This window comes from Oncorhynchus masou, chromosome 24, assembly GCF_036934945.1.
Source record: "Oncorhynchus masou masou isolate Uvic2021 chromosome 24, UVic_Omas_1.1, whole genome shotgun sequence".
NCBI lineage: Eukaryota > Metazoa > Chordata > Actinopteri > Salmoniformes > Salmonidae > Oncorhynchus > Oncorhynchus masou.
In genome coordinates, this window is record NC_088235.1 from 26,424,093 (window position 1) to 26,712,450 (window position 288,358).

Sequence of the window (288,358 nt, forward strand, 5' to 3'; positions counted from 1 at the left end):
TGGTATGATTAAATATATACATTAACATAGAGCCACTGTATTGTCCTCCAAAAGTATGTGGACACCCCTTCGAATGAGTGGATTCGGCTATTCCTGCCACACCCGTTGCTGACAGGTGTATAAAATGGAGCACACAGCCATATAATCACCATAGACAAACATTGGCAGTAGAATGGCCATACTGAGGAGCTCAGTGATTTTCAACATGGCACCATCATAGGGTGCCACCTTTCTAACAAATCAGTTCTGCAAATTTCTGCCCTGCTCTGCGAGAGCTGTCCCGGTCAACTGCTGTTATTGTGAAGTGGAAACGTCTAGGAGCAACAATGGCTCAGCCGCAGTGGGAAACCACACAAGCTCAAAGAACAGGACCACGTAGTATGCAAAAATTGTCTGTCCTCGGTTACAACACTAGAGTTCAAAACTGCCTCTGGAAGCAACGTTGGCACAATAACTGTTCGTTGGGAGATTCTTGAAATGGGTTTCCATGGCCGTGCAACCGCACAAGCATACCTGGAGTGGCATAAAGCTTGCCGCCATTGGACTTTGGAGCAGCGGAAACATCTTCTGGAGTGATGAATCACGCTTCACCATCAGTTCAAAGAATGCACTTTCCTGTTTCAGCATGACAAAGCGAGGTCCATACAGAAATGGTTTGTTGAGATCGGTGTGGAAGAACCTGACTTGCATGCAGAGCCCTGACCTCAACTCCATCTTACACCTTTGGGATGAATTGGAACGCCGACTTCAGGCCAGGCCTAATTGCCCAACATCAGTGCTCAACCTTACTAATGCTCGTGTGGCTGAATGGAAGAAAATCACCGCAGCAATGTTCCAACATCTAACCGAAAGCTTTCCCAGAAGAGTAGAGGTTGTTATGGGGGGAGGGGCAGCAACTCCATATTATTGCCCATGGTTTTGGAATGAGATGTTCGACGAGCAGGTGTCCACATACTTTTAGTCATGTTATCTTTTCTCATTGGAAAACATACATTAGCCACCTGGCTACAATTCACTTGTGTTTCCAGGAACAAATAACATATCAACTATGTTATTTTGTTCAACATGGTCAGACGTCACTTTCATGAAAAAGTGTTTGATTACGTGAACAAGATTAGGAGAAATAAAATTTCACACTATTGGACAATGCATCAAAACTTTTTCATGGATCAAAAGGTTTAATTTATTATCACCTGGTAAGACATTAGGTCTATTTACAAGAGTAAAAAAGTACTTATTCCACCTTTACGGTAGATAATCTTTATTCATTAATTTACATGAGCTATACAGTTCAAGATCCACGTAAAAATAGCAACAACTTTAAATATTCCTCAAAAGAACAATGACGCAATTAGGATAATGACTTTCAGTTTGTTTGTTTTGAATGGACAGAGGGCTTTGTTGGGACTTAATATCACATGTGAAACAGTTGAAAGGCTTTAGATCTCGTCAACGAAGGGCGTCTTGATGAGGTTTCCACTGGAAGCCATGGACTTCTTGCCTGAAACAAACTTATTTGCAGCCTGAGAGAACAAGGAAAACACATTACATTTAGTAGACATTCTTATCCACAGCGACTTATACATTTTTCATACTTTTTCTGTACTGGTCCCCCGTGGAAATCGAACCAAGAACCTTGGTGTTGCAAGCACCATGCTCTATCAACTGAGCCACACGGGACCATCTAAGCAGAAAAACTAACAAACAAGGAAACCACTCCTAATGCGCTGTACAAGTCGAGAGTGAGCTGCAGCAAAGACTAATATAGAAATACACTGCTCAAAAAAATAAAGGGAACACTTAAACAACACAATGTAACTCCAAGTAAATCACTTCTGTGAAATCAAACTGTCCACTTCGGAAGCAACACTGATTGACAATAAATTTCACATGCTGTTGTGCAAATGGAATAGACAACAGGTGGAAATTATAGGCATTTAGCAAGACACTCCCAATAAAAGAGTGGTTCTGCAGGTGGTGACCACAGACCACTTCTCAGTTCCTATCCTTCCTGGCTGATGTTTTGGTCACTTTTGAATGCTGGCGGTGCTTTCACTCTAGTGGTAGCATGAGACGGAGTCTACAACAAACACAAGTGGCTCAGGTAGTGCAGCTCATCCAGGATGGCACATCAATGCGAGCTGTGGCAAGAAGGTTTGCTGTGTCTGTCAGCATAGTGTCCAGAGCATGGAGGCGCTATCAGGAAACAGGCCAGTACATCAGGAGACGTGGAGGAGGCCGTAGGAGGGCAACAACCCAGCAGCAGGACCACTACCTCCGCCTTTGTGCAAGGAGGAGCACTGCCAGAGCCCTGCAAAATGACCTCCAGCAGGCCAAAAATGTGCATGTGTCTGCTCAAACGGTCAGAAACAGACTCCATGAGGGTGGTAGTATGAGGGCCCGACATCCACAGATGGGGGTTGTGCTTACAGCCCAACACAGTGCAGGACGTTTGGCATTTGCCAGAGAACACCAAGATTGGCAAATTCGCCACTGGCGCCCTGTGCTCTTCACAGATGAAAGCAGGTTCACACTGAGCACGTGACAGTCTGGAGACGCTGTGGAGAACGTTTTGCTGCCTGCAACATCCTCCAGCATGACCGGTTTGGCGGTGGGTCAGTCATGGTGTGGGGTGGCATTTCTTTGGGGGGCCGCACAGCCCTCCATGTGCTCGCCAGAGGTAGCCTGACTGCCATTAGGTACCGAGATGAGATCCTCAGACCCCTTGTGAGACCATATGCTGGTGCGGTTGGCCCTGGGTTCCTCCTAATGCAAGACAATACTAGACCTCATGTGGCTGGAGTGTGTCAGCAGTTCATGCAAGAGGAAGACATTGATGCTGTGGACTGGCCCGCCCATTCCCCAGACCTGAATCCAATTGAGCACATCTGGGACATCATGTCTCGCTCCATCCACCAACGCCACCTTGCACCACAGACTATCCAGGAGTTGGCGGATGCTTTAGTCCAGGTCTGGGAGGAGATCCCTCAGGAGACCATCCGCCACATCATCAGGAGCATGCCCAGGCATTGTAGGGAGGTCATACAGGCACGTGGAGGCCACACACACCACTGAGCCTCATTTTGACTTGTTTTAAGGACATTACATCAAAGTTGGATCAGCCTATAGTGTGGTTTTCCACTTTAATTTTGAGTGTGACTCCAAATCCAGACCTCCATGGGTTGATAAATTTGATTTCCATTGATAATTTGTGTGATTTTGTTGTCAGCACATTCAACTATGTAAAGAAAAAAGTATTTAATAAGAATATTTCATTCATTCAGATCTAGGATGTGTTATTTTAGCGTTCCCTTTATTTTTTTGAGCAGTGTATATGAACTTCCACTTGAATTTTCACTTAGTCTTCAATTGACATCAATACATGACTAAGTGAAAATTCAACTTCAGCGGAAGATAATATTCGCCCCAAAATGAATAAACTTACGTTGGCGACATCAGTTGCGGAGACGGAGTCGATCTTCTGTGCGATGGCCTCGGGGGAGTGGTAGACGCCTTCGGACAGAGCCTGTGAACCCATGGCGTCTAACAAACCCTCTGAGCTCTCCAACGACATCAGGTACTCAGCCTTCAGCTGGGTCCTACAAAAACAGATACACCTTAAGTCAACATCTTCAAAGTCCCTTCCATTGCAATACTTTTCTTGATTTTATCTACTCAAATTCTATATTCAAGTTTCTAAGTCTGTGTGTGTGTTAGCTTACTTGGCACGGGTCAGGTCAGCTTCTGAGACTCCTCCTGTAACAGCCTTCACCTGGCTAATAGCTGCCTTGATCACCTGGATAGGAGGACAGGGATAGGTAAATCAGTTAATCAATGGGAGGTCAAAGTTCATCTTCATTATGATCTTTCCTCATCCTAAATTAATGATTTTACATTCCATTCTATGTAAAAGCAACTCTCTCTCACAGGGTGCATAGGACTAATTAGTAACGGCTTCAAAAATCTGTTGTGAAGAGGAGCAATTAATCTTTATACAATGTACGTTATCAGTGCAAATGTAAGAGACATCATTCTCACATCACCAGCTGCTGCAGACTGGGAGATGGTGTAGACTCCAAACAGGCCAGAGTCAGAGTAGTTGGAATTGAAAGCAGAGGCCTAAAAGGAGGGGACACCAGAGGAGAATGACTGCATGACAGAAATCTATTCTGCACAAAACTCTTCTACCCAAAGACTCCTCCACATACTGCATTCCCCTCTTGTAGAATGCCCAGCTATAAAAACACAATCTGATCTGCTGATTATGTCACTCACGTCAAAGGGGTCTGCAGTAGCCTTAGCGACGCCCTGGAAGAGTTTGGAGGTGGGGTTGGAGCCTCTCTTGATGTGTGGCCCCGCCCCCAGGACATGCTGTAGTACAGAGAAGGCCATAGCCTCGTCTGTGCCCACCGCTGCCCCCTCAGACACCACCACAGAGTGCACCAGGCTGGACCCGTTCTGCACCCGCACCTCGCCTACAGAGAAAAAAAGAAAGGGAGAGAAGCAGGGAGAAACCTCATTAGAATTCAGGAAATTTCCCAGGAAAATTACATTTAATGGGGATCCAACCCTCTTCTTGCAGATAATGGCCATCTCAGCCCCTCTGGAATAAGGGTCTTACCACCGCGGTACTGAGCCTTTGTCCCAGGGGTACCCATCCCACTGCGGATGTTGAGGAACTGCTCTCCCACCTGCTTCAGAACATTGTGGTCCACACCTGAACAGACAGAATGTATATGAAAACACAATATCCTTTTTCAAAATGATCTTAACACACATGGCCATCAAGTCATTTGATTAAAAATATGTTTTATTAGAAATACACATTAAAAACTCACCAAGCCCAACCAGAGCCATTCTTGCACTTGTGAAATTGTTCTGGATAAAATTGTGCATCTGGAGAGAAACAGAGGGTTAATGAAAAATTCAACCGTAGTGCTGCACTTCCTGGAGAAGTACAACCCTGCATGTTCATCTGGAGAGGAAGATGAACACCCATAGCATTAGCCCAAAATAATTAATAGTGCTGTACAGTAGAACATGCTAGGACCAGGATGTTGAGTGTCTTACATGGTCAGAATCGACCTGGCTAACCATGTAGTCTGGGCAGTAGAGGGAGTTGGACAGGGCGTTCTTGTAAGCAGCTCCATGTAGACCCTCAATCACACCTGAGGAACAGATCCACAATATGCGTCAGCTGCAGTGTGATGGTGAAAATTTGCAATCTTTTAACATGTAACATTATACTATTATCCAGAGATATTAAACAGAAAGCACATTCAAATAATCAAACTGAAACAATCAGTGTGTGTGTTCTCACCCATCTGGGGGGTCTGCGCGGCTAGGGCCTTGTCCATCTTGACCCTGGGGGTGAGGTCCGACACCTCCCACGGCCTGAACTCTGGGGCTGTGGTCACATTGATCAGATACTCCATCACCGTGTCACTGCATTAGACAACACAGAAATTACAATGATAACAATTTATTTGGTATTTTATATTGTGATACTGGTATTGTCACAGCCCTACTATGCGTACACAAACATAGATCTGAATATGGTGAATAAATTGCTGTCATTCTTTGTGTACGCATAGTAGGGCTGTGACAATATCAGTATCGGAATATAAAAGAACAAAAACACTTTTTGGTCTTTAAAAAAAAACTGCTGTATGTAAAATAGTGTGTGATATAGCTGGGAAAATAAATAAATATGACTCTGGATGACAACAATGATATTTGTTCCCAACATTAGATGTTTTAATAAAGAAGTTAAATCCACTTTGTGTTTTGTTTCCCTGCCACGACACTAGGGAGTATCATGATACTGGTATAGTCTCGAGGTCGACCGATTCATCGGAATGGTCGATTAATTAGGGCCGATTTCAAGTTTTCATAACAATCGGAAATCTGTATTTTTGGGCGCCGATTTTTTAAATACCTTTATTTAACTATGCAAGTCAGTTAAGAACACATTCTTATTTTCAATGATGGCCTAGGAACGGTGGGTTAACTGCCTTGTTCAGGGGCAGAACGACATATTTTCACCTTTTCAGCTCGGGGGGATCCAATCTTGCAACCTTACAGTTAACTCGTCCAACGCAATAAAGACCTGCCTCTCTCTGGTTGCACTCTACAAGGAGGCTGCCTGTTACACAAATGCAGTAAACCAAGGTAAGTTGCTAGCTGGCATTAAAATTTTCTTATAAAAACAATGAATCACTAGTTAACTACACATGATTGATGATATTACTAGATATTATCTAGCATGTCCTGCATTGCATATAATCTGACTGAGCATACAAGCATACAAGTATCTAAGTATCTGACTGAGCGGTGGTAGGCAGAAGCAGGCATGTAAACATTCATTCAAACAGCACTTTTGTGTGTTTTGCCAGCAGCTCTTCGTTGTGCGTCAAGCATTGCGCTGTTTATGACTTCAAGCCTATCAACTCCCGAGATGAGGATGGTGTAACCGAAGTGAAATGGCTAGCTAGTTAGCGCACGCTAATAGTGTTTCAAACATCACTCGCTCTGAGCCTTCTAGTAGTTATTCCCCTTGCTCTGCATGGGTAACGCTGCTTCGATGGTGGCTGTTGTCGTTGTGTTGCTGGTTTGAGCCCAGGGAGGAGCGAGGAGAGGGACGGAAGCTATACTGTTACACTGGCAATACTAAAGTGCCTATAAGAACATCCAATAGTCAAAGGTTCATGAAATACAAATGGTATAGAGGGAAATAGTCCTATAATAACTACAACCTAAAACTTCTTACCTGGGAATATTGAAGAATCATGTTAAAAGAAACCACCAGCTTTCATATGTGCTCATGTTCTGAGCAAGGAACTGAAACATTAGCTTTCTTACATAGCACATATTGCACTTTTACTTTCTTCTCCAACACTTTGTTTTTGCATTATTTAAACCAAATTGAACATGTTTCCTTATTTACTTGAGGCTAAATTGATTTTATTTATGTATTATATTAAGTTAAAATAAGTGTTCATTCAGTATTGTTGTAATTGTCATTATTACAAAAAAAAAATAAAAAAAAAATGGCCGATTATTCGGCATCAGCCTTTTTGGTCCTCCAATAAATTGGTATCGGTATTGAAAAATCATAATCAGTCGACCTCTAGTATGGTCCCAGCCATAATACCGAGGTACGCTTTAAGCAAGCATCACTTACATGTGGTCTCTGAGACAGTCAACCGAGTAGATCATGTTCTCTCTGGATGACGTCACGCTGCATAGAAAACACACAAAGTTAAACACCATGTCATCCATGGCAGTGGTACAGTCAGTCAGAAAATATGTTAAGTATCCCAAACAATAGAAAACAAAGATATGTCTAGTTGTCTTTTGGCTCATGAGGATGTAAACACTCATTCACAGGCTCTGAAGACTACTGACCCTAGACTGCCTCCCACTGCCTCCACACCACGACAGATCCTGAAGGCTGAAGCACCTTTGGTAGTCTAGAAAAGAGAAACAGAGATTGGGATTAACCACATCACCAGTTCCTACACAGTATTGAGTACATTGAAGCTCCTGTCTACATCATGTTGATGAACCAGAACCAGGCGTACCAGGTTGGCAGCCAGACGGAGCAGGTGGGTAACTCCCTGGTTTTCTGGGGACTCATAGCGACAGCCAGCCTTCACAAACACACCGATCCTGGAACCTGGGGAGTAGTTGTCCAACGAGGCTATCATCAGACCGCTGGGCAGTTTGGTCACCTGCAAGAGAAATATCAGTTAGCATCACACCTTGGTGTTTTATGCATTTAAGATGTCAGACAATGTTAACAAAGCAGTGTAGTATAACATATTTTAGCTCCAACTTCTGTTATAGCATGTCCACATACAAGGCAACAAATGGTTGGGAAGCAAAGCATCAAATCCCAAACACCTTTTTACCTAGTTTTACTTCAACTATTAAAAATGTAATCAGCATGAAATTTGACTGAGAGTTTGTAACACTAGAGATATTCTACGTGGAATAATATCTCAAAAGGAACAAAGGTCTATGTAAAACACACAGGAGATAGAGCTGGGCAGAGGACACAATCTCCACCCCTAAAATCACCACATACATGGACATCCTGGTATGAATGGGCAGCCCCTGTGGAGACCCTGATACCCAACAGAGGCTGAGTCAAGGGCTGCTCTGTTCGGGTGGCTGCATAGAAGCGTCTCTGTGAGGAGAGAGACATGTCAACACCCACTGACCTGCACCTCCCGCGGCTGAAACTTTACGTGCTCCGCGGAGACATCCAGTTTACGGGCCACCTGGGCTGCGTAAAGCCTTGTCTGTAATGCAGAAAAGATACAAGGTGACTTCATATCCTACTAGGGTGTTATGGTGGGTCTGGACTCTGGATAGAGAGAACCTATGAGATTATTAAGAATCATAGACAGAGAACGATGGTTGAATGCTGGCTGGACAGACGTGGATGGACCTTATGGGGGGCACACCTGCATAATAATATTCAAATGTTGTAATGTTGAATAAGAAGGCACATTCCATAGGTTCTGTTTCCATTCAAAGGTGCAGCCCTGCCACTCATTTGTTTTGGTTTTGGAGGACTGAGGAGGGTCATGGCAAGCACTAAATCAAAGAATAGAATTATGCACCATGTTGGAGCAGGATGAAGCTTGAGCAAGGATAAACTTGGCTGTAAGGTTGTAACGTTATGTCCTGATGAATTAACCCAAGACAGTGCGTGCCAGCTATTTGCAAGGTCGAGGGCACATGACCATCGTCTATGAACTACATTTGACTTTAGATAGAGAATCAAAAGGCTTGTCGACACATCCAACATTTACATTTACATTTAAGTCATTTAGCAGACGCTCTTATCCAGAGCGACTTACAAATTGGTGAATTCACCTTCTGACATCCAGTGGAACAGCCACTTTACAATAGTGCATCTGAGGTTTTGATTGGTCAGACCGATAGACGAATTTGACAACACTTTGACAGCGGGGATAGAGTAGATGTCTTCTTCTTCTAATATAGAACCACAACTTTTAACCCACTGCCAAACGTTGAGGTTGGGTTCATCCAACATCAGCAGGCCATGTATCTAACGGGTCGTGCTAATGTTAGCTGGCGACCGCGCAAGCATGCTAGCTAGTGCCATCATTACACAGCTTGTAGAGCAGGCACCTTTCTCGCCAAACAATCTCTCCGTCTCCTGAATAGTCAACTATTCAGATTTATGACAATGTTAAAGGAGTTCTTACCGACAGCTTACTTATTCCCCGAATCCCCTTCATCCTTCAGCCAGGACGATTAAATATGGCTGGCCTAGGAAGTCCTACCCAGAGTTCCCAGCGCGCCACATTTTTCCTCGATTTTTTTTTGTGCACTAACAAATGCTGTTGATGCACGTCACCACCTACCGTCCAAGGAGACACCGTTTAAAATATACGAAACAACTTTTTATCTGTTCTGCAGGGTTCTACTTTTTTTCCACATTTCGTGAAAATGCACACCATGCAAATTTAATTACATTGAAAACAACTTTGACTACTGGCTGCGGAAACAAAACCAAAGCAAAAAGAAGAACATGGGCGGGATAATTTGGGCTCAAACAACGCACTTCCTGCCCAGTTCAGCGAGCAGAGCTCTCGTATACGAATGCGTTCCACACTCACACACGTGATGTTACCACTTGGCTATTATTGTTACAAAGTAGTTGCATGTAGAAGTTCCTCGAGCTTTTGAGAACACAAACGGTCGTATCAACAGAAATAATTATTTTTGGATTTACCGAAACCTCAATCGCAGGCGATATAGTCCTCTGTGAAGCGTTCGCCGAGAGGACAAATATCCAGAAATAAACACAAGCAATCATGGTGAGTGTTTGAATAAACTGCTTCGGTTAGATTTGCTAGCTAACTAACGGTAGCTGGATATCGCTAGTATCGAAGCTAGTTAATTGATAAGGATAGCGTTGTTTCGTTCTCTGCCAGTCAGTTTCCACATCTAACTGTTTTGTGTTTCTTTTCAGACTGAAGCTGAAGTGAATCCCAAGGCCTACCCCCTGGCCGACGCCACACTGTCCAAAACCATCCTGGACCTCGTTCAGCAAGCCTCCAACTACAAACAGTTGAGGAAAGGGGCCAATGAGGGTAAGGGAATATGAAACAATGAGGAATAGCAAATTGGTAATATATCGATAATAAATGTACCCTATCCTTTCTGCGAGAAGCATTACACTAGCGTCCAAGACATCTGGCTACATGGTACAGGCACGCTGGTCTCAGACTAGACGGAACACATTATACGAAAATATGTATACGTTACGTTTTAGTATGGTTATGTAAGACCCGTTACTTAACTTGTTGATGCTCTGGGGGCGCTATTTCATTTTTGGATGAAAAACGTTCCCGTTTTAAACAAGATATTTTGTCACAAAAAGATGCTCGACTATGCATATAATTGATAGCTTTCGAAAGAAAACACTCTGACGTGTCCAGAACTACCAAGATATTTTCTGTGCGTGCCCTAGAACGTGAGCTTCAGGCAAAACCAAGATGAGACGGCATCCAGGAAATGAGCAGGATTTTTGAGGCTCTGTTTTCCATTGTCTCCTTATATGGCTGTGAATGCGAGAGGAATGAGCCTGCCCTTTCTGTCGTTTCCCCAAGGTGTCTGCAGCATTGTGACGTATTTGTAGGCAGATCATTGGAAGATTGACCATAAGAGACCACATTTACCAGGTGTCCGTCCGGTGTCCTGCGCCGAAATTGGTGCGCAAAAGACAGCTGCCAGTATTTTTCCATGGGATACAGAGAGGAAAGCAAGCTTCCACGAACTGCATATCAATGAAGAGATATGTGAAAAAACACCTTGAGGATTGATTCCAAACAACGTTTGCCATGTTTCGGTTGATATTATGTAGTTAATCCGGAAAAAGTTTTACGTTGTAGGTGACTGAATTTTCGGTTCGTTTCGGTAGCCAGATGCAATGTAGAAAACGGAACGATTTCTCCTACACACAGACGCTTTCAGGAAAAACTGCGCATTTGGTATGTAACTGAGAGTCTCCTCATTGAAAACATCAGAAGCTCTTCAAAGGTAAATGATTTTATTTATTTGGTTATCTGGTTTTTGTGAAAAAGTTGCGTGCTAAATGCTACTCAAAATGATATGCTAGCTTTGCATACTCTTACACAAATTAGTCAATTTCTATGGTTCAAAAGCATATTTTGAAAATCTGAGATGACAGTGTTGTTAAGAAAAGGCTAAGCTTGAGAGCAGACGCATTATTTTCATTTTATTTGCGATTTTCAGAAATCGTTAACGTTGCGTTATGCTAATGAGCCTGGGGCTTTAGTCACGATCCCGGATCCGGGATGAAGGCAACCTCTTATGGATAGGGGAGACGCTAGCGTCTGAAGTGGCCAATAGCATCGGGAAATGCATAGCGCCAAATTCAAATAAAACTCAAACTTTAATTAAATCACACATGCAGGGTACTCAATTAAAGCTACACTCGTTGTGAATCCAGCCAACATGTCAGATTCTAAAAATGCTTTTCGGCGAAAGCATGAGAAGCTATTATCTGATAGCATGCACCTCCCCTGAACCACCTGAACGAGTTGTAAAACAAAAGAATTAGCGTAGCCGGCGTTACACAAAACGCTGAAATAAAATATAAAACATGCATTACCTTTGACAAGCTTCTTTGTTGGCACTCCAATTTGTCCCATAAACATCACAATTGGTCCTTTTTTTTTGATGAATTGCGTCCATGTATACCCAAAATGTCCATTTATAAAGAAGGTTTGATCTGGAAAAAAACAGCTTTCCAAAACACAACGTCACTACAAAACATTTCAAAAGTTGCCTATAAACTTTGCCAAAATATTTCAAACTACTTTTGTAATACAACTTTAGGTATTTTTAAATGTTAATAATTAATCAAATTGTAGACAGGGCAATCTGTATTTGATAAAGTAAACAAAACATGTACCATTTTCCCTCTTGCGTAACTATGAACAGTGTAACGTTGTTCCAGGATGTTCCTCTTCTTCATTTCACCAATGATTATCTTCAACCCCTATCAAATTTCCCTTGGCAAAGACAACTGGGGGAGAGGTCAGGAAAAAAATAAGAATATTTCTGAACAGTTTATTCCTCTGGGTTTTGCCTGCTACATAAGTTCTGTTAGTCACAGACATGATTGAACCAGTTTTAGAAACTTCAGTGTTTTCTATCCACACCTACTAATCATATGCATATAATATAATATATTCCTGGCATGAGTAGCAGGAAGTTGAAATTGTGCACGCTATTTATCCAAAAGTTGAAATGCTGCCCCCTATCCTTTAAGAGGCAACATTTGAAAGGGGGTGGATGGGTGGGCACAACGTGAAAGTCCATCTTGTTTTACCTTACGTTATTTGGATTTTTACATTGTTATTGATTACTGCATTGTTGGGTTTAGAACTTGCATGAAAGGCATGCCACTGTACTTGTACATGTGACATTTGAAACAACCCAAAGGTTGTGCGTTTGAATTGCATCGCTGACAACTTTAGGTATTTAGTAACTACTTTGTAGCTGCTTGGCAACTACTTACTACCATGTTAGACCTTTGCAACTACTTAGCTTGATGGCTACCCCAAACCCAGCCCTTGATCATGACTCTAGGGGCGTTTTGTTAATAGCCATGATGCTCAGGTCTGAACATTAACACGCATCGCTTGTGGGATGGTTTTGGAAGCATAAGGACCGTATCTTTCATATTGGCTGAAAATGATAACATTTTCCCAAGATGGCAAAGCAGACGTCCTCGTCTTGTCTTGTCCCGTGTGTGTGTGTGTGTGTGTGTGTGTGTGTGTGTGTGTGTGTGTGTGTGTGTGTGTGTGTGTGTGTGTATGTGTATATATATATATATATATCTCTTTTCTTCGGATATCTTTTTTTAGATATTTTTTTTTTTTTTCAAAAAAGTCTCAACTTCAAAACACTCCTGCAACCCACCTCACCAATTTAAAAAAACAAACAAGTATTATTCACCTCAAATCTGAAATCCACAGTAGAAGTTGGCTAGTTTACTGGCTAACCTTAGTATTCAGCTAACCACTGTTCGTGGTCATTAGCTATCCTTTAGCTCAAAAAGCTATCGCCAGTTTTGTACAACGCGACTCAAACCAGAGCATACCGGACCTATTTTCTCTCCATATCCCCGGATTTCTACTGCAAGCTCTGGACATGTACACCTGGAGCTTGCAGGTCCCCTCTACCACACGGAACCCCACTAATCTACCGACAGAAACGCACAAGGTGGCTAAAAACAGACCTCCATCCTCTGCCAGCTTGCTACCGATGGCCCGGTTAGCTGTCTGAATCGCCGTGACCCCAACCAACCTCACTACTCACTGGACCCTTATGATCACTCGGCTATGCATGCCTCTCCTTAATGTCAATATGCCTTATCCATTGCTGTTCTGGTTAGTGTTTATTGGCTTATTTCACTGTAGAGCCTCTAGCCCTGCTCATTATACCATATCCAACCTTTCAGTTCCACCACCCACACATTTGATGACATCATCTGGTTTCAATGATGTTTCCAGAGACAATATCTCTCTCATCATCACTCAATGCCTAGGTTTACCTCCACTGTATTTACATCATACCATACCTTTGTCTGTACATTATACCTTGAAGCTATTTTATCGCCCCCAGAAACCTCCTTTTACTCTCTGTTCCGGACATCCTTGTCGACCAATTCTCATAGCTTTTAGCTGTACCCTTATCCTACTCCTCTGGTGATGTAGAGGTGAATCCAGGCCCTGCAGTGCCTAACTCCACTATTCCCCAAGCGCTCTCTTTTAATGACTTCTGTAACTGTAATAGCCTTGGCTTCATGCATGTTAACATTAGAAGCCTCCTCCCTAAGTTTATTTTATTCACTGCTTTAGCACACTGCCAACCCGGATGTCCTAGCTGCGTCTGAATCCTGGCTTAGGAAGACCACCAAAAACTCTGAAATCTCCATCCCTAACTACAACATTTTCAGACAAGATAGAATGGCCAAAGGGGGCGGTGTTAGCCTGCAGAGTTCTGTCCTACTATCCAGGTCTGTACCCAAACAATTTGAACTTCTACTTTTAAAAATCCACCTCTCTAAAAACAAGTCTCTCACCATTGCCGCCTGCTATAGACCACCCTCTGCCCCCAGCTGTGCTCTGGACACCATATGTGAACTGATTGCCCCCCATCCATCTTCAGAGCTCGTGCTGCTAGTTGACCTAAACTGGAACATGCTAAACACCCCAGCCATCCTTCAATCTAAGCTTGATGCCCTCAAGTAAAACCAAATGCATGCTCTAAGACCGATCGCTGCCTGCACCTGCCCGCCCAGCATCACTACTCTGGACGGTTCTGACTTAGAATATGTGGACAACTACAAATACCTAGGTGTCTGTTAGACTGTTAACGCTCATTCTGGACTCACATCTCCAATCCAAAGTTAAATCTAGAATTGGCTTCCTATTTTGCAACAAAGCATCCTTCACTCATGCTGCCAAACATACCCTTGTAAAACTGACCATCCTACCGATCCTCGACTTCGGCGATGACATTTACAAAATAGCCTCCAATACCCTACTCAATAAATTGGATGCAGTGCCATCCGTTTTGTCACCAAAGCCCCACATACTACCCACCACTGTGACCTGTACGCTCTCTTTGGCTGGCCCTCGCTTCATACTCGTCGCCAAACCCACTGGCTCCAGGTCATCTACAAGACCCAGCTAGGTAAAGTCCCCCCTTATCTCAGCTCGCTGGTCACCATAGCAGCACCCACCTGTAGCACGCACTCCAGCAGGTATATCTCTCTGGTCACCCGCAAAACCAATTCTTCCTTTGGCCGCCTCTCCTTCCAGTTCTCTGCTGCCAATGACTGGAACGAACCACAAAAACCTCTGAAACTGGAAACACTCATCTCCCTCACTAGCTTTAAGCACCAGCTGTCAGAGCAGCTCACAGATTACTGCACCTGTACATAGCCCATCTATAATTTAGCCCAAACAACTACCCCTCCCCCTACTGTATTTATTTATTTTGTTCCTTTGCACCCCATTATTCCCCTCTCTACCTTGCACATTCTTCCACTGCAAATGTACCATTCCAGTGTTTTACTTGCTGTATTGTATTTACTTCGCCACCATGGCCTTTTTCTTTTTTGCCTTTACCTCCCTTATCTCACCTCATTTTCTCACATTGTATATAGACTTATTTTTCTGTATGCTTGTTTGTTCTACTCCATGTGTAACTCTGTTGTTGTATGTGTCAAACTGCTTTGCTTTCTTGGCCAGGTCGCAATTGTAAATGAGAACTTGTTCTCAACTTGCCTACCTGGTTAAATAATGGTAAAATAAATTAATGCACACCTTTTTATAGGGTTAGAGTTCCCACTCTGCCATATTTCAATTGTATTTATTTTATTTAACCTTTTAATTAGGCAAGTTAGTTAAGAACAAATTCTTATTTAAATTGACGGCCTAGGAACAGTGGTTTAACTGCCTTGTTCAGCTCGGGGATTCGATCGAGCAACATTTTGGTTACTGGCCCAATGCTCTAACCACTAGGCTACCTGCCGCCACTAGGCTATGTTGCAGCACTTGTTTACGGAAAACAGACAGCACCTAGTCGCTTAGCTATCTGTGTCTCCAAACACCAGTGTAAATGGAAGATGGACAACACAAACATGTTGTCGCTGAAAAATACTGTCGGCTACAACTGTTAAAACAGTGTACAGTAATTATGTATTTAGCATTTGTGAAATTATTTTGGTGTGATATGAAAGAGGGATGTATATTTCTAGAACCGTACAGTAAGTGAGAACAGATTAATGTTTAGATGGAGTATTTGGCTGTTTTGGCTCCCAGAGCCAATTCGCCCTTTAAACTGAAAATGTAAGATCCTTGGACGAAAAGCTTCCGCATGCTACGGTTCGGCTGGCACCGAGGCCAACTCTGGTAGGTGAACCGAACGAGTGTGCTTGCATTTATTCAACTTTCGCTTAAACTGAGTGACAACGGTACTGTTTGTCCATCTTGAGATGTCTTAGCCAGTATACACTTCCTCAAAATGGAATTAATCGAACTAAAATCTTTCAATCATTTTGATTTTTTTTTCCAGAGATCTTGGTCATGTAATTTAGTATCACACTAAGGTGTTTGGTGCAGTATTTCTCAAGCTCGACTTGTTTATATGCAAATTTTATATCGCTAAATAACAGCACTTCATTGACGAATCCCTACTGTTGACCAGTCACCGACGGCTGGGTATAGAATTCCAAACGGCTTGCTGGAAGCCTAAAGAAACATACAAATGTTACGAAATATTGTCATATGCACAAACTCTTTTGAACTGTTTCAGATGGGAAGGCCTTAAGGATTACCGTGCTCTCCTTTAGTCCAATACTGGGTTAACTCCTAGCCTTAACCATAACATTTACCCTTAGCCTGGCTAATGTTAGCCACAACTAATTGGAATTTGTAACATGCATTGCAAATTCTTAATATATCGTATGAAATGGATGGACATCCACAAATTAATACATACGATACCATTGTAACATATCAAACTAATTTAAGTGTCCCATATTTGTTTACTATGTTACCCCTGAATGGAGGTTGTGTGCTTGGTCTCAGACCACTGATTTAGATGTTTCAAATCCTGCTCCGATTACGACCGTAATCACTACACGTTATCTATGGGGGTCTCATTCTGCACTATTAATCTATCAAAGACATGTCATTAATCCTTGAATCTTGTCTACCCTCTTCCAGCCACCAAGACATTGAACCGTGGTATCTCCGAGTTCATTGTGATGGCTGCTGATGCTGAGCCGCTGGAGATCATCCTCCACCTGCCACTGCTCTGCGAGGACAAGAATGTCCCCTACGTGTTTGTGCGATCCAAGCAGGCCCTGGGGCGCGCCTGTGGGGTCTCCCGCCCGGTCATCGCCACCTCGGTCACCATCAAGGAGGGTTCTCAGCTGAAGCCCCAGATCCAGTCTACCCAGATGGCCATTGAGAGACTGCTGGTCTGATCTGGTTACTTATCTGCTCTGTTTGTATTGGATAGTCTGAGAGACGGATTATGTTTTGTCTTTGGAAGAGACATTTTGTGTACATGTATCAATTTCACTTTTGTCAGGGACATTCAAATAAAGTCATTAATTCTTTTGTGATAAAACAAACATGAGTTTCTTCCATTGTCAGACCAGTGCAGTATAACAGTGTATGCAAGAGAATGGTTGAGAACCTGAGATGGAGGATTTTATGTTTTTAGGGGGTCCTCAAACTGTCTTGACAGCATTTAAATGTGCCCATTGAAGTCCTGTTGAGCGTTTTAACGCAGCCTCAAAGCAGGAATCAGTTTACAATGAGACTATCACTGACGTGAGAATCCAAAAGATAAATGTAAACAGTCTGCACCCTTGTTGAGCAAATGTTTTGGCCACCGTGGCTGAGCCACTCATTATACAGCACGGAGGTTTAAGAATTGTTACGTTGCTTTGAAACAGCATGGGAAGTCTTCCAAATAGGACAGCGCAGAAGTGATCCAGCCCGTTTTGTAGTAAGGTCCTGTTAAAAATAACATTCCTGTTCCAGCCGCAGTGTGCATGCAAACACTTACTTGCTATGTAAACTTTGTTCTAACGTTGGGATGTTTGTTGGGTGGGTTAGAGACCCACTGGTATTGAAGCCATGTACCTACCTCCAGACATAATGGGTTCTGGATCATGAGACAATATGGAAGGCCAGAGGGATCACATTGGATGTGTGTGGAGCAGGAGGAAAGAGTTCTACCCAGTCCGCCCAAGGTCCTGTTACACTGTCGGTTAGTGAAGGGGGGCAGATGTCAGTCTCTGACAGGCCAGTGAACCAGTGGGTAAAGGCAGGTGAGACTCCTGACTGAAAACAGTACTATGCCATGACTTCAGATATCAATGTGTGAAAATAAAGCGCAACATGTCAAGTGTTGATTTCATGAGCTGAACTAAAGGATCCCAGAAAATAGACAACCATAATGTCAAACCAAAAACAGGTTTTTATAAATATTTGCTAATTAAAAAAAATTAAACATTGAAATATGTATTCAGACCATTTACTCAGTACTTTGCAGCACCTTTGGCAGTGATTACAGCCTCATTTTGGGTAATTTTATTTAACAAGGCAAGTCAAATTCTTACTACAATGACAGCTTCCCAAAAGGCAAAAAAGCCTTCTGCGGCAACGGGGGATTAAAAATAGGACAACACTGCAGCGCTACGAACATTACTGGGCACAGACAACAGCACAAAGGGCCAGGTAGAGACAATGACACTACAAGTTTGGCACACCTGTATTTGGGGAGTTTCTGCCATTATTCTCTGCCAGTTTGGATGGAGAGTGTCGCTGCACAGCATTTTCAGAGCTCTCCAAGTCCAGGCTCGGGCTGGGCCACTCAACATTGAGACTTGTCATGAAGCCATTCCTGCATCGTCTTGGCTGTGTGCTTAGGGTCATTGTCCTGTTGGAAAGTGAACCTTCGCTCCAGTCTGAGGTCCTGAGTGCCCTGGAGCAGGTTATCAAGGATCTCTGTACATCTTTCCCTCGATCCTGACAAGTCTCCCAGTCCCTGCTGCTGAAAAACATCCCAACAGCATAATGCTGCCACCACCATGCCTCACCGTACAGATCGTGCCAGGTTTCCTGTGACGCTTGGCATTCAGGCCAAGGAGTTCAATATTGGTTTCATCAGACAAGAGAATCCTTTCTCTCGTGGTCTGAGAGTCCTTTAGGCTAACTCCAAGCGGGCTGTCATGTACCTTTTACTGAGGAGTGGCTTCCATCTTGCCACTCTACAATAAAGGCCTGATTGCAGCAATCCACCAGAGATGGTTGTCATTTTGTAAGATTCTCCCATCACCACAGAGGAACTTTGTGGCCATCGGGTTCTTTGGCACCGCCCCGACCAAAGCTCTTAGGGAGAGTCTTGGTGGTTCCAAACTTCTTCCATTTAAGAATGAGGCCAGTGTTCTTGGGGACCTTCAATGCTGAATAATTTTTGTTGGTACTCTTCCCCAGATCTGTGCCGTGACTCACTGTCTCATGCTCTACAGACAAATCCTTCAACCTCAGGTTTATGCTCTGACATGCACTGTTAACTGTGTTGCATGCCTTTCCAAATGATGGCCAATCAGTTGAACTCTAATCAAGTTGTAGAAACATCTGAAGGATGATCAATTGAAACAGGATGCACCTGAGCTCAATTTTAAGTCTCATTTATGTAAATAAGGTATGAATTTTACTTTATATATTGGCTACAATTTAAAAACTAATTTAATTCATTTTATAATAAGGCTGTAACAAAACAAAATGTGGAAAAAGTCAAGGGATCTGAATACATACAACCTGAGGGGGTTTACTACAAAGCAGGATCAATTAGTGAGCCAGCTAACCTTGATAAACAATCAGAAATAGTTTGTCTGGTTCATAAAGAAAGCTAAACATAGATATGTTTTTAGTTATGGAGTTAAGTAGACCATGCCCATTTTAAACTCAACCAAAAAAAAAGTGATTTCAGAATATTTAGTTAAGTTAGCTGGCTAAGTACTTGATCTTGTTTTGTAGTATACCCTTCTGTTCTGTTAAGGGGGTGGGTGGAAAATGTTTACATTCCTACAGCCGCACAACAGAACTTAAAGCTGACAACAGGCAGAGATTTTAAATGAATTTATTTGCTTTTTAAAAAATTTCAGAGTAACCACTATCATGTCCAAATAAATGCAGAACAAAAATTGAGTTCTTTCAATGTGCCATTCATTAGTACACTGGTAATACCTCAGAGCAACAGCCTCTCACTCAGTCAAAAATAAAGAGCACTGAACCACTGAACTACTGTATATTGTAAATACAGCCATTAGAAGCTACTGTAAACCAAAGACGTGGTCAGTCTTCTTCTGAACGCTATTAAAATAGTTTAGTGATACAGTAATAGTAATGTTTACATAGCATCATGTCAATGACATCCTTTCGAGTAGCAAACAAACTCCAGATTCTTCACACTTGTACTATACTTTTTTTAAAGGACTGGACAGATGGCAACTGCTGACAGAACCTGTTAAAAGGGAATAACGTCAAATACAGGCCTAGATTCTACCATAAAAACAAACAAGGCCTATAAGAAAAAGGTGATGCACCAGGTGTCTGGAGTGTAAAGCTGGCGGACTACACTAATACAATGGATGTATTTATGTACAGTAACACTCATGGTTTGAAACTGTTGTTTAATCCAACAAGAGGGATCCATCTAAATTGGTCTGATAAAAATAACCATTCTCCTCTTTCTGACCAATAGGTTCACCTATACACCTGGTCAGGTGCATTCTTAGTCTAGACACCTTAAGAATGTAAAATACTGGATCTTTTCTCAGACCAAGGGGGAGCACCAAGTACAATATGTAGAGATTTAGATTGATCTAATATGCATTTACATCCACCTAGGTATAACGTGATAGCTATTATCCATGACTGACATCAGTTGTTTTGACAATGTATTCCAAGGTGGATAAAATTCACCTGAGGAGAAATGATTGATCAAAATCTACATAAGAGTATGATTATAGAACTTAACAGCTAGTACAACGCTTAGAATTTGTTTATTTAGATTTCTCTTGAGCTATAAACCGTTTTGTCAAGATTAAGCAAATTATGGTCGCAAACATTGTACAGAAGAGAAAAAACAAGAAATCATGACATTTAGTGTACACGGAGCTCCTAGAAAGTGATGACCGTTATATTAAGTAGGAATTTTGGCAACACCTCAATTCATTGAAGTCTGTAAACAAACAATATGGACTCGAAGAGTGGAAAGAGACCGAAATTGAAAAGCGCAATTAGTATTACCTTCCAGGAACATAAAAAAGGGAACTTTTTTGAAGGCAGCAGGAATTTCTTAGTGTAGGGGAAACATGTAGGGCTTGTCCAACCCCCTTCTTCCTAGAGCTGAAGAAGAGTTAATTGTAAGCTTCGTATAATAAAATCAATCATATTTAAGTAGTATGTACCAATTACAATACGAAAGAGAAAAAAAATATATCTGGATTCATATGGTTTTTGTAGAATCCTCCCCCTTCCTCCTAAGACACTCCCCCGCCCTCTTATTCATTACCAATAGGTGAGCTCAGACTGCAGCGTGACTTCCTACTTCCTGTCTGCGGAATTTAGAGTAGTGAGCACTTCCTCTTCCTCTTCTTGACGGGTGGGGGACACAGGACCGCCCGGATGGCTTCGTCAAATACTGTCTTAAGGCCACGCTGTGTCAAGGCTGAGCATTCCAGGTACTTTACTGCTCCTGTAGAGAGACAGGCTGGCAGTCAACATAACAGCAAATAGGGATTTAATTCATTAAAATCCTAAATAGACTAATAGCTATGACTACCCTGAGCAGAGCCAGGTTAAGCTATGAAGAAACTGCATTGACATTGCTGTGTAGAGTCCAGTAATAGGCTTACTCTACGTCCGGGAAACTGGCCCCTAAAGTACTACTAAGAACTAAGTAAGCCTTGTCCGAGCCAGAACAGCCCATCTCCTGTTTCTGTAGTGAGGCACCTTGATGTACAGTACCCCCCTGGACAGACCACTAGCCCCTCTCCTGTTTCTGTACTGAGGCACCTTTATGTACAGTACCCCCTGGACAGGACACTAGCCCCTCTCCTGTTTCTGTAGTGAGGCACCTTGATGTACAGTACCCCCCTGGACAGAACACTAGCCCCTCTCCTGTTACTGTACTGACCTTGAAGTACCAATAGACCCCCTGGACAAGACTAAGTACCATTAGTAAACTAACCAATCTCTTTGGCCATGGCCAGGCCCTGGGGGTAGGTGATGGGGGTGAGTTTCTTCTCCTTCAGCTTCTCGATGGTGTCCTTGTCGTCTCTCAGATCCAGCTTGGTGCCCACCAGGATGATGGGGGTGTTGGGGCAGTGGTGTCTCACCTCTGGGTACCACTACGGAGGACATGGACAAGTCAGTCAGGATAGGATCAGGATGTTACTGTAAACTAGAGGCCTACCTATCAGGTCTATACATCAGTTGTTTTGAGTATGTGGATAAAATCCACCCTTTCAAGCAATGACCTTAATGATAAAGCATTAAGTTATCACAGAACTACATAGAAACAAAGCCAAGGCTATGGCTCACCTTGGCACGGACGTTTTCAAAGGAGGCAGGACTCACGAGGGAGAAGCAAATCAAGAACACATCCTGTTGAGAGGAAACAAACAGCATAATTTATACAAGATCCACAATGAAAAACTGAGTTGCAATTCATGGAGATTATGAATGGTACAAATTAACCACAGACAGAGTTTATGAACCAGTCCTCAATCTAGGACAAAGTTTCCCTGAACACTGACCACTGTCAATTGATGGGAGGAGTCAGAGCCCAGAATGAGGGCAGACAAAGGGTCAGACAGAGCACTCTTTCACTTAATGTCTGCTCCAGACATTGTTTAGGTACTATGGGCAGAGGACTGTACTCTCATCCCCATACATGCAGACTGACATAATAAATGCTCAATGTTGGCAACAACGCAATATGCCTTTCCCCAACGCCCTGAATAACTTGCGTTATATTGTTCACAATGTTGTCAAAACCGGAACGCAAACAATGTTTTTGAGGGGGATATTCAGCTAACACCAGGAATTCAGCTAAAAACTACAAGTTTAGGCAGTCTGTTCCCAAGTATTCCCACAAATAAAAGAGAAGTGATTGTGTCTCAATGTAAATCAAGGTATGAAATTGTTATTTTCCAACACACTCTTTTTGGGCTGAGCATTGGTCAATTTTCAGTGTAGAAATTACTATAGTTAATGGTACAAATTAACCACACAGACAGAGTTTATGAACTCCCCGATCATCCACTGCGACAAAAGTCAACCCGCGGCTGAATCTAGTTGCCTACCCGTTGTATGAATTGATGCTTTACGCCCCGCTGACAGCAATGCACTGATAGAAATGAAGATAGTCACTAATTATGACACTAGTGACAACAGTATATTTCTCCTGTTGTTTTACCGTCTGTGGATAGGACAGTGGTCGGAGTCTGTCGTAGTCTTCCTGTCCTGCTGTATCCCATAGACCCAGATTCACTGGTTTCCCATCGACCATCACATTGGCAGAGTAGTTGTCAAAGCTGCAGGGAGAGATGCATATTGTTACGCCACAATGACATCATCAGGGAAGTGATTAGCACACAACCAGGAAATAATGGCAACCAGTAAATGTCAATGATTCTACAGGCTAAATATATCATTTCCTGATTCATCAGGAAAAACTTAAAACCACACCTCTTATAAAATGTAAACATAGAATGCTAACATGAACATGCAGCACTATGTTTCTAGTGTAGGGGAGAAGGGTTAAGCATTATAACTTAGACCCTGGCACAGCATTTATTTTGCTGACAAAACTCCATGCCATTTGTAAGACCTGCTGCAGAGTGAGAGAGAGTGTGAGAGAGTGAGCACTTACACTGTGGGTATATATTCCCCGGGGAACGCATTGGTGGTGTAGCTGATGAGCAGGCATGTTTTACCCACAGCTCTGGAGGAGAAAACGAGAGATGGGAGGGATAAGGAGGAGAAAAACAACTTTAGTTTTGTTTATGTCAATTTCAAAACTGAAAGGAGAACTTGGAGGGGTTTAACTGGCCAACTTGAGACAATGAGTTAAACTATGAATAAATGTCTGCATTATCAAATAGTGATGCACCGATATGACATTTTTGGCAGAAACTGATATTTTCCTTGCCAAAAAAAACAAACAAGCAGGGAATAGTTATCACACACACGCACAGTGGTCTTTGGCACTGCATTTCAGTGCAAGAGGTGTCACTACAGTCCCTAGTCGAATCCAGGCTGTATCACATCCGGCCGTGATTGGGAGTCCCATAAGGCGGCGCATAATTGGCCAGGCATCGCCTGGGTTTGGCCAGGGTAGGCTGTCATTGTAAATAAGAATTTGTTCTTAACTGACTTGCCTAATTTAGGTTACACACACACTGACCAAAAAGTTATTTTGCTCGCATACATGTCCCCCCATTACCAGTAAAACAATCAAAACCCATTTCACTTACTTGCTGTGCCGTTTCGTTGTTCATTTGTTCAGTCGTTTCATTCTCAAACAGGATTTCTACAGAATGTCGTTTGGGTCTTTGCGTGTCAAAAAATATGCTATTTAACGTGTCAACGCTACTGCTACTTTGTTCATCATATATGCATAGTCACTTTAACCATATCTACATGTACATACTACCTCAATCAGCCTGACTAACCGGTGTCTGTATGTAGCCTCACTACTTTTATAGCCTGTCTTTTTACTGTTGTTTTATTTCTTTACCTACCCCTTGTTCACCTAATACCTTTTTTTGTACTATTGGTTCGAGCCTGTAAGTAAGCATTTCACTGTAAGGTCTACACCTGCTGTATTCGGCGCACGTGACAAATAAACTTGTATTTGATTTGAAATAAGCTTGTTGACCAATCAGGACATGAATATGGATGCACTTCACATAATACATTTAACACGTTCATTAAGTTTACACTCACTCATATGTCACAAAGATTCATCGATACGCATGCTATGATTCTTGTAAATTTGTCTCACGCACCTACAGTGCTGGTCATAAAAAAAAAGAGCCGGCTAGCTCATGGACGCAAACCATGTTCTTCCCCAAAAACATAGCAAAACGACATAATCTGTTTCAGTAGCTATAGTTTGCTAACTATATAGCTAGGTGTCATCTAAAATAACAATCATTTATAAGACAGTTCTTATTTGATTAATGGTCTGACCCATCTATGTGAAGCTAGCCACAATAGTGGACCTCCCGGTTAGCCTTAAAAATAAAAGTATGGCATAATTCTACAATTTGTATTAATTTGCATCACTGTCAATTACAGACTTCTATTTAAGGCAACCTGCAAATTCCACCATTGTGCCTAAATCCTTATTGTGGTCTGGTCGAGCATCACGAGCCAGATGAAGCTAGCTGGCTGCTTATAACATTAGCTTTGGGCAACAGGGTTAAGTAGCTGGCTAGCTATTTATTTTTATGAACTGAAGTTCAATTTCAATAGGCGAACAACAAGAGGCAACCTAGCTAATACTTACAAGGATTCCTTAATCATTGCTAAAAATGAAAATGACTGCAGTTTCTACTGGTCATTGTTTTCAGGCTGGTTGTATTGGTGCTAGCTAGGTACCAAACTAAAGCCAGCTACCTTAGAAGTTGCGGTCGAGCAAATGATGCTTTAATACCAACTCAGTATTGTAAACACTACCAACTCAGTATTGTAAACACATCGTTCATGGCCGGTGTTTGAAGACTTTTTTGTACAGCTTTGACAGTACTAATGTACCTTTTGACAGTGATACTGTATCTTTTTTGACAAAGACCCAAATGGCATTTCATAGTATGTATGTTGTGAAGCTAATCGCAGTGACGCTATTACTGTGCAACTCCGGTAGGGCAACATCTGAAAAATAGCACACTTGGTAGTGTGTACCGGTGCTCAACCAGTCGGCGAAAGTCAACATCACCCACGACAGAGAACGGTTGATTGTCAAGGGCAATGAATTCCATTATCTTGGCTTTAATGGATTTCGCCTTTGAGTGGTCTCAAATTGTGTTACTCTCAAATGACTGCTTGACTTGTTGACTACTCAATCCACACAGCAGACAGTGTAGGCTAGTTTCGGAATACTTTGTTGCACGTATAGCGCAAAATTGTATGTGGCGTCATTACGTCATGTACCTACGTTATTGGTATGCACGTCAGCTTTGACATCGGTTTTGCACCTCCTAAACTAGACGTCGGCCGACACCGATGTTGCCATTTTTAGCTTATATCGTCCGATTCCGATATGTTCACCGATAATTCGTGCATCCCTATTATCCCGTAGTGATCCAATGTTGGGGTTTCGCTCTACAATAGGGACATATTATGAAGACTTGAGAAGATGACCCACTATCTAGCAGATATTTATCAGAACCTCTTAGTTTCTTTAGAAAGCTTCATACACTACTTACTATAGCCCTTTAATTTAAATATGTCTGGAAAAGAGTAGTTTAACTGCCTGTTGTTAATGAGCTCCACCATCAACCTTATTTAGGACATGGTACCAGCATTGACAAAGAATGGCACTATGTCCCTATGTTATAAATAATGTTGATGGTGGAGCTCATTAACAACAGGCGGTTAAACTACTCTTTTCCAGACATATTTAAATTAAAGGGCTATAGTAAGTAGTGTATGAAGCTTTCTAAAGAAACTAAGAGGTTCTGATAAATATCTGCTAGATAGTGGATCATCTTCAAGTGTTTATAATAAGTTCTCAATAAAGCAAAGGGAAGAAAATTATCTAAAACCCAATGGTGTAGCAAATTTTGTCACTTATCATAATACAAGGCGGTAACAAGTAGTTAGTGGAATGATAGGACAGACACTAAAAGGTTGCTGGGAATGGATCATTTCTCATAACAGTGCATACAGCGGGCTTTGTCTCACTCGCTAGCCACTACTCATTTTAACCTAACAAGAAACGTGTGGTCCTAACAGCAAACGAGAATGCATAACAGTTACCGTCAAGTAACAATTAGTTAGTATGCCATAACAAGTTTGCAGTCTGATGTTAGCAAGCTAACTTAGCTGACGCTAATTAGCTAACGTTAGTGTTGGAAACTGACAGTTGTCACCAATTAGTAAGCCAACGCTCAAAATGTGGGCTACTAGAAACAATTCAGTTTGACAATGTATTCTAGATCATAATTTATATTGTAAGACGTCATTTTATAAACATGCCTAACTAGCTACATAAATGTAGGTTTAACTTACCCGTCCCCCACTACAACACACTTGATGGCCTGCATCGACGCCTCTCTCAGCTATCAAGCTACAGTAGCTAGCTCAAATTGTAGCTTATTAGTCAGCTGGTAAACCACTCTTTTGATGCCTGAACTTGTTTTCCCAAAAAGGAGAAAAACAAGGTTTGAAGCCTGGATTGGAGAGCCCAAATTGCGATAGGTTAGAAATGAGGAGAATTCCTTCAAATCAGTGTCCTCAAATAACTTGGTGGAGCTCCAAACTTATAAATCAAGCAGCCACCACCCCAAAAATCTCTGGTGCTAAGCTTGAAAAAACGCCCTCAGACAACGGAAGCTGTAGCTCCCATTCCATACAAGTCATTTCCGTTTACCGTAGATTGGATAAAGGAATTTTCAAAGGGCTGTCAAATGACGCCACCTAGCGGTAAGTAGAACATTTCTACAGACACTTTCAGTTTCTGACCATTAGAGAGCAGTATTCCCTCATCAGCTGAATTTTTTATTTTTATTTTTTATTTATTTTACTAGGCAAGTCAGTTAAGAACAAATTCTTATTTTTAATGACGGCCTAGGAACAGTGGGTTAACTGCCTGTTCAGGGGCAGAATAACCACTAGGCTACACTGCCGCCCCAATATTGTAAAGTCGCTCCAAGGTGGTGCACCATTTCAGAGTGGCAGGCGTCATGAGACAAGACAGTTAGTCAATACTTAGGGTCTTATGATTTAATTCACCCGGGAACTTTGTCATGGTTGTCCCGTGTTTTATCCTTTTTAAAAAGTATGTGTTTATCCACATTACAGCATCTTATCTAAGTTGGCATTTGACAGATGATCTTATCCAGAGTGACTTAGGGTTAAGTGCCTTGCTCAATAGTAGACAGATTTTTCACCCATTCAAACCACTGACCTTTTGGTTACTGGCCCAATGTTCTTAACCAGCAAGGCTACTTGTTAGGCTACCTGCTCCCCGGCACGACACAGATTGTCTGTTGACTGCAGATCCAAAACATCTGAATAAAAACAGAATAAAACCAGTTAAGATGTAATTTTGAGTTCTCGCTCTCTTCCCCTTCTCTCTTCCTTCATCCTTCTCCCCCTTCTCATTTCATCAGCAAAACTATTAGTGTCTTCGTTGTTAATTAATCAGTGTCTCTGGCTGTTCTACTCAAGGACATTCAGAGATTTGTCCCGAAGCCAATCCTGTGTTGTGTTGGCTATGTGCTAAGGGTCGTTGCCCCGTTGGAAGGTGAAGCTTCGCCCCCAGTTTAAGGTCCTGAGCGCTCTGGAGCAGGTTTTCGTCAAGGATCTTTCTTTACTTTGCTCCGTTCATCTTTCCCTTGATCATGACTAGATTCCCAGTCCCTGCCGCTGAAAAACATTCCCACAGCATGATGCTGTCACCACCATGCTTCACCGTAGGGATGGTGGAAGGTTTCCTCCAGATATGACACTTGGCATTCAGGCAAAATAGTTCAATCTTGGTTTCATCAGACCATTGAATCCTGTTTCTCATGGTCTGACAGTCTTTAGGTGCCTTTTGGCGAACTCCAAGCCTTTTACTGAGGAGTTGCTTCTGTCTGACCATTCTACCATAAAGGCCTGATTGGTGGAGTGCTGCAGAAATGGTTGTCCTTCTGGAAGGTTCTCCCATCTCCACAGAGGAACTCTGGAGATCTGTCAGGGTGACCATCGGGTTCTTGGTCACATCCCTGACCAAGGCCCTTCTCCACCGATTGCTCAGTTTGGCCAGGCGGCCAGCTCTAGGAAGAGTCCTGGTGGTTCTAAACTGCTTCCATTTAAGAATGATGAGGCCACTGTGTTCTTGGGGACTTTCAAACCTGCAGACATTTTTTTGGTACCCTTCCCCAGATCTGTGCCTTGACACAATCCTGTCTCGGATCTCTACAGACATTTCCTCCTACTTTATGGCTTGGTTTTTGCTCTGACATGCACTGACAACTGTGTGTAGATGGATAAAATATTTATTTATTTTATCCATTTTAGAATAAGGTTGTAACATTAAAATGTGGAAAGGGGGACTGCGTCTGAATACCTTCAGAATGCACTGTGGAGCAGGACAACTCATGTACTATTTGAGAAGGTCTGGTCAGAAACATTTCCTCTGTGGAAAAGGGGACTGCGTCTGAATACCTTCAGAATGCACTGTGGAGCAGGACTACTCATGTACTATTTGAGAAGGTCTGGTCAGAAACATTTCCTCGGTGGAAAAGGGGACTGCGTCTGAATACCTTCAGAATGCACTGTGGAGCAGAACTACTCATGTACTATTTGAGAAGGTCTGGTCAGAAACATTTCCTCGGTGGAAAAGGGGACTGCGTCTGAATACCTTCAGAATGCACTGTGGAGCAGGACTACTCATGTACTATTTGAGAAGGTCTGGTCAGAAACATTTCCTCTGTGGAAAACGGGACTGCGTCTGAATACCTTCAAAATGCACTGTGGAGCAGGACTACTCATGTACTATTTGAGAAGGTCTGGTCAGAAACATTTCCTCGGTGGAAAAGGTCGGAATGGATATCATAATTTATTGGCGTAGTAACAAACTCCCACCTTGCAACCTATGCGACCCCAAACTGTTCACACCCCTCGTTGGCAGAGAGAACATTTTGCAGTTTTAAAGCTCATTTCCTAAAAATCCACGAATTTTGCCATGACTTACTGTAGGTTATGTGCGTTCCTATGATACCAGCTTACTGTAGGTTATGTACGTTCATATGATACCAGCTTACTATAGGTTGTGTGCATTCCTATGATACCAGCTTACTGTATGTTATGTGCGTTCCTATGATACCAGCTTACTGTAGGTTATGTGCGTTCATATGATACCAGCTTACTGTAGGTTGTGTGCGCTCCTATGATACCAGCTTACTGTAGGTTATGTGCGCTCCTATGACACCAGCCTACTGTAGGTTATGTGCGCTCCTATGATACCAGCTTACTGTAGGTTATGTGCATTCATATAATACCAGCTTACTGTAGGTTGTGTGCTTTCATATGTTACCAGCTTACTGTAGGTTGTGTGCGTTCATATGATACCAGATTACTTACTGTAGGTTGTGTGTGTTCATATGATACCATCTTACTGTAGGTTGTGTGTTCATATGATACCAGCTTACTTACTCTTGGTTGTGTGTTCATATGATACCAGATTACTTACTGTAGGTTGTGTGTTCATATGATACCAGCTTACTTACTGTAGGTTATGTGTGTTCATATGATACCAGCTTACTTACTGTAGGTTATGTGTATTCATATGATACCAGCTTACTTACTGTAGGTTATGTGTTCATATGATACCAGCTTACTTACTGTAGGTTATGTGTATTCATATGATACTGACTGAATGTTTTATTTGACTGTTTTTTTGTCGGGAGTATGTGTGTGTTGTTTTCTACTTGACTTACATTGTCTCTAAGAGATCAATACATGTGGTCACAGAAAAATATGGTTTATCTATGCATCTATACAATGAACTCACTAAGCAGTCGTGTAGGTCGTATAGGATTTCTGATGTATTTTCACGTGTATGTTTGAGTCATCCATTATAAATGTACATTTACTGGTGTACTGTATGATTCATAACCTAACCAAAGGTTATTACTTGTCAGTCCATGAGTCTGTCAAGCTAAGCCACCCTCTGAGCAGAACACACACACATCCTCTATACCATTGCTGCCCCCTGGAAAGTTGTATACATCTGTTTCAACACTTTGAAGCTCAACAGTGCTATAAATCTGCACCCGAAATATTGTCTTTGAATCGTAAATTAACTTCTCTTCCTCTAACAAACTTTTCTTCCTCTAACAAATCACCTCTAGGTATCCATCCCCATCCCTAGTTAGTTCATCATGCCATTATAGTCATAAACCATATCTGGCTCTTCTCTGATGGTGTCAGAAAAGATTCCCTAATGTGTATGTAAGCCAGATGCTCTTGCTGTGAGGCTTCCTGCATGAAAATAGACCTACGAATAAAAGTATGATTGTAAGGCTGTTTGTGTGAGAAACTTCCTTTGTAATGAGTTATATGAAGAATGAAAGCACATTCATTCATCAACCAGCAGCACTATTCTTTGGTGTTGCATTGTAAAATCAGCAACCAGGACACTTTCAGTGAGAAGAAATTAAACCATAAACATTTACCATAGTGTTCAGTGATGCATCCTGCTCCACTGTGCTACGCATCAACACATCTCCACTGTGCTACGCATCTCAACACATCTCCACAGTGCTACGCATCTCAACACATCTCCACTGTGCTACGCATCAACACATCTCCACTGTGCTACGCATCTCAACACATCTCCACAGTGCTACGCATCTCAACACATCTCCACTGTGCTACGCATCTCAACACATCTCCACAGTGCTACGCATCTCAACACATCTCCACTGTGCTACGCATCTCAACACATCTCCACTGTGCTACGCATCAACACATCTCCACTGTGCTACGCATCTCAACACATCTCCACTGTGCTACGCATCTCAACACATCTCCACTGTGTTACGCATCTCAACACATCTCCACAGTGCTACGCATCTCAACACATCTCCACTGTGCTACGCATCTCAACACATCTCCACTGTGCTACGCATCAACACATCTCCACTGTGCTACGCATCTCAACACATCTCCACTGTGCTACGCATCTCAACACATCTCCACTGTGCTACGCATCTCAACACATCTCCACTGTGCTACGCATCAACACATCTCCACTGTGCTACGCATCAACACATCTCATTTACATTACATTTAAGTCATTTAGCAGACGCTCTTATCCAGAGCGACTTACAAATTGGTGAATTCACCTTCTGACATCAGTGGAACAGCCACTTTACAATAGTGCATCTAAATCATTTAAGGGGGGTGAGAAGGATTGCTTTATCCTATCATCTCCACTGTGCTACGCATCTCAACACATCTCCACTGTGCTACGCATCTCAACACATCTCCACTGTGCTATGCATCAACACATCTCCACTGTGCTACGCATCTCAACACATCTCCACTCTGCTACGCATCAACACATCTCCACTGTGCTACGCATCAACACATCTCCACTGTGATACGCATCTCAACACATCTCCACTGTGCTACGCATCTCAACACATCTCCACTGTGCTACGCATCACAACACATCTCCACTGTGCTACGCATCACAACACATCTCCACTGTGCTACGTATTAACACATCTCCACTGTGCTACGCATATCAACACATCTCCACTGTGCTACGTATCAACACATCTCCACTGTGCTACGTATCAACACATCTCCACTGTGCTACGCATCAACACATCTCCACTGTGCTACGCATCTCAACACATCTCCACAGTGCTACGCATCTCAACACATCTCCACAGTGCTACGCATCTCAACACATCTCCACTGTGCTACGTATCAACACATCTCCACTGTGCTACGCATCTCAACACATCTCCACTGTGCTATGCATCAACACATCTCCACAGTGCTACGCATCTCAACACATCTCCACTGTGCTACGCATCAACACATCTCCACTGTGCTACGCATCTCAACACATCTCCACAGTGCTACGCATCTCAACACATCTCCACAGTGCTACGCATCTCAACACATCTCCACAGTGCTACGCATCTCAACACATCTCCACTGTGCTACGCATCAACACATCTCCACTGTGCTACGCATCTCAACACATCTCCACAGTGCTACGCATCTCAACACATCTCCACTGTGCTACGTATCAACACATCTCCACTGTGCTACGTATCTCAACACATCTCCACTGTGCTACGCATCTCAACACATCTACACAGTGCTACGCATCTCAACACATCTCCACTGTGCTACGTATCAACACATCTCCACTGTGCTACGCATCTCAACACATCTCCACTGTGCTATGCATCAACACATCTCCACTGTGCTACGCATCTCAACACATCTCCACTGTGCTACGTATCAACACATCTCCACTGTGCTACGTATCAACACATCTCCACTGTGCTACGTATCAACACATCTCCACTGTGCTACGCATCAACACATCTCCACTGTGCTACGCATCTCAACACATCTCCACAGTGCTACGCATCTCAACACATCTCCACAGTGCTACGCATCTCAACACATCTCCACTGTGCTACGTATCAACACATCTCCACTGTGCTACGCATCTCAACACATCTCCACTGTGCTATGCATCAACACATCTCCACAGTGCTACGCATCTCAACACATCTCCACTGTGCTACGCATCAACACATCTCCACTGTGCTACGCATCTCAACACATCTCCACAGTGCTACGCATCTCAACACATCTCCACAGTGCTACGCATCTCAACACATCTCCACAGTGCTACGCATCTCAACACATCTCCACTGTGCTACGCATCAACACATCTCCACTGTGCTACGCATCTCAACACATCTCCACAGTGCTACGCATCTCAACACATCTCCACTGTGCTACGTATCAACACATCTCCACTGTGCTACGTATCTCAACACATCTCCACTGTGCTACGCATCTCAACACATCTACACAGTGCTACGCATCTCAACACATCTCCACTGTGCTACGTATCAACACATCTCCACTGTGCTACGCATCTCAACACATCTCCACTGTGCTATGCATCAACACATCTCCACTGTGCTACGCATCTCAACACATCTCCACTGTGCTACGCATCAACACATCTCCACTGTGCTACGCATCTCAACACATCTACACAGTGCTACGCATCACAACACATCTCCACTGTGCTACGCATCACAACACATCTCCACTGTGCTACGTATCAACACATCTCCACTGTGCTACGCATATCAACACATCTCCACTGTGCTACGTATCAACACATCTCCACTGTGCTACGTATCAACACATCACCACTGTGCTACGTATCAACACATCTCCACTGTGCTACGCATATCAACACATCTCCACTGTGCTACGTATCAATACATCTCCACTGTGCTATGCATCAACACATCTCCACTGTGCTACGCATCAACACATCTCCACTGTGCTACGCATCTCAACACATCTCCACAGTGCTACGCATCTCAACACATCTCCACTGTGCTACGTATCAACACATCTCCACTGTGCTACGTATCTCAACACATCTCCACAGTGCTACGCATCTCAACACATCTCCACTGTGCTACGTATCAACACATCTCCACTGTGCTACGTATCTCAACACATCTCCACTGTGCTACGCATCTCAACACATCTACACAGTGCTACGCATCTCAACACATCTCCACTGTGCTACGTATCAACACATCTCCACTGTGCTACGCATCTCAACACATCTCCACTGTGCTATGCATCAACACATCTCCACAGTGCTACGCATCTCAACACATCTCCACTGTGCTACGCATCTCAACACATCTCCACAGTGCTACGCATCTCAACACATCTCCACAGTGCTACGCATCTCAACACATCTCCACAGTGCTACGCATCTCAACACATCTCCACTGTGCTACGCATCAACATATCTCCACTGTGCTACGCATCTCAACACATCTCCACAGTGCTACGTATCAACACATCTCCACTGTGCTACGTATCTCAACACATCTCCACTGTGCTACGCATCTCAACACATCTACACAGTGCTACGCATCTCAACACATCTCCACTGTGCTACGTATCAACACATCTCCACTGTGCTACGCATCTCAACACATCTCCACTGTGCTATGCATCAACACATCTCCACTGTGCTACGCATCTCAACACATCTCCACTGTGCTACGCATCAACACATCTCCACTGTGCTACGCATCTCAACACATCTACACAGTGCTACGCATCACAACACATCTCCACTGTGCTACGCATCACAACACATCTCCACTGTGCTACGTATCAACACATCTCCACTGTGCTACGCATATCAACACATCTCCACTGTGCTACGTATCAACACATCTCCACTGTGCTACGTATCAACACATCACCACTGTGCTACGTATCAACACATCTCCACTGTGCTACGCATATCAACACATCTCCACTGTGCTACGTATCAATACATCTCCACTGTGCTATGCATCAACACATCTCCACTGTGCTATGCATCAACACATCTCCACTGTGCTACGCATATCAACACATCTCCACTGTGCTACGTATCAACACATCTCCACTGTGCTACGCATCAACACATCTCCACTGTGCTACGCATCTCAACACATCTCCACAGTGCTACGCATCTCAACACATCTCCACAGTGCTACGCATCTCAACACATCTCCACTGTGCTACGCATCAACACATCTCCACTGTGCTACGCATCTCAACACATCTCCACAGTGCTACGCATCTCAACACATCTCCACTGTGCTACGTATCAACACATCTCCACTGTGCTACGTATCTCAACACATCTCCACTGTGCTACGCATCTCAACACATCTACACAGTGCTACGCATCTCAACACATCTCCACTGTGCTACGTATCAACACATCTCCACTGTGCTACGCATCTCAACACATCTCCACTGTGCTATGCATCAACACATCTCCACTGTGCTACGCATCTCAACACATCTCCACTGTGCTACGCATCAACACATCTCCACTGTGCTACGCATCTCAACACATCTACACAGTGCTACGCATCACAACACATCTCCACTGTGCTACGCATCACAACACATCTCCACTGTGCTACGTATCAACACATCTCCACTGTGCTACGCATATCAACACATCTCCACTGTGCTACGTATCAACACATCTCCACTGTGCTACGTATCAACACATCACCACTGTGCTACGTATCAACACATCTCCACTTTGCTACGCATCAACACATCTCCACTGTGCTACGCATATCAACACATCTCCACTGTGCTACGTATCAATACATCTCCACTGTGCTACGCATCAACACATCTCCACTGTGCTACGTATCAACACATCTCCACTGTGCTACGCATCTCAACACATCTCCACTGTGCTACGTATCAACACATCTCCACTGTGCTACGTATCAACACATCTCCACTGTGCTACGTATCTCAACACATCTCCACTGTGCTACGCATCTCAACACATCTCCACTGTGCTACGCATCAACACATCTCCACTGTGCTACGCATCAACACATCTCCACTGTGCTACGCATCAACACATCTCCACTGTGATACGCATCTCAACACATCTCCACTGTGCTACGCATCACAACACATCTCCACTGTGCTACGCATCACAACACATCTCCACTGTGCTACGTATTAACACATCTCCACTGTGCTACGCATATCAACACATCTCCACTGTGCTACGTATCAACACATCTCCACTGTGCTACGTATCAACACATCTCCACTGTGCTACGCATCAACACATCTCCACTGTGCTACGCATCTCAACACATCTCCACTGTGCTACGCATCTCAACACATCTCCACTGTGCTACGCATCTCAACACATCTCCACTGTGCTACGTATCAACACATCTCCACTGTGCTACGCATCTCAACACATCTCCACTGTGCTACGTATCAACACATCTCCACTGTGCTACGTATCAACACATCTCCACTGTGCTACGCATCTCAACACATCTCCACTGTGCTACGCATCTCAACACATCTCCACTGTGCTACGCATCTCAACACATCTCCACTGTGCTACGTATCTCAACACATCTCCACTGTGCTACGCATCTCAACACATCTCCACTGTGCTACGCATCTCAACACATCTCCACTGTGCTACGTATCAACACATCTCCACTGTGCTACGCATCTCAACACATCTACACAGTGCTACGCATCTCAACACATCTCCACTGTGCTACGTATCAACACATCTCCACTGTGCTACGCATCTCAACACATCTCCACTGTGCTATGCATCAACACATCTCCACTGTGCTACGCATCAACACATCTCCACTGTGCTACGCATCTCAACACATCTACACAGTGCTACGCATCTCAACACATCTCCACTGTGCTACGTATCAACACATCTCCACTGTGCTACGCATCTCAACACATCTCCACTGTGCTATGCATCAACACATCTCCACTGTGCTACGCATCAACACATCTCCACTGTGCTACGCATCTCAACACATCTACACAGTGCTACGCATCACAACACATCTCCACTGTGCTACGCATCACAACACATCTCCACTGTGCTACGCATCTCAACACATCTCCACTGTGCTACGTATCAACACATCTCCACTGTGCTACGCATATCAACACATCTCCACTGTGCTACGTATCAACACATCTCCACTGTGCTACGTATCAACACATCTCCACTGTGCTACGCATCAACACATCTCCACTGTGCTACGCATCTCAACACATCTCCACAGTGCTACGCATCTCAACACATCTCCACTGTGCTACGTATCAACACATCTCCACTGTGCTACGCATCTCAACACATCTACACAGTGCTACGCATCTCAACACATCTCCACTGTGCTACGTATCAACACATCTCCACTGTGCTACGCATCTCAACACATCTCCACTGTGCTATGCATCAACACATCTCCACTGTGCTACGCATCAACACATCTCCACTGTGCTACGTATCAACACATCTCCACTGTGCTACGCATATCAACACATCTCCACTGTGCTACGTATCAACACATCTCCACTGTGCTACGTATCAACACATCACCACTGTGCTACGTATCAACACATCTCCACTGTGCTACTTATCAACACATCTCCACTGTGCTACGTATCAACACATCTCCACTGTGCTACGCATCTCAACACATCTCCACTGTGCTACGCATCTCAACACATCTACACAGTGCTACGCATCAACACATCTCCACTGTGCTATGCATCAACACATCTCCACTGTGCTACGTATCAACACATCTCCACTGTGCTACGCATATCAACACATCTCCACTGTGCTACGTATCAACACATCTCCACTGTGCTACGTATCAACACATCACCACTGTGCTACGTATCAACACATCTCCACTGTGCTACTTATCAACACATCTCCACTGTGCTACGTATCAACACATCTCCACTGTGCTACGCATCTCAACACATCTCCACTGTGCTACGCATCTCAACACATCTCCACTGTGCTACGCATCAACACATCTCCACTGTGCTACGCATCAACACATCTCCACTGTGCTACGCATCTCAACACATCTACACAGTGCTACGCATCTCAACACATCTCCACTGTGCTACGTATCAACACATCTCCACTGTGCTACGCATCTCAACACATCTACACAGTGCTACGCATCTCAACACATCTCCACTGTGCTACGCATCTCAACACATCTCCACTGTGCTACGCATCAACACATCTCCACTGTGCTACGCATCTCAACACATCTACACAGTGCTACGCATCTCAACACATCTCCACTGTGCTACGTATCAACACATCTCCACTGTGCTACGCATCTCAACACATCTCCACTGTGCTACTTATCAACACATCTCCACTGTGCTACGCATCAACACATCTCCACTGTGCTACGCATCTCAACACATCTCCACTGTGATACGCATCTCAACACATCTCCACTGTGCTACGCATCAACACATCTCCACTGTGCTACGCATCTCAACACATCTCCACTGTGCTACGCATCAACACACCTCCACTGTGCTACGCATCTCAACACATCTCCACTGTGCTACGCATCTAAACACATCTCCACTGTGCTACGTATCTCAACACATCTCCACTGTGCTACGTATCTCAACACATCTCCACTGTGCTACGTATCTCAACACATCTCCACTGTGCTACGTATCTCAACACATCTCCACTGTGCTACGTATCTCAACACATCTCCACTGTGCTACGCATCTCAACACATCTCCTCTGTGCTACGCATCTCAACACATCTCCACTGTGCTACGTCTCAACACATCTCCACTCTGCTACGTCTCAACACATCTCAAATACAAATCAGAATTTAATTGTACAGTAGAATGAATGTTCCTGTATGGCGATGGATGGGAGGTGTCCTGACCAGCAGCCTTGCTCTATAATCAGGTCTAAGGTCATCATATTAAATCAGTCATTGTGAGAAGGAAGGATGTCCCCCACCTTTCCCTTTCCCTCCAGCTCTGTGTCCCACTCCCTCGTCTGACCGCTTCACCCTTTCCCTCCCTCTGTGAGAAAGGAGGCATATCACATTCAGTTCACTGTGTTCAAGCTGCACGCACACACATTCACTTCACTGCAGTAGTTCTTGGAGAGTAGATGGGCATGCTTTTTCCCATGTCTGAGCTATGAGCAGTTTACCTGAATGTTGTGACAAGAGACACAGTGGTCAGTGTAAAAAGACACTGATTTGATCTGGTGTGGATGGCTGAAACAAGATAGGCGGTTCATCCCTAAACTCAGCTGACTCAGTGACTCATCACATTCCACATTCCTTGGAAATGTATCAACATTCCCCCGCCCTGCCGAGAATCACTGCCAAGGGTTTCAATCCTATTTCTCTGTCAATGAACCGATTCTCACAACTATTCAACTGCTGTTGTTGAGTCTGCTGCCAGTCATGGGCATGTGTAACCGCTGTCCAGTGAAGACAAGAAGACTGTTCTGGTTACCAGTGGAACAGATGTGATCGTACTTCGTTAATCTTGGGTTGTGTTTTTAAAGAAAGGACTGTCCCAGCCAGTGAGCCCAGTTGATTGGTGTTTATTCTGACGATAGACACAAGGAAGCACATTAGATGTGCAGGACAACAGGATGTTGATGGCTGTAGATTGGTAATTTGTCTGTTAGAATGGAAATAACTGTGAATAAGCAGGAAGCTAATGTGACCATTACAATTAGTGCATGCTAGCTCTCGCTCTCACAGCAATAATATACAAAAGAATATCCCAGGATTCCCGTGTATATTCACTCTCAAGCCGATACCACGACGGCCCTCAAGGAACTACACTGAACTTTATGCAAACTGGAAACCACATATCCTGAGGCCGCATTTATTGTAGCTGGAGATATTAACAAAGCAAATTGGAAGAAAACGCTCCCGAAGTTCTATCAACACATTGACTGTAGTATTCGCTCTGGCAAAACACTCAACCACTGCTCCTTCCCTTTTGAAATGCCTACAAGGACCTCCCCCGCCCTCCTTTCGGCAAATTAGATCACGACCCATTTTGATTCTCCCTTCCTATAGGCAAAAACTCAAACAGAAAGTATCCATGCTTAGGTCTATTCAACGCTGGTCTGACCACTTGAAATCCATGCTTCAAGATTGTTTGATCACGCAGACTGGGTAGTCTCTGAAAATAATATTAACGTATACATGGACGTTGTGATTGAGTTCATCAGGAAGTGTATAGGGGATGTTGTTCCCACTGTGAATATTAAAACCTACCCAAACCAGAAACTGTGGATAGAAGGCAGCATTTGCACAAAACTGAAAGCGCGAACCACAGCATTTAACCATGGCAAGGGGACTGGAAATATTGTTGAATATAAACAATGTAGTTATTCCCTCCGTAAGGAAATCAAACAGGCAAAACATCAGTACAGAGACAAAGTGGAGTTGCAATTCAACAGCTCAGACACAATACGTACGTGGCAGGGTCTACAGACAATCACGGATTACAAAGGGAAAACCAGCCAAGTCGGACACCGACGTATTGCTCCCAAACAAGCTAAACATCTTATTTACCCCCTTTGAGGATGACACAGTGCCACCGACACCACCCGCTCCCAAGGACTGTGGTCTCTCGTTCTCTGTGGCTGACGTGAGTAAGACATTTCAGTGTATTAATTAACCTTCGCAAGGCTTCCGGTCCAGACGGCATAGCCGTGTCTTCAGAGCATGCGCAGACCAGCTGGCTGGAGTGTTTATGGACATATTCAATCTCTTCCTATCCCAGTCTGTTGTCCCCACTTGCTTCAAGATGTCCACCATTGTTTCATGTTCCCAAGAAAGCAAAGGTAACTGAACTAAATGACTATCGTCTTGTAACACTCACTTCTGTCATCAATGAAGTGCTTTGAGAGGCTAGTTGAGAGGCTAGTTATATCACCCCTACATTACCTGACACCCTAGATCCACTTCAATTTCTTAACCACACCAATAGATCCACAGACGATGCAATCGCAATGCCCTATCCCATCTGGACAAGAGGAATCCCTACTTAAGAATACTGTTCAGTGACTATAGCTCAGCCTTCAACACCATAGTACCCGCCAACCTCTCCATTAAGCTTTGGGCCCTGGGTCTGAACCCCGACCTGTGCAACTGTGTCCTGGACTTCCTGATGGGCCGCCACCAGTGGTGAAGGTAGGAAACAACACTTCCACTTCGCTGATCCTCAACATAGGGGCCCCACAAGGGTGCATGTTTAGCCCCCTCCTGTACTACCTGTTAACCCATGACTGCGTGGCCATGCATACCTTCAACTCAAATCATCACGTTTGCAGAAGACACAACTGTAGTAAGCCTGATTACCAACAATGACTAGGCAGCCTACAGGGAGGAGGTGAGGGCCCTGGCAGAGTGCCAGGAAATGTCAACAAAATGAAGGATCTGATTGTGAACTTCAGGAAACTGCAGAGGGAGCACACCCCTATCCACGTCAACAGGACCGCAGTGGAGAAGGGGGAAAGCTTCAAGTTCCTTGGTGTACACATCACAGACAAACTGAAATGGTCCACCCACACAGATAGGAGACTGAAGAAATTTGGCTTGGCCCCCAAGACCCTCACAAACTTTTACAGATTCACAATTGAGAGCATCCTGTTGGGCTGAATCTTCGCCTGGTACGGCAACTGCATCACCTGCAACCGCAGGATTCTCCAGAGGGTAGTGCGTTCTGCCCAACGCATCACCGGGGACACACTGCCTGCCCTCCAGGACACCTACAGCACCCGATGTCAGAGGAAGGCCAAAAAGATCATCAAGGACATCAACCACCCGAGCCATGTTCTGTTCACGCTGCTATTTCTTTTATACATTTTTTTTTATTTAACCTTTATCTAGGCAAGTCAGTTAAGAACAAATTATTATTCACAATGACGACTTAACCCTGGTGAAACCCGGACGCCGCCACCCTATAGGACCAATCACAGCCGGATGTGATACAGCCTGGATTCGAACCAGGGACTGTAGTGACGCCTCTTGCACTGAGATGCAGTGCCTTAGACCGCTGCACCACTCGGGAGCCCTGTTGTTTAGGCCAAGGTATGTATCTTTTTTTGTGTGCTCTAGGACAACGGTGTCTAGACGGAATTTGCATTTGTGGTCCTGACAACTGGACCTTTTTTGGAACACCATTATTTTTGTCTTACTGAGATCTACTGTCAGGGCCTAGGTCTGACCGAATCTGTGCAGAAGATCTACGTGCTGCTGTAGGCCCTCCTTGGCTTGGGACAGAAGCACCAGATTATCAGCAAACAGTAGACATTTGACTTCAGATTCTAGTAGGGTGAGGCCGGGTGCTGCAGACTTTTTTAGTGCCTTTGCCAATTTGTTGATATATATGTTGAAGAGGGTGGGGCTTAACCTGCATCCCTTTCTCACTCCCCGGCCCTGTGTAAAGAAATGTGTTTGTTTGCCAATTTGAATCGCACACTAGTTTGTGTACAAGGATTTTATGTCGTATGTATTTCCCCCAACACCACTTTCCATCCATTTGTTTAGCAGACCCTCATGCCAAATTGAGTCAAAAGCTTTTTTGAAATCAACAACGCATGAGAAGACTTTGCCTTTGTTTTGTTTGGTTGTCAATTAGGGTGTGCAGGGTGAATATGTGGTCTGTTGTACGGTAATTTGTTAAAAAGCCAATTTGACATTTGCTCAGTACATTGTTTTCACTGAGGAAATGTACAAGTCTGCTGTTAATGATATTGCAGAGGATTTTATGAAGGTTGCTGTTGACGCATATCCCACGGTAGTTATTGGGGTCAAATTTGTCTCTACTTTTGTGGATTGGGGTGATCAGTCATTGGTTCCAATTATTGGGGAAAATATTAAAGAGTTTAGCCAATTGGAATTTGTGGTCTGTATATTTGATCATTTCATGTTTGATACCATCAACACCACAGGCCTTTTTGGGTTTGAGGGTTCTTATTTTGTCCTGTAGTTCATTCAATGTGATCAGAGAATCCAGTTGGTTCTGGTAGTCTTTAATAGCTGATTCTAAGAATTGTTAAATGATCATGTATATGTTTTTGCTGTTTGTACTTTGTTATAGAGTCAAAAAGATAATTGAAGTGGTTTATCCATACATCTGTTTTGGATATATAACTCTTTTTAGATTTGATAAGGAAGCTGAATGGTCAAATATACTGTTTAGGCTTTCTAGTGCCAAGTTTACAGCTTCACTATTACAGTGAAATGTTTTGTCCAGGAAGTTGTCTAAAAGGGATTGAATTTGTTGTTGCCTAATTATTTTTAGTAGGTTTCTACACTACTTTCCTTCCACCTATAGCATTTCTTAATATTGTGCAGTTCCTTTGGCTTTGATGCCTCATGATTGAGTATTGCTCTGTTCAGGTAGATTGTGATTTTGCTGTGACCTGATTTGGGTGTTACATTTACATTACATTTAAGTCATTTAGCAGACGCTCTTATCCAGAGCGACTTACAAATTGGTGAATTCACCTTCTGACATCCAGTGGAACAGCCACTTTACAATAGTGCATCTAAATCATTAAGGGGGGGGGGTGAGAAGGATTACTTATCCTATCCTAGGTATTCCTTGAAGAGTCAAAAGTGTTCGCTGCTCTGGCCCCCCAATGGTGGAACAAACTCCCTCACGACGCCAGGACAGCGGAGTCAATCACCACCTTCCGGAGACACCTGAAACCCCACCTCTTCAAAGAATACCTAGGATAGGATAAGTAATCCTTCTCACCCCCCCCTTAATGATTTAGATGCACTATTGTAAAGTGGCTGTTCCACTGGATGTCAGAAGGTGAATTCACCAATTTGTAAGTCGCTCTGGATAAGAGCGTCTGCTAAATGACTTAAATGTAAATGTAAATGTTTCAGGTGTCTCCGGAAGGTGGTGATTGACTCCGCTGTCCTGGCGTCGTGAGGGAGTTTGTTCCACCATTGGGGGGCCAGAGCAGCGAACAGTTTTGACTGGGCTGAGCGGGAACTGTACTTCCTCAGTGGTAGGGAGGCGAGCAGGCCAGAGGTGGATGAACGCAGTGCCCTTGCTTGGGTGTAGGGCCTGATCAGAGCCTGGAGGTACTGCGGTGCCGTTCCCCTCACAGCTCCGTAGGCAAGCACCATGGTCTTGTAGCGGATGCGAGCTTCAACTGGAAGCCAGTGGAGAGAGCGGAGGAGCGGGGTGACGTGAGAGAACTTGGGAAGGTTGAACACCAGACGGGCTGCGGCGTTCTGGATGAGTTGTAGGGGTTTAATGGCACAGGCAGGGAGCCCAGCCAACAGCGAGTTGCAGTAATCCAGACGGGAGATGACAAGTGCCTGGATTAGGACCTGCGCCGCTTCCTGTGTGAGGCAGGGTCGTACTCTGCGGATGTTGTAGAGCATGAACCTACAGGAACGGGCCACCGCCATGATGTTGGTTGAGAACGACAGGGTGTTGTCCAGGATCACGCCAAGGTTCTTAGCGCTCTGGGAGGAGGACACAATGGAGTTGTCAACCGTGATGGCGAGATCATGGAACGGGCAGTCCTTCCCCGGGAGGAAGAGCAGCTCCGTCTTGCCGAGGTTCAGCTTGAGGTGGTGATCCGTCATCCACACTGATATGTCTGCCAGACATGCAGAGATGCGATTCGCCACCTGGTCATCAGAAGGGGGAAAGGAGAAGATTAATTGTGTGTCGTCTGCATAGCAATGATAGGAGAGACCATGTGAGGTTATGACAGAGCCAAGTGACTTGGTGTATAGCGAGAATAGGAGAGGGCCTAGAACAGATCCCTGGGGGACACCAGTGGTGAGAGCGCGTGGCGAGGAGACAGATTCTCGCCACGCCACCTGGTAGGAGCGACCTGTCAGGTAGGACGCAATCCAAGCGTGGGCCGCGCCGGAGATGCCCAACTCGGAGAGGGTGGAGAGGAGGATCTGATGGTTCACAGTATCGAAGGCAGCCGATAGGTCTAGAAGGATGAGAGCAGAGGAGAGAGAGTTAGCTTTAGCAGTGCGGAGCGCCTCCGTGATTAGTGGTCTGACTGAATGCTCTGATAGTCTCTGGGTTGAGGTCAGTGTAATCTACAGTACTACTGCCAAGGGATGAGATATAGGTGTACCTAACATAGGAATCTCCTCGAAGCCTACAGACCCAGCGTGCGACAGAGCTACAGGAGTTGTGACCCATTTTTGTTGGTTATGTTGAAGTAGTTGTGTCTAGTGCAGGCCTGGGCAATTCCAGTCCTCCAGGGCCTGATTGGTGTCACACTTTTTCTCCATCCCTACCAAACACAGCTGATTAATCAAATTGCATTCTAAACTGAAGATCATGATTAGGTGATTATTGGAGTCAGGTGTGTTCGATGGGACTGGGGCAAAAGTGTGACACCAATCAGGCCCCGAGGACTGGAGTTGCCAAGGCCTGGTCTCGGGTGTCATATTTGGGAGGGAATATTGTCACCTCAAGGTAGATGTTTGCCTCTCTTTGTGCTGAGGGTGTCAGGTTGTTGTCCAGTTCTGGCATTTGGGTCGCCACAGACTAATACATGTCCCTGGGCCTGGAAATGATTGATCTCTCCCTCTAGGATGGAGAAGCGGTCATCATTAAAGTATGGGGATTCTATCTCTCTGTGTGTATTCGTCTGTATCTGTGTTGTTGAATTGAACTTTAGATCTACTCTCTGTCTACTCCCCTGATGAGTGGTCCTCAGTGCATCATTATAACCAGCTAGCATTACTCTCTGTATCACATCTTCTGTTGTAGCTGAGATAAAACAGAGGTCACAGTGGAAGAGGGATTGGGTGAGAGAGAGAGAGAGCGAGCGAGAGAAAGAGAGAGAGAAAGAGGGTGAGAGACAGGAGGAGAGAAGGAGTGGGAGAGAGAAAGTGGAGGATTGATCGAGGGTAATCTGGAAATTTGATTTAGTGTGTAATGGAGGACGGGGTTGTTGTACATCGGCCTAACCTCTGCTCAGATACAAACATCATAAACTCCCAGAACATCTGTCTCCAACACATCATGTAATGTAGGAGTTGCCCTTAGGAGATAACCTCTAAACCTCTTGCAGATTCTCAACTGTCACAAAAAAGTTTAATAGAGAGAAAAAAATATTCAGAATTCCACTCGACTTACCTTCATGTTTCTTTGTAATATGAACCGCTTTGTGCTTCTAGCTAATCGAGGTCTCCACATATAACTTGGACTCTTAACTAGGGTCTTTCTGTGAATTAGCTGTGAGGATTCTTCATTTGTTTACCCCTGCAGCCTTCGTGAGAGGACCATTAATCTTCTATTCCAGGAAACGGTTGTCGCATGTTCATTACACACAGCAGTTGCATCATTATTCATTCTGGTCAGATAAAAATCTATTGGTTGGCTTCTGTGTCAGTGATTGCATAAATGCATGTGAACATCATAATCTGAATAATCCTATATTCAACTGTGTGGATATCATGATCCATGTCATGTACATTTGTTTACCTAGGCTTAGCCTGATATCATGATACGAGAAAGAGAAAACTGTGTAAGGGAACTGTAAAAGAAAGGTCATCCAAGGTAAAGGATCAATCAATACCCGTTGACTTCCTGTAATAGTTAGGTCATGGCTGTTCTACTGTTGACACGCGTCAGTGTTTAAAACATGGAAACTATGTAAAAAGGGTGTGGTGAAGTGAGGTCAACTTCCCAAAATTGTGACTCCATCCTTTGGCCATCCATGAAACGGAGGAGAATCCAATGTATTCCAATCCTCACAGTGTGGTTCATGTAACAACAGTCTGTGTACTTCTCAGTAACTAAGGAGAGAGGGGAAAAGGCAAGTAATAGTGTAAGCCAACTGTATGGGGCCAAATTGGAATTAAGGGGTGGATCTGTCCCACTTGAGAAATCCATTTAACTCTGTATGCTTTCTCTCATCCTGTCTACTCTTCCTCCAAACCCTGAAGCAGCCGGCCTACACCCCAACAGGGAGTCAGAGGTTCAAGTAGTAGGGCGACACCCCAACAGGGAGTCAGTCAGAGGTTCAAGTAGTAGGGCTACACCCCAACAGGGAGTCAGAGGTTCAAGTAGTAGGGCTACACCCCAACAGGGAGTCAGTCAGAGGTTCAAGTAGTAGGGCTACACCCCAACAGGGAGTCAGTCAGAGGTTCAAGCAGTAGGGCTACACCCCAACAGGGAGTCAGTCAGAGGTTCAAGTAGTAGGGCTACACCCCAACAGGGAGTCAGATGTTCAAGTAGTAGGGCTACACCCCAACTGGGAGTCAGTCAGATGTTCAAGTAGTAGGGCTACACCCCAACAGGGAGTCAGTCAGAGGTTCAAGCAGTAGGGCTACACCCCAACAGGGAGTCAGTCAGAGGTTCAAGCAGTAGGGCTACACCCCAACCGGGAGTCAGTCAGAGGTTCAAGCAGTTGGGCTACACCCCAACACACCGCTATAGGGAGTCAGGGGTTCAAGCAGTAGGGCTATAACCCAACACCCCACTGTTGGGAGTCAGGGGTTCAAGCCATAGGCCTATACCCCAACACCTCACTATAGGGAGTCAGGGGTTCAAGCAGTAGGGCTATACCCCAACACCCCACTGTTGGGAGTCAGGGGTTCAAGCAGTAGGTCTATACCCCAACACCTCGCTATAGGGAGTCAGGGGTTCAAGCAGTAGGGCTATACCCCAACACCTCGCTATAGGGAGTCAGGGGTTCACTCACGTAAAACTGAGTGAATGGACACAGAGAGGAACATTAGCAAACTATTTATTTTACCATGACAACAGAGCATCCTCCACTCCCCCTTCCCTGCTGTACAATGGCTCTTGCCCTCAACTGCCATTGTGCCATGACATGAGTCCTCTGCAACTGTAGGTGCACCTGTGAGTGGCCCTGTGGGAAGACCTGTGGGTGGACTGTGCCTGTACTCCTGTGAGTTAGTTACACTCCTCCATGTAGGTCGGATGCACTGAAGTCACTGAAATCACTACTATTTTGAGGCATGGCTGGGTTGGGATTGACAGGAAGGAACTGACTGGAGTTCCTGTAACATGCTGAATACTGTATGTCATAATTTGCTATGCTTAACTATTGGTTTAATCTGTGATGTCACCATTGGGAAGAACCTATTACCATAACATTCCCCAAGAGAAATGGAGGAACCTATTCCCCAGAGAAATGGAGGAGCCTATTCCCCTAACATTCCCCAGAGAAATTGAGCAACCTATTCCCCTAACATTCTCAAGAGAAATGGAGGAACCTATTCCCCTAACATTCTCCAGAGAAATGGAGGCACCTATTCCCCTAACATTCTCCAGAGAAATTGAGGCACCTATTCCCCTAACATTCCCCAGAGAAATGGAGGAACCTATTCCCCTAATATTCCCCAGAGAAATGGAGGAACCTGTTCCCCTAACATTCCCCAGAGAAATGGAGGAACCTGTTCCCCTAACATTCTCCCGAGAAATTGAGGAACCTATTCCCCAGAGAAATGGAGGGACATATTCCCCTAACATTCCCCAGAGTAATGGAGGGACCTATTCCCCAGAAAAATGGAGGGACCTATTCCCCTAACATTCTCCACATTCTCCAGAGAAATGGAGGAACCTATTCCCAAGAGAAATGGAGGGACCTATTCCCCTAACATTCCCAAGAGAAATGGAGGAACCTAACATTCTCCAGAGAAATGGAGGAACCTAACATTCTCCAGAGAAATGGAGGAACCTAACATTCTCCAGAGAAATGGAGGAACCTAACATTCTCCAGAGAAATGGAGGAACCTAACATTCTCCAGAGAAATGGAGGAACCTAACATTCTCCAGAGAAATGGAGGAACCTAACATTCTCCAGAGAAATGGGAAAGAACAGTTTGATCCTGATATCCAACACTAAGAGCAATTCAATATCAATGTCATACAGAATGCCATTTCGTTATGTGATTGGCAAATTGAAATTATATTCCTCCAGACAGATTCATATTAATGTCATTATCACCATTAAATGACAGCTTAAGCTTGTTGCACAAAACAGAGACTCTTCATCTTACATCTGTGAATTTAATTTTTTTTGGGGGAATAGATGGAGTAAAAATCTATATGTTTTATACAGGATAGTATAGGCTACATTTTTATATATACAGGGCCTTCGGAAAGTATTCAGACCCCTTGACTTTTTCCACATTTTGTTATGTTACAGCCTTATTCTAAAAGGGATTACATAAAAAATGTTCCTCAGCAATCTACACACAATAACAAAGTAAAAACAGGCTTTTAGAAATGTTTGCAAATGTATTACAATAAAAAACAGAAATAGCTTATTTATTATGTGACTTTGCTATGAGACTCGATATTGAACAGGTGCATCCTGTTTCCATTGATCATCCTTGAGATGTTTCTACAACTTAATTGGATTGCACCTGTGGTAAATTCAATTGATTGGACATGGTTTGGAAAGAAACAAGTTTCTCTGGTCTGATGAAAACAAGATTGAATTCTTTAGCCTGAATGCAAAGCATCCAGTCTGGAGGAAACCTGGCACCATCCCCATGGTGAAGCATGGTGGTGGCAGCATCATGCTGCGGGGTCGAGGCAGGATTGAGGCAGGATTGAGGCAAAGATGAACGGAGCAAAGTACAGAGAGATCCTTGATGAAAATCTGCTCCAGAATGCTCAGGACCTCAGACTGGGGAGAAGCTTCACCTTCCAACAGGACAACGACCCTAAGCACACAACCCTTTGGGACAAGTCTCTGAATATTCTTGAGTGGCCCAGCGAGAGCCCGGACTTGAACCCAATCTAACATCTCTGGAGAGACCTGAAAATAGCTGTGCAGCAATGCTCCCCATCCAACCTGACAGAGCTTGAGAAGATCTGTAGAGGAATGTGAGAAACTCCCCACATACAGGTGTGCCAAGCTTGTAGCGTCATACCCAAGAGGACTCAAGGCTGTAATCGCTGCTGAAGGTTCTTCAACAAAGTACTGAGTAAAGGTTCTGAATACTTATGTAAATGTGATATTTTATTTCATTTTTTCTTTTTTTCTTTAGAAATTTGGAAACATTTCTAAAAACTTGTTTTTGCTTTGTCATTATGGGCTATTGTGTAGATTGAGGGGGAAACGATGTAATCAATTTTAGAATAAGCCTGTAACGTAACAAAATGTGGAAAAAGTCAAAGGGTCTGAATAATTTCCGAATTCACTGTATATGTGCAGGCTACTTGGAATTAATGAAACATTTGTATGAAGGGAGGGGTTGTCTGTCACCACCAAGGCGGAGCGAAGGGATGACGTATGGTAAACGTTGCCATCGCAGAGTAAAGAATCCGCAATCCTTTACATCGCTTTGGAGTAACCAGGATCGAGAGGGTTCTGTAGTGGCAGGATAGCTATTCTCATTGGATTAAATACATCCAATTCTTTGACATTTTTATTACACATAATACATAGATGTTTATTTGGTGGCAGCATATTTCTCATGTAGGGATTTTGTCATTGACACATGCCACTGTTGCATTTCTGCACAGCTCAGCTCTCTGTGTGAGCCGTCGGTCTGTCATTACAGTTTATAGTCAGTAATAAAACACATCTTCCTTGACCCACCGATCTGATTTCTGGACACTCATCACTGCATTCAAGAGATGGACGAAGAATATCAAAGTAAGACTCACTTACCGTCTCTCTTTCATGGTCATTTGCTTTGGTGTGTGGATGGACTGATATAGGTTATGCGCCGTAAAGCATGAGTCAATGAATAGTTGTAACCACTGCATGCATTTAATCAGAAATGTATATGTTTCCCTCTAACAGTAAGGTATTAAGAAATGCAATGGTATTTTGTCAACTGTTGTCATAAATGGGTGTAAATATAGGTAGGGTAAAAATAGCCTTTGATCATGACTCCGTTCCATTCCATTCCACTTATGAAGTCATTGGGCGAAGGTGGCTTCTGAAGTGGGACATTTTGTTAATTATGATCCCAGACTCTGAACATTTAACATGCATTGCTTGCAGTACGGTTTCGGAAGCATAAGGACCTTATCTTTCATATCAGCGAGAAATCATTAAAAAAAAGGTAAATTGATACACACCTGTGTACGGTTAGTGTTCCCACAAGGCCATATCTCCACGCTACAGTGCTTGTTTGCTGAAGACAGACTGAAGACAAGAGGCGAACACCTGTGTGTAAACTTAACTCGGGAAGTGTAGTTTTATCGGATAGAGGCACCCATAGTTGTATGGATCTGTGCAAAACTGCTACAGTAAGTGTATATATTTTTTGTTGGAAAAATTCTTCTCGCGGTTGAAAGGGCCATAAGTTTTGAAAGCCGTGTTGCTAGCGATTGTTGACGTTTTTGTAAACGTTAACGCAGCATCGGGATTGTAGATCACATGAGGCAGTCGTGAGCGAAGCTAATGGCGGAAAACTGAAGGGAGAAGGCAGTATGCTGCCTGGAGTTTGAGAGCTAGGGTATAAAGAGCTCTAGTGGAGGATAGTTACTGGACACATTTCTTAATCATCAAATAGGAGGGCATATACATTGAGTATACAGAACATTAAGAACACCTGCTATTTTCATAAGACTGACCAGGTGAAAGCTATGATCACTTGTAAGGGGGATGCGCAACTCTATTAGGAAGGTGTTAAATTTGCTATACTCAGCATATTAATTGAACTCCGTGTGGTGAATGCGTAAAAACGCATACAGCAATGAGCTTCGTCGTCAATATGTCTGTTGCGCTGACTTGCTTTGAAGTAAGTGCCGGAGCTTTAAACTAGGCTAATCTTTCCATTGCAAAGCTGTTCTATTGAAACGGCTGCTCAATGCCCTGGACGGGTAAAAAATATCAGACAAACGTGTCTTTTTCAACAGGAAAGTCGACTTTTTCGGCTGGAAGGCTTTCAAAACAGGCTCATTCATTTGAACCTTCAGTGGCACCTGTTCCGAATGGATTGATTCAAATGACAGTGCTAAACCACAGCCTGTGGTATTCAATACTGCTTGCATGATGCGAAATAAGAGACAACCCAAGGCAGGGGGCGAAGGCCATGTATTGTAAACATTTGTCTTGAGAAGAAAAGCAGGTTATCTGTTGGGGTTAAACGGGGAGAGTTTAGCAGACGCTGAAGAGGGGACCCTCTACATGTCTCACTGGTCCATCATGTTGCAGTAAGCGTTAACCCTTTTCACGCTTTACATAACCCTTATCGAAACTTATTTGTCTATTTAAATTAAAGTCAAGTTTCACTATTTTTCAACTTCATATTAATCATCTCCAGGACCGGCCCAACATCAACCTACTGAATGTGAAAATGGCTGAAGGTGAGTGTTTAGTGTGTATCGTGACTTTAACCAATTATGAGTAGGCATTGCCTACTAATTGGTTGAGATAATTGGAAACACTTATCTTCCTCTTTTTTTTTTACTGCTGAACATATGAACGTGTCATTTTCACATATGTTGAGGTGGTGCTGGAGATGTTGAATATAAAGGGACATTTCACAATTGTTCTTCAAGGTTGTTTCTGCCCTTCAGTGAATTGGAGTGCTGTTCAACGGCTCATTCACCATTAGTATTACTCCCCATAGATTTGATTCCTATTGGTCTGTATGTGTGTATATGTAACCTCCATGCGTTGTGTTCTCTCAAAATAAATCACTTCAGCCAGTGGTCCCAGTTGAGCATCATTTATTTCTGCTGTTGTTAAATAGGAAACAGCACGTTAGTTGTGCAGGGCTGAACAGTATTGTTAAATAGGAAACAGCACGTTAGTTGTGCAGGGCTTAACGGTATTGTTAAATAGGAAACAGCACGTTAGTTGTGCAGGGCTTAACGGTATTGTTAAATAGGAAACAGCACGTTAGTTGTGCAGGGCTTAACGGTATTGTTAAATAGGAAACAGCAGGTTAGTTGTGCAGGGCTTAATGGTATTGTTAAATAGGAAACAGCAGGTTAGTTGTGCAGGACTTAACGGTATTGTTAAATAGGAAACAGCAGGTTAGTTGTGCAGGGCTTAACGGTATTGTTAAATAGGAAACAGCAGGTTAGTTGTGCAGGGCTGAACGGTATTGTTAAATAGGAAACAGCACGTTAGTTGTACAGGGCTGAACGGTATTGTTAAATGGGAAACAGCACGTTAGTTGTGCAGGGCTGAACAGTATTGTTAAATAGGAAACAGCAGGTTAGTTGTGCAGGGCTGAACGGTATTGTTAAATAGGAAACAGCACGTTAGTTGTACAGGGCTGAACGGTATTGTTAAATGGGAAACAGCACGTTAGTTGTGCAGGGCTGAACGGTATTGTTAAATAGGAAACAGCACGTTAGTTGTACAGGGCTTAATGGTATTGTTAAATGGGAAACAGCATGTTAGTTGTGCAGGGCTTAATGGTATTGTTAAATGGGAAACAGCATGTTAGTTGTGCAGGGCTGAACGGTATTGTTAAATAGGAAACAGCACGTTAGTTGTGCAGGGCTTAATGGTATTGTTAAATAGGAAACAGCACGTTAGTTGTACAGGGCTGAACGGTATTGTTAAATGGGAAACAGCACGTTAGTTGTGCAGGACTGAACGGTATTGTTAAATAGGAAACAGCACGTTAGTTGTGCAGGGCTTAACGGTATTGTTAAATAGGAAACAGCACGTTAGTTGTGCAGGACTGAACGGTATTGTTAAATAGGAAACAGCACGTTAGTTGTGCAGGGCTTAACGGTATTGTTAAATAGGAAACAGCACGTTAGTTGTGCAGGGCTTAACGGTATTGTTAAATAGGAAACAGCACGTTAGTTGTGCAGGGCTTAACGGTATTGTTAAATAGGAAACAGCACGTTAGTTGTGCAGGGCTTAACGGTATTGTTAAATAGGAAACAGCACGTTAGTTGTGCAGGGCTTAACGGTATTGTTAAATAGGAAACAGCACGTTAGTTGTGCAGGGCTTAATGGTATTGTTAAATGGGAAACAGCATGTTAGTTGTGCAGGGCTTAATGGTATTGTTAAATGGGAAACAGCACGTTAGTTGTGCAGGGCTTAACGGTATTGTTAAATAGGAAACAGCACGTTAGTTGTGCAGGGCTTAATGGTATTCTTAAATGGGAAACAGCATGTTAGTTGTGCAGGGCTTAATGGTATTGTTAAATGGGAAACAGCATGTTAGTTGTGCAGGGCTGAACGGTATTGTTAAATAGGAAACAGCACGTTAGTTGTGCAGGGCTTAATGGTATTGTTAAATAGGAAACAGCACGTTAGTTGTACAGGGCTGAACGGTATTGTTAAATGGGAAACAGCACGTTAGTTGTGCAGGGCTTAACGGTATTGTTAAATGGGAAACAGCACGTTAGTTGTGCAGGACTGAACGGTATTGTTAAATAGGAAACAGCACGTTAGTTGTGCAGGGCTTAACGGTATTGTTAAATAGGAAACAGCACGTTAGTTGTGCAGGACTGAACGGTATTGTTAAATAGGAAACAGCACGTTAGTTGTGCAGGGCTTAACGGTATTGTTAAATAGGAAACAGCACGTTAGTTGTGCAGGGCTTAACGGTATTGTTAAATAGGAAACAGCACGTTAGTTGTGCAGGGCTTAACGGTATTGTTAAATAGGAAACAGCACGTTAGTTGTGCAGGGCTTAACGGTATTGTTAAATAGGAAACAGCACGTTAGTTGTGCAGGGCTTAACGGTATTGTTAAATAGGAAACAGCACGTTAGTTGTGCAGGGCTTAACGGTATTGTTAAATTGTAAACAGCAGGTTAGTTGTGCAGGGCTTAACGGTATTGTTAAATAGGAAACAGCAGGTTAGTTGTGCAGGGCTTAACGGTATTGTTAAATAGGAAACAGCAGGTTAGTTGTGCAGGGCTTAACGGTATTGTTAAATAGGAAACAGCACGTTAGTTGTGCAGGGCTGAACAGTATTGATGGCAAAACCTGTAGCATGAAGACAACTGTGTTAGCAGTGGGCTTATGTGACCATTACATCGGTGTATGCTGCTAACACACTTATTTACAGCATTCTTATGCCAAAGCACATCCCAGAAAGCCCCTCAATCCCTAACAGGTACCATATACCCACACATGTATAAGTCAGTAATGTACAGCAAACTTGTACACATTGTAAAATAGAAAACAGTATTCAGAACGTGACCTACCCCTTGCATCACATTTTCATATTGGGGAGACTTGACGATCTCCACCTATCTGCAAGCGGGGCCAATCACAACACACCTTATTGTCATCAGAGTTGAACTAACCAATAAGAATGCTTGAACATGAAATACATTTCTTTAGAGGCAAGTGGAAACAACCAACCCTGTTATATATACATTCAAACTCAATGGACAGAAGAGGAAAGATTTTAAAGGGCTGCGTAACAATAGCTTGTTAACGTAAAACCTGGTCTTTAGGGAAGCAGTATCTACATGTACAATACAAGCCTTTGTTACAGCATCATATAAGGACATTGCCAACGCCAGTCATTTCCATTATTCCCTCTCAGTTTATAGGTTTTACAGCTTTCTTTTATTTATAATTTATACACGATCATGCTTAAATAACTAAGCTCACACTTTGCCTATGCGGCAGTAGTCAAATTAATTTATTCAAATGTTTTCATAGATACAGGGAAGATCTGTAAAGCACAGAGTAGTCTTTGGACATAGGAAGACACTGGATGACGGGGGTAGTGGCATGGCGACGGGGGTAGTGGCATGGCGACGGGGGTAGTGGCATGGCGACGGGGGTAGTGGCATGGCGACGGGGGTAGTGGCATAGCGACGGGGGTAGCAGAACAAAGAGGCTTGAGGTCCTGTGATCACACTGGGAAGATAAGTGCATGGAAACGATTACATGTTGTACTGCGTTAATTAAAACAACCCACGCACATTGGACACAGACACACAAAGTCAATGCATTTATGCTGGCATGCTAATTTTACCCCAGCTAATCACGTACAACAGCGCTGGTTAAAATGCTTTTTAAATTCAAGCCAAATCCCTTCAACTGAAATTAGTGCAGTGCAGAGTGTAATGTCATGGAGCTGCACTGTGCAGCATATGGTCAAAGTTGGGGCATAATTTGTTTTCCATCAGTTGACTGCCTGGCTGCTAACTAGGAGGGGGGGGGGGGGGGTGCCATTGTGTAGGATTAGGCCATGGTGTAGGATTAGGCCATTTTCTTATATGGGCTGATAATGGGCATGCATACTCCCTCATGCATAGAACGCACACACAGAAACTATGGCAGTGAGCAGAGTAGAATATGGAATTAATTACTGCGTGTTTACTCCTACTTCTCTACACTTGGTGCAATCCTCTGTTCTGTTTACATGCCACAAGACAGATGTCTGCTCTCATGTGACACAGACCCAAAATCCCAGGTGTTTTATAGCACCAAGTCTATTTATAGACATGTGTAGTTAGACTTCTGCTTTAACTCTACTTGCCTAACTACACGTCTATAAATAGACTTCTTCCTTAACTCTACTAGCCTATTTCTAGACCTGTGTAGTTAGGCTAGTAGAGTTAAAGCAGAAGTGGAAAGACGAGAACCCACTACAATATAGAGCTACAAATTGGCCAGCACTCGCTTGATGCTGTTTTTGTTTTGTTTTTTTGAGCCTCTAGTTCCTCTGCAGGGACACTTTCAGCTTTGCCTTTTATCAGGGGGATAGAAGGAAAGTGCTCTGTTTGAATGGTGTTTTTACTAAGTGCTGTGTGTCTTGACAGTATTTTCTGTCAGGATCCTGATAACTTTAGTGACTCCGTCTCTCTCAACACGCTTTTCCCCTAACTGACTGTGAGAAACTCTAAATGGGAAACTGCTTTCCTTCCATGCTCTATGGCCTGAAAATGTATGTGTTTATTCTTTGGGGGATAGTTTGAGGTGTTGAGGGGCAGTTGAATCTGTCAAAAGGCTTTTCTAATCAGAAATTGGTAACTTGACAGAACTGCCGGGTGCGATTAGTTTAGTCAATTATTACTTTACCCCTTTATGTTGAATTCATGGCCATTTATCAATCTCACCCTCTGGGCAAGGAAACATACATGTTCTTTGAGAAGAACATCAAAATAAACTGCTTGAGTCTTTGGGGTGATGAAGTTTCATATGAATCCAGACATTAGTGGTTTCCTGCCCTGAGTCTACAGGACAGAGTTGGCCAGCAGTCTTTGTTGTGGCGGTAGGGTGAGTGGTGTGAGAGGACTTCTTAATGGAAGTCATTATTGCCATGCTGTGGGCAGCTGGTCTGTAGCTTTAACCCTGCCTGGAGGACCTTCTGGCTGGCACAGTATCTGGTTGCTACAGCCATAGGCTAAATGGCTACAACAGATACAGCCAGTCAGCTAACTAGCCCATCTACTCAGCTGTTTCTCTCTCTCTCTGCCCTTCTGGTTTGTTAAAGTAAGTCCTGTTTTCTTTACCATCCTGTGTCTTACGGTCTTCCTTCCACACTGTAACTTTAAACGACACTTTTTATGGATATCTTTAAGAAATGGCTTTCTTCTTGCCACTCTTCCATAAAGGCCAGATTTGTGCAATATACGACTGATTGTTGTCCTATGGACAGAGTCTCCCACCTCAGCTGTAGATCTCTGCAGTTCATCCAGAGTGATCATGGGCCTCTTGGCTGCATCTCTGATCAGTCTTCTCCTTGTATGAGCTGAAAGTTTAGAGGGACGGCCAGGTCTTGGTAGATTTGCAGTGGTCTGATACTCCTTCCATTTCAATATTATCGCTTGCACAGTGCTCCTTGGGATGTTTAAAGCTTGGGAAATCTTTTTGTATCCAAATCTGGCTTTAAACTTCTTCACAACAGTATCTCGGACCTGCCTGGTGTGTTCCTTGTTCTTCATGATGCTCTCTGCGCTTTTAACGGACCTCTGAGACTATCACAGTGCAGGTGCATTTATACGGAGACTTGATTACACACAGGTGGATTGTATTTATCATCATTAGTCATTTAGGTCAACATTGGATCATTCAGAGATCCTCACTGAACTTCTGAAGAGAGTTTGCTGCACTGAAAGTAAAGGGGCTGAATAATTTTGCATGCCCAATTTTTCAGTTCTTGATTTGTTAAAAAGGTTTGAAATGTCCAATAAATGTCGTTCAACTTCATGATTGTGTCCCACTTGTTGTTGATTCTTCACAAAAAAATACAGTTTTATATCTTTATGTTTGAAGCCTGAAATGTGGCAAAAGGTCGCAAAGTTCAAGGGGGGCGAATACTTTCGCAAGGCACTGTAGGTGTTCGGTTACTGTTATTTTGAAGTGGCCTGTGTGTCTAGTCTTTTAAGCCTGCAGCAGGTCAGCCAAAGACAATGTTACTCTGCCTGGTAAGACGAGACAAGCAACAACATCCTGGACCTCCAGGCAGCAATCGCCAGCCAGGAGTTCGTATACGGTCTTCTCAGTCACTCAACCCCCATCCAGCCCTCTGATTAGAAGTGGGTGCCAGAAACGGCACCATTATGAATGCTCTGGCAGCAGGCTTATGGTCGTGGAGATAAGACCCCCAGCACGTCAAATCCAATACTTACATCATAGAGGTGACCCTGAGCAGATGTTGGATATAAGGGGACATGACGTCCAGACAGACCAGGACAGAGGGGCCACCCAGACGGATGCATCACCCCCTAGTAGGGGTCCGCTCCCGAAAACAGCAGATTAAAACAATGTAATCAGTGGATGACAGTTTAGTTTAACCCCTCAGTACTAGATCCTAGATCTCTTTTGAGTCCTGACCCACAGAGGCAGCTAAACCCCAAGATATTACCCCCCAAAATCTTTGCTGTCCTCTCACGCAATGATGTGAGCTATTACTGGAAAATAATGGTATAGGGATCACACATTCACAATTCACTTTATCTGGATCCACAAAGCATTGAGGCGCAACATTCCCAACTATTGAAAAGTTCATAGAGATGCCAGATCTTCGGATCATGAAAATAAACCCCTTTAAATTAGCTGCACTGACTAACATACAGACACTCATCATAACCCCTTGGCTTGTTCTGTACTAATCATTCCCCACATTCTGGTGCCTTGACATACTGCCAGGTCACATCACCGGACCGCTAAACAAGACTACAGATGTTTGTTACTGTGTCCATGTTATCACTGCCAACAACCCCTCTGTATGTATATATCACACTTCCACTGTGGTCTTCAGCCCCATGGTCAGATTGGGATTAAGAGCTGTGGGGGTTAAAGCCAGCTGGCAGCACCAGTGTGCATGTGTCTGTATGCATGCCTGCATCTGCGTGTGTGTATGATGTGTGTTTGTCTCTGCATGCGTGTGCACATGTGGGGCCAGTGAGGGGAGCCCAAGGGGTATAAAGTTAAAGGGATTGGTGACAGCAGGCTTCAGATTAGGGGTTTGCGCCAAGGGCCACACTGACAGCCTGCCTGTCTATCTCATCCCATCGTCCTGCTCTGTGACAGCCTGCCTGGCCTGTCTCTCATCCCATATCCCTGCTCTGTGACAGCCTGCCTGGCCTGTATCTCATCCCATATCCCTGCTCTGTGACAGCCTGCCTGGCCTGTGTCTCATCCCATTGCCCTGCTCTGTGACAGCCTGCCTGGCCTGTATCTCATCCCATATCCCTGCTCTGTGACAGCCTGCCTGGCCTGTCTCTCATCCCATCGTCCTGCTCTGTGACAGCCTGCCTGGCCTGTCTCTCATCCCATCGTCCTGCTCTGTGACAGCCTGCCTGGCCTGTCTCTCATCCCATCGCCCTGCTCTGTGACAGCCTGCCTGGCCTGTCTCTCATCCCATCGCCCTGCTCTGTGACAGCCTGCCTGGCCTGTCTCTCATCCCATCGTCCTGCTCTGTGACAGCCTGCCTGGCCTGTATCTCATCCCATATTCCTGCTCTGTGACAGCCTGCCTGGCCTGTCTCTCATCCCATCGTCCTGCTCTGTGACAGCCTGCCTGGCCTGTCTCTCATCCCATATCCCTGCTCTGTGACAGCCTGCCTGGCCTGTCTCTCATCCCATCGCCCTGCTCTGTGACAGCCTGCCTGGCCTGTCTATCTCATCCCATCATCCTGCTCTGTGACAGCCTGCCTGGCCTGTCTCTCATCCCATCGCCCTGCTCTGTGACAGCCTGCCTGGCCTGTCTCTCATCCCATCGCCCTGCTCTGTGACAGCCTGCCTGGCCTGTCTCTCATCCCATCGCCCTGCTCTGTGACAGCCTGCCTGGCCTGTATCTCATCCCATCTCCCTGTTGGGGCCAGTGGGGTGACTGGGTTCTACTTTTCTATAGTACTACAGTTTATGGAAAACCTACAAATATATATAAAAAAATATAAAAAAATGTATACTGACAGCTGATAGTCATCACCCTCTCCTCCTAAAAAGCTTCAAGACAGAAGCCAGTTACTTACATTTCAACAAAAACAAAAACTTCTCTGTAAACTATATACTTACTTTCAATGATGGCCGTAATGACATCAGGTCTATTGTCAGTTAACACTGACATGTATATTATCCTCAGACTCCTCTGACTTCCAGAATCACCTATAAATGATCAAGAAATCTATCAAACATATTGGTTAAATCAGATGTGGTCAGAGAGAGAAGAGGCATTCATAAAAGGATGCCCTCATACTTCTAGGACCTATGAGATAAGGCCATGTAGAACTTGCACTACCAATAGAGGTATTTATATGTTAGTGTTCTTGTAATAAGATGTATATTGGAAAAACATTCTGTTCCTTAAAGTACGCCTCGGAGAACATAAATCCACTATCAGATATCAAGATATCACCTCGCCAGTTGCGAGACACTTTATAGAACAAAATCCGTATATTAATGAATTGCTTTGGATCTAAAAAGTTCATCCACCAGGCAGGATGTGATTACGACAACAAATGACTTAAAAGAGAAGCCATGTAGGTAGATCAATTAATTTCTGTATCTCCACATGGTGTAAACACAGAACTAGACTTCACCTCCTCCTTTATAGGCCGCATTTAGGCTGTTATACAAGAACACTGTCCATATCAGATTTTGCATATCATTGATGAGTCAGTCCAACTATTTATGAATGACTGTGCCTGATGTCCTTTGTGTTAATTCTCAGGAATTGATATAATTTATCCAAATGAGGAGACACCTAAGCCAATTGATTCATGAATTGCTCTTCGTGCCCACTCCCACACCCTATAATTCTGTATTTCTTTGTAGACCAGAAAAGCCACATTCCTGATTAAAAGCACCTGCTGTCTTCAGTAGTTCTTTATATATGCTGTTTTGAATTAAAAGAAAATTGCACTTACACACTGAAGACTGCAAAGCTGAAACGTCGGTGTACGCGATCCCTGATGCAGTGGGGAAAAACCAATAATAATGAAATCCGCTTTATGCAACATGTTTTTGATTGCGGACCCATTCCACCTTATGTTTGGGTGACGGGGTTCTCTCATGCTCCAACACATTAACAGACCGGGCTGTGACCATTACCCAGTTTAGCTCTTAACATGGGAAGTTGGCTCATGTACAGTCTGTAAGTGAGAATGGGATTTGGTCTAAGTCCCACTCTGTTCCACTGGTCAAGCTGGGATGAGTGGGGGTTTTAGTGTCACTAAGGGTCTGATTTATGATTTACTACACTATCCAGTCCAAAAAGTGTCAAGAATGTGATGAAATGTACACTTTTGGGTTGATTTAACAATGTTTTGAGGGGGGCTTTCTGCCCCCAAATGTATCACCATCCCATCTGAGATTCTGTTAGGTGCTCAGTCAGAATTTGTTTTTGTGTCATCAGCTACCCTAGTGGCAGAGGGAGGGTAGTGAACAGTTGGTAATTTTTGTGTGAGGACCTCATTATTGGGATTTTTTTTCTGGGGGGGGGTTAAATGAGGCTCTGCTCTGTGGTGCACATGTTGAAATCTATTTTGCCCCCTGCTTTGCACCCACCCAACCCAAGCCATCGCTCCGCACACTGGAGTAGATCTCATTCACTGTGTAGCTCTTTCAGTGGAACTCAGATGAAACTCAAATTAAATCCAATTCAGATACAACTTTGACATACCTGTGGCAGCTAGACCGTGCAGAGTGGTGAAGAGACATGAACCGATAAAAGGACAACCGTTTTGTTGATAAAGGAACCATTCAGTTGTTGTGACCATCAGGGCTCTGGACCCTGCTAGTGTCACAGTTGTTGTGACTGTCAGAGATCTGGACCCTGCTAGTGTCACAGTTGTTGTGACTGTCAGAGATCTGGACCCTGCTAGTGTCACAGTTGTTGTGACTGTCAGAGATCTGGACCCTGCTAGTGTCACAGTTGTTGTGACTGTCAGAGATCTGGACGATGACAGTTAAAAAAGAAAACGACTCCTCTGTCTGTCGACTGGAGACAACTAAACTCATTCTTTGGATGAGACGGAGGGCAGTTGCCAGGAGGGATTGAATTAGAAATATAATTTGTAGACCCCTATTTTCATGTTTAATGTCCACTACCACTGGACCAGAAGGGTCCATTTTATTACCCATTTAAATGTACCTTGCTGACCTTTTGCCTTGCTTGTTGATCTGATAAATGAAGGTGTGTTTTGTAGGGTGACGTAATGGTCAGAGCAGATGTGATGTAGGGAGGCTTCTGAAGGCAGCTCAGCCTCCCATCTAGCCTGGTTAAACCAAACTGAATGCTGTACTCGCATGGTCTGCTCAGTCTGTAGCATTCAGTCTGGTTTAACCAGGCTATCTCCGATTCACTGTCTCATTAACATCCACGATGAAGCCGATCAGTCAGAGATAAGTCTTCCCAGACGGTCATATTAACCTGAATACAGACCTCTTCAGGCCTCAGACAAAACCAGGCTACATTCTCTCCATGCAGAATGTCATCCATCCAACAAGCAAATGATGAGAAATAACATGAGTCTAAAATATTTGCGGTTAAAGGCAATAATGAAATTTGCATTGGATGATCCACATTATGATCGAAATAGACACGAGTGGGTTTCTGGGGAAACAGTAAGATACATACAGTAGAGTGGTGAAATGGAACATGTCATTTCTATCATAGATAACATTTTGCCACTTCAAATTTGTCTAATTTCTCAATTGAGAGCTGCCTGCTGTGTGTCAACTTGAAACTTAAATGGCAACTAATTGCATCAGTCAAAGTTCCAGTAGGTTGAATAACCGAAGAGGTTAACCCCGAGGTTAGCCAGCTAATTAATGGCTCTATTTGGATGTTGAACTCCAGTCAGTGATTATTGTCGCTCTACATCCCTTCTGTTGTTATACAGCAGCACGTAGCCTACTATCATGGACCAGAAGGAAGTCCCTGTCTGTCACACTCCCTGAAAACCAGACCCCTTTACCCCCCGTCCAGCCCGGACACAGGACTACATATGCTAGTTAGGAACAGTTATTTTGCCGTTTCACAGGCTTTTGTGTTATTGTTATTAATATCGCAGCTGCAATCACTGTTTGGACCCCTTAGCCGTGTACAACCTCGTGCCAAATGAGTTGAGGCCTCTCTTGAGCTAGGCTTCCTGGTTCACTTTTAAATGGCAAGACATTGCTTAAATTCTGTATAAAGGGAAGCTCTGAAGTAAAGACTGTTTCCACAGCTCGTATATGCAGAGGCTTGGCTGTGATATCAGGCTTGTCATGTTCCTGCTTTATGAAGAGGCTACACGCACACTAAATATCTGCCTCTCAGCTGGGTTAATGAAGTCGGATCACAGAGACCCCTCTCTGGTGGTTACACACACAGTGAGATATGTTTCACTCCAGCTCTAAGCCCCTGGGCGGGTAGAGTTGAGGGCGAAGGTTGCGTTAATGAAATAAATTCACTTTCAATGCAAGAAATTAATCTGGATTGGTTTTATTAATAGAATATACCCCCGCGCATTTATAAAGGGTTGGAAAACACTTTCATGTGGAATAATTAAGACCGTTAGCCTTTTTTCCCACTAATTAAGACTTATTAGATTTTATTATTTCATATTGTTGCGTTGTCCATAAGGAAACTGCCAGTAAGCATTTTGTTGGATGGTGAATACCATGTGTATCCTGTACATACGACTAATAAAACTGTAAACTTGTATCTGCTTTGATGCTTGTGACTCTGATAAACTGAGTGAAACGGTTATAGTACTGAAGCAGAGTTAGTGTAACAGTCATCGTACTGTAACGGTTGATAGTTAGTGAAATGGTCATGTTACTATAGCAGGCTTAGTTAATTAGTTAGTATAACGGTTATGTTACTGTAGCAGGCTTAGTTAGTATAATGGTTATGTTACTGTAGCAGGCTTAGTTAGTATAATGGTTATGTTACTGTAGCAGGCTTAGTTAGATTAACGGTCATCATACTGTGGAGCAGGCTTAGTTAATTAGTTAGTATAACGTTTATGTTACTGTAGCAGGCTTAGTTAGTGTAACGGTTATGTTACTGTAGCAGGATTAGTTAGTGTAACGGTCCTCGTACTGTAGCAGGCTTAGTTAACTAGTTAGTATAACGGTTATGTTACTGTAGCAGGCTTAGTAAATTAGTTAGTGTAACGGTCCTCTTACTGTAGCAGGCTTAGTTAGTTAGTTAGTTAGTTAGTTAGTGTAACGGTCCTCGTACTGTATCAGGCTTAGTTAGTTAGTGTAACGGTCATCGTACTGTAGCACGCTTAGTTAGTGTAACGGTAATGGTCCTCGTACTGTAGCAGGCTTAGTTAGTTAGTGTAACGTCCTCGTACTGTATCAGGCTTAGTTAGTTAGTGTAACGTCCTCGTACTGTAGCAGGCTTAGTTAGTGTAACGGTAATGGTCCTCGTACTGTAGCAGAGTTAGTTAGTGTAATGGTCATTGTACTGTAGCAGGCTTAGTTAGTTAGTGTAACGTCCTCGTACTGTAGCAGGCTTAGTTAGTGTAACGGTAATGGTCCTCGTACTGTAGCAGAGTTAGTTAGTGTAACGGTCATTGTACTGTAGCAGGCTTAGTTAGTTAGTGTAACGTCCTCGTACTGTAGCAGGCTTAGTTAGTGTAACGGTAATGGTCCTCGTACTGTAGCAGAGTTAGTTAGTGTAACGGTCATTGTACTGTAGCAGGCTTAGTTAGTTAGTGTAACGTCCCTGTACTGTAGCAGGCTTAGTTAGTGTAACGGTAATGGTCCTCGTACTGTAGCAGAGTTAGTTAGTGTAACGGTCATTGTACTGTAGCAGGCTTAGTTAGTTAGTGTAACGTCCTCGTACTGTAGCAGGCTTAGTGTAACGGCAATGGTCCTCGTACTGTAGCAGGCTTAGTTAGTTAGTGTAACGGCCCTCGTACTGTAGCAGGCTTAGTTAGTGTAACGGCAATGGTCCTCGTACTGTAGCAGGCTTAGTTAGTTAGTGTAACGGCCCTCGTACTGTAGCAGGCTTAGTAACTTAGTTCGTGTAACGGTCCTCGTACTGTAGCAGGCTTAGTTAGTTTGTGTAACGGTCCCCGTACTGTAGCAGGCTTAGTTAGTGTGTGTAACGGTCCTCGTACTGTAGCAGGCTTAGTTAGTGTAACGGTCCCTGTACTGTAGCAGGCTTAGATAGTGTGTGTGTAACGGTCCTCGTACTGTAGCAGGCTTAGTTAGTTAGTGTAACGGCCCTCGTACTGTAGCAGGCTTAGATAGTTAGTTTGTAACGGTCCTCGTACTGTAGCAGGCTTGGTTAGTTAGTTTGTAACGGTCCTCGTACTGTAGCAGGCTTGGTTAGTTAGTTTGTAACGGTCCTCGTACTGTAGCAGGCTTGGTTAGTTAGTCTGTAACGGTCCTCGTACTGTAGCAGGCTTGGTTAGTTAGTTTGTAACGGTCCTCGTACTGTAGCAGGCTTGGTTAGTTAGTTTGTAACGGCCCTCGTACTGTAGCAGGCTTAGTTAGTTAGTGTAACGGCCCTCGTACTGTAGCAGGCTTAGTTAGTGTGTGTGTAACGGTCCCCGTACTGTAGCAGGCTTAGTTAGTGTGTGTAACGGTCCCCGTACTGTAGCAGGCTTAGTTAGTGTGTGTAACGGTCCCCGTACTGTAGCAGGCTTAGTTAGTGTGTGTAACGGTCCCCGTACTGTAGCAGGCTTAGTTAGTGTGTGTAACGGTCCCCGTACTGTAGCAGGCTTAGTTAGTGTGTGTAACGGTCCCCGTACTGGAGCAGGCTTAGTTAGTGTGTGTAACGGTCCTCGCACTGTAGCAGGCTTAGTTAGTGTGTGTAACGGTCCTCGCACTGTAGCCGGCTTAGTTAGTGTGTGTAACGGTCCCCGCACTGTAGCAGGCTTAGTTAGTGTGTGTAACGGTCCTCGTACTGTAGCAGGCTTAGTTAGTGTGTGTAACGGTCCTCGCACTGTAGCAGGCTTAGTTAGTGTGTGTAACGGTCCTTGTACTGTAGCAGGCTTAGATAGTGTGTGGTGTCATGCAGTGTAAGAAGATGTATCAGCAGTAAAACTAAGAAGGTTTCTATCTCTGTGATCTCTCTTCAGTACCTGAGGATCTCTCACTGGAAGAGAGGGATGAGCTGTCAAACATCCGGCGGAGGAAGAGAGAGCTGCTGGATGATATTGAGGTGGGTAGCCTTGAAGTTGCTGTGGCTCGGCTTATTAGCTGGAAAAGCTTTAAAGAAGAGTGTTGTTTTTCTGATATGCTCGTGTAGCTTGTATCATTTTCTCAGAATGTCTAATCCCTGTCTGTCTCTGTTCATTAGGTTGAATAATTTTCTCTGAATGAGCTTATTCCACGATACCAATTATATTACCTTTTCTTCCCCTCTTAGCGCTTGAAGTTTGAGATAGCTGAAGTCATGACTGAGATCGAGCAACTAACGTGTGTAGGAGAGAGGTGGGTGAACAGCCCATGGTCTCATTCACTGGTGCTCGCATTTGCTTTTCACTGTTCTAAATGCAAGACTGAACAAGTATGTGGTGTGCAGTGCTTTCAATCAGGTGATCTGTGCCGATGCAGTGATTTCAATCAGTCTTAGCAGGTGTACCATATCTAATGTCCTTACCCAAAATGTGACTGAACGACACTGCTCAAAAAAATAAAGGGAACACTAAAATAACACATCCTAGATCTGAATGAATGAAATATTCTTATTTAAACTTTTTTCTTTACATAGTTGAATGTGCTGACAACAAAATCACACAAATTATCATGGAGGACTGGATTTGGAGTCACTCAAAATTAAAGTGGAAAACCACACTACAGGCTGATCCAACTTTGATGTAATGTCCTTAAAACAAGTCAAAATGAGGCTCAGTAGTGTGTGTGTGGCCTCCGCGTGCCTGTATAACCTCCCTACAACGCCTGGGCATGCTCCTGATGAGGTGGCGGATGGTCCCATGAGGGATCTCCTCCCAGACCTGGACTAAAGCATCCGCCAACTCCTGGACAGTCTGTGGCGTTGGTGGATGGAGCAAGACATGATGTCCCAGATGTGCTCAATTGGATTCAGGTCTGGGGAATGGGTGGGCCAGTCCATAGCATCAATGCCTTCCTCTTACAGGAACTGCTGACACACTCCAGCCACATGAGGTCTAGCATTGTCTTGCAATAGGAGGAACCCAGGGCCAACCGCACCAGGATATGGTCTCACAAGGGGTCTGAGGATCTCATCTCGGTACCTAATGGCAGTCAGGCTACCTCTGGCGAGCACATGGAGGGCTGTGCGGCCCCCCAAAGAAATGCCACCCCACACCATGACTGACCCACCGCCAAACCGGTCACACTGGAGGATGTTGCAGGCAGCAGAACATTCTCCACGGCGTCTCCAGACTCTGTCACGTCTGTCACGTGCTCAGTGTGTACCTGCTTTCATCTGTGAAGAGCACAGGGCGCCAGTGGCGAATTTGCCAATCTTGGTGTTCTCTGGCAAATGCCAAACGTCCTGCACGGTGTTGGGCTGTAAGCACAACCCCCACCTGTGGATGTCGGGCCCTCATACCACCCTCATGGAATCTGTTTCTGACCGTTTGAGCAGACACATGCACATTTGTGGCCTGCTGGAGGTCATTTTGCAGGGCTCTGGCAGTGCTCCTCCTGCTCCTCCTTGCACAAAGGCGGAGGTAGCAGTCCTGCTGCTGGGTTGTTGCCCTCCTACGGCCTCCTCCACGTCTCCTGATATACTGGCCTGTCTCCTGGTAGCGACTCCATGCTCTGGACACAACGCTGACAAACACAGCAAACCTTCTTGCCACAGCTCGCATTGATGTTCCATCTTGGATGAGCTGCACTACCTGAGCCACTTGTGTGGGTTGTAGACTCCATCTCATGCTTCCACGAGAGTGAAAGCACCGCCAGCATTCAAAACTGGCCAAAACATCAGCCAGGAAGCATAGGAACTGAGAAGTGGTCTGTGGTTACCACCTGCAGAACCACTCCTTTATTGGGGGTGTCTTGCTAATTGCCTATAATTTCCACCTGTTGTCTATTCCATTTGCACAACAGCATGTGACATGTATTGTCAATCAGTGTTGCTTCCTAAGTGGACAGTTTGATTTCACAGAAGTGTGATTGACTTGGAGTTACATTGTGTTGTTTAAGTGTTCCCTTTATTTTTTTGAGCAGTGTATTTTATAATGTCATCTATCAGCCTGCTCAGTTTCCTATCATTAGTTGATTCAATCTGGCTCAATGTATACAGCACTAATGGGTCTGTCTGAACAGCTGAAGGTTGAAACGATACCTTTTTACATGTAAAGTTGCTGTTTTTTAAGTTGGTTGGTTGTAATAGAAGGTTATTCATGGATTTTCTTCCATGTCATGTCTCACAGCAAAATGACACAGAGGAACAAACAGATTGCCATGGGGAGGAAGAAATTCAACATGGATCCTAAGAAGGTATTTTCAGGTTGAAATGTTTATGACCAGAGCCTCAGGGTTCAGGGATGGCCACATCTTCAGTCTTTTATTTCAGCTCTGGGATAGCTTTTGGCGGGGTTGTGTCCAGTAATGTACCCCAGTGTTATAAAAGTGATGTTTTACGTTTGTACATATGGCCCAGGCTTCTTTGGTGTCCTCTTTTATTTCAGTCCTGGAATGGCTTTTCTGGGTGTTGTCTAGTAATGGATCCCTGTCATATACTGCTGCTCTGATAGAATCATTCACCAATGATTGAGATAAACAGTCCACTGTCTGTCGTCCATCTTGTGTTCCAGGGGATCCAGTTTCTCCTGGAAAACAACCTTCTGCAGCACACCCCAGAAGACATCTCTCAGTTCCTCTACAAGGGCGAGGGCCTGAACAAGACTGTCATCGGAGATTACTTAGGGGAGCGGTAAGCCATCCCATCTACATTGGTTTGTGCAATTATTCACCCCCTTGGCATTTTTCCTATTATGTTGCCTCACAACCTGGAATTAAAATAGATTTTTGCGGGGTTTGTATCATTTGATTTACACAACATGCCACACAAAATATTTTTTTTATTGTGAAACAAACAAGAAATAAAAACAAAAAAAAACAGAATTTGAGCGTGCATAACTATCCCCCCCCTCAAAGTCAATACTTTGTAGAGCCAACTTTTGCAGTAATTACAGCTGCAAGTCTCTTGGGGTATGTCTCTAAGCTTGGCACATCTAGCCACTGGGATTTTTGCCCTTTCTTCAAGGAAAAACTGCTCCAGCTCCTTCAAGTTGAATGGGTTCTGCTGGTGTACAGCAATCTTTAAGTCATAGCACAGATTCTCAATTGGATTGAGGTCTGGGCTTTGACTAGGCCATTCCAAGACATTTAAATGTTTTCCCTTAGACCACTCGAGTGTTGCTTTAGCAGTATGCTTAGGGTCATTGTCCTGAAGGAAGGTGAACCTCTGTCCCAGTCTCAAATCTCTGGAAGACTGAAACAGGTTTCCCTCAAGAATTTCCCTGTATTTAGCACCATCCATCATTCCTTCCATTCTGACCAGTTTCCCCAGTCCCTGCTGATGAAAAACATCCCCACAGCATTATGCTGTCACCACCATGCTTCACTGTGGGGATGTTGTTCTCAGGGTGATGAGGTGTTAGGTTTGCACCAGACATAATGTTTTCCTTGATGGCCAAGAAGCTCAATTTTATTCTCATCTGACCAGAGTACCTTCTTCCATATGTTTGGGGGAGTCTCCCACATGCCTTTGGACAAACACTAAATGTGTTAGTGTCTTTAACCTCTAGCGTCGAGCAATCCCGTATCCGGGAGCGTAATCATAGCCTTAAGCTCATTAGCATAACGCAACGTTAACTATTCATGAAAATCGCAAATGAAATTAAAGAAATATATTCACTCACAAGCTTAGCCTTTTGTTAACAACACTGTCATCTCAGATTTTCAAAAATATGCTTTTCAACCATCGCTAACACAAGCATTTGTGTAAGAGGTATTGATAGCTAGCATAGCATTAGCTTAGCATTCAGCAGGCAACATTTTCACAAAACAAGAAAAGCATTCAAATAAAATCATTTACCTTTGAAGAACTTTGGATGTGTTCAATGAGGAGACTCTCAGTTAGATAGCAAATGTTCAGTTTTTCCAAAAATATTATTTGTGTAGGAGAAATTGCTCCGTTTTGTTCATCACGTTTGGCTAAGAAAAGAAACTAAAAATTCAGTCATTAAAACGCCAAACTTTTTTCCAAATGAACTCCATAATATCGACAGAAACATGGCAAACGTTGTTTAGAATCAATACTCAAGGAGTTTTTCACATATCTATTCGATGATAAATCATTCGTGGCAGTTGTGTTTCTCCTCTGAAGAAAATGGAAAAATGCACGCAGCTGGAGATTGTGCAATAATTTCGACGGAGGACACCAAGCAGACACCTGGTAAATGTAGTCTCTTATGGTCAATCTTCCAATGATATGCCTACAAATACGTCACAATGCTGCAGACACCTTGGGGAAATGACAGAAAGTGTAGGCTCATTCCTGGTGCATTCACAGCGATATAAGGAGGCATTGGAACACAGCGCATTCAAAATCTGGGGCATTTCCTGTATGAAATTTCATCTTGGTTTCGCCTGTAGCATTAGTTCTGTGGCACTCACAGATAATATCTTTGCATTTTTGGAAATGTCAGAGTGTTTTCTTTCCAAAGCTGTCAATTATATGCATAGTCGAGCATCTTTTCATGACAAAATATCTTGTTTAAAACGGGAACGTTTTTTTATCCAAAAATTAAAAGAGCGCCCCCTATATCGACGAAGTTAAACAATGCCTTTTTTGTGGCCACTCTTCTGTAAAGCCCAGCTCTGTGGAGTGTATGGCTTAAAGTGGTCCAATGGACAGATACTCCAATCTCCGCTGTGGAGCTTTGCAGCTCCTTCAGGGCCATCTATGGTCTCTTTGTTGCCTCTCTGATTAATGCCCTCCTTGCCTGGCCTGTGAGTTTTGGTGGGTGGCCCTCTCTTGGCAGGTTTGATGTGGTGCCGTATTCTTTACATTTTTGAATAATGGATTTAATGGTGCTCCGTGGGATGTCTAAAGTTTCAGATATTTCTTTTATAACCCAACCCTGATCTGTACTTCACAACTTTGTCCTTGACCTGTTTGGAGAGCTCCTTGGTCTTCATAGTGCCCCTTCTTAGTGGTGTTACAGACTTTGGAGCCTTTCAGAACAGGTGTGTGTGTGTAATATATATATATATATATTGAGATCATGTGACGGATCATGTGGCACTTAGATTGCACACAGGTGGACTGTTTTTTTAAAACTAATTATGTGACTTCTGAAGGTAATTGGTTGCACCAGATCTTATTTAGGGGCTTCATAGAAAAGGGGGTGAATACATACGCACGCACCACTTTTCAGTTTTTATTTTTTTACAACAGTCATTTATTTTCACTTCATCGATTTGAACTATTTTGTCCATTTACATGAAATCCAAATAAAAATCAATTTAAATTACAGCTGGTAAGGCAACAAAATAGAAAAAACACAAGGGGGTGAATACTTTTGCAAGGCACTGTATCTGCCTAGTAGAGATACTGTTTCCCTCCCTGTCATACTTATAAACCCGTGTTGCAGATTTATGTCCACCTCTTGATTAGTCCATTCGTTCCCTGATTCTGAGGCCATCGCCACCCCACTTTGATTTGATTTGATCTCAACGGGTTATTATGTTCTGGATTTATTGATGAAAGTGGCCACCTGGTTCCCTCAGAATACAAATCACCTTAGCAACGATTTGTCGTGGGTGTCTCGCCACCCCACTTTGAACACCTGACTAGCCATAAAAAAATACTTAATTTCCCCATTTAACTCAGCGCAGAAACACACTCTCAGGTAAGAAGTCGGGGGCCGGCTTGGGACTGGAGATACAGCAGTTTATGACTTAAAGACAACACTGCTGGCAGCTACAGATAACTCACTACACAACCAAAAGTATGTGGACACCTGCTTGTCAAACATCTAATTCCAAAACCATGGGCAATAATTTTTATTTTTATTTCACCTTTATTTAACCAGGTAGGCTAGTTGAGAACAAGTTCTCATTTGCAACTGCGACCTGGCCAAGATAAAGCATAGCAGTGTGAACAGACAACAACACAGGGTTGCACATGGAGTAGAACAATAAACAAGTCAATAACATAGTAGGGGGGAAAAAATCTATATACACTGCTCAAAAAAATAAAGGGAACACTTAAACAACACAATGTAACTCCAAGTCAATCACACTTCTGTGAAATCACAGATCCACTTCGGAAGCAACACTGATTGACAATACATGTCACATGCTGTTGTGCAAATGGATAGACAACAGGTGGAAATTATAGGCAATTAGCAAGATACCCCCAATAAAGGAGTGATTCTGCAGGTGGTGACTACAGACCACTTCTCAGTTCCTATGCTTCCTGGCTGATGTTTTGGTCACTTGTGAATGCTGGCGGTGCTTTCACTCTTGTGGTAGCATGAGACTGACAGGATGGCACATCAATGCGAGCTGTGGCAAGAAGGTTTGCTGTGTCTGTCAGCGTAGTGTCCAGAGCATGGAGGCGCTACCAGGAGACAGGCCAGTACATCAAGAGACGTGGAGGAGGCCGTAGGAGGGCAACAAACGAGCAGCAGGACCGCTACCTCCGCCTTTGTGCAAGGAGGAGCAGGAGGAGCACTGCCAGAGCCCTGCAAAATGACCTCCAGCAGGCCACAAATGTGCATGTATCTGCTCAAACGGTTTGAAACAGACTCCATGAGGGTGGTATGAGGGCCCGACATCCACAGGTGGGGGTTGTGCTTACAGACCAACACCGTGCAGGAAGTTTGGCATTTGCCAGAGAACACCAAGATTGGCAAATTCGCCACTGGCGCCCTGTGCTCTTCACAGATGAAAGCAGGTTCACACTGAGCACGTGACAGACGTGGCAGAGTCTGGAGACGCCGTGGAGAACGTTCTGCTGCCTGCAACATCCTCCAGCATGACCGGTTTGGCGATAGATCAGTCATGATGTGGGGTGGCATTTCTTTGGGGGGCCGCACAGCCCTCCATGTACTCGCCAGAGGTAGCCGGACTGCCATTAGGTACCGAGATGAGATCCTCAGACCCCTTGTGAGACCATATCCTGGTGCGGTTGGCCCTGGGTTCCTCCTAATGCAAGACAATGCTCATGTGGCTGGAGTGTGTCAGCAGTTCCTGCAAGAGGAAGGCATTGATACTGTGGACTGGCCTGCCTTTTACCCAGACCTGAATCCAATTGAGCACATCTGGGACATCATGTCTCGCTCCATCTACCAATGCCACGTTGCACCACAGACTATCCAGGAGTTTTCAGATGCTTTAGTCCAGGTCTAGGAGGAGATCCCTCAGGAGACCATCCGCCACCTCATCTGAAGCATGCCCTGGCGTTGTAGGGAGGTCATACAGTCACGTGGAGGCCACACACACACTACTGAGCCTCATTTTGACTTGTTTTAAGGACATTATATCAAAGTTGGATCAGCCTGTAGTGTGGTTTTCCACTTTAATTTTGAGTGTGACTCCAAATCTAGACCTCCATGTGTTGATAAATTTGATTTCCATTTTTGTGTGATTTTGTTGTCAGCACATTCAACTATTTAAAGAAAAAAAAAATTAAGAAGAATACTTCATTCAGATCAAGGATGTGTTATTTTAGTGTTCCCTTTTTATTTTTTGGAGCAGTGTACATTGTGTGCAAAAGGCATGAGGAGGTAGGCAATAAATAGGCCATAGGAGTGAATAATTACAATTTAGCAGATTAACACGAGTGACAAATGATCAGATGAACATGTGCAGGTAGAGATACTGGTGTGCAAGAGAGCATAAAAGTAAATAAAATAAAAGCAGTATGGGGATGAGGTAAGTAAATTGAGTGGGCTATATACCGATGGACTATGTACAGCTGCAGCAATCGGTAAGCCCGCCAGATAGCAGATGTTTAAAGTTGGGGAGGGAGATAAGTCTCCAACTTCAGAGATTTTTGCAATTCATTCCAGTCGCAGGCAGTAGAGAACTGGAAGGAAATTCGGCCAAATTAGGTTTTGGTTTTAAGGATGATCAGTGAGATACACCTGCTGGAGCGCATGCTACGGGTGGGTGTTGTCATTGTGACCAGTGAACTGAGATAAGGCGGCGCTTTACCTAGCATAGACTTGTAGATGACCTGGAGCCAGTGGGTCTGGCGACGAACATGTAGCGAGGGCCAGCCGACTGGAGCATACAGGTCGCAGTGGTGGGTGGTATAAGGTGCTTTAGTAACAAAACGGATGGCACTGTGATAAACTGCATCCAGTTTGCTGAGTAGAGTATTGGAAGCTATTTTGTAGATGACATCGCCGAAGTCGAGGATCGGTAGGATAGTCAGTTTTACTAGGGTAAGTTTTGCGGAGTGAGTGAAGGAGGCTTTGTTGCGAAATAGAAAGCCGACTCTAGATTTGATTTTGGATTGGAGATGTTTGATACGAGTCTGGAAGGAGAGTTTGCAGTCTAGCCAGACACCTAGGTACTTATAGATGTCCACATATTCTAGGTCGGAACCATCCAGGGTGGTGATGCTAGTCGGGCGTGCGTGTGCAGGCAGCGAACAGTTGAAAAGCATGCATTTGGTTTGACTAGCGTTTAAGAGCAGTTGGAGGCCACGGAAGGAGTGTTGTATGGCATTGAAGCTCGTTTGGAGGTTAGATAGCACAGTGTCCAAGGAAGGGCCAGAAGTATACAGAATGGTGTCGTCTGCGTAGAGGTGGATCAGGGAATCGCCCGCAGCAAGAGCAACATCATTGATATATACAGAGAAAAGAGTCGGCCCGAGAATTGAACCCTGTGGTACCCCCATAGAGACTGCCAGAGGACCGGACAACATGCCCTCCGATTTGACACACTGAACTCTTTCTGCAAAGTAGTTGGTGAACCAGGCAAGGCAGTCATTAGAAAAACCTAGGCTACAGAGTCTGTCGATAAGAATATGGTGATTGACAGAGTCGAAAGCCTTGGCCTGGTCAATGAAGACGGCTGCACAGTACTGTCTTTTATCGATGGCGGTTATGATATTGTTTAATACCTTGAGCGTGGCTGAGGTGCACCCGTGACCAGCTCGGAAACCGGATTGCAAAGCGGAGAAGGTACGGTGGGATTCGAGATGGTCAGTGATCTGTTTGTTGACTTGGCTTTCGAAGACCTTAGGCAGGGCAGGATGGATATAGGTCTGTAACAGTTTGTGTCCAGGGTGTCTCCCCCTTTGAAGAGGGGGATGACCGCGGCAGCTTTCCAATCCTAGAGGATCTCAGATGATACGAAGGAGAGGTTGAACATGCTGGTAATAGGGGTTGCGACAATGGCGGCGGACAGTTTCAGAAATAGAGGGTCCAGATTGTCAAGACCAGCTGATTTTTATGGGTCCAGGATTTGCAGCTCTTTCAGAACATCTGTTATCTGGATTTGGGTAAAGGAGAAGCAAATTTCTGCTTGAAAAATCTGGCCTTTGCTTTCCTGACAGACTGCGTGTATTGGTTCCTGACTTCCCTGAACAGTTGCATATGGAGGGGACTATTCAAAGCTATTGCAGTCCGCCACAGGATGTTTTTGTGATGGTCGAGGGTAGTCAGGTCTGGAGTGAACCAAGGGCTATCTGTTCTTAGTTCTGCATTTTTTGAATGGAGCATGCTTGTCTAAGATGGTGAGGAAGTTACTTTTAAAGAATGACCAGGCATCCTCAACTGACGGGATGAGGTCAATATCCTTCCAGGATACCCGGGCCAGGTTGATTAGAAAGGCCTGCTAGCAGAAGTGTTTGAGGGAGCGTTTGACAGTGATGAGGGGTGGTCGTTTGACCGCGGACCCGTAGCGGATACAGGCAATGAGGCAGTGATCGCTGAGATCCTGATTGAAGACAGCAGAGGTGTATTTGGAGGGCAAGTTGGTCAGGATAATGTCAATTAGGGTGCCCATATTTACGGATTTAGGGTTGTACCTGGTGGGTTCCTTGATCATTTGTGAGTTTGAGGGCATCTAGCTTAGATTGTAGGACTGCCGGGGTGTTAAGCATATCCCAGTTTAGGTCACCTAACTGAACAAACTCTGAAGCTAGATGGGGGCGATCAATTCAGATGTTGTCCAGGGCACAGCTGGGTCGGTAGCAGGCAGCAACCGTGAGAGACTTATTTCTGGAGAGATTAATTTTTAAAATGAGAAGTTCAAACTGTATGGGCATAGACCTAGAACGTATGACAGAACTTTGCAGGCTATCTCTGCAGTAGATTGCAACTCCTCCCCCTTTGGCAGTTCTATCTTGACGGAAAGTGTTATAGTTGGGTATGGAAATCTCACAATTTTTGGTGGCCTTCCTAAGCCAGGATTCAGACACGGCAAGGACATCAGGGTTGGCAGAGTGTGCTAAAGCAGTGAGTAAAAAAAACTTAGGGAGGAGGCTTCTGATGTTGACATGCATGAAACCAAGGCTTTTTCGATCACAGAAGGCAACAAATGAGGGTGCCTGGGGACATGCAAGGCCTGGGTTTACCTCCACATCACCTGAGGAACAGAGGAGGAGTAGGATGAGGGTGATGGAGTTGCCCCCCCCCCCCCCCCCCCCCCCTTTGCTGCTATAACAGACACCACTCTTCTGGGAAGGCTTTCCACTAGATGTTGGAACATTGCAGCGGGGACTTGCGATCATTCAGCCACGAGCATTAGTGAGGTGAGGCACTGATGTTAGGTGATTAGGCCTGGCTTGCAGTCGACGTTCCAATTCATCCCAAAGGTGTTCGATAGGGTTGAGGTTAGAGCTTTTTGCAGGACAGTCAAGTTCTTCCACACTGATCTCGACAAACCAATTTTACATGGACCTCGCTTTGTGCACGAGGGCATTGTCTTGCTGTAGTGTTAAGGTTTCCCTTCACTGGAACTAAGGGGCCTAGCCCGAAACAGGAAAAATAGCCCCAGAACGTTATTCCTCCTCCACCAAACTTTCCAGTTGCATTCGGGCATGTAGCGTTCTCCTTGCATCCGCCAAAGCCCAGATTTGTCCGTTGAACTGCCAGATGGGAATGCGTGTTTCATCACTCCAGAGAACAGATTTCCACTGCTCCAGAGTCCAATGGCTGTGAGCTTTACACCACTCCAGCCGACACTTGGCATTGTGCATAGTGCTTTCATGAAGCTCACCATGAACAGTTCTTGTGCTTACGTTGCTTCTAGAGGCAGTTTGGAACTCTGTAGTGAGTGCTGCAAGCGAGGACAGACTATTTTTATGCGCTACGCTCTTCAGCACTCGGCAGTCCCCTTCTGTGAGCTTGTGTGGCCTACCACTTGGCATGTTGAAAGTCACTGAGCTCTTCAGTAAGGCCAGTCTACTGACAATGTTTGTCTATGGAAATTGGATGGCTGTGTGTTCGATTTTATACACCTGTCAGCAACGGGTGTGGCTGAAATAGCCGAATCCACTAATTTGAAGGGGTGTCCACATTGTCTGTCACATTGTAATTACAGATGTGTGAGAGAGATGAACCCTTATGGAAGGTAACGGATTTTCACGTTTTGCACATGTAAAACCATGTGGTTTTGGAACATTTCACATGTAATGGTATTTCATATATGATCACATAATTTATCACGTGGATTAATGGCGATTCCCTGAACAGTGGATAGGATGTCACCGGAACATCAAAAAAATAGTCGCAGTATTGTGTGTAGATTGGGGGGGGGGAACAATTCTAATTCATTTTAGAATAAGGCTGTAATGTAACAATGTGGAAGAAGTCAAGGGGTCTGAATAATTTCCGAATGCCCTGTATTTGACACACTTTACCATATGATTACACTGTATGTTTATTTATACAGTAACTATTATTCAACATGTCGTCACCTGGGATTTGAACCCACAACCTCTTGGTTCACGGCATTCCGATCTTCCTGCTATGCCACAATGTCTGTGTTAACTGATTTTTCACCTGTATTCCTACACTTTGGACTTCAAAGTAAATCTCAGCGTTGTTGAAAATACTCTGAAGAAAAACTATATTTGTCATAGTGATACATGAGTATCATTAATCCAGAATAATATGCCCCACCAACATTAGACAACTATACAGAAAACCCTCAAGTTATGTTGAGAGAATAATCAGATTAACTGATAACTAACTGATAACTAAAATAGCAGTCAGATGGCACTCTGCTGCTCAGTGTAGAGATGTACTATAGGTCATGAATGTGTAGGGGACATCTGAGAATGCTACAGACTTTGTGGTGCAACAAAGATTATCATACCCCAAATCCCAGGTGGGGTAATATTGAAATTCATAATGTCATTAATTAAAGTTATTTTTTATTTTTTACACAGCATTCCACTTCCCTTAACCCCCATAACATTTAATTTCTTCCCTTACAAAAAAAACACATGAAAATGCTAATTAAATATAATCATATGTATTAAATTTAGTTTCACATGTGAGGACAATAACATGTTTTCACCTCACATTGAAGAATTGAAGATTCACATGTGAAATTGGATTTTCACACGTGAACATCGGACTCTCACATGTGAACATCGGACTCTGTTTTACATGTGAAAAACGTTAATTTTGCATCCCCAGGTTGTCAAATGTATTTTGCGCGTTAACGTTTTCACGTGTTGTATCACATGTTGCTTTTGCATGTTGTCATGTGAAACACATGTGGATTTCAAATGTTTTTTCTGTAAGGGAGTGGGAGTGTCTTGAATGACACAATCAGATGGAGTCTTTGATCAATGTTTGGTAATCTTGTCCTGATTTCCACGCTTTTCTTAACTCCTGTTGATACAATATAAGTTTAGATTTTCTCAGATTAATGTTTTAAGTGAGATATTGACAAAATTCTGTAGTACATCAATAATACAACTGTTTTTATTAGTATGATTGGTTCTTTAGAAGAGATTCTTTCTTAAATATTTCTCTTTTTACTTAACTTTGTTTGGTTGCCTTCTGAAGTTTGAGTGATTTTATTAATTTATATATACACTGCTCAAAAAAATTCTTATTAAATACTTTTTTCTTTACATAGTTGAATGTGCTGACAACAAAATCACACAAAAATTATCAATGGAAATCAAATTTATCAACCCATGGAGGTCTGGATTTGGAGTGACACTCAAAATTAAAGTGGAAAACCACACTACAGGCTGATCCAACTTTGATGTAATGTCCTTAAAACAAGTCAAAATTAGGCTCAGTAGTGTGTGTGTGTGTGTGTGGCCTCCACGTGCCTGTATGACCTCCCTACAACGCCTGGGCATGCTCCTGATGAGGTGGCGGATGGTCTCCTGAGGGATCTCCTCCCAAACCTGGACTAAAGCTTCCGCCAACTCCTGGACAGTCTGTGGTGCAACGTTGGATTCAACGTTGGTGGATGGAGCGAGACATGATGTCCCAAATGTGCTCAATTGGATTCAGGTCTGGGGAATGGGTGGGCCAGTCCATAGCATCAATGCCTTTCTCTTGCAGGAACTGCTGACACACTCCAGTCACATGAGGTCCGGCATTGTCTTGCATTAGGAGAAACTCAGGGCCAACCGCACCAGCATATGGTCTCACAAGGGGTCTGAGGATCTCATCTCGGTACCTAATGGCAGTCAGGCTACCTCTGGCGAGCACATGGAGGGCTGTGCGGCCCCCCAAAGAAATGCCACCCCACACCATGACTGACCCACCGCCAAACCGGTCATGCTGGAGGATGTTGCAGGCAGTAGAACGTTCTCCACAGCGTCTCCAGACTCTGTCACGTCTGTCACATGTGCTCAGTGTGAACCTGCTTTCATCTGTGAAGAGCACAGGGCGCCAGTGGCGAATTTGCCAATCTTGGTGTTCTCTGGCAAATGCCAAACGTCCTGCACGGTGTTGGGCTATAAGCACAACCCCCACCTGTGGACGTCGGGCCCTCATACCACCCTCATGGAGTCTGTTTCTGACCGTTTGAGCAGACGCATGCACATTTGTGGCCTGCTGGAGGTCATTTTGCAGGGCTCTGGCAGTGCTCCTCCTGCTCCTCCTTGCACAAAGGTGGAGGTAGTGGTCCTGCTGCTGGGTTGTTGCCCTCCTACGGCCTTTTCCACGTCTCCTGATGTATTGGCCTGTCTCCTGGTAGCGCCTCCATGCTCTGGACACTACGCTGACAGACACAGCAAACCTTCTTGCCACAGCTCGCATTGATGTGCCATCCTGGATGAGCTGCACTACCTGAGCCACTTGTGTGGGTTGTAGACTCCGTCTCATGCTACCACGAGAGTGAAAGCACCGCCAGCATTCAAAAGTGACCAAAACATCAGCCAGGAAGGATAGGAACTGAGAATTGGTCTGTGTTTACCACCTGCAGAACCACTCCTTTATTGGGGGTGTCTTGCTAATTGCCTATAATTTCCACCTGTTGTCTATTCCATTTGCTCTACAGCATGTGAAATTTATTGTCAATCAGTGTTGCTTCCTAAGTGGACAGTTTGATTTCACAGAAGTGTGATTGACTTGGAGTTACATTGTGTTGTTTAAGTGTTCCCTTTTATTTTTTTGAGCAGTGTATAACACAATGAGTGTTCAAACTCGAACATTCAAATGGATGTTACATAAACAACATCAGAGAACCACAGGCCACATGGCTTCAAAGGTGATGTCGACTTTCTCTCAAACTCCCCTTTGGAGCTGCAACAAATCTTTCGCACAGAAGGCTCCTGTGTCTGGATTCTGTGTCTTGTTTTTCATCAATCAAATGCATTCTGGACCATGCCAGCTCCTCGAGGTATTGGAATCCATTTCAGTAGGCCAGCTCCTCGAGGTATTGGGATCCATTTCAGTAGGCCAGCTCCTCGAGGTATTGGGATCCATTTCAGTAGGCCAGCTCCACGAGGTATTGGGATCCATTTCAGTAGGCCAGCTCCTCGAGGTATTGGGATCCATTTCAGTAGGCCAGCTCCACGAGGTATTGGGATCCATTTCAGTAGGCCAGCTCCACGAGGTATTGGGATCCATTTCAGTAGGCCAGCTCCACGAGGTATTGGGATCCATTTCAGTAGGCCAGCTCCTCGAGGTATTGGGATCCATTTCAGTAGGCCAGCTCCTCGAGGTATTGGGATCCATTTCAGTAGGCCAGCTCCTCGAGGTATTGGGATCCATTTCAGTAGGCCAGCTCCTCGAGGTATTGGGATCCATTTCAGTAGGCCAGCTCCTCGAGGTATTGGGATCCATTTCAGTAGGCCAGCTCCTCGAGGTATTGGGATCCATTTCAGTAGGCCAGCTCCTCGAGGTATTGGGATCCATTTCAGTAGGCCAGCTCCTCGAGGTATTGGGATCCATTTCAGTAGGCCAGCTCCTCGAGGTATTGGGATCCATTTCAGTAGGCCAGCTCCTCGAGGTATTGGGATCCATTTCAGTAGGCCAGCTCCTCGAGGTATTGGGATCCATTTCAGTAGGCCAGCTCCACGAGGTATTGGGATCCATTTCAGTAGGCCAGCTCCACGAGGTATTGGAATCCATTTCAGTCGGCCAGCTATTAGATTGCTTCCAGACTCTTGCAGCGCTGCTTTGTACGTCAATGAAGGCAGACATATGTCTGGGATTCAAAGGAAAAAGCATCTGCTTGGACAAAAGAACATTCACAGTGGAAATATTGTTTCCCCCTTCTGGGCTCAACCTGTGTGTGCAACTATTCCATCTCTTCTCCAGGACACTTTATATTCCCTTGATAATATTCCCATTCCTTGCTCTGGAAAAATGCCTTGAGGAAAAAGCATTTCCTGATGGGATTACATGTCCTTGTGTCCCCAGAGATGAGTTTAACCTCGATGTACTACAGGCGTTCGTAGACCTTCATGAGTTTGCTGACCTCAACCTCGTCCAGGCCTTAAGGTGAGCTATGTGTTTCTCTCATCTAACAGGGAACAAACTGCACAAAACTGGCATTATAAGGAAATGATGGAGACGTTTATTCCTCTATATGGTACACACACAATACTGATATTGAAAATTGTGTTCAATGAGGTGCTAAGTGTCAATGTTTCTGCTCTGTCTGTTGCAGGCAGTTCCTGTGGAGTTTTCGTCTACCTGGTGAGGCTCAGAAAATTGACCGGATGATGGAGGCGTTTGCCTCGCGGTACTGCAGCTGCAACCCTGGGGTGTTCCAGTCAACAGGTCTGATTCTCAGCATTCAACACTGTCTACCTCCCAAATGGTACTTTTGACCAGGGCCCATAGTCGTATACTATATAGGGAATAGGGTGCCATTTGGGACTTACAGAAAGTTCATATGTGTTTTAATGTAGCAGCGTTTTGACTGCTGTGGGTGTATGACACCCTCAGCCTTGTTATTCAATTATGTCCTGGGTCAAAAGTTCACATGGGGACTGAACAACAAGTATTTAGCCACCAGAACATCCGTCCAGGCGGCCATGTAAGCAAAACGATGTATGAAATACACCAGCATTGGATGAGACTACTGTAGCGCTGTTAAAGAACCCAGTCATCAACATTATTAGATTTGCAATATCTGTATTCATTCCCGGAGGGGTTGTGGGTGTGTGTGTGGAGGGGGAGTGGGTGTGTGTGTTGAATAGCAGGAACCTGGTTACTGAAATTTACTGCCCAAAACCACTACCTTTCCCTGGGATAACTGCGAGAAACCGGTAAATTATAATAAATGATTTATATAAACAGTATAGCTTGAATTAGAACCGTTCAATTATAGCCTATGCAATGTCTAAATCTGACTTCTCTACAGCCTCTGCATGATGAATCAATGCTCAGGGTGGGGACAGACCCATCTCAGTATGGAGCACAGTTCACCATGCATGTAGAGCTATCATCTCATCATGGTCACTTTTTTTCTTGTGACATGAAGGCCTACATTTGTTGCAGCATAGCCTATGCTACAGTAATATAAAGACCCAATGCGCGTCTAATTTACCCATCTCCATCTGGCTTTTTTTATTGCCTCAAAAACAACAACAACCTATCGCTTGAATATCGTTGCTTTAAAGTGGTGCATGTGTGAGCAGTCTCTCTCTCTCTCTTACTCTACTCTAGATGTCCTAGCCTACCTCTTTCAGGTAATACATTCAATGTCGTATTAGCCTTATTACGGTGCCTTGCAAAAGTATTCATCCCCCTTGGCATTTGTCCTATTTTGTTGCATTACAACCTGTAATTTAAGTGGATGTTTATTTGGATTTCATGTAATGGACACACACAAAATAGTCCAAATTGTTGACGTGAAATGAAAAATAACTTATAAAAAAAACAAAAAAACAACCAAACTGAAAAGTGGTGCGTGCGTATGTATTCACCCCCTTTTGCTATGAAGCCCCTAAATAAGATCTGGTGCAACCAATTACCTTCAGATGTCACATAGTTAGTTATATTGCACACAGGTGAACTTTATTTAAGTGTCACATGATCTCAGTGTATATATACACATCTGTTCTGAAAGGTCCCAGAGTCTGCAACACCACTAAGCAAGGGGCACCACCATGAAGACCAAGGAGCTCTCCAAACAGGTCAGGGACAAAGTTGTGGAGAAGTACAGATCAGGGTTGGGTTATAAAAAGAAAATATCAGAAACTTTGAACATCCCACAGAGCACCATTAAATACATTTATTTTTTTTAAATATGGAAATAATATGGCACCACAACAAACTTGCCAAGAGAGGGCCGCCCACCAAAACTCACGGACCAGGCAAGGAGGGCATTAATCAGAGGCAGCAAAGAGACCAAAGATGACTGAAGGAGCTGCAAAGCTCCACAGCGGAGATTGGAGTATCTGTCCATAGAACCACTTTAAGCCATACACTCCACAGACCTGGGCTTTACGGAAGAGTGGCCACAAAAAAGCCATTGCTTAAAGAAAAAAATAAGCAAACACGTTTGGTGTTCACCAAAAGGCATGTGGGAGACTCCCCCAAGCATATGGAATTAGGTACTCTGGTCAGACTATAATTGAGCTTTTTGGCCATCAAGGAAAATGCTATGTCTGGCGTAAACCCAACACCTCTCATCACCCCGAGAACACCCCCCCCCCCCCCCCATCCCCACAGTGAAGCATGTTGGCGGCAGCATTATGCTGTGAGGATGTTGTTCATCAGCAGGGACTGGAGAAACTGGTCAGAATGATGGATGGTGCTAAATACAGGGAAATTCTTGAGGGGAAACCTGTTTCAGTCGTCCAGAGATTTGAGACTGGGACAGAGGTTCACCTTCCTTCAGGACAATGACTCTAAGCATACTGCTAATGCAACACTCAAGTGGTTTAAGGGATACCATTGAAATGTCTTGGAATGGCCTAGTCAAAGCCCAGACCTCAATCCAATTGAGAATCTGTGCTATGACTTAAAGATTCCTGTACACCAGCGGACCCCATCCAACTTGAAGGCGCTGGAGCAGTTTTGCCTTGAAGAAAGGGCAAAAATCCCAGTGGCTAGATGTGCCAAGCATAAAGAGAAATAACCCAAGAGACTTGCAGCTGTAATAGCTGCAAAAGGTTGCTCTACAAAGTATTGACTTGGGGGGGTGAATAGTTACGCATGCTCAAGTTTGCCATTTTTTTTGTCTTGTTTGTTTCACAATAAATATTTTGCATCTTCAAAGCGGTAGGCATGTTGTGTAAATGAAATGATACAAACCCTCAAATCTATTTTAATTCCAGGTTGTAAGGCAACAAAATAGGAAAAATGCCAAGGGGGTGAATACTTTCGCAAGCCACTGTATGCATAACGCATCATTAATTGGCTAAATATAAGTTTCTAACCTCTTGCACAATACACAGGCACCTGTGCTCCGCTGGCCGCTCTTTAGACTAGAATAGCTAGCTGGACATTCTATTTTTTTGCATTTCTTATACCAATAGACTTGGAATAGGGACGCAAGTTCCTTTTTTTCTGATTGTTAAGTGCAGCAGCCCATAACTCACGGGTCATCAAAAAGGAGGACCAAGGCACTCTTCATATAATTAATAAAAAAATCTTTATTTGTATGGCATGTTCAATGTAAACAAAGATTAATAACTGACGCGTTTCGGCTGCATGGTCTTCGTCAGGGAGAACTCACAGGTAGTTTGAAAGAGGAGCTAACTCGCGATGGTGGTAGGTTTATAGCATTTATTTATACAGACCCATAACCATTCAATCTTTGAAGAGAAGTTTAAGCATCTCATTCTATTTCTATTTTATTCAAGGATGACATTTAGAATGAGGAAGTTAAGGACAACGAAACATTTAATTTAACTGTTGGATGGAATGAAGCAACAAGAGAGCGGTAGGCTAATAACATTTGGGGAAATATTATGAAGTGTGTGTGTGTCAGATATATACACACACACAAAGTTGAAGTCGGAAGTTTACATGCACTTAGGTTGGAGTCATTAACTTGTTTTTCAACCACCCCACAAATGTTTTAACAAACTATAGTTTTGGCAAGTCTGTTTGGACATCTACTTTGTGCATGACACAAGTCATTTTTTCCAACAATTGTTTACATACAGATTATTTCACTGTATCACAATTCCAGTGGGTCAGAAGTTTAGATACACTAAGTTGACTGTGCCTTTAAACAGCTTGGAAAATTCCAGAAAATGATGTCATGGCTTTAGAAGCTTCTGATGGGCTAATTGACCTTATTTGAGTCAATTGGAGGTGTACCTGTGGATGTATTTCAAGGCCTACCTTCAAATGCAGCACCTCTTTGCTTGACATCATGGGAAAATAGAAAGAAATCAGCCAAGACCTCAGAAAAAAAATGGTAGACCTCCACAAGTCTGGTTCACAATCTCAGCAAAAAAAGAAAAGTCCCTTTTTGAGGACCCTGTCTTTGAAAGGTAATTTGTAAAAATCCAAGTAACTTCACAGATCTTCATTGTAAAGGGTTTGAACACTGTTTCCCATGCATGTTCAATGAACCATAAACAATGAATGAACATGCACCTGTGTGGTGGAATAGTGGCGTTGTTACCCAACTCTTCCACTAAGGCACCTGCAAGTTCCCAGACATTTCTGGGGGAATGGCCCTAGCCCTCGCTGACCATGGCAGAACACTGACATTCCTGTCTTGCAGGAAATCACGCACAGAACGAGCAGTATGGCTGGTGGCATTGTCATGCTGGAGTGTCATGTCAGGATGAGTCTGCAGGTAGGGTACCATATGAGGGAGGAGGTTGTCTTCCCTGTAACGCACAGCGTTGAGATTGCCTGCAATGACAACAAGCTCAGTCCGATGATGCTGTGACACACCGCCCCAGACCATGACGGACCCTCTACCTCCAAATCGATCCCGCTCCAGAGTACAGGCCTCGGTGTAACGCTCATTCCTTTGACAATAAACGCAAATCCGACTCCTGGTGAGACAAAACCGCGACTTGTCAGTGAAGAGCCCAGAGAAGAGTCTTTTGTTTTTGTTGTTGGTGATGTCTGGTGAGGACATGCCTCACAACAAGCCTACAAGCCCTAAGTCCAGCCTCTCTCAGCCTATTTCCAGACAGTCTGAGCACTGATGGAGGGATTGTGCGTTCCTGGTGTAACTCGGGCACTTGTTGTTGCCATCCTGTACCTGTCCCGCAGATGTGATGTTCGGCTGTATCGATCCTGTGCAGGTGTTGTTACACGTGGTCTGCCTACTGCGAGGATGATTAGCTGTCCGTCCTGTCTCCCTGTAGCGCTGTCTTGGGCGTGTCACAGTACGGACATTGCAATTTATTTCCCTGGCCACAGCTGCAGTCTTCATGCCTCCTTGCAGCATGCCTAAGGCATGTTCACGCAGATGAGCAGGGACCATGGGCAGCTATCTTTTGGTGTTTTCCAGAGTCCGTAGAAAGGCCTCTTTATTGCCCTTACTGTGACTTTAATTGCCTACCATCTGTAAGCTGTTAGTGTCTTAAAGACCGTTCCACAGGTGCATGTTCATTAATTGTTTATGGTTCATTGAACAGGCATAGGAAATTGTGTTTAAACCCTTTACAATGAAGATCTGTGAAGTTATTTAGATTATCTTTGGAAGACAGGGTCCTAAAAAAGGGGGAGTTTCTTTTTTTGCTGAGTTTATATGCATCAGTCTACTAATTATACAAACGGGCACTATTATATTTCAAAATTGAAATCAAATCCGCTAGCCTATACTTGTAACTTTGTAGGCCGCATGTGCTGCACCAAAATCACATTCTCTTCTGCTTTATCATGATTGGAATTGATGTGTGTAATTCCAGTCCATATAATAAAGTTCACACTCAAAGATTAGCCAACTGGAGGTAGTTTAGTTTATTTACGCAACAGAGCATATAGTTAGCTATATCTATGGGTTTTTGTTTTTCTGTCGTGCGTAAATGTGCAGTAGCCTATATCATATATGTATTGGATAACGGCACAATCATTTGGGCTTGGACTCATTAAATGTTGTTAATGTAGGGTTCCTCAGCCTGAGGTAGTATCAGGTTTGTTAATGTAGGGTTCCTCAGCCTGAGGTAGTATCAGGTTTGTTAATGTAGGGTTCCTCAGCCTGAGGTAGTATCAGGTTTGTTAATGTAGGGTTCCTCAGCCTGAGGTAGTATCAGGTTTGTTAATGTAGGGTTCCTCAGCCTGAGGTAGTATCAGGTTTGTTAATGTAGGGCTCCTCAGCCTGAGGTAGTATCAGGTTTGTTAATGTAGGGTTCCTCAGCCTGAGGTAGTATCAGGTTTGTTAATGTAGGGCTCCTCAGCCTGAGGTAGTATCAGGTTTGTTAATGTAGGGCTCCTCAGCCTGAGGTAGTATCAGGTTTGTTAATGTAGGGCTCCTCAGCCTGAGGTAGTATCAGGTTTGTTAATGTAGGGCTCCTCAGCCTGAGGTAGTATCAGGTTTGTTAATGTAGGGCTCCTCAGCCTGAGGTAGTATCAGGTTTGTTAATGTAGGGCTCCTCAGCCTGAGGTAGTATCAGGTTTGTTAATGTAGGGCTCCTCAGCCTGAGGTAGTATCAGGTTTGTTAATGTAGGGCTCCTCAGCCTGAGGTAGTATCAGGTTTGTTAATGTAGGGCTCCTCAGCCTGAGGTAGTATCAGGTTTGTTAATGTAGGGCTCCTCAGCCTGAGGTAGTATCAGGTTTGTTAATGTAGGGCTCCTCAGCCTGAGGTAGTATCAGGTTTGTTAATGTAGGGCTCCTCAGCCTGAGGTAGTATCAGGTTTGTTAATGTAGGGCTCCTCAGCCTGAGGTAGTATCAGGTTTGTTAATGTAGGGCTCCTCAGCCTGAGGTAGTATCAGGTTTGTTAATGTAGGGCTCCTCAGCCTGAGGTAGTATCAGGTTTGTTAATGTAGGGCTCCTCAGCCTGAGGTAGTATCAGGTTTGTTAATGTAGGGTTCCTCAGCCTGAGGTAGTATCAGGTTTGTTAATGTAGGGCTCCTCAGCCTGAGGTAGTATCAGGTTTGTTAATGTAGGGCTCCTCAGCCTGAGGTAGTATCAGGTTTGTTAATGTAGGGTTCCTCAGCCTGAGGTAGTATCAGGTTTGTTAATGTAGGGCTCCTCAGCCTGAGGTAGTATCAGGTTTGTTAATGTAGGGCTCCTCAGCCTGAGGTAGTATCAGGTTTGTTAATGTAGGGCTCCTCAGCCTGAGGTAGTATCAGGTTTGTTAATGTAGGGCTCCTCAGCCTGAGGTAGTATCAGGTTTGTTAATGTAGGGCTCCTCAGCCTGAGGTAGTATCAGGTTTGTTAATGTAGGGCTCCTCAGCCTGAGGTAGTATCAGGTTTGTTAATGTAGGGTTCCTCAGCCTGAGGTAGTATCAGGTTTGTTAATGTAGGGCTCCTCAGCCTGAGGTAGTATCAGGTTTGTTAATGTAGGGCTCCTCAGCCTGAGGTAGTATCAGGTTTGTTAATGTAGGGTTCCTCAGCCTGAGGTAGTATCAGGTTTGTTAATGTAGGGTTCCTCAGCCTGAGGTAGTATCAGGTTTGTTAATGTAGGGTTCCTCAGCCTGAGGTAGTATCAGGTTTGTTAATGTAGGGCTCCTCAGCCTGAGGTAGTATCAGGTTTGTTAATGTAGGGTTCCTCAGCCTGAGGTAGTATCAGGTTTGTTAATGTAGGGTTCCTCAGCCTGAGGTAGTATCAGGTTTGTTAATGTAGGGTTCCTCAGCCTGAGGTAGTATCAGGTTTGTTAATGTAGGGCTCCTCAGCCTGAGGTAGTATCAGGTTTGTTAATGTAGGGTTCCTCAGCCTGAGGTAGTATCAGGTTTGTTAATGTAGGGCTCCTCAGCCTGAGGTAGTATCAGGTTTGTTAATGTAGGGTTCCTCAGCCTGAGGTAGTATCAGGTTTGTTAATGTAGGGCTCCTCAGCCTGAGGTAGTATCAGGTTTGTTAATGTAGGGTTCCTCAGCCTGAGGTAGTATCAGGTTTGTTAATGTAGGGCTCCTCAGCCTGAGGTAGTATCAGGTTTGTTAATGTAGGGCTCCTCAGCCTGAGGTAGTATCAGGTTTGTTAATGTAGGGTTCCTCAGCCTGAGGTAGTATCAGGTTTGTTAATGTAGGGTTCCTCAGCCTGAGGTAGTATCAGGTTTGTTAATGTAGGGCTCCTCAGCCTGAGGTAGTATCAGGTTTGTTAATGTAGGGCTCCTCAGCCTGAGGTAGTATCAGGTTTGTTAATGTAGGGCTCCTCAGCCTGAGGTAGTATCAGGTTTGTTAATGTAGGGCTCCTCAGCCTGAGGTAGTATCAGAATACAAATAGTCCGGGTAGCCATTTGATTACCTGTTCAGGAGTCTTATGGCTTGCGGGTAAAAGCTGTTGAGAAGCCTTTTTGTCCTAGACTTGGCATTCCGGTACCGCATGCCATGCGGAAGTAGAGAGAACAGTCTATGACTGGGGTGGTTGGGGTCAATTTTTAGGGCCTTCCTCTGACACCGCCTTGTGTAGAGGTCCTGGATGGCAGGAAGCTGGGCCCCAGTGATGTACTAGGCCATAGGCACTACCCTCTGTAGTGCCTTGCGGTCGGAGGCTGAGCAATTGCCGTACCAGGCAGTGATGCAACCAGTCAAGATGCTCTCGATGTTGCAGCTGTAGAAACTTTTGATTGATTTCAGGACCCATGCCAAATCGTTTTAGTCTCCTGAGGGGGAAGAGGCTTTGTCGTGCCCTCTTCACGACTGACTTGGTGTGTTTGGACCATTCTAGTTTGTTGTTGATGTGGACACCAAGGAACTCTCAACCTTTTATTTATTTTTTTTATTTTTTATTTCACCTTTATTTAACCAGGTAGGCTAGTTGAGAACAAGTTCTCATTTGCAACTGCGACCTTGCCAAGATAAAGCTTAGCAGTGTGAACAGACAACACAGAGTTACACATGGAGTAAACAATTAACAAGTCAATAACACAGTACAAAAAAGGCGAGTCTATATACATTGTGTGCAAAAGGCATGAGGAGGTAGGCGAATAATTACAATTTTGCAGATTAGCACTGGAGTGATAAATGATCAGATGGTCATGTAGAGATACTGGTGTGCAAAAGAGCAGAAAAGTAAATAAATAAAAACAGTGTGGGGATGACGTAGGTGAAAATGGGTGGGTTATTTACCAATAGACTATGTACAGCTGCAGCGATCGGTTAGCCTGCTCCACTACAGCCCCGTCGATGAGAATAGTGGCGTGCTCGGTCCTCCACAATGTTTCTAGTAAATCATAAGAGCCAAAGTTTGAACGGCCCCAACCTGTTCCAAACACATTGGGAGTAGAACGAAAAAACAGGCTAATTTATAACTTTTATAATTTAAGCACATAGAAAATGACCAAGGCTTCTGTAATGAGTGGCACACACACGAACTGCTGCCCGACCTCTCTCACAAAGGGACAGAAGAGCCATATCTACATCCTGCTTCCTGACAGCTGGTGCGCTCTTAAAGTGGCAGCGCACGGTGAAGGAGCCGTGCAGGATTTCGACACACAACTTCTTATCCCCAAACAATCTGGAATTATTTATGATAAAGAGCCAGAGAAAGGATATTATTTCCACAATAGGTAGTAAATAGTTTTATAGTTAATTTTCTATGCTAGTCATGGGTTCATTCAGAGAGAGGCTGGACTGTGCCGTTTATCTGTACTCTGTTCGCAATGGACACATCTCTGAACAGACAGTCTGTCATGTACAGAGCAGAACAACAGTACCAGAACTCATAGTACACCGATTTTGGCCTTTACTACTATAGCCCATAGAAACACATTGAATAACACATTCAAGTAGCAAAACACAGTCAAAAAATAATAAGAAAAAGGTTTTAAGTGTTTGTCCTAAATCTAGGAGATAAGAAAGCTCATGAAATATGTATTTATTTTTATTGATATTTAACCCTTTTATGGGGTAAAAACTACCTTCATACTTTTTTAAAACCAGTACCGGTTACCTTCAGACGAGTCCGTGACACTTGTGGAGGGGGGTCTTACAGAAAAAAATCTTGAGCTAAAATTTACAGATTTTCATGGGGATTATTATTATTATTTTTTTACGGTGTGTCAATTGACTCTATGGGGATATATTACTTAAAGATATTGAGTCTCTACTAGTAGTAACAGTAGACTACTCCCTGCTGGGCCACCAGGTTGATCTACTGTAGTGAGTCTCTACTAGTAGTAACAGTAGACTACTCCCTGCTGGGCCACCAGGTTGATCTACTGTAGTGAGTCTCTACTAGTAGTAACAGTAGCCTACTCCCTGCTGGGCCACCAGGTTGATCTACTGTAGTGAGTCTCTACTAGTAGTAACAGTAGACTACTCCCTGCTGGGCCACCAGGTTGATCTACTGTAGTGAGTCTCTACTAGTAGTAACAGTAGACTACTCCCTGCTGGGTCACCAGGTTGATCTACTGTAGTGAGTCTCTACTAGTAGTAACAGTAGCCTACTCCCTGCTGGGTCACCAGGTTGATATACTGTATTGAGTCTCTACTAGTAGTAACAATAGCCTACTCCCTGCTGGGCCACCAGGTTGATCTACTGTAGTGAGTCTCTACTAGTAGTAACAGTAGCCTACTCCCTGCTGGGCCACCAGGTTGATCTACTGTAGTGAGTCTACTAGTAGTAACAGTAGCCTACTCCCTGCTGGGTCACCAGGTTGATCTACTGTAGTGAGTCTCTACTAGTAGTAACAGTAGCCTACTCCCTGCTGGGCCACCAGGTTGATCTACTGTAGTAGTGAGTCTCTAATAGTAGTAGTGCCATGCATGCAGGGGGGCAGAGGAGAAGAAAAGTTGTTTATTGTTATTAGATCAACATTCAATTGATATTAACCACAAAATTCTTCCCAAAACTCATGAATTGACTAGTGTCTGGCGTCCTTGGTTAACCTCAGTGAAAGGCAGAGAGATGTCTGAGGTGTGTATCAGTACTAAATATTCATTACTTCTCTCCCTCCTGTAGACACCTGTTATGTGCTGTCGTTTGCCATCATTATGTTGAACACCAGCCTGCACAACCCCAATGTCAGAGACAAGCCCCCTGTAGAGAGATTCATCTCCATGAACAGAGGTATCAATGAGGGAGGAGACCTGCCAGAAGAACTACTCAGGGTGAGAGCGTGCGTGTGTTTGTGTGCGTGTGTAGAGCAAATGTTTTTTCCATTACTCAACCTTTTTGTATTCTATTTGACAGAATTTATTTGACAGCATAAAAAATGAGCCCTTCAAAATCCCAGAGGACGATGGCAACGATCTGACACATACATTCTTCAACCCTGACAGAGAGGGATGGCTACTGAAATTAGGTGACGACCAAAGAATCCACATCTTGGTTCACCAACATAACTCCAAGTATTCTATATTCTATCCTTTTTCACTCCATTTTTTGTGCAGATGGCTATGATTTAATGTTAGCAATGTGAAAAACAACTCGTATTATTTCTGCACTACTGTCTCAACCTGTCTTTTCTCTCTCATTCCAAGCATGGTCTGTGTGATTCAGCTGCTTCTCTCTCTGTCCTTGGTTTATGCCCTTACTGTTAAATGTGCCCTCTTGTTTTCACTCACACCCTTTGACTTGTCACCTTTCTGTTCTGTGACTGGCTGTTTCTTCTTACTCTGCACTAGGAGGTAGGTACCCCTCCTCGATCCCAGTAGAAGTTGCCCCTAACTACTGATACAAGGTCAAATATATTGGTTAAGGTTAGGATTGAGGGTGGACGTAAACTGATCCTAGATCTGTGGTTAGGGACAACATCTTCTCCCAACCTTCCCTCCCTCATCCTGAGAACCCATGCTAACATGTAGACCAAGCGGTTAATCTTCTTAGTCAGATGTATTAGCTGCTAGCTGGTTAGTCTGTTTGTTTGTTTTTCCAGCCCATGTGACCTGACCAGGAAAAACTCAGGGCCCTAGTTATTATAGCATCTAGCTTAAATAAGGCCCAAGGAAGGGGTGCATTTATTTAATTTTGGTCATGGGTTTGCACTTGGAGAATGTGTTCTGTATGCTACAGTATGTGCTGATCTTGTGGTGTTCTGAGTTCTTCCTGCTGCTGCCCTCCAGGCCTGAAACATATCCTGCTGCCCTCCAGGCCTGAAACATATCCTGCTGCTGCTGCTGCCCTACAGGCCTGAAACATATCCTGCTGCTGCTGCTGCCCTCTAGGCCTCAAACACATATGCTGCTGCTGCCCTCCAGGCCTCAAACACATATGCTGCTGCTGCCCTCCAGGCCTCAAACACATATGCTGCTGCTGCCCTCCAGGCCTGAAACACATGCTGCTGCTGCTGCTGCCCTCCAGGCCTCAAACACATATGCTGCTGCTGCCCTCCAGGCCTCAAACACATACTGCTGCTGCTGCCCTCCAGGCCTGAAACGCATCCTGCTGCTTCCTACTTCCTCCTATCTGGGTGCGTCTCAAATGGCCTCCTATATAGTGCACAACTAGTGAAAATAGTGCACTATATTGTAGGGACAGAGTGCCATTTGGGATGAAACCTATCTATCCATTGGGATCCCCCTCTTTCCATCCCAACGGCTGCGCTTGCCAGATAATTTTAGTTTGTTTTCCACTCAGAGTTGCATGCATTACATCTGTATGCTAATTTTAGCATCCTTTTAGAAGGAGCTGCCTGTTAGCCACCTTGGTTTTTAAATGGGTCATTACTGCAGCCTATCAGGTAGTTCAATGGGTCATTACTGCAGCCTGTCAGGTAGTTACATGGGTCATTACTGCAGCCTGTCAGGTAGTTACAGTGCCTTCGGAAAGTGTTCAGACCACTTGAATATTTTCACATTTTGTTGTTGTTATTATTATTATAAAATTGATAGGTTTTTTTTCGCTCATTAATAATGACAAAGCAACTCTAGGAAGAGTTGATGGTTCCAAACTTCTTGCATTTAAGAATGACGAGGCCACTGTGTTCTTGGGGACCTTTAATGCTGCAGAAATGTTTTGGTATCCTTCCCCAGATCTGTGCCTTGACACAATCCCGTCTCGGAACGCCACAGACAATCCCTTCGACCTCATGACTTGGTTTCTGCTCTGACATGCACTGGCAACTGTGGCACCTTATATAGACAGGTGTTTGCCTTTCCAAATCATGTCCAATCAATTGAATTTACTACAGGTGGACTCCAATCAAGTTGTAGAAACATCTCAAGGATGATCAATGGAAACAGGATGCACCTGAGCTCAATTTCGAGTCTCATAGCGAAGGGTCTGAAATACTTCTGTAAATAAATTACCAAATTTTCTTAACCTGTTTTCGCTTTGTCATTATGAGGTATTATGTGTAGATTGCTGAGGATTTTTTAAAAACTTAATCTAATTAGGATAAGGCTGTAACATAAAATGTGGGAAAAGTCAAGGGGTCTGAATACTTACCAAAGGTACTGTATATACAGTACCAGTCAAAAGTTTGGACACATCTACTCATTCAAGGGTTTTTCTTTATTTTTACTATTTTCTACATTGTAGAATAATAGTGAAAACGTCAAAACAATGAAATAACATATGGAATCATGTAACTAAAGAATTGTTCAATCTAAAATATATTTAGATTTGTTTTTCGACGTAGCCACCCTTTGCCTTGCCATCTTTGCACACTCAACCAGCTTCATGAGGAATGCTTTTCCAACCGTTTTGAAGGAGTTCCCACATGCTGAGCACTTGTTGGTTGCTTTTCCTTCAGTCTGCAGTCCAATTCAACCCAATTTGAGATGGTTTAGGATGATGTCGGGTGATTGTGGAGGTCAGGTCATCTGATGCAGCACTCCATCACTCTCCTTCTTGGTCAAATAGCCCTTACACAGCCTGGAGGTGTTTTTGTGGTCATTGGCCTGTTGAGAAATAAATTATGGTCCCACTAAGCGCAAACCCGAAGGGATGGTGTATCTCTGCAGAATGCTGTGGTAGTCATGCTGGTTAAGTGTGCCTTGAATTCTAAATAAATCCCAGACTGTGTCACCAGCAAAGCACTATCACACCACCACCTCCATACTTCACAATTGGAACCATACATGTGGAGATCATCCGTTCACCTACTCTGCATTTCAAAGACACGGTGGTTGGAACCAAAAATCTCAAATTTGGACTCACCAGACCAAAGGACAGATTCCCACCGGTCTAATGTCCATTGCTCGTGTTTCTTGGCCCTGATCTACCCCCTGAAGTATAGTAATACAATAGTAATCATAATAATATTACTTACAATTACATGGATTATTGACTGCTTGCATCATTTTGGTTTAATTAACAAACTCCTAATCCTTAATCTGGACAACTGTAGAGAATTATCTGCATTTATCTGCTGACAGAGGCTTGACTCACGGAGAGAAGAGTTAATGCTAACTCCATACCGTGAGATATTCTTCCTGAACAAAATGCAGAGTCTGAGAATTGTATCTTGTTACTCATTCTGTTCCTCACACTCCCTGGTTGGTCGGACAGACTGGCTTCCCGGTACAGAGAGACATTTGGCCAAGTGAAAAGAACTGAGTTCAGACTATGATGAATGCTTCCATGAAGTGGGTCCACATCCCCATTTTGTATTGATTGTTTGTACTTGAACAGGAATTTTAAACAAGTAAACTCATTGCAGTAAACTCACTTAGTGTATTGTTACAGAAATGTAGAATGAGTAATTGTCCCTCTCTTTTCACTTTATATCTGCAAAATAATGAAATAAAATTAAGATGTATCACTTTTAAGAGGCAAATATCTTTTATTATGCAGTGGGCTGGGTATACAGTGATGTCAGTCTGAATGCATTGTCACCCCTGACCAATGAACCATGCTCCCCAGCTCCGGCCTCATTTCTGGGATTTCTCCCCAAATTGAACCCACATTTTCACAAGCAATACCTGCACTGCTTTGGGACCTCTAGGGAGGCTGAGGGGCGGGAGGGGGGATATTGGGCCCCTGATTAAATCAGCCTAATGGACAGACTACCATTCAGATAGGAAGAGTACCCTAAGGTCTGAGGGCTGGACTATAGGCTAGTCTGTCTGTCTCAACATTGAGTCTCAAAGGAAATGTTCATAATTGCTGTTGCAGTTTGCACTAAAATGAGTCTATGAAAAAGGCTTTGCTGGTTGCTGAAAGGTTGACATTAAGCAGCCTCCATCTAAAGCCTTTCCCATAATATTGTATAGGCCCAAGAGTTTCGCATCCACATGCCATGCTAGGGTCTATTCAGGAAGGTGAAATAGATTGCCTAGAACAGATATCATTGTCATGTAGAATATAGAGAATCAGGTCAACTCTATACATTACGGTTAGTATTGCAGATATAAATGTATCACCTCATTGGCTGTGTGGCCGACAGAACTGCATCGCTGCATGGCCATTGGCTCTTCTCTGTCTGTGGTTTGTTACACAACATGTCTCTCTTTGAGGATGTAACTCTTGTTACTCAACATGTCTGGTATGTTTCTCTACAGGTGGAAGAGTGAAGACCTGGAAGAGACGGTGGTTCATTCTGACTGACAACTGCCTGTACTACTTTGAATACACAACGGTAAGTTAGTGTGGTTTTATCAACGAGAGACCTCTGTAGCAGATGCAGCCTGGCCCTTTGACCTAAATGCACCATGGTCCAGCAATTAACACGATGCATGGAGCCATCTGGGAGGTCTGCTGCACATCTGGCCTAGCCCAGACCCCCCCCCATTATCCTATACACACTGATGAGAGTACAGCCCCAACACACCACAGCTTAGAGCCCACTACCAAGATTGAGCCCAGTCCCTGGACGTCCCCTCCCTGCTGTGTTCTCTCATTAAGAGAAAGACCGGGCTGTTCTGTTCCTCAAGGTCTCCTCAGCCCCCAGACACAATAGAAACCCACTGTAGGATTGGGTTACTTCTCCCTTCAGCAACTTCCTCATACAATAGAACATTATCCGAATATTGCTGATTTATACACATGTGAATAAAACACACATTACAAATGTGTGTTTTAGTTATTGAACCAGCACCACAAAACAATTGGCCTGTAAGTATATGCTGTGTGGCTACATATTAAATAAATGAATGTGTTCTTCACGTCTGCAGGACAAGGAACCTCGTGGGATCATTCCTTTGGAGAACCTCAGTATACGAGAGGTGGATGAGCCCAGGAAACCTGTAAGTTCCTCAAAATATACTGAAACACTTTCTAAGAAAGGACTAATAAGCACTGAACACTTCTAGTCCCTCTTCACCGGGACTAACTGTCCCTCTTCACTGTAACACTCTTCAACGGGACTAACTGTTCCGCTTCACTGTAACACTCTTCAACAGGACTAACTGTCCCTCTTCACTGTAACACTCTTCAACATGACTAACTGTTCCTCTTCACCGGGACTGACTGTCCCTCTTCACTGTAACACTCAACAGGACTAACTGTTCCGCTTCACTGTAACAGCTGTTCCTCTTCACTGTAGCACTCTTCAACAGGACTAACTGTTCCTCTTCACTGTCCCTCTTCAACAGGACTAACTGTCCCTCTTCACTGTAACACTCGTCAACATGACTGTCCCTCTTCAACGTAACTAATTATTTGTCTTCACTGTAACTAGTTCTGTACTCTCACCTCTCTTTTGGACGCTGTCGTCCAATCAGAACTGTTTCGAGCTCTATAACCCCAACCACAAGGGTTCGTTGATCAAGGCGTGTAAGACTGAGGCGGACGGCCGGGTCGTCGAGGGCAACCACACTGTGTACAGGATATCAGCGCCCACCACAGAGGAGAAGGAGGAGTGGATCAAATCCATCAAGTATGTTTTTGTCTATAACCCACCTAAGGTTTTGGGAGTTTTACCCCCATGTAAACACAATAGATATTACTCACCAGGGTCCAAAGCCCATAGTCATCTGCTAGGAGACACCAGTGAATCTCAACGATTCAATGGCAAAGCTAGGATTAAACCAGATGGGTTGGTCTTCACACAAAGCACCATGACCATGTGTGAACTCTTTGATGTAACTGTGTGACAGACAAACCCATATGGCTGAGAGGCTCACTTTCTCAGTGGGCGGTAGACAAGACTGGGCTCAGAGTTGATCTGAGCTCTCTGGAGGTTAAATGGGTTTCTGTTTGATAAAGCCCTGTAGAGTGTCCTGTAGGCAGGAGCGCTAGAACACATGCTACACTCTCTCTTTCTAGCATTCAGTCTCAATTTCTTTCTCTTCGTGTTTTCGCAAAATCCACACTTTATCAGGCACTACTGCTATTTAGTTAAGGAGAGAAGGAATGATGAAAGTGCTCTGTTAAATTGGACCCAAAGGGTGATTGATCATTGCTCCTCTCAGCTGAGCTTTCCAATGATCAATATCTGCTGTGAAATCATATTAGATGATGCTCTCATCAGGCATGAAGATATAGAAACACCATTAGGATTGATCGCTGGGTTTCCATTAGAACCAACCGAATAGATTTTTCTGCTCGTGCCACAACCTTACTGGCAAGCTTGTTTGGATGAAGTGGATGCAATACACAGGGGAACATGATGATTATGTCAACTTTAGTTCTACAATTATCATAACTTTAGATGGGGTGTTGGAAAATGAGTTTACAGTGGGAGAATTGGGAAACCAGTGCCAATCCTAGTCCATACCAGCCCTGTGTGAAATCTCAGCCGTAGGTCAACTTTATAGGCCTCTTCATTGTGTTGTAGCTGTCAGACTGTGCAGAAGAGACCAGACCTGGGTTGCTTTACCTCACATACATACACCCTCTCTGTACTCTGAGTCCGCTTCAGTCTCCCCTGTGGTCAGCATGATACACACACCGAAAGGCCATCCCAGCATGTCCTGTGTTCCTACTGCCAGGAAAGCAGTGAATTACTTAGCCCTATTACAGTCCCATTGGATGCAAGGCTTGGACCTCTATGGGTTTTCCCCTCTGCAGTCTCCAAGGGAAAATATGGGTGTATTATAGTCTAGACAGTCTGCACTAATGTTCCAAAGAACACACCTGTTGCCCTGTCAACCTTTTTCAATTTTTACTAATGACAGACACACTCAAAGCCAGTGGCATATGTATGCGGATGACTCAACACTATACGTCAGCTACTACAGCGACTGAAATCACTGCAACACTTAACAAAGAGCTGCAGTTAGTTTCAGAATGGGTGAAAAAAGAATAAGTTACTCCTACTAATTTCAAAAACTAAAAGCTTTATATTTGGGACAAATCATTCACTAACCCTAAACCTCGACTAAATCTTGTAATGAATAAGGTGGTGATTGAGCAAGTTGAGATGACTAAACTGCTTGGAGTAACCCTGGATGGTAAACTGTCATGGTCCTATTGGTACAACAGTAGCTAAGATAGGGAGCAGTCTGTCCATAATAAAACACTACTCTACCTTCTTAACAGTACTATCAACAAGGCAGGTCCTACTGGCTCTTGATTTGTTGCACCTGGACTACTGTTCAGTTTTGTGGTCAGGTCCCACAAAGAGAGACTTGGGAAAATGTCAATTGGCTCAGAACAGGGCAGCACGGCTGGACCCTCAGAACAGGGCAGCACGGCTGGACCCTCAGAACAGGGCAGCACGGCTGGACCCTCAGAACAGTGCAGCACGGCTGGACCCTCAGAACAGTGCAGCACGGCTGGACCCTCAGAACAGGGCAGCACGGCTGGACCCTCAGAACAGGGCAGCACGGCTGGACCCTCAGAACAGGGCAGCACGGCTGGCCCCTCAGAACAGGGCAGCACGGCTGGACCCTCAGAACAGGGCAGCACGGCTGGACCCTCAGAACAGGGCAGCACGGCTGGACCCTCAGAACAGGGCAGCACGGCTGGCCCTTGGATGTACACAGAGAGCTAACATTAATAATATGCATGTCAATCTCTCTTGGCTCAAAGTGGAGGAGAGATTGAATTAACTTGTATTTATGTGAGGTATTGTCATGTTGAATACACCGAGGTGTCTGTTTGAACTACTGGCGCACAGCTCGGACACCCATGCATACCCCACAAGACATGCCACAGGAGGGCTCTTCACAGTTCCCATGTCCAGAACCGAATTTGGGAGGTGCACAGTACTACATAGAGCCATGACTACATGGAACTCTATTCCACATCAAGTAACTCATGCAAGCAGTAAAATTAGATTTAAAAAATAACAGATAAAAATACACCTTTTGGAACAGTGGGAACTGTGAAGCAACACAAACATAGACACATGCATACCATCACATAACATACGCACTATACACGTATCCATGGATTTTGTAGATATGTGGTAGTAGAGTAGGGGCCTGAGGGCACACACTTAGTGTGTTGTGAATGTATAACTAGCTTTCATTTTGATGGACTCCAAGAATAGTAGCTGCTGTCTTGGCAGGAACTAATGGGGATCCATAATAAATACAAATAAGAAACCACTTGATTGTGTTACAGCTCTTTTGAGGTCCTCTGTCAGAGCAGAATGCTGCAATGCTATGTTTTTCTTTGACAACAATGTAGGTTAAAATGTGTACTGTGCTGATACTGAATGGAGTAAAGCTGGGGAAACTATTCCCCCGCCTGCTCATGATGGGTAAAGCTGGGGAAACTATTCCCCCGCCTGCTCATGATGGGTAAAGCTGGGTAAACTATTCCCCCGCCTGCTCATGAAGGGTAAAGCTGGGGAAACTATTCCCCCGCCTGCTCATGAAGGGTAAAGCTGGGGAAACTATTCCCCCGCCTGCTCATGAAGGGTAAAGCTGGGGAAACTATTCCCCCGCCTGCTCATGAAGGGTAAAGCTGGGGAAACTATTCCCCCGCCTGCTCATGATGGGTAAAGCTGGGGAAACTATTCCCCCGCCTGCTCATGATGGGTAAAGCTGGGGAAACTATTCCCCCGCCTGCTCATGAAGGGTAAAGCTGGGGAAACTATTCCCCCGCCTGCTCATGAAGGGTAAAGCTGGGGAAACTATTCCCCCGCCTGCTCATGAAGGGTAAAGCTGGGGAAACTATTCCCCCGCCTGCTCATGATGGGTAAAGCTGGGGAAACTATTCCCCGCCTGCTCATGATGGGTAAAGCTGGGGAAACTATTCCCCCGCCTGCTCATGAAGGGTAAAGCTGGGGAAACTATTCCCCCGCCTGCTCATGATGGGTAAAGCTGGGGAAACTATTCCCCCGCCTGCTCATGATGGGTAAAGCTGGGGAAACTATTCCCCCGCCTGCTCATGAAGGGTAAAGCTGGGGAAACTATTCCCCCGCCTGCTCATGATGGGTAAAGCTGGGGAAACTATTCCCCCGCCTGCTCATGATGGGTAAAGCTGGGGAAACTATTCCCCCGCCTGCTCATGATGGGTAAAGCTGGGGAAACTATTCCCCTGCCTGCTCATGAAGGGTAAAGCTGGGGAAACTATTCCCCCGCCTGCTCATGATGGGTAAAGCTGGGGAAACTATTCCCCTGCCTGCTCATGAAGGGTAAAGCTGGGGAAACTATTCCCCCGCCTGCTCATGATGGGTAAAGCTGGGGAAACTATTCCCCTGCCTGCTCATGATGGGTAAAGCTGGGGAAACTATTCCCCCGCCTGCTCATGATGGGTAAAGCTGGGGAAACTATTCCCCCGCCTGCTCATGATGGGTAAAGCTGGGGAAACTATTCCCCTGCCTGCTCATGAAGGGTAAAGCTGGGGAAACTATTCCCCTGCCTGCTCATGATGGGTAAAGCTGGGGAAACTATTCCCCCGCCTGCTCATGATGGGTAAAGCTGGGGAAACTATTCCCCCGCCTGCTCATGATGGGTAAAGCTGGGGAAACTATTCCCCCGCCTGCTCATGAAGGGTAAAGCTGGGGAAACTATTCCCCCGCCTGCTCATGATGGGTAAAGCTGGGGAAACTATTCCCCCGCCTGCTCATGATGGGTAAAGCTGGGGAAACTATTCCCCTGCCTGCTCATGAAGGGTAAAGCTGGGGAAACTATTCCCCCGCCTGCTCATGATGGGTAAAGCTGGGGAAACTATTCCCCCGCCTGCTCATGATGGGTAAAGCTGGGGAAACTATTCCCCCGCCTGCTCATGAAGGGTAAAGCTGGGGAAACTATTCCCCCGCCTGCTCATGATGGGTAAAGCTGGGGAAACTATTCCCCCGCCTGCTCATGAAGGGTAAAGCTGGGGAAACTATTCCCCCGCCTGCTCATGAAGGGTAAAGCTGGGGAAACTATTCCCCTGCCTGCTCATGAAGGGTAAAGCTGGGGAAACTATTCCCCCGCCTGCTCATGAAGGGTAAAGCTGGGGAAACTATTCCCCCGCCTGCTCATGATGGGTAAAGCTATGGAAACTATTCCCCCGCCTGCTCATGAAGACATACATAGGCTACTGTAATACACAACCATTGTCTATTTTTCATAACCAATCTCTTCTTTCTGCAGAGCAAGCATCAGCAGGGATCCTTTCTATGACATGCTGGCAACCAGAAAGCGGAGAATAGCCAATAAGAAGTGAGGAGGAGTGCCTGGCCACACCCTCCCCATCATCAGTGACACCAGCATAGACCCCGGTCTGTCCAGGAGACCAGGGGGGTCTCTTTCACTCAGCCCAGGGACAGGACAAATGGCTGCGCGGCCACAGCAGAGACCAGGGTAAGGGGATCCAGATGTTGTGGGGAATTGACTTTGGTTGCTACACCTCTCCACTTCATCAGCATGGATAAAGGACAAGATGGGGAAGGGCACTTGATATTTTGGTCATCAGTTTCTTTTCAGATGTTGTATGTGTGAATACAATTCACACAACTGTAAATTCTATGAAGTGTGAATGTACAGTATTGAGGACACAATGAGAAACGGTATGGTCTGTGCTTACCCAATGTCCCCACACAGACTGAGCTTTCGTCAGCCATATAAACATGCTCAAAGAAACATGGATATTGTTGCCCTCTAGTGGGTGAGCTGACATTGAAATCATACTCAAAAGACCCTAAATTTATGAATCAGCTGGTCTGATTTTCCACCCCTGAAACGATTGACACTAATACAATAGGGATGGGTTTTTATTTTTTTCAATTTCTGTTTAACAATGAGATGCCCATGCCAGATATCTCTATGGTGAAGGATGCCATTTTGTCTTAGAGCTATAATACATTGTCATGTTTGTGGGACAGTTATCTAAAGCTAGTTTATGTATTGATTCAAAGTCCACCGCTATAAATCTTTTTTTTCCTCTCCATATTTTCTCTAATTACAAAAATGTTTTTTTTCATCTTTACATTGTGTGTACACTGTACATGTTTATAATTTGTGTTTCTGTAGCATGTAAAAGTTATGTATGGCTAGCCTGTACCCGCTTAAAGTTGAGCAATTAAGAGTACATACTGCAGTGGAAGAAGCCCTGAACTCCAACTCCTCAGAGCAAATGGAGGGGAAAAAGATTCTTCGTATTTCTAAGGTAAACAGATAATGACGTAACAACCAAGCCAGCTGGGTTTCACATGGGAAGGTGACAAGGTGAAACAACTCCTCACTAGGGGCTCTGACTCTAGTTCAGCGTCATGATTGAAATTTAAAGGCAACGTTCCTGCGTTAGTGGTGACTGCATGTACGGTGAACACGTATATCGGCTCAATCGGAAATTACCTTTTCATTTCTATCGTGCAATCTGCAACACTTCAGTGATCCAGACTGAAGAGCGCCTCAAGGTTTGGATCTACAACGCCCCAGGGTGACACTGACAGATCAGTGAACTTTCTACAGGTCCAAGTTGTGTAAAAGTTCACATGATTCTCAGCGTTGCAGGAGCCTTTGAACTGTTGAGGATTTTGAATCAGATAAAATGTTCAGATGTTCTCCTGTGTCACTGACATGTGACTATGAACTGAGTACCCATGTCCTGGTTTGAACTCCCTCACTGTCATTGTGTAACCTGGAAACAATATGAGAAATGACCTTACGACTGTTAGCCTTGAATCCAAAGTGTTTCAACAGTTGTATCTGACGATCTTAAAAGCAATCAATTAAACAATCGCTCATATGCAAAATCTTTGACCAGAATTCAGAGAACGGACTTCATCCGTCCAATACAAAGGCAGACACTATTCCCATCGGTGTGTACATGCCCAGTTAATCACCAGCTTTCACTCCAACAAACAATGTGTGTCAACAAAGTAAGATGAGTTACTTTGACATTAGCAAATGTATTTACGCACCTTGTACAATGTATACATTTGACATGCTATTGTAGAACTAAAAATGTGTTAACATGACCACTTGTCTTTTTAGGTAGGAAAAAAAACAAGCAAACCATTCTAACTATTTCACTGACTTGTGTCAATTTAGAACAAGGTCTAAATTACATCGTGGTAATTCTCTAAAACAACACTATTCCTGATACAGGACCTATGTAAACTGATAGTTCAAAATGTAATTCACAGTATTTCTTATGGACGCTAGAAAACATTTTTTTTTAAAGCAGAAACACAGGTCCAAAGCCATAAGAGAACATGATTATTGTTCAGCTTTTTTTTAATGCTTGAATAACACGTTAAAAGAATTGGACATCTCAGTGAGAGCGAGACGATCTTAGGCTTTCGAAAGTAACAAAGAGCTGTCCCGAAGTCTCCAGGGTAGGTGGAGTTGTTAAGTGCACACGTAGTCACACCAGGCCAGCTCCTTCTCCTTCAGACACTACTCACTCAATAACATTTCCCTCCATCAGAGAGAGGTTTTATACCTTCACCTATACAGATAATGGTGACAAACTTGCAGCCAACTGATGTCATACCAAACAGGTCATCTCCTAGGCAAGAAAACTATTCGTCTTCCTCTTTTTGGATTATTTAACCAGTTGATCAGTTCTCCGAGGAGGAATACGTCTCGTTTCAACAAAGTCCTGAGTCTTTCACTGTGCAGCTTATTCTTTTGTTAATTATTTATCATAAATGTACATTGAGTGACGAGTGAAGTTGAAAAAAAGAATCTAGTAGAATGTTAATTTCTCATGTGGTAAAAATACAGTATATTCCCAATAATACAGCACCACGTTCAAATATTCGGGATGACATTCCTGTTGCTGTTGAATTTCACTTTCATATAAAGGTTGAAATTTAAAGTATTCCAAGTCTGCAATGAGAGCGAAAGATGTCAGGTTTGCAGACAGTCCCATCAGTCTTTACACAATCAAGATGAGTTTAAACCGGCTCCTGGTTTTCCACTCATAACCATGCAAAGTCGAGCATAGAGATTCTGAGAGTAAGACAGAGGCAAAGGAAAGATACTTACATTGTTCTGTGTCTCTGGTCGAACAGAAAATCTACTGTCTAAGGTCATTGTACAGTCCACTGGTAGAACATTCGTGGGAGTTTCCATTGGGTTGACCTAAGTCATTACCTACAACAAAACATTATGGTCAAAATGATAGATTAACACAGTGACAAACTGAGAAACAACCACCTATAGAAACCACATCTGCTTGTTTTATTACCTGTGAGGTCGTTGAAGTGGCAGTGCGATGCGTTTTGAGGAGCTGCTGTTGGTGATCCATCACGAGAGGAGAAGGAGCGGTCGTTGTCATCGGCGCGATGGCGTTTCTTAGGGTAGCTGTTGTCATAGCCATCGTCCTGGTAACGTCGCTTCTTGCTCGCCCTCTCATCGTCGCTGCTGCTTGCCCTGCGACCCTCCCGGGGGGCATTGGGGTCACGGTGCCCCTCGGGACTCTGGGTAGAGTGGATCTCACCCCCTGATTTCTCATCCTCCGTGTCAGTGTCGTACCTCCTACTTTTGTTGTGTTTGGAGGAACTGCTGCCGTCGGCTGCCCTGTCAGAGGAATTCACGTCAAAGGTCCTGGAAGAAAGAACACCCAGGTCAGAGCTAATATAGATCAGTTGTTACTTTATCTGACAGTGTCTCATTGTGGAGGCTTAAGAAAGACTGCCTTACCTATTCTCTCGGTGCCTCTCTCTGTCCTTGGACTTCTTCTTCTTGGGTTTCTTGGCCCGACACTCCTCAGAGCTGTCCTTTCTCTCCTCTCTGTGAGGCTCGGGTCGTTTCACCAGGGCTGGGGAAAGGACTGGGAGGGACTGACTGGGCTTAGTGCTGGAGCTCAGTGGGGTGGGCAGAGGGGTCTCCTGTGAAGGGTAGTAACACCTTTCTTTACCTTCATCCCTCCACCTTGAGCGTCCATGAGGCTCCTCTCTGTGTGGGTGGCTGTGGTGGCTGTGCTCCCTCCTGTCCCTCTTCCTGTCCTTACTCGTTCTGTGGTGGTAATGGTGGTGACAGCGGTCCCTGTCCCTCTCTCTGGGGTGATAGCGTCGCTGTGAGAGGAATGCCTCAGACTCCCAGTTCCGGTGTCTGTCCCGGCTGAGCGAGCGGTCCCGGTACGACCGGTGGTGGTCTCTGTCTCGGTGGTCTCGCCGGTGCCGGTAGTGGTCTGAGTCATGGTCCCGGTTGCGTTCACGGCTCCTGTCTCGGTGGTACCTATCCCCTTCTCCGTCTTTATCCCGTTCAGAAGAGTACAGCCGGTCTCGATCCCGATCGGAAGAGTTCAACCCGCCTTTCTCCTCCCGATCGGAAGAGTCCAACCCGCCTTTCTCCTCCCGATCGGAAGAGTCCAACCCGCCTTTCTCCTCCCGATCGGAAGAGTCCAACCCGCCTTTCTCCTCCCGATCGGAAGAGTCCAACCCGCCTTTCTCCTCCCGATCGGAAGAGTCCAACCCGCCTTTCTCCTCCCGATCGGAAGAGTCCAACCCGCCTTTCTCCTCCCGATCGGAAGAGTCCAACCCGCCTTTCTCCTCCCGATTGGAAGAGTCCAACCCGCCTTTCTCCTCCCGATCGGAAGAGTCCAACCCGCCTTTCTCCTCCCGATCGGAAGAGTCCAACCCGCCTGTCTCCTCCCGATCGGAAGAGTCCAACCCGCCTGTCTCCTCCCGATCGGAAGAGTCCAACCCGCCTGTCTCCTCCCGATCGGAAGAGTCCAACCCGCCTGTCTCCTCCCGATCGGAAGGGTCCAACCCGCCTGTCTCCTCCCGATCGGAAGGGTTCAACCCGCCTGTCTCCTCCCGATCGGAAGGGTTCAACCCGCCTGTCTCCTCCCGATCGGAAGGGTTCAACCCGCCTGTCTCCTCCCGATCGGAAGGGTTCAACCCGCCTGTCTCCTCCCGATCGGAAGGGTTCAACCCGCCTGTCTCCTCCCGATCGGAAGAGTTCAACCCGCCTGTCTCCTCCCGATCGGAAGAGTACATCTGGTCTCTTCCATCTCTGGAGCTGGGCTGTCCATACAGCCCTACAGCTGGGCTGTTCTGGGTCTCCCTGACGTCCTCCCCAGATCCCCTGTGTGGGGCTCCGAGATCTTTTGTGGCTCCCAGGCCTGGTCCGGAGAGGACTGGGGTACTGAGGGAGCGGGGGGTGGGCTGGAGGAATAAGACCCCAGGGTTGGAGCTGGATTCCCTCAAGGCGTCGGTAAGTGGTTTAGCTCCAACATCAGCCAATGTGGATGGAGGTTTAGCAGCGGTTGATGGTGCGTGGCGAGGGAGGGGGCCAGAGTGAGTTTTAGCCTTTTTCTCTGGGGTGAGGGAGAGGCGGCTGTCGATGTCGGCACTGTGCAGGCCTTGAGAGGTGCTGGCCTGGCTGGGTGTGGTGCAATGCACCTCTTTGCTGTAGAAAAATACAACATTTTCATTACTGGATCTTCAAATCATCAAGCAACGTGGATCAAAAGAAGATAATTTGATCACGCTCACCTTGGGCCACTGTGGTGAGCCTCCGCCCCATTAGACATGCTGGAACCCAAACCGGGCGACATCGCATGACCGTTGCCGTGGATCTGCACAACAACAGACACACATAATGAGTACACAGGTGTTGATGTGATTTGTGGAGTTCTGTAAAGTATATAAAATGTGTGTCGACTGAGTATAGGTACCTTCTCAGGGTGTTTGATGTTGTGGTGTCCGTTCTGACTGAGTTTGGAGAAGCTGTTGGTCCCGTTACGGTGTATGGTAGCCTGGCCATTACCGATGCCGTTGGTCTTGAGGGTCAGCACTCTAGGGACGGGGCCGTAGACGGTCTCTCCCTTCCTCCCGTTAACGTGAGGCTTTGCGGTGCCGTTCCCCAGACCACTGCCTCCCTCCTGGTCCGACTCCTCAGACGACTCCTGGCCGTACGGCACCAGGAAAGACGCTCCGCGACCGTTTCTGTTAACGGCGGGAGTGCCATTAATGCGAGGATCCCGGGGCGTAGACATGTCTGATGTAGACTGTGACGAAGAGGACGGCTGTGCATAAGAGGATGATGAAGGGCGGATCTGTTTGCCCTGACCGATAAAGAAGGAGAGCTTCTGGCGCTTGGCAGGGTCAGGGATGCCTGTAGGACGGTTGAGAGGATGGGAGGAAGAGGTGGCGAGCGGGCTGTAACTAGTGTTGCCCATGCTGTTGTCACTGCTGGTGCTGGGCTTAGAGCCAGAGGGGTAGTCCCTTAGCGAGCCGTTCCCATTGACATGAAAGATGTTCTGGGAGGGGAGGGGACACATTGGTTACAGGCTCTTACTAAACATCTTGCCACTGAACAGATGATTGTGCAAAAGCTGGTGTGTTTAGGCTGTACCTTGGCCATGTGTGGGGGCAGCTGTGGCCCTATGAAGCCAGTGCTGGTGTGTCGTGGCCCAATGTTGACCCGGGGTGTGAGGATGGGGCGGGGGGACAACTGGCTGAGGGGCCCCGGGGTCCGGCACGTGTGATTGTAGTCCCCTCCATTCTTCAGATCAGGTGACCTGGTGGCCAGAACAGGCAGCACCCATCACAGATCAAAAAGCTCAACCACAAAGGGAAAACAACCTGCACAGAACTGTTGCGTGGTCCAACACTATACTTTAACATGCCAATATTTTACACCATTCAAACAAGGCTACCCTTGGTCGACATGAATGGGAGCTACTCACCTGATGTAGAAGAGAACGTAAGCCTGCTGGTTGAGGACTGACCTGATGTCACTGACCAACACAGAGGAGTCATTCAACTGGTACCACTGGCCATTGCTAGCCTGAAAGAGAGAGATTTGCATCACACTGACATACGTAAGTATGAACATAATCCTTTATAGAAGACTAATCAAACATCTAGCTTACATAGAAAGGGTGAGAGGATTATTCACATGGGGGTTTGGGTTGTCGTCGTTAAGCTTTCTCTTTCATTGATTGTTCGAGAACCGCCCTACTAGTGACTTCTGTCAATATTGGAGCTTACCTTGAAGTAGCAGTAGTAAAATATATATATATATATTAGGTTAGATGTTAGGGCTTACCCCAACATGGTGTATTTAAGGAAGCCCTAAAATACAGTGCATTCGGGAAAGTATTCAAACCAATTCCCTTTTTCCATTTTGTTACGTTACAGCCTTATTCTATTTTCAGGCCTCTCCAGAGATGTTCGATCCGGGCTCTGGCTGGGCCACTCAAGGACATTCAGAGACTTGTCCTGAAGTCATTCCTGCATCGTCTTGTCTGTGTGCTTAGGGTCGTTGTCTTGTTGGAAGGTGAACCATCGCCCCAGTCTGAGGTCCTGAGCGCTCTATAGCAGGTTTTCGTCAAGGATCGTTCTGTACTTTGCTCTGTTCATCTTTCCCTTGATCCTGACTAGGCTCCCAGTCCCGGCTGCAGAAAAACATCCCCACAGCATTATGCTGCCACCACCATGCTTCACCGTAGTGATGGTGCCAGGTTTCCTCCAGATGTGACGCTTGGCATTCAGGCCAAAGAGTTCAATCTTGGTTTCATCAGACCAGAGAATCTTATTTCTCATTGTCTGAGAGTCTTTTAGGTGCCTTTTGGCAAACTCCAAGCAGGCTGTCATGTGCCCTTTAATGAGGAGTGGCTTCCAAATATACCATGTTGGGGCGGCAGGGTAGCCTAGTGGTTAGAGCGTTGGACTAGTAACCGGAAGGTTGCAAGTTCAAAACCCCGAGCTGACAAGGTACAAATCTGTCGTTCTGCCCCTGAACAGGCAGTTAACCCACTGTTCCTAGGCCATCATTGAAAATAAGAATTTGTTGTTAACTGACTTGCCTGGTTAAATAAAGGTAAAATTTTAAAAAATCTGGCCACTCTACCATAAAGGCCTGATTGGTGGAGTGCTGCAGAGATGGTTGTCCATCAGGAAGGTTCCCCCATTTTCACAGAGGAACTCTGGAGCTCTGTCAGGGTGACCATCGGGTTCTTGGTCACCTCCCCTGACCAAGTCCCTTCTCCCCCGATTGCGCAGTTTGGCCGGGCGGCCAGCTTTAGAGTCTTGGTGGTTACAAACGTTTTCCATCTAAGAATGATGAGGCCACTGTGTTCTTGGGGACCTTCAATGCTGCAGAAATGTTTTGGTAACCTTTCCCAGATCTGTGCCTCAACACAATCCTGTCTCAGATCTAGACGGTCAAATCCTTCAACCTCATGCCTTGGTTTTTGCTCTGACGTGCACTGTCAACTGTGGGACCTTATATAGACAGGTGTGTGCCTTTCCAAATCATGTCCAATCAATTGAACTTACTCCAGGTGGGCTCCAACGAAGTTGTAGAAACATCAAGGATGATGGGGCTTCCGAGTGGCGCAGTGGTCTAAAGGCTAGAGGTGTAACTACACTGGTTCAAATCCAGGTTGTATCACAACCAGCCGTTATTGGGAGTCCTATAGGGCAGCGCACAATTGGCCCAGCGTCTTTGGCCGTTGTAGGCCGTCATTTTAAATAAGAATGTGTTCTTAATGACTTGCCTAGTTAAATAAAGATAAAATGATCAACGAAACAGGATGCACCAGAGCTCAACTTCGAGTCTCATAGCAAAGGGTCTGAATAATTCTGTAGATAAAGGTGTTACAAATAAACAGATTTTTTGCTTTGTCATTATTGTATGTAGATGGAGTAAAAATCTATTTTGGAAAAGGGCTGTAAACGTAATAAAATGTGGAAAAAGTCCAGGGGTCTGAATACACTGTATATTAGTGCTTACTTTGACGTAGCAGTAGTAGTGTCCAGCGTGGCAGCTGAAGCCAGAGTGCACCAGGACAGCATAGAGCGCGTAGACCTGGGGCTCGCCGTGGGACTGAGACATGAAGGGACGCAGGTCTAGGCACTCAGCATACCTTACGTCCTAAAGGAGAGAAACAGGCAATGGTAGTGGAAATATAGATAAAGATCTGTAAAAAACTGATTTCCATGTACATTTTGCTGTCACTGACCATGTTTCCTGATGTCTTACCTTAGCGATCTTGCCCCCGTTGTAGTTGGCGAATCGCTTCAGTGAGATGGTGAGCACATTAGCGCTGCGGTGGATGGTGAATCTCTTAGAGGCTGGAACCATCTTCTTACACCTGCACAGACAGATCAGTTAGAAATACCAAAAACAAAACATGCAGAATTGGGTCGCAATAACACTGGTTTAGGCAGCTCTGTACTGAGATGAACAATAATAACACTGGTTTAGGCAGCTCTGTACTGAGATGAACAATAATAACACTGGTTTAGGCAGCTCTATACTGAGATGAACAACAATAACACTGGTTTAGGCAGCTCTGTACTGAGATGAACAATAATAACACTGGTTTAGGCAGCTCTATACTGAGATGAACAATAATAACACTGGTTTAGGCAGCTCTGTACTGAGATGAACAATATTAACACTGGTTTAGGCAGCTCTATACTGAGATGAACAATAATAACACTGGTTTAGGCAGCTCTGTACTGAGATGAACAATAATAACACTGGTTTAGGCAGCTCTGTACTGAGATGAACAATAACAACACTGGTTTAGGCAGCTCTATACTGAGATGAACAATAACAACACTGGTTTAGGCAGCTCTATACTGAGATGAACAATAACACTGGTTTAGGCAGCTCTATACTGAGATGAACAACAATAACACTGGTTTAGGCAGCTCTATACTGAGATGAACAATAACAACACTGGTTTAGGCAGCTCTATACTGAGATGAACAATAATAACACTGGTTTAGGCAGCTCTATACTGAGATGAACAACAATAACACTGGTTTAGGCAGCTCTATACTGAGATGAACAATAACAACACTGGTTTAGGCAGCTCTATACTGAGATGAACAACAATAACACTGGTTTAGGCAGCTCTATACTGAGATGAACAATAACAACACTGGTTTAGGCAGCTCTATACTGAGATGAACAATAATAACACTGGTTTAGGCAGCTCTATACTGAGATGAACAATAATAACACTGGTTTAGGCAGCTCTATACTGAGATGAACAACAATAACACTGGTTTAGGCAGCTCTATACTGAGATGAACAATAACAACACTGGTTTAGGCAGCTCTATACTGAGATGAACAATAATAACACTGGTTTAGGCAGCTCTATACTGAGATGAACAACAATAACACTGGTTTAGGCAGCTCTATACTGAGATGAACAACAATAACACTGGTTTAGGCAGCTCTATACTGAGATGAACAATAACAACACTGGTTTAGGCAGCTCTATACTGAGATGAACAATAATAACACTGGTTTAGGCAGCTCTGTACTGAGATGAACAATAATAACACTGGTTTAGGCAGCTCTATACTGAGATGAACAACAATAACACTGGTTTAGGCAGCTCTGTACTGAGATGAACAATAATAACACTGGTTTAGGCAGCTCTATACTGAGATGAACAACAATAACACTGGTTTAGGCAGCTCTATACTGAGATGAACAATAATAACACTGGTTTAGGCAGCTCTATACTGAGATGAACAATAATAACACTGGTTTAGGCAGCTCTATACTGGGATGAACAATAACAACACTGGTTTAGGCAGCTCTATACTGAGATGAACAATAACAACACTGGTTTAGGCAGCTCTGTACTGAGATGAACAATAATAACACTGGTTTAGGCAGGTCTATACTGAGATGAACAATAATAACACTGGTTTAGGCAGCTCTATACTGAGATGAACAATAATAACACTGGTTTAGGCAGCTCTATACTGAGATGAACAATAACAACACTGGTTTAGGCAGCTCTGTACTGAGATGAACAATAATAACACTGGTTTAGGCAGCTCTATACTGAGATGAACAATAATAACACTGGTTTAGGCAGCTCTATACTGAGATGAACAATAATAACACTGGTTTAGGCAGCTCTATACTGAGATGAACAATAATAACACTGGTTTAGGCAGCTCTATACTGAGATGAACAATAATAACACTGGTTTAGGCAGCTCTATACTGAGATGAACAATAATAACACTGGTTTAGGCAGCTCTATACTGAGATGAACAATAATAACACTGGTTTAGGCAGCTCTATACTGAGATGAACAATAATAACACTGGTTTAGGCAGCTCTATACTGAGATGAACAATAATAACACTGGTTTAGGCAGGTCTATACTGAGATGAACAATAATAACACTGGTTTAGGCAGCTCTGTACTGAGATGAACAATAACAACACTGGTTTAGGCAGCTCTATACTGAGATGAACAATAATAACACTGGTTTAGGCAGCTCTATACTGAGATGAACAATAATAACACTGGTTTAGGCAGCTCTATACTGAGATGAACAATAATAACACTGGTTTAGGCAGCTCTATACTGAGATGAACAATAATAACACTGGTTTAGGCAGCTCTATACTGAGATGAACAATAATAACACTGGTTTAGGCAGGTCTATACTGAGATGAACAATAATAACACTGGTTTAGGCAGCTCTGTACTGAGATGAACAATAACAACACTGGTTTAGGCAGCTCTATACTGAGATGAACAATAATAACACTGGTTTAGGCAGCTCTATACTGAGATGAACAATAATAACACTGGTTTAGGCAGCTCTATACTGAGATGAACAACAATAACACTGGTTTAGGCAGCATTTTGCTGAGATGAAGAATAAATGAATCCAGATCTACTCACTTAGCGCATCTGTAGGCATTCTCTCCATCTAGCTGCTCAGGCTTAACAAACTGCTCCAGAGCCTTTGTGATACTGGGGGCAGTCTGAAAGGTAACACGGGTGACAGTTGTCAATGATGCATTCTTAGCAAGACACAATGGTTTGACAGGTTCCCCCTTTGTGCAGCATGAAAGGCAGTTCACCATTACCTTTATTTCCAAAGCAACATCCAAATAAGGGTCAAACGTGTCAGAGACCGCTTTGCAGTTGAAACATTTTACTGTAAAAAGACAGACACAATTAGATCATCTTACCTATTAACAAATGGCAGTGATCGAATGTTTTAATGGTGTACAAGACACAGCGAGAAAGTATAGAAATCAATCAAACTTATTCAGCAGTTGTCACAGTGCGTTACAGATGCAGTTGAAGTTTACATACACTTAGGTTGGAGTCATTAAAACTTGTTTTTCAACCATTCCACACATTTCTTGATAACAAACTATAGTTTGGCAAGTTGGTTAGGACATCTACTTTGTGCATGACAAGTCATTTTTCCAACAATTGTTTACAGACCGATTATTTCACTTACAATTCACTGTATCACAATTCTAGTGGGTCAGAAGTTTACATACACTAAGTTGACTGTGCCTTTAAACAGCTTGGAAAATTCCATAAAATTATGTCATGGATATAGAGGCTTCTGATGCTAATTGAGGCTAATTGACATCGAGTCAATTGGAGATGTACCTGTGGATGTATTTCAAGGCCTACCTTCAAACGCAGCACCTTTTTACTTGACATCATGGGAAAATCGAAAGAAATCAGCAAAGACCTCAGAAAAAAAATGGTAGACCTCCACAAGTCTGGTTCATCCTTGGGAGCAATTTCCAAACGCCTGAAGGTACCACGTTCATCTGTACAAACAATAGTACGGAAGTATAAACACCATGGGACCACGCAGCCGTCATACCGCTCAGGAAGGAGACGTGTTCTGTCTCCTAGAGATGAAGGTACTTTAGTGCGAAAAGTGCAAATCAATCCCAGAACAACAGCAAAGGACCTTGTGAAGATTCTGGAGGAAACGGGTACAAAAGTATCTATATCCACAGTAAAACAAGGGAAAAGGGGGACACTTGCAAGCTGAAGAACACCATCCCAACCGTGAAGCACGGGGGTGGCAGTATCATGTTGTGGGGGTGCTTTGCTGCAGGAGGGACTGGTGCATTTCACAAAATAAATGGCATCACGAGGAAGGAAAATTATGTGAATATATTGAAGCAACTTCTCAAGACATCAGTCAGGAAGTTAAAGCTTGGTCGCAAATGGGTCTTACAAAAGGAAAATGACCCCAAGCACACTTTTGAAGTTGTGGAAAGATGGCTTAAAGACAACAAAGTCAAGATATTGGAGTGGCCATCACAAAGCCCTGACCTCAATCCTATAGAAGATATGTGGGCAGAACTGCGTGTGTGAGCAAGGAGGCCTACAAACCTGACTCAGTTACACCAGCTCTGTCGGGAGGAATGAGTCAAAATTCACCCAACTTATTGTGGGAAGCTTATAGAAGGCTAGCCAAAACATTTGACCCAAGTTCAACAATTTAAAGGCAATGCTACCAAATACTAATTGTGTATGTAAACTTCTGACCCACTGGGAATGTGATGAAATAAATAAAAGCTCAAATAAATCACTACTATTATTCTGACATTTCACATTCTTAAAATAAAGTGGTGATCCTAAGACAGGGAATCTTTTACAAGGACTAAATGTCAGGAATTGTGAAAATTTGAGTTTAAATGTATTTGGCTAAGGTGTATGTAAACCTCTGACTTCAACTGAACCTAGTCTAATACCCCAAAGGGCAAGCAACTCTCATATCGGCTTCAGTAAGTGAGACATTTAAAGATTACACTAATAAGCTTACCTCTGGACCGTAGATACCCTCCAAAGACTTGATGGATGAAACTGGTTGCTTGCGTTTGCCTGTCCAATCTGTTGTAAAAGTAAACATCAAATCGTTAAAGATGCTTATCAGTGACTCCCAATAGCCTTAAGGGAAATTGCCTTTATGCGTATACACAGGATCATATAAATCAAGATAGCCTTCATTTAATTTGTCATTGGGACAGCCCTTTTGAGGAGCAACAGACCGCTGAGGAAATAGAGCAAAGATAAATGCTGAGAGTAGAGGCAACCTGTTGGGGGGCAGAATAGCCTTCCACTACACGGGAGTGGGATCCTAAAGTATATGTGAATGTGGGTCAGATGAGATGCAAGTCCAGAACAGTGCTTCCTAGTGGCTGAACTCTGATTTCAGTGTAACACCTACTTGTTTAGAGGCAGGCAGGACTTTTGCATAGCGTCCACTGTGTACCGCAGGAACTCATGGGCGTCCTCTTGGCTGCCAAAGCGGAAATGCTTTGCAATCCCTGCACAGGTGTTATACAGAGATGGGGAGGAAGATTCAATAGACTTTAACCCTGTCAGTTTTCCCTACAAAAATGACAGCATCAACTCTTTTTTTTGGAGGGAAAACTATTTTGCTGACTAGGTTTCCCAGAATTCTGCACCTGTGATGCAGTCCCAACTCTCCTTCCATTTTTGAAGGGAAAAACTATTTTCCGGACATGTTATTTAGTTGTAATGGCTTTCAACACGCCTGAACAAAGACTTTCCTTTCAACTTTGTGCTAAAGAGTTACCCCCTCTGATTCCAAGTAAACACTACTTACGTTTGAGCTCGTTGAGGACTCCGATGGGCTTGATGACATTCCCAGAGTTGGCGAAGACCTGGGTGATGTGATTCTGCATTGTGCACATCATACAGAACCCAGGCTCATGACCTGAACATCAACACAGATGACGGTCAATCAGGTAATAGGTATTAAAAGGTACAATGCATTTAAAGGTCTCAATATTAAATAATTTCTCATTTCTGGGTAACAATTAAGTACCTTAATGTGATTTTTTTTTTTTACCAGTTTAACTGAAAACAATCAAAATAACATTAAAAAAATAACATAAAAAACTAGCTGTTACTGGCAAAGAGGTTTGGAACTCTTTCTTATTGCTCTATTAACTAATTTACCACCTGTTGTTGTCACCAGGCAGGCCAAAACTCCATCCCACCAAAACAGGCTGAAATTGCAGGCAGTCTTTTCAAACAGCTCTTACACTTAAAGGGCAATATCATCATTTTCACAGTATTATTCCAACTTTTAGGGTGGAAATGTATATAAAACACATGGAAATCTAGTTGACTGCACTTGGCCTTTAAAGGGATACTTTGGGATTTTGGCAATGAAGCCCTTTTATCTACTTCCCCGGAGTCAGATGAACGGCATGAAGGAAGTTAGAAGTAGTTTTGTGAGCCGATGCTAACTATTATTAGCGCAATTAAAGTTTATACCATAGAGTCTTGGTGTAGGTACAGCCAACTAGTGAAAAAATAAAGTAAAATATATCGTAAAAATAATATCCCGATATGTAATTTTTTTTTTACCCCATCACAAATTGCCAAAACCCCAAGTATCCCTTTAAGCAAACAACCAACATACAGTGCCCAGAAAGTATTCACACCCCTTGACTTACTCCACATTGTTACAGCCAGAATTCAAAATGGATTCATTTGATTTCTCTCACTCATCTACACACAATACCCCATAATAAAAAGTTAACATGGTTTTTGAATTTGTAGCAAATTTATTGAAAATTAAATAGAAAAAAAATTGAATTTGCATAAATCTTCGCACCCGAGTCAATACTTCGGAGAAGCAACTTTGGCGGCGATTACAGCTTTGAGTCATCTTGAATATGTCGATCAACTTTTGGGATTTTCTCGCAAATGTTCTCAAGCTATGTTAAGTTAGATGGGGAACGGCAACCCTCAAGTCTTTCCACAGATTTTCGATATAGGATTCAAGTTTGGATAAGAGCGTCTGCCAAATGACTTAAATGTAATGTAAATGTAAGTTTAGGCTTTGGCTGGGCCAATCAATGATTTTCAAACTCTTGTTCTAAAACCATTCCAGCATTGCTTTGGCTGTCTGCTTGTGGTTATTGTACTGCTGGAATGTAAATCTTCGCCCCCAGTCTGAGGTTGTTTGCACTCTGAAGCAGGTTCCCAGTAAAGGATTTGCCTGTATTTGGCACCATTCATTGTTCCCGCTATCCTTACCGGTCTCCCTGTCACTGAATAGCATCACCATAGCATGATGCTGCCACCACCATGCTTCACAGTAGGGATGGTGTTAGACGGGTGATGAGCTGTGCCTGGTTTTCTCCAGACATAGCGCTTTGTATTCAGGCCAAATAGTTCAATTTTTGTCTCATCAGACCACAGAATCTTTTGCCTTATGATCTCGGTTTCACACTCCAGGTGTGTTGTCATGTAGAGACTGTTGTCCTTTCGGCAGGTTCTCCCATCTCAGCCAAGGAACTGTAGTTCTGTCAGAGTGGTCATTGGGTTCTAGGTCACCTCCCTGACCAAGGTCCTTCTTGCCCGGTTGCTCAGTTCGGCCGGACGGCCAGCTCTAGGCAGAGTCTGTATAGTTCCATATTTTTACAAATTCCCAATGATGGAGACGACTGTGCTCTTGGAAACATTCAACACTCAAAAAATTGTTTTAAACCCTTCCCCAGATATATAGTACCCGTCAAAAGTTTGGACACACCTGCTCATTCAAGGGTTTTTCTTTCTTTACATTGTAGAATAATAGTGAAGACCTCAACTATGAAATAACACCAATGAAATCATGTCGTAACCAAAAAAGTGTTAAACAAATAAAATATTATACATTTGAGATTATTCAAACAGCCACCCTTTGCCTTAATAACAGCTTTGCACACTCTTGGCATTCTCTCAACCAGCTTCACGAGGTAGTCACCTGGAATGCATTTCAATTAACAGGTGTGCCTTTCCTTCTTAATGCATTTGAGTCAGTTGTGGTGTGACAAGGTAGGGTTAGTATACAGAAGATATCCCTATTTGGTAAAAGACCAAGCCCATATTATGGCAAGAACAGCTCAAATAAGCAAAGAGAAATGACAGTCCATCATTACATTACTTTAAGGTCAGTCAATCTGGAAAATTTCAAGAACTTTGAAAGTTACTTCAAATGCAGCCGCAAAAGCCATCAAGCGCTATGATGGAACTGGGTCTCATGAGGACCCCCACAGAAAAGGAAGACCCAGAGTTACCTCTGCTGCAGAGGATAAGTTCATTAGAGTTAACTGCACCTCAGATTGCAGACCAAATAAAATGCTTCACAGAGCTCAGTAACACACACATCTCAACATCAACTGTTCAGAGGAGACTGCGTGAATCAGGCCTTCATGGTCGAATTGCTGCAAAGAAACCACTAAAAGGGCATTAATAGGAAAAAGAGACTTGCTTGGGCCAAGAAACACGAGCAATGGACATTAAACACGTGGAAATCTGTCCTTTGGTCTGATGAGTCCAAATTTGCGATTTTTGGTTCCAACTGTCGTGTCTTTGTGAGACGCAGAGTAGGTGAACGGATGATCTCCGCATGTGTGGTTCCCACTGTGAAGCATGGAGGTGGTGTGATGGTGCATTGCTGGTGACACTCAGTAATTTATTTAAAATTCAATTTTATTTTACTAGGCAAGTCAGTTAAGAACAAATTCTTATTTTCAATGACGGCCCAGGAACAGTGGGTTAACTGCCTGTTCAGGGGCAGAACGACAGATTTGTACCTTGTCAGCTCGGGGATTCGAACTTGCAACCTTTCGGTTACTAGTCCAACGCTCTAACCACTAGGCTACCCTGCCGCCCTGCACACTTAACCTGCAAGGCTACCACAGATTTCATAGTTTTGATGTCTTCCCTATTATTCTACAACGTAGAAAATAGTAAAAATAAAAGAAAAACCCTTGAATGAGTAGGTTCCCAAACTTTTGACTGGTACTGTATGCCTCATCACAATTCTATGTCAGATCTACAGACAGTTCCTTGGACTTAATGGTATAGTTTCTGCTCTGACATGCATGTTAACTGTGGTACCTTATGTATGAATCCATTTTGAATTCAGGCTGTAACACAACATAGAATAAATCAAGTGGTATGAATACTTTCTGAAGTCTCAGTTTGTCGAATATAACTTATTTTCTTTCTCTTTCTAACCTTCTCCTGCTATGAAAATGTAACAGAGCCTCTGGTTCTATTACCCACATACATGTTTTAGAGTGCTCCCGGGACAGCATGTAGTTAGTGAGGGGAGCGGTATAGGTGAGACACTGCAGAGCCGAGTTGAGGAAGCAGGTGTTTCCCAGGTTCTGGAGACCTGATCCGATGCGGTGGACCTGGTTCCACTTCAGGCTGAGCCGCTCGGCTGGGAACAGCACCTTCTGGGGCAGGGCGATGCCGTCCCCACTGGTCAGCACCACTGCAAAGGGGAAGGGGAAAGAAATGGTCAAATACATGACAAAAGGAGTGTTGCCTGGTAGATAACCCAGTGGGAATAAATCTCTGAAGGTCGTCTAAGGAAAAGTTGTTTTTGACTGCGTCCAACTTCAAGGCACGATGAAATTGACAATCAATTTTTGAGAGAGTCTGAAAAGACTTCAATTCAAAGCTAGGGCATATTTGATGGGTGGGGGAAGGCAGGAAAATCCTGTGTTTCTTGTTTACTGACATAACATGTGGTGCCACAGGATCTATGGTTCAGGGTACATCAGGCTATTGATTTAAACCCCCTCAGAGAACAATATGTTTACATAACTGGGCCAGTATAAAAGACCGCAACATAAAACACCTATGAGAACTGGTTCAGGCAGTCACTTATAAGAAGAGATGTGGGAAACTACAGCTACTCAACTCAGCACTCTGTGTGGAGAGGCTTGAAATACAGTGCATTTAGAAAGTATTCAGATCCCTTGACTTTTTCCAATTTGTTACCGTTACAGCCTTATTCTAAAATAGATACAATTATTTTCCCCCTCATCAATCCACACACAACTCCATAATGACAAAGCAAAAATAGGTTTAGATTTTTTGGCAAATTTATATTTAAAAAAATCTAACTCATGACATTTACACAAGTATACAGACCCCTTACTCAGTACTTTTGAAGCACCTTTGGCAGAGATTACAGCCTCAAGTCTTCTTGGATATTATGCTACAAGCTTGGCACACCTGTATTCGGAGAGTTTTCCCCATTCTTCTCTGCAGATCTTCTCAAGCTCTGTCAGGTTGGATGGGGAGCGTCGCTGCACAGCTATTTGCAGGTCGCACCAGAGATGTTCGATCCGGTTCAAGCCCGGGCTCTGGCTGGGCCACTCAAAGATATTCAGAGACTTGTCCTGAAGCCCCTACTGCGTTGTCTTGGTTGTGTGTTTAAGGCCGTTGTCCTGTTAGAAGGTGAACCGTTGGCCCAGTCTGAGGTCCTGAGCAGGTTTTCATTAAGGATCTCCCTGTACTTTGTGCCATTCATCTTTGCCTCGATCCTGACTAGTCTCCCATTCCCTGTTGCTGAAAAACACCCCCACAACACGATGCTGCCACCCACATGCTTCACCGTAGGGATGGTGACAGGTTTCCTACAGACGTAACGCTTGGCATTCAGGCTAAAATAGTTAAATCCTGGTTTCATCAGAACAGAGAATCTTGATTCTCATGGTCAGAGTCCTTTAGGTACCCTTTGGCAAACTCCAAGCAGGCTGTCATGTGCCATTTACTGAGGAGTGGTTCCGTCTGGCCAAGCTACCATAAAGGCCTGATTGGTGGAGTGCTGCAGAGATGGTTGTCCTTCTGGAAGGTTCTCCCACAGAGGTACTCTAGAGCTCTGTCAGAGTGACCATCGGGTTCTTGGTCACCTCCCTGACCAAGGCCCTTCTCTTCAGATTGGCCGGGTGGCCAGCTCTAGGAAGAGTCTTGGTGGTTCCAAACTTCATTGGTGGTTCCATTCAAGAATGATGGAGGCCACTGTTCTTGGGGACCGTCAATGCTGCAGAATGTTTTGGTACCCTTCCCCAGATCTGTGCCTCGATACAATCTTGTCCCGGAGCTCTATGGACAATTCTTGTCAACTGTGGGACCTTGTATAGACAGGTGTGTGAGCCTTTCCAAATCATGCCAATCAAGTTGTAGAAACATCAAGGATGACCAATGTAAACAGGATACACCGGAGTTCAATTTCCAGTCTCATAGCAAAGGGTCTGAATACTAATGTAAATAAGGCATCTGTTTAATATTTTTAATAAATGTGCAAAACAATTCTACAAACCTGTTTTAGCTTTGTAATTATGGGGTATTGTGTGTATATATTGATGAAGGAAAAAAATGTATAATCCATTTGAGAATAAGTCTGTAACGTAACAAAATGTGGAAAAAGATATGAAGATGGCGCCGGAGGGGATGGCTGCAGTCTTATCGGCTCTTAACCAACCACGCTATTTTGTTTGTTTTTTCACGTTGTTTGTCTTGTTTTGTACATAATGTTGCTGCTACCGTCTCTTATGAGCAAAAAGAGCTTCTTGACATCAGAACTGCGATTTCTCACCTCAGATTAGACAGAGTTTTTCTTCAATGAGTCAGACGGGAGGGAGATAATACAGACACCCGACCAAGCCCAGATCCCCGTCATTAGCTGGAGAAGGAAACTGAGATTTCACAGAAAAAAAAAATCAGGGTGCCTTGTGAGGATCAGGTGACGAGTGGCTAATCTGCCTTTGCCTTCCGTCCTGCTAGCTAACGTTCAATCGCTGGAAAATGGGACGAACTGAAAGCACGTATATCCTACCAACGAGACATTACAAACTATAATATCTTATGTTTCACTGAGTCGTGGCTGAACGACGACATGAAGAACATACAGCTGGTGGGTTATACAATATCTATCGTCAGGATAGAACAGCAGCCTCTGGTAAGACACAGGGCGGGGGCCTATGCATACATGTTAACAGCTGGTGCACGATATCTAAGGAAGTCTCGAGGTTTTGCTCGCCTGAGGTAGAGTATGTCATGATAAGCTGTAGATCACACTATCTACCTAGAGAGTTTTCATCTGTGGACTCTCCTTCACCGCAGCCAACGTGAGTAAAACAAAACGTGTTTACCCTCGCAAGGCTGCCGGCCCAGCCGCGTCCTCAGAGCATGTGCAGACCAGCTGGCTGGTGTGTTTACGGACATATATCGCAGTCTGCTGTTCCCACATGCTTCAAGAGGGCCGACATTGTTCCTGTTCCCAAGAAAGCTAAGGTAACTGAGCTAAATGACTATCGCCCGCCCCGTAGCACTCACTTCCATCATCATGAAGTGCTTTGAGAGTCTAGTCAAGGATCATATCACCTCCACCCTACCCGACACCCTAGACCCACTCCAATTTGCTTACCACCCAATAGGTCCACAGACGAGGCAATCGCAATAACACTGCACACTACCCTAACCCATCTGAAGAGGAATACCTATGTAAGAATGCTGTTCATCGACTACAGCTCAGGATTTAACACCATAGTACCCTCCAAACTCGTCATTAAGCTCGAGACCATCGGTCTCGACCCCGCCCCGTGCAACTGAGTCCTGGATTTTAGGACGAGTCGCCCCCATGTGGTGAGATTCGGAAACAACATCTCCACCCCGCTGATCCTCAACACTGGGGTCCCAGAAGGGTGCTTTCTCAGCCCTCTCCTGTACTCCCTGTTCACCCACGACTGCGTGGCCACGCACGCCTCCAACTCAATCATCAAGTTTGCAGATGACAATACAGTAGTAGGCTTGATTGCCAACAACGACGAGACGGCCTACAGGGAGGAGGTGAGGGCCCTCGGAGTGTGGCGTCAGGAAAATAACCTCACACTCAACGTCAACAAAACAAAAGGAGATTATCGTGGACTTCAGGAAACAGCAGAGGGAGCACCCCCCTAGCCACATCGACGGGACAGTAGTGGAGAAGGTAGAAAGTTTTAAGTTCTTCGGCCTACACATCACGGATGGACTGAAATGGTCCACCCACACAGACAGCGTGGTGAAGAAGAAGCAACAGCGCCTTTTCAACCTCAGGAGGCTGAAGAAATTTGACCTGTCACCAAAAACACTCAAACTTTTACAGATGCACAATCGAGAGCATCCTGTCGGGCTGTATCACCGCCTGGTACGGCAACTGCTCCGCCCACAACCGCAAGGCTCTCCAGAGGATAGTGAGGTCTGCACAACACATCACCGGGGGCAAACTGCCCTCCAGGACACCTACACCACCCGATATCATATCATAGGAAGGCCAAAAAGATAATCAAGGACAACAACCACCAGAGCCACTGCCTGTTCACCCCGCTATCATCCAGAAAGCAAGGTCAGTGCAGGTGCATCAAAGCTGGGACCAAGAGATTGAAAAACAGCTTCTATCTCAAGGCCATCAGACTGTTAAACAACCATCACTAACATTGAGTGGCTGCTGCCAACATACTGACTCAAATCTCTAGCCAATTTAATAATTGGATGTAATAAATGTATCACTAGTCACTTTAAACAATGCCACTTTAAATAATGTTTACATACCCTACATTACTCATCTAATATGTATATACTGTACTCTATACCATCTACTGCATCTTGCCTATGCCGTTCGGCCATCGCTCATCCATATACTTGTGTACATATTCATTCCTTTACACTTGCGTGTATAAGGTAGTAGTTGTGAAATTGTTAGATTACTTGTTAGATATTACTGCATGGTCGGAACTAGAAGCACAAGCATTTCGCTACACTCGCATTACCATGTGTATGTGACCAATAACATTTGGTTTATTAGAATTTTGTATTTTTTGTAGCTGTCAACATACCACCACAGACAGATGCTGACACTAAAACCACACTCAATGAGTTGTATACTGCCATAAGCAAACAGGAAAACGCTAATTCAGAGGCAGCACTCCTAGTGGCTGTGGACTTTAATGCAGACTAACTTAAATCCTTTTTACCTATTATCTATCAGCATGTTAAATTTGCAACCAGAGGGGGACAAAATCCAGACCACCTTTACTCCATACACAGAGACTCGTGCAAATCTGACCATAATTCCATCCTCCTGATTCTTGTTTACAAGCAAACATTAAAGCAGAAAGCACCAGTGACTCGGTCTATAAAAAGTGGTCAGATGAAGCCGATACTAAACTACAGGACTGTTTTGCTAGCACAGAATGGAATATGTCCCGGGATTCATTTTATACACGTGGGAGTCCTGCAGCCAAAGATACACTGTCTACTATATCTGTTATGAGTTAAAAGATTTGAGTTGAGCACACCAACCCTCCTCACCTTGCTCCTTGGGCCTGTCTGCACTGCTGCTGTTGACTGTGGCTCCAGGGGTGGGACCCATGCAGCCCCCTGTCTTCACCCTGGGGGTGTCGGAGGACGAGGGGCCCCCCGACCCCCAGCTGGAGCAGCCACTGTCCATCCCGTTCCCGTCACCGCCGGGAAAGTTCAGCGATCCTGAGCGCTTGCACCCGACTGACTCTAGGTCAGATTTCTCTGAAGATCTGTCAACTATGGTCATTGTTCATTGCTGTTGGACAAAAAAACACAAACAGAGAGGGTGATGTTAGGCAATGTTTCTTTAGAATACTAACCTAGGCCTAGTTGGGAGTACTGAACTGTGTCAAAAATCACCCTGGAGGTAAACACATGAAGTAACGCGTAGGAATATAAAAGTAAACATCTTGAACAAGACTAGCTCTGTAGCTCTAGAAGAGGATGAAAGAGCTTTACAGAAACTGTAACCGCCCATAAACCACCCAAATGCATCCCACTTTCCATTTCAAACTCACATTATTTCCTGGAACTCTAATGGGTCAGTGCTACTGGAGGTCGACTGATTATGATTTTTCAACGCCGATACGATTATTGGAGGACCAAAAAGCCGATACCGATTAATCGGCCGATTTTTATTTATTTGTAATAATGACAATTACAACAATACTGAATGAATACTTATTTTAACTTAATATAATACATCAATAAAATCAATTTAGCCTCAAGTAAATAATGAAACATGTTCAATTTGGTTGAAATAATGCAAAAACAAAGCGTTGGGGAAGAAAGTAAAAGTGCAATATGTGCTAATGTAAGAAAGCTAACGTTTCAGTTCCTTGCTCAGAACATGAGAACATATGAAAGCTGGTGGTTCCTTTTAACATGAGTCTTCAATATTCCCAGGTAAGAAGTTTTAGGTTGTAGTTATAGGAATTATGGGACTATTTCTCTCTATACCATTTGTATTTCATTAACCTTTGACTATTGGATGATCTTATAGGCACTTTAGTATTGCCAGTGTAACAGTATAGCTTCCGTCCCTCTCCTCGCTCCTCCCTGGGCTCGAACCAGCAACACAACGACAACAGCCACCATCGAAGCAGCGTTACCCATGCAGAGCAAGGGGAACAACTACTAGAAGGCTCAGAGCGAGTGACGTTTGAAACACTATTAGCGCGCGCTAACTAGATATTTCACTTCGGTTACACCAGCCTCATCTTGGGAGTTGATAGGCTTGAAGTCATAAACAGCGCAATGCTTGACGCACAACGAAGAGCTGCTGGCAAAACGCACGAAAGTGCTGTTTGAATGAATGTTTACGCGCCTGCTTCTGCCTCCCATCGCTCAGTCAGATACTTGTATGCTCAGTCAGATTATATGCAACGCAGGACACGCTAGATAATATCTAGTAATATCATCAATCATGTGTAGTTAACTAGTGATTATGATTGATTGTTTTTTATAAGAAAAGTTTAATGCCAGCTAGCAACTTACGTTGGCTTACTGCATTCGTGTAACAGGCAGTCTCCTTGTGGAGTGCAACCAGAGAGAGGCAGGTCGTTATTGCGTTGGACTAGTTAACTGCAAGGTTGTAAGATTGGATCCCCCGAGCTGACAATGTGAAAATCTGTCATTCTGCCCCTGAACGAGGCAGTTAACTCACCGTTAAGGCCGTCATTGAAAATAAGAATGTGTTCTTAACTGACTTGCCTATTTTATTTATTTATTATATATATATATATATTTCTTTTTTTTTTTTTAATCGGCGCCCAAAAATAACAATTTCCGATTGTTATGAATACTGTATACTCTGTATACTTCTGGCCCTTCTTTGGACACTGTGTTAACAACCCTCCAGGCAAGCTTCAATACCATACAACTCTCCTTCCATGGCCTCCAATTGCTCTTAAATACAAGTAAAACTAAGTGCATGCTCTTCAACCGATCGCTACCTGCACCTGCCCGCCATCACTCCTCTGGACGGCTCTGACTTCGAATATGTGGACAACTACAAATTCCTTGGTGTCTTGTTAGACTGTAAACTCTCCTTCTAGACCCACATCACACATCTCCAATCCAAAGTTAAATCTAGAATTGGCTTCCTATTTCGCAACAAAGCATCCTTCACTCATGCTGCCAAACATACCCTTGTAAAACTGACCATCCTACCAATCCTCGATTTCGGCGATGTCATTTACAAAATAGCCTCCAATAGCCTTCTCAACAAATTGGATGCAGTCTATCACAGTGCCATCCGTTTTGTCACCAAAGCCCCATATACTACCCACCACTGCGACCTGTATGCTCTCGTTGGCTGGCCCTCGCTTCATACTCGTCGCCAAACCCACTGGCTACGTCATCTACAAGACCCTGCTAGGTAAAGTCCCCCCTTATCTCAGCTCGCTGGTCACCATAGCATCACCCACCTGTAGCACGCGCTCCAGCAGGTATATCTCTCTGGTCACCCCCAAAACCAATTATTTCTTTGGCCGCCTTTCCTTCCAGTTCTCTGCTGCCAATGACTGGAACGAACTACAAAAATCTCTGAAACTGGAAACACTTTCTGTCAGAGCACCAACTGTCAGAGCAGCTCACAGATTACTGCACCTGTACATAGCCCACCTATAATTTAGCCCAAACAACTACCTCTTTCCCTACTGTATTTTTTTATTTTGGACCCCATTATTTTTATTTCTTCTTTGCACATTCTTCCATTGCAACTCTACCATTCCAGTGTTTTACTTGCTATATTGTATTTACTTTGCTACCATGGCCTTTTTTTTGCCTTTACCTCCCTTATCTCACCTCATTTGCTCACATCCATATATAGACTTGTTTATACTGTATTATTGACTGTATGTTTGTTTTACTCCATGTGTAACTCTGTGTCATTGTATGTGTCGAACTGCTTTGCTTTATCTTGGCCAGGTCGCAATTGTAAATAAGAACTTGCCTACCTGGTTAGATAAAGGTGAAATAAATAAAAAATGAAAACTTGGAATTGGCCCTAATTAATCGGTCGACCTCTAAGTGCTACCATCCACTTTGAAGATGCAGATTGTGGCAAATTCAGTGCACTGTACAAAAATTAAATGTATTCCTAGAACCTATCTTACACAGCAACAGTTAAAACCTGTTGAAACTCTGGGGGCGCTATATCATTTTTGGATAAAAAGACGTGCCCGTTTTAAGCGCAATATTGTCACAAAAAGATGCTCGACTATGCATATAATTGGTAGCTTTGGAAAGAAAACACTCTGACGTGTCCAGAACTGCAAAGATATGCTCTGTGCGTGCCCTAGAACGTGAGCTACAGGCAAAACCAAGATGAGACGGCATCCAGGAAATGAGCAGGAATTTTGAGGCTCCGTTTTCCATTGTCTCCTTATATGGCTGTGAATGCGAGAGGAGTGAGTCTGCCCTTTCTGTCGTTTCCCCAAGGTGTCTGCAGCATTGTGACGTATTTGTAGGCATATCATTGGAAGATTGACCATAAGAGACCACATTTACCAGGTGTCCGCCCGGTGTCCTGCGCCGAAATTGGTGCGCAAAACTCAGCTGCAAGTATTTTTCCATGGAATTCAGAGAAGAAAGCAGGCTTCCACGAACGATATATCAATGAAGAGATATGTGAAAAAACACCTTGAGGATTGATTCCAAACAACGTTTGCCATGTTTCGGTCGATATTATGGAGTTAATTCGGAAAAAGTTTGACGTTGTAGGTGACTGAATTTTCGGTTCGTTTCGGTAGCCAAATGTGATGTACAAAACGGAGCGATTTCTCCTACACAAAGACGCTTTCAGGAAAAACTGCACATTTGCTATGTAACTGAGAGTCTCCTCATTGAAAACATCCGAAGCTCTTCAAAGGTAAATGATTTTATTTATTTGGTTATCTGGTTTTTGTGAAAATGTTGCGTGCTAAATGCTACTCAAAATGCTAAGCTAGCTTAGCATACTCTTACACAAATTAGTGAATTGCTATGGTTCAAAAGCATATTTTGAAAATCTGAGATGACAGTGTTGTTAAGAAAAGGCTAAGCTTGAGAGTAGGCGCATTATTTTCATTTTATTTGCGATTTTCAGAAATCGTTAACGTTGCTTAATGCTAATGAGCCTGAGGCTTTAGTCACGATCCCGGATCCGGGATAGGGAGTTTCAAGAAGTTAAGATTATGATTGTCATAAACATTTATGTTCTGAGTGTCACAATGTGACTAACATTTTCAGTGATTGTTATCCTGGGTAGGATTTCAGTATGTAAGTAGCCTCAATCACACAGAGCATCAACCAGGATTGACCTGCTCAATTACCAGTAGGTGGTCTGTCTGGTGGTGTAAATGGGTCATATAAAAGTCATGCAGACAACCCAATGGATATAAAAGCAAAAGTATTTCTCAGAGCGAGAAAACAAGTCCTGCAGACAGTGTAGAAGCCCCAAAGGCATGCTCTGCTTAGGTTTTGCATTGAATTTACATGCAACATAGAGACAAAGCTTTGAAGTTTGGTTTAGTGATACGTTTAGTGACTGCAAGTTATAGCCGAACATTACAACAAAGTGAACAGCAATCCTAAATGGATCCTATGCCCCAGTGGAGATCTGAAAGAATTTGACAGGAAATGTATGATTTTTGTCTTAGTCAAGACTAAAATCCAGGAATTCAGCAACAAACAAAAAAACATGATTTAGGAAATATGTTCAAGTGTTCTCAAAAATAAAAAGACATACAGTAGATGAGCAAAAGTATGTGGACACATGCTCGTCGAACATCTCATTCCAAAATCATGGGCTGTAAGTACAGCCTACACTCTTCTGGGAAGGCAATGTAACATTGCAGCTGGGACTTTATTCCATTTAGCCACGAGCATTAGTGAGGTCAGGTACTGATGTTGGGCAATTAGGTCTGGCTAGCAGTCGGCGTTCTAATTCATCCCAAAGGTGTTCGGTGGGATTGAGGTCAGGGCTCTGTGCAGGACAGTCAAGTTCCTCGACACTGATCTCGACCAACCAGTTCTGTATGGACCTTACTTTGCGCACAGGGGCATTGTCATGCAGAAACAGGAAAGAGCATTCCCTAAACAGTGGCCACAAAGTTGGAAGCACAGATTCATCTAGAATGTCATTTTATGCTATAGCGTTAAGATTTCCCTTCACTGGAACTAAGGGGCATGGCCCAAACCATGAAAAACAGCCCCAGACCATTATTTCTCCTCCAAAAAACTTCACAGTTGGTAATATGCATTCGGGCATCAGCCAAACCCTGATTAATCCAGCAACCCCAGATTAATCCGTCGGACTGCCAGATGGTGTAGTGATTCATCACTCCAGAGGATGCGTTTCCACTGCTCCAGAGTCCAATGGCGGCGAGCTTTACACCACTCCAGCCGACGTTTGGCATTGAACATGGTGATCTTAGGCTTGGGTGCGGCTGCTCGGTCATGAAAACCCATTTCATGAAGCTCCTGACGAACAGTTCTTGTGCTGACGTTGCTTCCAGAGGCCGTTTGGAATTCGGTAGTGAGTGTTGCAACTGAGGACAGACAATTTTTAAGCAATAACAGCAATAACAGCACTTACAGATGACCAGGGCAGCTTTAGCAGGGCAGGAATGTGACAAACTGACTTGTTGGAAAGGTGGCATCCTATGATGGTGCCACATTGAAAGTCACTGAGTTCTTTAGTAAGGCCATTCTACTGCCAATGTTTGTCTATGGAAATTGCATAGCTGTGTGCTCGATTTTATACACCTGTCAGCAACAGATGTGGCTGAAATAGCCGAATCCACTAATTTGAAGGGGTGTCAACATACATTATATATACAAAAGTATGTGATCGTGTTTCAAGGTAATCTAGGTAGGAAATTATTGTATTTGAAAAAAAAAACATCTATTTTTTGGCTTAGTTGTGTTCAATTCGCAGTGGAAATTAATATGCTTCGACCATCCGCTCCAACTAAAATCGGCCGCGGCTGAATCTCGCTTCCTACCCGAGTGAGTCTAGGGGTCTTTGGTTCAGCGTTTGAGTTGCATCTTCGACACCTGGCATCTGGGTTGCATATATAGTAAATGCGTTTCTGAGACACACACACACACACAACTTTACTAAAACGCCGCCAACTTACATCACATTATCACTACAGGTCAGTAGTCTAAACAATTTTTATTTTATTTTTTTACCCCCTTTTTCTCCCCAATTTCGTGGTATCCAATTGTTAGTAGTTAGTGTCTTGTCTCATCGCTACAACTCCCGCACAGACTTGGGAGAGGCGTAGGTAGAGATCTATTGCGTCCTCCAAAACACAACCCAACCAAGACGCACTGCTTCTTAACAAAACACGCATCCAACCCGGAAGCCAGCCGCACCAATGTTTCGGAGGAAACACCGTACAACTAGCGACCTGGTCAGGGTGCACTGCGCCCGGCCCGCCACAGGAGTCACTAGTGCATGATGAGACAAGGATATCCCTGCCGGCCAAACCCTCCCCAACCCGGACGACGCGAGGCCAATTGTGTGCCGCTCGAGCCCAGAGTCTCTGGTGGCACAGCTAGCACTGTATAATGTTATTATACTGAACAAAAATATAAATGCAACAAGCGTTAGTCCCATTTTTCCTATTCTGAAATAACATCTCAAAAAACATCTTTCTAAAATGTTATGAACAAATTTGTTTATATCCCTGTTAGTGAGCATTTCTCCTTGCCAAGATATCCGTACCACCTGACAGGTGTGGCATATCAAGAAGCTGATTAAACAGCATGATCATTACACAGGTACACCTTGTATTGGGGACAATAAAAGGACACTCTAAAATGTGCAGTTTTGTCACACAATGCCACAAATGTCTCAAGTTTTGAGGGCTTGTGCAATTGGCAGGTATGTCCACCAGAGCTGAATGTTAATTTTTCTACCATAAACTACCTCTAACCTCGTTTTAGAGAATTTGGCAATACTTCCAACCGGACTCACAACCGCAGACCACGTATACCCACGCCAGCCCAGGATCTCCACATCCAGCTTCTTCACCTGCGGAATCATCTGAAACCAGCCACCCGGACAGCTGATGAAACTGTGGATTTGGACAACCCAAGAATTTCCGCAGTTCAGCATCGTAACTGACTTCTGTGGGCAAATGCTCACCTTCGATGGCCACTGGCACGCTGGAGAAGTGTGCTCTTCACGGAAGAATCACAGTTTCAACTGTACCGGGCAGATGGCAGAAAGTGTGTATGGCATTGTGTGGGCAAGCGGTTTGCTTATGTCAATGTTGTGAACAGAGTGCCCCATGGTAGCGGTGGGGTTATGGTATGGGCAGGCATACGCTACGGGCAATGAACACAATTTCATTTTAGATCAATTACATTTTAATACACAAAGATCCCGGAAGCTGAAAATGTCTCAGTTCTTCCATGGCCTGCATAGCCACCAGACGTCATCCATTGAGCATGTTTGGGATGCTCTGGATCGACGTGTACAACAGCGTGTTCCAGTTTCCACCAATTCCCGCAACTTCACACAGTCATTGGAGGAGTGGGACAACATTCCACAGGTCACAATCAACATCCTGATCAACTGTATGCGAAGGAGATGTCACGCTGCATGACGTAAATTGTGGTAACACCGGATACTGACTGGTTTTCTGATCCCCGCCCCTACGTTTTTTTTAAAGGTTTCTGTGACCAAACGATGCATATCTGTATTCCCAGTCATGAGAAATTCATAGATTATGGCCTAATGAATTTATTTCAATTGACTGATTTCCTTATATAAACTTAGTAAAATCTTTGAAATTGTTGCTTGTAGCGTTTAGTTTTGTTCAGTGTAGTTATCTACTACTGAAGTCACATGGACAACATTTTATTTTTATATAACATTTCAAATTACAATACAAACATACGACATCTCTACATGTATATTTTTTCTGAATAAACAAAAATCACAAGGATTGACTTTCAAAAGTTTAAGTTCCTAAAAAAAAAGGATAACAAAACCAGGGGTTACAGTTGTATATATGATAGAGCTGTAAAAAAGTGTTTTTGTTGTTATTGACTAATTCTAGGGATTTTATTAGATATTGGATTTAGAGACAGATTTCAAATGTTAGTTTGTGTATATAAAATTTACCGAAGAAATTAACTACTAATTCAGTGGTTTTGTTTTCATTTGAATATCACATATCACATCTTTCACTGTAAATACATGGGTCTTATTGACGAAATTAAAAATCTAAATACTTAACACGCTCCAAAATTACTTCACAGAGTCAAAATGTGTATTATAGTTTCTCCTTCTTATCAAATAAAAGACATGTCCTCTAAAACAATTAATTTAGACAGGTTATTGCAAGGATATAGTTTGTGCAAGATTTTAAAGTGAATTTATTTTACTTTATTTGATACAAAATTTGTGAGGAAGCAACCAAGCTTTCTTCCATTCAATTTCAGTACTATGTGCGTTCCAGAAGAATATCCCACAAGAGATCTTGTTCTTGGAGTGAAAAAGTTCTTTATGAATGTATTACATTTCTTATCCAGCAGGGGGAAACCTAACATAAGTTGTGCATCTATCATGACATGTTCACCAAAACACAAATGAGATTTCATTAATTGAATCAGTCCTGCAGGTATTGCTTTGCATATAGAATACAATTATTTATAATGTATTGGGAAGTTATGTTTCTAAGAACTTTCTATAAGAGAGTATATTTTCTTCTTTATCAAATAAATCAAGCACAAATATAATATTTATTGCGACCCACTTAGGAAAGAACAAAGACTTGTTTTTAACAACAATATCTTTGTTGTTCTACAGAAGTGCCTGGTGTGGGGAGGACATGACAGTTTCCAGGCTAAAAGGGCATGTTCATGAAATTTGGACAGTTTGATGGGTAATTCTGCTGGAGAATAATTGCACTTCCACAAAAATTGAAGACCCCACAAAATATGACAGGGAATGAAGTACCATATAGATTCCAAGCTAATCGTACATCTTTTTATCAAGTTCACTTTAAAAGGTATTGTTGATATCAAAGAAATCTAGTACTTCAAGCCCACCATCAGCTCTTTGGTTTGATATTACAGACTTCTTACATGCGTGTTGTTTATTTTTCCATATAAAGTCTAGGAAAGTTTTGTTGATATCCTTGCTGGTTTGATCAGTTACAAATATGGATAGAGCAGGGTATGGACAACATTGTAGCTAGCAGTAATGACAGGTGACATACAGGAACAAACACTAAAGTGAAACCAGAGACGGATGAGGAAGCGAGACATCTCACTCCCTCATTTTTTCTGGTTCATATAGTCATATAACTAAGCAGACCAAAACTGAGAATTATTTCAATGGTAAAAGACCTGAGTAAGACATTTTAATTTATGCACCATCTTTGGTGAAAGATTTCCAGGGAAAGAAACCATATTTCTCCGAAATCAGAATAGGGAAGCTTTGATCTTAAAGGGGCAATCAGCATTCGAAACAATAACAAAACCCCCGACCCGGTTTCGGTAAAAAAAAAAAAAAAAAGCTGAGGGATGGGGGAGAAATGTATGGACAGCGCTATGAATGCAAGACCAGACCATCCATGATATCACAATTATAGTTTCAACAATTGAGGCTATATAGTGTTTGTTTACAAACATTGGAGTAAAACATGCTTATAGTTTGGGTTCTGATGGAGTATGACAGTTGAACTAAGCTCATGAGGCATTTTAGTTTTTGAAAAAAACAAACATGAAATGGGCATGGTCTAATTGACAACCAAACATATGTTTTGCTTTCTTAATGAAACAGAAAATAATATGTTGTTTATCAAATGTAACTGATACTGCTTTCTAATATACTGTACCGCCCTGCTGTCTGTGCAAGAAGCTGACCTAGCTAGCATTTTTTAGCACATAGCTACTAACTAACCTTAGTTGAAAGCGTTCTAACGTTAGTACAGTACCTAGCAGGGACGCTATTTCCCCATTTTTACCTCGCAGAGACGCAAATTCCGGTAGCAAACTAGCTAATGATTACAAATCAAAAACAAAATTAGCTACAATAAAATCAATAAATCAAAGTAGTAGTCCTAGGACTTTCAAGCGACAATCGTTTCAAACAAATAATGTTAACCATTAAGATTGACTTTTTACACGCACGTTTACGACAACTGTTCCTCCCAAGTCCCACCTCTGCCTGGCAGTCTGGCTGGCTGAGGCTTTAGCGAACGCGATAGGCCTCTAACACGCAATTCAAAAGATCAGAAAATATAATTTCAAACTTTCTTACCCTGTTTTTGAAATAAATGTTAGGAAAGTAAATAATGTCGTATTTTGTATGAACACGTTCAGAACGTCTTATTCTGAGGTGTGCACGTATGGTAACACAAACGCCATGGTAACGGCAAAACGTAGCTAACAATACTGCCCAAATGGGCTATGAGCATTGTCATTGTGCAACAATAACGATCATTGGTACAATGCAAGGTAGCTGGCCTTTTCGGTGGTAAAACAATACATGGTGTTTATGTATGGTTCCTTGATAAACCTGAGACTTTAACGCTGAACCATTTTAGCATTCACAGGTTTATCCATGGGAAAGATGGCTAGCTAGCTGCTAGGCTAACTACGTTCTAAAGAGGGGCTCAAGATTTAAAATTCACCGGTGGTTGAGCGCTCGCCTCCGACATGACACTCAAGTGAGCCGCCCGGTATAGGCTACCTACAGAAAAACCCAATGGGTTAAATCATGTGGACTTCTCCAACTAGACGAATACAATGCTCAGTATTTAATACAACATAAATGCTCTTACCTGTATTTTTTTATAAATATATTATTATACGTGCATGTCCATGTATTATTTCCAGCTGTAGTCAGTCCGTGAACAATGACGTAGCTAATTTCCCTACGGGTAAATCCGGGTACTACGAATGAAAGGAACTCTTGATTCGCTGAGGCTCAGTGTCAAACGTGTTCACAGAAGTCGTAGAAAGCACTTACACGCCTCGACCTTTATGATGAGATGCAACGGGTAAACCGTTAAAGGATCGTTTTATGCATTATATTGGATTTGGATCGTTCTTAAGCAAAGCTTATACAACAACTATGCTCCCAGACGATTCATGACTGTTTGAGGCATGCAGAACAACAATTAACGGGAGTGAGTGTGTCTAATTCATTTCCTGGAATTCAAGTGGTCAAACAAATACTAGCCTTGTTGGCTTGATTACTTTCATCATATGAGTATATTAGTCGTAACCACAAATTATGTAAATTAATCTTGACCAGATAAAAAAATATTGTCTACAATGAGACAGAGGAGTAAATTAAATAAGATTTATTGTACCGTTTTAAAACGTTAATATCACAGTGTCAGATCCACACACACATTCAACCATGTGCACCAAATTATTAATGTGGTCAGGTAAAGGGTTTGAATATATTGGGTTTGAAGATGGGCAGAGGTGGTTGATGTCAGGTCTTGTCGGTTGGATGGGATGCCTGTTGCGTGCTCTGAGTCTGTAGCTGACTGATCTGTCTCCTGAGTCGAACTATCTCCTCTTCCTGCTCTTCAACCCTTCTCTGCAAGCCATGGATAACCTGGAAAGAGAAGAGGGCCATTGGAGATGTTTGATCTGTGATAAATGTTTAACACTCTTCTCATGATATTTACTTTTAGTAGCTTGGCACCAGATTGAACCTGGTTGCAGTGTCAAAGTGACCGAGGGCAAATATTTATAGCCAAGCAATGCTATTAGCATTTGGCTCATGTCTGTTTGAACTTGATCAATAGCAGCATAAATATGGCAAGCTGAAATTCAACAAGTACATCAAGCACATATCTATCAAAATGGTAGTCTCGTTCCCAGCCAGCCTGTTCATCCATACCATGTCTTTGCTGCTGAACAGCTCGCTCTGCAGCAGCTGTGTGGCGCTGGGTCGTAGAGAGGGGTCTCTGCTGGTCAGCAGTGTAATGTACTTGGCCAGAACAGGCCAGCACTGAGAGAAGGAGTCTGGGACCTTCCCCTCACGGAGGTCTCCTAGTGTACGCACGCGCTCCATCTCTGTCCCAAAGGGCTGGAACAGCTCCAAGGCCACCACTCCTACACTGTACATGTCTGACTGCAAGCCAGAAGAAAAGGCATAGTGATCCAAATCAAATCAGCACATACATGTTTTTAGCAGATGTTATTGCAAAAATGTGTAGCAAAATGCTTGTGCTTCTAGCTCTGAAAGTGCAGTAATATCTAACAATTACACAACATATACCCAATACACACAAATCTAAGTAAATTAATGGAATAAAGAATATATACATATATGGACGAGAAATGTCAGAGCGGCATAGAATAAGATAATAATAATATAATAAGATACAGTAGAATAGTATAGGATACAGTATATACATATATGAGTAATGCAAGATATGTAGACATTATTAAAGTGACTAGTGTTCCATTTATTAGTGGCCAGTGATTTCAAGTCTATGTATATAGGCAGCAGCCTCTGTGCTAGTGATGGCTATTTAACAGTCGGATGGCCTTGAGATCGAGAGACTGAAAAACAGCTTCTGTCCCAGATTTGATGCACCTGTACTGACCTCGCCTTCTGGATGATAGCGGGGTGAACAGGCAGTGGCTCGGGTGGTTGTTGTCCTTGATGTGTAAATATGTTTTATGTATTGATATACTGTGTATCAATTGGTTTATAAATACAAATGTTATATTGTCCTTATTATAATTCTATATACATTTGTTTTATGTAGACAACTCACTAATTCAGCTGATGTTCTGAAAGAGCAGAAAAATCTGGACCCCTACAAATCAGCCAGGCTAGACAATCTGGACCATTTCTTTCTAAAATGATCTGCCGAAATTGTTGCAACCCCTATTACGAGCCTGTTCAACCTCTCGTGTCGTCTGAGATTCCCAAAGATTGGAAAGCAGCTGCGGTCATCCCCCTTTTCAAAGGGGGGGACACTTTTGACCCAAACTGCTACAGACCTATATCTATCCTACCCTGCCTTTCTAAGGTCTTCGAAAGCCAAGTAAACAAACAGATTACCGATCATTTCGAATCCCACCATACCTTCTCCGCTATGCAATCTGGTTTCAGAGCTGGTCATGGGTGCACCTCAGCCATGCTGAAGGTCCTAAACGATATCTTAACCGCCATCGATAAGAAGCAATACTGTGCAGCCGTATTCATTGACCTGGCCAAGGCTTTCGACTCTGTCAATCGCCACATCCTCATCGGCAGACTCGATAGCCTTGGTTTCTCAAATGATTGCCTCGCCTGTTCACAAACTACTTCTCTGATAGAGTTCAGTGTGTTAAATCAGAGGGCCTGTTGTCCAGGCCTCTGGCAGTCTATGGGGGCGCCACAGGGTTCAATTCTTGGACCGACTCTCTTCTCTGTATACATCAATGTCGCTCTTGCTGCTGGTGAGTCTCTGATCCACGCAGACGACACCATTCTGTATACTTCTGGCACTTCTTTCGACACTGTTAACAACCCTCCAGGCGAGCTTCAATGCCATACAACTCTCCTTCCGTGGCCTCCAATTGCTCTTAAATACAAGTAAAACTAAATGCATGCTCTTCAACCGATCGCTGCCTGCACCTGCCAGCCTGTCCAACATCACTACTCTAGACGGTTCTGACTTAGAATATGTGGACAACTACAAATACCTAGGTGTCTGGCTAGACTGTAAACTCTCCTTCTAGACTCACATCAAACATCTCCAATCCAAAGTTAAATCTAGAATTGGCTTCCTATTTCGCAACAAAGCATCCTTCACTCATGCTGCCAAACATACCCTTGTAAAACTGACCATCCTACCGATCCTCGTCTTCGGCGATGTCATTTACAAAATAGCCTCCAATACCCTACTCAATAAATTGAATGCAGTCTATCACAGTGCCATCCGTTTTGTCACCAAAGCCCCATATACTACCCACCACTGAGACCTGTACGCTCTCATTGGCTGGCCATCACTTCATACTCGTCGCCAAACCCACTGGCTCCAGGTCATCTACAAGAACCTGGCAGGTAAAGTCCCCCCTTATCTCAGCTCGCTGGTCACCATAGCAGCACCCACCTGTAGCATGCGCTCCAGCAGGTATATCTCTCTGGTCACCCCAAAAACCAATTCTTCCTTTGGCCGCCTCTCCTTCCAGTTCTCTGCTGCCAATGACTGGAACGAACTACAAAAATCTCTGAAACTGGAAACACTTATCTCCCTCACTAGCTTTAAGCACCAGCTGTCAGAGCAGCTCACAGATTACTGCACCTGTGCATAGCCCATCTATAATTTAGCTCAAACAACTACCTCTCCCCCTACTGTATTTATTTATTTTGCTCCCCATTATTTCTCTCTACCTTGCACATTCTTCCACTGCATTCTACCATTCCAGTGTTTTACTTGCTATATTGTATTTACTTCGCCACCATGGCCTGTTTTTCCTTCTTGCCTTTACCTCCCTTCTCACCTCATTTGCTCATATTGTATATAGACATATTTTTCTACTGTATTATTGACTGTGTTTGTTTCACTCCATGTGTAACTCTGTGTTGTTGTATGTGTCAAACTGCTTTGCTTTATCTTGGCCAGGTCGCAATTGTAAATGAGAACTTGTTCTCAACTTGCCTACCTGGTTAAATAAAGGTTAAATAAATAATTGTGCCAAGTAATTTTGGTATGTCAAATATTTCTGAAATGATGGAAATGATTTACCTTTGAATCATAGTGGGAGCCCTCCAGTTGTTCAGGTGCAGCATAAACAAATGTCCCCACTCCAGTGGTGTGTGAGGAACCTGCAGAAAGATTTCAAGCAGTGTCAAAAATATACAGTACCAGAACCAACCAGGGAAAATGTTGTCATAGAATGGGATTTGGATGCAGAGCCATAGCCCCATCTACTGGCGATTTCAGGAATTACCCCTATACCTACAAGTGTCCACTTTGATTTGATACACTGTATACATCTTTGAGATGTTGAATGTTTACATAGATGTATATATTGTAACAACTGTTACAACCACTGAGCTTGTGGTGATAGACACATTAGAAAAATGGATTAAATCTGTTTCTCACCAGTGTTCTGTGAGGTGGAGGGTGGCTTTGCCTCGTCATCCATTATTATATCCCTGCAAGCCAGTCCAAAGTCTCCAATCCTCACATGGCAGTCAAGTCCATGCAGGAAAATATTCCTGGGCTATAAAAACAAAAGCATACAAAATGTAAAACATTTATATATCATATTTGTATGGTGAGTGTGAGGTCATAATGCTATAGGAGATTCTAAAAGAAGGATTCTACTCTAAAATGCACAGTTCTATTTTTGTCATTACCACTAGGCCACATTAATGCTTTAGTATATTGTTCTAATTTTTTTTTTTTATGTAATTTCAAATGGGTAATATTAGTAACAAACCATGTCTTAACCCCTAATGCATGCGTTGTACACGGAGTGTACAAAACATTAGGAACACATGCTCTTTCCATGACACAGACAGACCAGGTTAATCCAGTTGAAAGCTATGATCCCTTATTGATGTCACCTGTTAAATCCACTTCAAATCAGTGTAGATGAAGGGGAGAGGTCAAAGAAGGATTTTTTAAAGCCTTGCTTAAGAGAATTGAGACATGGATTGTGTATTTGTTCCATTCAGATGGTTAATGTGCAAGACAAAAGATTCAAGTGCCTTTGAACGGGATGTGGTAGCAGCTGCCAGGCGCACCGGTTTGAGTGTGTCAAGAAGTGCAACAGTTTCCCATGTGTATCAAGAAAGGTCCACTACCCAAAGGACATTCAGCCAACTTGGCACAACTGTGGGAAGCATTGGAGTCAACATGGGCCAAACACAATGTGGAAGGCTTTCGACAACTTTTAGAGTCCATGCCCTGGCGAATTTAGTATTTTCTAAGGGCAAAAGGGGGTGGAACTCAATTTGATGATATGCAGTTTAAAATTAATGAAGCAATCGTTAAAAGGAGATGTGTCTAGTATTATCACATTTTTAAATCTCACCCGTCAACGAACCTGTTCAGATTTGGAAATACCGTACTGTTTATCCTACACTTCAAAGACAGGTAAGTGTTTAAAAACATGTCATTTTTTCTAGCTGAAATATCTGCCAGTGCGTTATCAGTCACAGGGTCTGATACCCTGACTGCGGGGACCCCTTTACTTGGCCCCTCAAAAAGTTCTAAATATCAGCTGCAGAAATGATGCATCTATGTGTTATGTTTAAAAAGCACTTTACAAATGAAGTTATTATTATTATTAAAATAATATAGCTCAGGTAGGATAGGCTTAAATTTAATAGAAAATACGGGTCGTCACCAAAATCTAATCCATATCGACGTCACCAGCAATGAAGAATGTTGACATTTCCAAACTTGCCAATTCTTCAGAAACAGCATCAGAGCACTGACAGAGTACAGCGCTGGAATTGGCTGTTCCGAGGCTACTGTTGAGGCTGAAAACCAGGATTTCACGATAACCAAACACACAACTTTTCAATAATGTAGAGCAGGGGTTCCCAAACGTTTTTGGGCCACGACCCCATTTTGATATTTTAAAAAATTGTGCAACCCCACCATGTAAAAAAAAGTGATGTAATCAACAGCCAACGTTTACTTTTTTAATTGGGGCTATGAACGTCTAATTACAAAACAGTCAGACAGTACTTTTGACAGTATTTAAAACGTAAAGTATGGTTTGAAGTGACAAATGCATGGGCGCAACTTTGGTTTTAGAAGTTGATAAACAGTCGGATAAAACACTCCAAAACAGCCTATCCGACCGCTCGGAGGTGTCCGCATGGTCCTAAAGCACACCATTGCCTCATTTTGTATCACATTCCAATGATAAAACTGGGGGGGTAACATCTTTATTTCAGAATGTGGAGGTGGGAGGGACATGTTCCCAGTGAAAGTTGCGCCCCTGCTGAAATGCATCAAAGGTATTGGGAAATTCAGAAGATCCTCAGGCAATACTTTTTTTATGATCTTTTGTGTAGACAAGAACATCATCAATGATGATCTTTTTCCCCCAGTCTAATTTAGCGCCTGGTGTTGTCCATTCTGTTCTAATGAGACTTGTAAAAAAATGTAGCGGGAAACAGAAGACCTATACACGTGATAGAGCCACATTGGTAAACATTCTGTTCATTACAACCGCATCTAGCGGCTACCGGAGGTTACTGACATAACCCCGGGAACTATGAACCAAGCGCAAATTTTTAAATCTTATTTTTAGGATTTTCTCCTCTCGGGTCCCCATTTTAAAATCGACCCCTAGTTTGTAAAACACTGATTTGTAAAGCAAAGCGACAAATACTTTAGTAGGATCTTCTTCGAAACGAACGTAAATGTTTCAGATGCTGAATTTAGGGCTGTCCCTGACAACAAAAAATATTGGTCAACCGATCGATTGTTCGAAATGTTTAAACTTATTTTTCCATATATAGGACAGACACAACCTGTGTGTTTGAATAAAACCAACGACATATAAACTGAACTTGTTTGATGCTTTAAGCACACCTTTGATTAACTAATTAAGACACACAAATTACTCAAGAAAGAGCATGATGGTCACATTGTGTTAAAAAAAAAAGACAAGAGTGACTGGCGCACGTTGTCTCGCTCTCCTACCTACTGCAGCGAAAAGGCACCACAGCACAGCAAGTGTTTATTGCGCTGTCCGTGCTGAAGCAGCAACATTTCAGCCATTTAGTTTCTTACTTGTTTCTGACTGAAAATTTTTGTTACCGATATCCTTCATTTGTTTAGGAAAAAGATTCGCTCTTCCCTCAACCCTTTCTCTCTTTACGTGACACATGCATATGACCAATAGGGCCTGACCTATAGATTATCATAATTACATCAATAAATTGGTTATAACAAACTCCGACCGCAGTAATGTCAATGGCAAAATAAATGCAGAGGACATGAAAAAGAAACTCGAAACAGGACAATGTTTACAGGTTGTTCAGGAGGGTTGGGGAAGTTAGATCTTTGGAAGAAATTTCACTTAGTTGTGGAAACTATTGGAAATCAAGAAAAAGGAGGGTAAAGGAGTATTGTGTGTGCCAAACAGTTGCGGTTAGATTACAATATTATGATATGGAAATGTACCAGAGAGTCTGTTCTAACGAGGAGAAAATATAATATAAAGCCTTTATTACAGCAGACTAAAAACAGTTGCATGCATTCATGAATTGTGGTTTATTTATTGTTTCGGCTAATTATTCAAAGCTCACTTTTTCTTATTTAATTTTAAAACTAAAATGCTTGATTGCATTTCAAATCATGAATGACTCGTATGCTGTGTGATGACATGAATGAATAAATGATACAGTAGCCTATATAAAGTATTGAAATACAGGCCTAAGTAAGTTACGGTATTAAGACTAAACAGGATGTACTCTTTGGCCTACAGCTTGATAGTGGTTATACAATGCTGCTATATTAAGCCTACTAATGAAAACGACATTACTTATTGTTATAGTGATGATTATAATAATTATAATAATAACAATCAGAAGGAGATCAAGAAAAAGGAGTGTATAGGAACGAGAGCTGCGTGCATATTATGTGTGACAAACAGGTGCTGTTAGATTACAATATTATTTATCTGCCTGTTTGGAACAGTTGTAAACAACTGTAATTAAGTAATACCAGCCTGTTCTAATGACCAAAAAAATAGTAAAGCCTTTATTACAGCATAGCAAAGATTAGAAACTGCCGAATCTGACATTTTGCCATTGCATGAGGCTTGGTGCTCACAGAATCAGTAGGCTATTAAACAAACACTAACAGGAAACAGAAGCAAAATCTCTCTTCTGTGGATATACAATGTCTTGCAAAAGTATTCACCCCCTTGGAGATGTCTATTTTGTTGCGTTACAACCTGTAATTTAAATAGATTTTTTATTTGGATTTCATGTAAATGGACATACACAAAATAGTCCAAATTGGTGAAGTGAAATGTATTCCCCCTCTTTGCTATGAAGCCACTAAATAAGATCTGGTGCAACCAATTACCTTCACAATTAGTTAAATAAAGTCCACCTCTGTGCAATCTAAGTGTCACATGATCTCAGTATATATACACCTGTTCTGAAAGGCCCCAGAATCTGCAACACAACTAAGCAAGGGGCACACCAAGCAAGCGGCACTATGAAGACCAAGAAGCTCTCCAAACAGGTCAGGGACAAATTTGTGGAGAAGTACAGATCAGGGTTGGGTTACAAAAAAATATCTGAAACTTTGAAACATCCCACAGAGCACCATTAAATCCATTATATAAAATGTTTTAAATAATATGGCATCAAAACAAACCTGCCAAGAGATGGCCGCCCACCAAATCTCACGGACCAGGCAAGGAGGGCATTAATCAGAGAGGCAACAAAGAGACCAAAGATGACCCTGAAGGAGCTGCAAAGCACCACACCAGAGATTGGAGTATCTGTCCATAGGACCAATTTAAGCAGTACACTCCACAGAGCTGGGCTTTACGGAAGAGTGGCCAGAAAAAAGCCATTGCTTAAAGAAAAAAAATAAGCAAACACATTTGGTGTTCGCCAAAAGGCATGTGGGAGACTCCCCAAACATATGGAAGAAGGTACTCTGGTCAGATGAGACGAAAATTGAGCTTTTTGGCCATCAAGGAAAACGCTATGTCCGGTCCAAACCCAACACCTCTCATCACCCCATCCCTACAGTGAAGCATGGTGGTGGCAGCATCATGCTGTGGGGATGTTATTCCATCGGAAGGGACTGAGAAACTGGTCAGAATTGAAGGAATGATGGATGGCACTAAATGCAGGGAAATTCTTGAGGGAAACCTGTTTCAGTCTTGCAGAGATTTGAGACTGCGACGGAGGGTTCACCTTCCAGCGGGACAATGCCCCTAAGCATACTGCTAAAGCAAAACTTGTGTGGTTTTAGGGGAAACATTTAAAATGTCTTGGAATGGCTTAGTCAAAGCCCAGACCTCAATCCAATTGAGAATCTATGCTATGACTTAAAGATTGCTGTACACCAGCAGAACCCATCCATCTTGAAGGAGCTGGAGCAGTTTTGCCTTGAAGAATGGGCAAAAATCCCAGTTGCTAGATGTGCCAAGCTTCGAGACAAGAGACTTGCAGCTGTAATTGCTGCAAAAGGTGGCTCAACAAAGTATTGGGGGGGGGGGGGTAGTTATGCATGCTCAAGTTTAGTTTGTGTTATTTGTGGTTTGTTTCACAATAAAAAATATTTTGCATCTTCAAAGTGGTAGGCATGTTGTGTAAATCAAATGATACAACCCCCCCCCCCAAAGATCCATTTTAATTCCATATTATAAGGCAACATATAATAGTAAAAATGCCAAGGGGGTGAATACTTTCGCAAGCCACTGTAACTGATGCATAATAGCCATGTTACTTAATTAACTTGATTTCCAAAGTGCCCATTGAGGCAGTTATATTATGGTTTGTAAAATGCCTCAGGGTGCTCTGCAGCAAATTCTACTTCGACCGGAATGTCACATTTGTTAAGGAGGGTGATGAAGTCCCACCTCGGTTCCCCCGCTTTCCCAATATGGAGGACTTCACAATGACTCAAAGAGTCTAACTCCCCCTGTCCATTAAGGTGAAAGCATGTTACTTTTACATTTTAACACACATTACCTCATGTGATCTACCTGAGGCAAAACCTCCTTTGTGACCATTTGATTGTGCACTTCTATTCTTGTGAAATTAAATAATATACACTTGTAAAGAACATACCTTCAGGTCTCTGTGCATGATACTTCTAGAGTGAATGTATTCCACTCCTTCAAGTATTTTATGTAGAATGCTAAGGGTTTGTTTGATGTCCACAGACCCATAAGGATCTGTAAAACAAAAGCCAAAACATACTAACAAATTCTGCAGAATAGAAACGTAATCAAAACATTGATAATGTTGAATGAAGAGTGAAAGCAACAAAGGGGTGCGTCTTATTGTGCAAGTTATATATGCTCACTTTGTGAGATGTGTTCGGTGGTTCTCTCTGAGATCCAGTCTTTGAGTGAACGTTCACACAACTGCATCTGAATATACAGCATGAGGTGGAACTGCACCTGAGGTAGCCATAGAATAGTGTCCAGTAAAATCAGTTTGACAAAAAGAGAATCTATAAACTACAAGGCAAAAGTTTTAGAACACCTACTCATTCAAGGGTTTTTCTTTATTTTTTATTATTTCCTACATTGTAGAATAATTGAAGACAACAAAACTGTGAAATGACACATATGGAATCACGTAGTAACCCCCCCAAAAAATTCTACATTTGAGATTCTTCAAATAGCCACCCTTAGCCTTAATGACAGCTTTGCACACTCTTGGCATTCTCTCAACCAGCTTCATGAGATAGTCACCTGGAATCCATTTCAATTAACAGGTGTGCCTTGTTAAAAGTTCATTTGTGGAATTTCTTTCCTTCTTAATGTGTTTGAGCCAATCAGTTGTGTTGTGACAAGGTATGGTTAGTATACAGAAGAAAGCCCTATTTGGTAAAAGACCAAGCCCATATTATGGCAAGAACATCTCAAATTAGCAAAGAGAAACAGCAGCACATCATTACTTTAAGACATGAAGGTCTGTCAATATGGAACATTTCAAGAAAGTGCAGTCGCAAAAACCCTCAAGCGCTATAATGAAACTGTCTCTCCCAAGAATGGAAGACCCAGTTACCTCTGCTGCAGAGGATAAGTTCATTAGAGTTGCCAGCCTCAGAAATTGCAACGCAAATAAATGCTTCAGAGTTCAAGTAACAACAACTGTTCAGAGGAGACTATGTGAATCAGGCCTTCATGGTCGAATTGCTGCAAAAAAAATACTAAAAGGACACCAATGAGAAGAAGACTTGCTTGGGCCAAGAAACACGAGCAATGGACATTAGACAGTTGGAAATTTGTCCTTTGGTCTGATGAGTCCAAATTTGAGATTTTTGGATCTTTGTGAGACACGGTGTGGGTGAACGGATGATCTCCGCATGTGATGATCTCCGCATGTGTATTTTCCACCATAAAGCATGTAGATGGTGGTGGTGTGGGGGTGCTTTGCTGGTGACACTGTCTGTGATTTATTTAGAACTCAAGGCACACTTAACCAGCATGGCTACCACAGAATTCTGCAGCGATATGCCATCCCATCTGGTTTCATTTGTTTTTCAACAGGACAATGACCCAAAACACCTCCAGGGTGTATAAGGGCTATTTTACCAAGGAGAGTGATGGAGTGCTGCATCAGATGACCAGACCTCAACCCAATTGAGATGGTTTGGGATGAGTTGGACCGCAGTGTGATATATTATACTCAGCATATGTGGGAAGTCCTTCAAGACTGTTGGAAAAGCATTCCAGTTGAAGCTGGTTGAGAGAATGCCAAGAGTGTGCAAAGCTGTCATCAAGGCAAAGGGTGGCTACTTTGAAGAATCTCAAATATATTTTGATTTGTTTAATACTTTTCTGGTTACTACATGATTCCCTATGTGTTATTTCATAGCTTTGATGTCTTCACTACTATTCTACAATGTAGAAAATAGTAAAAAATAAAGAAAAACCCTTGAATGAGTAGGTGTTCTAAAACTTTTGACTGGAAATGTATATACAGGGGACATTTGTAGATGTCAGAGTTGGAAGGTTAGAGGATTGTGTTAAAACAACAGAATAAGAGGCCCAACTGAGCTACATTATACAGGTTACACAGTATCAATACCTCCTTGGTGGGGCATTTCGTGTCCCATTCCTCGCTCCCCACGTCGATGTAGGAGTTGCTGTTCAGCTCCATCTTGTTCCTGGTTCCTGAGGCCTCCTCTGACTGGGCCGAGCCATCCCAGCTGACCACAGGGCAACCGTCCGGTGTCAGGCCACGCCGTCCCAGGAACACACAGGGGACAAAGTTCTCTGAGACCCGGGTGTGGCGCATGGTTTTAGGACACACCGCCTGTGTGCTCTTCTCTTCTTTAGGGGCCAGGGCTTTCACCCGGAGGATCTCTGGTACTTTTGAAATGGCCACTGGCTCCTTCGAGTGATCTGAGCTCCCAAAGACTATTGAGGAGCTGTTGCTACTGCCAGTACTCTCCTCAGTGCTGTGAGAGTGGGAAAATACATGTTTCAGAATCTAATATGATATTCAATCATAACTGGTCTTATAATTCAGTTATATGAGATAATAATGGTACCGTTCTGGCAGCGCAGGCGTTTCCAGTGCTGGGAGTATTGATGCAAGGTCTGAAATAGAGAAATGTAAATGAAAAAACAAACAATAATGAAGAGAGGTTAGCTATGAATAAATGAAATCATTTGAATTTCGAACACGTCAGAGGAGAGAAGTAACGGAAGTCACTGATAAAAGCAGGTGCGACATGCTCCATCCAGGCAGTGTGGTAGCCCACTACATTGATGTGCTGAAGACTGGATAACACTTTAACTTCTCTGAGAACCTGAAACAAAGACAGGAAAATACTCAATGACAAACTCACTTGTGTCCGTTATCGAATAGTGCACTGAATTTTTGGATCATTAAAACACAAAACATTTTAAATGAATTGTTTGTTTGTTTGTTTGTTTGTATGTATGCATGTATAAAAACATACCTTCATGCAGTCTTCCCGTGAAACATTCTTGATGAGAATTTTCTTCACAGCATACTTCTGGCCATCCAGCTTGTTTTTTACCTGGAAAGCACATGACCAAAATGAAGAGGGGGAAATTATTCCACTGTAGGTTATATTAATGCACTGGTATCATTTTTATTTTTATTTTGACTAGACGATACCTTAAAGACTTTGCCATAGGATCCTTTTCCAAGTCTAGAGAGCTCTTCAAACTCGCTGAGGTAGCGCGACGCCTGTGCCTGGAACAGACCTTCTGTTGGTCTACGGTGAGGAGGATAATAAGGCAAAGAGACAGATCCTCAAGATCCTCTCACAACACAACGTACACAGCAGTACATTTCATTTATTTTGACATTTTAGTCATCTAGCAGACGCTCTTATCCAGAGAAACTTACAATTAGTGCATTTATCTTAAGATAGCTAGGTGAGACAAGTCAACACTAGTAGAAAAAGACAAGTGGCATTTTTTTTTCTGTACTAATCTTACCTTAGCGTAAGGCTCTGGCTATCTGTATTACATAATCTTTGACCCTGAAATAGCAGGAAAAGAAACTGTCAGTGAGTGAATATCAATGATAAACAAGAAACTTGACCATGCATGTCCCACACTACATTATCACTAAATGGCCACATCAAGTGTTACCTGTGGGAACAGGGAGGTGCTGGCAGCATCCAGTAGTTCAATGAAGGCTCTGTTGTGCTGGAGTCTGACTGAACTGAACTCCTCACTGATGGCCAATGGGGAGAGGAGGTTCATCGCTGCTAAACGCTGACCAATGACTGTAGAGGGCAGTTATTCACAAGTTCTTTTTTTCTTCTCATGATTTTTCACACAACAAAAGTGTGTTTAAAAAAAATCATATCCTAACCTCCCTCTACACAAAAATCAGAGAATGTTCATATTCTATTGACCGAGAAAGAGTTTAGTTGATCCTCTTTACCTCTGAACAGCATATGTGAGCGGGTCGGGTCACTCTCGTAGACAAAGCACAGGTGTTCCAGCAGGGACCCAAGCAGAAGGTGGTTGGGGATGGCGGAGGCAAACTCCTGGGTGGACAGGTACTGCTTGCCAGCTATCAGAACCTCACAGTCGTTATCCAAGTCGGACGCTGTGTTTACATAGAGGAGAATGAGAAACAGGACAGAGAAGTGAGTGGTACGTGTTTTTGTAACAAGATTATTGATTATGTAATAAAAGGGAAAAAGCTAAGTTGTGTGTCTCAATGGCGAACAGCCCCCTCCAAAACTTCCTGTAGCCAGATGGCCAACATTGCATAACAAATAATCACCAACATGTGTGTGATTACTTTAGAACTGCTTTTATGAAGAAAATAAGATTTATAGTTAACAGTTGAAAGAGCAAATGTATCTTACCTTCGGCAATAACTTTGGCAATTAGCGCTGCAATTTCTTTCTCCCCTAGGTCCATTTTGTCTAACGGTATGTGTGATATTAGCTCAATATGAAACACTTCCAACACTAATGCAAGATTAACCTAACCACTTCAAAGTCAGCCAGCCCATCATGTTTATGCATGCTGGGGTGTGCTCAGTAGTAGGGCTTATCTGTCTACAACAGTACACACAGGACCCTCCACCCAAGGCCGCTAACGTGGAGGAAAATATAAGGGAAGAAGAGGTGTGAGAAACATGCCAAAAACGGTATGTAATGTAATGACTGTTGGTTTATACTGTACTCATTGGATTTGGCAACAGTTTATGTACAGTACCAGTCAAAAGTTTGGACACACCTACTCAATCAAGGGTTTTTCTTTATTTTACTATTTTCTACATTGTAGAATAGTAGTGAAGACATCAAAACTATGAAATAACACATAGGGAATCATGTAGTAACCAGAAAAGTGTTAAACAAATCAAAATATATTTTATATTTGAGATTCTTCAAAGTAGCCACCCTTTGCCTTGATGACAGCTCTGCCCACTCTTGGCATTCTCTCAACCAGCTTCATGAGGTAGTCACCTAGAATGCATTTCAATTTACAGGTGTGCCTTGTTAAAAGTGAATTTGTGGAATTTCTTTCCTTCTTAATGCATTTGAGCCAATCAGTTGTGTTGTGACAAGGTATGGGTGGTATACAGAAGACAGCTCTATTTGGTAAAAGACCAAGTTAGTCCATCATTACTTTAAGACATGAAGGTCAGTCAATCTGGAAAATTCAAGAGCTTTCAAGTCCAGTCGCAAAAACCAACAAGCGCTATGATGAAACTGGCTCTCATGAAGACCACCACAGGAAAACAAGACCCGAGTTACCTCTGCTGCAGAGGATAAGTTCACTGCACCTCAGATTCCAGCCCAAATAAATGCTTCACAGAGTTCAAGTCACAGACTACATCAACTGTTTAGAGGAGACTGCGTGAATCAAGCCTTCATGGTCAAATTGCTGCAAAGAAACCACTACTAAAGGACACCAATAATAAGAAGAGACTTGTTTGGGCCCAGAAACACGAGCAATGGACATTAGATAGGTGGAAATCTGTCCTTTGTTCTGATGAGTCCAAATTTGAGATGTTTGGTTTTCAACCTCCGTGTCTTGTGAAATGCAGAGTAGGTGAACGGATGATCTCCGCATGTGTGGCTCCCACCATGAAGCATGGACGAGGAGGTGTGATGGTGCTTTACTGGTGACACTGTCTGTGATTTATTTAAAATTCAAGGCACACTTAACCAGCATAACTACCACAGCATTCTGCAGCGATACGCCATCCCATCTGGATTGCACTTAGTGGTACTATCATTTGTTTTTCAACAAGACAATGACCCAACTCACCTCCAGGATGTGTGTGGGCTATTTGACCAATGAGAGTGATGGAGTGCTGCATCAGATGACCTGGCCTCCACAATCACAAGACCTCAACCCAATTGAGATGGTTTGGGATTAGTTGGACTGCAAAGTGAAAGAAAAGCAGCCAACAAGTGCTCAGCATTTGTGGGAACTCCTTCAAGACTGTTGGAAAAGCATTCCAGGTGAAGCTGGTTGAGAGAATGCCAAGGCAAAGGTTGGCTACTTTGAAGAATCTCAAATAAAATTTATTTTGATACATTACCCTACGCATAGGGGTAATACACTCGACCACTGCTACTCTAAAAAAATGTAGCATACAAAGCCCTCCCCCGCCAACCCTTGAGAAAATCCGACCACGATGCCATCTTGCTCCTACCATCTTAATGTATTGTGGCGTACAGCAGGTCAGCCACCAGGGGGAGACTCGTCGAGGCCTGGTGGCAGACGGAGTCAACATCACGAGGCGATGGCTCCCTCTGCTGGATGTGCCAGGTCTCGACGGGCTCTCCGGTCAGGACTAATTGAGGCTGATTGTGGTTGGTGGGTAATCAAGGGCTGATTGCTCACCAGCTGTACGAGTCCCATAAAGTTGCCAGAAGGGCAGCACACAAGGAGAGGGACTGAAAGGTGACTTCCATATAGTTGGAGGCGGTTCCCGAGCTAAAAGGAGGGAGTTCAGTTTTTGTGCCCGACAGGATTACAGCAAGACCCAGAGCCCAGAAGACGGTATCCCGGAGAGGGTCTCATGGGGGAGACCTATCCTTTTCTTTTGATGTATTATTTAAATAAACACCCTTGAAACCGAGCTAATCTTACTCTGTCCATGTCTGATCTGTGTAAACGTCATGACCAAACCCCCTGGTCTGCCACAATAGGCAGAAACTCAAACAGGATGGCCAGTGACTCATTGAAACAATTCAGCATTTCAGTTTGGCTATATATGACAAAACTGAAATGCTGAATTGTTTCAATGAGCACTTTGTATCATCTGGTAGGCTGTTTGATTCAGTGTTCTCTGTCTCTGTACAAACCTGTGTGGATGAACCAGTGAGAGCTGGTCAAACTTTTAGCTTTTTGCAATTCTCAGTGCAGGTGGTACATAAAGCCCTGAAATCCTTAGATCAGAGAAAGCCTGCAGGTCCTGATCTTTTGGATCCCTGCTTTTTAAATCTGGCAGCTGATTTCATAGCTGAACCACTTACATCTATATATCCCATTTAGCAGACGCTTTTGTCCAAAGCGACTTACAAGTCGGCTGGGGCCACTACTTTTACATATGGGTGGTCCCAGTGGGAATCGAACCCACGACGCTTGGCGTTGCAAGCGCCATGCTCTACCGACTGAGCCACACAGGACATCTCTGTTCATTCTAACCCTGGAATGTAATGAAATTCCAAAGATCTGGAAAGCAGTATTTGTCCTACCACTTTTAAAAGGGGGAGATTCAACTCTTTTAAATAATTATAGGAAAATCTCAAAGATGTCACCCCTGGTGAAAATACTTGAAACCCTTGTACGTGAACAGCTAAAATAGTTATTTACTAACTCTATTTGATCAATGTACCAATCGGGCTTCAGGAAGAAGCATAGCACAATTACAGCAGCCATGAAGGTTTTAAATAATATCACTGAAGCCATTGACAAAAAACAGCACTGTGTCTCACTTTTTATTGATCTCTCTAAGGCTTTTGATACAGTTGATCATGCTATACTAAGGCAGAGATTGTCGAGTGTAGGTCTTTCGGAGCATGCAGTTGCATGGTTTGCTAACTATCAGTCTGATAGTGCACTCAATTTGATGGGCTTATGTCTGTTAAATTGTCTGTCTTGAATGGTGTGCCCCAAGGCTCTGTACTTGGTCCTCTCTTATTCACTATTTATATAAATGATTTAGACAAAAATGTCCAAAATGCACAACTTCATTTTTATGCTGATGATACTGTTATTTACTGTTGCGCCTCGTCTCTTACAAAAGCTTTCCAGAACATGCAAACTGCTTTTTATACTGTTCAACATACCTTGTGTCAATTGAAGCTTATCCTCAATACTGACAAAACTAAACTAATGGTGTTTTCTAAGGCAATAAATAGACCTCTGAACCTTTCACCTATTACTACCTGTCAGGGCAAGGAGATTGAGGTAATAACCTCATATAAATATCGTGGAATGTTAAGTGATGACGGCCTCTCTTTTAAAATTACATATTCAACAACTTACAAAACAATTGAAGCTGAAATTGGGATTTTATTTTAGGAATAAGGCCTGTTTTTCTTTTGAAGCCAGGAGGCCAGTATCAGCTACATTTATGCCTTTACTTGACTATGGGGGTATTTTATATATGAATGCTTCCGCTCAGTGTTTGAGATCAATTGACACGCTTTACCATGGCACTTTAAGATTTATTTTAAACTGCAAAACTCTTACGCACCACTGCACTTTGTATACCAGGGTTGGCTGGCCTTCCCTAGTCACTCATAGGCTCAGTCACTGGTATACTTTTATTTACAAAGCCATTTTGGGTTTACTACCCTTTTATTTGTGCATTTTTATTGTTTAGAAATGTGGTGGGTACTCTCTTCGTTCGCTGGACTTTATCCTGCTAATTTCCGAACTGAATTTGGTAAAAAGGCTTTTATGTACTCTGCGCCATCGTCTTGGAACACCTTACAAAATACTTTTAAACTGGAAGAACTTGTCCCGATTGGTGTTTTTAAATCACTGATTAAGGATTGAGGCTGATTCCCTGACCTGTCAATGTTTTTAATTTGCTGTTTTATACTCTTGTGAATTCAATGTTTTTTTCTAGATTATTTGTTTTTCATGTTGTCTGTCTAATTTTTTTGTAATGACTTGGTGCTGCCTATCTTGGCCAGGGCGCTCTTGAAAAATATATTTTAATCTCAATGAGCCCTTCCTAGTTAAATAAAAGGTTAAATAAATAAAATCAAATAAAAGTGACTAGAACCATTCAACGCTGGTCTGACCAATCGGAATCCATGCTTCAAGATTGTTTTGATCACGCGGACTGGGATATGTTCCGGTCAGCCTCACAGAATAACATTGACCTATACGCTGGCTCTGAGTGAATTTATACGGAAATGCATTGGAGATGTTGTACCCACTGTGACTATTAAAACCTATCCTAACCAAAAACTGTTGATGGATAGCGACATTCGCTCAAAACTGAAAGCGTGAAACACCGAATTTAACCATGGAAACAGGTCTGGGAATATGGCTGAATATAAACAGTTTAGTTATGTAGTTAACCCTCGCAAGGCTGCTGGCCCAGACGGCATCCCTAGTCGTGTCCCCAGAGCATGCGCAGACCAGCTGGCTGGTGTGTTTACGGACATATTCAATCTCTCCTTATCTCAGTCTGCTGTCACCACATGCTTCAAGATGGCCACCATTGTTCTTCTACCCAAGAAGGCAAAGATATTAACTAAAATGACTACCGCCCTGTAGCACTCACTTCTGTCATCATGAAGTGCTTTGACAGACGAGTCAAGGATCATATTACCTCCACCTTACCAGCCACCCTAGACCCACTTCAGTTTGCATACCACCCTAACAGGTCCACAGACACTGCACAATCACATCTGGTCAAAAGGAATACCTATGTAAGAAATGCTGTTCACTGACTACAGCTCAGCATTCAACACCATAGTACCCCGCCCTGTGTAATTGGGTCCTGAACTTTGACGGGCCGCCACCAGGTGGAGATGGTAGGAAACAACATCTCCACCTCGCTGACCCTTAACACCCCACAAGGGTGTGTGCTCAGCCCCCTACTGTACAACCTGTTCACCCGCGACTGTGTTTGCCATGCACGCCTTCAGCTCAATCGTCAAGATAGCAGACGACACAACAGTAATGGGCTTGATTACCAACAACGAGACAGCCTACAGGGAGGAGGTGAGGACACTCGGAGTGTTGTGTCAGAGAGGCTGCTCCCTACATGGAGACCCAATCACTGGCCACTTTAAAAAATGGATCACTAGTCACTTTAAACAATGCCACTTTAATAGTGTTTACATACCAGAAGCAAAAGCATTTCACTACACTCGCATTAACATCTGCTAACCATGTGTATGTGACAAATAAAACCTGATATCACATTATTGGGCACAAACAACAGCACAAAGGGCAAGAAGGTAGAGATAACAATACATCACGCAAAGCAGCCACAACTGTCAGTAAGAGTGTCCTGTCCCCTTTGCAGAAAAGCATCCCCAAAGAATGATGTTTCCACCTCCATGCTTCCCGGTTGGGATGGTGTTCTTGGGGTTGCACTCATCCTTCTTCTTCCTCCAAAAAGCTCAATTTTTTTGTCTCATCAGACCACATGACCTTCTCCCATTCTTCCTCTGGATCATCCAGATGGTCATTGGCAAACTTCAGACGGGCCTGGACATGCACTGGCTTGAGCAGAGGGACCTTGCGTGCGCTGCAGGATTTTAATCCATGACAGCGTAGCGTGTTACAAATGGTTTTCTTTGAGACTGTGGTCCCAGCTCTCTTCAGGTCATTGACCAGGTCCTGCCGTGTAGTTCTGGGCTGATCCCTCACCGTCCTCATGATCATTGATGCCCCACGAGGTGAGATCTTACATGGAGCCCCAGACCAAGGGTTATTGATCGTCATCTTGAACCTCTTCCATTTTCTAATAATTGCGCCAACAGTTGTTGCCTTCTCACCAAGCTGCTTGCCTATTGTCCTGTAGCCCATCCAAGCCTTGTGCAGGTCTACCATTTTATCCCTGAGGTCTTTACACAGCTCTCTGGTCTTGGCCATTGTGGAGACATTGGAGTCTGTTTGATTGAGTGTGTGGACAGGTGTCTTTTATACAGGTAACGAGTTCAAACAGGTGCAGTCCTGTTCTCCACAGTTGAGTGGAGAACAGGAGGGCTTCTTAGAGAAAATCTAACAGGTCTGTGAGAGCCGGAATTCTTACTGGTTGGTAGGTGATCAAATACTTATGCCATGCAATAAAATGCAAATTAATTACTTAAAAATCATACAATGTGATTTTCTGGATTTTTGTTTTAGATTCCGTCTCTCACAGTTAAAGTGTACCTGTGATAAAAAAATTACAGACCTCTACATGCTTTGTACGTAGGAAAACCTGCAAAATCAGCAGTGTATCAAATACTTGTTCTCCCCACTGTATGTGGAGGATGAGGGCTGCAGCAGGTATCTCAGATAGCGGGAGGGGGGAATGAGGCCTAAGAAGCTTTTATAAATAAGCAATCAACCAGTGGGTCTTGCAAAGGCATACAGAGACGACCAATTTACAGAAGAGTATAGAGTGCAGTGATGTGTCCAATAAGGAGCATTGGTGGCAAATCTGATGGCCGAATGGTAAAGAACATCTAGCCGCTCGAGAACACCCTTTCCTGCCGATCTATAAATTACGTCTCCATAATTGGGTATCCGCATGGGAAGGATGATCATCTGAATCAGGGTTAGTTTGGTAGCTGGGGTGAAAGAGGAGTGATTACGATTGAGGAAACCAAGTCTCGATTTAACTTTAGCCTGCAGCTTTGATATGTGCTGAGAGAAAAACAGTGTACCGTCTGGACATACTCCCAAGTACATGTATGAGGTGACTACCTCAAGCTCTAAACCCTCTGAGGTAGTAATCACACCTGTGGGGAGAGGGGCATTCTTCTTACCAAATCACATGACCTTTGTTTTGGAGGTGTTCAGAACAATGTTAAGGGCAGAGGAAGCTTGTTGGACACTAAGAAAGCTTTGTTGTAGAGTGTTTAACACAACATCTAGAGAAGGGCCAGCTGAGTATAAAACTATCATCTGTGTATAAATGGATAAGAGAGCTTCCTACTGCCTGAGCTATGTTGTTGATGTAAATTGAGAAGGGCGTGGGGCCTAGGATCGAGCCTTGGGCTAGTCCCTTGGTGACAGGCAGTGGCTGAGACAGCAGGTTTTCTGACTTTATACACTGCACTCAGAGAGGTAGTTAGCAAACCAGGCCAAAGAACCCTCAGAGACACCAATGCTCCGTAGCCGGCCCACAAGAATGGAATAGTCTACCGTATCAAAAGCTTTGGCCAAGTCAATAACAATACCAGTACAATATTGCTTAGAATCAAGGGCAATGGTGACATCATTGAGGACCTTTAAGGTTGCAGTGACACATCCATAACCTGAGCGGAAACCAGATCGCATACCAGAGAGAACACTATTAACATCAAGAAAGTTTTTCCAACACTTTTGATAAATAGGGCAAAATAGAAATAGACCTATAACAGTTAGGATCAGCTTGATCTCCCCCTTTAAATAAAGGATGAACCGGGGCTGCCTTCCAAGCAATGGGAACCTCCCCAGAAAGGAGAGAGAGGTTAAAAAGGTCAGAGATAGGCTTGGCGATTATAAAGAAGAAAGGGTGTAAACAGTCTGACCCAGATGTTTTTTTAGGGTCAAGTTTAAGATGCTCCTTTAGCACCTGGTTGCATCAGGTGAGAGGGTTATGACTCAGAAGGTTATCTTTTTAGGGCTGCAGAATTGGTTATGAAGCCAACCACCCAATAGGAGTGAAGGAAAGACATGGCTATAAACAACATTCTAGAAAAATCTCTCACTTAGCTGATTGGTCATAGCTAAATTAGTTATTTGTCAAAAATGTGAGGAGGGATGAAGCCACAGCTGTGATGTACTAGCTATCTATCTGCCCTGTGGTGATGTGATGGTGGTGTGGATCAAAAGCAGCCCCCAAAACTGTCCAGGTAGGTTGAGAGGTTTGCTGACAGGAAGACTGCGCCCACAGCCCCACATGATTTCTCAATTCTGCCTAGCAAGTTAGCATGAACATATTTGTACAGTGTCTGGTGTCTGTCAACTTACTGTCAAATATAACCTCGTCGTCATCTTCACTGTTGGTCAAATTAAACACACTGCACTCATGTCCGGTTGTGGTGGTGGTTAGATTTCGGTTGATCACGCTGCTGCTATTTGAACTTACCCCTCGTTGCCCGTTCAGAGAGCTAAACATGGCGATTTAGGAAGATTCAGCTTGTTAACCTATTAAATATGACCTAACTTCTAGAATACTTAGGCATTAATATTTTCCATTCCGCATGAATCATAACTAGTTAAGGTTATTCTAAAATAATCACGTCAGAAGAGCCCCATACCGCCTCGTTTCAGCATTGCTGAACAATACACACATGAAGGGAGTGAAGTCTTGTCTTAAAACACCACGAGCTGAACATAAATTCAGTTGAATAATTTCATGTCCACTGTGAGAAGCTTACGAATTAAGTCTGATTTCTTTTGTATCATCATATATTGATGAGATTGTATCACATTTAGTAACTCTATCCATTTATGCCATACATTTAACTCGATCTTGTTCGTTTTATTATTTTGTGGGACACGTCAGATAGTCCCTGTAGCGTTTCATTTCACTTCGTTCCTTATCACGTGATCCTTGCAAATGATGACGATGAAACGCTACAAATGTTTATTGGTGACATACAATTACAAACTTGAGATATTTTCTTTAAAATAGGGTGAACCAGAAGCAATACAATATAGACTAAATATATGACTTTGGGGTGAATCATTGAAAAAGTCAGTACTTTTTCGTTTGAGCCCATCTCTAAAATGCGTATTCTTTCTGATGTGTGGTGTCAAAAATAAATGTGTAAATGTTATTGTCTTGTATATATACCATGTTGATAATGTATCGTCATCGTAGCCCATCACTGACTGACACAGGCTTTTCTTTTCAAAGGTGAGTGGCAGACTTGCGCTCTCTACACAGAATCACTCGCGACCAATCTCAACAAGCGCGCGAGGCGGGAGAGACGCCTGCGTCAATGTGAGGAAGAGGAGGACTACTTTAACGCTTCGAACACACCGAATGCTAAATGCATCAACGCTGCATAACATTTTGCGCGGCTATGCAACTATACTGATGCAGGTATTGGACACGGTTGGACACATGGAGGAGAGAATCCTGTTCAGTATCCTCAAAACCGTGTTTTTTTTACACAACTGCTGACAGCTTCAGGGACATAACCACAAAAAATGCTGCTTGGAGACAAGTGTCCACGATAGTACCATTGCCCGGTCAGTTTAGTAGTGAGCTTGTGCTATATGTGGCTAGTTAGCTAGCTAGCTAGCTACCCTAGCCAATTGTGTGTGTGTGTGTGTGTGTGTGTGTGTGTGTGTGTGTGTGTGTGTGTGTGTGTGTGTGTGTGACAAAGAAATAGTAATATAAATTATGCTGGTTACTACCCCTGATAACTTGCCCAAATAATCATGCTTGAAAGAGTGTGGGTGTGTATGTCAGATAAATAGAAATGGTAGATATTACTGTACCCCTAATAATTTGGTCAGATGTCTGTGTGTATAGTAGGTGATATGTCAATGATAGCTATCTAATAACTATAGTTATGCTAGGTGATGGTTTGGCTTATCATGTTCATGTCTATGTAGAAGAAGACTGTAGGAGGAAGTGGAGAGGACTCAGGGACAGGTATCAGAGAGAGAAGAGGTCTGGGTCAGCAGCTTCAGGCCAGCAGCCTTGGCGCTTCTTCCACATTCTTTCTTTTCTGGATCCATTTATTGTGCCTAGGACAACAAGTGACAATTTTACAGCCAGACCCTTTACGTCATCCACAAGTGTGGGCGCCACTGGTGCATCAAGACTCTCTACGTCATTAACAAGTGAGACCAGTCTCCATCGGTGCAGAGACCCTCTACATCATCCACAAATATGACCACCACCGGTGCAGCCATGGAAGATGATGAAATGGAGGAAGCACCTCTGGATCTTTGACCACCTGAGATTATTAAGACCCTCACGGGAAGTGACCACTGAGGACCTTGTTGAACAGGATGTGGCCGTGGAGAGAAACGAAGAGGAACAACGTCACACCAGGCATCATCGGAGGTACCAGCCCCCAGATCCACTCAACTCATTTCAGCAGAGGCTCCTCCAAGCCATTCATCAGCTGCTTTTCTATGCTGAGTTCAATGGTATGTTTTTTTTCTTCTTCTCCACAACACAGGTGGTGTCATAAGTATTGCGACAGTGAAGTAGGTAATTTTTACAGTATACTCATGTAGGCTAATTGGTATTTCAGATTAATATGAGGCAAATGTATAGCTGTTGTTTCTACGTTAGAAAATATCCTAAAACAGTTTGCTGTCTAAATATTTGCCTGTCATATTCATCTTTTGATCTGAAATAGAAATTCCATGAGTAAACAGCAAGAATTACCAACTTTAAAACACTGTTCAAATATTTATGCCACTAACTACACTATACAAGCAGTATTTAGTTAACATATATCTCACCTTTTATGGTATTATATTATGTAAACTTGTAAGTGTTGTTTTCCTCATCCCTTCCAGAGATGGAGTCAATTTAGCGGACCAGCTCATAGGAAGGACAGGAAGAGGAGATTGTCTGGTTGTTGTTTTGACCTTCTCCTCCATGGGTTTTGAGCGGGAGGTAAGGAAAGGACGCGAGGAATCAAGGAACTGCAACTGAGATTTTCCCACTGTCCTCAACTGAGATTTTGAAACGGTTCTTATTGCCTTACTATGTCCTTGTTAGTAGTTTCTCAATACTTAGGATAGCATTCAATTTTAGTTGTACAAAGATTGCATGAAAATTGACTGAATTGAAACTGACACACCAGAGAATTCAGATGCTCTTGTTGTTCTTTTACAAGACTAAAGGTGAAATATGTGTTTACCTGTATTGTGGCTCCACATTCACTTTTAGTTTTCAGACACACACACCTCCACTCCTCTATGTACCTCAGATCTCCAGTGCCCTGCCCTCTCTCTTTATGGCCATGTCTGAAGTTCCCCTACTATGTCTAGGCTTTATGAGTAGTCCCTGTATCTCTCTGCAGTTATGCAAAACATACATGCTCTTGTTGTTCTCTTACAGATTACACATTCATTTTTATATTTTTACAGGCACATACAGTACACACACACCTCTCAATAGTTTTTCTTTTTTATAATGTTTTTACAACACATACCTGTCATGTTCTTTCCTGTACTTGAATACTTATTAAATTATGTTTTCATTGTCAGTTGTTTCATTTGTTTATTCATATTTCATTTAGACTTAATCTGCTTATTTCTTCCCAACACTTTTGCAGATCTAAGACAAGATGAAAGTAAAAACACATTCTCTTCCTAATAGTTTTTTTCCACCTGCATTTTGTCAGACCAGTGAAGATGGTGGAAAACTATACTATTTGTATGGACCCTAGGTTACCTTTTCCCATTGTTATCATACTAACTGTATGTCGTATAACCTTAGAGGTCCTGCTCACCTGGTGTACCATGCCAGGTGTGTATAATACTGATGTTAATGGGAGGGGTAGGGGTTAAGGTGTGGTCTTTACTCCCAAATGTCACTTAAATACAACTTCCAATTGAAGAGAGACAAGGAGACATAAAATCTGGGGGGAAAAAATATATTTTATGGACAAATGTGGATGGTTCTTAAAATAACCTTGATGCTAGGGGGCTTTAAAAGAGCTGTTTCACTCCACGGCATACTGCCATGGGACTTCACCTTCTGGCGGTGAGAAGTAGGTGGTCAGCTTCTCCCTCACCTGGGGTGCCTGTCTGGGGTCGTTGTTGGCACCTGCCCTGGTGACATCAGGTAGGCGATCATTTGGTGTGCCGTCTCCATCCGGAACGACTCCTGGAATGACCTCTGCAGGTAGTTGTGGAGAACATATTTGGCCTTCATGCAGGCATTGACATTTGAGGGCTGATTCCAAGAACACTGATACATTCTCTACCAGCTGCCAGAATCCCAAAGGCGCATTCAACAACCAACCTTGCCCTGGAGCGTCATTTGCTAAAGAGCCTTACAGGCTTTGGAAATGGCAGCTGGCGTCCAGCGTAGGGCCTCATGAGGTTGGGTCTCAAAGGAAGGCTTCGTCACCGACGAAGACGAGAAGAACGGGTCCCAGGTCTTCAGCCCCAGGGATTGATGCAGGTGGTGGAATCTCCAATGTGCCATTCTGAAGTGCCTGGCCGAAGGCAGAGTCCCGGAGGGTCCCGCCATCTCTTCCCTTGCCGTAAGCACTAGCATCAATGACACGGAAACAGTAGAAGACATCTTCAACAGCTAAGTGTACAACTGAATATGTTCCCTTGTAGTTGTAGAACTGCGAACCTGAGCACGGTGGAGCCTGGATTACTACATGTTTCCTGTCAATGGAGCCAAGACAGTTGGGGAAATTCCACCTCTCCAGGAACTCAGCAGCGATGGCCCTCCAGTCTTCCTCCTTGGGGACAGGCATGTATTCACCAGCCAGACAGTCCCAAAGGTCTTGTGCCACAGAGGGGACAATGCCTGCCACCGTGGACCATCCAACTAGGAAGCTGTATCCAATGGTCCTGTAGGAGTCCCCTGTCGCCAAGAATCTGAAATATTATTATCAATATTGTGTGTAACTTGAAATTCCACCCACATATTCTATCTAGTTAATATACCTACCTCATTACAGTTTATTATGCTCTACTAATTATATTGTAATACTCATCAACCATCATTAACAATGCCTTGAAACAGAACAATTCAGTCTATGACTATATCAATAAACTGTAGCCCAGGCCAACTCTACTCTTAGAAAAAAGGTGCTATCTAGAACCTAAAAGGGTTCTCCGGCTGTCCCCATAGGAGAAAAAAAGCCCTTTTGGTTCTAGTTAGTACCCTTTTGGTTCCAAGTAGAACCCTATTCGGTTCCATGTATAACCTTTTCCCCAAAGGGGTCCAGACCGGAAACCAAAAAAGGTTATCCTATGGGGAATGCAGAAGGACACTTTTGGAACCCTTTTTGCTAAGAGTGTAAGTGATTCCAATAAGAATTTAATGAGTGTGAGTGACTGTAACTGTCTTGAACAACAAGGGTACCTGGAGAAGACCAGCCAACCTTCATCAGAGCAGAAGGCACCCAAACTTTCTTTTCATTTGGTAACATTGCATCATTAAAAAAAGGATTTTAAACCAACTTTGGGAAAAGTTATAGTCCTAATGAACATTCTGTAATAGTCCATCTCATGTCACATAGGGGCTATTAACTAGAGAGCCCTTTATCTAGCTAGGTTGTACATGAAATATATCTAATATCAATCAATTACGGTATCAAAGGCTTTACAAATTACGGTATCAAAGGCTTTAAAAATTCACTAGAATTTAGCTTACGTGGTGACAAGTAGCCAGCCATTCAACTGGGCTAATTGACTCCCAGTAGTTAGAATCCATCCGGGCGATCCTGGCTCCAACCATCGGTGCCGAGGAAGGCTCCTGTCATGGAGTGGGACTGGACGCCATGTCTGGACCGGGCATCGGCGCAGAGAAGGGCTCCTGTCATGGAGTGGGACTGGACGCCATGTCTGGACCGGGCATCGGTGCCGAGGAAGGCTCCTGTCATGGAGTGGGACTGGACGCCATGTCTGGACCGGGCATCGGTGCCGAGGAAGGCTCCTGTCATGGAGTGGGACTGGACGCCATGTCTGGACCGGGCATCGGCGCAGAGAAGGGTTCCTGTCATGGAGTGGGACTGGACGCCATGTCTGGACCGGGCATCGGTGCCGAGGAAGGCTCCTGTCATGGAGTGGGACTGGACGCCATGTCTGGACCGGGCATCGGTGCCGAGGAAGGCTCCTGTCATGGAGTGGGACTGGACGCCATGTCTGGACCGGGCATCGGCGCAGAGAAGGGTTCCTGTCATGGAGTGGGACTGGACGTCATGTCTGGACCGGGCATCGGTGCCGAGGAAGGCTCCTGTCATGGAGTGGGACTGGACGCCATGTCTGGACCGGGCATCGGTGCCGAGGAAGGCTCCTGTCATGGAGTGGGACTGGACGCCATGTCTGGACCGGGCATCGGCGCAGAGAAGGGTTCCTGTCATGGAGTGGGACTGGACGCCATGTCTGGACCGGGCATCGGCGCAGAGAAGGGCTCCTGTCATGGAGTGGGACTGGACGCCATGTCTGGACCGGGCATCGGCGCAGAGAAGGGCTCCTGTCATGGAGTGGGACTGGACGCCATGTCTGGACCGGGCATCGGTGCCGAGGAAGGCTCCTGTCATGGAGTGGGACTGGACGCCATGTCTGGACCGGGCATCGGCGCAGAGAAGGGCTCCTGTCATGGAGTGGGACTGGACGCCATGTCTGGACCGGGCATCGGCGCAGAGAAGGGCTCCTGTCATGGAGTGGGACTGGACGCCATGTCTGGACCGGGCATCGGTGCCGAGGAAGGCTCCTGTCATGGAGTGGGACTGGACGCCATGTCTGGACCGGGCATCGGTGCCGAGGAAGGCTCCTGTCATGGAGTGGGACTGGACGCCATGTCTGGACCGGGCATCGGCGCAGAGAAGGGCTCCTGTCATGGAGTGGGACTGGACGCCATGTCTGGACCGGGCATCGGCGCAGAGAAGGGCTCCTGTCATGGAGTGGGACTGGACGCCATGTCTGGACCGGGCATCGGCGCAGAGAAGGGCTCATGTCATGGAGTGGGACTGGACGCCATGTCTGGACCGGGCATCGGCGCAGAGAAGGGCTCCTGTCATGGAGTGGGACTGGACGCCATGTCTGGACCGGGCATCGGTGCCGAGGAAGGCTCCTGTCATGGAGTGGGACTGGACGCCATGTCTGGACCGGGCATCGGCGCAGAGAAGGGCTCCTGTCATGGAGTGGGACTGGACGCCATGTCTGGACCGGGCATCGGCGCAGAGAAGGGCTCCTGTCATGGAGTGGGACTGGACGCCATGTCTGGACCGGGCATCGGCGCAGAGAAGGGCTCCTGTCATGGAGTGGGACTGGACGCCATGTCTGGACCGGGCATCGGCGCAGAGAAGGGCTCCTGCCATGGAGTGGGACTGGACGCCATGTCTGGACCGGGCATCGGCGCAGAGAAGGGCTCCTGCCATGGAGTGGGACTGGACGCCATGTCTGGACCGGGCATCGGCGCAGAGAAGGGCTCCTGCCATGGAGTGGGACTGGACGCCATGTCTGGACCGGGCATCGGCGCAGAGAAGGGCTCCTGCCATGGAGTGGGACTGGACGCCATGTCTGGACCGGGCATCGGTGCCGAGAAGGGCTCCTGCCATGGAGTGGGACTGGACGCCATGTCTGGACCGGGCATCGGCGCAGAGAAGGGCTCCTGCCATGGAGCTGAACTGGACGCCGTGTTTGGAAGCTCCGGACCGTTGACCCTCGCTGACGTTTCCGGACCGTGGACCGTCTCGAGGTTCCGGACCGTGGACCGTCTCGAGGTTCCGGACCGTGGACCGTCTCGAGGTTCCGGACCGTGGACCGTCTCTGGAGGTTCCCGGACCGTGGACCGTCTCAGGAGGTTCCGGACCGTGGACCGTTCCTGGAGGTTCCGGACTGTGGACTGTCGTTGGAGGTTCCGGACTGTGGACCCTCGCTGAAGGTTTTCATTTTTTTTTTACCTTTATTTAACTAGACAAGTCAGTTAAGAACAAATTCTTATTTTCAATGATGGCCTAGGAACATTGGGTTAACTGCCTGTTCAGGGGCAGAACGACAGATTTGTACCTTGTCAGCTTGGGGATTCGAACTTGCAACCTTTCGGTTACTCGTCCCCAAAACAATCTTGGGGTTGTCCTTGGGCTTTCTGTGGCCGCAAACCCCGGCGTCGTCATTGTCCTCCCTCCATAACTTCTGTCTGCCGCCAAGGAAGGGTTTTGCATCCTCCAATGACTTCTTCCCATGTCCAAAACTCCCTCACCTGGTGAACAAGCTGCTTGTTCCTGGTTTGGTGCAATCTTCTGTCACAATCGTCGTTAGAATCATCGTACCGAGCTGCAGCTTGATTTGGTTTCCACATATTTATTTAGTGAAAACGCACAAAAAAACAATAAAGAAAGAACGAAACGTGAAGTCAATGAAGTACTAACAGGCAACTAAACATAAACAAGATCCCACAAACACAGGTGGGAAAAATAACGACTTAAATATGATCCCCAATTAGAGACAACGATTACCAGCTCCCTCTAGTTGGGAATCATACATAGAAAAGAGACGAGAACGCAAGATAGACATAGAAATAGTAGATCACCCCCTATTCACGCCCTGACCTACTATACCATAGAGAAACATTGCCTCTTTATGGTCAGGGCGCGACAACTACAGAGGGTAGTGCGTACGGCCCAGTACATCACTGGGGCCAAGCTTCCTGCTGTCCAGGATCTCTATACCAGGCGGTGTCAGAGGAAGGCCCTAAAAATTGTCAAAGACTCCAGCCACCCTAGTCATAGACTGTTCTCTCTGCTACCGCACGGCAAGCAGTACCATAGTGCCAAGTCTAGGTTCTAAACAGCTTCTACCCCCAAGCCAGAAGACTACTGAACATCAAATCAAATGGCTACCCAGGCTATTTGCATTTCCACCCCTCTTTTACGCTGCTGCTACTCTCTGTTACTATCTATGCATAGTCACTTTAATAACTCTACCTACATGTACATATTACCTCAATTACCTTGACTAACCGGTGCCCCCGCACATTGACTCTGTACCGGTACCACCTGTATATAGCCTTGCTATTGTTATTTTACTGCTGCGCTTGAATTATTTGTTACTTTTATTTATTTATTTTTTGTAGGTATATTTCTTAACTGCATTGTTGGTTAAGGGCTTGTAAGTAAACATTTCCCTGTAAGGTCTACACCTGTTGCATTTGGCGCATTTGACAAATAACATTTGATTTGATGCTGCTATGTTTCATCGGTTTGAATTAATGTTGAGTTTGACCTTTTCGCTTGGTTCCTACAGACCAGCAGAGCCTCCGTCTGACATGGAAGGTTCAGGTGGTTCCATCTGAGACAACGCCTCCCAAAGCTGGATATTATCTTGAACCTGTGATTCCAAGTCCCAGATCATCTTTCAATCTGGTTGGCTTAAAATATGCTTTCTCCATGCACAACAGCCCAGGCACTGGGGCTAAATCGAACACTACAAAGAATGCTAACACTGGTCCAACCCAGAAGAAGCTGCAGTCTTTCTTTGGAGGCTCTGAGAAGAGTCAGAACACACACAGGCCAAGTTTACAATCTCTTTTGAAATCCAGTCAAGGTGCAGTGAAATGTCTCCTGTGGGCAAGTCTGTGCTTGACCGGTCCAGGTATGGAAAGATGCCAGACAGAGACTTAGACTCTGGTCCCGTCGGAGCACAGCTCCCCCAGAGAGCCTCTGCTACTACAGGGTTCAACTCGCCAGACATCACAGTTGACAGCGAACCCAGTATAAAAAACGAGGCGCTCGATGAACCTTTGGACAAGGAACTCACAGTTTGGCACTTTGACCAGCAAATTGAACCACATCTTTCAGAGACGTCTGAGGAGATGAGCCTCAGTCCCAACGTCAAGAAGGCCTAACTAGAGGATGGTGGTTTCTTAGAGAACACACACATTCAGCGGGCTCTGAGGGATCCTCTGGGTCTAACCTGGACGCCCCCGTCTGTGTACAGAAGACCACACATTCAGCGGGCTCTGAGGGATCCTCTGGGTCTAACCTGGACGCCCCCGTCTGTGTACAGAAGACCACACATTCAGCGGGCTCTGAGGGATCCTCTGGGTCTAACCTGGACGCCCCCGTCTGTGTACAGAAGACCACACATTCAGCGGGCTCTGAGGGATCCTCTGGGTCTAACCTGGACGCCCCCGTCTGTGTACAGAAGACCACACATTCAGCGGGCTCTGAGGGATCCTCTGGGTCTAACCTGGACGCCCCCGTCTGTGTACAGAAGACCACACATTCAGCGGGCTCTGAGGGATCCTCTGGGTCTAACCTGGACGCCCCCGTCTGTGTACAGAAGACCACACATTCAGCGGGCTCTGAGGGATCCTCTGGGTCTAACCTGGACGCCCCCGTCTGTGTACAGAAGACCACACATTCAGCGGGCTCTGAGGGATCCTCTGGATCTAAGGTGGACGAACCAGTCTGTGTACAGAAGAGGGCAGTGCCACTGCAGTTCTCTGTACAGTAGCTGAGTGGGAGGGTGAAGAGGCTGCAGGAGCAGCATAGAGAGGAGGCTGAAGATGGGCTGTGCTTCAGATGCTTCGGAGCCAAGATCAGCCCTGGAGAGAACCAGAGTGCTAAGGATGAGCTGAGGAAAGAGAAGGTTGGAATTTAACTGCTGTTTTTGTTGGTTAATTGTAAGGACAATATTTTTTCCTGAACACTATATCTGACCAGAAAAAAAGAAGAAGAAAGAAAGTGGCACAATTTAATGTATTTTTTATTACATGTTTGAACCAAAATGTAGGTACACATTGACTTTTTCAGAGTTTAAATAACAATGTCATTATTATCAAGTTATTATACCTCAGTCTGTTGAAATGTTCCCTCTGTAATCCCCACAGCAAAGACAGTTTTAAGGACATGGAGATTTAGGACATGGAGACAGTTTAACCTGTGCTTCATCCTAACTAAACTCATAACTAAACTCTCCTCTGACCTTCCAGCACGCCACTGATGAGAAGTACATCTTCGAAGGGCTTCAACAACACACCGCACTGCAAAGGCAGAGACTCATCGTGTAAGGAATCACTGACATTCATCAATTATTTTAGATGGTTACTATAAACGTACTAGTTTTGTGTTAAGTATTTAATTTGTTTGTATGTATGAAGTTTTCAGTCCACTGAATCTCCACCTCAGGCTCACGGCAGTCAGCGAGAATGTTCTTATGGAGAACCTTGAGATCTTAAAAAATAATGGCTTTGATTTCCTCAGATGCGGATGGTAAATAAAATAGAATACAACACGCTCACTCACTGCTATATTTAGTGGGGTAAAATATACCCTGCCATAAGAAATTAGCATGGCACCTCTCCAAAAAGTAGATTTCAAAATAGTATGCATGGGTATGGCTCCTATCTGTTTTCTGATTCTGAATTCCATTGTGCTATGTGTTCCAGCTCAGGTGATGGAGCAGGTGAAGCTTGTGAACCTGCCCACAAGTAAGAACTGGACATTTGGTCTGGGGCACATTGAGAAGCTCATCTTCATGTTGATTGACAGCCCAGGGGTTATTTGTCGGCAGTCTCGTGTCAGGCAGATGTTTGCCTCCAGGGCCTGCAGGAAGTCAGTGAGGCTTATGTATTTATGATGTGATTGATTTGTTGGCTATGACTTGCGATAAATATGAGCTGTTGGATTTCAGCACTAAGTAAGAAGTGCTAGTAGAAATGCACCAGTTATTATGTGTGTTAGGCAATGATTGAAGTGTACATGTTTGTTTGGTGCTTTTGCACAAGTTTTCCAGCTATACATAAATGATATGTTTCCTTTAGAATTTTCATTTTAGCTCTGGTCCCCATGATGTTTATGTACTCTTCCTCTAAGGTGATGATTGGTACAGCTTTGAGCACCAGTGAGATGAAGAAGCTCGTGGTCATATGGGGGAGATAGAGCAGCCATGGAACTGCCCACATGGCAGACCCACTATGAGACACCTTGCTAACTTGAACTTCATCTCATAAGACTGATCAACCCAGTTGGACCGGCTCAACTGAATACCTCTCAACAGTTTTGGCCTGCTCCTATATCTCTGAAAAGACACTAAGGTTGCATTTCAGCAACAACAACAAAAAGTATAACTCTCATTATGTCAAATCAATCACTGTTATATACAGTATATATATTTTTTCAAATGTTGACTCAAAAAAGGTTTTTGTATTTCTAAACATTTATTTTCGATTGTCTATTTTAGGTGAAATAATCAAAACACAAATGCTCTCACATGATCATTTCAGTACATAAACCTACTTTAATTAGAACAATTTTGTTTCATCTTTGTGAGTTTGTAAAGACTTGGCTTTTTGACATACTGAGGATTCCGTACCGAGGATTTCGTCCCGAGCTCCTTAGCAACAGGTGCCTCGGTTGCGATGCATGGTATGTTTATGGAATTGCATCGTCTGGATGAGCAGGTGAAATGGCGAAAGGGGATAAAAAGAAAAAACCCGAGAAAACGACTCCCGAACAATCATTAAGTACATTTTTGTCAAATGGCTCCCACGCTGGTGTTGTATCAGATCCACATGTGTTAGATGAAGAGTCGGGACATGAAACAGATGTAATGACTGCCTCCTTTTCTTCACAACCACCACTCGCCGACAAACAACTTGAGAGAAGTGATGATGCATTTCATGAGGTCCCTGTTCTTCCTAATATTATTGTCCAGAGGTAAACCAATGCTTATCACTCGCCTCTTTCTATGAACATGAAATAATGCCTCATATCATGTTGTTGGGTTTCTTTTCCATAATAACCTAGGCATACACAGCTAAACCTGCTAACGTTAGCTAGCTACTGTTACATTATCAATGAAAAGCAATCTGTGCTCACTCAGGTACGAGGGTGAAAAGCATCTAGAGCAGTTCCATGGAGAAGGCGTGGCATATTTTCAGGGAGGACATGTCTACAAGGTATTGCATTATGCCATTGCCATATGGTGTGTATATCACATTGTATAGCATGCATTACATGATGACTAAAATGAACCAGCAAACATGACATCAAATCAATAAGCTTTGTTTTTCTTCAAGGGTATGTTTTCAGTAGGAGTCATGCATGGACATGGTCTGTACACATGGGCAGATGGCGTGAAATATGAGGTATTTTGGTCCACCACCTTTACAAGATGTATTATTTCTTAGTTAATCTTATACTGCAGATGCAATCTGTGAACCATTTGATTCCCATAATGACAGGGTGAGTTTGCATTCAATGTGCCCATGGGCCTTGGGACATACACCTGGTTGGATGGTAGCTGTTATGAGGGAGAGGTGTGCAGTGGAATCCGCCATGGTGTGGGGACATATAGGTGTGCCAATTCCTCTGTGATATACAGAGGGCAGTGGCATCACAGCAAAAGGCATGGAAAGGTATGATCCTGTTGCAGTCGTGAGCAATTTAAGTCAGATAATCCTGCATCTTGTCCGCAGGTTTATTTAATGTGGGTTTGTTGTTTAATTTACAATATTTGTTTGTTTTATTAGGGTACAATATACTATAACCAGGAAGCGACGTCCTGGTATGAAGGAGAATTGGTAAACAATAACAGAGAGGGATGGGGAGTCCGATGGTAGGTAAACTTGTGTTTAGACAGTGTGTTACACATGTGAATGTTCTCCCATCAAATTTGTTCTTATGCTTAAATTACAGTGCCTTGCGAAAGTATTCGGCCCCCTTGAACTTTGCGACCTTTTGCCACATTTCAGGCTTCAAACATAAAGATATAAAACTGTATTTTTTTGTGAAGAATCGACAACAAGTGGGACACAATCATGAAGTGGAACGACATTTATTGGATATTTTTTAACAAATCAAAAACTGAAAAATTGGGCGTGCAAAATAATTCAGCCCCTTTACTTTCAGTGCAGCAAACTCTCCCCAGAAGTTCAGTGAGGATCTCTGAATGATGTTTGGCGTAAAAGCAACACAGCTCGTCACCCTGAACACACCAACCCCACTGTCAAACATGGTGGTGTCAGCATCATGGTTTGGGCCTGCTTTTCTTCAGCAGGGACAGGGAAGATGGTTAAAATTGATGGGAAGATGGATGGAGCCAAATTCAGGACCATTCTGGAAGGAAACCTGCTGGAGTCTGCAAAAGACCTGAGACTGGGACGGAGATTTGTCTTCCAACAAGACAATGATCCAAAACATAAAGCAAAATCTACAATGGAATGGTTAAAAAATAAACATATCCAGGTGTTAGAATGGCTAAGTCAAAGTCCAGACCTGAATCCAATCGAGAATCTGTGGAAAGAACTGAAAACTGCTGTTCACAAATGCTCTCCATCCAACCTCACTGAGCTCGAGCTGTTTTGCAAGGAGGAATGGGAAAAAATGTCAGTCTCTCGATGTGCAAAACTGATAGAGACATACCCCAAGCGACTTACAGCTGTAATCGCAGCAAATGGTGGCGCTACAAAGTATTAACTTAAGGGGGCTGAATTATTTTGCAAGCCCCATTTTTTCAGTTTTTGATTTGTTAAAAAAAATATCCAATAAATGTCGTTCCACTTCATGATTGTGTCCCACTTGTTGATTCTTCACAAAAAAATACAGTTTTATATCTTTATGTTTGAAGCCTGAAATGTGGCAAAAGGTCGCAAAGTTCAAGGGGGCCAAATACTTTCGCAAGGCACTGTATATCAGTGTCATACACCTTGCATGTGTTCTCTGCTGTGCCAAAGTTACCCCTCTGGAAACCTCTATGAGGGCCAGTGGAGGAACAACGTGAGACATGGAGAGGGCAGGATGAGGTGGCTGCAGCTGGGTCAGCAGTATAGCGGGATATGGGAGAATGGGGTCCAGGTAGGTCAAACCATATCACCCTCATCCCCCATGACATAATATATTAATAAACCCATTATTTGGCTTTTGATAAAGAAAACATGGTTAGAGTAACTTCACATGAATAACTGATAAATCATCCTCTGTCTTTCAGCATGGACAAGGGACCCACACATGGTTCCTGAGGAGAGTGACAGGCTCTCAGTATCCCCTAAGGAATGAGTACACTGGGGACTTTGTCCAGGGGCTGAGGCATGGCCAGGGCAGCTTCTACTACGCAAGCGGGGCTCTTTACAAAGGAGAGTGGAAGGACAACAGAAAACATGGACAGGTGAAGGGGGAACATGTCCATACAGTAATCATTCTAATTGAATAGATGTCAATATGGAGTGTAAATAATAAGATCTTGTCAAACATTCTAGGGAAAGTTCATTTTTAAAAATGGACGCATATTTGAAGGGGAGTTTGTGGATGACCACATGGCAGAGTTCCCAGCATTCTGCCTGGATGGTTCAAACACCCCTGATCTGAGTGGGATTAGAACGCACACTCCCCATCCTGAGGACGGTAAGTACACCAAGTCCCTCTGAAAAATGTATGTCTGTCTGATAAAATTACTCATCTGACATCAACCCCCTGGAATGGTCCTGTATTTTTCATGTGGTTATTCAGTATAGTAAAAGTAAGTCATGTGTTTCAGGTGAATCCCCCAGAAGAGCACCAGGAGGAGACTTGGGCAGTGGTCCAGCCCTGCTTGGGCCTGACATGGCTCTGGACATCACTGCTCTGCTGGAGAACCTCCCAGAGAACCAGAGAGACCTGCAGCTCAAACAGGTCAGTGGGACTGACCACAACAGCATATGAAAATCCATTTCAATTTGTGTCAATTCAGTTGTCAAATTAGATTCCATATATTATAACAATCCTTGAACTAAGTTATGATAGCTTCGACCCCAACTCTGCGCTGAGTTGACACACAGGTGGTGTTTTTTGCGCCTCCATTGTCCCTCTCGCTGTGTGCCAGGTGGAATTTGTGGTGCTGAGACACATAGCGGAGCTGAGGGCCATCTATAGCTTCTACAGCAGTCTGGGCCATGATCAGTCCCCAGATAATACCTTCTTGCTGTCCCGCCTGCAGCTTTGGAGACTCCTCAAGGACTGCAGCATCCACCAGCAAGGCATCACCCTGGCCCAGGTCGACCGCTACATCTGTGGTAAGGCCAGGGAGAAATAACCACCTCATTTCCCGTTTCTCCCTTCATGTTTGGCCAATTCATCCTGCTTTGTTAATTTGTTTCAGTCTCATCACAACATAACTTAACATTATAGAGACTCAGGGGTAGCCTGAGCAGAACTTGAGTCTACAATGTTACATTTTCCTGTTTTGTGAACTAATTTCAAAGCAGAGGATGTCCCTTCCGAGGAGATCCACTCTCCCTTCAGCACCATGCTGCTCAGAAGGTTCCTCAGCTGTGTGGTGGTTCTGGCCTACAACACCTACCATAAGGACATAGAGTAAGGACAACATTGCTATCCCTTACTCTCCTACTCCTGTGCAGTAACACTGTAATTACCGTAGTAACAACCTTGTATCAACACCATGTACTCTACTCCTGAGCCTCTCCTCTCCTTCCCAGGCCCTCTGATACCATACTGGTTGCATGTTTGTCCAAGCTGATGAGGGAGAACATCATCCCTAATGCCAAGAATGTAAAAGGTACAGGTACGCATGCATACACTATTGTTTACTCTTTATCAAGTGTAACCCACATTCATGCTCTCCTTGTTGTGAACTGAATGCAGGGCTGTTGTTCCCCAACCCCATGCATGCTGTGATTGCTGTCAACTACATTGGGAGGTGCTGGGAGATCTACAAGGCCTTCTGCAGAGCCAACCCAACCCCCCTAGCTGACCAAACCATGACTGTCAGGCACTTCATATGGATGTTTAAGGTACTTGTGACGTTCAACTAATGTGACCACACACTGATGATGTGTGGTGATGCGTGCTCATATTTAGAGCCCTGAGTTTTTCCTGACCATCACAACCCTAACATTACATGATGTAAGTTGATTGATGAAACTTGGTTCTGTCCCACCAACAGGACCTTAGTCTGTTTGATGCTGAGCTGACCACAGGGAAACTCCTAGAGATCCTCTCTGTAGAGAACCCAGCTGCTTACGACCGCTACTACTGCAACCTAGACCTAGAGGTCAGCTAAACGCTTCTATAATTGATAATTTGATTTTTTTTCTCCACAATTTTCAATCTTATCGCTGCAAATCCCCAAACGTGTTAAATAGGTGGTGGAACAGGTTCACCAGCATTAAGGGACTCTAACTTTCTAATAATAGTTTGTTTTATTCACGTTTTATTGTCACATGCACAAGTACATTGAAATGCTGAACAAGCTCTACCCTAAAGTGCAGTAATCAATATCAAAATAGTAACACTAATAAAATAAATAAGTATATATACAGTACCATTTAAGGGTTTTTCTTTATGTTTACTATTTTCTACATTGTAGAATAATAGTGAAGACATCAAAACTATGAAATAACACATGGAATCATATAGTAACCCAGAGGTATGTTGGGTCATTGTCCCGTTGAACAACAAATGACAGTCGCACTAAGCGCAAACCAGATGGGATGGTCTATCACTGCAGAATGCTGTGTTAGCCATGCTGGTTAAGTGAGCCTTGAATTCTAAATAAATCACTGACTGTCACCAGCAAAGCACTATCACACCTCCTCTTCCATGCTTCATGGTGGGAACCACATATGCAGAGATCATCTGTTCACATACTCTGCTTCTCATAAAGACATGGTGGTTAAAATTTGGACTAATCAGACCAAAGGACAGATTTCCAACGGTCTAATGTCCATTGCTCGTGTTTCTTTGCCCAATCAATTCTCACCTTCTTATTGGTGTCCTTTAGTAGGGGTTTCTTTGCAGGAATTTGACCATGAAGGCTTGATTCACAGTCTCTAAACAGTTGTTAAAATGTCCTGTTACTTGAGGTGCAGTTAACTCAAATGAACTTGTCCTCTGCAGCAGAGGTAACTGGGTCTTCCTTTCCTGTGGCAGTCCTCAAGAGAGCCAGTATCATAGCGCTTGATGGTTTTTGCGACTGCACTTGAAGTAACTTTCAAAGTTCTTCACATTTTCTGTATTGACTGATTCTTCATGTCTTAAAGTAATGATGGACTGTCATTTCTCTTTACTTATTTGAGTTGTTCTTGCCATAATATGGACTTGGTCTTTTACCAAATAGGGCTATCTTCTGTATACCACCCCTACCTTGTCAAAACACAACTGATTGTCTCAAACACATTAAGAAGGAAAGAAATTCCACAAATTAACTTTTAACAAGGCACACCTGTTAATTGAAATGAATTCCAGGTGACTACCTCATGAAGCTGGTTGAGAGAATGCCAAAAGTGTGCAAAGCTGTCATCAAGGCAAAGTTGGCTACTTCGAAGAATCTCAAATATAAAATATGTTTTTATTTGTTTAACACTTTTTTGGTTACTACATGATTCCATGTGTGTTATTTCATAGTTTTGATGTGCTCACTATTATTCTACAATGTAGAAAACAGTAAAAAATAAAGAAAAACCTGTGAATTAGGTGTGTCCAAACTATTGACTAATACCGTATATAATAAAGAAAACACAAATAAGAGAGGAAGCTATATACAGTGTCAGTGCCAGTACCATATTGACGATGTGTAGGGATACTGGAGTATTGAGGGAGATATGCATATGTAGACAGGGATTAGGCGACAGTAACAGGTAGCAGGATAAATAATAATGATAATAATAAACAGTATGGCAGCAGCATAAGTGGTCGATGGATGGGATATGTAAACAGAACTGGAAAGTGACTGGTGTTAGGAATATATAAATACTAATGGTAATATACACTGAGTGTACAAAACATTAAGAACACCTGCTCTTCCCATGACAGACTGAACAGGCGTAATCCAAGTTAAAGCTATGATCCCTTATTGATGTCACTTGTTAAATCCACTTCAATCATTTTAAATGAAGGGAAGGGGACAGGTTAAAGAAGGATTTTTAGGCCTTGAGTCATGGATTGTGCATGTGTGCCATTCAGAGGGTGAAAGGGCACAACAGAAATTGTGCCTTTGAACAGGGTATGGTAGTAGGTGCCAAGCGCACCAGTTTGTGTCAGAACTCCTACACTGCTGGGTTTTTCATACTCAACAGTTTCCTGTGTGTATCAAGAATGGCCCACCACCCAAAGGACATCCAGCCAACTTGACACAACTGTGGGAGGCATTGGTGTCAACATGGGCCAGCATCCCTGTGGAACACTTTCAATGCCTTGTAGAGTCCATGCCCTGACGAATTGAGACTGTTCTTGAAGGCAAAAGGGGTTGCTACTCAATATTAGGAAGGTGTTCTTAATGTTTGATATACTCAGCGTACTAATGGTAATATATACAGTTAAAGTCGGAAGTTTACATACACTTATGTTGGAGTCATAAAAACTCGTTTTTCAACCACTCCACATATTTCTTGTTAACAAACTCTAGTTTTGGCAAGTTGGTTAGGACATCTACTTTGTGCAGGACAAGTCATTTCTCCAACAATTGTTTACAGACAGAGTATTTCACTTTTAATTCACTTTATCACAATACCAGTGGGACAGAATTTTACATACACTATGTTTACTGTGCCTTTAAGCAGCTTGGAAAATTCCAGAAAAGGATGTTATGGCTTTAGAAGCTTCTGATTGGCTAATTGACATAATTTGAGTCAATTGGAGGTATACCTGTGGATGTATTTCAAGGTCTACCTTCAAGGTCAGTGCCTCTTTGCTTGACATCATAGGGAAATCAGCCAAGAAAAAATGGAGACCTCCACAAGTCTGGTTCATTCTTGGGATTACCAAATGCCTGAAGGTACCATGTTCATCTGTGCAAACAATAGTACGCAAGTATAAACACCATGGGACCACGCAGCCGACATACCGCTCAGGAAGAAGACGCGTTCTGTCTCCTATAGATGAATGTACTTTGGTGCGAAAAGTGCAAATCAATTCCAGAACAACAGCAAAAGACCTTGTGAAGATGCTGGAGGAAACAGGTACGAAAGTATCTATATCCACAATGAAACAAGTCCTATATCGACATAACCTGACAGGCCGCTCAGCAAGGAAGAAGCCACTGCTCCAAAACCGCCATAAAAAAGCCAGACTACGGTTTGCAACTGCACATGTGGACAAAGATTGTACTTTTTGGAGAAATGTCCTCTGGTCTGATGAAACAAAAATATAACTGTTTGGCCATAATGACCATCGTTATGTTTTGGAGGAAACGGGGAGGATTGCAAGCCGAAGAACACCATCCCAACCGTGAAGCGTGGGGGTGCTTTGCTGCAGGTGGGACTGGTGCACTTCACAAAATAGATAGTTGTTCTGCCTCATGATGCCATGTGGCTATATTGAAGCAACATCTCAAGACAACAGTCAGGAAGTTACAGCTTGGTCGCAAATGGGTCTTCCAAATGGAGAATGATCCCAAGCATACAACAAAGTCAAGGTATTGGAGTGGCCATCACAAAGCTCTGACCTCAATCCTATATAAAATTTGTGGGCAGAACTGAAAAAAGCATGCGTAAGCAAGGAGGCCTACAAACCTGACTGAGTTACACCAGCTCTGTTAGGAGGAATGGGACAAAATTCACCCAACTTATTGTGGGAAGCTTGTGGGAAGCTTGTGGAAGGCTACCCAAAACATTTGATCCAAGTTAAATCAAATCAAATTTATTTATATAGCCCTTTGTACATCAGCTGATATCTCAAAGTGCTGTACAGAAACCCAGCCTAAAACCCCAAACAGCAAGCAATGCAGGTGTAGAAGCAATTTAAACAATTTAAAGGCAATGCTACCAAATACTAATTGAGTATGTAAACGTCTGAACCACTGGGAATGTGATGAAAGAAATGAAAGATGAAAGAAATAATTCTCTCCACTATTATTCTGACATTTCACATTCTGAAAATAAAGTTGTGATCCTAACTGACCTCAACAGATTATTTTTACTAGGATTAAATGTCAGGAATTGTGAACTGTATTTGGCTGTAAACAGGAGTAATAGTGACCAGTAGCAGGATAAATAGATACTAATGGCAATCAATAATCAATGAACAGCAGTGTAGTGGCAGTTATAAATCTAATCAATAATGATTTTAGCTGCATCGTAGGTATGAGGGGAAGCAGTAGTTTTTGAGCAGTAGTTTAACAGGCCAGGGGATAGAAGCTGTTTAGGATTAATAATAATACAATTATATAGCGATTTTCATTACATTAAGAATCTCAGATGCTTTAAAAAAAAAAAGTTTGATGGTGAACCTGATTCTAGATGACGTTCCTGGAGTTCTTTGAGGCGTTGCTGGGCTGTGCAGAGGTTAGCAATCAGAGGGATGGTCATACATCCCCAGACAGCCAGATGGAAAGCTGCCCTCTGGCTGAAACCAGGAGGGTTTCGCCTGGGGAGAGGACCAGAGACAGCCCTCTACAGAGGTCCTCACAGCGGCATTCCCCTCTGACTGGACCTACTGCAAAGTCATCTAACCCCAACATCTCTCCTGATGTGGGTAGTGTCAAATCACTGGAGGTTGGTTTGATCAGCTCTGTCAAATCTATACATAATCTCACACGGTGGTCTGGAAATCGAGACCATTCCTTGTCTAAATTAGTTCATTCAATATTTTTCTACCCAGATGGGAAAATCCAAGGAGATTCTCCAGCTGTCTACACCTGAAGAGATGGAGCCCAGACAGAGTCCCAACGCAGCAGGCAACCTCACATCACAGACTGGGGGTGTGTTCTCCTCACATACCTTTCCTCTACTCACATATCCGTATTGTCTTGACTGGTCACATCTTTGCGGCATTGTTGAAGGTGTATGCGTGTGTTTGAGTCAGGTGGTGGGTCAGCAACCCACTCGTCAGACACTGAGAGGAGAGAGGGCTCAGGTGGCGCTAGATCAGCAGTGGAGGCCAAAGTGTCCAACCACCCTCCCCATGATCAACCCCCCAGCACAGGTAGATTACACAATAAGTACACTGAACAGATTTCATATAAGGAAATCAGTCAATTTAAATAAATTCATTAGACCCTAATCTATGGATTTCACATGACTGGGAAATATGCATAAGTTGATTACATATTTATTTTATTTTTTTAAGTTAGGGGCGTGGATCAGAAAACCAGTCAGTATCTAGTGTGACCATTTGCCTCATGCAGCATGACGCATCTCCTTCACATAGAGTTGATCAGGCTGTTGATTGTGGCCTGTGGAATTTTGTCCTCTTCAATGGTTGTGGGAAGTTGCTGGATATTGGCGGGAACTGGAACACGCTGTAGTACACGTTGATCCAGAGCATCCCAAACGGGCTCAATGGGTGACATGTCTGGTGAGTATGCAGGCCATGTAAGAATTGGGACATTTTCAGCTCCTATAAATTGTGTACAGATCCTTGTGACATGGGGCCGTGCATTATGCTGAAACAGGTGGTGATGGCGGCAGATGAATGGAACGACAATGGGCCTCAGGATGTCGTCACAATATCTCTGTGCATTCAAATTGCCATCGATAAAATGCAATTGTTTTCCGTTGTCCGTAGCTTATGCCTGCCCATACCATAACCCCACCACCACCATGGTGCACTCTGTTCACAGCATTGACATCAGCAAACTGCTCGCCACACGACGCCGTCTGCGATCTACCCGGTACAGTTCAAACCGGAATTAAGTCATAAAGAATACAACTTCTCTAGCGTGGCAATGGCCATCGAAGGTGAGCATTTGCCCACTGAAGTTGGTTACGACGCTGAACTGCAGTCAGGTCAAGACCCTGGTGAGGATGAGCACGCGTATGACCTTCCCTGAGACGATTTCTGACAGTTTGTGCAGAAATTCTTTGGTTGTGCAAACCCAGTTTTATCAGCTGTCTGGGTGGCTGGTCTTAGATGACCCCGCAGATGAAGAAGCCGGATGTGGAGGTCCTGGGCTGGCGTGGTTACCTGTGGTCTGCGGTTGCGATGCCTGTTGGATGTCCTGACAAATATTCTAAAATGACATTGGAGGTGGCTTATGGTAGAGAAATTAACATTAAATTCTCTGGTAACAGCTCTGGTGGACATTCCTGCAGTCAGCATTCCATTTACACCCTCGCTCATAACGTCTGTGGCGTTGTCACAAAACTGCACATTTTAGTGGCCTTTTATTGTCCCAAGCACAAGGTGCACCTGTGTAATGATCATTCTGTTTAATAAGCTTCTTAATATGCCACACCTGTCAGATAAAATCAGATACCACCTGGAGCTTCTCCCCTGTTGCACTTATATTTGTTCAGTGTATACTACACTAATTTGGAAGAATTTGACCTCAGAAAATCAGTAACAATATTACGTACATATCTTATCATTGACATGTTTAATTGCCATGCCAATCTTACACCTGCCGTGTCTCCTAACCAGAGCCTGTTGAAGACAGGAGTGGAGCAGGTATGACTTCCTGCCCTGCTGAGACTGAACTGGACAGCTGGGTCCAGAGGACCCACCAGTTCTTTACCCAGAGGTTCTTCCCAGCGTACGAGTACAGCCTGGAGCTGAGGAGGGAGGTGCAGGAAGAGAGGCTGAGGCAGGCGGCACTAGCCCGCATCGCTCTGGCTAAGGCCAAGGAAGACGCTAGGTAGGCAGCTACTGAGACAACATGAGGCCCCTTGATCCAGTTTGTATTCAAAATGTATCCAGATGATGCCCCAGAGAATCTCTATTGGAAGTGATATTTTTAGTCCAAGAAATCTGCCCTTGATGTGAGCACCACACAAGCTCTACATGTTAACTCCACAACAAATAAAGCAATTATGAAAAATGTTCCAGGTTGAGGGAACAGTGGGAGGCAGAGGAGGAGGAGAGACGGAGGGAAGAAGAAGAGGATGAGGAGGCAGAGCGAGTAGAAGGGCTAGAGGATGACCTTAACCCGTCTCCAGCGGCTCAGACGCCTGTGGCCTCCACCACCTCTGTGGTTATCACCAAACAGTCGCCTGCCACCGCAGTCAAGAAGAAGAGGAAATAGACTCTTAGACCACCAACTGTATGGCCAGATTAAACCTAGTCCTGGATAAAAACGGACCTTTTCAGAGCAGCCATAACAGCCCTCTATGATGTCAATAACATGCATTTCACACTTAGTTCCAGGAGTGGGACAAGTGTTTTGTGATTCAGTCATTGTTTGGTTGTTGTAGAAGATGAGGCAAAAAATGTTTTATCTGTTGTTAGCAAATTTGAAGAATCTACATTTTATTTACACAAGTATATTCAATATAGCAACAAAGTTGATTTTGTATAGAACACCTGGGCTCCATATAGAATGTGGTTAATAGTTAACACTACCTGGTGCCTTTTTGGTATTAAATAATAAAATAGTACAGATAGCACAAAAGAGTGTAAGGAAAGTTACAAAAAACTACTCTGACAATTATAAGTTTAAAATAAAACAATGCATATAAAAAAATATATATATTTTTGAAACTATAAACTAGTGTAGCAAAATATACAACAGCAGTTATGCAAATCAGTCTCATCAGTTGCTCATTCTGTCAGAGGGAGATGTGAATGACATGAGGTCACTGGTGCACATTGACTGTCTGACTCTGTCCATCTGATCAGGGGTGAACAGCAACAGGTCTGACTCAACTGGCTGTAGAGGAAATGGGGACAGCATGGGTCAGTTGAATGCATACCTAATTGTAAAATAAGAAATAAACAAAAAAATTACGTATTTCAGAACACCAAAGTGAGAAAGTCATTCAACACCAAATGAAATCATACACACATACAATGGGTGTACAAAACATTAAGAACACCTTCCGAATATTGAGTTGTGCCAATCCATGTCTCAATTGACACTAGGTTTAAAAACCCTTCTTTAACCAGTCTTCTCCCCTTCATCTAAACTGATTAAAGTTGATTTAACAAGTGACATCAATAAGGGATCATAGCTTTCACCTGGTCAGTGTCATAATGTTTTGTACATTCAGTATATGTACAGTACCAGTCAAGTTTGGACACACTCATTCGAGGGTTTTTCTTTATTTTTACTATTTTCTACATTGTAGAATAGTGAAGACCTCAAAACTATGAATTAACACATATGGAATCATGTGGTAACCAAATCAGTTGTGACAAGGTAGGGGTGGTATACAGAAGGTAGCCAATCATTACTTTAAGACATGAATGTCAGTCAATCTGGACAAATTCAAGAACTTTGAACGTTTCTTTAATTGCAGTCGCAAAACCCATCAAGCGCTATGATGAAACTGGCTCTGATGAGGACCACCACAGGAAAGGAAGACCCAGAGTCTGCTGCAGAGGATATGTTCATTAGTTCACTGCACCTCAGATTGCATCCCAAATAAATGCATCACAGATTTCAAGTAACAGACATCTCAACATCAACTCTTCAGAGGAGACTGCGTGAATCAGGACTTCATGGTTGAATTGCTGCAAAGAAACCACTACTAAAGGACACCAATAATAAGAAGAGACTTGATTGGGCCAAGAAACACGAGCAATGAACATTAGACTGGTGGAAATCTGTCCTTTGGTCTGAGGAGTCCAAATTTTAGATTTTTGGTTCCAACCACCATGTCTTTGTGAAATGCAGAGTAGGTGAACGGATGATCTCGTGTGGTTCCCACCGTGAAGCATGGAAGAGGTATGATGGTGCTTTGCTGGTGACACCCAATGATTTATTTAGAAATCAAGACACACTTAACCAGCATGGCTACCACAGCATTCTGCAGCAATACGCCATCCCATCTGGTTTACGCTTAGTGGGACTATCATTTGTCCTTTAACAATGACCCATCACGCCGTGTAAGGGCTATTTTACCAAGAAGGAGAGTGATAGAGTGCTGCATCAGATGACCTGGCCTCCACAATCACCTGACCACAACCCAATTGAGATAGTTTGGGATGAGTTGGACCGCAGGGTGAAGGAAAAGCAGCCAACAAGTGCTCAGCATATGTGGGAACTCCTTCAAAACTTGGAAAAGCATTCCCCATGGTTAAGAGAATGCCAAGAGTGTGTAAAGCTGTCATCAAGGCAAAGGTGGCTACTTTGAAGAATCTCAAACATATTTTGATTTGTTTAACACTTTTTTGGTGGTTTTGATGTCTTCGCTATTATTCTACAATGTAGAAAATAGTAAAAATAAAGAAAAAACCTTAAATGAGTCGGTGTGTCCAAACTTTTGACTGGTTCTAATATAAATATATATATTACACACACACACACACGAGAGAAAGACGAGGGTAAAACAAGGAAGTTAACCTGTGTGATCCGTGGGATGAACATTTGTGTGAAACTGGGAGATGCTGCGATGGGAGTGAGAAGTCGGGAAAATTAAAACCATAAGGAATACATATATCTAAGACTAACCATATCCAAGCACACACACACACAGTACCTGTGGGAGTCGACACTTCCTCCTGAGGGGTCTCTTCAGACAGAGCCAACGGACTCTCCATTTCTACGTCTATCACCATGGGCGACAGCATCTCTGCAACAGCTGGCTCCCGTGGTGACAGGCTACACCTCACTGCAGGTTGGAGGTAGCGCTCAAAGTCCAACCCCGGAAGACCCTTGTGTATTTTGAGAAGTAAACCCAGATGAACTCTTGCCAGTAATTTAGTAATACATTAAGATGAGACATCTTCTTTAACAAAACACTGACCTCTGTGATGGAAGTGTCTGGAGTCACGGTCCCTGGTACGTCGGCATCAGCTGGGAAGCTGAGGGAGACCTGGACAGCAGGAGGAGAGGAGGGGGGCACCAAGCAGGGGGAGGAGAGGGGAGATTGGCTGGCCCCAGTAAATCTTGGCCTGGCTGGGGTGGGGAGAGGGTGAAGCTGAAATCAGGGCTCCTGACTGAATAGGACTCTGCTCCATGGTAGTAGGGCAGTGAAGGTGAGAGGGGAAGCCTTGAGGAGACTGTGAGCCATGATGAGATGGGTAGGCTGGTATCGTAGGCCTCTAAAGCCTCTTTTCTGTCCTGGAGCTCTAATTGGTTGGGCTCTTCTGTGGCCAACACCGATTGGCTGAAGGCATCTCGATGCTGTTCGTCATTGGTCAGCTGTTGTGTGTTGGATGGTGATTCACAGCTCTCAGAGTGCTCCTCAGGGCAAACAGTGGGCTCTGAAACAACCTCAGATTGGTCACAAGCTACATCTTCCTGCATGCTCTCGGGCTCTGGTTGGTCAGGAGTGACATTCTGCACAGAGGCTAGCTCTGGTTGGTTCCTGGGGCCTTCCTCTGACTGGGTGTCCAGAGCTTCTTTGACTGTTGAGATGCAGAGATAGACTCTGGTGGGGGCCGGGGTGTAGAACTGAGGATCAGGGTGAGGGGTATGGAGTGGGGTGGCATTAAACAGGTAGGCAGGGGTGAGGGTGGAGCAGGTGAGGGTGGGGTGAGGAAGGGTGAGGGTGGAGCAGGTAGTGGTATGGGTGAAGTGGGGGAGAGGGGAGGTGTGTGCAGCTGCAGCAGTGCTGGAGTGGCGAGTTCTGCCGGGGGTGGAGAACTTGGTGACTGAACAGGCCTGAGGCATGGCAGATACATGGGTGGATCTCCTCACAGAGCCTGGAAAGAGACAGCCCATACAGCAATCAGTCCATGTCCAACTAACGAGCTCTATACAGCTTTACCAGGTACCTCAAACACTGACAGAGGGAGAGGTCAGCGGTCTTCCAGGTTCGAGCAAACCCGCCATCCTTTCTGTCTGCCATTCTACGCATCTTCATCTGCCTCCATATCTCTGAGCATCACAGCAGTTGAGGGGAAGCTTGGGGGAAGAACGGTGGAGGTACGAGTCTCACCTGTGAGTTTGGCAGGACTCTCAACCTGGAACACCACCACCAGTGGTTCTGGGCCCTGGGTCTCCGCCTGGGGGTCCTCAGGAGCTGGAGCAGGGTCGTCCACAGCACTGCCTGGCCCTGAGGCCTGCGCTGCCTTTGCAGCCTGCTGCTTGGCCTTTATTGCAGCCAGACGAGACTTGGCGACAGCACCACTGGCAGGCTTAGCCACCAGAGCAGAGGGCAGCTTCTTGACCACCTTCCTCTGTCGTGGTGGGGGTTTGCTTTCCTCCTGCCAACCTTTAGACTCTACCTCCTTCAGAGCACCAAACTTCTTGTTCACGTCCTCTACCTGAAAGTGGAGGAGCCAAACAAGTGGAGAGAGAGAGAGAGAGAGAGAAGAGGGGTTGCCCTTTTTTAGAAAGCTTGCATCCACATTTTCAAATAAATATACATATTGGTACAGGATGCTGTACCAATCTAGGTGGTAATTCTTCCTAGAGGTAGCTAGTATAGTTTAGCTGTAGTGTTAACAGACAGGCACAAACAGAGTTTAACCACCAGTGTGTGACTGTTTGTTCATCTAATTCTACACACACACAGTAGACCGTCCTCATTAACCCACATTGTAGGAGATCATGCCCTCCGAGTCACTAACCCACTTGGTAGTACACCATGTCCCAGAAGCCTTGCAGGTCGGTGCAGGTGGTGATCTTCTCTCCTCTGCCCAGCTCACAGTCATCCACCAGGCCAGAGAACTGACCAAACCTCTCCTTCATCAGCAGCCTGACCTGGCCCACCGCCGTACGCATACGGTCACACACTTCACATGGATGGAGGTCAACACAGTTAGAAAAGGTATTGAGAGAGAAGGATACATTGAGGAAATGTGGTGTGATGGATTTTTGGTTATAGAAATCAGAATCCACAGCATATAATGGTTAAAACACATGAGTCACTCTCTTCAGGGACAGAGGCATCATCCACCCTGGGCTCCCACTGCTGACAAAATTCTGTCAACCTCTCTGACTACCACTGACCTGACAGACACAATGACAGATATTCACATGACACACCAATACTAGTCTGAGTCAGGAACATAGCTGTTGACTTGGTTTCACATATTAACCCTCACCTGAAGTAGGGCACATCATGCTCTGGTTCCTTGGGACTCGGAAGACACTGAGGGGCCAGAGTAGGAGAAGGGCGAGGTGGTGAGTGAGCAGGGGACTTGGCAGGAGCGAGAGCACTGAGCTCCATTTTGGGCACCAGGTTATCAGAGGGCCAGAGTGGAACAAGGTGTAGAACTGAGACACTGGAGAGGATGAAAAAAGTTTAATACATACACAAAGCTAAAAAATGACAGCCGGTCATATTTTAATAAGTAGTAATGGTATATCAACCAGGTTTTCATTCTCTGAAGAAATGAATCTGACTAAACCTAGTAAATATTCATTTATTGAAAGGGAATAGAGAGCGTTAATATGTTAGAGGGATATAGACTGATCAGAAAAGAGTGAAGAAATATTTACATTTTAGTAATTTAGCAGATGCTCTTACGCAGCGCAACTTACAGAAGCAATTAGGGCACATGGACAGATTTTACACCTAGTCAGCTCGGGGGTTCCAACCATCAACCTTTCGGTTACTGGCCCAACACTCTTAACGGCTAGGCTACCTGCTGCCCTAAAAGGATTTCCTCGAATCCTCTCCTCGACTTCTTAAATCCCATTGGAAGAGAAAATCTGAGGTAAATGCTTCCTCCAATGCCATTCGAGAAGGTGCAGAGAGAGGATAAAGGTCAAGAGAAGATAAAGGTCCATAGAGAGGATGAAAGTCCATAGATGTGAGGAGTCACGCACAAAGTTACCTGGGTTTGAAAAAGGAGTCTGCAGAGCGGGGAGTGAGAGGGTTGGGGTTGAAGGAGGACAGGCCTGCTGGGGTCTGGAACACAAAGCCCTGGGGGGCAAATGAGGACAAGGTGCGGGCTGAAGGGGGGATGCAGTCGGACTGGGCTGAGACAGGTTCTGGACCTGGATGACCAAGGTCTTCTACCATCTTCACATCCTTCTGCTCCTCTGCACTAAGGGGTGTGGGGCTGGCAGCCCTAGGCTCCTCTAATGGCTTGTCCACTTTCACAGCAGCCTGCTTATTGCTCATAGCATTTCCTAAAGAGAATGCCAAATCGTTATTTTTGAATGTAGAAATAACATGTCGAAAAGCACGCAAATGTTGTTAAAGAATGGTGCATAACAAGGTTGGGACGTCAGCTGCCAATGCTCACCCCTGGTGTTCCTCCCTCTGCCAACAGGTGGTGCTGCAGACTGCTTGGCATTTGATCTGGTCTTGGAAGCTGGAGCAGGTTTGTCCTTTGCCACAGGGGCCACAGAAGACCCGAGGCCTATTAGCTGAACTTGTGGATGGGGCTCTGACTACTGGTTCAACTGCAAGAAAGTGGAAAAATAACAGTCATGAGTTACGAGTCAAGGATATGTTTATCAGGGTCAAATAATTGGCAAAACAAAAGGCGTGGAGAGTAACGTAAAGAATAGCTGTGTGTAGTACAGTTGACAGATTGTTGTCATGGTTTGGAGTGTTACCAATAGCAATCCTGGTCCTTCTGGCTGACTTGACCACAGCTGGTTCAACGAAGCCAAAAACCAGGTAGAGGTCAAGGGTCAGCAAGTGTTGAATCATGCAAACAATTTAAATATGATATAGGCTGGACTAATTGTTTTAGCGGTAAAGTGGGGGTAAAGAAACTTTTTCTTGAAACAGGGAGAGTGTCAATAGGCTGTGTTGCCAAGGTCAATGGAAAAGAGAAAAAAACTGCATATTGTAAATTATATGGTTATTCAAAAAAGCAGCTATCGTAGTTCTTGACTAAATAATGTAACAGAAAATCTTACATAAAGACATGTGCAGAACAAATGTAGACTTGGCAGGGAAAAAGTCACCTTGGGGGCCTGCTGCCTCATGGTGGAGCGAGTCACTCTGGTGGATTGGGGCTGGACCACTGGCGTTGTTGCCTGGTTGGGGGGAAAAGCCAAGTTATGGCCATGTAACAACCACTAAGAACACCAGTTCTTCTGTTCTTATATGCTAATGAATTTTGGGCACATCGAAGTTGATCCTCCGGTGATGAGTCAATTACATTTTCATCAAATCAATGATTGAACAGTGACTCCCAAGGATGATGGATATAACATCTATAGACATGTCTGCAGTATACTGAGTCAGTCTTAAGCTGTGCCCTCTCACCCTGGCTTTGATTGTGGCAGCTGGGGCCTGCGGCAGAGGGACCAGGGGCTGAGCCTCTGGCCGGTACAGCCCAACCTTGAACACCCCCTTCTTCTCCCTTGCCCTCTTTTCTTTCTCCTTCACAAGCTCCTTCTTGTCTTTGTAGCAGGAAAGCTTTTTCATTCGCTCCTCCACTGCAGCGTCTGAGAAAAAAGAAGGAGGGAGTTGGAGAGAAAATAGATCAGTGTGGGATTACATAATGTTAGTGGGAGTGCAGGATGAAGAGGCATGAGGGTGAAGTTGGCTCAGGCTCATTTTTTAGACATACTCCACAGTTTCAGAGAGTAAAATATTGTAGCCAGTAACATTACCTAGAGCAGTGGTTCCCAAACTCTGGGGAGCACACCCCTTGGGTCAGTAGGGATGGTGCGGGGGTCCCCACAAAATAATAAATAAATATATATGTATAGTGCAGTTAAAAAGCATTTGCACCCTTCTAATTTACTCTACTTTTGAATATTATCAGATCTTCAACCAAAACCTAATATCAGTTAAAGGGATCCTGAGTGAACAAATAACAATAACATAATTCTGCCCGTGTGAAAAAGTAATTGCCCCCCTTACACTCAATAACTGGTTGTGACTCCAACCAAACACTTCCTGTAGTTGTTGATCAGTCTCTCACGTCTCTTCTCTGATACAGAGCAGATTTAATGGTTCCTTCTATTAACGCAAGTCGTCCAGGTCCTGAGGCAGCAAACCATCCCCTATCACCATCATGCTTGACCGTTGGTCTGAGGTTCTTACTGTGGAATGCAGTGTTTGGTTTTCACCAGACATAATGGGACCCATGTCATTCAAAATGTTATACTTTGACTTATCTGTCCATAGAACATTCTTCCAAGAGTCTTAATCATCCAGGTGCTTTTTGGCAAACTTGAGTCAACTTTTTGGATGAGATAGTTCCCATTATGCCTGGTGAAAACCAAACATGCAGATGGCTCCCATTACCTGCCCGGTAAAGTTGAAACTGGGCTTCATCAGTGAAGAGCACACTTCTCCTGCGTGCCAGCGGCCATCGAAGGTGCGCATTTGCCCATTGAAGTTGATTATGATGCCAAACTGCAGTCAGGTCAAGACCTTGGTGACGAGTATGGAGATGAGCTTCCCTGAGACGATTTTTGACAGTTTGAGCAGAAAGTCTTAGATTGAAACTGTGGGTTTGCACATCAGCAGTACGGGTGGCTAGTATCGATTCAGCAGTTGAAGAAGCTGGATTTAGAGGTCTTGGCTTGGTACACGTGGTTTGCGTTTGTTGGACGTACTGCCAAATTCTCTCAGTTTAGGCAGCTTATTGTAGAGAAATTAACATTAAATTATCTGGCAACAGCTCTGGTGGACATTCATGCAGTCAGCATGACAATTGCACGTTACCACAAAACTTGAGACATCTGTAGCATTGTTTTGTGTGACAAAACTGCACATTTTGGTGACCTTTTATTGTCCCTCAGCACAAGGTGCACCTGTGTAATATAAAATTAATAAACGTTATTTAACCTTTAATTAACTAGGCAAGTCAGTTAAGAACAAATTCTTATTTACAATGACGGCCATTAATTCTGCTCTGTATCAGAGAAGAGACGTGAGAGACTGATCAACAACTACAGCAAGTATTTGGTTGGAGTCATTGTCGCTAAATGTGGCACAACGTTTTCACATAGGGGTAATGACAATGCTGTTTAATCAGCTTCTTGATATGCCACACCTGTCAGGTGGACGGATTATCGTGGCAAGGAAAAATGCACACTAACAAGGATGTAAACAAATTTGTGTACAACATTTCACAGAAATAAGCTTTTTGTGGGTATGGAAGGTTTCTGGGATATTTTATTTTAGCTCATGAAACATGGGACCAAGACTTTACATGTTGTGTTTATATTTTTGTTTAATCATTGCATGAATGTATACAGTACCAGTCAAAAGTTTGGACAAACCCCCTCATTCAAAGGTTTTCTTATTTGTTTTACAAATATTTTCTACATTGTAGAATAATAGTGAAGACATAATAACTTTCAAATAACACATATGGAATCATGTAGTAACCAAAAAAAGTTAAATCAAAAATATATTTTAGATTCTTCAAAGTAGCCACCCTTTGCCTTGATGAAAGCTTTGCACACTCTTGGCATTCTCTCAATCAGCTTCAAGAGGAATGCTTGTCCAACAGTCTTGAAGGAGTTCCCACATATGCTGAGCACTTGGCTGCTTTTCCTTCACTCTGCAATCCAACTCATCCCAAACCATCTCAATTGGGTTGAGGTTGGGTGATTGTGGAGGCCAGGTCATCTAATGCAGCACCATCACTCCTTCTTGGTCAAATAGCCCTTACAAAGCCTGGAGGTGTGCTTTTGGGTCATTGGTCCTGTTGAAAAACAAATGATAGTCCCACTAAGCACAAACAAGATGGGATGGCGTATTGCTGCAGAATGCTGTGGTAGACATGCTGGTTAAGTGTGCCTTAAATTCTAAATAAACCACTAACTGTGTCACCAGCAAAGCATCCCTACACCATCACACCTCCATGCTTCACAGTGGGAACCACACAAGGAGTTAATCCGTTCACCTACTCTGCAGCTCATAAAGAAAGACTCAACTGGTTGGAACCAAAAATCTAAAATTTGGACTCATCAGACCAAATGACAGATGTCCACCAGTCTAATGTCCATTGCTCGTGTTTCTTGGCCCAAGAAAGTCTCTTCTTATTGGTGTCCTTTAGTAGTGGTTTCTTTGCAGCAATACAAGCATGAAGTCCTGATTCACAGTCTCCTCTGATCAGTTGATGTTGAGATGTGTCTGTTACTTGAACTCTGAAGCATTTATTTTGGGATGCAATCTGAGGTGCAGTTAAATAATGAACTTATCCTCTGCATCTTCCTTTCCTGTGGCAGTCCTCATGAGAACCAATTTCATCATAGCGCTTGATGGTTTTTACGACTGCACTTGAAGAAACATTCAAAGTTCTTGAAATTTTCCGGATTGACTGACCTTCATGCCTTAAAGTAATGATGGTCTGTCATTTCTCTCTGCTTATTTTAGCTGTTCTTGCCATAATATGGATTTTGTTTAACCAAATAGTGCTTTCTTGTTTACCCCCCTACCTTGTCACAACACAACTCAAACGCATTGAAGAAAGAAATTCCACAAATTAGCTTCAGGCACACCTGTTAATTGAAACGTATTCCAGGTGACTACCTCATGAAGATGGTTGAGAGAATGCAAAGCTGTCGTCAAGGCAAAGGGTGGCTACTTTGAAGAATCTTTATACACTTTTTTGGTTACTACATAATTCCATGTGTTATTTCAAAGATATGTCTTCACTATTGTTCTACAATGTAATAACATATAAAATAAAGAAAGCCTTGAATGAGGGGGTGTCTGTCCAAACTTTTGACTGGTACAAACATAGACATAAAGCAACTCAGTCCAGCTTTAAAATGATTATTCAAATTGATAATAGTGGAATGCACAAGGTGCAACTTCAAATGTAGGCAGTGTATCATCAGTTTCTCTTGTCGTGCAAGTCCAGTCATTGCAGACCTTTAAAGAGCTATTTATGACTTTTCAGAATTGTTGAGATCAACTAGCCCATGTCAGCTAATGTTTTTAGCCTTAGATTGATGTAATGTTTGAGTAACTGAAATATCACATGACAAAAGAAATAGAAAATGAGCTTAAAACCTGCAACATTTTCTCTCCACCAACAAGAGGGGTGTGAACAGTTTGTGTCATGTACAGTGCCTGTGCCCATAGAAATATACGTGCGCGTGCATGGGGGTTTCAAATGCTGGAAGAGGGGCCTGAATGAAAAACGTTTGGGAACCCCTGACCTATTGAATACTGTTTAGATTGTTAAATAAGTGAACCACGAATGCACAACTGAATCACCACACGAAAACAACTCACTTTTCACTTGCTTTGCATTCGGTACATTTTCCTGAACTACTGACATATCCTGTCCTATGGAATGTAACTGTTTCCCACTCTCATCATCTCTCCAATTTTATTGTTTCAAATTTCACCTTGTGTGTACTTTCAACACACCACAAAAGGGCGGTCACAGTGTTGTCAGCAGCACAACCATGAGGCAGACAGACAGTATCTCCCAGGTGGACATTACTTCATGTATCTGGGCCAGGTGGCTTTAACAGTAGAAGTTGCACCAGGGCCAGATCATCCTACTCGCAATCATAACCTCAACCAGTGGGGTGTTGAAAAAATATTTGACCCTGTATCAGTTAGGGACCTACTTGTGGTAAGATCATGGCCGGACAGAGTAGAGTGAAGTTGCCCACAGATGCTGATCTTGGGTCAATTTTTCATTTTCCTCACCAATGTTGGAGGTTAATATAAACGCAACATGCAACAATTTAACAGATTTTACTGAGTTACAGTTCATATAAGGAAATCAGTCAATTAAAATAAACAAGGCCCTAATATATGGCTTTTACATGACTAGGAATACAGATATACATCTGTTGGTCACAGATACCTTAATAAAGGTAAGGGAATGTGTCAGAAAACCAGTCAGTATCTGGTGTGACCATCATTTGCCTCATGCAGCACAAAACATCTCCTGCATAGAGTTGATCAGACTGTTAATTTTGGCCTGTGGAAGGTTATCCCACTGGAAAATGCTGTCATACATGTCGATCCAAAGGGTTCCAAATATGCTCAATGGTTGACATGTCTGTTGAGTATGCAAGCCATTGAAGAACTGGGACATTTTCAGCTTCCAGGAATTGCGTACAGATCCGTGCGACATGGGGCCGTGTATTATTATGCTGAAACATGAGGTGATTTCGGCGGATTAATGGCACGACAATGGGACTCAGGATCTCGTCATGATATCTCTGTACATTCAAATTGCCATTGATAAAATGCAATTGTTTTCCGTGGTCCGTAGCTTATGCCTGCCCATACCATAACCTATCCGCCACCATGGGGCACTGTTCACAATGTCGACATCAGCAATCTGCCCACAAGACACTGTCTCCCATCTGCCTGGTACAGTTGAAACCGGGATTCAGCACATTTCTCCAGCGTGCCAGTGACCAGCGAAGGTGAGTATTTGCCCACTGAAGTCGACTACGACGCCAAACTGCAGTCAGGTCATGACTCTGGTGAGGACAACGAGAACGCAGATAAGCTTCCCTGAGACGTTTCTGACAGTTTGTGCAGAAATTCTTTGGTTGTGCAAATCCACAGCTGTCCGGGTGGCTAATCTCAGATGATCCCGTAGGTGAAAAAGCTGGATGTGGAGGTTACACTTGGTCTGCGGTTGCAAGGCCTGTTGGAAGCACTGCCAAATTCTCTAAAACGACATTGGAGGTGGCTTACGGTAGAGAAATTAACATTCAATGAACATTCAGCTCTGGTGGACATTCCTGCAGTCAGCGTGCCAATTGCACGCTCCCTCAAAACACAATACATCTGTGGCATTGTGTTGTGTGACAAAACTGCACATTTTAGAGTTGCCTTTTATTGTCCCCAGCACAAGGTGCACCTGTATAATGATCATGCTGTTTAATCAACTTCTTGATAATTCATCCACCTGACAGGTGTGGCATATCTTAGCAAAGGAGAAATTGTTACTAACATTGATGTAAACAAATTTGTGCACAACATTTGAAAGAATTAAGCTTTTTGTGCATATGGAACATTTCTGGAATCTTTTATTTCAGCTCATGAAACATGGGACCAACACTTTACATGTTGCGTTTATATTTTTGGAAAGTACAAAACGTTCAGAAGCAGCTGATCAATGTTTGTTGTTATGGTTACCTAGCTAACAATTCTAGGGAGAGAGAGAACATTTTTGTAATGTTATCCGTAATGTTCCCCTAATTTATGTGTCCAGTTTTCCATTAGTTGGGGGAACACTATCTATGTTAGCAAAAAACCTTCTGAGAACCTTTTTATCATGTTTTGGCGTTACAGTTAGGAGAGCATTCCCTTGTCAAACAGAACATATATTTTTAGGCTGTAGTTGAAATGGGCTACGTGGGAGGAAAATTATAATTTCTTAATTTATTTAATGTTGGTGTTGTATTTTACAATCCACATTAGGGCAAGCTTCTAAACAATTCTGATCATTTTACTCTTAATTACAAGAATGAAAATTACATGATGTGAAAAGCTTCTTTATTTCATTTTTTACTATACATACGGTAAGAGATCAATGGAACACCGATGGCCATGCAACCATAGGCACCCATTCAGAAAAGCTGATACAAAAAAGTGAGTATTTGTCAAATCCTTCATAATGTACCGTTGCTAGTGAAAGTCTACACACCCCTTTGGACGGTCTTCACATTTTGCTACCTTAAGATTAAATCTGAAAAGGGATAACATAAACAAATAATCATATCGATCTACACAACCTACTCCATGTTTTCAAAGTTAAAGAAAAATTCTAGAACATTTTCCAAATGACTAAGAAATAGAAAAAAATGAGGATGCATTTGAATAGGTCTTCGCACTCCAGAATTTATACTTGGTGGAAGCACCTTTTGGCCGCCATCACAGCTGTGAATAATTTTGAATAAAGATTCTACCAACCTTGCACAACACTTAGGGCAACATATTAAATTGATGTAGTTCTGTCCTTGAGCTGTTCTTGTTTATTAATATTCTGTCATGTTTCATGCTTTGTGTGGGCCACAGGAAGAGTAGCTGCTGCTTCTGCTTTTTTTTGGGGATCCTAATAAAATATTCAAAATACATATATCCATTGTTTTTGTAAAAATTTCTCAGGCTCAGCAAATTTGGTTGGGAATCATTGATTGACAGCAATATTCAATTCTTGTCTCAGATTTTTTAAAGCAGATTTAACTGGACCAATCTGGAACACTCAACACCTTTGGGAAGCCATTCAGGTGTATTTGACATTATAATTTGTGTTATTGTCCTGCAGAAAAAGAAAACTCTATAGCTGTGATGTATTGGGGTGGCAGCATCATGTTATGGGTATGCTTGTCACCGGCAGGGACTGGGGAGTTTGTCAGGAGCAAAATATATATGAAGGGGGCAAAGCCAGGGAAAAAGATAAAGGAAAACCCGCCCCAGAAAACACACCACAGTGGCTTTACAATAGGTGTTGAGTTCTCCTGATTGGTCTAGTCTCAATCCTGACTTGAATGTGCCTGAAAATCAGACACAATGTTTGAAAATTGCTGTCCATTATTACTGAGCTGTCCAAATTTACTGAGCTTGAGAAATGTTGACAAAAACAATGGACATATGTTGCCCTAAGAGTTGTGCAAAGTTGGTAGAATCTTATTCCAAATTATTCACAGCTGTAATGGCTGCCAACAGTGTTTCCACCAAGTATTAACTCTGGGATGTGAAGGCATACACAATAAAGACACCTTCATTTTTGTATTAATGAGAAAATTGTCAATAACTTTTTCTCTTTGAAAATGTAGAGTTGCGTAGATCTGTAAGGAACCAAACTACTTACTCCCTTTTTATATTTAATTTTAAGGCAGCAAAATGTGAAGACTGTGCAAGAGGTATGTGTTCTAACAGGCCTATACTGTGGTTACTAAATAGATTCTGGACCTAACCCCACGGAGGGACGTTTGCGTGGCATTTTCATGGTTTGGTCGAACCCTTACATAATCTACGCAATTATTGCATTACACTGATGCTGTCATACTACCCTGCAATGCTGACAGTTTTAATGTGGTGAAACAGTCCATTTCTCTCTCAGTCTCTCGTTCTTCTTTGAGCAGTTCTTTCTTTCCTTCCTTCCTTCAGTCCAAGAAGAAAATGTTGTTGAACTGTGTCGCACAGAGCCTTTTCACTTCTTCTGTTGGGATAAGCAAGCATACCAAGAAAACGTGAGATGAGCTCCAAAAAATCCTTAATTCTTCCATCTATCTATGTTGGACCTACCATTAATTTCAAACAAATGGACATTCTTCTGGTTCAAGATGACGTACAGCTCTCTCTGGTCCGACTTCTGGCCGACCACCCAGTAGTCTGTCATTGCCTTCACAATGATCTCTTGATCTTCATCAACCCTGAGGCAACATACAAAAAGGACATGAACAAAAGGACACTATAATATACTCTACTCACAGAGAGCTGTCAAAACTAAGCCTCAGAGAGCTAACCCTAATAGGGTTGTAGTTTTGTTGTGATACATTGTTGTTGTACTTAGTGCTTACCGGGCAAAGTCACAGTTGATGTCTCCCAGAATCTTCATGTCTGGGTGGACGGAGGTCAGAAACATGCTGGGAGTCTTCCTCATGTGGATGGTGCTCTTCTCTGCCAGGTTCATGTGGTTGAAGTAGATGAACTTGAACTGGGGCTCCTTGTCCGGCCTGCAGCAACACAGAGGGAGAGGATGACTATAATTACAAGGATGAGAGGAGAGTCAAACGACCTTTTCACACTACTGAGTCAAGATGAGCAGAGCCAAGCAGAACTGTACTGTGCTAGCCTGCTTGCTCATTCAACGGAGTTGTTGGAACCGTACTGGAAAGGCCAATATGAAACTAAAATATCCTTGCCAGCACAACAAGGGTAGACGCAGCACCACAGATATTGAGATGAGCACGATGCAAGACTTTGCTCTCAGAGTCACACAGAGTATCTGCGCAGGTGCGCTTCACTGGGTAGCTACCTTTATTTACCTTTATTTAACTAGGAAAGTCAGTTAAGAACAAATTCTTATTTTCAATGACGGCCTAGGAACAGTGGGTTAACTGCCTGTTCAGGGGCAGAACGACAGATGTCTACCTTGTCAACTCAGGGATTTGAACTTGCAACCTTCCGGTGACTAGTCCAACACTCTAACCGCTAGGCTACCCTGCCGCCCCAAGACAACAATGGTAGAGAAGGTTAGTCTCGTGCTTCAACGCTCTTAAATGTTGCGGAAATAGGCTGGTGGTACCCATCCTGACAACAGAGAAGTGGCTTGTGTTAAAACAGCTAAAATAAAACTGTTTGGCTGCTGAACAATCTTCCAGTCCAAATTCAATTACATTCAATTGCTCCAGATAAGGGCAAGCTCCACTTCCGTGCATGCTGTGACAATAGTCTCTAGCTGTTGTATTTATAAGGGGTAAGTCTCTTGTGACAGACGAAGTTGGCAAGCGCACATGTGAGATTTGGTTCCGGATGCTAAGTTAAATGAGGGGTCGTTCGACGATATACCTCTTTCAATATTTTGGACCGTAATCTCCATCATTGCATGTTGAAGCAACACAGGCCGAGGAATTGGAGTGGAGGTTAGAGGCTTTGCGGATTAAAGTGACAGTATTGACCCTGATATCCTGCGGTTGACGTTGTACTGTTCACATACGTCTGAGGCCAGCAGGGTGAGCTGAGGACCCACCAGGCCATCCAGCTGCTCACAGAACTCCCTCGTCAGCTCCACCGACACTGGGAGAGAATAGGACCATACAGTTAGAATTAGTAGAATGGATTTAGGAACATTAGTTTTTTCTCTTTTCACAGTCCACATAATAATTTGCCAATAATTTGCCATTGCTATATTCGCAAGAACAGCAGACTAAGAAAATGTAATAAGCATCAACCCAGATGTTTAGAAGGGGGGGGGGTTTGACCATATGATATGAAAAGATACTCGCCACTGATCATTAAACAAACCGCTGCACTCATCGCCTGAAATAAAGCAATGTGCGTTTGAATATAATGGGTCTAGAGAAAGGAATACTATAATTTAGAACTTACCAAATATATTGAATTTAGAAGCCATTTGAGAGACCAGAGAACAAAGCTGTCTATTCCCAACAAGAGGTCAACTTGGGTCAAACCCTCCCTCTGTCCTTCAGTTATGAAATAATACCAGATTACCAAATTGTCTGCCAAACAAATAATGGGTTGGGAGTACTACCAATCTCGATCTCTTTAAAACAAAAAAAAGCCTCTTTGGGTGATTTCCATAATTAATGCTACCGAGTTCCTACTAACCAGCGGGACTCAAGACCACAGTTCCCTTCTCCTTAGTTGCATCCCAAATAACCCCCCCTTTTCCCTATATAGTGTCCTACTTTTGACCAGAGCCTTCCACTACTTTTGACTAAAGCCCTATGGGCCCTGGTTAAAAGTAGTGCATTATATAGGGAATATGTTGCCATTTGGGACGCAGACATCTCCTCACCTTATAAACAATCAGATGCAGCTCCTCATACTTGTCCTCTGTGTTGACGAATATTCTTGGCCTCTGGGTCTTTGAGGTTAGCAGGTCCTTTGCATACTGTATGACTGTGTGGGTTTGCATACTGTATGACTGTGGGGTTTGCATACTGTATGACTGTGGGGTTTGCATACTGTATGACTGTGGGGTTTGCATACTGTATGACTGTGGGGTTTGCATACTGTATGACTGTGGGTTTTGCATACTGTATGACTGTGGGGTTTGCATACTGTATGACTGTGGGGTTTGCATACTGTATGTCTGTGGGGTTTGCATACTGTATGACTGTGGGGTTTGCTTACTGTATGACTGTGGGGTTTGCATACTGTATGACTGTGTGGGTTTGCATACTGTATGACTGTGGGGTTTGCATACTGTATGACTGTGTGGGTTTGCATACTGTATGACTGTGGGGTTTGCATACTGTATGACTGTGTGGTTTGCATACTGTATGACTGTGGGGTTTGCATACTGTATGACTGTGGGGTTTGCATACTGTATGACTGTGTGGGTTTGCATACTGTATGACTGTGGGGTTTGCATACTGTATGACTGTGTGGGTTTGCATACTGTATGACTGTGGGGTTTGCATACTGTATGACTGTGTGGTTTGCATACTGTATGACTGTGGGGTTTGCATACTGTATGACTGTGGGGTTTGCATACTGTATGACTGTGGGGTTTGCATACTGTATGACTGTGGGGTTTGCATACTGTATGACTGTGGGGTTTGCATACTGTATGACTGTGGGGTTTGCATACTGTATGACTGTGTGGTTTGCATACTGTATGACTGTGGGGTTTGCATACTGTATGACTGTGTGGTTTGCATACTGTATGACTGTGGGGTTTGCATACTGTACGACTGTGTGGGTTTGCATACTGTATGACTGTGTGGGTTTGCATACTGTATGACTGTGGGGTTTGCATACTGTATGACTGTGGGGTTTGCATACTGTACGACTGTGTGGGTTTGCATACTGTGTGTGTACGTAAGTACTGTACGTGCGTGCAACCGTTCCATCATTTACACTTTAACAGTTCTCCCCTGCCCTTGGGACTTTTGCTGGATAATCTCCTTGTTAAATGATCCTCTCTCTCTCTGTGTATCCCAGGAGTCAGCCTGAGCTTGGCGTATCCAATTCCCCTCGCAGTCACGAGTCACACCGACAGCAGTACACTCTCAGGGGTCACCTCCCCCCACCTCCTCCTCTAACAACGGCTCTATTTCAATGCTTTGAAAATGCATTTATATGAAGTGCTTGTATTGTCTTCTCTGTGCCTCTACTTAGATCTACATAAAATGTAGTGTGTTTGACTACTTTCTGCCAAGCTACTTGCCCTAAAGGGATAACCTCTTAATTCTACCTATTCTTTGAGATCATTCATTCTCTTCCCTTCTATGAGTTAATCGCTGATCTGACCAGACAGGATAGGTGAAAGCCATGTTGTGGAACCCATTCTTTCATCTATACAGCTGTGTTGAATCAGTATAGTGGGACCCATTCTTTCATCTATACAGTTAAAGCTGAATCAGTATAGTGGGACCCATTCTTTCATCTATACAGCTAAAGCTGAATCAGTATAGTGGAACCCACCAGTCTTTCATCTATACAGCTGTGTTGAATCAGTATAGTGGGACCCATTCTTTCATCTATACAGTTAAAGCTGAATCAGTATAGTGGGATCCATTCTTTCATCTATACAGTTGTGTTGAATCAGTATAGTGGAACCCATTCTTTCATCTATACAGTTAAAGCTGAATCAGTATAGTGGGATCCATTCTTTCATCTATACAGCTGTGTTGAATCAGTATAGTGGAACCCATTCTTTCATCTATACAGCTAAAGCTGAATCAGTATAGTGGAACCCAGTCTTTCATCTATACAGCTGTGTTGAATCAGTGATTGGAAGGGACGCAGAAAGGGTGCAATTTTACAGTATTCATACAGAGCCCAGGGCTTTTCTCAGACACAGCTGTACAACAGGCCCACCTCTGGGACTTGGGCTAAACTGAGGAGCGCCTCTGCAAATGACACTATATATACAAAAGTATGTGGACACCCTGTCAAAATAGTGGATTCGGCTATTTCAGTCACAACCGTTGCTGACAAGTGTATAAAATTGAGCACACAGCCATGCAATCTCCATAGACAAACATTGGCAGTAGAATGGCCTTACTGAAGAGCTCAGTGACTTTCAACGTGGCACCGTCATAGGATGCCACCTTTCCAACACAAGTTCATCAAATTTTTGGCCTGCTAGAGGTGCTCCCAGTCAACTTTAAGTGATGTTACTTTGAAGGCGAAACATCTAGGAGCAACAACGGCTCAGCCATGAAGTGGTAGGCCACACAAGCTCACAGAACAGGACCGCCTAGTGCTAAAGCGCGTAGCGCATAAAAATCATCTATCCTCAGTTGCAACACTCACTACCGAGTTCCAAACTGCCTCTGGGAGCAACATCAGCACAACTGTTTGTCAGGAGCTTCATGAAATGGGTTTCCATGGCCGAGCAGCTGCACACAAGCCTTCACCATCACCATGTGCAATGCCAAATGTCGGCTGGAGTGGTGTAAAACTCACCACCATTGGACTCTGGAGCAGTGGAAACGCGTTCATTGTAGTGATGAATCACGCTTCACCATCTGGCAGTCCAACAGACCAATCTGGGTTTGGCGGATGTCAGGAGAACACTACCTTCCCCAATGCATAGTGCCAACTGTAAAGTTTGGTGCAGGAGGAATAATGGTCTGGAGCTGTTTTTCATGGTTCGGGCTAGGCCTCTTGGTTCTAGTGAAGGGGAATCTTAATGCTACAGCATACAATGACATTCTAGACAATGATTCTGTACTACCAACTTTGTGGCAACATTATGGGGAAGGCCCTTTCCTGTTTCAGCATGAAAATGTGCACAAAGCGAGGTCCATACAGAAATGTTTTGTCGAGATTGGTGTGGAATAACTTGAATGGCCTGCACAGAGTCCTGACCTCAACCCCATCAAACACATGAACACCTTTGGGATGAATTGGAACACCGACAGCGATCTAGGCCTAATCGCCCAACATCAGTGCCGACCTCACTAATGCTCTTGTGGCTGAATGGAAGAAAGTCCCCACATCTAGTGGAAAGCCTTCCCAGAAGAGTGGAGGCTCTTATATCAGCAAAGGGGGGGACCAACTCCATATTAATGCCCATGATTTTGGCATGAGATGTTCGACAAGCAGGTGTCCACATATACATTCGGTCACATAGTGTCTCTTCCTCTCAAGCACAGAGGGCTCTAGGGTGGACTAGGCTAGACCGGGACTCTTAAACAGCTTAGCTCTCCCTCCCCCTCTCTGTTAAGTGTGATCCCAGAGTCAATCCCCCTCCTTTGTGTCTGTGTGTGGGATGGTAGAGAGCTGCAAATCTCATTATTGTTAGTGGGGTAAGACCACGCTGTGTTGTAACACTGATCAGTAATCCTCCATGTTGTTAAACAATCAGACTGGATATTACGCCTGCCTGGCCACCAACGCACTTTAATTACAACCTAATGCTACAATAATGACACTTTCGTAGCAAAACGATAAAAAAAATACCCCACCCCAATTGAGACATCACGCTTGAAATGTCAGAATAATAGTAGAGAGAATGATTTATTTCAGCTTTTATTTCTTTCAGCACATTCCCTGTGGGTCAGAAGTTTACATACACTCAATTAGTATTTGGTAGCATTGCCTTTAAATTGTTTAACTTGGGTCAAACGTTTCGAATAGCCTTCCACGAGCTTCCCACAATAAGTTGGGTGAATTTTGGACCACTCCTCCTGACAGAGCTGGTGTAACAGAGTCAGGTTTGTAGGCCTCCTTGCCCGCACACGCTTATTGAGTTCTGCCCACAAATTTTTTATAGGTTTGAGGTCGGGGTTTTGTGATGGCCACTCCAATACCTTGACTTTGTTGTGCTTAAGCCATTTTGCCATAACTTTGGAAGTAATTCTTGGGGTCATTGTCCATTTGGAAGACCCATTTGCGACCAAGCTTTAACTTCCTGACTGATGTCTTGAGATGCTGCTTCAATATATACACATCATTTTCCTCCCTCATGATGCTATCTATTTTGTGAAGTGCACCAGTCCCTCCTGCAGCAAAACATCCCCACAACATGATGCTGCCAACCCCGTGCTTCACGGTTGGGATGGTGTTCTTCGGCTTGCAAGACTCCCACTTTTTCCTCCAAACATAACGATGGTCGTTATGGCCAAATAGTTCTATTTTTGTTTCATCAGACTAGAGGACATTTCTCCAAAAAGTACGATGTTGTCCCCATGTGCAGTTACAAACGGTTCTGGAGCAGTGGCTTCTTCCTTGCTGAGCGGCAGGTCAGATTATGTCGATATAGGACTTGTTTCACTGTGGATATAGATACTTTTTGTACCTTTTTCCTCCAGCATCTTCACAAGGTCAGTTGCTGTTGTTCTGGGATTGATTTGGACTTTTCGCACCAAATATTTTAATCTCTAGGAGACAGAACGCATCTCCTTCCTGAGCATTATGACGGCTGCGTGGTCCCATGGTGTTTATACTTGCGTACTATTGTTTGTACAGATGAACCTGGTACCTTCAGGCATTTGGAAATTTCTCCCAAGGATGAACCAGACTTGTGAAGGTCTCCAATTTTTTAATAAGGTCTTGGCTGATTTCTTTTGATTTTCCAATGATGTCAAGCAAAGAGGCACTTGAGTTTGAAGGTAGGCCTTGAAATACATCCACAAGTACACCTCCAATTGACTCAAATTATGTCAATTAGCCTATCAGAAGCTTCTAAAGCCATGACATAATTTTCTGGAATTTTCCAAGCAGGGTTAAAGGCACAGTCAGCTTAGTGTATGTAAACTTCTGACCTACTGGAATTGTGATACAGTGAATTATAAGTGAAATAATCTGTCTGTAAACAATTGTTGGAAAAATTGCTTGTGTCATACACAAAGTAGATGTCCGAACCGACTTGCCAAAACTATAGTTTGTTGACAAGAAATTTGTGGAGTGGTTGACAAAACGAGTTTTAATGACTCCAACATAAGTGTATGTAAACTCCCGACTTCAACTGTAGTTCTTCCATCACTATGTTGGCATAATATATTTATTCCATCACTACATTGACCTAACAATATATCCACTAAAACCCATCCTGAATGAACACGATAAAGTCCAAAAATAATTCCATCCATCCCATCCCCTCTTCACTTCTGTAGTCAGATTAGCAGTAGATGTGACATGGCTAGAAGGTTCCACCCTGACATGATGATATGGTGTCTCTGTCCTTCTGCATGGGACCAGAGCCCCAGCAAGGGAGGGGATGACGGAACCTGGCCCAGCCTAGCCAGGAGACCTAGAGGGAGGCAGGGAGGGAGGGAGGCAGGGGACCAGAGAGGGTGTTTAAGGACTTGCCTCCCGTAGTGAAGCAGATTTCTTGCCACATCAGATCTTAGGGGAGAGTCCCTACCAGCCAGCTGGAGAGAGAAAGGAAGGGAGGGGAAGAGAGGGAGAGTGGGTGGAGAAGAGAGATGGTGGAGAGAAAGAGAACCTGCTTTAATATAACTTCAAAAATCACTATCAACATTGTCTGGAGCCTGTGGGGTAACAATGGGTGTTAAACTAATTGTGCCTGTTATAATACATTCTTCGGGTCAAATACAGTGTGGGGAAGATTGTATTTAGTCAGCCACCAATTGTGCAAGTTCTCCCACTTAAAAAGATGAGAGAGGCCTGTAATTTTCATCATAGGTACACTTCAACTATGACAGACAAAATGAGAAAAAAAATCTAGAAAATCACATTGTAGGATTTTCAATGAATTTATTTGCAAATTATGGTGGAAAATAAGTATTTGGTCAATAACAAAAGTTTATCTCAATACTTTGTTATATACCCTTTGTTGGCAATGACAGAGGTCAAACGTTTTCTGTAAGTCTTCACAAGGTTTTCACACACTGTTGCTGGTATTTTGGCCCATTCCTCCATGCAGATCTCCTCTAGAGCAGTGATGTTTTGGGGCTGTTGATGGGCAACACGGACTTTCAACTCCCTCCAAAGATTTTCTATGGGGTTGAGATCTGGAGACTGGCTAGGCCACTCCAGGACCTTGAAATGCTTCTTACGAAGCCACTCCGTTGCCCGGGCGGTGTGTTTGGGATCATTGTCATGCTGAAAGACCCAGCCACGTTTCCTCTTCAATGCCCTTGCTGATGGAAGAAGGTTTTCACTGAAAATCTCACGATACATGGCCCCATTCATTCTTTCCTATACACGGATCAGTCGTCCTGGTCCCTTTGCAGAAAAACAGCCCCAAATCATGATGTTTCCACCCCCATGCTTCACAGTAGGTATGGTGTTCTTTGGATGCAACTCAGCATTCTTTGTCCTCCAAACACGACGAGTTGAGTTTTTACCAAAAAGTTATATTTTGGTTTCATCTGACCATATGACATTCTCCCAATCTTCTTCTGGATCATCCAAATGCTCTCTAGCAAACTTCAGACGGGCCTGGACATGTACTGGCTTAAGCAGGGGGACACATCTGGCACTGCAGGATTTGAGTCCCTGGCAGCGTAGTGTGTTACTTATGGTAGGCTTTGTTACTTTGGTCCCAGCTCTCTGCAGGTCATTCACTAGGTCCCCCCGTGTGGTTCGTGGATTTTTTCTCACCGTTCTTGTAATCATTTTGACCCCACGGGTGAGATCTTGCGTGGAGCCCCAGATCGAGGGAGATTATCAGTGGTCTTGTATGTCTTCCATTTCCTAATAATTGCTCCCACAGTTGATTTCTTCAAACCAAGCTGCTTACCTATTACAGATTCAGTCTTCCCAGCCTGGTGCAGGTCTACAATTTTGTTTCTGGTGTCCTTTGACAGCTCTTTGGTCTTGGCCATAGTGGAGTTTGGAGTGTGACTGTTTGAGATTGTGGACAGGTGTCTTTTATACTGATTACAAGTTCAAACAGGTGCCATTAATACAGGTAACGAGTGGAGGACAGAGGAGCCTCTTAAAGAAGAAGTTACAGGTCTGTGAGAGCCAGAAATCTAGCTTGAAGGTGACCAAATACTTATTTTCCACCATAATTTGCAAATAAATTCATAAAAAATCCTACAATGTGATTTTTTGGATTTTTTGTCTCATTTTGTCTGTCATAGATGAAGTGTACCTATGATGAAAATTACAGGCCTCTCATCTTTTTAAGTGGGAGAACTTGCACAATTGGTGGCTGACTACATACTTTTTTGCCCCACTGTATACTGTCTAGGTTTTCAACTGCCAAGTTTACACCTTTTAAAAAAAAACTTTTTTACCTTTATTTTACTAGGCAAGTCAGTTAAGAACAAATTCTAGGCCGTCATTATTTTCAATGATGGCCTAGGAACAGTGGGTTAACTGCCTGTTCAGGGGCAGAACGACAGATTTGTACCTTGTCAGCTCGGGGATTTGAACTTGCAACCCTTCGGTACTTGTCGAACGCTCTAACCACTAGGCTACCCTGCCTTCACTATTTCTGTGAAATGTATTGCCCCGGAAGTTGTCTGAAAGGGATTTAATTTCTTGTTGCCTAATAGCTTTTTTGGTAGATTTCTACACTACCTTCCTTCCATCAATAGCATTTCTTAATATTATGCAGTTCCTTTGGCTCTGATGCCCCATGATTGAGTATTGCCCTGTTCAAGTAGAATGGGATTTTGCTGTGATCTGATAGGGGTGTCAGTGGGCTGACTGTGAACGCTCTGAGAGACCCTCTCTCACACACACACACACACACACACACACACACACACACACACACACACACACACACACACACACACACACACACACACACACACACACACACACACACACACACACACACACACATACACACACACACACACACACCTCTGGTTCGGAGTGTCTGGGGAACAGTGACGTCGTCAGGTACTTGTACAGGATCTGCATGTCATCCTGCTCCAGACAACTTCTGAATGGGGACAACAAAAAAACTGGACACACCTTAGTTAGCATCAAACATGTCCTGTTCCGGTTCACAGTCTATTCAGGAGTATTGATAAACTAAGCCCATCATCTCCAGGCCCAATGCAATAACAACTGCTCAAATTCTTTGATTAGCAATCAATCAAATCATTACGATAATTATATTATCGTTGACATAATCCCCTGATTAGATATCAGGTCAGACTGAGTTAAAAGTGAGAGACACGTCAGGATTACAGGTTTACTGTAATCAGATTAAGGTATGTATTTAAAGTCTCTGTGCCTCCCAGCCCCAACCCTAATGGGATGAGGAGTTGGAGGGATGCCTGGCACTGCTGCCAGGCTCCCCCACACCTTACAGTGGTAAAGGGCTGCCTGGAGGCACCAAGGGCTAGATCAGGGCTCTAGCACGCACACCAGGAGGGGAAGCCCAATAAGCTCTCTCCTCCCCTCCCTGGCTTTGGCATGGTGGGGAGGCCTGAAAAAGAGCCTACTAGATACAGAGCCTGGCCATTTGAATGGTGGAGCAGCCTGTGTCTCAAGATCATGGGAGAATACAATTCAGAGCTTATGTTTTTCCAACCAGCTCTGTTAGCTTTATTCCTACCCATGCATTTGCAAATTGTAGGCTAAATTTGGTTTCTACATGTGGGCAGGTGTTTAAGACCAAAGTACAGCAGACCTCCCCCACACATCCTACACACGATCTGGTTCCCCCTACTGTACCATATGAGCTGGTCGTTGTAGAGGAAAGCTGAGCATTTGATCAGCCTGAGGCACTCCTCCACTCTGTTGACAAATGACTGGATCTTCAGGTAGGTCATCTTGTCCAGGTGGGAAAAGGTGATTCTCCCCAAAGACGTCCAGCAGGTCACAGGACTGCAGGTGCAGCGTCTGCAGGTACTGGATGAGACCAGGGGTAGAGGACAGTTATACACGCAGTCTGAGTGGACAATGGAAGATGAATAGAAAGACATGTATCAGTTTGGTTAATAGCCATTTAGGGATACTTGGGGTAAGGTTTTGGTGTTAGCTTAGAAAGCAACATTATACACACATCCCATTGTGCTTAGATTTCAGATCTGAGAAACCTCATTGAGAAACACAAAAGGCCTGCAAACTGTATGCTGGACAATACAATGCTCCCATTTCCAGCTTCAGCAGCAACAATTTTTCTGTCCAAGGTGGGTCCCTGTTAGGTCAAAGCTGGAGATATTAGTTTACCTGCATAGTGCATACATTGCTGTTCCCAAAGACAAGAGGACGCCACCTCAAATGGCTAGAACAGTGACGTTCAACCTGGGATACAATACAGACACCACATGCCTTCTGTGTCTTTAGGTTACATAATGGAAGGGGAAGCCCTTCATACAATTAGGGAGAGTTGGGGGTTTCCTCTGATTGGCTAGGTACGAATAATGTTGACAGGTCATGGAAGTAAATGGGTTGGGCCTGTAGTATGGCAGAAGCTTTGACCAGCTCTCCTTTAGGAAGGCACTATTTCTGAGCAGGGCTAATTAGTGGGGGAGGCCATATTTGAAGACTGTTATCTGATCCTGCATTTAGTCACTGGAAAAGCAATACAAGATCAACCCTGGTGACGGCTGGAAGCACCCTGTCTGTCAAGCATGCAGCCTGGCCTGGACACCGCCATCAGACTGTTAGCAAAGTGGATAGTATTTACGCATTGTAGCTTACAACACCGGATGCTAATGTTTTCACAGTAAAACATGATGCAGTTTATCACAGTTCTATCCGTTTTGTTACTAAAGCACGTTATACCACCCACCACTGCAACCTGTATGCTCTAGTCGGTTGGCCCTCGCTACATATTCGTCGCCAGACCCACTGGCTCCAGGTCATCTACAAGTCCATGCTAGGTAAAGCTCCACCTTATCTCAGTTCACTGATCACGATGTCAACACCCACCCGTAGCACGCACTCCAGCAGGTGTATCTCATTGATCATCCCTAAAGCCAACACCTCATTTGGCCGCCTTTCCTTCCAGTTCTCTGCTGCCTGTGACTGGAACGAATTGCAAAAATCGCTGAAGTTGGAGACTTTTATCTCCCTCACCAACTTCAAACATCTGCTATCTGAGCAGCTAACCGATCGCTGCAGCTGTACGTAGTCCATCGGTATATAGCCCACCCAATTTACCTACCTCATCCCCATACTGTTTTTATTTATTTACTTTTCTGCTCTTTTGCACACCAGTATCTCTACCTGCACATGACCATCTGATCATTTATCACCCCAGTGTTAATCTGCAAAATTGTAATTATCCGCCTACCTCCTCATGCCTTTTGCACACAATGTATATAGCAATGGTTCTTAACCTTGTTGGAGGTACTGAACCCCACCAGTTTCATATGCACATTCACCAAACCCTTCTTAATTGGAATAATAAAATACGATTTTTTAAATTCAAAACATAGGTATATACACTGTTCAAAAAAAATAAAGGGAACACTAAAATAACACATCCTAGATCTGAATGAATGAAATATTCTTATTAAATACTTTTTTCTTTACATAGTTGAATGTGCTGACAACAAAATCACACAAAAAATATCAATGGAAATCAAATTTATCAACCCATGGAGGTCTGCATTTGGAGTCACACTCAAAATTAAAGTGGAAAACCACACTACAGGCTGATCCAACTTTGATGTAATGTCCTTAAAACAAGTCAAAATGAGGCTCAGTAGGATGTGTGGCCTCATCGTGCCTGTATGACCTCCCTACAATGCCTGGGCATGCTCCTGATGAGGTGGCGGATGGTCTCCTGAGGGATCTCCTCCCAGACCTGGACAAAAGCATCCGCAAACTCCTGGACAGTCTGTGGTGCAATGTGGCATTGGTGGATGGAGCGAGACATGATGTCCCAGATGTGCTCAGTTGGATTCAGGTCTGGGGAACGGGCGGGCCAGTCCATAGCATCAATGCCTTCCTCTTGCAGGAACTGCTGACACACTCCAGCCACATGAGGTCTAGCATTGTCTTGCATTAGGAGGTACCTAATGGCAGTTAGGCTACCTCTGGCGAGCACATGGAGGGCTGTGTGGCCTCCCAAAGAAATGCCACCCTACACCATGACTGACCCACCGCCAAATCTGTCATGCTGGAGGATGTTGCAGGCAGCAGAACGTTCTCCACGGCGTCTCCAGACTGTCACGTCTGTCACATGTGCTCAGTGTGAACCTGCTTTCATCTGTGAAGAGCACAGGGCGCCAGTGGCAAATTTGCCAATCTTGGTGTTCTCTGGCAAATGCCAAACGTCCTGCACTGTGTTGGGCTGTAAGCACAACCCCCACTTGTGGACGTCGGGCCCTCATACCACCCTCATGGAGTCTGTTTCTGACAGTTTGAGCAGACACATGCACATTTGTGGCCTGCTGGAGGTCATTTTGCAGCGCTCTAGCAGTGCTCCTCCTTGCACAAAGGCGGAGGTAGCGGTCCTGCTGCTGGGTTGTTGCCCTCCTACGGCCTCCTCCACGTCTCCTGATGTACTGGCCTGTCTCCTGGTAGCTCCTCCATGCTCTGGACACTACGCTGACAGACACAGCAAAGCTAAATGCCTATAATTTCCACCTGTTGTCTATTCCATTTGCACAACAGCATGTGAAATGTATTGTCAATCAGTGTTGCTTCCTAAGTGGACAGTTTGATTTCACAGAAGTGTGATTGACTTGGAGTTACATTGCGTTGTTTAAGTGTTCCCTTTATTTTTTTGAGCAGTGTATTTTACTGGTGCACAAAATGAACCGTGCATCAACATCACTGTGTTCAAATAACAAAATCATCAAAACATGATTTTCACACAAAAACAAAAACATAATAATGAATATTTACTGCAAATCAGTGTGACTTCTGCTGTTGCCTTTCAGAGACCAGTTCAGAAATGCGCGGCTTCACCTTGGCAAGTGCCACTCATGTCATTTTCGCAAAAAAGTCTGTTCCTTTTCTTTGTTTTTATGTCCAGCATCCTCAAAAAGGATTGCTCGCAGAGATATGTTGTAACAAACGGTATGAAAATCTTCAGAGCTTTCTTAGCAATAACAGGGTACGTTACCATTTGTTGACACCAAAACGTTGAAAGCATTGTTGTTCTGAAGAGTTGCTGTTGAACCTGGCTCTGCTGAATTTCAATGATTTCACCGAGGTATTCATCATTGACAACTGTTGTCTCAACACTAAACGTGAACAGCTGTTTCACCCATGCTGGATATGACTCTCTTGTAGGTAAGCATCCATCGTGAGACTTTGCAAGCTCATCTAAGTGCGTGGCAATTGCTTGCTTCAGTTCCGCTGGTACAGAAATGTCTCAGATTCCAGATACGTCTTCGATATTACTTACACAGTCGTCCAGCAGGGGAAAGTTTGCGAAGTTATCGTTCTCTGTTCGTCGCTTTTTTTGAAAAGCCTTCAGGTTTTCCTCCGCTTCGATGATGTTGACTCCACCGCCCTGCATCTTTTGATTGAGATGATTGAGAGCTGCGAAGATATCAGCCATGTACGCTAAAATGAGAATGAACTCAGAATTTTTGAAGTAATCTGCATGACAATGTTGGTGCTCTTGCAAAAACAGGGATAATTCCACACGCACGGCAAAAACACGATTCAGCACCTGTCCCCGGGATAACCACCGAACGTCAGAATGGTACAGAAGTACCTCGAATTCAGAGCCCATTTCTTCACACAGCTCACTGAAGATGCGGTGCCTCAGAGCACTAGTTCGCGCAGTTCACGCATTCCACTACAATTTTTAATACTTCTGCCAGTTTTGGAGGCAAGGTTTTTGTTGCCAATGCATGCCTGTGCAGAATACAATGCGTAACAATGATGTGTGGTGCATCTTCTTTCACTAGCGCACCAAAACCAAACTTTCTTCCCAGCATGACTGGAGCTCCGTCCGAACAAACTGCAGAAACCATATCCCACGAAAGATTGTTGTCTTTGAAGAAGTCATCCACAAGTTTCTTCACATCGGCTACCTTAGTTGTTGTTGTAAGAGGCTTATGAAAATAAAAAATCTTCCTTTATCATGTCGTCTTTCATATAGTGCACGAATATAGCAAGCTGGCTTAGATTGGAAACGTCTGTGGTCTCGTCGAGTTGAAGGATGAATTTTGCCGGGATTGAAATCAGATCTGCAACTACTTGAGCCAAGATGTCTTTGCTCATGTCCTCTATTCTGTCGCTGATGGTGTCATTTGAAAGAGGAATTTGGGATAACTTAACTTCAGCCTCTTTTCCCAGCATGATATTCCCCATCTTCAACACAGCTGGTTTTGTGAGTGTTTCAACAATGGTGTGTGGTTTGCCCTGCTTTGCGATCAGGTAAGCAACTTCATACGATGCTGTGAGGATCGGTTTGTTGATGGGTACAAAGCCGAGAACACGCAGAGTAGCCTTTTCACCGAATTCAGCGAGTATTGTGTTCTTGTATTTTCCATCTCCATGCAGCTTAAGGAAGTGTTCTCTTAGTTTTGCCGGTGCTAGACTATAATTGCTCAACTTGGCATTGCAAATCATGCAGTTAGGACGCTGACTCCCATCACATTCCGTTATAAATGTGAATCCATATTGTACATATTCGTCCGACCACTTTCTTTTTTTGCTCGACATAGTAAGTATGAAGGGATTAAAATATTCGATCAAACACAGGTTAAGAATCACTGGTATATAGACTCCTTTTTTCTTTCTACTGTGTTATTGACTTGTTTATTGTTTACTCCATGTGTAACTCTGTGTTGTTGTCTGTTCACACTGCTATGCTTTATCTTGGCCAGGTCACAGTTGTAAATGAGAACTTGTTCTCAACTAGCATACCTGGTTAAATAAAGGTGAAATAAAAATACAAAAATAAAAAATGCGGTGAATGCCGTCATTCGCCACGGTAGACGGGAATCGCCACCAGAGTTAAAATATTTTGACTTTTGCTGTAACGTTGTTTTCTACTGGATGTTGATTTGCACTGTTTGTTTACTGAAATCATCAAAGCAATGCATTCCGTCGTGGACTTACTAAGTATGAGTCAATGTTTGTCAAATATGTTATATTTACAAAGATAATAAAGAATCCGGCATTGAAATAGCAGTGCCCTGCTCCTAGCAAAACAATTGAGAAAACACATGCTTGGACGATTTTGTTATGTACTTGAGTGAAGACCCAAAAGCGGTTTAACAGAAACAGAGTTCTTTTAATGAAAAAACAGGAATGGCATAGATCCTCTTCCGACGTTGTCAATGGCACAATAGAATACCCGCAGAGAGGGCGACAAATGAAACAAAGTCCCTCTGATGAATAGCTGGGTAGCGGCGACAGGCTGCAGGTCGCTCTGGGTCGGTGCGGGTCACAGAGGAACGGTGGTAGCTGATCACACGTAGCATATGATGAACTGGACACGGTGCAAACAAAAGATAGTTAGTAGTGTACAGGATGCACCTGCCAGGCAGACTCCGACAGGATAGGACTAGGAGGAAGCAAACGAGACGATAGCTTGCTTCTGGCATGAGAAACACAAACGAGAATCTGACACCGAAAGTAGCAGGAACAGAGAGAGAAATAGAGACCTAATCAGAGGGAAAAAAGGGAACAGGTGGGGAAAGGGTGAACGAGCTAGTTAGGGGAGATGAGGAACAGCTGGAGAAGGAGAGAAAGAGAAGGTAACCTAATAAGACCAGCAGAGAGAGACAGAGTGAAGAGAAAGGACAGGAACAGACATAATAAGACATGACAGATTTCAGTTGAACCATGCAATCAAGCTACAATTCTCAAAGTATATAGTCACACGTGTAAAACAAATGTTCTGCATCCAATAAGACATGACAAATCACCTCCACCTAGTGCCCTCCATTACTATGCATATACAGTTACCAGTCAAACGTTTGGACACACCTACTCATTCAAGGGTTTTACATTATATGACTATTTTCTACACTGTACAATAACAGTGAAGACATCAAAACTATGAAACAGCACATATGGAATCATGTAGTAACCAAAAAAGTGTAACAAAATCAAAATATATTTTATATTTGAGATTCTTCAAAGTAGCCACCTTGATGAAAGCTTTGCACCCTTTTCTACAATGTAGAAAATATACAAAATATAGAAAAACCCTTCAATGAGTAGATGTGTTCAAACCTTTGAATGGTACTGTAGATGCAGAGAATCATTTACTATGTTGTGTTTATTGTTTACCCTGTAGAAGAACATTTCGAGCTTCTGCATGAGCAGCTCCACCCCACCTGCTTCCATTGCTCTGCCAAATGTGCCATTGAAGAGCTGGAGAAAAGAGCAATTTAAAGAACCATCAGCTAACCACATCCTTACTAGATGTAAGGATCTTTACTAAAGAATGTGAGCCAGTTTGACTTGAGTCCCAACCAGGTGCTCACCTTGTACATACTGTAGCATTCCAGTAGTACTGCGCCATAAACTGTGTCCTACAGGAAAAAGAGAATAAACATCTGAATAAGAAATACAAGTTCTGCATAGAAGAGTTGAATTTGCTCATAAATGGACAAAGATCAATAAACATGAATAAAAGACACAACAAAATAAGACCTACAAGTATTTCCTCCTCCAAGAATGATCCACCACCCAAAGGACTTCCAGGCAACTTGACAACTGTGGGAAGCATTGGAGTCAACATGGGCCAGCATCCATGTGGAACGCTTTCGACACCTTGTAGAGTTCATGCCTTGACGAATTGAGGTTGTTCTGAGGTCAAAAAAAGGGGGGGGGGTGCAATTCAATATTAGGAAGGCATTCCTAATGTTTTCTACACTCAGTTTATAATATGTGTAAAGGAGCTGGAACACCAGCTTACCATGATGATCCAGAAACTGTCCTCCACTTCAAAGAAGAACTGCCTGTTCTTCTGTGAGTGGAGGGATTAAGCAACTTTTGTTTGACAGAAGATTCTGGAATATAGCAATGATGGTGGTCAGGAAGACAATACACACAACTAACATAGATGTGGGATGTTGTATTTCCAGATGATCGATTTGTTTGTAGTTCTTGTGTACCTGGAAAACTGTACAATGGCCAACATTACGGATCTTCTCATTCTTCTCGACCTCACTGGGATGGTAGAATAAAATCTTCTTCTCCTATAATGCATACAAGGAGACAGTTTCCATGAGGCGCAGTATTTAAATGGAGACAACAAAGTTGGCAGATATTCACATTGTATCATTTATAGCAGCTAACTGTTTGAAGTTCATAGTGAAAACATGTGAAACACACACAGGAAATCAAAACCACCAAGTGGAGCTCACCTCTCCCTCCCATGGCCAAAATGAAGGATTATAGATGAAAAAACTGAGTAGAGATGAAGTGTACCGTTTCTCTTGCATTCGCAAAGTCATTCTTGGACTGCAACAGAGGAAGATGCTGATCAACTGTCTGTGACTGAACAGACTGAAAGATGTATCACTTGTTATCACAATGAGACCCTGGTTTTACCTGATCATCAGCATTAGTTTGGTTTGTGTCTTGACTTCCTCTGTTCTAGAGTGAATTGAGCCTTGTGGCTGCAGACAAAAATAATATCAGCTTTAAACTCTACACATCATTTCAGATTCAGAGAATCAGTGAGTGTGTCAGTTAATTTGGTCAGTTTACTTTAGACATTAACAAGAAAGAATCCTTCCAATAAAAAATATACATTACTGTAGCAGTTTTGCACAGATCCACACAACTATGGGTGTCTCCATCCAATGAAACTACACTTCCCGAGTTAAGTTTACACACAGGTGTTCGCCTCTTGTCTTCAGTCTGTCTTCGGCAAACAAGTGCTGTAACGTGGAGATATGGCCGTGTTGGAAAAGTAACTCCAACTTTATCAAGGTGTGTATCAATTTAACCTTTGTATTATTAATAATAATATTATTTCTAGCTGATATGAAAGATAAGGGACAGATCCAAATGTACTAGGTGGTGGGGTGGTCCAAAATAGGAGAGGGTTGTCCAAAATAGGAGAGGGTTGTCAAACTTTATTTTTTTTGGGGGGGGGCGGCACATGGGAAGGTCGTGCATTTTTCCCCTGATTTACGTTCGCTTTTCTGCTCGTATTTTCCCAATAAACAATGGCTGGACTTTTGATATTACCCTAATTAAGTTTAGAAACGTTTGTAAAGGTTTGATATGGTGTGGCTATTATTAAGCTTTAGCTACAGCAGACCTATGATATGAAGGTAGGGAGGCACTCCAACTGAATCTGACCGTTGAACTTGAGGTGAGGAAGACTGTTTCAGGCCTACCAGAGTTCTCCTATAATCTAACAATATAATGCTTATCTTTATACAAAATATTCAGATTTGACAAATTACCCTCCTTCTGTACATCTGTATAGCAGACGCAGTAGCATTCTTATATAAAGAAATGCATGTCGGTGTCTCTGGGGTTAGGCCTAAGTTTCTATTCCTTTATATAGGCTACATATACAAAAGTATATGGACACACCTTCAAAGTAGTGGATTTGTCTATTTCAACCACACCCGTTGCTGACAAGTGTATAAAATCAAGCACACGGCCATGCAATCTTCATAGACAAACATTGGCAGTAGAATGGCCTTACTGAAGAGCTCAGTGACTTTGAACGTGGCTCTGTCATAGGATGCCACCTTTCCAACAAGTCAATTCGTCAAATTTCTGCCCTGCTAGAGCTGCCTCCGGTCAACTGTAAGTGTTGTTATTGTGAAGTGGAAACACATCGGAGCAACAATGGCTCAGCTGCAAAGTGGTAGACCACACAAGCTCACAAAACAGGACCGCCGAGTGCTGAAGCGCCTAGCACGTAAAAATCCTCAGTTGTAACACTCACTACCGAGTTTCAAACTGCCTCTGGAAGCAACATCAGCCCAAAAACTGATTCATGAAAGCTTCATGAAATGGGTTTCCATGGCCGAGCAGCCGCACACAAGTCTAAGATCACCATGTGCAATGCCAAGCGCCGGCTGGAGTGGTGTAAAGTTCGCCGCCATTGGACTCTGGAGCAGTGGAAACGCGTTCTCTGGAGTGATGAATCACTCTTCACCATCTGGCAGTCCAACGGACGAAACTGGGTTTGGCAGATGGCAGGAGAACGCTACCTGCCCCAATGCATAGTTCCAACTGTAAAGTTTGGTGGAGGAGCAATAATGGTCTGGGCTAGGCCCCTTAGTTTCAGTGAAGGGAAATCTTAACACTACAGCATACAATGACATTCTAGACAATTCTATTCTTTCAATACATGCATACTTTTGTTAATACATGAATATTATACAGTGGACACCTAAGCCTATAGGCCTTTGCATGCAATGCACTGATACATTTAGTGCTCAAATCACTGACAGCTGAACCATGAGGTGGGCAATTATTGTTTTAGGATAGTATTTACATTAACATTTGTGTAATTTAGCAGAAGATCTTATGTAGAGCGACTTAAATTAGTGAGTGCATACATTTTCATACTGGTCCCACAACCCTGGCCGTTGCAAGCACCATGCTCTACCAACTGAGCCACATAGTAGCCTAAAACAGGCTATAATGTTTTGTATATGCTACACATCGAAACACAAGAAATTGTGTTTTTGAAATTTGTTCTAGGCTGTTTTTAAGAACATGTAAATTAGGCTCATTTGGCCAACATCCCTCGTTTGATGGCACTGCCTGCGACAGGTTGGATGTGAATGCATATGGATGTCCATAAAATGTCTGGTAAATTATCATCTTCCCTGTTATGTTGTCTGGTGCCAAATTTTCCTAAATTAAACTCTGAAATGGCATATTGTTTTTACGAAGATTTTAGAATATTCAGATGAAAATTTGTTGCAAACTGGATGGAAACCTAGCTAGGTGTCAGTTTGATTATGCCTCCACATCATGGTTTACCAACAACCCCAACCATCTAAAGTATAAGTTACCAGCCAAACAAGCTTGTAAGAATTTTACTTAAACTCCCCCTCATACTGATCTGGAGGTTGAGCATTTTTCCATCTTTATAGCCCCAATGTGTCTTTATCTATGTAATTGTATATGTATTTATGTGGAAAAAAATAGGGACCACAATGGAAATAAGTCTCTCACTTTAATGTGCAATCCCAGGTCACTTATTTTTGTGTATACTTGTGTTTTTTTAACTGACAAATAAAATCAGTCAACCAATCAATCAAAACTGTGCCGCGACCAAATGATGAAGGGAAAGAGATGGGTTACAAAACTGCAAAAAGTTTTAATGGCATTCAGAGATTGCCAAGATTTCGATTCAAGGTAAGGAGGGATGCATTTTCTGTTTGTCAAGATAGACATAGTCTATTTATTGTGGTGTTGAAAACCATGATATTGAAGTGCCCGAGGTAGGTATGCTTTGTTTATTGGTTGTGTGGTGCATTGGCACAGAATCCTGTTGGTGGAAAATCTGATGCATATATTTTATATAATTATAAATAGGGCATTAAATGTTGAAAATCAGCAGCCGACTATGATCGTAGCGTAATGAAACAAACATGGTGAGTTAGCTCGTCAGTGCTGCTCGGGGAACCATCAGCCTTCTAGCCCTCCGTGGCATCGACTGTGCCACAAAAGCGTGTTGAAGTGGCAAAGTCGACATCCATGTTTATGAACACAGGGTCACAACAGTTATTGTACTTTGTGGTTGTAAACATTATTTTGAGTTAATTCTATGAAGGGGGAGGGTGTTCAATTTATTTTACAGTACAATGGGAGGGTCATGTGAAAATTATTTTTGCCTGGGGCACTCTACAAAAGTCAGACATCATTTTTAAATTATGCATTTGTGTTTAGTGAGTCCGCCAGATCAGATGCAGTAGGGATAACCAGGGATGTTCTCTTGATAAGTGTGTGAATTGGACGATTTTCCTGTCCTGCTAAGCATTCAAAATGTAATGAATACTTTTGGGTGTCAGGGAAAATGTATGGAGTAAAAAAAAAAAAAAACATTCTTCAGGAATATATGGAGTAAAAGTTATCAAAACCATAAATAGTACCCCATCCCTAGGAGGGGTGCGTTACTTGAGTGGGTTGAGTCACTGACGTGATCTTCCTGTCCGGGTTTGGCGCCCCCTCGGGTTCATGCCGTGGGGGAGGTCTTTGTGGGTTGTACTCTGCCTTGTCTCAGGGTAGTAAGTTGGCGGTTGAAGATATCCCTCTAGTGGTGTGGGGGCTGTGCTTTGGCAAAGTGTGTGGGGTAATATCCTGCCTGTTTGGCCCTGTCCAGGGGTATCATCGGACAGGGTCACAGTGTCTCCCAACCCCTCCTGTCTCAGCCTCCAGTATTTATAATGCAATTGTTTGTGTTGGGGGGCTAGGATCAGTCTGTTATATCTGGAGTATTTCTCCTGTCTTATCCGGTGTCCTGGGTGAATTGAAGTATGCTCCCTCTAATTCTCTCTCTCCCTCCCAGAGGACCTGAGACCTGGGACATGCCTTAGGACTACCTGGCCTGATGACTCCTTGCTGTCCCCAGTCCACCTGGTCGTGCTGCTGCTCGAGTTTCAACTGTTCTGCCTGCACCTTTGGAACCCTAACCTGTTCACTGGAAGTGCTACCTTGTCCCAGACCTGCTGTTTTTGACTCTCTCTCTTCCGCATATGCTGTCTCTAACTCTGAATGCTTGGCTATGAAAAGCCAACTGACATTTACTCACCATCTTGCACCATCTACAACCACTGTGATTATTATTTGACCCTGCTGGTCATCTATGAACGTTTGAACATCTTGGCCATTTACTGTTGCAACCTCAACCCGGCACAGCCAGAAGAGGACTGGTCACACCTCAGAGCCTGGTTTCTTCCTAGGTTCCTGCCTTTCTAGGGAGTTTTTCCTAGCCACCATGCTTCTACATCTGCATTGCTTGCTGTTTGGGGTTTTAGGCTGGGTTTCTTTATGACATTGGCTAATGTAAAAAAGGGCTTTATAAATACATTTGATTGTTTAAAGTACAGATACCCCCAAAAAACTACTTCAGTAATATTTAAGTATTTCTACTTAAGTACTTTACACCACTTCCCCTCCCCCAGTAAATGTCAATCTGTCTCTGAAATGCTTAGCTTATGTGTTAATGTTCAGATTGAGCGTCAGTGTTCTTAACAAAACACCCTGTACAGAAAAAGCCTTCATCCAATCATTATTTTGTGTAATGGAACTGAGAGTCTTGATCAAGGGCTAGGGATTCCACATCGACCTAGCCAGGTGAGCACAACGGGGAATATTTTGCCATCTGACAAGACACATATGATACAAAGCAATCGAACTAGTTAAGATTATACATTTAAAAAGATACATTTTTAAATATAGAAAGCAGTTAGGTGGTCAATTTGTATGCTGGTTGCACTGCAGCAGCGCCAACAATATGCTACACTGTAGTTGTTTTCGCAGCGATCTGGGGAAACTAATTCTGAACCACAGATGAATTTGACAATTTAACATAATGAAGCAACTTACCTTGGTTCCACAACAAAAGTTCCTGTGATGCCCTTGCCTTTCCAGGCTGTGCATAAATTAGGCCTATATACTAATACAATGTTGAAGGAGAACATTAAGAACATTAATTGGTCTTGATGATCATGGATTGGTCTGTTTATTAAAAATGGTTGATGGAACAATTAAACAAGTGACAGGCAATTGACAACTGTCAAATTCAATCATATCATTATTGTATGATGTTGATACTACAGTTTGGATAAATTATCAGTAATAATGTAATATTTATATACGAAAATGGCAGCCATATTGGTCAGGGAGAAATCCGAACCAGTCTAATTGAAATGAATGGCAGATGCATAATCCTGATTTTACTTATGTAAGAGAATAAAAGTAAGGCTGTGATATCACAAATTGTGTAATCAAATTGTCAACCTAAAATATTGTCATATTAATATAAATACAGTTTATGGGTTTTATACCAATTTTCTGTATATATTGCCTCTAAACTATATGTAAACAGCCCATATGGCATTTTTGCTCGACGCTCAATCTAGCCCGGCCGATACGCGGTGCTGGAATATACCGCACCGGGCTATGCACCCGCACTGGAGACACCGTGCGCACCACAGCATAACACGGTGCCTGCCCGGTCCCTCTAGCCCCCGGTAATCACAGGAAGTTGGCGTAGGTCTCCTACCTAGCTTCGCCATACTCCCTGTGAGCCCCCCCCAAGAAATTTTTGAGGCTGACTCTCAGGCTTCTATCCGCGTCGCCGCACTGCCTCCTCATACCAGCGCCTCTCAGCTCTCACCGCCTCCAGTTCTTCTTTGGGGCGGCGATATTCTACAGGCTGATCCCAGGGTCCTTCTCCGAATAATTCGTCCTCCCATGTCCATTCCTCTTTTTGTTGCTCCTGCTGTTGCTTTCGCCTGTTACCACGCCGCTTGGTCCTGTTGTGGTGGGTGATTCTGTCACGGCTTTCATCTGTAGAAGGAGAGGCGGACCAAAATGCAGCGTGGTTGTTATTCATTTTACTTTAATAAAGAAACTGTACACGAATAAACTAACAAAACAACAAACGTGCAAAAACCATAAACAGTCCTATCTGGTGCAAAACACAGAGACAGGAACAATCACCCACAAACACACAGTGAAACCCAGGCTACCTAAATATGGTTCCCAATCAGAGACAATGACTAACACCTGCCTCTGATTGAGAACCTTATCAGGCCAGACATAGAAATAGACAAACAAGACATCCAACATAGAATGCCCACTCAGATCACACCCTGACCAACCAAAACATAGAAACATACAAAGTAAACTATGGTCAGGGTGTGACAGTGCTGGCAAACCATGGTTGACCAACTCCCTGACAAAAAGGGCTGACCTTTAGACCAGGTTCATGGACATTCTAGTATTCTAATTCATATTTCTATGGAACTGGACATTTTTCTGTCTCTTCACTTTAAGTTGAATTCATTCAACAGAAACCTAAGAGGCGTAGTCTTTCCAATGAGACATTGAGAGGCCTTAACCTGCACCATGTCACCTCCATTTGCTTTAAATCTTTAACACTCTTATTCCAGACCTATCCCTGGATAAACAATGAGCAACATCCATTTTTTGAATTATTGAAATTTCTATCAACCACAAAATACGGTTTCCCATTGTTCTGAAGAATAAACAATGTTATTTTCAGTAAACTATTCATATATTATTTATCACCTAATTATCAAATATTAAAACAAATATCAAAACAAATCTTGTAAATGTAATGGAATAATCTTATGCTCAGTGTTGACCATTAACCTTTTATGACCCCATGACAGAAAAAAAATATATTCTTTATATTTTGACAGAATTTCCTATGGTGGTTGGTTATTGTGCCCTCTTCTATTCAGGTAAACACACACACAGACATACTTAATGCGGTGTAGTGGACACAAGTGTTACCCGATATAGCCTGAGAGATAGACTGGTGTCAATTAAGGTCATAGCTCACTTTTACTAGCTACTTAAGCACTGAGGAAAATATAACAGTACAGCTCCCTTTACACTTGATTGTCAGAAACAGCAGGCAAGGATTTCCCTTACTCCTTCAACAGTTGTCTGAATGGGCACCTCAATGGTATCTTGTTTTCTGTTTCATGTGCAGTAGGTCAATGTATATGTGGGTTGATGCTGGGCTAGCAATGACGCTAACCACTGTAATGACCTGTGAGCTTTACACAACTAAGACAGACCACTGTGTCATACAAGCTGTAGTGTATTCATATTGTGATTTGGATGGACAGAATGGTGTTACACAATGTTACAACTAACATAGCAGCTCTTTACATTTTAGGCAACACTACGTAACATAAAGTAACAGTGCATTAAATTGATTTCCAGTGTGGATTAGCCCACAAGCTATGTTAAATCCATTACAGGACAATAGGATAATGCACTCTCTCGAGGGATAAGTGTAACATACAACACTTCCTTACATGGCATCTGTTGTATGGTTACGATACAGTCATTTAACAGATGTAAATGTTCAGGAGTTGTGTTTGAAATGTTCAGGAGTTGTGTTTGAAAAAAAAAGCAATGCAATTCACCACAATAAGTTACCATGTGTTTATTCATTTCTTTGATAGACAATGTGGTGTGCATTGGAAGGAAACATGGAGCGACACAGCTATACAACCTTCTAGAACTTAATCAAAAGGCAAAAAAAATGGTCTCATGGATTCAAAATGTAATTGAATCAAGAGGGGCTCTGACAAAAATCTAACTTGAAGGGTACAATTCAAGCAGGACAGAGAAAATCAAATTTCCAGGAATGGAGGCTGCTGTAGGCTTGAGGAAGTAGACTGGAGGCTGGAAGCTGGAGGAAGGAGAGGAGAACAAACACCTGCTGCTCTCTCTGCGCCCATGGATCTCTCAGGACTGGACCATGATCAGGAATTCTGTGGCGGGAGAGAAACCATAGAATTAGAATGCAAAAAACATTGTGAGATTAGTTTTAATTCTGGATAAGAACAAGAACATTCTGAGATTAGATCAGAGCAGTACTCCACAAGCGTTGGTTATTTATGTAATCACTTCAATATATAGCCCATAGAATTAAGAATTGGAATACTAGAATGGACATGAACTTTGTTATCAAAGACAGTACAGTATGAAGATAGGCAGAAACTGCTTCTCCAATAGAAATCCCCAATCACACTTTTAGGCAATGTCATGGCGACGTTGGCTAGCTAAACTCATGTGCAGAAACATGTCATTGGGTCTAACAGTCCTCTCATGCCGAAATGCACATGTGCAGGCCTTCAAATCAATGGCACTCCTTCGAATATAAAGTTGTATTTGATGAAAACTAAAACATGTCAGTTTGTCACATTCACAAGGTTGGAGTAATAATATGTTCAACTACACTGAGCAAAATTCTAAACACAACACGCAACAATTTAAAAGATTTTACTGAGTTACAGTTCATATAAGGAAATCAGTTAATTGAAATACATTCATTAGGCACTAACCTATGGATTTCACATGACCGGGAAAACAGATATGCATCTCTCGGTCACATATACATGTACCTTAAAAAAATGTAGGGGCGTGGATTTGTTTGGGTCGACATTTAGGAAGTAGAGAAAATAGAAACGACAATTGCCTGCTAAAGTACTTTTCCATTTAATTATCTTGTGTCAATAAAAAACAGTTGGATGTAATGACGTCACACCTAAAAAAAAGATATGTTGAATAAAAATGTAGTGTTTGAAGTGTTTCCAGTGGTGGAAACAGTTGAAAGTTACTCAAGTAACAGTTAAAGTCACCCAGTAAAATGCTACTTGAGTAAAAGTCTAAAAGTATTTGGTTCTAAATATACTTAAGTATCAAAAGCAAATGTAATTTATCAAATATACTTATGTATTACAAGTAAAAGTACAATTATAAATAATTTCAAATGATTTATATTAAGCAAATCAGACGGCACTACAGATGACCGCGTGTTCTCCTGGCACGCGTGTGAATTGGACCATTTTCCTGTCTTGCTAAGCATAAACATTGTAACAAGTACTTTTTTACTACATTATTTTCTTTAGGAATGTAGTGAAGTAAAAGTTGTCAAAGAAATGTATAGTAAAGTATAGATACATGTCGCAATGATTTTGATTAATGGAAGCCTTCTTATTGACTTCTCAAACCCCAAATCCCGGCCTGGTCTGCTTGGTCTGTTTTACAAGCTTTCCCATAAGTCTGTCAATGTTGACGGAATACTTATGTAAATAAAGTAATTCTGGTTTTTATTTTTAATACATTTGCAAAAATTTCTTAAAACCTGTTTTCACTTTGTCATTATGGGGTATTGTCTGTAGATTGATAAGGGGACAAAATAATTGTATCCATTTTAGAATAAGGCTGTAACATAACAAAATGTGGAAAAAGTCAAGGTGTCTGAATAGTTTTGAATGCACTGTATCACATGCCTTACTTTTAGTGGTGCATATCACCATACACATTCAGTGCCTTGCAAAAGTATTCACTCTTCTTTGCGTTTTTCCTATTTTGTTGCCTTACAGCGTCTGCAACACCACTAAGCAAGCGGCACATGAAGACCAAGGAGCTCTCCAAACAGGTCAGGGAAAAAGTTGTGGAAAATACAGATCAGGGTTGGGTTATAAAAAAAATATCAGAAACTTTGAACATCCCACAGAGCACCATTAAATCCATTACTAAAAAATGAAAGAATATGGCACCACAACAAACATGCCAAGAGAGGGTATGGAAGAAGGTACTCTGGTCAGATGAGACGAAAATGGAGCTTTTTGGCCATCAAGGAAAGCGCTATGTATGGCGCAAACCCAACACCTCCCATCATCCCGAGAACCCCATCCCCAAAAAGAAACATGGTGGTGGCAGCATCATGCTCTGGGGATGTTTTTCATCGGCAGGGACTGAGAAACTGGTTAGAATTGAAGGAATGATGGATGGTGCTAAATACAGGGAAATTCTTGAGGGAATCCTGTTTCAGTCTTGCAGAGATTGAGACTGGGATGGAAGTTCACCTTCCAGCAGGACAATGACCCTAAGCATACAGCTGAAGCAACACTCGAGTGGTTTAAGGGGAAACATTTAAATGTCTTGGAATGGTCTAGTCAAAGCCCAGACCTCAATCCAATTGAGAATCTGTGCTATGACTTAAAGATTGCTGTACACCAGCGGAACCCATCAAACTTGAAGGAGCTGGAGCAGTTTTGCCTTGAAGAATGGGCAAAAATCCCAGTGGCTAGATGTGCCAAGCTTATGGAGACATACCCCAAGAGACCTGCAGCTGTAATTGCTGCAAAAGGTGGCTCTGCAGAGTATTAACTTTTTTGGGGGGGGGGGTAAATAGTTATGCACACTCAAGTTTTCCGTTTTTTGTGTTATTTCTTGTTTTTTTTCACAATAAAAAATATTCTGCATCTTCAAAGTGTTGTGTAAATCAAATTATACAACCCCCCCAAAAATCTATTTCAATTCCAGGTTGTAAGGCAACAAAATAGGAAAAATGCCAAGGTGGTGAATAGTTTCGCATGCCACTGTACATAAGTATCTTTCACAGAATCAATTCGCCCCCATGTTCAAAAGATGTTGGATAAAGCATAACAACAAACCTTAGGTCTTACAAACACCCAAACGCTTACAAAACCTTTTGGTTCATTATTCCATCAATAGAGGGAATGTGGGAAAAAAAGACCAAAATTACCCTGAACCAAATAGTTGGTTTGTAACCAGAGAATAATGTTTAGAGTTGTCTGAATTGTCTGCTTTATTGGAATCAATGGAATAGACCCAAAAATGCAAACGTCACCCATCTGGCACTCCAGGTAGGCTCAATCAAACGCTAAAAGTATATGAAAGGTTTCGAATACCATTTAAAACCAAGGTCTGCTGGAAGCTGTGACTTATGGATCTCTGCTTGGCAAGAAGACCAACAGGGATTTTGCCATTAAGAGCAATTGAACTTCACAATCTGTTCTTGTCACCCTCAAAACACATGCTACTCTATACTCTACCAGGCCTGTCCCAAAGCCTTCCTAATGACCTGAAACATCTACTGTCTGTAAAACCTACACTCTACCTATTCTATTCTGTCTATCCTGGGCTGGCCCTTCAAAGCCATACATGTTTGTTGACAGGCCATACACGGCCATAGAATGCCATAAATATGAAGAGAGACCCGACCATCGGCATGCTTGGCTTAGATTCAATAGTATTCTGCCATACTGGACAGGATGGCAGAATACTAAGAAAGAACTTTAAACTATTTGATACAAGGAAATGCTAACAGCCTTACCAACTGGCTCATGATAATAACCCAACCTGCAGGTGATTACAGAGAGCGACTCACCTTCTACTCCGATCTTGCCGTCGTTGTCATCATCAGCCGCAGACAGGAAGCCTTTGCACTCAGCGTCTGTCAGTGTCCGCGCCCCGGGAACAAACCGTTGCAGGAAGAACCTAGGGGAGTACACACACACATACATACAATCAGAATACAAACACATATACAATAATTTTGTGAGCCTTACACATACTGTACCATGCATCTGTCACGTGCGCACACACACAACTTGTTTTCCAGGACAGCCCTTCTGGCATAAAGGTTATTTGGCTCAATTTAAACAAGGATTGAAATTAATATAGCTAGGTTATATAGCCAAAACATCAAATGATAAACTCTCTGGCACAATGTTCTGTCTGGTCTCTCTGCAGCTTTGTAACAATGTTCAGCCTGGTCTCTCGCCAACTTTGTAACAATGTTCACCCTGGTCTCTTGCCAGGTTTGTAACAACGTTCAGCCTGGTCTCTTGCCAACTTCGTAACAATGTTCAGCCTGGTCTCTCTCCAGCTTTGTAAAAATGTTCAGCCTGGTCTCTAGTCAGCTTTATAACAATGCTCAGCCTGGTTTCTCTCCAGCTTTGTAACAATGTTCAGCCTGGTTTCTTGCCAACTTTGTAACAATGTTCAGCCTGGTCTCTTGCCAACTTTGTAACAATGTTCAGCCTGGTCTCTTGCCAACTTTGTAACAATGTTCAGCCTGGTCTCTCTCCAGCTTTGTAAAAATGTTCAGCCTGGTCTCTTGCCAACTTTGTAACAATATTCAGCCTGGTCTCTTGCCAACTTTGTAACAATGTTCAGCCTGGTCTCTCTCCAGCTTTGTAAAAATGTTCAGCCTGGTCTCTAGCCAGCTTTATAACAATGTTCAGCCTGGTGTCTCTCCAGCTTTGTAAAAATGTTCAGCCTGGTCTCTAGCCAGCTTTGTAACACTGTTCAGCCTGGTCTCTTGCCATCTTTGTAACAATGTTCAGCCTGGTGTCTCGCCAGCTTTGTAAAAATGTTCAGCCTGGTCTCTAGCCAGCTTTGTAAAAATGTTCAGCCTGGTCTCTAGCCAGCTTTATAACAATGTTCAGCCTGGTTTCTTGCCAACTTTGTAACAATGTTCAGCCTGGTCTCTTGCCAACTTTGTAACAATGTTCAGCATGGTCTCTTGCCAACTTTGTAACAATGTTGAGCCTGGTCTCTCTCCAGCTTTGTAAAATGTTCAGCCTGGTTTCTTGCCAACTTTGTAACAATGTTCAGCATGGTCTCTTGCCAACTTTGTAACAATGTTCAGCCTGGTCTCTCTCCAGCTTTGTAAAATGTTCAGCCTGGTCTCTAGCCAGCTTTATAACAATGCTCAGCCTGGTTTCTCTCCAGCTTTGTAACAATGTTCAGCCTGGTTTCTTGCCAGCTTTGTAAAAATGTTCAGCCTGGTTTCTCGACAGCTTCCTAAAGAGTGTTTTTTATATGCATTGTCATAGAAGATGAGGGACAGTCAATTGAGTAAAATCTCTGCTATACTGCATCTGTCCATGAACTCAACTGTACTTGGGTCATACAGTTGGTGTCCAAAATTCTGCTGGCTGGCACATTTATTTAATGTAGACAGCACATTATATAATGCAAATATAACAATAATACTTATTTTTTTACCCATGAATTTTATTAAGAAAAAGTAATTACATTACATTACATTTAAGTCATTTAGCAGACGCTCTTATCCAGAGCGACTTACAAATTGGTGAATTCACCTTCTGACATCCAGTGGAACAGCCACTTTACAATAGTGCATCTAAATCATTTAAGGGGGGGGGGGGGGTGAGAAGGATTACTTTATCCTATCCTAGGTATTCCTTGAAGAGGTGGGGTTTCAGGTGTCTCCGGAAGGTGGTGATTGACTCCGCTGTCCTTTAGCCTTTCATTAAAATGACAGGGCAGTTGGATTGGACAATTTGATCTCATTGGCATTCGTTGCACTTGCAACAACAAAAATAGCTCATTGTATTAAATAATATTAAGTCTCCTGTCATGCAGCATACATTTAGAAATGCTCTCTGTGGTTCTGATGGCTCAGCAGGTTGCTGCCCGCATAGTTGGTGGTCCTGTGTGGCTCAGGTTATAAGAGTGTGCTGCTGGCAAAATGCCAATGTCATGGGTTCAATTCCCACAGGAATCACATACGCTTAGTAAAAAATTAGAGGTTGACCGATTGTGATTTTTCAACGCCGATTCCGATACCGATTATTGGAGGACCAAAAAAAAGCCGATACCGATTAATCTGCCTTTTTTTTTTGTAATAATGACTGACTGAGCGGTGCTGCCTACCACCGCTCAGTCAGACTGCTCTATCAAATCATAGACATAGTTATAACATGATAACACACAGAAATATGAGTCTGAGGTCATTAATAAGGTCGAATCCGGAAACTATCATCTTGAAAACAAGACGTTTATTCTTTCAGTGAAATACGGAACAGTTACGTATTTTATCTAACGGGTGGCATCCATCAGTCTAAATATTCCTGTTACATTGCACAACCTTCAATGTTATGTCATAATTACGTAAAATTCTGGCAAATTAGGCGGCCCAAACTGTTGCATATACACTGACTCTGCGTGCAATGAACGCAAGAGAAGTGACTCAATTTCATCTAGTTAATATTGCGAGCTAACCTGGATTTCTTTTAGCTAAATATGCAGGTTTAAAAATATATACTTCTGTGTATTGATTTTAAGAAAGGCATTGATCTTCATGGTTAGGTACACATTGGAGCAACGATACGCACTGCATCGATTATATGCAATGCAGGACACGCTAGATAAACTAGTAATATCATCAACCATGTGTAGTTAACTAGTGGTTATGATTGATTGATTGTTTTTTATAAGATATGTTTAATGCTAGCTAGCAATTTACCTTGGGTTACTGCATTCACATAACAGGCAGGCTCCTCATGGAGTGCAGGTGGTTAGAGCGTTGGACTAGTTAACTGTAAGGTTGCAATATTGAATTCCCCGAGCTGACAAGGTAAAAATCTGTTGTTCTGCCCCTGAACGAGCCAGTTAATCCACCGTTCCTAGGCCGTCATTGAAAATAAGAATGTGTTCTTAACTGACTTGCCAAGTTAAATGAAGATTAAATAAAGGTGTAAAATAATAATAAATCGGCCAAATCGGTGTCCAAAAATACAGATTTACGAATGTTATGAAAACTTGAAATCAGCCTTAATTAATCAGCCATTCCGATTAATCGGTTGACCTCTAGTAAAAATGTATGGTATGTATTCACTGTACTGTGAGATGTTATGGATAAAAGCATCTGCTAATTGGCACAGTTGTAGTTTTGAATCCCCCCAGTGCGACATACAGCCAACTGAATGTATTACGATAAGTATTTACATTTACATTTACATTGACGTTATTTAGCAGACGCTCTTATCCAAACTAACAAATATTCAAGTGACAAATAAGTCACTTGAATAAAGGTGTCAGTAAAATGACCATGTAATTAAATAAAGGTGTCAGTAAAATGACCATGTAATTAAATAAAGGTGTCAGTAAAATGACCATGTAATTAAATAAAGGTGTCAGTAAAATGACTATGTAATTAAATAAAGATGTCAGTAAAATGACCATGTAATTAAATAAAGGTGTCAGTAAAATGACCATGTAATTAAATAAAGATGTCAGTAAAATGACCATGTAATTAAATAAAGATGTCAGTAAAATGACCATGTAATTAAATAAAGATGTCAGTAAAATGACCATGTAATTAAATAAAGGTGTCAGTAAAATGACCATGTAATTAAATAAAGGTGTCAGTAAAATGACCATGTAATTAAATAAAGGTGTCAGTAAAATGACCATGTAATTAAATAAAGGTGTCAGTAAAATGACCATGTAATTAAATAAAGATGTCAGTAAAATGACCATGTAATTAAATAAAGGTGTCAGTAAAATGACCATGTAATTAAATAAAGATGTCAGTAAAATGACCATGTAATTAAATAAAGGTGTCAGTAAAATGACCATGTAATTAAATAAAGATGTCAGTAAAATGACCATGTAATTAAATAAAGATGTCAGTAAAATGACCATGTAATTAAATAAAAGTGTCAGTAAAATGACCATGTAATTAAATAAAGGTGTCAGTAAAATGACCATGTAATTAAATAAAGATGTCAGTAAAATGACCATGTAATTAAATAAAGATGTCAGTAAAATGACCATGTAATTAAATAAAGATGTCAGTAAAATGACCATGTAATTAAATAAAGATGTCAGTAAAATGACCATGTAATTAAATAAAGGTGTCAGTAAAATGACCATGTAATTAAATAAAGGTGTCAGTAAAATGACCATGTAATTAAATAAAGGTGTCAGTAAAATGACCATGTAATTAAATAAAGATGTCAGTAAAATGACCATGTAATTAAATAAAGATGTCAGTAAAATGACCATGTAATTAAATAAAGGTGTCAGTAAAATGACCATGTAATTAAATAAAGGTGTCAGTAAAATGACCATGTAATTAAATAAAGATGTCAGTAAAATGACCATGTAATTAAATAAAGATGTCAGTAAAATGACCATGTAATTAAATAAAGATGTTAGTAAAATGACCATGTAATTAAATAAAGGTGTCAGTAAAATGACCATGTAATTAAATAAAGGTGTCAGTAAAATGACCATGTAATTAAATAAAGATGTCAGTAAAATGACCATGTAATTAAATAAAGGTGTCAGTAAAATGACCATGTAATTAAATAAAGGTGTCAGTAAATTGACCATGTAATTAAATAACGGTGTCAGTAAAATGACCATGTAATTAAATACATTTGCATTCCTATATTATCATTACACAGGAAATTGGTCACAAGTGTCCCTCCTTCTAAAGGATTACTCTAAATATCATACTTGAGCTCTGACTCCTCGATGAAGCCACTGTTGTCGTCGTCGAGGATCTGGAAGACATCTTTGACCTCTTTGGGAGACTTGGAGGTCAGGCCACACAGCTGGAAAAACTTCTTGAAGCTGAAGGAGTCTGGGGCTGAATGGAGTAAGAGAGAACATGTCAGAGGAGGCTGGTGAGGGGAGGACCGCTCATAATAATGAGCTGGAATGGAGTAAATTGAATAGTATCAAACACATGGAAACCAGGTGTTTGATACCATTCCATTAATTCCATTCCAGCCATTACTATGACCCATCCTTTTAAAGTGCCACCAGCCACCACTGGAACCCATGCACCCATAAATGCACCAATGCATGCACACACAGACAGTAGACACACAGCATGTGAGTGCACACAAACACACACAAACATATACACACAGGTTAGAGTTCAGGCAAGATTGACTTGCTGAGGAGCTTAGGTAGCGTGGCTGCAGTCCAGACTGGAAATGTCTCCCTTTATATGCTGGCACACAGATACTCTTCCTAAACTGGTACAGTCCTCTTCACCCCAGCACGTAGAGTAAACCGATCGTCAAGATGCTAAATTCTACTGCAATAGTTTGTGGACTACTGTCTGCCTACTACTGAGTAGGAAGCACTTCACCTAACAATAACTCCTACAGTACTTGATAACTGTCTGTTAGAATCTGACCATCTCTCTCACCTCTCTGTTTTCCTCTCATTCTCGCTCTCTCTCTCTCTTTCTCAATACTCTCTCCCTTTTCTCAGGTAGTCCTGCCTCCTGAAGTAAGACCTACCTTGGAACTCCTTAACGGCATTCTCAATATCCTCCGCGGAAAGGATAGAAGTGAGTGACATATTAATCCTGTAGGACAGAGGAACATCGAAAATTATTCACACACACACACCAGGGCTATTTAAACGGTCAAATCCAGTCTCCTCATTTTGAGAATATGAGTCAGTAATCCTGACTGCATTCATATTCCTTAATGAATGGAAAAAAGCAGCTGGATTACACAAGGGTGTACAGTAGGCTATGCCAATAATAATGCATTGATACAAAATTCATCAACTATGCAATGTTACAAATCAATTTCATCAGAATCTTTCTCAAATTAATCAATCTTAAGTAACCAGAACCAACAACACTGCCATGAATTGAACAACACAACCGGTTAAACCTACCTATATGTCCCTTTCCCTCCCTCCCAGGTGATGACTTCTAAAAGTACAGTTTTAGTTCCTTCTGTCAGCTTCTTTCCTCTCCTTGCTCTGTTAATCTACATATGTCTATGTCCCTGTTCTGTCTGTTTTGTCGTAATCTGGCTGCTGGATCTGATTCCTCTGATTTAGCCGATTTGAAATGATCTGGCAAAAATGCAATCGATGAACACGCAACAACACATCTGCGTGCATATATGCATAATGGCGTCTGCCAAATGGATTAGGAATAGTCTGGGCTATTTAGCGAAAACCTTTAAACCAAATTCCGTTAAAAACACAAATTCCCGAGAAAAATTACCTAAGAGAGGGTCGGCCAGGTAAATTAACCTGAAACTTCCTCCGTATCACCTGGGCCACACTAGGCTACCTAAGCAAATCTCGGTCGGCAAAGTTACAACACGCACACGTCACACCAAAAACTCCAATAGTGTTTTATCTTGCTCACCGCTTTGATTGTTTCGCCTTGCCGGTGTCCAAAGCAGAGGATGTAAGGCTTTGTGGTGACTGATGTCAGCCGATGAGGATTTATATATGGACTGGATACACCGAGAATCAGCAATGCTTGAGTTACCTGTCCGTGTATCAAATTCTCACTGCCAGGCCCCTCTCGAATTCCTTACCTAACTAATTAACCGTTAGCCTACTATTTATATCCGTCTTCACTGGCTGATGCGTGCAAATAGGCACTGGCAACTGTACCGCCCTTATACTATAGCAGCAAGTGTTTTACGCATCTCTCTCTCTCGCTCTCTCTCTCTCTCTCTCCCTCAAACTCGCGTGCACACACACACACACACACACACACACACACACACACACACACACACACACACACACACACACACACACACACACACACACACACACACACACACACACACACACCACGTATTGATATTCCCTATAGCAAGGTTCTCTATAGGCATTTCCCCAATGATTTTATTTGGTCCCCCAAGTTTTCTGTTCTTTAAAAAATAATAATTTTCGTTGTTGGACATAAAAGACTGTAAAATCACCAGCTAATCACCTGAAAGTGATTTTAATTTATGAAATCTGTTCACAAGTATTCCCACGCATAAATAGAGGCATTTGGGATCTTATCCCAATGTAATAAAGTTTGAAATGATTATGTTTTTGTCAAATGCTATATCTGTTTGGGATTCTTGTTGTCAATTTGCAGTCTGCAAATGATATATACCTGTGTTCTTGCCCCTGACCATCCCCTGCCCTATAGTCTTAAATGGTGGTAGTCAGTGCTAAATGATGTATGACTTTAATTTATATAATAACATTGAACATTGAGAAATATTATTAACAAATAATCAAAAGAAACATCTACTGACTGATCCATGAGAAGATTAAAATTAGCATTTCCTGTTAAGTAAGTAATCCTAAAATATGAGTTCCTCTACCATTCTGTCAAAAACCAAGTGGGAGCAGATGGGGACAGATTATCTAATATCTTCTCATGCTAATCTAATGTAGGCTGTCAGACAGATATTACACTGGCCATCCATCAGCAAACGGCATGGCAATTTAACCATGTCACACCCCACCAGTATAAGGTTGCACTTGAATCCAACATATTAACTCACATACATCTTAATCTCAATACTCAGTGAATAAAGTCTACTAATGTTATTTTACTTTCTTTTCTTTTTCAAAAGTCTTTTAGTTTATATGAACATGCAGGAAATTGTTAGAATAAAAACTCCTGTATGAAATGTTTGCTCTGCACGGTTTTGTTATACTCTCAGGGTACCAAACAGTGTTCTGTTCCACTGTAAAAGTGAATAGCCCACACACAGTATTCTGCCTCCTGAATAAATTCACTCAACCTACATGTTGGCTGATAGCCTGCACACTGTGCTTGTGATTCCACCTGGTCACTATAACAACCTTCTTGGCTGTGGTAATGGATGTGTAAGGGATCAGTAGAGGCTTTCAAAACATCCGGAACAGCAGCAGCAGCATCTCTCATGACTTCATTTAGTCAGGACAAAATGAAGGTGGAGGGAAGATGAAGGGACCAAGGGAATGATTTTTCTCAATTATACTCGACCCAAAACCCAGTCCAACCCCTTACCAACCATTCATCTCTTGATTGACAGATCTTGATAGATGATATGGAGGCATGCATAGAAGAAGAAACATGTTTGTGAAAATTGTATAATTTGATTCAGTGCCAGACAGTGCCTCTGGCATTAGATCGTTTGACTTTCACTCCACCTAGCGGTTTGTCTCTGCCAATGCACGGGCCTCAACATAACATCCACATAAGTAGTCCAAAATGGCTTCTAAGTATTCAACCAATTTTTCATTGTTGTATATGCTTATTAAATCAATAAGGGATAAGGCTGTTTTTTTTCCCCCCAACCCTCTAGTTTGATTGATTGGAGTTTGAGTCAGAAGTTGTGTTGTCTATTTTTGATCTGTCAGCAGTCTAGTAGGCCTACACTAGAGGCATGGGGCATGGGGCATGGGTCACTGGTCACCTGTAGCCCATAGGCACACAGGTGACCAGGAAGTAGGGATGCAAAGGCAATAAACATAGATAGAGAACCCTAGTGCCCAAAAGCCCGTTTTAGATTGGGCAGCACCATTGAGGACTTTCACAGTTTTGAAGTAGTCAACATGGTGGGACTTCCTATGGTTTAAGGAAGGATCACATAATTCCATCCAGGTCATCAGGAGGGATCAGCCAATGAATTATACTCATGAGCAAACATTCCAATGACATATCAATTACCCAAGCCCAGGTCAGTTAATCCCAACCATTGTCTCACTGGAAGCTGCTATAGACCACCAAGTGCTAACAGTCAGTACATTTACATTTACATTTAAGTCATTTAGCAGACGCTCTTATCCAGAGCGACTTACAAATTGGTGAATTCACCTTCTGACATCCAGTGGAACAGCCACTTTACAATAGTGCATCTAAATCATTAAGGGGAGGGGGGGGGTGAGAAGGATTACTTATCCTATCCTAGGTATTCCTTGAAGAGGTGGGGTTTCAGGTGTCTCCGGAAGGTGGTGATTGACTCCGCTGTCCTGGCGTCGTGAGGGAGTTTGTTCCACCATTGGGGGGCCAGAGCAGCGAACAGTTTTGACTGGGCTGAGCGGGAACTGTACTTCCTCAGTGGTAGGGAGGCGAGCAGGCCAGAGGTGGATGAACGCAGTGCCCTTGTTTGGGTGTAGGGCCTGATCAGAGCCTGGAGGTACTGCGGTGCCGTTCCCCTCACAGCTCCGTAGGCAAGCACCATGGTCTTGTAGCGGATGCGAGCTTCAACTGGAAGCCAGTGGAGAGAGCGGAGGAGCGGGGTGACGTGAGAGAACTTAGGAAGGTTGAACACCAGACGGGCTGCGGCGTTCTGGATGAGTTGTAGGGGTTTGATGGCACAGGCAGGGAGCCCAGCCAACAGCGAGTTGCAGTAATCCAGACGGGAGATGACAAGTGCCTGGATTAGGACCTGCGCCGCTTCCTGTGTGAGGCAGGGGCGTACTCTGCGGATGTTGTAGAGCATGAACCTACAGGAACGGGCCACCGCCTTGATGTTAGTTGAGAACGACAGGGTGTTGTCCAGGATCACGCCAAGGTTCTTAGCGCTCTGGGAGGAGGAAACAATGGAGTTGTCAACCGTGATGGCGAGATCATGGAACGGGCAGTCCTTCCCCGGGAGGAAGAGCAGCTCCGTCTTGCCGAGGTTCAGCTTGAGGTGATGATCCGTCATCCACACTGATATGTCTGCCAGACATGCAGAGATGCGATTCGCCACCTGGTCATCAGAAGGGGGAAAGGAGAAGATTAATTGTGTGTCGTCTGCATAGCAATGATATGAGAGACCATGTGAGGTTATGACAGAGCCAAGTGACTTGGTGTATAGCGAGAATAGGAGAGGGCCTAGAACAGAGCCCTGGGGGACACCAGTGGTGAGAGCGCGTGGCGAGGAGACAGATTCTCGCCACGCCACCTGGTAGGAGCGACCTGTCAGGTAGGACGCAATCCAAGCGTGGGCCGCGCCGGAGATGCCCAACTCGGAGAGGGTGGAGAGGAGGATCTGATGGTTCACAGTGTCGAAGGCAGCCGATAGGTCTAGAAGGATGAGAGCAGAGGAGAGAGAGTTAGCTTTAGCAGTGCGGAGCGCCTCCGTGATACAGAGAAGAGCAGTCTCAGTTGAATGACTAGTCTTGAAACCTGACTGATTTGGATCAAGAAGGTCATTCTGAGAGAGATAGCGGGAGAGCTGGCCAAGGACGGCACGTTCAAGAGTTTTGGAGAGAAAAGAAAGAAGGGATACTGGTCTGTAGTTGTTGACATCGGAGGGATCGAGTGTAGGTTTTTTCAGAAGGGGTGCAACTCTCGCTCTCTTGAAGACGGAAGGGACGTAGCCAGCGGTCAGGGATGAGTTGATGAGCGAGGTGAGGTAAGGGAGAAGGTCTCCGGAAATGGTCTGGAGAAGAGAGGAGGGGATAGGGTCAAGCGGGCAGGTTGTTGGGCGGCCGGCCGTCACAAGAAGCGAGATTTCATCTGGAGAGAGAGGGGAGAAAGAGGTCAGAGCACAGGGTAGGGCAGTGTGAGCAGAACCAGCGGTGTCGTTTGACTTAGCAAACGAGGATCGGATGTCGTCGACCTTCTTTTCAAAATGGTTGACGAAGTCATCTGCAGAGAGGGAGGAGGGGGGGGAGGGGGAGGAGGATTCAGGAGGGAGGAGAAGGTGGCAAAGAGCTTCCTAGGGTTAGAGGCAGATGCTTGGAATTTAGAGTGGAAGAAAGTGGCTTTAGCAGCAGAGACAGAGGAGGAAAATGTAGAGAGGAGGGAGTGAAAGGATGCCAGGTCCGCAGGGAGGCGAGTTTTCCTCCATTTCCGCTCGGCTGCCCGGAGCACTGTTCTGTGAGCTCGCAGTGAGTCGTCGAGCCACGGAGCGGGAGGGGAGGACCGAGCCGGCCTGGAGGATAGGGGACATAGAGAGTCAAAGGATGCAGAAAGGGAAGAGAGGAGGGTTGAGGAGGCAGAATCAGGAGATAGGTTGGAGAAGGTATGAGCAGAGGGAAGAGATGATAGGATGGAAGAGGAGAGAGTAGCGGGGGAGAGAGAGCGAAGGTTGGGACGGCGCGATACCATCCGAGTAGGGGCAGTGTGGGAAGTGTTGGATGAAAGCGAGAGGGAAAAGGATACAAGGTAGTGGTCGGAGACTTGGAGGGGAGTTGCAATGAGGTTAGTGGAAGAACAGCATCTAGTAAAGATGAGGTCGAGCGTATTGCCTGCCTTGTGAGTAGGGGGGGAAGGTGAGAGGGTGAGGTCAAAAGAGGAAAGGAGTGGAAAGAAGGAGGCAGAGAGGAATGAGTCAAAGGTAGACGTGGGGAGGTTAAAGTTGCCCAGGACTGTGAGAGGTGAGCCGTCCTCAGGAAAGGAGCTTATCAAGGCATCAAGCTCATTGATGAACTCTCCGAGGGAACCTGGAGTGCGATAAATGATAAGGATGTTAAGCTTGAAAGGGCTGGTAACTGTGACAGCATGGAATTCAGTATTTAGATAGCATGTGTGAAATGCTTTGATCATGTATGTGATATCAATAGAGAGGTATATTTTCTGCATTATTTAAATTTTAACAGGCTTTCATTATGCTGCCCACTAAAAAAAACTTCAAACTGTAACTAGTATCAGTTAACCTACCAGAGTAGTTACAAACAGCACAGGAATTAAATCATCAACATGTATTGATCCCATCTTAATGATCACAATATAGTAGCCATATCTAGGAAAGCAAAGTTCCAAAGGCTGGGCCTAATATAGTGTATAAGAGGTCATGTAGTGATTCATATGTTGTTGACGTAAAGAATATTTGCTGGTCTGTGGTGTGTAGTGGGTAGCAACCAGATGCTGCACTTTACATATTTATGAAATGTCTTATCTCAGTTACTAGTAAGCAAGCACTCATTAAGAAAAGGACTGTAAAACTGTTAAATCCCTGTGGATTGATGAGGAATTGAAAAATTGTATGGTTGAGAGGGATGAGGCAAAAGGAATGGCAAATATGTCTGGCTGCACAGCCGGATATTTTGATAAAAGACACCTTGTTTGAGAGAGATTTACACGGTTATCAAAACGTCACGCAGGGGTAAGCCTACATGAAACACAGCCCTTATTTCAAGTGTTTCTAAAATCCCATATGGGAAAACTTAATGGTGGAAATACGATTGGAACCATTTCCCTGTTTGACCGCTAGGTGTTATGGGTATTATGACACCTCCACTGTGGGGCTCTATGGCACAGGCAGAGACAATAGAGAAAGCAAGACATTTCATAGGGCCTTTTTTCTGATTAATCTGTGGTGAGTTGGAGAACTAAGTAGACCAGACCCAGCTGCTATCGCATTGGTGCGTATGGGAGAGCCACCTCCTTAGTAGACCGGAACTGTAATTTTTTTTATCCAGTGGTAAAATGCCTTTTGGCATTATCTTTCAAATCCACTATCTTTGGCAGAGGTATGGAGAACCTACTAATTACATCTGCCTGCATGGAATTGTTGCAATTCATGTTTTTGAATTTTGCTGCTAATAAATGGGCAAAAAGTCCAACCAGCTATAGCGTCTGCATGAACATTTCATTCCTCATGCAATTGGCTGTCACCGAACTCAAAGTCCTCCTGACTTCAGAGTCTGGAAAGTTGGTCTTTATGTTTTTGGTCCGATGTGTTGATAATTAGTTAATGGACATTGGAGGGAATCTTTTTCATATATATTTTTTTATATGATTTATTTATTTGTTATGTTTATTTACTTATTTACTTTTACCCCTTTTTCATCACATCCAATTGGTAGTTACAGTCTTGCCCCATCGCTGCAACTTCCGTACATCCTCCCAAACACAACCCCGCCAAGCCGCACTGCTTCTTGACACAATGCACGCTTAACCCGGAAGTCAGACGAACCAATGTGTCGGAGGAAACACTGTACACCTGGCAACCGTGTCAGCGTGCATGCGCCTGGCCTGCCACAGGAGTCACTATAGCGCGATGGGACAAGGACATTCCGGCCAGCCAAACCCTCCCTTAACCCAGACTACGCTGGGCAAATTGTACGTCACCTCATGGGTCTTTTTGAACCAGGATCTGTAGTAACGCAGCTAGCACTGCACGATGTATTGATACACAATGTGATGATAGTTAGTTTATGGACATTGGATTGAATCTTTTTCCTGCAATTCACTGACACCTTACTCAAAATCCTCCTGACTTCAGAGTCTGGAAAATGTGTCTTTATGTTTTTGGTACGACGTGTTGATAATTAAGGGGTCTGTGGTTTTACTGGTTGGTTCTCCTGTGTGTCTTTCTCACTCAAACACCCACAGGCACAGCCACACACAGCCCACGAGTGCCGCCCCTTCCAATACAACTGTTGGATTTTCAAATCCAAATAATGAGACGTCTCAACCCCTAAAGGGGAAAAACATTTTACAGGACCAATCGATGTGTCCGCTCAATTCCTGAGTGAATATTGCTTTGTTAAATAGCTTCCTGTCCAGACCAGTGAGTCACAGCTCTTCCTCGCTGTGTGGTCATGTGGGTCACAGTAACAACATTCTCTGGTCTGATGAAACCAAGATTGAACTGTTTGGCTTGAATGCCAAGCTTCACGTCTGGAGGAAACAAGGCATTGCTCATCACTTGGGGATGTTTTTCAGCAGCAGGGAATGGGAGAAAAGTCAGCATGAGGGAAAGGTGAACGGAGCTAAGTACAGAGAGATCCATGATGAAAACCAGCTCCAGAGCGCTCAAGGACGAAGGTTCACCTTCCAACAGGACAATGACCCTAAGTACACAGCCAAGACAATGCAGTAGTGGCTTCGGGACAAGTCTATGAATGTCCTTGAGTGGCCCAGCCAGAGCTCGGACATGAACCCGATCGAACATCTCTGGAGAGACCTGAGAATATATTTGAGTTTAATCATAATATTTGTTGTAATATTTAATATGTATTTTCTGGTGGATTTAACTGAAACAGCAATGAACTTACTATGTTTTGCTTTAAAAATAGCTACAGTTGAAGTCGGAAGTTTACATACACCTTAGCCAAATACATGAAATCTCCATCGCTAACAATAACATTTTCTGCCAAGATAGAACTGCCAAAGGGGGCGGTGTTGCAATCTACTGCAAAGATAGCCGGCAGAGTTCTGTATTACTATCCAAGTCTGTACCCAAACAATTCAAGCTTCTACTTCTAAAAATTCACCTTTCAACAAGTCTCTCACTGTTACCGCTTACTATAGACCTCCCTCTGCCCCCAGCTGTGCCCTCGATACCATTTGTGAATTGATTGCCCCCCATCTATCTTCTGAGCTCGTGCTACTAGGTGACCTAAACTGGGACATTCTTAACACCCCGGCCATTGTACAATCTAAGCTCGATGCCCTCAATCTCACACAAATTATCAATGAGCCTACCAGGTACAACACCAAATCAGTAAACACGGGCACCCTCATAGATGTCATCCTAACTAACTCGCCCTCCAAATACACCTCTGCTGTTTTCAAAAAAGATCTCAGCGATCACTGCCTCATTGCCTGCATCCGTAATGGGTCTGCGACCAAACGACCACCCCTCATCACTGTCAAACGCACCCTAAAACACTTCTGCGAGCAGGCCTTTCTAATCGACCTGGCCGGGGTATCCTGGAATGACATTGACCTCATCCCATCAGTAGATGATGCCTGGCTTTTCTTTAAAAGTGCCTTCCTCACAATCTTAAATAAGCATGCCCCCTCAACAAATGTAGAATTAGGAATAGATATAGTCCTTGGTTCACTCCAGACCTGTCTGCCCTTGACCAGCACAAAAACATCCTGTGGCGTTCTACATTAGCATCAAATAGCCCTCATGATATGCAATTTTTCAGGGAAGTTAGGAACCAATATACACAGGCACTTATAAAAGCTAAGGCTAGCTTTTTCGAACAGAAATTTGCATCCTGTAGTACTAACTCAAAAAGGTTATGACACTGTAAAGTCCATGGAGAATTAGAGCACCTCCTCCCAGCTGCCCACTGCTCTGAGGCTAGGAAACACTGTTATCACCGATATATCTACAATAATTGAGAATTTCAATAAGCATTTCTCTACGGCTGGCCGTGCTTTCCACCTGGTAACCCCTACCCCGGTCAACTGCCCGGCACCCTCCACAGCAACCCGCCAAAGCCCCCACCATTTCTGCTTCACCAAAATCAGATAGCTGATGTTCTGAAAGAGCTGCATAATCTGGACCCATACAAATCAGCCGGGCTACACAATCTGGACCCTCTCTTTCTAAAATGACCTGCTGAAATTGTTGCAACCCCCATTACTAGCCTGTTCAACCTCTCTTTCGTATCGTCTGAGATTCCCAAAGATTTGGAAAGCTGCCGTGGTCACCCCCCTCTTCAAAGGGGGAGACACTCTAGACCCAAACTGCTATAGACCTATATATATCCTACCCTGTCTTTCTAAGGTCTTCGAAAGCCAAGTTAACAAACAGATTACCGACCATTTCAAATCCTACCATACCTTCTCCGCTATGCAATCTGGTGTCAGAGCTGGTCATGGGTGCACCTCGGCCACGCTCAGGGTTCTAAACGACATCATAACTGCCATCGATAAGAGACATTACTGTGCAGCCGTATTCATCGACCTGGCCAAGGCTTTCGACTTTGTCAATCACAACATTCTTATTGGCAGACTCGACAGCCTTGGTTTCTCAAATGATTGCCGCGCCTGGTATACCAACTACTTCTCTGATAGAGTTCAGTGTGTCAAATCGGAGGGCCTGTTGTCCGGACCTCTGGTAGTCTCTATGGGTGTGCCATAGGGTTCAATTCTTGGGCCGACTCTATTTTCTGTTGCTCTTGCTGCTGGTGATTCTCTGATCCACCTCTATGCAGACAACACCATTCTGTATACTTCTGGCCCCTCTTTGGACACTGTGTTAACTAACCTCCAGACAAGCATTGATTTGCACTTTTCTCACCAAAGTACGTTCATCTCTAGGAGACCCAACGTGTCTCCTTCCTGAGCGGTATGGCGGCTGCGTGGTCCCATGGTGTTTATACTTGCGTACTATTGTTTGTACAGACGAACGTGGTATCTTCAGGTGTTTGGAAATTGCTCCTAAGGATGAACCAGACTTGTGGAGGTCTACAATTATTTTTGCTGAGGTCTTGGCTGATTTCTTTTGATTTTCCCATGATGCCAAGCAAAGAGGCTCTGAGTTTGAAGGTAGGCCTTGAAATACATCCACAAGTACACCTCCAATTGACTCCAATTATGTCAATTTGCCTATCAGAAACTTCTAAAGCCATGACATAATTTTCTGGAATTTTCCAAGCTGTTTAAAGGGAGAGTCAACTTAGTGTATGTAAACTTCTGACCCACTGGAATTGTGATACAGTGAATTATAGAAGTGAAATAATCTGTCTGTAAACAATTGTTGGAAAAATTACTTGCCATGCACAAAGTAGATGTCCTAACCGACTTGCCAAAACTATAGTTTGTTAACAAGAAATTTGTGGAGTGGTTGAAAAACGAGTTTAATGATTTCAACCTAAGTGTATGTAGACTTCTGACTTCAACTGTATATTTTGGAGATTATCTCATTTTCAAGTAACTGTCACGTTTTTTCAAAATCAAACCCAGAAGCAGACCAGGACAGTAGCGGGCAGCGGTGGTGAGTTGATGGGAGTAAATAGGTGGATCCAATGGGGTAGCGGAATCCTCCGACGACCAGGCGGGAATGGGGTAAATGATCCGGGTGAGTAACTGAAGACAGAACAAACGGAGGTAAGTTTAAGGCAAGCAATACGTAAAAAACAACAAAACAATTTCTATCCAACTTGAGGCTGATACTATGGCACAACATACTGTTCATGGCTAACGATCCGGCAGGGAATGGATGTCAGGTCCGGGCTTATGAAGAGGAGAGATGATGATCAGGACCAGGTGTGCAGATAGCTGATGGGATACAGGTGCGGGTAATCAGAACTCCCAACTGGCTACCTTGCCCGGCAACCAGACAGGGTGCGTTCCAGGACGCCGGAAAAAAACACTCCAGGACAGAACACAGGCAAAAAACAGACTCAGGAAACGGGATTTGTGACAGTAACTGAAAGTTAGATTTAGGTCTTAGTGACAGAAATATACATGACTAACCACTTGTTCGCTACTATATGACGTGACTATTCCAGTTCAACCATTGACCTCTCATCTCCTCACCTTATTTGCTACTGTACTCATTTTGGTTATAAATAGTGGATGCTCCGCTTATATCCACTTCGCACTATCCTACTGAGTCAAACTATGTTCGTTTCGATATTCTTTTTCCACATTGTCCTTTTCAGCAACTATGGGGGATGTGTAACTAGGCCAGCTCAGTACAGCTTGGTTTGGCTTGGTTCAGTTCAGATCAGTATTGTAAGAAAAGCTCTATTAAAGTGGGTCAGGTGATGGCAAAATTCCCCTCTTGTCTAAAAAGGTACTCGCATGTGGAGTGTTACTGAAATTCAAGCAAACTCATAAGAAAAGATGAGACACCATTTTGAAAAAGAACGTTTATTCTCTTCTATATCATTCGATGTCTATTTCCCAAAAAGTGCACCATTGATTTGACAGTAAAGCAAAACTCAAATTAACGAGGACAGCGGAGACACAGCCATGCTACATTTACATTCAAAGTGGACAGAAAGATGCACTATGGGTAGACAGTCACAGGCTATGTCTGATATGACACCCTATTCCCTATGTAGTGTACTACTTTTGCCCATCGGCAATGGGTAAAGGTAGTGCACTATCTATGGGATAGGGTGTCATCTCAGACAGTCACAGTCACATGTATAAAAGTGTTAAGATGAAAAGGGGGATGTCTTGGGTCAAGTTGTTCCTTCAGATCAAGATGTGTTGGTCAAGTCTTTATTTATCCTTTGATCATGGCAGCAAACTCTGCAAATGTGAACACAAAAATGTATATCAATGGTCCAATAATGTCTTATTCAACAGTTAACTTTCAATTACATCTGAGATTGCAAAGACTTGCCAGGAACATGCATGTCTTGTTGTTGAAAGGATGCTCCAAAATACCAAAAGGAATATTCCTCACCATCAACTCCAATCATGCCATCACCATCCTTGTCCCCATCAGCCAGGAAAGCTTTGGTCTCAGCGTCAGTCAGGGCTCTGGCAGAAGCAGAGAAGTTCTGCAGGAACAGCCTGGATGGATACAGCGCATACAGGCAATGAGCAAAGACCGTGAATACAGACTATCCTGCTGCTTTCCTTCTCCACTCATATGTTGCTGAGCTAAAAATACAGAGGTGGGTTTGAAGTTAGGTATTTTCCCCCCCACACTAAACAATCAGTCAAGCCCCCATTCACTCTAAGGAACTTGATCAAACTCTCCCTTTCAGCACACCATCGGAGCTGTGAGCCTGGTGAGGCATGAGGCATGACAGAGCAGGCATAAACCAGAATCAGAGGTGTTAGAGGATGAGTGGAATATCAGAGGGGTCCTTACTTGAGCTCATCCTCCTCAATGAAGCCACTCTTATCCTGGTCAATGACGTAGAAGGCCTTCTTCACGTCATCGTTAGACTTGCTGGCCAGGCCAACCTTGGCAAAGAACGCCTTGTGGTTGAAGGAGTCAGCAGCTGAGGGGAGATCATGTATCCATTAAAGTGCTGTAGGAGGATTTCACAGTTACAACTACACTGAACGATGCTGGTGGGCCATGGCTGTGCCTGCTTGTCCAGGGATAGTCTAGTGGTAGAGCTGCTGCCCCCGGACCACACCCGGACCCTGGACCACACTCTCCTGGAGGCAGCTGTTCAATATTCCAGTCACTCTTTTCTGTGCTGTATCCCTCTCATCTATCTTCTCATCAACCACAAACAGAAAGAAAAAAAGAAGCCTGCTCTATACAATGAGAGAGAGACAGACAGACAGACAGACAGACAGACAGACAGACAGAAATTAGAGAGTGAAAGTGAACTGAGGCATCTATAAGAGGTTTACCTGCGCAAGCAGCGAGGGCTGCAGCAACATCAGCATCGTTAAGACCGGCGAAGGACATGTTTAGCTGTGTAGAAAGCAGAGAAGATCAGTTACAGCAAAGCAAATCTTATTCTGTTCTTCACCTGCTTCTGTATAGTAACTGAAACTACTGATTTCATTATGCTGAAACTTTGTCCTTTGTCCTTGGATATTTGGAAGATTGAACCTCTCAACCCATATTAAACAATTGCTTTTCCTAATAATATAAGTGGTAATAACATAGTTATTGTTATGTTATTAACATCTGAAAATCAAGTTCTATTATTTTGGATAGTTTTGGTTATTTTGGTTAGGATAGGTTAGGACAGGTTATTTTCATTAGTTTTGGTTCTTTTGGTTAGGATAGGTTAGGACAGGTTATTTTCATTAGTTTTGGTTATTTTGGTTAGGATAGGTTAGGACAGGTTCTTTTGGTTAGGATAGGTTAGGACAGGTTCTTTTGATTAGTTTTGGTTCTTTTGGTTAGGATAGGTTAGGACACATTATTTTGATTAGTTCTGGTTCTTTTGGTTAGGATAGGTTAGGACACATTATTTTGATTAGTTTTGGTTCTTTTGGTTAGGATAGGTTAGGACACATTATTTTGATTAGTTTTAGTTCTTTTGGTTAGGATAGGTTAGGACACATTATTTTGATTAGTTTTGGTTCTTTTGGTTAGGATAGGTTAGGACACATTATTTTGATTAGTTTTGGTTCTTTTGGTTAGGATAGGTTAGGACACATTATTTTGATTAGTTTTGGTTCTTTTGGTTAGGATAGGTTAGGACACATTATTTTGATTAGTTTTGGTTCTTTTGGTTAGGATAGGTTCACACAGCAGAGAGCATCAGGATGGAAGGTCTTCTATTCCAAAGCCCAGACTTGCAGGTAGTGAATGATAAAGGATATCATCCCAATGATGTAGCCTAGAGATTTAGTTGTATGATGTCCTTCCATTTGGTTCCTTGATTATTCCAAAGGCAACAAACTTTTCCTGAGTGTCTTTAATTGAGATATCGTTTATAGTAGATGCTTCCTCCATGTTCAGTTCCATAGCATGATGTAGTAAAGCCGAAGGGTTGAAGATACATGCAAGATGTTGTCGACCTGACAAGATTAAGATTTATCCCTCTGCAACAGACTCACCTCAGGTTTGGCTCTAAGGCTTGAGTGGATTCGCAAAGATGATTCTGCCAAATGGTGTAAGCCCCCCCTTGCCTAAGCCTTCGACCTTATATATCCTACTCACCTGAAACATGAGACGTAATGTAATAGACACCGCATGCAAAGCAGTTGGTTGAAAATGTGTCCAGTAGTCGGGGTTCTTTCTATTTATATAAACATACATGAAGATGCTTAAAAGGTACTTGTATGCTTAATATTAAATCGGGCTAATAATATACACTTCTGCTATGGATGAAATATACTTGCTGCCGATGCAGATTTATATCCTGTGAAAAGCCATACAGATGATGTGATGAGGTAAATTGGATTTTGTAGTTATTGAAAACCAGACTTTACACACAGATTCGAAGTTCACAAGTGAGCACCTGCACGTGCGCAAACATTACTGTGATATTTAAAAAAAGAATTTCAAATGTTTCGATTTCAAATGAAATGTTATTTGTCACATGCTTTGTAAACAACAGGTGTAGTAGACAGGGCTCTATTCAATCCGCATCGCAAAAGTTCAGCTTTTGCAGAGTGATTGAAATTTAAAGACAATGTTTCTGCTTTAGCATAGACCGTGTTCTCGGTAAACGATGCATATATCGACTCAATCTGAAATGACCTTTACATTTATATCGCCTCAGCTTTACACATTGAAAAAAGCCATAACAGTGAAATGCTTACTTGTGTTTTTATTTATGTTTTACTGTCTGTTTTACAAAATGCATCAATAACCACTTAGTTTAACAGTTCAGATGTCTAATTTACAACTGAGTTGCTCTAATGAGTTATTGGCATGTGCAAAATGTCTGCAATGAGTGGTTGCTCATGTAGCCTGTGTCAGTGTTGAACAAAAGTAGAGTTTATGATGTATTGCTGTAGGTGTAGAGTGCTGTGTTATGTTGCAGAGGGAAACAAAGACACTTGATTACTTATAAGGCTAATTATAGTAGTGTTGACGTGTCTTTTATGTTAATAGTTTTAAAACACTATTTAAAGGCCCATTGCAGTCAAAAATGTGATTTCCTGTCTTTTATATATTTTTCCAAACTTTAAGGTTGGAATAATACTATGAAATTGTGAAAATGATGATCATGCATGGAGTTTTGGAATGGCTGGGGACATCACCAGACGATAGATTAGTTAGTAGACTAATAACAAAGACAGTTCCAAACCTCTCTGCCAATAACAGCTCGTTTTCAATTTTCTCCTCCCCACTCAGGCCACTCCAAGACAGTCCTAGCAAAATTCTTGCTTGAGAAATGGCTCTTTGCTATGAATCTATTTTTGTTTATTTTTGACCATTTCAATTGAAAACAATCACTGTAAAGTAATGAATTGTTACCCAGAAGTGATTTGATATTGAGATAAAAACGGCTTCCTTGGACTTTTAACTAGTGTGTAAATCACCAAGTGCTGCTGACAACTGAAATTATATATGAGGAAAATAAAAGCAAAAAAAGCAACATAATTCAAAATCTAACCCAAAATGTCACATTACATTTTATATGTTGTTTTAATTGTTATATATACAAAATTATACCAGACCACATGAAAAATATGAATTCATAGAGCTCTAATTAGGGCCTAATAACTTCTGGAATCATGAATCTATTCAATAGCATGTCATACATCTTTCCCTACAGTTGGAGGTACTGGTCCCTCCTGGGCAGTTCAATATGTTGACTGGGGACCTCGTTGCTGAGGAATGTGATTGTTTTTTCTCAGTGTGATTGTAATTCTGTATATAATGGTGCCGGAGGGGATGGCTGCCGTTTTACGGGCTCCTATAACCAACTGTGCTATTTTGCTTGTTTTTATGCATTGTTGGTAACTCATTTTGTACATAATGTTGCTGCTATCGTATCCTATGACCAAAAGAGCTCCTGGAAATCAGAACAGCAATTACTCACCTCGAACTGGATGAAGATTTTTTTCTTTAATGAGTCCGACGCTAAAGGTTATAAAGCTTCGTCAAGACAAGGTCCAAATCCCCGTCATCAGTGTGAAGAAACGGTGGGGGGAAAGGGGAGGAGGGCTGGGTGCCTTGTAAAAATTTGCAGATGAGTAGGTAAACCACCACTTATCTCAGCATTAAGGGCCAACGTGCAATCATTGGAAAACAAACTGGACAATCTACGATTAAGACTATCCTACCAACGGGATGTTAAAAACTGTAATATTGTCATGCCCTGACCTTAGAGATCCTTATTTATTCTCTATGGTTGGTTGGGTCAGGGTGTGACTAGGGTGGGAATATCTATGGTTTCTATTTCTTTGTTGTTTTGGCCGAGTGTGGTTCACAATCAGAGGCAGCTGTCTATTGATTGGGGATCATATATACTGTAAGTTGTGATTTTCCGTTTGGGTTTTGTGGGGTGTTATTTTCTGTTTAGTGTCTGTGCCTGATGGAACTGTTCGCTTTCGTTTTTTGGATTTGTTATTTTTGTTTGAGTGTTTCTTGTAAATAAATATCATGAACACTTTCCACGCTGCGCCTTGGTCCACTCTTCCTTCCACCGACGACGAGCGTTACAAATATCTTATGTTTCACCGAGTCGTGGCTGAACGATGATGGATAATATAGAGCTAAACTGTAGACCACACTATCTACCAAGAGAGTTCTTATCTATATTATTCGTAGCTGTCTATTTACCACCACAAACAGATGTTGGCACTAAGACCACACTCAACGAGCTGTATAAGGCCTTAAGAAAACAAGAAAATACTCATCCAGAAGCGGCGCTCCTAGTGGCCAGGGACTTTCATGGAGGCAAACTTAAATCCGGTTTACCTCATTTCTACCAGCAAAACAAAACAAAACAAATCTAAAAGTAACACAAGAAAATGTCATAACAATAATGAGGCTCCATACGGGGGTACCGGTGTCACGCCCTGACCTTAGTTATCATTGTTTTCTTTATTATTTTGGTTAGGTCAGGGTGTGACGAGGGTGGTATGTGTGTTTTTGTCTTGTCTAGGTTACATTTGTAATTCTATGGGGTTTTGGTATGTCTAGGTATATGTAGGTCTATGGTGGCCTGAATTGGTTCCCAATCAGAGACAGCTGTTTATCATTGTCTCTGATTGGGGATCCTATTTAGATTGCCTTTTTGGTTTTGTGGGTTATTGTCTATGTGTAGTTGCATGTCAGCACTCGGTTTAGCATAGCGTCACGTTCATTTTGTTAGTTTGTGTAAGTGTTCTTTTTTAATTAAAGAAGAATGTATTCTTATCACGCTGCGCCTTGGTCTCATCATTACGACAAACGTGACAACCAGTCAATGTGCGGGGGTACAGGTTAGTCGAGGTAATAATATACAGCGAGTAGCAGCAGTGCAAAAACCTTGGGGGGGAGGAGCACCAACTAGTATATAGGTCCTGGGGGAAAAAAATGTTAGGAAGCTTGGTGATGTACTGGGTCGTATGCACTACCCTCTGCAGCGCCTTCCAGTCAGACACCGAGCAGTTGCCATACCAGGCGGTGGTGCAACCGTTCAGGATGCTCTCAATGGTGCAGCTGAAGAACTTTTTGAGGATCTGAAGACCCATGCTAAATCTTTTCAGTCTCTTGAGGGGGAAAAGGTGTTCTCGTGCCCTCTTCACAACTGTCTTGGTGTGTTTGGACAATGATAGTTCATTGGTGATGTGACCTCAAGGAACTTGAAACTCTCGAGCAGCTCCACTACAGCCCCGTCAATGTTAATTGGGGCCTGTTTGGCCCGCCTTTTCCTGTAGTCCAGGATCAGCTCACATTGAGGGAGAGGTTGTTGTCCTGGCACCACACTGCCAGGTCTCTGACCTCCTCCCTATAGGCTGTCTCATCGTTGTCGGTAATCAGGCCTACCACTGTTGTGTCGTCAGCAAACTTAATGATGGTGTTGGAGTTGTGTTTGGCCACGCAGTCGTGGGTGAACAGGGAGTACAGGAGGGGACTAAACACCCTCTCTTGAGGGACTCCAGTGTTGAGGATCAGCGTGGCTGACGTGTTATGGCCTACCCTTACCACCTGGGTGAGGCCCGTCAGGAAGTCCAGGATCCAGTTGCAGCGGGAGGTGTTTAGTCCCAGGGTCGTTAGCTTAGTGATGAGCTTTGTGAGCACTATGGTGTTGAACGCTGAACAGCATTCTCACATCGGTGTTCCTTTTGTCCAGGTGGGAAAGGGCATTGTGGGGTGCAATTGAGATTGCGTCACCGGTGGATTTGTTGGGGTGGTATGCAAATTGGAGTGGATCTAGGTTTTCCGGGATGATGAAATTGATGTGAGCCATAACCAGCCTTTCAAAGCACTTAATGGCTACCGACGTGAGTGCTACAGGGCAGTGATAATTTAGGCAGGTTACCTTCGCTTCCTTTGGCACAGGGACTATGGTGGTCTGCTTGAAACATGTCGGTGTTACAGACTCGGCCAGGAAGCGGTTGAAAATGTCAGTGAAGACACTTGCCAGTTGGTCCACGTACAAGTATACATACGTGTGTGACCAGATGAATGTCATTGCATCCCAAATGGCACCCTTTTGCATATGGGTCCTGGTCAAAAGAAGTGCACCATATTGGGAATAGGGTGCCACGTTGGATGTTTCTAATGGGTTTTATACTGCAGCAGGTGGCACTCTTGAGTTTTTCCTCTTGCTTTTGTGTGAAGGCATTTCACAGCCAGCTGGATAAACTTTGGGAATCAGTTTGTTACTATTCTATTTATATGGTTGTGTAGAGACTATCCAAACCCTTTAAATAACTCTAGCACTGGAAACCTCATCAGTTAATGTTTTATGGTACATAACTTACCAGGCAGAGAATTACATGGGAAATGGTAATTACATAGTAATACCTGACCCCTAACCCCTGACCTTTACCCACAGACAGGTAGAGGAATCCATTTAGACACCCCTTAACTATTCTCCCTCAGATTATGCCTTTTGTATCCATTCCTGACATGATTTAATATGTTGTTGTAAAATGTCAGAACAGTGGACAGTTCGTTATTGGATGAAACTAGGACTGAATCCAAGCTGATGTGGGACATTCTGACATTGTGACATTCCAAACTCCACTTAGAGGTGATCCTTGGACTAAATTCCACCTTGTCATCAATTAGTATGTAAAAATAATTAAATACAGTTAGTGTACATTCTAGCTGGAAACAAATATCTCCAAGTAAATGTTCAGAGTGCAATTTGTTCAATTCTACTTCCCTTTCTTCATAAATAGAAATGGCCTTATTCTATGTCACCGAGTATGACATTCTCTCAGTCTGATATCTGAGAGAGAGAAACGTATTCATAAATGTGCCTCATTGACAAAAATGGTGTAACTTGGGAGTTCTGAAACCCTAGCCGGGTACTGGCTGGGGCCCTTTGGAATGTGCTGGCTCTAACTGAACAGAGATCCTCTAGCTGGCCAGCCCCCTAAAGAGCTGGCTCCAAGAGGTCCTGGGAATCCCAGCGTAGCTAGTGCAGAATCAGTCCTATATACTCTAATATTCTAAATAAACATTATTTAGTTCTTTGAAGGACTTCCTCAGTTGTGACACTCAATGTTCGATTAATAACAGAAGTCGGTGCTAATCCAAATGTGAATTTATTTCAATTTTCAAAAAGTGCAAAAGCATGGTGGTAAATTTTTGCACACCGGCTGAATGCGAACATAAGACATATTTAAAAAACATAACAGTCAACACGCTTTGGGGGTGTGGGGTTACAGTCAAAACAGTCTGTGCGACATTCATACATAAAATGAATATAAAAAAGATGCAGTATGTGACAGGCAGCGGGCCAGGACAAAACCTCAACAGCAGATTTGTGTTTCTATGATAACCAAGCCAATGGTAGATGACTTATGCGTTCACCAAGGTGACAAACTCTGTGGAAACAAGGAGGAAACAACAACAGTTATTGCAGTGGCAGGTCTTGATGAGATCTCTTAAAAAATGCACCTCATAAAATCCTCATTCCTACATGGCATTTAAAAGTAGTTATATGTAACTACTAGTTACACGATTCATAAAAGCAGTTACTTGTTATTTTTAGGGGTACTTTTATATCCAATTGGTAGTTACAGTCTTGTCCCATTACTGCAACTCCCATAATGACTCAGGAGAGGTGACGGTAGAGAGCCATGTGTCCTCCAAAACACAACCCTGCCAAGTCACACTGCTCACTTTAACCCGGAAGCCCTGCGCAATGTGTCAGAGGAAACACTGTTCAGCTGGCGACCGAAGTCAGTGTGCATGTGCTTGGCCTGCCACAAGGAGTCGCTAGAGTGCAATGGGACAAGGTCATCCCGACCGGCCCAACCCTCTCCTAACCCGGACAACGCTGAGCCAATTTTGCGCCACCTCATGCGTCTTCCGGTTACGGACAGCTGTGACATAGACCGCTGTGCCACTAGGGAGGCCTAGTTACTTGTTACAGTTACTTGGCCAACTGAATAGGGTAAAGTTGCTAGTTTGATAGTTTAATTGAAATGTGTAAAAGTTATTTGTTTACCATCTACTCCGATCATGCCATCACCATCAACATCTCCTGCTGCAAGGAAGGCCTTGGTCTCTTTTTCTGTCAGAGCTCTGGCACCAGCAGAGAAGGTCTGGAGGAACAGCCTGGAGAAAGAGGAGGAGGGTGGAAGAGAGGGACGGAGAGAGGGAAAGAAGGAGGGAGGAAGGGAGAGCAAGAGGAAGGAAGGGAGGGAGAGCAGGAGGAAGGAGGGAGGAGATAGGGAGGGAGAGAGGGAGGAGGCATTTTTTGAAAATGGTGTGCTATTTTCCCATGTGAATTCATGACTTTTGAATTCATTAGTTGAATAAAAATGCATTTAACCCTCAAATTGACCCTTGGATCTATTTTAGTTGAAAAGATTTACATTTCTGGCCTCAGAATAGTCAGAAGGGAATAGCCCAAATATGGAGGTTACTGGTGTTCATTTCAGTTGAAGGGTGTGTTTATGTTACCCCTATGCAATCAAATGAATATGAGACTTGGTGGGTAGAGAACAAGGAATAGTCAAGATATGCACTGGTATTAATTTCAGCTTCAAGGGTAGTGTTGCGTTGAACTGGACAGTAACGTAGCCTTTGACAACTGAATCAACAAGAGACTTACTTGAGCTCATCCTCCTCAATGAAGCCACTCTTGTCCTGGTCAACGAAGTAGAAGGCTTTCTTCAAATCCTCAGCAGACTTTCCGACCAGGCCAACCTTGGTGAAGAACTCCTTGTGGTTGAAGGACTCAGCGGCTGTGAGGGATAAACACAGTGGTCATTACAACATCACAACCTGCTCATGGATGATTAAACCTGGTCAATATGGCCCCTTCCACTTTCACTGACATTGGTTGTCATAAATCAATTAAGTGTAGCACACCTGCACTATGCTTGAGGGCAGCAGCGATATCCTCATCCTTAAGCATTCCCTTGAAAGCCATTTTTAGATTCTGAGAAATGGAGAGAGAGAAAGTGAGAGAAGAGAGAAGAGAGCAAGAGAAACATTTTCAAAGTCCTGAACATAAATATTTAACAGTAAATACATAGACTATCTTTTGACTGATAACCACAACTGTCAAGAAAATTGTCTTAGGCTTATAGATAGACCTTTTTTCAAATGTTCTTTAATTAATTAACTAATTATTTAGTTGATTCATGGATTTAAATGGATAAGAAATAGCATTGGTTCTGTTTTATCTGTATCCTACAAGTTTACATTCCCAACTTAGCTCCTCTGTGCTCAAAGGCAGAGTGCCCCAATGCAAGAAACTACAGTAGGCCAGCACGCATACAGTAGTATGCTGTGACCCATGACCTTTAGCTCTACTAGACCTGTTTCTATTCTGTCTCTCAACCATTCACACACAAAGATTCACATAGGACTTTCACTGTCATGAAAGTCCAGCCATGGTAATTTAGATGGAGAACAAGCATTGGTTTAGAAAGTAAGATTGAGTAAGACATGTCTGCCAGCGACAGTAAGTCTTTTTCAGAGTGGTCCTCGAACTGACATTCCTTGTGAGCCAAAACCATGGCATAAGTCCTCCATCTCCATCTCTCAGGTAAACGCTTGAAGTCCCATATTTGTTAAATATTTTTTTTAAACTCCAACGCCAAACACATTCCAGATAGAAACGTTTCCCTCTTCATTTTTATTGAATGTATTCCGTGGAGGTTGTAAATAAAGATCTTTGCGTGTTGTTGAAAACCATTGGTGGTCAGTAAATTAGAACATCAGTCCGATTGAGGGAACTCACCTTTGGAAGATTAGTGGCGAGGAGGCAGTTGTATCTCAGTGTAGGGCCGGATGAAGCAATTCTCCTTTAGCTCTCACATTATATACTCTCGCCCTTCAAGGTGTAACGCACACCATATGCTTAGGGTTAGTTTTGGAAAAATGTGTCTAGTAGTCAAATTGTGCTATTTTTATCCTTTCAACTAAGGATATGCATGCAGTCCTTGGTGAAACGCAAGGCGTGCATTTTTGGGCTCAAGCTCATCTACTCAATCAGCTGCATGTTGGAGGTAAAATGACTGCGATGCATATTGGTTTTGTAATATGACCCCTTATCTGCAACCTCAGTGAGTTTCTGAATGTGTAGAACAAGTCTTACATCATAAAACAGATATGAACCATTTAGTATATGTCAAATCGGATAATTTAGTTTTATATGATTTATATACAAATGTAACTGTTTAAGCTAGTGTACATTACAGTATTAACCATTATGGACACTAACATCTCTGTTTGCTGCAAATTGCTATATTCATGTGATGCAAGGCCTCAATTTTATACTTCATCATTCTTATGCTAGACAATATTGTGCTTGTCATACTTGTAAACAATATAAATCACCTACATACCAGCACAGTCTCATTTAAAAATGTTAAAAGTTGCTGTTGTTGTTGATAGAAACATATACATAATCTTCTTGACAGTTGAAAGGTTCCAAAGTTATCAGTTTATAGCAAGAAACTTAATCCCTCGTCTGCCCTTCATATAATCATGAGGAAATGGCCTGGTTTGGATGATCTACTGCAGTTGGATACACATGAGAGGAATATAGACGTTTGTTGACTTGACTCCTTACCCTTGGCTACATGCTCATGTAAGGCCCAGCCTGTCAATGACACGGCTAGGATACATCACAGTGTCGTACGAAGACAGGTGCTACATTATTTATGGTCAAACCCAGATACAGTACATGTATATACTTTCCATCAGAGAAAGACAGCTGCAGGCGAGGCAAGGGTTAAGCCAAAGACTGTTTATTTGTGTTGGTTTACAATATCATATTTTCCTTTGTTAAAACTACCTCAGATTATACTACTAGTACTGACAGACAGAGGCTGGACCAACCCAAGAAGGCACTGAGCAGATTCACACAGACCATGTACAGCTTGTCTTCAAATTGTCAAAATACATATCTTCCTCCTCTTCATGTCTTTATGAAGACATGACAAGTTTGGAGAACTCTGATAGAGAGACAAACAAACCAAAAATGAAAATGTGCTCATTAACCTTCAATATGCAGAATGTAGAGACTGAATTACTTTCCAACCACATTCCAAACTAGGTTTCTGATCCAGTGATCCTGAAACTGCCACAAGAATCACAAATGTTAACTCTGGCCCCGGCCCTAGTTGCCTAGTAACTCTACCATCCCAGCCTATCTTTCCACCCCTGTCATTGTCCCCAGCCAGGAGGAAGGCTCTGGTCGCAGCCGCTGTCAGGGGACGAGCCCCCTTGGAGAAGTTCTGGAGGAAAACCCTAATACACACACACACACAAGCATGAAACACAAAACATTAAAGTAGTAATACATACAGTACACTATACAGTATAGGGTTTGTGTGTTTGATTGTATCCATCTAACGGATCAGAAGTACTTGTATTAGGCATCAATTGTTGAGAAACTAAAGAAAAATAATTCTTAGTGTGATATCTGCTTAGTATCAGCTGCTGTTTTGAGCATGGGTTCAAGTATGTTATATTGAGACTCAACTGTAGATCGCCCTGTTGGATGTAGCCACTCTTGTTCTGGTCCAGGATCACTGAAGATCTTCTCAATCTCAGGGGGAGACTTCTTGGACAATCCCACCATCGCAGAAAACTTCTTTGGGCTGAAGGAGCCATTTGCTAATAGCAGAATGGACAAGGCAAAATGACAAGTGACCGAACAAACCGCTGACGTTTGAAGTTATTAGTTCATATCTCACTGAGTTTCCTTTTCATTGGACTTCTTGAGTCTTAATATAACCACATTTGTGAAGCCACAATCATATACAGAAAGATATACTGCATTCATGAGACCCTATGGGCAACCTAACATCCCTAATGTAAGATTAAAATTCAAATAATTTTATTGGTCAATTGCAAACAAGGTCCAACTGAAATTTAAATTCTGCTTTTAACCCGACCACTCCTAAGGTCGCACATAAATATAGAGGTTAAGAGAGATGCAGGGGCTGACAAAATAACATTCCCCATACCCATTAAGCTACAGTAGAGGTCAGAACATTACCCATACCCATTAAGCTACAGTAGAGGTCAGAACATTACCCATACCCATTAAGCTACAGTAGAGGTCAGAACATTACCCATACCCATTAAGCTACAGTAGAGGTCAGAACATTACCCATACCCATTAAGCTACAGTAGAGGTCAGAACATTAACAATACCCATTAAGCTACAGTAGAGGTCAGAACATTAACAATGCCCATTAAGCTACAGTAGAGGTCAGAACATTACCCATACCCATTAAGCTACAGTAGAGGTCAGAACATTACCCATACCCATTAAGCTACAGTAGAGGTCAGAACATTACCCATACCCATTAAGCTACAGTAGAGGTCAGAACATTAACAATACCCATTAAGCTACAGTAGAGGTCAGAACATTACCCATACACATTTAGCTACAGTAGAGGTCAGAACATTACCCATATACATTTAGCTACAGTAGAGGTCAGAACATTACCCATATACATTTAGCTACAGTAGAGGTCAGAACATTACCCATACCAATTAAGCTACAGTAGAGGTCAGAACATTACCCATACCAATTAAGCTACAGTAGAGGTCAGAACATTACCCATACCAATTAAGATACAGTAGAGGTCAGAACATTACCCATACCAATTAAGCTACAGTAGAGGTCAGAACATTACCCATACCAATTAAGCTACAGTAGAGGTCAGCACATTCCCCATACCAATTAAGCTACAGTAGAGGTCAGAACATAACCCATACCAATTAAGCTACAGTAGAGGTCAGAACATTACTCATACCAATTAAGCTACAGTAGAGGTGAGAACATAACCCATACCAATTAAGCTACAGTAGAGGTCAGAACATTACCCATACCAATTAAGCTACAGTAGAGGTCAAAATATTACCCATACCAATTAACCTACAGAAGAGGTCAGAACATTACCCATATACATTTAGCTACAGTAGAGGTCAGAACATTACCCATACCAATTAAGCTAACGTAGAGGTCAGATCATTACACATACCCATTAAGCTACAGTAGAGGTCAGAACATTACCCATACCAATTAAGCTACAGTAGAGGTCAGAACATTACCCATATACATTTAGCTACAGTAGAGGTCAGAATTTTTCCCCATATACATTTAGCTACAGTAGAGGTCAGAACATTACCCATACCAATTAAGCTACAGTAGAGGTCAGAACATTACCCATACCAATTAAGCTACAGTAGAGGTCAGAACATTACCCATACCAATTAAGCTACAGTAGAGGTCAGAACATTACCCATACCAATTACGCTACAGTAGAGGTCAGAACATTACCAATATACATTTAGCTACAGTAGAGGTCAGAACATTACCCATACCAATTAAGCTAACGTAGAGGTCAGATCATTACACATACCAATCAAGCTACAGTAGAGGTCAGAACATTACCCATACCAATTAAGCTACAGGAGAGGTCAGAACATTACCCATATACATTTAGCTACAGTAGAGGTCAGAATTTTTCCCCATATACATTTAGCTACAGTAGAGGTCAGAACATTACCCATACCAATTAAGCTACAGTAGAGGTCAGAACATTACCCATACCAATTAAGCTACAGTAGAGGTCAGAACATTACCCATACCAATTAAGCTACAGTAGAGGTCAGAACATTACCCATACCAATTAAGCTACAGTAGAGGTCAGAACATTACCCATACCAATTAAGCTACAGTAGAGGTCAGAACATTACACATACCAATTAAGCTACAGTAGAGGTCAGAACATTCCCCATACCCATTAAGCTACAGTAGAGGTCAGAACATTCCCCATACCCATTAAGCTACAGTAGAGGTCAGAACATTCCCCATACCCATTAAGGTACAGTAGAGGTCAGAACATTCCCCATACACATTAAGCTACAGTAGAGGTCAGAACATTCCACCAAACCCATTAAGCTACAGTAGAGGTAAGAACATTCCCCATACCCATTAAGCTACAGTAGAGGTCAGAACATTACCCATACCCATTAAGCTACAGTAGAGGTCAGAACATTACCCGTACCCATTAAGCTACAGTAGAGGTCAGAACATTACCCATACCCATTAAGCTACAGTAGAGGTCAGAACATTACCTATACCCATTAAGCTACAGTAGAGGTCAGAACATTCTCCATACCCATGAAGCTACAGTTGAGGTCAGAACATTCCCCATACCCATGAAGCTACAGTAGAGGTCAGAACATTACCCATACCCATTAAGCTACAGTAGAGGTCAGAACATTACCCATACCCATTAAGCTACAGTAGAGGTCAGAACATTCCCCATACCCATTAAGCTACAGTAGAGGTCAGAACATTCCCCATACCCATTAAGCTACAGTAGAGGTCAGAACATTCCCCATACCCATTAAGTTATAGTAGAGGTCAGAACATTCCCCATACCCATTAAGCTACAGTAGAGTTCAGAACATTCCCCATACCCATGAAGCTACAGTAGAGGTCAGAACATTACCCATACCCATTAAGCTACAGTAGAGGTCAGAACATTACCCATACCCATTAAGCTACAGTAGAGGTCAGAACATTACCCATACCCATTAAGCTACAGTAGAGGTCAGAACATTCCCCATACCCATTAAGCTATAGTAGAGGTCAGAACATTCCCCATACCCATTAAGCTACAGTAGAGTTCAGAACATTCCCCATACCCATGAAGCTACAGTAGAGGTCAGAACATTACACATACCCATTAAGCTACAGTAGAGGTCAGAACATTACCCATACCAATTAAGCTACAGTAGAGGTCAGAACATTACTCATACCAATTAAGCTACAGTAGAGGTGAGAACATTACCCATACCAATTAAGCTACAGTAAAGGTCAGAACATGACCCATACCAATTAAGCTACAGTAGAGGTCAGAACATTACCCATATACATTTAGCTACAGTAGAGGTCAGAACATTACCCATACCAATTAAGCTAACGTAGAGGTCAGATCATTACACATACCAATCAAGCTACAGTAGAGGTCAGAACATTACCCATACCAATTAAGCTACAGTAGAGGTCAGAACATTACCCATATACATTTAGCTACAGTAGAGGTCAGAATTTTTCCCCATATACATTTAGCTACAGTAGAGGTCAGAACATTACCCATACCAATTAAGCTACAGTAGAGGTCAGAACATTCCCCATACCCATTAAGCTACAGTAGAGGTCAGAACATTCCCCATAACCATTAAGCTACAGTAGAGGTCAGAACATTCCCCATGCCCATTAAGCTACAGTAGAGGTCAGAACATTCCCCATACACATTAAGCTACAGTAGAGGTCAGAACATTCCCCATACTCATTAAGCTACAGTAGAGGTCAGAACATTCCCCATACCCATGAAGCTACAGTAGAGGTCAGAACATTCCCCATACCCATTAAGCTACAGTAGAGGTCCGAACATTCCCCATACCCATGAAGCTACAGTAGAGGTCAGAACATTACCCATACCCATTAAGCTACAGTAGAGGTCAGAACATTACCCGTACCCATTAAGCTACAGTAGAGGTCAGAACATTACCCATACCCATTAAGCTACAGTAGAGGTCAGAACATTACCTATACCCATTAAGCTACAGTAGAGATCAGAACATTCCCCATACCCATGAAGCTACAGTAGAGGTCAGAACATTCCCCATACCCATTAAGCTACAGTAGATTTCAGAACATTCCCCATACCCATGAAGCTACAGTAGAGGTCAGAACATTACACATACCCATTAAGCTACAGTAGAGGTCAGAACATTACCCATACCAATTAAGCTACAGTAGAGGTCAGAAAATTACTCATACCAATTAGGCTACAGTAGAGGTCAGAACATTACCCATACCAATTAAGCTACAGTAGAGGTCAGAACATTACACATACCAATTAAGCTACAGTAGAGTTCAGAACATTCCCCATACCCATTAAGCTACAGTAGAGGTCAGAACATTCCCCATACCCATTAAGCTACAGTAGAGGTCAGAACATTCCCCATACCCATTAAGGTACAGTAGAGGTCAGAACATTCCCCATACACATTAAGCTACAGTAGAGGTCAGAACATTCCACCAAACCCATGAAGCTACAGTAGAGGTAAGAACATTCCCCATACCCATTAAGCTACAGTAGAGGTCAGAACATTACCCATACCCATTAAGCTACAGTAGAGGTCAGAACATTACCCGTACCCATTAAGCTACAGTAGAGGTCAGAACATTACCCATACCCATTAAGCTACAGTAGAGGTCAGAACATTACCTATACCCATTAAGCTACAGTAGAGGTCAGAACATTCTCCATACCCATGAAGCTACAGTAGAGGTCAGAACATTCCCCATACCCATGAAGCTACAGTAGAGGTCAGAACATTACCCATACCCATTAAGCTACAGTAGAGGTCAGAACATTACCCATACCCATTAAGCTACAGTAGAGGTCAGAACATTCCCCATACCCATTAAGCTACAGTAGAGGTCAGAACATTCCCCATACCAATTAAGCTACAGTAAAGGTCAGAACATTACCCATACCAATTAAGCTACAGTAGAGGTCAGAACATTACCCATATACATTTAGCTACAGTAGAGGTCAGAACATTACCCATACCAATTAAGCTAACGTAGAGGTCAGATCATTACACATACCAATCAAGCTACAGTAGAGGTCAGAACATTACCCATACCAATTAAGCTACGGTAGAGGTCAGAACATTACCCATATACATTTAGCTACAGTAGAGGTCAGAATTTTCCCCCATATACATTTAGCTACAGTAGAGGTCAGAACATTACCCATACCAATTAAGCTACAGTAGAGGTCAGAACATTCCCCATACCCATTAAGCTACAGTAGAGGTCAGAACATTCCCCATAACCATTAAGCTACAGTAGAGGTCAGAACATTCCCCATGCCCATTAAGCTACAGTAGAGGTCAGAACATTCCCCATACACATTAAGCTACAGTAGAGGTCAGAACATTCCCCATACCCATTAAGCTACAGTAGAGGTCAGAACATTCCCCATACCCATGAAGCTACAGTAGAGGTCAGAACATTACCCATACCCATTAAGCTACAGTAGAGGTCAGAACATTACCCGTACCCATTAAGCTACAGTAGAGGTCAGAACATTACCCATACCCATTAAGCTACAGTAGAGGTCAGAACATTACCTATACCCATTAAGCTACAGTAGAGATCAGAACATTCCCCATACCCATGAAGCTACAGTAGAGGTCAGAACATTACCCATACCCATTAAGCTACAGTAGAGGTCAGAACATTACCCATACCCATTAAGCTACAGTAGAGGTCAGAACATTCCCCATACCCATTAAGCTACAGTAGAGGTCAGAACATTCCCCATACCCATTAAGCTACAGTAGAGGTCAGAACATTACCCATACCCATTAAGCTACAGTAGAGGTCAGAACATTCCCCATACCCATTAAGCTATAGTAGAGGTCAGAACATTCCCCATACCCATTAAGCTACAGTAGAGGTCAGAACATTCCCCATACCCATGAAGCTACAGTAGAGGTCAGAACATTACCCATACCCATTAAGCTACAGTAGAGGTCAGAACATTACCCGTACCCATTAAGCTACAGTAGAGGTCAGAACATTACCCATACCCATTAAGCTACAGTAGAGGTCAGAACATTACCTATACCCATTAAGCTACAGTAGAGATCAGAACATTCCCCATACCCATGAAGCTACAGTAGAGGTCAGAACATTACCCATACCCATTAAGCTACAGTAGAGGTCAGAACATTACCCATACCCATTAAGCTACAGTAGAGGTCAGAACATTCCCCATACCCATTAAGCTACAGTAGAGGTCAGAACATTCCCCATACCCATTAAGCTACAGTAGAGGTCAGAACATTACCCATACCCATTAAGCTACAGTAGAGGTCAGAACATTCCCCATACCCATTAAGCTATAGTAGAGGTCAGAACATTCCCCATACCCATTAAGCTACAGTAGAGTTCAGAACATTCCCCATACCCATGAAGCTACAGTAGAGGTCAGAACATTACACATACCCATTAAGCTACAGTAGAGGTCAGAACATTACCCATACCAATTAAGCTACAGTAGAGGTCAGAACATTACTCATACCAATTAAGCTACAGTAGAGGTGAGAACATTACCCATACCAATTAAGCTACAGTAAAGGTCAGAACATGACCCATACCAATTAAGCTACAGTAGAGGTCAGAACATTACCCATATACATTTAGCTACAGTAGAGGTCAGAACATTACCCATACCAATTAAGCTAACGTAGAGGTCAGATCATTACACATACCAATCAAGCTACAGTAGAGGTCAGAACATTACCCATACCAATTAAGCTACAGTAGAGGTCAGAACATTACCCATATACATTTAGCTACAGTAGAGGTCAGAATTTTTCCCCATATACATTTAGCTACAGTAGAGGTCAGAACATTACCCATACCAATTAAGCTACAGTAGAGGTCAGAACATTCCCCATACCCATTAAGCTACAGTAGAGGTCAGAACATTCCCCATAACCATTAAGCTACAGTAGAGGTCAGAACATTCCCCATGCCCATTAAGCTACAGTAGAGGTCAGAACATTCCCCATACACATTAAGCTACAGTAGAGGTCAGAACATTCCCCATACCCATTAAGCTACAGTAGAGGTCAGAACATTCCCCATACCCATGAAGCTACAGTAGAGGTCAGAACATTCCCCATACCCATTAAGCTACAGTAGAGGTCCGAACATTCCCCATACCCATGAAGCTACAGTAGAGGTCAGAACATTACCCATACCCATTAAGCTACAGTAGAGGTCAGAACATTACCCGTACCCATTAAGCTACAGTAGAGGTCAGAACATTACCCATACCCATTAAGCTACAGTAGAGGTCAGAACATTACCTATACCCATTAAGCTACAGTAGAGATCAGAACATTCCCCATACCCATGAAGCTACAGTAGAGGTCAGAACATTCCCCATACCCATTAAGCTACAGTAGAGTTCAGAACATTCCCCATACCCATGAAGCTACAGTAGAGGTCAGAACATTACACATACCCATTAAGCTACAGTAGAGGTCAGAACATTACCCATACCAATTAAGCTACAGTAGAGGTCAGAAAATTACTCATACCAATTAAGCTACAGTAGAGGTGAGAACATTACCCATACCAATTAAGCTACAGTAGAGGTCAGAACATTACCCATAACAATTAAGCTACAGTAGAGGTCAAAATATTACCCATACCAATTAACCTACAGAAGAGGTCAGAACATTACCCATACCAATGGAGCTACAGTAGAGGTCAGAACATTACCCATACCAATTAAGCTACAGTAGAGGTCAGAACATTACCCATACCAATTAAGCTACAGTAGAGGTCAGAACATTACCCATATACATTTAGCTACAGTAGAGGTCAGAATTTTCCCCATATACATTTAGCTACAGTAGAGGTCAGAACATTACCCATACCAATTAAGCTACAGTAGAGGTCAGAACATTACCCATACCAATTAAGCTACAGTAGAGGTCAGAACATTACCCATACCAATTAAGCTACAGTAAAGGTCAGAACATTACCCATACCAATTAAGCTACAGTAGAGGTCAGAACATTACCCATATACATTTAGCTACAGTAGAGGTCAGAACATTACCCATACCAATTAAGCTAACGTAGAGGTCAGATCATTACACATACCAATCAAGCTACAGTAGAGGTCAGAACATTACCCATACCAATTAAGCTACGGTAGAGGTCAGAACATTACCCATATACATTTAGCTACAGTAGAGGTCAGAATTTTCCCCCATATACATTTAGCTACAGTAGAGGTCAGAACATTACCCATACCAATTAAGCTACAGTAGAGGTCAGAACATTCCCCATACCCATTAAGCTACAGTAGAGGTCAGAACATTCCCCATAACCATTAAGCTACAGTAGAGGTCAGAACATTCCCCATGCCCATTAAGCTACAGTAGAGGTCAGAACATTCCCCATACACATTAAGCTACAGTAGAGGTCAGAACATTCCCCATACCCATTAAGCTACAGTAGAGGTCAGAACATTCCCCATACCCATGAAGCTACAGTAGAGGTCAGAACATTACCCATACCAATTAAGCTACAGTAGAGGTCAGAACATTCCCCATACCCATTAAGCTATAGTAGAGGTCAGAACATTCCCCATAGCCATTAAGCTACAGTAGAGTTCAGAACATTCCCCATACCAATTAAGCTACAGTAGAGGTCACTACATTACCCATACACATTTAGCTACAGTAGAGGTCAGAACATTACCCATACCAATTAAGCTACAGTGGAGGTCAGAACATTACCCATACCAATTAAGCTACAGTAGAGGTCAGAACATTACCCATACCAATTAAGCTACAGTAGAGGTCAGAACATTACCCATACCAATTAAGCTACAGTGGAGGTCAGAACATTACCCATACCAATTAAGCTACAGTAGAGGTCAGAACATTACCCATACCAATTAAGCTACAGTAGAGGTCAGAACATTCCCCATACCAATTAAGCTACAGTAGAAGTCAGAACATTACCCATATACATTTAGCTACAGTAGAGGTCAGAACATTACCCATACCAATTAAGCTACAGTAGAGGTCAGAACAATCCCTGTATACATTAAGCTACAGTAGAGGTTAGAACAATCCCTGTACACATTAAGCTACAGTAGAGGTTAGAACATTACCCATACCAATTAAGCTACAGTAGAGGTCAGAACATTACCCATATACATTTAGCTACAGTAGAGGTCAGAACATTACCCATACCCATGAAGCTACAGTGGAGGTCAGAACATTACCCATACCAATTAAGCTACAGTAGAGGTCAGAACATTACCCATACCAATTAAGCTACAGTAGAGGTCAGAACATTCCCCATACCAATTAATCTACAGTAGAGGTCAGAACATTACCCATACCAATTAAGCTACAGTAGAGGTCAGAACATTACCCATACCAATTAAGCTACAGTAGAGGTCAGAACATTCCCCATATACATTTAGCTACAGTAGAGGTCAGAACATTACCCATATACATTTAGCTACAGTAGAGGCCAGAACATTACCCATACCAATTAAGCTACAGTAGAGGTCAGAACATTCCCCATACCAATTAAGCTACAGTAGAGGTCAGAACATTCCCCATATACATTTAGCTACAGTAGAGGTCAGAACATTACCCATATACATTTAGCTACAGTAGAGGTCAGAACATTACCCATACCAATTAAGCTACAGTAGAGGTCAGAACATTACCCATATACATTTAGCTACAGTAGAGGTCAGAACATTACCCATACCCATGAAGCTACAGTGGAGGTCAGAACATTACCCATACCAATTAAGCTACAGTAGAGGTCAGAACATTACCCATATACATTTAGCTACAGTAGAGGTCAGAACATTACCCATACCAATTAAGCTACAGTAGAGGTCAGAACAATCCCTGTATACATTAAGCTACAGTAGAGGTTAGAACATTACCCATACCCATTAAGCTACAGTAGAGTTCAGAACATTCCCCATACCCATGAAGCTACAGTAGAGGTCAGAACATTACCCATACCAATTAAGCTACAGTAGAGGTCAGAACATTCCCCATACCCATTAAGCTATAGTAGAGGTCAGAACATTCCCCATACCCATTAAGCTACAGTAGAGTTCAGAACATTCCCCATACCCATGAAGCTACAGTAGAGGTCAGAACATTACCCATACCCATTAAGCTACAGTAGAGGTCAGAACATTCCCCATACCAATTAAGCTACAGTAGAGGTCACTACATTACCCATACACATTTAGCTACAGTAGAGGTCAGAACATTACCCATACCAATTAAGCTACAGTGGAGGTCAGAACATTACCCATACCAATTAAGCTACAGTAGAGGTCAGAACATTACCCATACCAATTAAGCTACAGTAGAGGTCAGAACATTACCCATACCAATTAAGCTACAGTGGAGGTCAGAACATTACCCATACCAATTAAGCTACAGTAGAGGTCAGAACATTACCCATACCAATTAAGCTACAGTAGAGGTCAGAACATTCCCCATACCAATTAAGCTACAGTAGAAGTCAGAACATTACCCATATACATTTAGCTACAGTAGAGGTCAGAACATTACCCATACCAATTAAGCTACAGTAGAGGTCAGAACAATCCCTGTATACATTAAGCTACAGTAGAGGTTAGAACAATCCCTGTACACATTAAGCTACAGTAGAGGTTAGAACATTACCCATACCAATTAAGCTACAGTAGAGGTCAGAACATTATCCATATACATTTAGCTACAGTAGAGGTCAGAACATTACCCATACCCATGAAGCTACAGTGGAGGTCAGAACATTACCCATACCAATTAAGCTACAGTAGAGGTCAGAACATTCCCCATACCAATTAATCTACAGTAGAGGTCAGAACATTACCCATACCAATTAAGCTACAGTAGAGGTCAGAACATTACCCATACCAATTAAGCTACAGTAGAGGTCAGAACATTCCCCATATACATTTAGCTACAGTAGAGGTCAGAACATTACCCATATACATTTAGCTACAGTAGAGGCCAGAACATTACCCATACCAATTAAGCTACAGTAGAGGTCAGAACATTCCCCATACCAATTAAGCTACAGTAGAGGTCAGAACATTCCCCATATACATTTAGCTACAGTAGAGGTCAGAACATTACCCATATACATTTAGCTACAGTAGAGGTCAGAACATTACCCATACCAATTAAGCTACAGTAGAGGTCAGAACATTACCCATATACATTTAGCTACAGTAGAGGTCAGAACATTACCCATACCCATGAAGCTACAGTGGAGGTCAGAACATTACCCATACCAATTAAGCTACAGTAGAGGTCAGAACATTACCCATACCAATTAAGCTACAGTAGAGGTCAGAACATTCCCCATACCAATTAATCTACAGTAGAGGTCAGAACATTACCCATACCAATTAAGCTACAGTAGAGGTCAGAACATTACCCATACCAATTAAGCTACAGTAGAGGTCAGAACATTACCCATACCAATTAAGCTACAGTATAGGTCAGAACATTACTCATACCTATTAAGCTACATTAGAGGTCATAACATTACCCATACCAATTAAGCTACAGTAGAGATCAGAACATTACCCATATACATTTAGCTACAGTAGAGGCCAGAACATTACCCATACCAATTAAGCTACAGTAGAGGTCAGAACATTCCCCATACCAATTAAGCTACAGTAGAGGTCAGAACATTCCCCATATACATTTAGCTACAGTAGAGGTCAGAACATTACCCATATACATTTAGCTACAGTAGAGGTCAGAACATTACCCATACCAATTAAGCTACAGTAGAGGTCAGAACATTACCCATACCAATTAAGCTACAGTAGAGGTCAGAACATTACACATACCAATTAAGCTACAGTAGAGGTCAGAACATTACCCATACCAATTAAGCTACAGTAGAGGTCAGAACATTCCCCATATACATTTAGCTACAGAAGAGGTCAGAACATTACCCATATACATTTAGCTACAGTAGAGATCAGAACATTACCCATACCAATTAAGCTACAGTAGAGGTCAGAACATTACCCATACCAATTAATCTACAGTAGAGGTCAGAACATTACCCATACCAATTAAGCTACAGTAGAGGCCAGAACATTACCCATACCAATTAAGCTACAGTAGAGGTCAGAACATTACCCATACCAATTACGCTACAGTAGAGGTCAGAACATTACCTATACCAATTAAGCTACAGTAGAGGTCAGAACATTACCCATACCAATTAAGCTACAGTATAGGTCAGAACATTACTCATACCTATTAAGCTACATTAGAGGTCATAACATTACCCATACCAATTAAGCTACAGTAGAGATCAGAACATTACCCATATACATTTAGCTACAGTAGAGGCCAGAACATTACCCATACCAATTAAGCTACAGTAGAGGTCAGAACATTCCCCATACCAATTAAGCTACAGTAGAGGTCAGAACATTTCCCATATACATTTAGCTACAGTAGAGGTCAGAACATTACCCATATACATTTAGCTACATTAGAGGTCAGAACATTACCCATACCAATTAAGCTACAGTAGAGGTCAGAACATTACCCATACCCATTAAAATACAGTAGAGGTCAGAACATTACCCATACCCATTAAGATACAGTAGAGGTCAGAACATTCCCCATACCCATTAAGCTACAGTAGAGGTCAGAACATTCCCCATACCCATTAAGCTACAGTAGAGGTCAGAACATTCCCCATACCAATTAAGCTACAGTAGAGGTCACTACATTACCCATACCCATTAAGCTATAGTAGAGGTCAGAACATTCCCCATACCAATTAAGCTACAGTGGAGGTCAGAACATTACCCATACCCATTAAGCTACAGTAGAGTTCAGAACATTCCCCATACCCCATGAAGCTACAGTAGAGGTCAGAACATTACCCATACCCATTAAGCTACAGTAGAGGTCAGAACATTCCCCATACCAATTAAGCTACAGTAGAGGTCACTACATTACCCATACACATTTAGCTACAGTAGAGGTCAGAACATTACCCATACCAATTAAGCTACAGTGGAGGTCAGAACATTACCCATACCAATTAAGCTACAGTAGAGTTCAGAACATTACCCATACCAATTAAGCTACAGTAGAGGTCAGAACATTACCCATACCAATTAAGCTACAGTAGAGGTCAGAACATTACCCATACCCATGAAGCTACAGTAGAGGTCAGAACATTACCCATACCCATTAAGCTACAGTAGAGGTCAGAACATTACCCATACCCATTAAGCTACTGTAGAGGTCAGAACATCCCCCATACCCATTAAGCTACAGTAGAGGTCAGAACATTCCCCATACCCATTAAGCTACAGTAGAGGTCAGAACATTCCCCATACCCATTAAGCTATAGTAGAGGTCAGAACATTCCCCATACCCATTAAGCTACAGTAGAGGTCAGAACACTCCCCATACCCATTAAGCTACAGTAGAGGTCAGAACATTACCCATACCAATTAAGCTACAGTAGAGGTCAGAACATTACCCATACCAATTAAGCTACAGTAGAGGTCAGAACATTACCCATACCAATTAAGCTACAGTAGAGGTCAGAACATTCCCCATACCAATTAATCTACAGTAGAGGTCAGAACATTACCCATACCAATTAAGCTACAGTAGAGGTCAGAACATTACCCATACCAATTAAGCTACAGTAGAGGTCAGAACATTACCCATACCAATTAAGCTACAGTATAGGTCAGAACATTACTCATACCTATTAAGCTACATTAGAGGTCATAACATTACCCATACCAATTAAGCTACAGTAGAGATCAGAACATTACCCATATACATTTAGCTACAGTAGAGGCCAGAACATTACCCATACCAATTAAGCTACAGTAGAGGTCAGAACATTCCCCATACCAATTAAGCTACAGTAGAGGTCAGAACATTCCCCATATACATTTAGCTACAGTAGAGGTCAGAACATTACCCATATACATTTAGCTACAGTAGAGGTCAGAACATTACCCATACCAATTAAGCTACAGTAGAGGTCAGAACATTACCCATACCAATTAAGCTACAGTAGAGGTCAGAACATTACACATACCAATTAAGCTACAGTAGAGGTCAGAACATTACCCATACCAATTAAGCTACAGTAGAGGTCAGAACATTCCCCATATACATTTAGCTACAGAAGAGGTCAGAACATTACCCATATACATTTAGCTACAGTAGAGATCAGAACATTACCCATACCAATTAAGCTACAGTAGAGGTCAGAACATTACCCATACCAATTAATCTACAGTAGAGGTCAGAACATTACCCATACCAATTAAGCTACAGTAGAGGCCAGAACATTACCCATACCAATTAAGCTACAGTAGAGGTCAGAACATTACCCATACCAATTAAGCTACAGTAGAGGTCAGAACATTACCCATACCAATTACGCTACAGTAGAGGTCAGAACATTACCTATACCAATTAAGCTACAGTAGAGGTCAGAACATTACCCATACCAATTAAGCTACAGTATAGGTCAGAACATTACTCATACCTATTAAGCTACATTAGAGGTCATAACATTACCCATACCAATTAAGCTACAGTAGAGATCAGAACATTACCCATATACATTTAGCTACAGTAGAGGCCAGAACATTACCCATACCAATTAAGCTACAGTAGAGGTCAGAACATTCCCCATACCAATTAAGCTACAGTAGAGGTCAGAACATTTCCCATATACATTTAGCTACAGTAGAGGTCAGAACATTACCCATATACATTTAGCTACATTAGAGGTCAGAACATTACCCATACCAATTAAGCTACAGTAGAGGTCAGAACATTACCCATACCCATTAAGCTACAGTAGAGGTCAGAACATTACCCATACCCATTAAGATACAGTAGAGGTCAGAACATTCCCCATACCCATTAAGCTACAGTAGAGGTCAGAACATTCCCCATACCAATTAAGCTACAGTAGAGGTCACTACATTACCCATACCCATTAAGCTATAGTAGAGGTCAGAACATTCCCCATACCAATTAAGCTACAGTGGAGGTCAGAACATTACCCATACCCATTAAGCTACAGTAGAGTTCAGAACATTCCCCATACCCCATGAAGCTACAGTAGAGGTCAGAACATTACCCATACCCATTAAGCTACAGTAGAGGTCAGAACATTCCCCATACCAATTAAGCTACAGTAGAGGTCACTACATTACCCATACACATTTAGCTACAGTAGAGGTCAGAACATTACCCATACCAATTAAGCTACAGTGGAGGTCAGAACATTACCCATACCAATTAAGCTACAGTAGAGTTCAGAACATTACCCATACCAATTAAGCTACAGTAGAGGTCAGAACATTACCCATACCAATTAAGCTACAGTAGAGGTCAGAACATTACCCATACCCATGAAGCTACAGTAGAGGTCAGAACATTACCCATACCCATTAAGCTACAGTAGAGGTCAGAACATTACCCATACCCATTAAGCTACTGTAGAGGTCAGAACATTACCCATACCCATTAAGCTACAGTAGAGGTCAGAACATTCCCCATACCCATTAAGCTACAGTAGAGGTCAGAACATTCCCCATACCCATTAAGCTATAGTAGAGGTCAGAACATTCCCCATACCCATTAAGCTACAGTAGAGGTCAGAACACTCCCCATACCCATTAAGCTACAGTAGAGTTCAGAACATTCCCCATACCCATGAAGCTACAGTAGATGTCAGAACATTACCCATACCCATTAAGCTACAGTAGAGGTCACTACATTACCCATACACATTTAGCTACAGTAGAGGTCAGAACATTACCCATACCAATTAAGCTACAGTGGAGGTCAGAACATTACCCATACCAATTAAGCTACAGTAGAGGTCAGAACATTACCCATACCAATTAAGCTACAGTAGAGGTCAGAACATTCCCCATACCAATTAAGCTACAGTAGAAGTCAGAACATTACCCATATACATTTAGCTACAGTAGAGGTCAGAACATTACCCATACCAATTAAGCTACAGTAGAGGTCAGAACAATCCCTGTATACATTAAGCTACAGTAGAGGTTAGAACAATCCCTGTACACATTAAGCTACAGTAGAGGTTAGAACATTACCCATACCAATTAAGCTACAGTAGAGGTCAGAACATTACCCATATACATTTAGCTACAGTAGAGGTCAGAACATTACCCATACCCATGAAGCTACAGTGGAGGTCAGAACATTACCCATACCAATTAAGCTACAGTAGAGGTCAGAACATTACCCATATACATTTAGCTACAGTAGAGGTCAGAACATTACCCATACCAATTAAGCTACAGTAAAGGTCAGAACATGACCCATACCAATTAAGCTACAGTAGAGGTCAGAACATTACCCATATACATTTAGCTACAGTAGAGGTCAGAACATTACCCATACCAATTAAGCTAACGTAGAGGTCAGATCATTACACATACCAATCAAGCTACAGTAGAGGTCAGAACATTACCCATACCAATTAAGCTACAGTAGAGGTCAGAACATTACCCATATACATTTAGCTACAGTAGAGGTCAGAATTTTTCCCCATATACATTTAGCTACAGTAGAGGTCAGAACATTACCCATACCAATTAAGCTACAGTAGAGGTCAGAACATTCCCCATACCCATTAAGCTACAGTAGAGGTCAGAACATTCCCCATAACCATTAAGCTACAGTAGAGGTCAGAACATTCCCCATGCCCATTAAGCTACAGTAGAGGTCAGAACATTCCCCATACACATTAAGCTACAGTAGAGGTCAGAACATTCCCCATACCCATTAAGCTACAGTAGAGGTCAGAACATTCCCCATACCCATGAAGCTACAGTAGAGGTCAGAACATTCCCCATACCCATTAAGCTACAGTAGAGGTCCGAACATTCCCCATACCCATGAAGCTACAGTAGAGGTCAGAACATTACCCATACCCATTAAGCTACAGTAGAGGTCAGAACATTACCCGTACCCATTAAGCTACAGTAGAGGTCAGAACATTACCCATACCCATTAAGCTACAGTAGAGGTCAGAACATTACCTATACCCATTAAGCTACAGTAGAGATCAGAACATTCCCCATACCCATGAAGCTACAGTAGAGGTCAGAACATTCCCCATACCCATTAAGCTACAGTAGAGTTCAGAACATTCCCCATACCCATGAAGCTACAGTAGAGGTCAGAACATTACACATACCCATTAAGCTACAGTAGAGGTCAGAACATTACCCATACCAATTAAGCTACAGTAGAGGTCAGAAAATTACTCATACCAATTAAGCTACAGTAGAGGTGAGAACATTACCCATACCAATTAAGCTACAGTAGAGGTCAGAACATTACCCATAACAATTAAGCTACAGTAGAGGTCAAAATATTACCCATACCAATTAACCTACAGAAGAGGTCAGAACATTACCCATACCAATGGAGCTACAGTAGAGGTCAGAACATTACCCATACCAATTAAGCTACAGTAGAGGTCAGAACATTACCCATACCAATTAAGCTACAGTAGAGGTCAGAACATTACCCATATACATTTAGCTACAGTAGAGGTCAGAATTTTTCCCCATATACATTTAGCTACAGTAGAGGTCAGAACATTACCCATACCAATTAAGCTACAGTAGAGGTCAGAACATTACCCATACCAATTAAGCTACAGTAGAGGTCAGAACATTACCCATACCAATTAAGCTACAGTAAAGGTCAGAACATTACCCATACCAATTAAGCTACAGTAGAGGTCAGAACATTACCCATATACATTTAGCTACAGTAGAGGTCAGAACATTACCCATACCAATTAAGCTAACGTAGAGGTCAGATCATTACACATACCAATCAAGCTACAGTAGAGGTCAGAACATTACCCATACCAATTAAGCTACGGTAGAGGTCAGAACATTACCCATATACATTTAGCTACAGTAGAGGTCAGAATTTTCCCCCATATACATTTAGCTACAGTAGAGGTCAGAACATTACCCACACCAATTAAGCTACAGTAGAGGTCAGAACATTCCCCATACCCATTAAGCTACAGTAGAGGTCAGAACATTCCCCATAACCATTAAGCTACAGTAGAGGTCAGAACATTCCCCATGCCCATTAAGCTACAGTAGAGGTCAGAACATTCCCCATACACATTAAGCTACAGTAGAGGTCAGAACATTCCCCATACCCATTAAGCTACAGTAGAGGTCAGAACATTCCCCATACCCATGAAGCTACAGTAGAGGTCAGAACATTACCCATACCCATTAAGCTACAGTAGAGGTCAGAACATTACCCGTACCCATTAAGCTACAGTAGAGGTCAGAACATTACCCATACCCATTAAGCTACAGTAGAGGTCAGAACATTACCTATACCCATTAAGCTACAGTAGAGATCAGAACATTCCCCATACCCATGAAGCTACAGTAGAGGTCAGAACATTACCCATACCCATTAAGCTACAGTAGAGGTCAGAACATTACCCATACCCATTAAGCTACAGTAGAGGTCAGAACATTCCCCATACCCATTAAGCTACAGTAGAGGTCAGAACATTCCCCATACCAATTAAGCTACAGTAGAGGTCACTACATTACCCATACCCATTAAGCTATAGTAGAGGTCAGAACATTCCCCATACCAATTAAGCTACAGTGGAGGTCAGAACATTACCCATACCCATTAAGCTACAGTAGAGTTCAGAACATTCCCCATACCCCATGAAGCTACAGTAGAGGTCAGAACATTACCCATACCCATTAAGCTACAGTAGAGGTCAGAACATTCCCCATACCAATTAAGCTACAGTAGAGGTCAGAACATTACCCATACCAATTAAGCTACAGTAGAGGTCAGAACATTACCCATACCCATGAAGCTACAGTAGAGGTCAGAACATTACCCATACCCATTAAGCTACAGTAGAGGTCAGAACATTACCCATACCCATTAAGCTACTGTAGAGGTCAGAACATCCCCCATACCCATTAAGCTACAGTAGAGGTCAGAACATTCCCCATACCCATTAAGCTACAGTAGAGGTCAGAACATTCCCCATACCCATTAAGCTATAGTAGAGGTCAGAACATTCCCCATACCCATTAAGCTACAGTAGAGGTCAGAACACTCCCCATACCCATTAAGCTACAGTAGAGTTCAGAACATTCCCCATACCCATGAAGCTACAGTAGAGGTCAGAACATTACCCATACCCATTAAGCTACAGTAGAGGTCACTACATTACCCATACACATTTAGCTACAGTAGAGGTCAGAACATTACCCATACCAATTAAGCTACAGTGGAGGTCAGAACATTACCCATACCAATTAAGCTACAGTAGAGGTCAGAACATTACCCATACCAATTAAGCTACAGTAGAGGTCAGAACATTCCCCATACCAATTAAGCTACAGTAGAAGTCAGAACATTACCCATATACATTTAGCTACAGTAGAGGTCAGAACATTACCCATACCAATTAAGCTACAGTAGAGGTCAGAACAATCCCTGTATACATTAAGCTACAGTAGAGGTTAGAACAATCCCTGTACACATTAAGCTACAGTAGAGGTTAGAACATTACCCATACCAATTAAGCTACAGTAGAGGTCAGAACATTACCCATATACATTTAGCTACAGTAGAGGTCAGAACATTACCCATACCCATGAAGCTACAGTGGAGGTCAGAACATTACCCATACCAATTAAGCTACAGTAGAGGTCAGAACATTACCCATATACATTTAGCTACAGTAGAGGTCAGAACATTACCCATACCAATTAAGCTACAGTAGAGGTCAGAACAATCCCTGTATACATTAAGCTACAGTAGAGGTTAGAACATTACCCATACCCATTAAGCTACAGTAGAGTTCAGAACATTCCCCATACCCATGAAGCTACAGTAGAGGTCAGAACATTACCCATACCAATTAAGCTACAGTAGAGGTCAGAACATTCCCCATACCCATTAAGCTATAGTAGAGGTCAGAACATTCCCCATAGCCATTAAGCTACAGTAGAGTTCAGAACATTCCCCATACCAATTAAGCTACAGTAGAGGTCACTACATTACCCATACACATTTAGCTACAGTAGAGGTCAGAACATTACCCATACCAATTAAGCTACAGTGGAGGTCAGAACATTACCCATACCAATTAAGCTACAGTAGAGGTCAGAACATTACCCATACCAATTAAGCTACAGTAGAGGTCAGAACATTACCCATACCAATTAAGCTACAGTGGAGGTCAGAACATTACCCATACCAATTAAGCTACAGTAGAGGTCAGAACATTACCCATACCAATTAAGCTACAGTAGAGGTCAGAACATTCCCCATACCAATTAAGCTACAGTAGAAGTCAGAACATTACCCATATACATTTAGCTACAGTAGAGGTCAGAACATTACCCATACCAATTAAGCTACAGTAGAGGTCAGAACAATCCCTGTATACATTAAGCTACAGTAGAGGTTAGAACAATCCCTGTACACATTAAGCTACAGTAGAGGTTAGAACATTACCCATACCAATTAAGCTACAGTAGAGGTCAGAACATTACCCATATACATTTAGCTACAGTAGAGGTCAGAACATTACCCATACCCATGAAGCTACAGTGGAGGTCAGAACATTACCCATACCAATTAAGCTACAGTAGAGGTCAGAACATTACCCATACCAATTAAGCTACAGTAGAGGTCAGAACATTCCCCATACCAATTAATCTACAGTAGAGGTCAGAACATTACCCATACCAATTAAGCTACAGTAGAGGTCAGAACATTACCCATACCAATTAAGCTACAGTAGAGGTCAGAACATTCCCCATATACATTTAGCTACAGTAGAGGTCAGAACATTACCCATATACATTTAGCTACAGTAGAGGCCAGAACATTACCCATACCAATTAAGCTACAGTAGAGGTCAGAACATTCCCCATACCAATTAAGCTACAGTAGAGGTCAGAACATTCCCCATATACATTTAGCTACAGTAGAGGTCAGAACATTACCCATATACATTTAGCTACAGTAGAGGTCAGAACATTACCCATACCAATTAAGCTACAGTAGAGGTCAGAACATTACCCATATACATTTAGCTACAGTAGAGGTCAGAACATTACCCATACCCATGAAGCTACAGTGGAGGTCAGAACATTACCCATACCAATTAAGCTACAGTAGAGGTCAGAACATTACCCATATACATTTAGCTACAGTAGAGGTCAGAACATTACCCATACCAATTAAGCTACAGTAGAGGTCAGAACAATCCCTGTATACATTAAGCTACAGTAGAGGTTAGAACATTACCCATACCCATTAAGCTACAGTAGAGTTCAGAACATTCCCCATACCCATGAAGCTACAGTAGAGGTCAGAACATTACCCATACCAATTAAGCTACAGTAGAGGTCAGAACATTCCCCATACCCATTAAGCTATAGTAGAGGTCAGAACATTCCCCATACCCATTAAGCTACAGTAGAGTTCAGAACATTCCCCATACCCATGAAGCTACAGTAGAGGTCAGAACATTACCCATACCCATTAAGCTACAGTAGAGGTCAGAACATTCCCCATACCAATTAAGCTACAGTAGAGGTCACTACATTACCCATACACATTTAGCTACAGTAGAGGTCAGAACATTACCCATACCAATTAAGCTACAGTGGAGGTCAGAACATTACCCATACCAATTAAGCTACAGTAGAGGTCAGAACATTACCCATACCAATTAAGCTACAGTAGAGGTCAGAACATTACCCATACCAATTAAGCTACAGTGGAGGTCAGAACATTACCCATACCAATTAAGCTACAGTAGAGGTCAGAACATTACCCATACCAATTAAGCTACAGTAGAGGTCAGAACATTCCCCATACCAATTAAGCTACAGTAGAAGTCAGAACATTACCCATATACATTTAGCTACAGTAGAGGTCAGAACATTACCCATACCAATTAAGCTACAGTAGAGGTCAGAACAATCCCTGTATACATTAAGCTACAGTAGAGGTTAGAACAATCCCTGTACACATTAAGCTACAGTAGAGGTTAGAACATTACCCATACCAATTAAGCTACAGTAGAGGTCAGAACATTATCCATATACATTTAGCTACAGTAGAGGTCAGAACATTACCCATACCCATGAAGCTACAGTGGAGGTCAGAACATTACCCATACCAATTAAGCTACAGTAGAGGTCAGAACATTCCCCATACCAATTAATCTACAGTAGAGGTCAGAACATTACCCATACCAATTAAGCTACAGTAGAGGTCAGAACATTACCCATACCAATTAAGCTACAGTAGAGGTCAGAACATTCCCCATATACATTTAGCTACAGTAGAGGTCAGAACATTACCCATATACATTTAGCTACAGTAGAGGCCAGAACATTACCCATACCAATTAAGCTACAGTAGAGGTCAGAACATTCCCCATACCAATTAAGCTACAGTAGAGGTCAGAACATTCCCCATATACATTTAGCTACAGTAGAGGTCAGAACATTACCCATATACATTTAGCTACAGTGGAGGTCAGAACATTACCCATACCAATTAAGCTACAGTAGAGGTCAGAACAATCCCTGTATACATTAAGCTACAGTAGAGGTTAGAACAATCCCTGTACACATTAAGCTACAGTAGAGGTTAGAACATTACCCATACCAATTAAGCTACAGTAGAGTTCAGAACATTCCCCATACCCATGAAGCTACAGTAGAGGTCAGAACATTACCCATACCAATTAAGCTACAGTAGAGGTCAGAACATTCCCCATACCCATTAAGCTATAGTAGAGGTCAGAACATTCCCCATACCCATTAAGCTACAGTAGAGTTCAGAACATTCCCCATACCCATGAAGCTACAGTAGAGGTCAGAACATTACCCATACCCATTAAGCTACAGTAGAGGTCAGAACATTCCCCATACCAATTAAGCTACAGTAGAGGTCACTACATTACCCATACACATTTAGCTACAGTAGAGGTCAGAACATTACCCATACCAATTAAGCTACAGTGGAGGTCAGAACATTACCCATACCAATTAAGCTACAGTAGAGGTCAGAACATTACCCATACCAATTAAGCTACAGTAGAGGTCAGAACATTACCCATACCAATTAAGCTACAGTGGAGGTCAGAACATTACCCATACCAATTAAGCTACAGTAGAGGTCAGAACATTACCCATACCAATTAAGCTACAGTAGAGGTCAGAACATTCCCCATACCAATTAAGCTACAGTAGAAGTCAGAACATTACCCATATACATTTAGCTACAGTAGAGGTCAGAACATTACCCATACCAATTAAGCTACAGTAGAGGTCAGAACAATCCCTGTATACATTAAGCTACAGTAGAGGTTAGAACAATCCCTGTACACATTAAGCTACAGTAGAGGTTAGAACATTACCCATACCAATTAAGCTACAGTAGAGGTCAGAACATTATCCATATACATTTAGCTACAGTAGAGGTCAGAACATTACCCATACCCATGAAGCTACAGTGGAGGTCAGAACATTACCCATACCAATTAAGCTACAGTAGAGGTCAGAACATTCCCCATACCAATTAATCTACAGTAGAGGTCAGAACATTACCCATACCAATTAAGCTACAGTAGAGGTCAGAACATTACCCATACCAATTAAGCTACAGTAGAGGTCAGAACATTCCCCATATACATTTAGCTACAGTAGAGGTCAGAACATTACCCATATACATTTAGCTACAGTAGAGGCCAGAACATTACCCATACCAATTAAGCTACAGTAGAGGTCAGAACATTCCCCATACCAATTAAGCTACAGTAGAGGTCAGAACATTCCCCATATACATTTAGCTACAGTAGAGGTCAGAACATTACCCATATACATTTAGCTACAGTGGAGGTCAGAACATTACCCATACCAATTAAGCTACAGTAGAGGTCAGAACAATCCCTGTATACATTAAGCTACAGTAGAGGTTAGAACAATCCCTGTACACATTAAGCTACAGTAGAGGTTAGAACATTACCCATACCAATTAAGCTACAGTAGAGGTCAGAACATTACCCATATACATTTAGCTACAGTAGAGGTCAGAACATTACCCATACCCATGAAGCTACAGTGGAGGTCAGAACATTACCCATACCAATTAAGCTACAGTAGAGGTCAGAACATTACCCATACCAATTAAGCTACAGTAGAGGTCAGAACATTCCCCATACCAATTAATCTACAGTAGAGGTCAGAACATTACCCATACCAATTAAGCTACAGTAGAGGTCAGAACATTACCCATACCAATTAAGCTACAGTAGAGGTCAGAACATTCCCCATATACATTTAGCTACAGTAGAGGTCAGAACATTACCCATATACATTTAGCTACAGTAGAGGCCAGAACATTACCCATACCAATTAAGCTACAGTAGAGGTCAGAACATTCCCCATACCAATTAAGCTACAGTAGAGGTCAGAACATTCCCCATATACATTTAGCTACAGTAGAGGTCAGAACATTACCCATATACATTTAGCTACAGTAGAGGTCAGAACATTACCCATACCAATTAAGCTACAGTAGAGGTCAGAACATTACCCATATACATTTAGCTACAGTAGAGGTCAGAACATTACCCATACCCATGAAGCTACAGTGGAGGTCAGAACATTACCCATACCAATTAAGCTACAGTAGAGGTCAGAACATTACCCATATACATTTAGCTACAGTAGAGGTCAGAACATTACCCATACCAATTAAGCTACAGTAGAGGTCAGAACAATCCCTGTATACATTAAGCTACAGTAGAGGTTAGAACATTACCCATACCCATTAAGCTACAGTAGAGTTCAGAACATTCCCCATACCCATGAAGCTACAGTAGAGGTCAGAACATTACCCATACCAATTAAGCTACAGTAGAGGTCAGAACATTCCCCATACCCATTAAGCTATAGTAGAGGTCAGAACATTCCCCATACCCATTAAGCTACAGTAGAGTTCAGAACATTCCCCATACCCATGAAGCTACAGTAGAGGTCAGAACATTACCCATACCCATTAAGCTACAGTAGAGGTCAGAACATTCCCCATACCAATTAAGCTACAGTAGAGGTCACTACATTACCCATACACATTTAGCTACAGTAGAGGTCAGAACATTACCCATACCAATTAAGCTACAGTGGAGGTCAGAACATTACCCATACCAATTAAGCTACAGTAGAGGTCAGAACATTACCCATACCAATTAAGCTACAGTAGAGGTCAGAACATTACCCATACCAATTAAGCTACAGTGGAGGTCAGAACATTACCCATACCAATTAAGCTACAGTAGAGGTCAGAACATTACCCATACCAATTAAGCTACAGTAGAGGTCAGAACATTCCCCATACCAATTAAGCTACAGTAGAAGTCAGAACATTACCCATATACATTTAGCTACAGTAGAGGTCAGAACATTACCCATACCAATTAAGCTACAGTAGAGGTCAGAACAATCCCTGTATACATTAAGCTACAGTAGAGGTTAGAACAATCCCTGTACACATTAAGCTACAGTAGAGGTTAGAACATTACCCATACCAATTAAGCTACAGTAGAGGTCAGAACATTATCCATATACATTTAGCTACAGTAGAGGTCAGAACATTACCCATACCCATGAAGCTACAGTGGAGGTCAGAACATTACCCATACCAATTAAGCTACAGTAGAGGTCAGAACATTCCCCATACCAATTAATCTACAGTAGAGGTCAGAACATTACCCATACCAATTAAGCTACAGTAGAGGTCAGAACATTACCCATACCAATTAAGCTACAGTAGAGGTCAGAACATTCCCCATATACATTTAGCTACAGTAGAGGTCAGAACATTACCCATATACATTTAGCTACAGTAGAGGCCAGAACATTACCCATACCAATTAAGCTACAGTAGAGGTCAGAACATTCCCCATACCAATTAAGCTACAGTAGAGGTCAGAACATTCCCCATATACATTTAGCTACAGTAGAGGTCAGAACATTACCCATATACATTTAGCTACAGTAGAGGTCAGAACATTACCCATACCAATTAAGCTACAGTAGAGGTCAGAACATTACCCATATACATTTAGCTACAGTAGAGGTCAGAACATTACCCATACCCATGAAGCTACAGTGGAGGTCAGAACATTACCCATACCAATTAAGCTACAGTAGAGGTCAGAACATTACCCATACCAATTAAGCTACAGTAGAGGTCAGAACATTCCCCATACCAATTAATCTACAGTAGAGGTCAGAACATTACCCATACCAATTAAGCTACAGTAGAGGTCAGAACATTACCCATACCAATTAAGCTACAGTAGAGGTCAGAACATTACCCATACCAATTAAGCTACAGTATAGGTCAGAACATTACTCATACCTATTAAGCTACATTAGAGGTCATAACATTACCCATACCAATTAAGCTACAGTAGAGATCAGAACATTACCCATATACATTTAGCTACAGTAGAGGCCAGAACATTACCCATACCAATTAAGCTACAGTAGAGGTCAGAACATTCCCCATACCAATTAAGCTACAGTAGAGGTCAGAACATTCCCCATATACATTTAGCTACAGTAGAGGTCAGAACATTACCCATATACATTTAGCTACAGTAGAGGTCAGAACATTACCCATACCAATTAAGCTACAGTAGAGGTCAGAACATTACCCATACCAATTAAGCTACAGTAGAGGTCAGAACATTACACATACCAATTAAGCTACAGTAGAGGTCAGAACATTACCCATACCAATTAAGCTACAGTAGAGGTCAGAACATTCCCCATATACATTTAGCTACAGAAGAGGTCAGAACATTACCCATATACATTTAGCTACAGTAGAGATCAGAACATTACCCATACCAATTAAGCTACAGTAGAGGTCAGAACATTACCCATACCAATTAATCTACAGTAGAGGTCAGAACATTACCCATACCAATTAAGCTACAGTAGAGGTCAGAACATTACCCATACCAATTAAGCTACAGTATAGGTCAGAACATTACTCATACCTATTAAGCTACATTAGAGGTCAGAACATTCCCCATATACATTTAGCTACAGTAGAGGTCAGAACATTACCCATATACATTTAGCTACAGTAGAGGTCAGAACATTACCCATACCAATTAAGCTACAGTAGAGGTCAGAACATTACCCACATACATTTAGCTACAGTAGAGGTCAGAACATTACCCATACCCATGAAGCTACAGTGGAGGTCAGAACATTACCCATACCAATTAAGCTACAGTAGAGGTCAGAACATTACCCATACCAATTAAGCTACAGTAGAGGTCAGAACATTCCCCATACCAATTAATCTACAGTAGAGGTCAGAACATTACCCATACCAATTAAGCTACAGTAGAGGTCAGAACATTACCCATACCAATTAAGCTACAGTAGAGGTCAGAACATTACCCATACCAATTAAGCTACAGTATAGGTCAGAACATTACTCATACCTATTAAGCTACATTAGAGGTCATAACATTACCCATACCAATTAAGCTACAGTAGAGATCAGAACATTACCCATATACATTTAGCTACAGTAGAGGCCAGAACATTACCCATACCAATTAAGCTACAGTAGAGGTCAGAACATTCCCCATACCAATTAAGCTACAGTAGAGGTCAGAACATTCCCCATATACATTTAGCTACAGTAGAGGTCAGAACATTACCCATATACATTTAGCTACAGTAGAGGTCAGAACATTACCCATACCAATTAAGCTACAGTAGAGGTCAGAACATTACCCATACCAATTAAGCTACAGTAGAGGTCAGAACATTACACATACCAATTAAGCTACAGTAGAGGTCAGAACATTACCCATACCAATTAAGCTACAGTAGAGGTCAGAACATTCCCCATATACATTTAGCTACAGAAGAGGTCAGAACATTACCCATATACATTTAGCTACAGTAGAGATCAGAACATTACCCATACCAATTAATCTACAGTAGAGGTCAGAACATTACCCATACCAATTAAGCTACAGTAGAGGCCAGAACATTACCCATACCAATTAAGCTACAGTAGAGGTCAGAACATTACCCATACCAATTACGCTACAGTAGAGGTCAGAACATTACCTATACCAATTAAGCTACAGTAGAGGTCAGAACATTACCCATACCAATTAAGCTACAGTATAGGTCAGAACATTACTCATACCTATTAAGCTACATTAGAGGTCATAACATTACCCATACCAATTAAGCTACAGTAGAGATCAGAACATTACCCATATACATTTAGCTACAGTAGAGGCCAGAACATTACCCATACCAATTAAGCTACAGTAGAGGTCAGAACATTCCCCATACCAATTAAGCTACAGTAGAGGTCAGAACATTTCCCATATACATTTAGCTACAGTAGAGGTCAGAACATTACCCATATACATTTAGCTACATTAGAGGTCAGAACATTACCCATACCAATTAAGCTACAGTAGAGGTCAGAACATTACCCATACCCATTAAAATACAGTAGAGGTCAGAACATTACCCATACCCATTAAGATACAGTAGAGGTCAGAACATTCCCCATACCCATTAAGCTACAGTAGAGGTCAGAACATTCCCCATACCCATTAAGCTACAGTAGAGGTCAGAACATTCCCCATACCAATTAAGCTACAGTAGAGGTCACTACATTACCCATACCCATTAAGCTATAGTAGAGGTCAGAACATTCCCCATACCAATTAAGCTACAGTGGAGGTCAGAACATTACCCATACCCATTAAGCTACAGTAGAGTTCAGAACATTCCCCATACCCCATGAAGCTACAGTAGAGGTCAGAACATTACCCATACCCATTAAGCTACAGTAGAGGTCAGAACATTCCCCATACCAATTAAGCTACAGTAGAGGTCACTACATTACCCATACACATTTAGCTACAGTAGAGGTCAGAACATTACCCATACCAATTAAGCTACAGTGGAGGTCAGAACATTACCCATACCAATTAAGCTACAGTAGAGTTCAGAACATTACCCATACCAATTAAGCTACAGTAGAGGTCAGAACATTACCCATACCAATTAAGCTACAGTAGAGGTCAGAACATTACCCATACCCATGAAGCTACAGTAGAGGTCAGAACATTACCCATACCCATTAAGCTACAGTAGAGGTCAGAACATTACCCATACCCATTAAGCTACTGTAGAGGTCAGAACATCCCCCATACCCATTAAGCTACAGTAGAGGTCAGAACATTCCCCATACCCATTAAGCTACAGTAGAGGTCAGAACATTCCCCATACCCATTAAGCTATAGTAGAGGTCAGAACATTCCCCATACCCATTAAGCTACAGTAGAGGTCAGAACACTCCCCATACCCATTAAGCTACAGTAGAGGTCAGAACATTACCCATACCAATTAAGCTACAGTAGAGGTCAGAACATTACCCATACCAATTAAGCTACAGTAGAGGTCAGAACATTACCCATACCAATTAAGCTACAGTAGAGGTCAGAACATTCCCCATACCAATTAATCTACAGTAGAGGTCAGAACATTACCCATACCAATTAAGCTACAGTAGAGGTCAGAACATTACCCATACCAATTAAGCTACAGTAGAGGTCAGAACATTACCCATACCAATTAAGCTACAGTATAGGTCAGAACATTACTCATACCTATTAAGCTACATTAGAGGTCATAACATTACCCATACCAATTAAGCTACAGTAGAGATCAGAACATTACCCATATACATTTAGCTACAGTAGAGGCCAGAACATTACCCATACCAATTAAGCTACAGTAGAGGTCAGAACATTCCCCATACCAATTAAGCTACAGTAGAGGTCAGAACATTCCCCA

At 43.1% G+C, this 288,358-nt stretch overlaps 10 protein-coding genes, 1 long non-coding RNA gene and 1 pseudogene across 23 annotated transcripts in view; 4 read left to right on the top strand and 8 right to left on the bottom strand.

Moving 5' to 3' along the window:
• Positions 1–1,151: 1,151 nt before the first annotated feature.
• Positions 1,152–9,386, bottom strand: LOC135511946 (cytochrome b-c1 complex subunit 2, mitochondrial-like). The gene is made up of 14 exons (XM_064933482.1): positions 9,243–9,386; positions 8,226–8,306; positions 7,584–7,733; positions 7,408–7,472; positions 7,184–7,240; positions 5,321–5,445; positions 5,071–5,168; positions 4,839–4,896; positions 4,622–4,717; positions 4,276–4,475; positions 4,039–4,119; positions 3,723–3,796; positions 3,446–3,599; positions 1,152–1,523 (listed from the first exon to the last, which is right to left on the bottom strand). The coding sequence occupies exons 1-14, from the start codon at positions 9,273–9,275 to the stop codon at positions 1,440–1,442; spliced, it is 1,356 nt and encodes a 451-aa protein (XP_064789554.1). The 5' UTR covers positions 9,276–9,386; the 3' UTR covers positions 1,152–1,439.
• Positions 9,387–9,614: 228 nt separating this feature from the next.
• LOC135511955 (NHP2-like protein 1) lies at positions 9,615–18,119 on the top strand. The gene is made up of 3 exons (XM_064933492.1): positions 9,615–9,857; positions 10,013–10,133; positions 16,812–18,119. Exons 1-3 carry the CDS (start codon positions 9,855–9,857, stop codon positions 17,072–17,074), a joined length of 387 nt encoding a protein of 128 aa, XP_064789564.1. The 5' UTR covers positions 9,615–9,854; the 3' UTR covers positions 17,075–18,119.
• Positions 18,120–19,730: 1,611 nt separating this feature from the next.
• Positions 19,731–27,227, bottom strand: LOC135511949 (ras-related C3 botulinum toxin substrate 1). Of its 2 annotated transcripts, XR_010451335.1 has the most exons (7): positions 26,913–27,227; positions 23,548–23,619; positions 23,092–23,209; positions 22,215–22,277; positions 21,862–22,021; positions 21,184–21,366; positions 19,731–21,017 (listed from the first exon to the last, which is right to left on the bottom strand). XR_010451335.1 is itself a non-coding variant. In XM_064933484.1 (6 exons), exons 1-6 carry the CDS (start codon positions 26,945–26,947, stop codon positions 21,236–21,238), a joined length of 579 nt encoding a protein of 192 aa, XP_064789556.1. In that variant the 5' UTR covers positions 26,948–27,227; the 3' UTR covers positions 19,731–21,235. The 2 variants fall into 2 exon arrangements, 1 of the variants encoding a protein (XP_064789556.1); XM_064933484.1 differs by having other exon boundaries at positions 19,731–21,366.
• Positions 27,228–50,368: 23,141 nt separating this feature from the next.
• On the top strand, positions 50,369–104,994 carry LOC135511948 (cytohesin-3-like). Its single transcript, XM_064933483.1, has 13 exons — positions 50,369–50,688; positions 66,461–66,543; positions 66,751–66,815; positions 68,750–68,816; positions 69,134–69,252; positions 82,193–82,273; positions 82,443–82,555; positions 92,765–92,913; positions 92,996–93,107; positions 97,249–97,325; positions 97,861–97,932; positions 98,410–98,564; positions 103,162–104,994. Exons 1-13 carry the CDS (start codon positions 50,670–50,672, stop codon positions 103,232–103,234), a joined length of 1,185 nt encoding a protein of 394 aa, XP_064789555.1. The 5' UTR covers positions 50,369–50,669; the 3' UTR covers positions 103,235–104,994.
• On the bottom strand, positions 55,596–136,813 carry LOC135511945 (ubiquitin carboxyl-terminal hydrolase 42-like). 4 transcript variants are annotated; one of them, XM_064933479.1, is made up of 18 exons: positions 136,686–136,813; positions 125,902–126,148; positions 120,824–121,033; positions 117,359–117,469; positions 116,957–117,056; positions 116,552–116,619; positions 114,834–114,904; positions 114,646–114,728; positions 111,958–112,069; positions 111,709–111,849; positions 109,658–109,758; positions 109,324–109,489; positions 108,644–109,228; positions 108,462–108,544; positions 106,663–108,375; positions 106,208–106,566; positions 106,006–106,113; positions 55,596–55,839 (listed from the first exon to the last, which is right to left on the bottom strand). In XM_064933479.1, exons 2-17 carry the CDS (start codon positions 126,137–126,139, stop codon positions 106,037–106,039), a joined length of 4,218 nt encoding a protein of 1,405 aa, XP_064789551.1. In that variant the 5' UTR covers positions 126,140–126,148; positions 136,686–136,813; the 3' UTR covers positions 55,596–55,839; positions 106,006–106,036. The 4 variants fall into 4 exon arrangements, with proteins under 4 accessions (XP_064789551.1, XP_064789552.1, XP_064789553.1 ...); XM_064933480.1 differs by lacking the exon at positions 55,596–55,839 and adding an exon at positions 90,026–91,063; XM_064933481.1 differs by lacking the exon at positions 55,596–55,839 and adding an exon at positions 105,232–105,846 and having other exon boundaries at positions 109,700–109,758.
• Positions 136,814–137,195: 382 nt separating this feature from the next.
• Positions 137,196–159,699, bottom strand: LOC135511957 (eukaryotic translation initiation factor 2-alpha kinase 1-like). 3 transcript variants are annotated; one of them, XM_064933495.1, is made up of 15 exons: positions 159,314–159,699; positions 150,470–150,637; positions 150,172–150,308; positions 150,016–150,059; positions 149,690–149,789; positions 149,508–149,588; positions 149,258–149,354; positions 149,094–149,142; positions 148,628–149,000; positions 146,892–146,988; positions 146,654–146,760; positions 140,970–141,090; positions 140,610–140,689; positions 137,762–137,995; positions 137,196–137,473 (listed from the first exon to the last, which is right to left on the bottom strand). In XM_064933495.1, exons 2-15 carry the CDS (start codon positions 150,480–150,482, stop codon positions 137,348–137,350), a joined length of 1,659 nt encoding a protein of 552 aa, XP_064789567.1. In that variant the 5' UTR covers positions 150,483–150,637; positions 159,314–159,699; the 3' UTR covers positions 137,196–137,347. The 3 variants fall into 3 exon arrangements, with proteins under 3 accessions (XP_064789567.1, XP_064789565.1, XP_064789566.1); XM_064933493.1 differs by having other exon boundaries at positions 159,196–159,699; XM_064933494.1 differs by lacking the exon at positions 159,314–159,699 and adding an exon at positions 150,903–151,074.
• LOC135511958 (uncharacterized) lies at positions 158,967–162,410 on the top strand. Of its 3 annotated transcripts, XR_010451338.1 has the most exons (4): positions 158,969–159,077; positions 160,088–160,425; positions 160,795–161,337; positions 161,716–162,410. It is a non-coding gene; the product is annotated as an uncharacterized LOC135511958 (long non-coding RNA). The 3 variants fall into 3 exon arrangements; XR_010451337.1 differs by having other exon boundaries at positions 158,967–159,077; positions 160,088–161,337; XR_010451339.1 differs by lacking the exon at positions 158,969–159,077 and adding an exon at positions 159,815–159,924 and having other exon boundaries at positions 160,088–161,337.
• An 8,855-nt stretch (positions 162,411–171,265) lies between these two features.
• On the top strand, positions 171,266–183,307 carry rsph10b (radial spoke head 10 homolog B). 2 transcript variants are annotated; one of them, XM_064933066.1, is made up of 19 exons: positions 171,266–171,557; positions 171,724–171,799; positions 171,920–171,988; positions 172,085–172,258; positions 172,373–172,458; positions 173,576–173,696; positions 173,830–174,006; positions 174,098–174,242; positions 174,376–174,509; positions 174,700–174,889; positions 175,079–175,190; positions 175,313–175,392; positions 175,479–175,627; positions 175,780–175,887; positions 180,071–180,325; positions 180,432–180,531; positions 180,636–180,755; positions 182,193–182,406; positions 182,598–183,307. In XM_064933066.1, the coding sequence occupies exons 1-19, from the start codon at positions 171,307–171,309 to the stop codon at positions 182,791–182,793; spliced, it is 2,757 nt and encodes a 918-aa protein (XP_064789138.1). In that variant the 5' UTR covers positions 171,266–171,306; the 3' UTR covers positions 182,794–183,307. The 2 variants fall into 2 exon arrangements, with proteins under 2 accessions (XP_064789138.1, XP_064789139.1); XM_064933067.1 differs by lacking the exon at positions 180,636–180,755.
• Positions 183,308–197,398: 14,091 nt separating this feature from the next.
• On the bottom strand, positions 197,399–216,107 carry LOC135511361 (vacuolar fusion protein CCZ1 homolog; annotated as a pseudogene).
• Positions 216,108–224,087: 7,980 nt separating this feature from the next.
• Positions 224,088–234,756, bottom strand: LOC135511960 (parvalbumin, thymic CPV3-like). Its single transcript, XM_064933496.1, has 5 exons — positions 234,423–234,756; positions 233,551–233,618; positions 232,754–232,886; positions 227,865–227,974; positions 224,088–224,433 (listed from the first exon to the last, which is right to left on the bottom strand). The coding sequence occupies exons 2-5, from the start codon at positions 233,609–233,611 to the stop codon at positions 224,408–224,410; spliced, it is 330 nt and encodes a 109-aa protein (XP_064789568.1). The 5' UTR covers positions 233,612–233,618; positions 234,423–234,756; the 3' UTR covers positions 224,088–224,407.
• Positions 234,757–245,565: 10,809 nt separating this feature from the next.
• Positions 245,566–248,222, bottom strand: LOC135511578 (parvalbumin beta 2-like). Its single transcript, XM_064933068.1, has 5 exons — positions 248,175–248,222; positions 247,011–247,074; positions 246,514–246,646; positions 246,100–246,209; positions 245,566–245,942 (listed from the first exon to the last, which is right to left on the bottom strand). Exons 2-5 carry the CDS (start codon positions 247,066–247,068, stop codon positions 245,917–245,919), a joined length of 327 nt encoding a protein of 108 aa, XP_064789140.1. The 5' UTR covers positions 247,069–247,074; positions 248,175–248,222; the 3' UTR covers positions 245,566–245,916.
• A 5,543-nt stretch (positions 248,223–253,765) lies between these two features.
• Positions 253,766–288,358, bottom strand: part of LOC135511961 (parvalbumin-2-like) — a 39,263-nt gene continuing 4,670 nt past the window's right edge. For 2 of the 4 annotated variants that reach the window (XM_064933500.1, XM_064933498.1), the window contains exons 2-5: positions 255,556–255,625; positions 255,296–255,428; positions 254,687–254,796; positions 253,766–254,060 (exon numbers count right to left, since the gene is read on the bottom strand). In XM_064933500.1, coding sequence (XP_064789572.1) covers positions 254,035–254,060; positions 254,687–254,796; positions 255,296–255,428; positions 255,556–255,616 — 330 coding nt within the window. In that variant the 5' untranslated portion in view covers positions 255,617–255,625 and the 3' untranslated portion in view covers positions 253,766–254,034. Of the gene's footprint in view, positions 254,061–254,686; positions 254,797–255,295; positions 255,429–255,555; positions 255,626–256,432; positions 257,947–258,181; positions 258,316–288,358 lie in introns of those variants that run through there. The other 2 variants (XM_064933497.1, XR_010451340.1) reach the window with 2 other exon arrangements.

What these genes read in the sequence shown, in the direction of transcription:
- LOC135511946 (XM_064933482.1), bottom strand. Translation starts at nt 9,275, where the DNA reads ATGAAGGGGATTCGGGGAATAAGTAAGCTGTCG. An exon ending in TCCGTCTGGCTGCCAACCTG is followed by an intron (nt 7,473 to 7,583) that starts GTACGCCTGGTT and finishes TCTCTTTTCTAG; the next exon opens with ACTACCAAAGGTGCTTCAGC. An exon ending in AATGGCTCTGGTTGGGCTTG is followed by an intron (nt 4,718 to 4,838) that starts GTGAGTTTTTAA and finishes CTGTCTGTTCAG; the next exon opens with GTGTGGACCACAATGTTCTG.
- LOC135511955 (XM_064933492.1), top strand. An exon ending in GAGGAAAGGGGCCAATGAGG is followed by an intron (nt 10,134 to 16,811) that starts GTAAGGGAATAT and finishes ACCCTCTTCCAG; the next exon opens with CCACCAAGACATTGAACCGT.
- LOC135511949 (XM_064933484.1), bottom strand. Translation starts at nt 26,947, where the DNA reads ATGCAGGCCATCAAGTGTGTTGTAGTGGGGGACGG. An exon ending in GGGGAATATATACCCACAGT is followed by an intron (nt 23,210 to 23,547) that starts GTAAGTGCTCAC and finishes CTCTCCCTGCAG; the next exon opens with CTTTGACAACTACTCTGCCA. An exon ending in TTGAAAACGTCCGTGCCAAG is followed by an intron (nt 22,022 to 22,214) that starts GTGAGCCATAGC and finishes TGTCCTCCGTAG; the next exon opens with TGGTACCCAGAGGTGAGACA.
- LOC135511948 (XM_064933483.1), top strand. An exon ending in ACTACTTTGAATACACAACG is followed by an intron (nt 97,326 to 97,860) that starts GTAAGTTAGTGT and finishes TCACGTCTGCAG; the next exon opens with GACAAGGAACCTCGTGGGAT. An exon ending in GAGTGGATCAAATCCATCAA is followed by an intron (nt 98,565 to 103,161) that starts GTATGTTTTTGT and finishes TTCTTTCTGCAG; the next exon opens with AGCAAGCATCAGCAGGGATC.
- LOC135511945 (XM_064933479.1), bottom strand. Translation starts at nt 126,139, where the DNA reads ATGACCATAGTTGACAGATCTTCAGAGAAATCTGACCTAGAGTCAGTC. An exon ending in AGACAGGCCCAAGGAGCAAG is followed by an intron (nt 121,034 to 125,901) that starts GTGAGGAGGGTT and finishes TCCCCTTTGCAG; the next exon opens with TGGTGCTGACCAGTGGGGAC. An exon ending in ACGGGGGCAAGATCGCTAAG is followed by an intron (nt 111,850 to 111,957) that starts GTAAGACATCAG and finishes TCTCTCCTTTAG; the next exon opens with GACGTAAGGTATGCTGAGTG.
- LOC135511957 (XM_064933493.1), bottom strand. Translation starts at nt 159,343, where the DNA reads ATGTTTAGCTCTCTGAACGGGCAACGAGGGGTAAGTTCAAATAGCAGC. An exon ending in AGCCAGAGCCTTACGCTAAG is followed by an intron (nt 149,790 to 150,015) that starts GTAAGATTAGTA and finishes TCCTCACCGTAG; the next exon opens with ACCAACAGAAGGTCTGTTCC. An exon ending in TGTTCAGCAGCAAAGACATG is followed by an intron (nt 137,474 to 137,761) that starts GTATGGATGAAC and finishes TTCTCTTTCCAG; the next exon opens with GTTATCCATGGCTTGCAGAG.
- rsph10b (XM_064933066.1), top strand. Translation starts at nt 171,307, where the DNA reads ATGGCGAAAGGGGATAAAAAGAAAAAACCCGAGAAAACGACTCCCGAA. An exon ending in CAGATGGCGTGAAATATGAG is followed by an intron (nt 171,989 to 172,084) that starts GTATTTTGGTCC and finishes CCATAATGACAG; the next exon opens with GGTGAGTTTGCATTCAATGT. An exon ending in GAGGGATGGGGAGTCCGATG is followed by an intron (nt 172,459 to 173,575) that starts GTAGGTAAACTT and finishes GCTGTGCCAAAG; the next exon opens with TTACCCCTCTGGAAACCTCT.
- LOC135511960 (XM_064933496.1), bottom strand. Translation starts at nt 233,611, where the DNA reads ATGTCACTCACTTCTATCCTTTCCGCGGAGGATATTGAGAATGCCGTT. An exon ending in ATCGAGGAGTCAGAGCTCAA is followed by an intron (nt 227,975 to 232,753) that starts GTATGATATTTA and finishes GTACTCCCCTAG; the next exon opens with GTTCTTCCTGCAACGGTTTG. An exon ending in CGGCAAGATCGGAGTAGAAG is followed by an intron (nt 224,434 to 227,864) that starts GTGAGTCGCTCT and finishes CTCCCGCCACAG; the next exon opens with AATTCCTGATCATGGTCCAG.
- LOC135511578 (XM_064933068.1), bottom strand. Translation starts at nt 247,068, where the DNA reads ATGTCCTTCGCCGGTCTTAACGATGCTGATGTTGCTGCAGCCCTCGCT. An exon ending in ATTGAGGAGGATGAGCTCAA is followed by an intron (nt 246,210 to 246,513) that starts GTAAGGACCCCT and finishes GTATCCATCCAG; the next exon opens with GCTGTTCCTGCAGAACTTCT. An exon ending in TGGCATGATTGGAGTTGATG is followed by an intron (nt 245,943 to 246,099) that starts GTGAGGAATATT and finishes TCACATTTGCAG; the next exon opens with AGTTTGCTGCCATGATCAAA.